The 243,793-nt window shown below is 40.0% G+C and overlaps 6 protein-coding genes across 11 annotated transcripts in view; 4 read left to right on the top strand and 2 right to left on the bottom strand.

Moving 5' to 3' along the window:
- LOC137174878 (bMERB domain-containing protein 1-like) overlaps positions 1-3,593 on the top strand; it is a 12,484-nt gene extending 8,891 nt beyond the window's left edge. Inside the window, exon 7 of the mRNA XM_067580385.1 lies at positions 232-3,593. Coding sequence (XP_067436486.1) covers positions 232-344 — 113 coding nt within the window. The 3' untranslated portion in view covers positions 345-3,593. The remainder of the gene's footprint in view (positions 1-231) is intronic.
- Positions 3,594-8,842: 5,249 nt separating this feature from the next.
- On the top strand, positions 8,843-13,107 carry si:dkey-45d16.4 (scaffold attachment factor B1). Of its 2 annotated transcripts, XM_067580365.1 has the most exons (7): positions 8,844-9,055; positions 9,776-9,898; positions 10,045-10,186; positions 10,344-10,452; positions 10,827-10,917; positions 11,588-11,782; positions 12,363-13,107. In XM_067580365.1, the coding sequence occupies exons 1-7, from the start codon at positions 9,019-9,021 to the stop codon at positions 12,488-12,490; spliced, it is 825 nt and encodes a 274-aa protein (XP_067436466.1). In that variant the 5' UTR covers positions 8,844-9,018; the 3' UTR covers positions 12,491-13,107. The 2 variants fall into 2 exon arrangements, with proteins under 2 accessions (XP_067436473.1, XP_067436466.1); XM_067580372.1 differs by lacking the exon at positions 11,588-11,782 and having other exon boundaries at positions 8,843-9,055.
- A 1,320-nt stretch (positions 13,108-14,427) lies between these two features.
- Positions 14,428-27,976, top strand: LOC137174883 (phosphoribosyl pyrophosphate synthase-associated protein 1-like). Of its 4 annotated transcripts, none has more exons than XM_067580416.1 (12): positions 14,428-14,751; positions 14,891-15,093; positions 18,289-18,341; positions 18,469-18,535; positions 20,139-20,311; positions 20,737-20,852; positions 21,017-21,072; positions 21,355-21,500; positions 23,356-23,400; positions 25,921-25,991; positions 26,400-26,546; positions 27,464-27,976. In XM_067580416.1, exons 2-12 carry the CDS (start codon positions 14,930-14,932, stop codon positions 27,620-27,622), a joined length of 1,197 nt encoding a protein of 398 aa, XP_067436517.1. In that variant the 5' UTR covers positions 14,428-14,751; positions 14,891-14,929; the 3' UTR covers positions 27,623-27,976. The 4 variants fall into 4 exon arrangements, with proteins under 4 accessions (XP_067436517.1, XP_067436509.1, XP_067436500.1 ...); XM_067580408.1 differs by having other exon boundaries at positions 14,428-14,670; XM_067580399.1 differs by having other exon boundaries at positions 14,428-15,093.
- Positions 27,977-31,553: 3,577 nt separating this feature from the next.
- Positions 31,554-33,340, bottom strand: LOC137174905 (GTP-binding protein Rhes-like). The gene is made up of 2 exons (XM_067580436.1): positions 33,114-33,340; positions 31,554-33,001 (listed from the first exon to the last, which is right to left on the bottom strand). The coding sequence occupies exon 2, from the start codon at positions 32,983-32,985 to the stop codon at positions 32,359-32,361; it is 627 nt and encodes a 208-aa protein (XP_067436537.1). The 5' UTR covers positions 32,986-33,001; positions 33,114-33,340; the 3' UTR covers positions 31,554-32,358.
- A 40,832-nt stretch (positions 33,341-74,172) lies between these two features.
- Positions 74,173-77,732, bottom strand: LOC137174910 (uncharacterized). Of its 2 annotated transcripts, none has more exons than XM_067580446.1 (4): positions 77,608-77,732; positions 77,343-77,427; positions 76,784-77,122; positions 74,173-75,668 (listed from the first exon to the last, which is right to left on the bottom strand). In XM_067580446.1, exons 2-4 carry the CDS (start codon positions 77,407-77,409, stop codon positions 75,304-75,306), a joined length of 771 nt encoding a protein of 256 aa, XP_067436547.1. In that variant the 5' UTR covers positions 77,410-77,427; positions 77,608-77,732; the 3' UTR covers positions 74,173-75,303. The 2 variants fall into 2 exon arrangements, with proteins under 2 accessions (XP_067436547.1, XP_067436555.1); XM_067580454.1 differs by having other exon boundaries at positions 77,591-77,701.
- A 43,764-nt stretch (positions 77,733-121,496) lies between these two features.
- LOC137174924 (alpha-1,6-mannosylglycoprotein 6-beta-N-acetylglucosaminyltransferase B-like) lies at positions 121,497-243,137 on the top strand. Its single transcript, XM_067580467.1, has 18 exons — positions 121,497-122,067; positions 126,636-126,748; positions 164,099-164,249; positions 174,192-174,301; positions 176,400-176,476; positions 178,129-178,308; positions 181,178-181,342; positions 190,249-190,418; positions 218,747-218,878; positions 225,583-225,716; positions 226,773-226,903; positions 227,764-227,769; positions 229,685-229,843; positions 230,032-230,178; positions 230,707-230,823; positions 236,391-236,465; positions 238,487-238,770; positions 241,988-243,137. The coding sequence occupies exons 1-18, from the start codon at positions 122,000-122,002 to the stop codon at positions 242,184-242,186; spliced, it is 2,418 nt and encodes an 805-aa protein (XP_067436568.1). The 5' UTR covers positions 121,497-121,999; the 3' UTR covers positions 242,187-243,137.
- The last annotated feature ends 656 nt before the right edge of the window (positions 243,138-243,793 follow it).

The following is a 243,793-nucleotide window of genomic DNA, read 5'->3' on the forward strand; positions in this document are numbered from 1 at the left end:
TACAACTGTGTGCTCCATCATAGCATCAACAAGTAATAGCCAGTTGTGGAGGCTGAGGAGGAAATAAGTGGCAATTTTCCTTGTTCCAAATGTTTTCCTTGTCCAAGGTTTTTTCCTCCTGAGGGCTTTGAAAGATGATTCTCCATACATCCGTTGACACTACAATACACTACAACTTTTTTTTTTTTTTTTAATGGAGAATATTTCACCTTTTTTCCCCCGATGCTGCAGGTGTACCAACAAGACGAGCAACATCCAGGGCTCAGCAGACGTCATCACCCTTCACCAAGACAGGCCTCACCCTGCTGAAGGAGTGCTGTGGCTTCACATGTTCCATCATGTAGACTGGAGCCAAAACAGAGGGCCCCCCCACTGCAAGGCTGACACAGGGGCCACGAACCATAATGGCCATTCCACAGAGTCAATATTTCCAGTTTCAGCTTTTCAGTACCAAATAAGACTTTGAAGCATGGATGGCACAGTTCAGATGCCAGCTGAGAATTTCCAAGAGAGCAATGGATGTTGCAAAGATGGTTTTTCTTTCATCCCAGGACCCAAGTTTGTTGGATCTGTTTGTTTCTTAATCTCTTTCATTTTAATTAATACCTGTTTTGGTTTTCCTCATGCGCCTGTGTTCTCCACCTCTCTCACATCTCACTCCTGTTCTCATTCTTGCTTTTGCCAATCATCTCTGTTCAGCCAACTCATACTGTATTTATTTCTCATTTTCGGGCAGACAGGACAGGATTTAAAGGACAGAAACAGCATAGCCTGAGTCAACTATCACACCAGTGCAGTTGCACATGCACAGAGGACACACTAATTGGATTTAACCATCATGGCACGCCTACAAGTTTTATATTTAAAGACTTCACTGAGCTATGATAACTGTCATCTCCTCATTATAAAAGTAGCTGTGTGCCGGAGTCAGCAGGCCAGTCTAGATACACTGCAGGCACTTTATAATTAGCATTAAGGAGATAACGCTAATGAAACTGACATTAATCAGGAACTCTGTTAGAAAGTTGCCTGTGATTCGGCTCCAGAAGCTAATGTGTATGACCTTTTTAAAAAGTGGTGTTCTCATGAAGAATTTAACAGATGTCTCATCAGGCTGCATTACCCTTTATTAATAGTTAACAAATGTTGATGTCTTTTTTTATATGTATCCCTGTATGTTTCCATCAGTGATATGTTGTGGGATGTAGCACTTTGTTTTGTTTATTCACAGAGAAACATAATAACAAGGGGGGAAGTCCTGACTAGACATGGTATTTTACTTTCGACACAACTAAGCAGTCATCCTATGTAAATACTTTTCTAGATATTTCTGGTGAATATTCTGCAGAGGAGACTAACGAGTTGACGGCAGAAGGGACAGATAGGGATGACAGTGTTGCTTGTGGACACATACAGTATTGAAACATACATAGGTGACCATGTGGTGCTGTATGCACATGAGCAAACTGAGGTATCAGCACACACGGACCACTTAAACTTGAGTCATACATTATTATTCATTTCTGTCCATATGCATGTTTCCTCAAATGAGCTAAATAAAACTGATACTGCACACTACAGGATCTAATAGTGATAAATATAGGCATCATATGCATCATTATGCACACATGGCAAGTTTTTGAGTGGGTATTTTATGTTTCCTATGAATCTATGGGCCAGGTGCAAACCTTCTCAGCCCACCTCTGCTACTGCATAAACATTATATCTTTGTTACCACCCTGAATTTTATGGCCTAGATATGTATGTATAGAGCGTCTATAAGGCTCTTCACTAGCCACTGGCTCATACATCTAAGGACACGGGGCACACAGATGTAGTGGCCAATCAAACTACAGAGCAGATCTCTGTGTTGCCAAGAAGAATAGTTACCATAGCAACTGTGTATACCCCATATCTTTACAATGAGACAATGAGGAAGGTTGGACGGATAGGCGACAAAAACAAATACATGCACGCTATAGTGGTTACCTAGTGAAAGGTAAAGAGGAGACAGAATGATATTGCTGTTGCATGTTTTGGATTCACTGGAGGGACAACTTAGCCCACTAAAGACTGTGAAATAACTGCTTTCATTGATCCTCTGAATCCCTCTTACACAATTTTAGATAAACTTAAAGCTGCTCAGAGATGAAGTAAACTCAGAGCAACAATGTTTGTACAGAACATGAATGCAAATTGAAGTTTCTTATATCTTTTTAAATATTATCGATGATAAATTTCTCTGTGGATCTCTCAGTTTGCTTCATCTCTATATGACTCAGCATTCACTTATATGGTTGTGAGCATACATCCATCCCTACTAGTCCTTGGGATATGTGGATAGAGCTGTCTCTTGTTCAGTCACTGGATCTTTTGATATTCAGTCTCAACACTGTCATAGAGGCTTTGGGTCACATATCACCCAGCAACCGTATCTGTTGCTGTCATGATGGAGGCCCACAGGGGAATTCGATGTGTGCCAGAAATGTTGAAAAATTGTATGTAGAAAGACAAAAGATACTCTACCAGAAAAAGATGCATTCCTGTTATATGGCTGTGTGTAAGTAATATGTGAGAAGAGGTGAATACTCTTGATAAGAAAATGTGTTTCAAAGGTATAACAATTTGAACCCTTTTGCCAAAAGTTGTAGCCTGACATTGACAACAATCAACCCCGCCTGTTTACGGGGTTGAGCTGCACAACGAATGAATATAACCTTCATCTAATCAGTAATCATTATTTGCATGGTGACTTTGAGTGTGAGGCATGTTTCAGTTCCTCAGTTTTCACATTTAGGCACAAAACCAGCTGTTCACACCAGCTGGAGGGTGTGTTACATCCCCTGACGGCGCTCTGCACCAGTCAAGCGAGGATGCAAGAGTTGTTTTGAGGAAAATTTTTAAGAGACGGCAGAAGAGGCGACACGTAGCATCTTAGCAGGACAGGAGAGAGAATCAGAGAGAGAAAATTATTTAAGAGGAGAGGCTAAAGTGGGTGAAAGCAGGGGAGATGAGGAGAAAGAGAAAGCGAGTGGGAGGGCACAGAGTTAGTGGTGGTGGTGGTGGTGGTGAGGGTGGGGGGGGGGGGTCTTATCTTCAGGGTGAGTCATCCTTAGTGGAAAAACTGCGAGTTCCTATAAGGGCAGCAGCTCTCAGTGAACACCATGGGAAAAGGGCAGGGCTGTCATTCAAACACCATAATCCTGTCCACCTTCTGCACAGCTCACTATCATAGGAGGAGGTAGTACAAATGTGTTTGTACTCGTGTGTAAGAAATAAATAAGAAAAAAAACCTGCGATGTGTGCAGTACCTGTGCTTGTTTGTGTGCCTAGGAACACAAGGGTGATAACAAGAGGTACAATCACCGTCACTGCTTTGTTACCATGTTTACTGTGACTTGATGGTGTTCTCTTACATCTTGGTTCATTTGGTCGTGCCATGTTATAAACTGTTTAGTTGGGTTCTAATGCAAGGCAGCATATGTAGTAAAATCTCTCTAGGGGATGACTATAAGGACCTGTTTTATAATGTTCAAGGTTCTTAAATGTTCTCAGTTAAGGATGGAAGTTTAATAAATGAAATATTATCTCAAGTTTCTGTCTCATTATTACAGTAACACAGTACTTGTAGGTGTTGCTGGAGCTTTAACCTTCTCCATGCACTTTGGAAGTAGGTAAAGTTGTGCCAGAAATCCCTTTTCTGCTTACAAGAAAACATTTAACTCTTCTCACATGTGTTTAAAGTAGGATTGCTTCTGTTCTTAGATGTGTCACAACATGACAGTGACCTGTGTTACGGTTTCTTGGACTTAAATGTGCTTCAAAATATGAAAAGTGGTTGCAGCTTCACTAAAGATGACAAATAAGTTTTAAGTTTAAGTTTTAATTAATTGTTAATTATTTTGATAATCAATTCATCAACTCAGTATCTTTGGGTTGTTGTGGGCTGTTGGTTGGGACAAAACAAAACATTTTAAGTTGTATTTTGGACTTGTAATCAACATTTTTCACCATTTTCTGACATTTTACCAAACAACTAATTGATTAATCGAGAAAATAACTGACAGATCAATCATTAATCATTAGTTGTAGCCCTGGTGTGAAGCTATTCAAAGTCCTCATCACTTTAAGAAATAGTTTTGGAAACATGCTTATTTGCCTTTTTGCTGAGAGTTAGATGAGGAAAGATTAATAGCTACCAATGTCATGTCTGAGCTTTTGGGCCAGGAAGTGATTAGCTTAGCTTAGCATATAGACTGGAAGCAGGGGGAAATAGCCTGGTTCTCTATTTACAGTTCAGATATACTCATACAAACACTTCTAATGATGTGTTCAGACAAAGTGAAGTGAATTTTCACCAGTTAAGCTAATCGCCTGCTGGCTTTAGCTTCATATTCGACGGATAAATATGAGACTGGTACGGATCTTTTCATCTGACTCTCAGCAACAATGGTGAATGTTTCCCTAACTGTTGAACTGTTGCTTTAAAACTGTACTTCAACTTATTTTTAAGATACGTGCTTACATTTACATTTTTCTTTTTCCATAAGTCAGAGATAATGTATGTATTCTCACGCCTCAAAGTTTCTGTTTTCAGCTTGTGATGAGATGAAAAATGTGATAATTGTCAACTCTGATGCGAGTTTCCAGCTGCACAAATGAAATAAAAAAAACAAACTCAACGGAAAGTTTTCAGAACTGAGTTTGACGCGCAGTGGGCGTCAGTGGCCTGGGGGTCTCTTTTTTATCTGGGATGATGAATTTCACTGACAGCTTCAGTCACTCTGAGCCCTGCAGGGTGTTCTAGTTGTTAGAAAGGCTTCTTTTACTAACTGGATGGAGTGAGAGGAAGTTGCGCGTCATAAAACATCTGCTCTCTGTTGAATTATCCTTCCAGAAGACACCAAATGCGTAAAACTCAGCCCCTACAGTCTGTAGTTTTATGTAATCTGACACTGACTGAAATGCTCGGTATGAGTGTGTGACTTTGCAAGGACACAGACAAGTGAGACTCAATGAAAAAAGGGAAAATGGGAAATGCCATTCTCAGCCCGCTTGTTGCCATGGATACCACAAATACAAAATATGCCCCAGGAACCAGAAACATGTGCACATAACCACAATAGCCACATATGTTATTATGCTCACAAGGCAGATACCATTTACGTAGCTCAGTGAGTTCAATTCAACACAGGAGCCACTTTTACTGTATGAGAAGGAGTTCTATCTCATTTCTAATGGTAGAGCTATAGGGATGTTTTTTTGTTTTTTGTTATACCTGCGGCAGATCATGTCATAATTTTATCTTTTTGATCTAACTTTGTTAATGCCTGCTGACATTTAGCACATCAATAATCAATGAGTGCAATGAACAAAGGGGAAATATTACCAAACAACTCGACGTGAATGTGGATTCCTTGCAGTCTCATGAATATTGAAAATGTGAAAATAATTATTGAAATTAGACAACTATGAAGCCTCCAGGGAGGGATATGTTAAAAGCAGTCCATTATGTAAAAATGAAGCAGACATACAAACATGTGTTAACGATTCTGTTTCTTTAATGTATTTCTTTCTTTTTGTTGATTTGTGCTTTTGTGTTTGTTTGCATGTTTTCCTGCTTCTCATACAGTTTGTTCTTAACTGACTTATATTATATTAAATATGTATTTCTCTTTTATGATGTACTTGAGTAATCTTTCTTTTTTATTGGTGATAAGGTTCATTGACATTTTGATGTGGGTACTGAACTGAATGTAATCTGCTTTATGAATCTATTGTATTTTATATGCTACTGTAAACACACATCAATTGTACAACGCCATGATGACTCACTCCATAAAGCTCAGTATGGTTGACAGAAGGATTTACAGTATGAATATATGTCAAATTTGTGTCACAATGAGAAAGAAACTTATCTGAAGACAAATAAAGATGTTGTTTCTGGTGTCTGCAGTTCACCATGAAATACTGAATATACTGGAACAATTCTGTGGTTATAATCACTTTGTAGCTCTAAAAGTCAGTTTTTGAAATCAAACATATTTAATCCTGCAATATTCTTATCAAAAAGGACCAGAGTAAAGACTTACATCAATCAGTGTTACCAACTTCTACATAAATCTTCCATTAAAAGTTCAGGATTTTCCAAACTATTTCTCTGAGAGAGAAGCAAAAGTGCAGCAGCATTCGTGCACATTAAAACTTGAAAAAAACAAGTGTAAAAACGTGTGATTATGTGTTAAAAATTGGCTAGTCCTGCTGTTTTGTTATAGCAACAGAGACTAGAATATGAAACACTAAAGTGCTGAAAATTAAGCAAATAACTACAACTGAGTACAATGAATGTAATACACAAAATAATCCTGCAAAATGGGAGAACAAATGTACAAAGGCAGAAACATGCTTTGTAAACACAAAGAGTGGAGAAGAGAGGTTTTTTTTTGGAGGGGTGTCAGATTGCTGCTAAGAGGAAAAACTCTTCATGTTGTTCTTATGGAGGTCGATCTGCTCTGAAGCACTCACTGGAAGAGTTCTTTGATCCTGGCAGGACCAGCACTGTGTGTCCTAGCTAATTAACAGTCCAGTGACATCTGAGCACTGAGACTGCCAGCTGCTGGTGTGCAGGCAGCTGGAGCCTGCCTGCTTTCTATTCTTTCATGTGCATAACCGTATACGATGATTTGTACTGTATGGTCACAGTGTTGACGATGATTATTTTGGCATTCAATCAAAGTAATATGATATATCTTTCATATTTTATTTAAACCACCCTTGCTTTGTATAGTTCTGTGCTTTATACAACAAACTGTTTCCTACTGTTTCTCATTCATGTCTGGTGTCACCTCTTTTCAGTCCAGGGGTTTCTAAATGACAGCAATGCTCAACATCACAGTCACCAGTAATGAGAGCGTGGGCAGTACTAGCGCCTTCACTTGGAAGGTTGCCATGTTCCATTAACTCTCTCCTAAAGTCGCCAATGCAGGGGACAAAACTGATTTCCTCTCTTTAAAAAAAGCAACTCTGAGTCATACCCCAGTCAGTCCTCTCTCCACGCTCTCCCTCTCTCTCTATCTCTCTCTGCCTCCATTCCTTCTTTTGTCCCTCCCTCCCTCTCTCCCTCCCTATGTCATCAAAACACTCCCCCAGCATCTCGAACCAAATAATCAGATGATTACGATGCAGCAGGTTGCCAGGTCCTGAGTCTGCTCTACTCCTTATCTCTATTTCATTATAACAGCAGCAACTTCATGCAAATGTGGGCTGGCTTAGAGCAATGACAGAGTGTTCGTGTGTGCGTCTGCAAGTCTGAGAGTTTCTTTTTTTCAGGGGGTTTGAGCATTTATGATCTGAAAACTCACAATTCTGTGTCTCTTCTCTATTTTATATGATTGCACAAGAGAAAATGAGGTAATCTGACCCTTCCACTTATGATTAACTGCTGAAAGAACTGAAGGTTATTTCATAGCAAGTTATGTAGCTTTGGCTACATGCCTAAAATATAATTGTTTTAGCTGCAGGGGGTTGTTTGATAGACTGCAAATAAACCAAATAAATATGCAATATATCGCACATTAGCAGCTATACCATGAATGTCTTATAAACAGATGAGCACTGCAAGGTGTGAGGTCTGTTTGTCTTTACTTCTGAGAACTCGAGCCAACAAAATTCCATCCATCCAAGAATGATCTGTGAAGAGATGATGATAAATATTTGCCAGTGTCAAACTCTCACATAAGACCACTGTGACAGCTGTTTGATTTCCAGGTACTCTGAAGTCTTGAAATAATAACAGGGTATGTTTAAAATCGGATGGTTGCAGATTCACCTTAAAGTACAACATAGAAACTAAAATTACAACAAGCCATTTTTAGCCAAAGTTAAGGACACATTGAGGGTGTGGGAGAGTTTATATGAGGATCCATGCCACAGCTCCCAAGGGCAACATTAACATCTGGATGAAGGACGGAGCGATAAGAGTATCAACTCCTGTTGCTTGGAAAAGATGGATGAGAAGAGGAAGGAATAACAAAACTAAAACTAACTAATGAACTAAATACAGCAACAGAAATAAAGGGATGAAGTTAATGGTATTCCAGGGCCATGGCTTTAACAGGAGTCCACTTTGGAAAGTGGCTCAGAAATTCATCCAATTATGATAAAGGGTAACAAAAGTTTATTTTCAATCATTGTGGGACATCTGGTTGTTCTTTGAACTTACAACATCTGATGTGTCTTTCAATATCACATTCATGATCCTGAAAATCAGGCGGTAAATGTCAAAAGAAATAAGCAAAACTTTAAGATGGCGAGAGAGATGCAGTGACAGGTGTGAGTTGGAGGAAAGCACACATAGCAGGAAAGGTTTCATGAATGAGTCTTAGATGTGGATCTGGACTCATTCAGACATCCATGCAACTTCTTCTGAAAACTGAAATATTTTGAAGTGAGTATGAACCCAAGGGAGAGAAATGTAACAAACACACTGGCAAACATGTGTAAACATCATATTAAAACATAGCCTCCCACAGATTGATGTCCTAACATCCAGACAACCTTTGGCTTAATCAGTTTTTCCCAGTTCGCTATGAAAATTGATATGCAAAGATCTGGAACACGGAGGTAAATATTTTGTGTAGGGCGTTCAAAACATTGTTTGTTTGCAGATGCATGAACAAACTACAGTTTTTTAACTTAGACTAAATATCCACTGTGATTACCTTGTTCCTAACATCAGCTGTCATCAAAGTCTGGGAGACAGAAAGTCAATCTAAAGACTTACATGTACCAATCATCTCCACATCATATTCCACCGATTCCTTTACAATCATTGAACAGCGGCTCTCTGGCTCCATCTAGTGGCCAATTTGAGTAAGTGTAACTCAGACGAGCGCTTCCTCCGTTTTGCCAGATTCTGATTCTCTGCCAAGTTGAGTTACACGTCAGTAGGGAACCTGTACTGGTGAGTGGACGTGTACAGTGCGCGTCAGGCAGTTCCCGGATGCACCAAACAGAAACATGGAACGGGTAGTGGTGGAGGTGCCGATCAACAACGGTGAGAAACATTACCACCTCCACGTCTAACGCGCCTCTCAAACACTTAAATTAACATCTCCCAAAAGAGCATTTGGGGCTTTTGTCGATTCGTGCACAAACGCTGCTCCGCCTCCTCTGACGCATGGTCCGGCATTGAACGTGCTGTAGCCTCTGTGGGGCTATCAATGCTTTACTGGCAATTTGTCTCGTTTGTGTGTAGATTCTTGTAGCTGCAGGGTACCAGCAGCTTGCACTTGTGCACTGTGGAAAACAGTAATGACAGAGTGGCAAACAGCAGTGCTGCAGCTGACAGACTGCTGTCATTTATACCTCTGGACCAAAACACGGGCCCAATTTATTTCCCATTATGACCATTTATAACGTGATTATATGACTACACTTTCATGATATATATTTTTTTTTTTTTCTAAAAAAGTTTTAGATTATGATTATAAAACTTGGATCAGTTCAGTAGTGCAATCCTATGGTTTTGGCCAAATGAAAACACCTACATCATAGTGAATTTCACACACACACACACATATATCCCCAAGTTGGATTTGGTATCTCTGGATACTAATAGTGATAACAATAATAATGTAAATATAGATTCAAATGTATCTGTTTCATTATCAAGAAGGTCAGAAGTCAGGCCAACACTGAACCAGGCTTGCCGTCTTTCAAAATCTTACCAGGCTGTATCCATTTTATTGTTTTTTTTTTGTATTCCCAACTTCAGGTTTTTCCCTCGCTGGCCCTTCTACAACCCCAAGAAAACGTCAGGTGCGCTTTTCAGCGCGTCATGACATCATCCTTCTGCGGGAAGTTATTGCTCAGAACCCCTTTGCCTCCAAAGAGCCAGGTTAGCCTGTTTTTTTTTAAAGGACTAATCCACCTGAAAACATCTCAGTATTGTTCAGTTGCAGAGTGCTACAGTTTCTGCACAACAAATATGGACAATATGTGGTCATGTATTCATGGATTTATGAATTTGCTAATCTTTGTCAGGACGGATCTGGGCCCGCGTGGGGGAGATTATCACAGCAGCACTCCAAGATGAGAATTTTGAAGTGGATGCCAGGAGGTGTAGGGAGAGGACCATGTTGCTGCTCGACTACTACAAGAAACAAGACTTCCCCAGCTTGCGCAGGTTGGCTCAGTCAACAGGACCTGTAAAGCAAACTGTACTATTTCCTATGGATATAATAGCCCTGCATTGGAGGTGTGCTTGGCCTTAACAAACCTTAACACACACACAAAACTCTTTTGTGTGTGTGTGTGTGTGTGTGTGCTTTTGGTGTACTCAGGTTTGGAACAGAGAGGTTGTACGCCCAAAAGGAGGATCTGCTCCATGAGGTTTTGGAGCTGGAGGCTGAGAAGGGGCTCCTGGTCAGTGGCGAGAGCATAAAGTACCAGGTGGGTGTCAGGTGTGTTGTTTCAGCAGAGGGGGGGGGGGGGGGATACCTGTAGCACAAGAAATTTGTTTTTACAAAGGGTGTTTTGTGCCCTTGAACTGGGTTGGAGGGGAAGATTAATTTTGTCAATGGTGGTAAGAACTCTATTCCACCCTCTCTCATTAGAGCTCAGTTGTCTATTAGAGTTGACACCTAATTTTTCTTACACTCATGATGATAGATTGTCTGTTGTAACATTTCAGTGGAACTGAGGCTAGCCATACAAATCGGACAGATGTTCTCTCTACAAACTCTCACTGAAACAGTTGCTGCTGCTCATAATTCTAGTTTTCTTATGGTTATAAAAGTAATATTTTATCTTCTTCTCCTTTCTAGGATGACGAGCTGAGAAAGCGAGCAATAGAAGAACTAAGCCTTCCGGAGCAGGACAAACCTAACATCACTATCACACAAACAACTACTACAGGTAAGAGCTGATTCAAGGACACTGGACAGGACATGACTCTATCACTTCATACCCACAGCACATAGTTAAAAGAAAATGTATTTATTGGCTTAGTGATGTTCCTGAATCATTACACCCTGCTGAGAGAGTTTGCTTAATTGTTGAATAAGACCTTAAATAATGTGGAAGTAGTAGAAGACTCTGCCAGATTTAGAACTGTGATCCACACTGCTGTCACTGATATGGTACGTGGTGGTACTCCACTGAGCAACATGGTTAATATTTGTTATGTCGTGAGAAAATAGATTTGAAAGCAGCAGGTAACTGTGACAAACTGGTTCAAGCAACATGACAAGGAGGGAGTCCACGCAAGAGTTATACTTGACTCAGTTTTGTTTAAAAAAAGATCAGCTTCATCAGTGATGAAAGCAATGCATGGACAAGTGGCATGTGTGAGTCGAGGGCATAAATATTACTCAAAATACAGATTTTTGGTGTAGCGTAACTTTAGTCCCTCATCCTCAACCCTTAATTTCAAGGATCTTGCGCCTGGGTAAGCAAGTATTTTCCATTCCCCAAATGCCGTTCAGCAATTAATCCATGCCAACTCCAGAGGTGTTACTTTGTAGCTGACTGCTATCCGTGACCCCCCACCCCCTTCAGAAATTAGTAAATTTTCACAAACTTACAGTCACAGCAGAACCAGAAGAAGACCGTGAGGAAATGGCTGAGCTTTCAGCGGCGCCGACAGCCAAGCGGCCCTGCCAGTGCTGCTGCCAGACCTATTCTGAGATCCTCAGCTTCCTGGAGAAACGCTCAGAGGCGGAGCAACGGTTGCGGGAGGAGGAGCTTGCCCTCCGCCGGGAGGAGCTAGAGATTCAGAGGAGTAAGATTTTCGTAGAGCAGTGTAGCGTGGTTCTAAATCCAACCCTGTGCAAAAATAAAAAGGTGCTAAAATATATATCCCTACCCCAGCTGTGTTATATATTTCCTTTTTTCTATTTCTATCTTGAAAAATGGATATTGATTAGTTTTAGAGCCACAGTTTAAAAAAAAACTAAAACTACTTGACAGGAATGATGTTAGTTGTTTCGGATTAAGTTATCAGAACATTATTGTAACTAAAATGGGCAATAAATGTCCTTTCTACTAATGCAATGCCATTTATTTTAAGGTTGGTAAACTCTAAGAAAGACAAAAGACAAAAAATCTAATAAAGTTTGAATTAAATTTTGAATAAAGTAATAGGAACCATTACACTTAAGAATGAACACATCACATATCAATTTATAGAAAATACAAGAGCCTTGACATGTGCACAGATACATGTCAGCTCAAAAGGAACAAAGTTTGCTTAAAACTGATTTTAAAATTAAGGAGTAAACAAGTATATGCTGATTGTTAAACTGTCACCGTCCTCAAGGGGCATTTAATTACAAATTTAATTTCCCTTTTTTTATTCTCAGGTAAGATTGCTCTGGAGAGGGAACGTCTGGGAGCTGAGAGAAAAGAAAGGGAACGGAGATTTGAGTTGGAGAGCCAAGAAAGGCAGGTCATCTTGGACCTTCTAAAAGAAAAGGTGCTGAAAGGCTGACAGAGAGACACTTCACTTCTTCAGAAGAAATAGAAGAACAGTGTTGACTGCTAAAAAAGAGGAAGGAAAACAAGGAAACAGGAAGTAAAAAGATCAATTGCTGTCGGTTAGTACTTGCAGGTCTTTGACCTAAGAGATAACCAGTGAATTGAGGTTTAAAATAGAGGGCAGTCTTTGTTGAACTTAACAACCAAACAAATGAGTAATATTATGGGTGTCTGGGTGTGTGCAGGCGTACTGTATACAGTTTATTTAACAAAAAGGCATAAAACTGCTGACAGGGATTTCAAGGAAGCAATATTCGCCTAAAGCAGCTGCACAGAGCTGATTGATTAAATCCCAAAAGACTGTTTTATTTCACGTGGCACAGTCTGTATGAGATTTAAAAACTGTCACAATTACTGGAGTGTCACCCAAGAAGTGGAATGCAGAAAAGAGTGCGGTGCGAAGTCTGTAGGTGTGGTGATCCACTGAGCCAAAACTGGATCAGCTGTGGTCTGTTGCACAAAAGCAGATAAATACCTTTTCTTGTGTGATGCCAACAGCAGGATGTTTTTATGATTCTTTTTCATTGGAACACCAGTCTTTGTGGTGCCAGAATGAAAAAAAAAACAAAACAAGAAACACCTAAAAGAAAAGTTGTATATCTAAGTTATTGACAGGAAAGTTGGGGTGCAGCTCGATTGATATAGAAGTCTGATCAGACTGTTTTTAGTTACTGTGAATCCATTGATTGGTAAGCACTTTTGCACTGCAAATATTCACACCAATACCAGCCGTGATGTACAGTATGTGTCCATAATATATAGATTATATAAAAACTATTAACAATATTTGATCTGAAATTACGTTATGGTAATAATGTCATGTTGTAGGTATGTTACAGTCATTTTTCAATAAGATCGCTATTAGTCAAATAACATTCTTAGTTTAAGTTGTTACATCTGTGAGGTGTAACAATATTACTTATGTTCAGTTTTTTCTGCTCTTTGAGTAATTAAATTATCCTTCTGTCATTACATGACAGTTGCTACTGTGGCCTACTGTATATTGTTGCATTATTAAATGTTCTGAATTAAAAAGCTTATGTTATTTTCATTAAAAGTCGCCACATTTGCAGAGCTCACTTCATTTTGCTGCAACACAGCTTACTTTGTATAAAACGAATGCATCTAAACAATATTTCTTAACCTAAAAAGTTGATCATTTCTATTCTGCAAATAATAAAATAAAAAATGATACACTGAGTTTGTGTGGATTCCTCATGATCATCATCTGCTACATTCAAATTACCACAAAAGCGTGACTGCACATGAGTCCTGTTGGCATTTCAACAGTACCAGTATTTACTTGTAATGAGGTCATATATGTCAAATAGAGCTGTAGGGTATGATGACTCAATAATCCTTATTATAGAAAACAACTGTATTTTACCCAATGTAGTGCAATAAAAACAATCAAATCAAAATCAAAACATATACTCATGCAAAAGAAAGGATGATTCCTCAAATCTTAATATCATATCTTATAATATTGTAGAACATAACTGAGTTGGCAGAATTCTTCAAGAATGTAAATAAGTACGACTTTGAGGTATGCAACTCTGTATTTTGCTTTTAAGAACTTCCATTTCATTCCACACTACACGTCTCCTCCACAACATTTCCAAACGAATTATTGTACTTTTTTAAACACTACATTTCTGACAGCTGTATTACTTGTTACTTACACTCAAAGCATAATATAATCTCTTGCTACATTGCTGTCTCATAGGATAAAAGTAGGGCAAAAAAAAACCTTCCACCACCACATTTTGCTCGTTGCGCTTTAATAGTAGGTCACTCAAATCCCACACACTGATTGGTCAACACTGTATCTTGCACGCCCTCTGTTGTCTCGATCTAGTCTTTGATTGGTCCTCTTAAACGTCACTATGGTCTTTGCGGGTTTTTTTCTGTTGCTGCGACCGCATTGCTACAAAGTTTACAGTCGCCACGCATCAATGTTACCAGTAGAGTTTTGATTTTATTGCATTGTAGCAGCGCCCAGGCTGTTGTTGGTACCTTTTTAGTTCGTCGGTGTGTGTTCTGGGTACGATAAAGAGTCAATAAAACGCATGGAAATACAGAGTTGAGCCTCCCATCTGCTGTCGCTCTTGTGGTAGACTGGTCGGTGCAAAGGTGGATGTTGAGTGTTGCTCCCACGTTACATGTGCTCTTTGTTGTTTTAGTTTACATACAGTGTTGCGTTGCAGAACTACAGTGAGATTTACTGTTTTTCTTACTTTAAAATGCGTCTGCATGGTAGAAGTCTAAACCACCAAGTGCTCATATTTTAGTGTGGAAACTTCTCGTAACAACGGACTTTTTTTCTTTTTTTTTCTTTTTTTGGACAATTTAGGCGAAACGTGACCAAATACCACATTGTTTCCAAAGCAACATGCCTATTAGGCGTTTTGGGGGTCACAGGTCTCTGGTCTCTCACTCTCAAACTCCAAAGTTGTCTTATGGTTACCCGAAAATGAACATTTCAAGAAGTGGATACCGTGTGTTTTCTGCCAACTCCACCACCGCCTGTACCGAGCTGGCCAAGAAGATCACAGAGTAAGTGAGGGTTAACTGTACAATACCATCATGATTATTGCCATTTAATGTCTGTCATTTTTAGGATTGGCTTGTCTTTGTTACATATTTAGAAGGGAAGACGACCGCACATCTGCTCCAATTATTTTATAATAACCGACGTTTCGACCACACTTTGTCTCCTACAAGTATCATTTACAGCCTTATACTATCAAACACCTGGCGCTAATCCATAATCAGTGACATCATCACTTCATGTAGCCGACACTTGAGTTCCTCACAATCACTGAACACTAGAAAGAGCACTTCCACATTCATTTAATTCCATATATTTTGACACAAAGGGACACATCAATAAGACAATACCATATGTCCCTAAAATGTATAAGATTTAACCTATCAAAAAGAGGACAATCAAGAGATAGACACATGGGCCTGTGTTTATTCAGCCACTACAAAAACATGTATTGTTAGGGGCCCAAGCTAAACCATGGAATAATATGAAGATATTATACCAACAACATTATCATTTTAATAATAAGGGGGAAAATTGTTTTGAATTCAGTACACACACACACACACACACACACACATACATAAACATGCACATGGAAATCATAGGGTAACTCATGACACTTACGCCACATGTTGTCCACAAGACGATGGTGTGACGGCACAAGACACTGTGATAAATAACAGTCCACAACAACAACAAAGTAGGAGTAATACCCCTAAAATTGCAAAATAATGAATTAAAAACATAAATCAGGTTGGACAAGTGCATATTTTTAACATACAGCAACAAATTTTAACATTTTAAACTCGCAAAAGATTCAGAAGCGACAACAGTAACGAAATTACTGGGAAGAATAAGCCTGCAAGAAAACTCATTTCTATCATGTTGACTTGTCACTTGCACCCACAACTTATATACGCTCTGAAACAAGGCTTTGCATCAGTATTTAGTAGTCGGTTAAATTGTAGGCAGAATTTGCTTGGGTTAGACTTTTGTATTGTTTTGTTAGTATAAATAAATAAATATTGTATATTGCCTATGTAGTCCTTTACTCTGTGGATACAGTAGGTGTCACTTGTCTCTACCTAAAAACATGATGCTAAACTTTCTAATCTAAATCAAAGCATTAAATTATTATATTAGCTCTTAATTCAAAGACTTAAACTAACCCCAGAGTTTCTCCTTCTGTTTAATAGTTGAGTTTGTCACCTTGAAGTGTCCTTTGATGGTGTAACTGCTATTTAAGTGGCTTTTCCAACCTGAAAATAGTCTTGAGTTTATGTATTTCTTGGCATGAATATAATCCCCCAACTGAACCATCTGCTGGTGGAAACTTTAAGTTAAGAATCCCCTGAATCATCATTGCTCAAGTATAATTGCAGATTAACTACACATTATGCACAATGCTATACAGTGAAGATGAAAGTTTTGTTGTATTAGATTATGATTAATCTGGGTTTTCATCTTCTGGGTGTTGGTGTGGGACATTCAAAGGACCTGTCAGTTAGAATCATTGTGATGAAAGGAGTGTACTGTGCATACACTGCTCTGTTAAGAACGTAAGCAGGGCAGAGATACTGTACTCTGGATGTTGTTGTGACAGCCACACATTATTCTGGCAGTGATTCATGGGGCATTTAAAAAGGGTAGGAAAAACAAGTGATCCTAAAGTATAATGCATTTGAATGATACGGAAATAAAAAACAACAGGAATAATGTGTTTGAAATCCTGAAAACAGTGACAGACTGACCCAGATCTCTGCAAACATCAATATCCTCTCTTGTTGTTTCCCTGTTGAAATCAGAGAGCCACTGTGTTTTTCCTGGCCCTGCAGACTTGTCAGACAGCCAAACAGAAGTTGCTTTGCCCACACAGTGAAAAAGAGCTTAGCTTTCTCAGTTTTCATTGTTTGGCAACACTGCAAAACATTATTAGGGAGATTAAGTTCACTCTGGAGTCCAGTAGAGTTCTCTTGTGGAGCAAAGGTTAAATAACAACGTGAGCACACAGAAAATGTTAATGAATACTGTGCTGAGTATTTACTGAGGTGCACTCATGGTGACTGGGCTGTTTTTTTGAATAACTGAAGTCATCCTTATTTTTGTAACCATGCAATTCTTCAGTGAATGTGACAAATAGAAAGCAGATCATAAGGCTGCAAACTGGGTTGTATTTGCAATATTCTTGAAGCCTTCCCTTGTTATGGGATCCCTGCTGACTGTATTGGCAGAGCCTCCCACTGTCACTGAGCCAAGCCCTCACTCATCTGCGGCGTGCTTTAATGGACTGTCGAGTTCATGCTTTTGTAATTGGCACCATTATGTCACGGTTTGCTTTTCAAATTAACAGCATACTTATCTGCCCAAGGCACAGCTGTATTCAAAGTAGGCTTGTTCAGACTTTGACTTGACGCTACAGGACTGTTAATGTCAATCTCAACTTTGCGTTTGTTTGAGCCATGTGCTTTTTGTGGATGTTGTTACGTGTTTTGTCATTGAAAATGGATAGATTTACAGTCTTATTACATCGCTGAACTTGGCAAAACCTTAAATTAGTAGGCTTCCTTCATGACTGCAACAATTCTGCCAACACTTAAAAAATGTTTACATTCAGTGTTTCTCATAAAAATGCATTGAGTTTATCTTTGATGTCTGAAACAACATATTGAATGCATTTCCTTCCTCATGAAATTATTGCAAAGCCAGTAGTTTAAATATATTTTATCCTGTGTCGTTTACGTCCATATTTTCAAGGAAACAGTCTTTTTTTTTCACTGCCTTTGTTGGCATTGCAGCATTTATTGATGTGTTAGCGCCACCAGCTGTTGATTGGCGGAAGAGCACGAAACTGGTCGTGGGAATGTGTATCAAATCACTGGAGTTTACGTGCATACATGTGCACGTGCTGGTCACAGTAAAAGCCTTCATAATAATATAAGTAAACTTTACATGGCATGACATGTATATGGCAAGACATAATGACCCTCATACTGTATTTCCATAAGTTTGAAAGGGTCTGTGTTTGTCCTGTACACTGCAGGGTCACACTCCTGAGTGCCAGCTAGTCCTGGTTATAACACAGCGATTTAAAAACAACAGTACTAGTACACACCAGGATATTAACACACTTTAATGAGTGAAAAACTGATCGGTGTGTTTATGTGTTTGTAACACACTGTTGCCTGTTTGTTTTTTCCCAGACGCCTCGGTGTGGAGTTGGGAAAGTCGGTGGTTTATCAAGAGTCAAATACAGGTAAGGCTGAGAAATATCCATCAGCTCACTCATATCCATGTTGAATGTGTTTTTGGTTTTTTTGATGTCTCACATGGCTTGAACCTATAGTCATTGTGTGTATGTTTTTTTTTTGTTTGGCTTTCAGAGACTAGAGTGGATGTGAAAGAGTCTGTCCGTGGACAAGACATCTTTATCATTCAGACCATTCCCAGGTGAGACAGAGAGAAGCTCTTAATGCCTTTTAGTTTAATGTTTTTAATCCTCAGCCTTAACTTTGCAGATCATTGTGTTTAATGCCTGCAGAGAATTGTCACCCAACTCGGCAGTTATACTCAGCTTCTTAGCTTCCTTTTGGCTCCTTGCTTCGATTTTACAGACCACAAATGAACTATTGGTTCAAGTTTCACCACGTCAATCACCCCTGTTTCCGGCAGCAGCAGGCAGCTACTCTCAGTTAGAAAAGGTCTGAAAAATACACTGTACTCAGCCAGCTGGGCACCAAACAGCAGACTAAATTGAACTCCTTGCAAGCTAAACACCCAAATATTTTTTGCAGGAGTTGATGAGAGTGAATAGTGGAGTTTAATCATCAGGTGGCAAGAACCATTACTTAGTAAAACTTTGTATACTTTGGTTACTGCGTCCTGGGTATGTTTTTCACAGTCACAGATCCAATCCAAATCATGCTTTGCAGAAACAGGAAAGCCATTACCTAACTATAGTGATGTCACTTGAACCAGTTTAGTCTCCTGTTTGTCCCTGTTAATCAGTTATTTGCTATGAGATAGAGGCTCTGAAAGATAACCTGGAGGGGACATCACATTTTTGAGCCTCGTCTATGTGTCTGTGTGCGTGTGCGTGTGCAGATCCAGCAGGACACTGACCTGCCTGTGTGGGATCTCCGATTTCAACAAACTGTTAATACCAAAACAACCACATAAAGTATCCTGTTACACCAACAGCTCCTCACCTTTCTAAAGTAGCGAAACTGTCGTGATCAAAATTTCAGTGTTTTCCCTGTTAGTTAGTTGGGATGTTCATTTAAAAATGTCCTGTGAAGAAATGTGGTTTTTCCTGCACTGAAGTTCATATTTAGGTCATGTTTAGTTATGCAGTCAGCTATGTGTCTCCTTTATTACAACTTGATCAATCAAATTGCGACAGCCAGGAGCTTTTGAGGTAGGGCTGAACAGTTAATCGAAATTTTTATTGAATTCGCAATATGGCCAACTGCAATGTTCAAGTCACAGGAGGTGCAATATTCGTTGAGAAATGTGTGTCAAAATACCAATTTCAAATGAAATATTGTCATACTACAGAGATGTTCTGGCCTACATAGCATATTCTACAGACTTAAGAAAACATCTTTGTGTAGTACAGATCCCCGCAAAAATCACACCATAATCATTTTAATATGCTTTTCAATGAAAATAAGGATAATGGTGTATAAATGATCATTCCCTCTAATATCACAAATCATATCGCAATTGCAACTTCAGTCAAAATAAATGCAATTATATTTTCTCGAAATTGTTTGGCCCTATTTTGAGGTTATTTTTGGCTTGGGACAAAAAGCTGGTTATGGATGGAGTCCAATAACAAGCTATGTGAAAACAATGGGTATAAAAACAGGTTAGCCTTTGCCACACACTGTTCATTCTATGTACAAAGGTTTATGAGACCATGATTTTGTAAACATTCAGCTGCTGACTTATGATTCCCCATTGGCTCAAACTATTTGCACACCTGTGCAGTGTTTTTTTGCTGGTTTTCATATCTAATGTAGTGTCTTGAATTTCATCTGTTGTTTCTCAGAGATGTCAACACGGCTATCATGGAGCTGCTGGTTATGGCTTATGCCCTGAAGACGTCCTGTGCCAAGAACATCATTGGGGTCATTCCCTACTTTCCTTACAGCAAGCAGTGCAAGATGAGGAAGAGAGGATCCATTGTCTGCAAGCTGCTAGCATCCATGTTAGCTAAAGCCGGTATGAACTGTCATTGCTGAGCGGCTAATATTGCAAGTAACTGCTACTACTTCCAGTAACCCAGATTTATGAGCAAGAAACCTGGTTTCCATAATTGGGATACAGGATTAGAGAAACTTGATTTCCCCAGGTAGATTTTTCCCAGAGAATGACGATTTCTTGGCCATTTATATGTCTGATCAGATTTCTAATCAACATTTTTTTCATGTATACATGTGCATGACAAAGATTTCAGTCAGGGAAAGTATCACTATGACAGTTGAGGGGTGGAAGGAGAGGTACGATTATTACCCATAGCAATGCCTCCTTGTATTCCAAATAATTTATCTCACATTTGATTGGAGAAATTTGCTTTGAAGCCATACCGACTAATATACATATTTACCAATCCTGTAATCCATGTATGTGACCTTTTGTTGTTGCAGGGCTAACTCACATCATCACCATGGACCTCCACCAGAAGGAAATCCAGGGCTTCTTCAGCTTCCCTGTTGACAACCTGAGAGCTTCCCCGTTCCTCATCCAGTACATTCAGGAGGAGGTGATGCTCTTCTTTGTCATAGCATCACAATGATATTACTTGACTGTACATCACTTCATTTGAAGCTGTTTCCTGGTTAAAATGATTTAATATTCTTTTATATACTGTATGATCAAAGGTCAGGTAATATTCTAGCACTGAAAAGAATATTTATCTCTCTCCAGATCCCAGACTACAGAAATGCCATAATTGTTGCAAAGTCCCCGTCGGCTGCCAAAAGGTAGGGACGCTCAGAGCTTGCAAGCGCTGACATCCCTAAGTTCTCTAGTTGTGTTCTCTGTTTTACACACGTGTATCTCTTCTCTTGCTGTGATAGTTGACAGTTTCCCTCTTATGCGTCCTTATTGTGTTTTTGTCTTATTGCATTACCAATTTATGTCCGGCGTGTTCAAGCTTCTGTGCAAACTTCTTTCTGCTCTCTTTTGCCTACGTATTTGTTTGTATGTTTTGTTTTTGTCAGTTTCTTTTGACTTTTGTGTGTCTGCGTGTCCGTCTGTCTCAGAGCTCAGTCCTACGCTGAGAGGCTGCGGCTGGGATTGGCGGTGATGCACGGGGAAGCTCATCATTCAGAGTCTGACATGGCTGATGGTCGACACTCTCCCCCCTTGTCCCGCACCACCACGGGACACACCGGCTTGGAGCTGCCATGTAAGACACACAACGCAGCCACGTGCATATTCACAAGTTTCTCTGTCTCTGCTCGTGTTTCATCTTTGCTTTTCTTGTAAGTTTCCTTACGGCATTACTGAAAACAAATTTAGATTTATGACTTATTCGGTTTTCAATTACTGGATGTAAGTAAACAGAAAGTCCCTTCTCATGTTTGTTGACTCATAGTAAACTTTTATATCTTCTAAGCCTGCTCCTCTTGTTCCTGCGCCTCACCAAGACACCAAGAATGTGCCTCGGGTGTTTTTATTTCTTCATATTTGTTGTAATTATTGTGCATGTTCAGCCAAGAGAACAACAGTGTCAGTAATCTCACATCGTTTATTTTTACCACCAGTCCAGTAATGACTGCCACGTCTAAATGGTTGTGTTTTGTCTGTCATTAACAGTTTTTTGCTCAACAACACGCATTTTATATGTTCATCACGAAAACGATACACTTCTGCATCTTTTACTGGATGATGGCGACTGTTTACTCATGGATGCAACGCTAGTAAAATGAGAATAATTGTTTAACCGTCACTGAAACATTAGTGTTATGGTAGGCACACAGACTCGGAATCCAGTTGTATTAACTTCAAAAGAGTTTTAAAAAGGATTTAAAAGGGTGGAGTGTTTCTACTGCAGACTGGAAACTTGCCTTTGAAATAACCTGCATAATGTCAAGGTTTCTCAGGACCTATAAACCTGTCTAGGATTGGCTAAACAAAGAGAAACCTTAACTGCTTGCCAGTTCAGCTCTTTTGTTGGGTGGCAAATGTTCCAACAGGGGTATTAGAGTGCTTGAGTTTCAAGCTTTGTAGTCATCAGTGAGAAGAATGAATGCCAAGCTACTGTATGTGGCCATCTGTTGCTCACATGTTTAGTTCCTTAAATTGTTAAACATAACATCTCACAAACATCTATGGATCTTTGTTATATCATTTACCATGTTCCTTATAAGATCCAGAAACCTTTTGGTGAACAGCGGCCACTGTGGTCACAAGTGACAGTTACATGACCAGTAATGCCAGTTACACAGCAATAGCAATACCTTAAGTTTGCTCATATTAGCTAACAGTAGTAACCATTAGTTACTGGTCATACCAGACCAAATAAGGCTGTAGCAGCAAAATCCCTCAGTGTACTGAACTGGGTTAGAACGCTTATGAATACAACTTTTTTTTTTTTTTTTTTTTTTTTTTTTTTTTTTAGGAATGTGTTTATTCTTTCAAATTTTACATAGTTTTGCTTTTAGACCAGAAGCAGGCCTAACCTTGGCTCACAGTCTCCTTATGCTGCCTAAAATGGCCAGCTTAAGACAAGAGTAATGACAATGCAGACCCTGCAGCCACACACACACACACACACAGAGTTTTCTTAGCCTGTTTCAGGTCAGCCCTACCCCAGACGTTGTGGTGCCCAGCTGTGAAATACTGCAGGCAGTGACTGACATTGCCTCCTTTTCTTCCTCAGCCAGATTTAGCCCCCCCCCCCCCCCATCACATCTTGTCCTGCCTGCTCTCTTTTCAGCCGAGTTTACCATCCACCTCATTTCACCTCTTGACTGGGAAATGTGTTTTATGTCAGCTTTCTCCTCTCCAGCAGGAGCTGAATCACACTCATTCCAGCCGTCTCTCTCTTCACACTTGAATTGATTATGTGAAATATCAATTCATGTCACAGAAACGCCTCTAACCTCTGAATACAGTTCTGGGATTTTGAAGTTCTTCTTCAGAAAAGCAGTAGTTTGTTTTGGACATCATTGAGTGTGCTGTAGTATTTTGTCTGTGTCAATTTTATGTCTAATTCTACCTTTTTAATATCTTTTGTATGTCCTATCTTTTGCCAACAGCAGGCAGCAGACATCAGGTCCCATTCCCTGGGATAGAGCTCCCAAGTATGACCATGATGCTTGAATCCATTTTTGCCTCCTGTTGATTGTTTATTCCTCCCTGCATGGAATCACAGAATGGGTCACTGAGGGCTTCCTCTTTCTTTTACATCCAGACAATCACAAATTATAGTGAAATGGTCCCTTTTAATAGATGTCAATTAAGACTGGTAAGGGATGCTAAAATCAACTTGAGTAGAAATAGAAAACAAAGTCACTTTTGTGGTCAATCTCTGTGAATGGAATTTGTTACTGTCTGCAAAACTGCCATCGACAAAAACTTGAGCCTTGATGGATTGGACAGTGAAAACTCTGTTGGAGATCAAAATGTTTTGCCACAGAAAGCAGCTGTTTTTAGTGAAAAAGCTTTAAAAACCCACTGTTGCACTACCTGCTCAGCAAGCAACACAGAGAAATTTAGCATCTACTTGCTGAACATATTGAAGCATTTAGCAAATAAAAGAGCCAAATATTCACCTCTGGAGTTGAAGAGCAAAACCGAGCTAAAGGAAAGTGGATGTTGGACTTCATAGCTTTGTAAAATAGTAATATATCAGTGTTGTCTTTATAGCTTGTTCCACTGCCCTTTAGAGGCCAAAACAGTTTTAAGTACCACCAATCACGTCATTTCTATTATTGGCTGATTCTGATTGGTGGCCAGTTATGGGGAGCTTATTTTCTTAGAGTCAATTGGCTCTTTTTTAATATGCTTGTTTAAAAATGGAAATTATGCCAGCCTCATTATTACATTTTATTGCTTTTTATGAAAACAATTAGTCAGAGTAATTGACAATATTTCACTGCCCTGCAAGTCCAGGACTGTGAATGTCTCACCCCAGTGCAGCAAACCTGCCAGCCCATTTTATTTTGCTGGAGCTAAATCAAAGCCGCCTTGAATATTGATGGCCTCCTTACTGATGTCAGGTATTTCACACACTAGCTCCCGTTTACGTCTGAGGTTATGAAGGGATTAGGACTTGGATTACCTTTTCAAGCTACGTTCTCTTTGCCAGAACTTTACCTTTTCTGTGCAGTTAAATCTGTTGATCAACAGGAATCCAAGGGGTATGTTTATACCTTCGTATTGTTGTGGGAGCTTAGTTCAGAGTCAAACAGGGGATTTTTTAGCAGTGAGAATTCAAATGAATGAGGAAATGAAACAGTTGGAGCGTTTCTGTCCCAGACTTTGCTTTTAAAGCCAACAGGTTGCTCTCTTGATGATGGCAGTATATGTTTTATGTTTACGCTGTCCTTTTGGCAAGGCGAAGGGAAAATACTTAATGTTAATTTTATGATCATGAGGTGAAAATAGTTTTTCCCCTGAGATAATTGTTGGAAGCCCTCAGTCTCTCTTCCTCTCAGTTGAAATGATTTTGGTTCTTGTGAAATGAAGAATTATTACTCGAGCGAGAAATTGTGACATGAACGAGATTAGTCGTGTGTTATCTTAGTCACCGCAGATGTCAATCCTCAGGCTGCTAAATGTTGAATTTTTAGGAGGTCGAATAGAGCCTGAAGACTGAGCTGAGACATGAAACACTGCATAATTGAATTTCATTATAATGTCTCATGCTAATTAATCCACTAATTAGATTTAGGTTATGAAATCACCTATAACTTTGAACAGTGCTGATTAAGAACTAGATACTGTCGTTCATTCATTGCTTTTAATGAACAAAATCATGCCGCAAGCAATAAAATCCCGCCCTGACTTGTGTTCTTGTTCTCCAGTTTCTGTTTTGAGTTGTGGGCTCAGTAACTGCTTGATTCCTTTTTGTTGAAAAAACCCTCACTTTGATTTTGATTCTAGTTTCCCAGCATCCTTTTCAATCCAGAAATCTGCAACCATTCACAAACATTTTTACACACACAGAGGCCTTGCTTGGATCGTCCGTGATGAATTTTGGGAACTGACCTCTGAATGTGCCTTGTTTTGTTCCGAGGAAGCTTTTGGCATGGTCAGGGCTTCCATATGGGGGACCCTACTAGTTGAATGTGGTGGGTTCTAGACCTGGGTTGATTATTACTTGAAATCCCTTCAAGTACTTGGAACGTTCATATATGCCTGTTGGGGTTCAGAGACTTCAATTTGGGGGACTATAAACAAGCTCCAAGATAAGTTTCATAGTATTTGATTAGATTACAAGTAATGATCAACTCTGGTCTGGTGGTTCCTAAAGGAGGCTCACTTCTACACTCACTTGTCCAGCTACCACTATACCAACTATGCAACTAAACCATATAAATTAAGTCTTGTGTTTGACAAATTGGTCCCTCAAATAACTTGATTTATTTTGCCAAAATCTTAACAGTCTAATGCCCTGCAGTCATTGGATTGGTGCTGTGGTAACTGGAAACTTGTTGGAGTTGAGCTGTCTTGCATGATGTCTGCAGATTTTAACCAAATCCCGTTTCTCACCAAATCTCCCTACTATTACCTGCCCTCAAGAATCCTCTCCTGACTGGGATTTTCAAGATCCTTTCTTTCCTGAAAGTTATGTTCCTTTTTTAATCTGTGTCTTTCAGTGATGATGGCGAAGGAGAAGCCACCTATCACTGTTGTCGGAGATGTAGGAGGCAGAATCGCCATCATTATCGTAAGACCTCCAGATTTTATGTGATTTACTTTTTATTTAAATAATTCAGGAATTCATTCCTCATACTGAAATATAGGAGCCCAGAAAACAACTGCACTGGTAAGATACAGTGTGAGGAATGGCTTTAATTATTGGGTAATCCTATGTCATGATAGTGACATTTTCACATATTAAATCATTAAGGTAAATTACTTGGGGAGGGGGGGCTGCTTAATTCATATGCAAATTTATGTGATGGGATGTTTTTACTGTTCAGTCAGTTCATTGCTGATGTTTCTCAGAAAAGGGATATTTGTACTTAAATAGATTCATGTCCGCCTCTTCCCCAGCGACAGTTTCAACAGAAATATTATTTATACAACGTTGACTCCCAAAAACAAAATACTAAACTAAACCTCATTTTCTCAGGATGACATCATAGATGATGTGGAGGACTTTGTTGCAGCAGCAGAAATCCTGAAGGAGAGGGGAGCCTACAAGATCTACATCATGGCTACACATGGCCTGCTGTCTGCCGAGGCACCGAGACTAATAGAGGAGTCTGCTATCGATGAGGTAAAATCATGTGTCATCCTTTCTTCTTCCACTGAAGTTGTAATTCACAGAAACATGGGGGAAAAAAACTGTGTTAAATGTGTTTAATACGTCAAAAAGTTGAGCTAGAACTACCATCAGTAAATTGGTTTACTCTCTATATCTGAAAATAGGAGGCATATAGTGATATTTGTCTTCCTAAATGTCAAAATCTTCATTTCTGAAACAGAACTGTCAGTTTTAGATATGTGTAATTGCTTATTTATTAACGCTTTATTTGTCAGACTATTTATGCACAGTCTTTCATGCTTTAATAATGCTGCATAAGGAATGAAGCTGGAGAGAGCATGGATGTAAAAATGAGTTTTAATAACAGACATGATAAATAAACATTTTAGTAACATTGAGATGCAAATTACAAGTACGAGTTGAATATGAAACAATTTGACATTCTGTCTACATAATACACTGATTTCATTTAATACAGACCTTGTCAGAAATATTACAGCACTTTTTTTTCCTTTCAGTAGCTGCGTTGGTAAGATACAGAGTGAGAAATGGCTGTAATTATCGGTGAATTGTGAGAGTGAAGTTTTCACATAGTAAATCATTAAGGTAACTTTGTTGTTGGTTTGTTTATATGCAAATGTATGTGCTATCTCCTATGTGAGATTTATTAGTTGTTTTCCATGCAGTGATTAATTCTAGGAACCAATAAATCAAGCTTCACTAATCTATTGCTCATGTTTTGAATAACATATATGTAAAAATGTAGAGAATCAGAGTTAGCTACATGGGCGGTCATATTATTTGCCAGTTTTAGCACAGGGTGTATAGATTTTATGCAGCTTGAAAAGAGGTAGTAGTGCTGCCTGAGAGGCTATACTCAGGGCACAAAAGTCTGAAACAAACAGACTCTCTCTCTATTTCACCTCCAGGTGGTGGTGACCAACACTGTTCCCCACGAGGTGCAAAAGCTGCAGTGTCCAAAAATCAAAACTGTGGATGTGAGTATGATCCTGGCTGAGGCCATCCGGCGCATCCACAACGGAGAGTCCATGGCCTATCTGTTCCGCAACATCGCCGTGGATGACTGAGGCAACAACGCGCATATACGTTCCTGTACAAACCAATCACACGTGACCAAGCACACATGAGGACCAAGAATCAACAGTTTACTTCAATCTGCTCTTTAACTCTAACTTTAAATTTTCTGAGACACACGTTCACAGAAATTTGCTCTATTTACTGTATGTTCCATATGAAGCAGCGTTATATTTCCTTATGTGTTACATAGTTGGACTGTGCAAACAATACAGAATGTGTCACTTCAGTAATACATGTCCCCTACCATCTGGAGACATTAATAGCACAACATAATGTATCGTGTGCGGCTTCTCAGTATTTTTGCTGAATTTGGCAAATAAAGCTATTCTTCTTGAGTGAGTAAAGTTGTTTTTTTGTCATTTTGTTTTTATTAAACACTGCTTAAATGATAAAAGTTTTGGTATACTTGGATAACTAGTTATAAAATACCACAGCTTTCATTATAAAGTTCAAGTATGGTTTGCATTTTGGTGGAAGAGTGAGGAAATTCCTGTAACTGTCAGAAATGTACAGTACAGCGGCTTCACACCTCAATCTAAGCTTTCAGTAGCAGTTTCAGTCACAGTGGAGGCTGCTTGCTTTATGAAGCATGGAAAAGCATGAAATGTCACACTGCAGTATTCAGCTACACTTTGATAAAAATAATCATCATAAAGCTGCTTGTCATTTTATGGTTGCGGTATATCATACAGTGCAGCACTTATCAGGAAGCAGCTCGCTGCTGAAAGATTTGGTTATGCAGGCAGGGCACTGGAGTTAGATTGTTGTAACGTGTCCTGATTTTCTTGTTCATAAAACTGTAAATCCTGTCTTTTCGTGCTGTGTGTATGTGTAACATTATGTAACACTAGAAGTAAATGAACATTTTAATGCCTCCTAAAATAAGAAGATGGAGGAAATACAATTTTAAGTTTAACACACCAAAAAATGACCAGTTATGATTGTAATGCAGAGCTGAGGCTCTAACACTGTGGGTATATAGAATATAATCACTTTAAATTGGCCTTTAAATGACATAGTGGCTGATTATTATTCCCACATGTAACCTCTGACTTAATTCAACTACAAACATTCATTTCTCTAAAAACAAAAATAATAATAAGTGACTCATTCACTAGTGTGTCTTACACATTGACACATGCCCCAACAAGGCTCAGACAGAGTAAATTTAGGCATTTGACGCATTCTAGAGTTATATTTATTCTTCTAAAGAGGCAGAAAAAATAAACCTGCATTGTAGTAATCTGAATATACCAAAGATACTAATACATTTATATATAAGCAATACATAGACGGTTGACATTTCATTGCTTAGTTCAGTAATCTTGCTGTGTTCTGTCCAGGACCCTGAACTTGTTCTAAACGCCTCAGAGTCCCTTAAATCTGCTGAGGAGCTTTGACCAAGTCCAGGGGCAAAGACATCTGAGAAAGCGAATCATAAGTGTATGAATGGCCTCTCTCGCTGCTAATCTAACCGTGGAATTCTGATCAAAACAACAATGCTAGAGTGAAGGTTGTCTGCGTAAAATGTCTACTCTGAAAACCTCAAATATCCATCTCTGACCTAAAATGAATCAAAAGTAGAACTCCATGTTATGAGATGACAAATCCACACACCTGAATGACTGTGAAGCTGCTAGGCCTCCCTCCCTTCACAAGTGAACAAGAGCACAGTGCGGAAGAATGTTTAAATGTGGACTGAAAGAGGAACTGCCCACAAACGTTTACCCAGTAACTTCCTCAAATTAAAACAGGAAACTTGGTTCAGTCTAATCTGATGGCATGGTGTGTGTGTGTGTGGGGGTGAGAGGAGGGTTGGGGGGGGGGGGGACTTGGACCTGAGCACTACAACTGTCTCTGCTCGGCAGGTTGCCTATAGGGGAACCATGTACATCTATTTAAGGAACTACACAATGGTCCATTTTGTCAACCGGTTAGACAAGAGTGCAGCTGAACCATATAGTATTCAAATGTTATGATGCTAAAGGGCAGCTGAGTTTCTTTTTCACACTTTTGTGTGCTGTCCCCTCACACTTGGAGCCGGTTAGCAGAGTTAATGCTGCCTCTTTAACTGGGTCGTCATACTTGCTGTCATCTTAAATTTCAAATGTTTTGTAGAGATGGGAAGTGTGTTTGTGATATTTTTCAGCCTGTTTCAGTTCACTTTAAACCTGTGTTTTCTGCTTCAAAATGGCCAGCTCTGCTACATGAGACTCTGTGTACACACTGAGTCAATCCAGTCACTCCAGACTGATGATAGACAATAAGATCAGCACACATTCTTTGAAACTTGATGAAAACTTAAAGATGAATGAAAACTCCCCCTTCACTTAAAAAGTGTGTTTTGCTTCTTGTTGCTACAGTTTGAGCTTCACTCTGCAGAATGATGTATGTGCAGAGTGTGACACTAGAAAGCTGTTTTCACATTCAATCTTCTGAAAGGAGAAAGTTGCTCTGCGCTTACTTTTTGAGTTTAAAGGCGTGTAGGCTACCTATGAGCATGATTTGTGACATCACAACTAGTAGTTCAACTTACGCAAACTTGTGTAAGTAAACGTACATTGAGAATAGACTTTTCAGTGACGTAGGAGGCATCTTGTGTCCAGCAGTTAATCTTTGGAAGTGAAAAATATTTGCATATTCATAGATTCTTGAATTTCTATGTGGGAGAAGGATTAGATGCCATTTTAGGGATTTTAAATGAGATAATTGAACTTTTTTTGTGGAAAAACCACATTAGACACAACTTATTATTCAAAGTAGACTATTTTATATACATCTCAAAACATGTCTGGAGGGGATCTTTAAGAGAAGTTTGAGTCTGCTCACTTGAATATAAAAGTCATTCACAAAATCATTTTCTTAAAACCTTAAACGTGCACATGTGAACATGAGGCGTCTAATTGAAGGTACCACAGAGGACACTAGGGTTACACACACACTGAGCCCTTGCTAATTTTAGTAAATGTAGTGTGTGTTTTTCACCAACAGATGGTAGCATAGATCTTAATATACTGCAGGATGCAGCCAACTGAGAAAACCTGGAGCACAAGCTCTTGCATTATCTATATTTCAGCTTTCTTTAGACATTAATTTAGGTGTTTTAGTCACTTTTTTGTGTTTAAAAGGATAAAAAATAGAAACAGGAACTACTCTGGTGATACATTTGTTGACACTTGTGGGCTTGTTTATCTTATTTTATGACTGCATGGATGCTGGAGCAGTAATTATAGAAACAGACCATGCTGGGACTCTATCCAAAGTAATCAGTAATCACAGTTTTGTAACACAAGCAGTGATATTTGACAAGTAGATTATCAGTGTGACTGCCTCTAATCTTCACTTCTGTATTTCACAGTACAGTTTTATCATGTGATTTTATTGTATTGGTTCCCATTTTTGTGTTGTAATTTCTACATAAAAGGACATAAAAATATGTGTTCCCTGTAAAAAAAAAAACTGTTTGCTATACTGAAAGTAAGTTTGCATTTTCCTGACCCCATGAAGAAAGAAGCTCTCAAATACTGTAAAAATTCACAACTCCCTGTGGGTCAACAAGAATAATAACTCTTCCTGCTTCAAATATGCTAAATTAATCAAATAACTGCCAAAATAACAGCAGTCCTATAATGCAGTTTTACTATATTGCAATATAATTGTATTTTTACAGCATGGTCCATGTCCCTGATGTATCTCATGTATGTTATGTTTGTTTATTTTGTCATTTATTGCTGTACTAACATGATTCCCTTAAAGGAATTATTTTAATTTTAATATAATTAATGATTAATTTATTTGCGTTGAAATACTTATCTTGTTTACATAATTATTTACTTAGAAGTGAATTTGCTTCTCGACAATTTATAGATAATTTATACATCTGGTACATTAATATCAACAATTTCACACAACAAATTTCACTCTTTGTGCTTTTATTTTTTATTACACATTTAGATCCACATTACACTTACATGTGTGAAATAAACAACAAAATAATGCCATTTGTGAGATGATAAAAAATTTGAATTTATAAAAAAAAAACATAATTTTGAGTGGTAATTCTAAAATGAAAAGTGCATTTATAGTTTACATTTGCATTTCACCACTTAAAAAATTCCAAGAATAATATCACACTCAATTGCAAATACAAACTGAAATACAAAATACAAAAAATGTAAACATTATGATGTGCTACAGGTGAATTAGTACATTTTACAGAATAGATACAACTTTTGCACAAACCACAACATATATATATACACACAGTTTCACTTAGTAAATAATCTGTTTGCAACAGTCCAAAAATCTTGATGTGAGTGAACATTTAAATAGAAATCCAAAAGCTATACATTGATCTAAACACCTGCAGCATGTCACCAAATAAGCAGCAACAACAAGTAAACAACTGAGTAATTAATGTCCTACTCTCCACTTCATTTAATTCAGGTTCATAATTATTCAGGTTGCAGTCTTTTCAAGTTCAGTCTAAATAGCGTTCTCCTCCTCAGTTTCTTCTCTTCTCAGTTGTGAACCCTGAAGTGTCTGTTGGTCCAAAATCACTTACAGTATCTTAAGTAGGCAGCTCTTCACTTTACACCCACACTGACTGAAGTCGAGTTTTTCTGTCTCTCCTCCTCTGTCCAGCAGCACTGAGTTGCGCATCATACCCTCTGTTCTCTCATCTCTTGTCCCTTCATGAAGCACATTTCTTCTTCTCTGTTTCCCATTAAGACAGAATACAGCTGTTGGTCTTGTTCATAGGCGGCCGGAAGCTGGTGTCTTTCGGAAAGGTCTCCCTGCGTCTGCGTAATGCAGGGCTGAGGCGGCTTGGAAGGTTTGCTTGCTGCAGGAGCTCCTTGAACACCTCCACCACGTTGGCGTTCTCCTTTGCAGAGGCTTCCAGGTAACTGTTGTTCCAATCCAGCTCTACAGTTGACAGCACATCGTCACTGGACACCTGACGCTCGTCTTCCTGGTCTGCCTTGTTCCCCACCACCACAATCGGTGTGTACTTGTCCTCCTTGATCTCCAGGATTTCATCCCGAAGGCTCTTGACAGCCTCCAGTGACTCTGGGTCATTCACAGCGTACACCAGTGCAAAGGCATCGCTGTTTTGAATGGAGAGCTTGCGCATGGCTGGGAAGGAGTAGCTGCCGCTGGTGTCCAGAATCTCCACGGTGACCTTGACCCCTCCGAGGTCATACTCCTTGCTGTGTAGCTCCTCCACTGTGCGCCGGTGTTTGGGCTCAAAGGTGTCCTGGAGGAAGCGCCGGATCAGGGCTGTCTTGCCCACTCCTGCTGCCCCCAGAAACACTAGACGCACCTGAGTCTTCTCCTTCACCTCCAGAGACATGCTGCTTTTTAATGGCCTGGATGAGTGAAGAAAAAACTGTGTCACAAAAACTGCCTCAATGCACTCACTTCCTCTTAGTGGTTACAACAGTCTCTGACACTATAAATTTCAACAGCTGTCAGACTTACTCTCTTCTTTTAAATTGTTTTTCCTTGAAATTTTTCCCTTCAGCAGTTTCTTGTGAGTCTTCGTCTTGAGCTTCTTTTTGCTTTTTTTCACCTGCCACTTTATCAGGCTGGCAGGAGTGCTCTTTCAAAGCTCCTCAAAGTTGTCTATTGGGTGCTCCTCTATGCCTGTGATCCCACACACACTGCCTTTTATGCCTGTTTTGGTAAGAGAGCATCCATGCCCTCCTGTAGTTGCAACCAATCAGCAGGAGGCAGCCTGTTGAAGCGTAACATCCAGGCAGCCAATGATGGAAGGGCATGCAAATGAGTGTACGGGGCCAATTCAGGAGGAGAGAGGAGGTGATATCTGAGAGTGAATAAACAGCAAGAAGAGTGTGGAAAATACCATATGAGCAGGGTCCTAATTATAATTCCAGACAATCACAGAGTACCGTAGAAAAAAGACATCATCTTTCCATCCATTATATGCATCAGTTGTGACAGCATAATGACACATGGAGACAAATATCAGAAAATCTCTTTAAATAGACAGTTCTGTTTAGATTCCCTCGCAGCAAAGATTTCAGTACTCACAGAGAGTGCTGTTAGTGGTGTTTTCTACAAAACTAGCCAACAGAGTCATGTCCGTCTTGCTCTTGTGGTTGACTGATTACCTATATGGGATTACTAGTCCCCTTTATGAGACAGGATCATCCCATAAACAAGCCTTTTTCTGAGCTACAAGATGCAACATGTCTTTGTATAAATGTAATGTTTGGCATGATCTGCTACCTGTAATTTCAGATTGTAGTACAGAATCTGATGGTGACAGGAATGCTAAGTAGTGTATCAGGTGATAATAAATTATTTACTTCCTGTTTGAATGAGAACAACCTCTCACAATGTATGGCTGTTGAATATTTACATAATGCATTTGTGGAGATAATATAATGATAATCTATTAATTAGACAGTGAACCTATTGGTTTATCATAATCATGCTTGGATTATTTTGAATGTTAGTTTCCTGTTTTGTTGCAGGGTACAAAGGTCTGCACACTGTTATGTAATTTTATTCTTTTCTGAGGCAACGTTTCGATCTGTAAGATCTTCCTCAGGCAAATGTAAATGAGAGACGGGCCTTTCTAGTAGAGGCAGCAATCAAATAAAATCATTATCACCTGCTGGTCAGCAAGTAGCAGGGAAAACAAACACCACAAGATGGCAGTCACAAAAGTGTATATGATGGGAGTACTCTAGAAAATAGAAACACCAGAAATCCACTTTTTTTTTTTTTAATTCAATGTTGATATGACATTTGAAAACATATGGTCGGTCATTCAGTAAAAAAAATTGACATATGTCTAATTACACATCATAGGGCAATGGTCTGTGTAGGAGAGTATAAATAAATAAATAAATAAATGAATATATGTATATGCACACACCATATCAATGATAGACCTATCTTATCAAATTTCATTAGGTGGGAGGCCATCTTTATCACACCCAAACAAGTAAAAGAACAATTGAATAGAGAAAAAAGGATAGAAAAAATGGAAAATAGAGAGATATAGAAAAAATATATAGAAAGACAACAGCATTGTAAAAGCATGCAACAAGCATACAAAATAGTTTTAAAATCTCCAATGACTGGTAAAGGACCAAAAGTCAAAATACAATATAAATCAACCTATCAGTGCATAACCTATTGGTAAAATCTGACTCATCGTTAATACTCATGGTAGTCATCAATCCCAATCAATCACAAAAAAGGTCTCAGATCAAAATGCATATTAAGACCTTTTGGTGACAGAGTGCAAAATGTGTGTGTGTGTGTGTGTGTGTGTGTGTGTGTATTATACCTTTTTTTTTCTTTTCTCTCCCACACAGACCATTGCCTTATGATGTGTGTACAGAGACCTGATTGAAGATTGGAGTTTTGTGACTGTAGGCTATTTTGCCTGCCTCTTGACATTTGTGTTTAAGCCTCTGTGTGGCATCTGTCTGGCTAAGCTGGTTATCAGCCTGTTCAGTCACCTCTGGGTTTTCTTATCTAGCTTTGAGCATGTTCATGTGAAAGAGGCGGGGGTTGTTAATTATAAGTGACTTCATCAGAACCATGAATGAGTTACTTCATATGATGTGAGATGAAACGGTGATATCAAATACCTGCGGAACAATTCTGTTTTAGGAACAGCAAAAAGTGAAATGTAATCAACAGCCTGTAATAATACAACAGAGTAAGAAGATATAGAAAGACTAGAAATAAAAAAATATGTTTTTACTGACCTATAAAAATATATAATGCTCTTTTTTACTTGTCACTTTATTTTAAACTCAGGACTTTTGTCCATGTTGGGATCCTGTAGGGGTCAAGTCAACTTGTCTGGGGGGTTGTGCTATCTAGATTTATATGTGGTGCATAGAAACTGAACATTACTTCTCTGTGTTTAGTTTTGACTCTGTGGACAATAAGCAAACCTGTGCCAGATGAGAGAAGAAGTTTTTTTAGTTTATAAAGTAGCATCAGATCAGAAATGTATGTCAGTGTAAAGACCTGAGAACTGGAGAGATGTTTTCCACTTTCTTGCTGAGTATTCTAGTAGTACTGTACATTTTTTTAACGTCTGGTGACCAAAAATCCTGAGTTCATGCAGCGGCATAGATGTGATAATGTGACAGATAATTGGACAGAAATAGTATTTCACTCCCCTCAGTTCTTGTAAGTTGCTGAGTGTATGAATCGAGGATGAGCAACAGGCTTTGTCAGCCTTTGTCAGGACTCCATGCAGAAACACTAGTGTTTATCCACTGTAAGTTGTTTGCTGATTCCTCCTGTAGTGAAAGTGTATCACTTACCATTAGAAACCTGAGCTAAAACGGTATGATTTGCTTCCTGTGGTGTTAAATCTGAATAAATTAAAAACATATTTGCAGAACTTATCTGTCCTTAAGCTGATGATATTTTATTTACACATATTCTAGGGAGAGAAGCTTATAGATCGGTTTAGTCACACATGGCAATGCATGACTCCATGTGAATCACCCTAAGCTGTCCTTGGTGTCCAATTAGATGTGATGCATTGCCTGTAACTGTCTGAGAAAAAAAAAAATCTTGCCTGCTGCCAGTTTCTCAGTTTGCTCTAGAGAAGTGAACCTGACTCGTGATTCCCCCTAAATTTCCCCTGAGACTGGTGTCGTCCCACAGACTGTGATTCTCCCTGCCTTGTTAGGTTAGGCAACGGTGTAGAACCATGATAAGCCCCAGGGAGCACTGCAACCCCTCCTACCATCCCATCAACATTTTTAATACACCAGTAAAAAAAATATCATTCCACCTCAGGGCTTCAAAATATAACTGTTTTCAAAGGAAACTAGTTCTGTTTAATTGCAGTATATATTTTACGTAATAGTGACTCTTCAACAGGCAAAGATTTCTTCACACCTTTCTTCACTGATTATAGCTTTGGGAGTCAAGAATGCAGTTCAGTGTGGTTACAGTTTGTCTTTGCAGGACTGTTGGGTTGGTGGAAAGTAACTAAGTGCATCTTTTTCCATTTTATACTTCCATTTCACTACTATTCAGAGGGTACATTGTACTTCTATATGTACTACATATTATTATATGTGTAAAATGATTATCGTATAATTTATGATGCATTGTGATACGTTAAACTGAGTAATAGCATAAGTAATAATAATGTGTTACAGTAAAAATACAGTAAAAATTGAATCCATACACCCTAAATATCAGCACAATTAAGAGCTTAAAAGTAAATGAAACAGGATCTCCCATCTGTGGCCACTGGATGTTTTCTTGTGTACTTGTGTCACTGTGTTTCATATCCAAGTTATTTTTCTTGTACTTCTATTTACAATCATGCTGCCCTGTGGTGATGATAATGACCAGATGGCATCGCCTGTTGGACTGAAACGAATGTTCAGCTCTGTGTGAGTAAGAGACATTGTTGTATACAGTCACACATTAAAAAAATTTCATGGCCATTCATTTCAATGCACATCTCTTACACCAGGAGAATAAATCATGTTGTTTGATACAGGAATAGCTCTATATATTTTTTTTTATCCTCCCTTCATTTATCTGCTCTGCTATGTTGAGTTTTTTAATGCCTGTTCAACAGGTTGCTCTGCCTACATGACCTGTGTCAGGACACTATTGTACTGAATGTGCAGTAGTGCTTCAGTGCGTATATGCGTCTTTTTGTATGCACACGCGACCTCGCTCAATCAGTGCTTTTTTAAATTTTTAATTTCCTTCCTGTTGCTTCCAACCTGGTTTCTAGTGTCTACCTATGTGCATTTCTTCTTCAAAGACTAGCAAAATCACACAATGACCATGTTATGTCATATGCTAGCCCCAGGTCGATCTCTCAATCAGAGAAAGTCAATTATTATTAGTTTTGTGTGTGTTTTTATTTGAAATACATTTCCTAGTAGCTTTGAGCCCCTCTGGCTCTGTATATTGATGTAGAGTGACCTGTGTCTTGGCCCTCTGGCCTGATCATCTGCATCTACGCTCCTGTGGGAAACATGTGCACTACACTGTCATCTTGTCAAGATGATGCCACAAGATGACAGTGTTGAAATCTGACAGATGCCAAATATAAATGTTGCCCTACATTACATACAACTAACCTTCACTGCTCCTGGAATATTATCTCTACTCTTTCAAGAAGGTGAGATGCAACACAGATTATGTTTGATGCAGAAAAGACGACATAAAAGACACCATCTGTAGTACTCAAACCTCAAAAGCTTTGCATGATTAGATTTTATCCACGTGTCTTTAAGGATGTCAGTCAGTTCACCACTTTGGCCGAAACTGAAATATGCAAAGAAATCCCTGACATTTTGGCTAGAGCCACCAGGTGTTAGCTCTGCTGGTGTTAGCATGGCTGTATACTGTTAGCCTCATTCCCGCTAATGTCAACAAAAGACTGGCATAACGACAAACAAAAACAGTGCTGCCCTGCAGATATTAGCTCTCCAGCTAATGAAACAGCTAGCTACCTCTGTCAACCACTTCACATTTCACCACAAAACACCCCGACAATGACGAGTCGCCCACTCTCGAGCACACACAGATAAAACAACATTATTTCTTCAACAAAGGAGCAGAAAATTGTGACTGAGTGAAAGATGCTTTGCTGAAACATGGTGCAAAGCTCAACGTTAGTGCAAGCGAGGAAAAGACATCACCTGCAATAGTCTTGTGCTGCGAGCACCAGGATGTTGACTACAGCTAATTTAATGGCCATAGGTGTCACTAATGAGAATCAATTTCTAATTCCTACATACAGAACCTTTGACCTTTTGGGATTGGCAATTTTGTTGTGTTCAAACGGCAACCTCTGGGGCTGGAAAATGAAGCCAATGCAGTTCCTTTAATGGCCACTTGAGGCTCCAAAAGCGAGTCAATCCCCACAGACCCCCATGTTAAAATGCCCAACTTTACAGCAGAAATAAACATGTTTACAGCCTTGTACAAAAAACGGTTTAGGTGTCTATAGCTAATTTCCCCTTTCATGACAGTTGTACAGGGGGTGAATTTTTTTATAATTTATCTATTTAAATGTTATTAAGCCGTAAAGTCATGCATAATTAAGGACGTGGCTGCTTTGAGTAACAGGTTGCTAGTCGCTAGGTGGCTTGTTTCAGCAACCAGCCTTCATTCAACCCACCTCAGCTCCACCTCTTTGTCCATTTTGGATCACCCGGGAGTGAGGCGGAGTCAGGCGCCGCCAAGATGGCGATGGCCAGAGCCGCCCACTCTGAACTTCAAAACTGCTCTTCAGAAACCAACGGGTGACATCATGGTGGCTATGTCCATATTTTTTGTAATCTATGGTTGTGTTATATTGCTGAGCAAATGCAACTGACTATGTGGAAGTTTGTATTGGCAATACAATAACAGTGCAGTGATGATGAAATGATGTTGATATGACAGTCTAGACAATTCATACAGAATGATCATTACACATTCAGCAATTTTTATATTCTTCCACCTTCGACCTGTCCTTTCCGTGGTATTTTCCAGCTCAATAGCATATCATGACAGCCTTCTGTCACCACTATAAAATCTTTCCTCTTTAACTGTAACAGTGTGTTGATATGGTGCTTGGCTGTATTCCAAATGGCCTTCCAGTCTGCCAGTGTTGGTTCAGAGTCTCACCTTGTTGAAGTAAATTGAGTCTTGCATGTCCAGTAGGTTAGTAAATAGTGTGTAGTAAACCTTAATGGGAGAAACGACACCATCTTTATGGTTGTGTTTTGTGTTTATGGTTGTACAGCTGGCTTTTGTTCTCCTGTCATTTGTTTTATGACTTCCTGAAGTAGAAACGAATACTATATTTTTTTCCAGTTTTTGGAGGAGGGAAGCTTCATTTGGGAAGTAAAGTCATGAGTTCAAGTAGCTGAGAAAACAAACATCTTTGCTATCATTATATTTGGGAATCAAGCTCACAGCCTGTTATCATACTGTAGTACTATTATTGATGGACGGACAGGATGCCTGCTAGGATACTGCAGGTCAACTCACACATGGGATCACTTGTCCCACTAGGCAACCACTATCTCTTAGCTTACAGAAACAATAACAGTGGTTACCAAAAACAAAGCCAAGAGAAAGAGAACAATTTCCTCCTGTCTCACTATATCAAACACTAAGGTCAGATTATCTAACATTGTTAAGTGCTTTATTTTCTCAACGTATCACGTACACTCTGAACCCACTCTGTACTGATTGGCCAGCCTCCAGACGGTGCCCCCTGGCAGACCTCCGGCTTCTGAGGTAGACAAACAATAGTAGTCAGATTACACTTCTTTTCTCATTCTCTACTTGAAATGGAAACATGTTCGAGCCTGAATCTGATCTGAAATATATGAGTGGACAATGCGAACAACGCATGGAACAGCCTTAGCAACAAAGGCGTTGGAACAGACGGCTATTGTGGGCATGCATGAAATCTGTGATGTCTGACAACTAGAACTTACAATGTACTCACTTGATTTGTCGGCTGCTGAAGCGTCATCTTAGCTTCAGCTTAACTTCAGAATACATTTTTACACAGGGCAAAAACTGTGGATTTTGTCCCTGATCTTGGACTTTGAAATTGCTTATAGAGGAGATTTTCTTTGTATGGACAAGAGAAACGATTACAGCAGCCATAAAATGCTTCCTATATACATATATAGGAAGTATATGTGTATTAAGATTCAATATAACACATCCACACATCTTAAATACATCAAGGAGCCACATGATTGCACTGGATAGCATGTTCCTGATCCATGAATGAATCATGAATATTGGCACTTTTAGTTTATTTCGAGTCAATCCCACATAAACCATCCTGCTGCTGTAAATAATCACTCGCTCACCAAGTGTTAATCCACAGCTGAAATTAGTCCCCAACAAATGCACTATTTACTTCTGTTTGAGGAATGTTTGCTTGAAGATTTTGTTTGAGGATTTATGTATTCAATGCAAACAAATGGGGTTGGACAGGGTAGGAAAGTCGGAAAATATTGAGAGGTGGTGTAACACATTGGGTCTTTTCGTGGGCTTTGATGACAATAACAAATATATATTGAATATCAACAGACTTGCCTTTTAACATAACATTTTAAAGATGAAACATTTGTAGTTTATGGCAAAAACATTCCTGTGTAGATTTATTAGTTACCCACTAATAATCAGCTCAATTCAAGATATGCACAAAATAAATAAAAAACTGTACAAAAGAAGTATAAAAATGAAAGCTCTTTCTATTCTCATCCATAGTGTGTCCTGCAGGTTGCAACAATGCCATCTTTCAGTCTATTTATAGGGCTCTATTTTTCCTCTTTCTTAACTGCACTGTGACTCAGGGCAGCGAAGCACAATATCACCTCTGGAATGATTTTCAGTGCACTCTGACTATTGCTCTCTTCTTTTCAAGACATTCCTACTTAAACAGATTAGGGTTATGTCCTGGGGCCATGCACACTTCTTCAGCCTCAGTTGCTCTGTTATATATTTTGGACATTCATATGTTGAAATAATGTGCTAAAATTGTTTTCTCTCCAGCATCCATCTGTCAAACGGTTTGTGGCGCTCATGCACCGATGCATTAGATAAAAGCATTATTTAAAAAATACTGTAACAACACAATCACAAACCCTAAAAATATTTCTGGCTTCAGACTTTCTTTTTGGCACGTTTGAAACATTATCAGACAAATTGGTTTTTTTTTACAGAACATGCACCTCGAAAATCTTCACTAGCCATGCAGGGATACAGCACCATAATTAACTGTCCCTTCTTGATTAGCACCTTAGCATAAGGGTTTAGGAGGCTTACAACAAATTATCAGGGAGTTTTATTTGATAAACTTCCTTCTGCCCTGCTAATATGTCAGCTGCCTCACTAAATTACATGCATCTCTTGGGTGTAATAACCAACACATACCACCATCACACAGTAACAGCATCCTCTCAATCAACAAGGAAGTCCACAAAACTAATACGCCTGAATTACACAATGCATGCTGGTAATATATGTGAGCTGTACATGTACAGTATGTAAGCCTCCATGCCTGGAAAAATGACTCACAGGCATTATGTTAATGTCTGGCTTCCACAAGCTACAACTTCTGAATACTGATACCTAGTGAAACGTGCTCAGTTGATAAATAGATGTAGATTATTGTGACAGATGGGGGCTCAGACAAAAAAAGGGAAATGCCACAGGAATCACTGAAAAGATGTTGCTAAATTATTCAAACCACCTATCACTCTGACTGATGGTGTTCGATTACTTCTGTTGATTTGGGAATTGTTGAGTTAAAACTATTGAACTGAGTTTTGTATGTGTCTGGGGTGCACTGAGTATTAATATTGTAATTCAATTAAAACCTCATTAATCAAGTGAGTAAGAACTACTTAAGCCAGCACTGATGAGAAGCATTTCTTCTGCGAGTAAATCATTGTAGTGCTTGACAGGGCGAACAGGGTTTCACAGGAATAAAAATGATTCACAGCAATGCATCTGCATGTATTTGTAAGATATACATGCAAATCCTACATTGTTTGTTGACCTTTACCCAGAAAGTTGACCATCATTTAATGCAAGTTGTAGAAATCAGATGGGGTTACAAACGTGACCACATTCACATCACTCAGAACTATTTTTTGCAGCTGCTGTCAGGTCTTGTTGCTAAAGCTGAATTGAACAAAACACTCATTATCAGTCAAACCACATATCTCAGTTCAAAACATAAAGAGCTCAAATAGTGGGCCATAATCAAATATTTAAGTACGTTATCTTTTATCGGTTAAAATGTGGACACACTGTATGGAGAGTCAACAGGAAGTGAGTGAGCAAAAGCACTTGAGCCGGCAGCTCAACCCCCCATGACTCACTTCCAAAAGTGTGGATTAATGTATCCTGTTCTATAATCAATTTGTTGTTATAACTGTGACTCAGTGCTGAGATCTTTCTGGAAATGAAACAAGCGGCGCACCGGCACCTCAGGACACACTTGTTGTAGGAGTGTGTGTGTGTGTGTGTGCCAGACAGGAAAGTAGGGAAACAATGTTAAAGCTGCACTATGCAGTTTTTACACTTCGGCAGCCTCAGATTGGTGGTGGAAGGTACTGTAGTAGCATACCTGTGACACCGAGGGACAGATAAATGATGATTGTGGATAAAAAAATACGCCATTCCCCTGCACATATAAATTGGTATTTATAGAAGGTCATATGGTGAGAATGTGTGGTCCTCATGCATACTTCAGACCACGCATACACATGTTTTTCTAGATCGAGCTGACTGTAGTGAAATGGAAAAATAGGGCAAAGGACCAAATCTAATGTATTGTGTGTTGTGTATTGTGCATTGTGTATGTATACAGTTTTCTTTTAGGCTCCTAGCCAGTTTTACTTTACTTTTTTTTTTTTCTTTTTGCAGACATCACATCTAGCAGTTCAAATTGTGCCAGCCAAGGACACATCATAAATTAGTGTGCTCGATTTTATTATTTGTTTTTGCGTAAGCACACCTTTGACATTTGACAATAATTGTGTCTATGCACATTCGTGCCTCTGCGTGTACACAGTTTTAGTCATGAGTGTTCAGCCTTTTATCACTTTCTGTGTGTCTACGTGCACGTGTGCATGTGTGATTCAGCAGCAGTCAGATGGCTTGTCAGTCTGCATCGAGCTCAACAGTGTGACACTTGGGCAATCAGTCATGCCACGTCCTGTCGGATACGTCTCAGCGCCGATTCCAAGAGTCCGACGCTCCACATGATGCAAATAAAATGTGCAAAGAAGACGAAGGTCACTGTTTGAAATGAAAAATATGATTCCAAATTAAATTTTTATTTGTTGTCTTTATGGCGTGATTTTGTGTCTATGTGTGTGTTGGTGCATTTGAAATCTTGCATATTTATTTCCATCTACAGGTGTAAATTTAGTCACAACTCCTTTACAGCTGCTGCTGATGAACCTTAAATCAGGCAACCAGTCTCACACGACACAGAGAAAAGGACAGCTAAGTCACACAGAGCCGAGATTTAGACAGAGAAGAAGAATCCTATTTTAAGTTGTAAATGATACAGATTTAAAGGCTTCACTTTTCTTTTTTAGCCTGCGCAAAACTGTCTGAGTCTCACATAGAGTTCAGCAGGAGAGACAATGGATATAGTGCAGTTGATAAAATGATTATTAGATTTTGGCACAGATGTTTGCCTTAGATTATGGGATGAAACTAAAACGAGGACTGCAACATAGAGAACTCCCCTCGGCCATCGTGACTCTGACTTTGGATGGAGCAGCTAATTGGGTTAAAAAAGGGCACGCTGATTAGTGATTCACTTCCATGTGGATAAGAGAGAGGAAGTTTTACTTAATTGGATGGAGTGAACGAGTAGGCAGCTGTCTTTTCAATGTTAAATCTGATGGGTAATAGCTGGAAGGAGGGAAATATTGAAAGCATTGTTGAGGAGAAACAATGATGTAGTCTTAAAAATCGGACTTCTTGCGAATCTGGTGATCCTCCCGTCTCAGAAGGCAGCATCAGAGATTTGTATTTTTGTGAGGATGCAATACATTCAGTGGTGCTCATCATAAATATGAACCATCTCATGCATCCAAAATGTAAGTCACTCACTCCCACTCACATTTAGCCTTTCTGCTCCTAATATCCCTCAGGAGAAACCACCGAGATTATTCACTTAGTTTCTCTCAGCAGTACTGTTAACCTGTGTGAGGGTTCATGTCTATGAAACCACGCAGGTGTTTGTCTGTTTAATTCATCCTTGACCCAGAACTGTAATGAATCATCCGTAGAAAAAACAACAACAACAACAACTGTGTGAAGTGTTTGCACGCTTATCCAGAAAATAATATCTCAAAGCTTTATATATTACAGCCAATACAAAGAGTCGACCATCATTAACTGCTCAGAAGTGCCCACTTGTAGGTGTGAGTGTGTCTGGAGCGATGATGTTAGTTACTGCCCTACATATTATTCCTCCTACTCCATGTCATCTTGAATATTGCCTTGTTTTCAGATTTCATGGTTTTTTCTGCATCAACTAAAAGACATTATAACTGTTGCATCTCCTATGTGTTAATCCTTTTTTGTAGCTTTAACTATTCAATACATTTAATAAACGCTTCTTAGGACTAGATTTTTATTGCTGCTTCATATTTAACATGCACAGAAAATGAAGTAGGACTATGGAAGAGGAGAGCTGGTGGCTCTGGCATACAGCTAATGAGCTGCTAAATGTAGCATATTCCTGGATTATCCTTTAAATAAAAAAAGTGTTCCCAGTTTAACCATCCTGATTTGTTTCAGGGAGTATTTCAGTGGATGAGTTTCTCTCCTCAGACGTTGCTGCAAGGCATATTGCTTCCCCTGCGGCACTTGATACAGCAACTTTCAGTTTGAACAGGGATGGGGATTTTCACTGTTTCTTATGATGAAAATATGCATCATGTGAGATTTCACACACCTGATCTTTTCACACCACGCAATGCTAATTTACAGCTTCCTCCAGTGTCTACAAATCAGGTCAAGAACTTCATAGCCTTCAAGTATTTTGTTCTCTTTAAATTTCATGCTGCCTGCCCACTTTTTGGTATCATCACATGCATTCTGTGTCGACATACCACCAGTATCTGGACTCTGACAAAGCCTTAAAACCATAGTTTACATTCTACAAGTAAAAACTAGCACTTGGTGGATTCTGTATTTTACCATCAGATTTCTGTATATTTCACTGTGTGTACTGTGTGCTTTAAACTTTTGTTTCTGATTGTGATTGTGACGTAGCTCTGTTTTTCTCATGATACATGAAGTCTTATAACGTTCTCCGCCTCCTTTTTTCTATCATGTGTTGTCTTTGACTTTACTGTCCCGCTTGTCGTACAATTCCTTCACACATTCATCATGTGAGCAGCAGCTACACGAATCAGCTTCAGGTTCAGCCCCATTGAAACATGAATCTATCACTTTATATCCAAGACATAATTTGAATTGTGAACACATTTTGTGCGTGAAAATTATGTCTGAGCTCAATTTATCATTTAATTTTTCGGACCACACTTCACCTCAAATCACCATACTTTTGCATTTGCAAGCTATTTTATACACTATTATCAGTGACCCACATATTTCCAGCCTCAAGTAGATGATAAGTTTATATCATAGACATGCAGCTGTGAATCTCTGTCCCAGAAACTAAAAAATTGATGCGTCATGTAGAGACCTTATCAGGCTTCATTTTCCGCATATGCAGTTTCATTCTTCACAGCTTATTATGTGGGTGTGATTTGATGAATCACCAGCGCTACTTGGTATTACGCTATTATTATGTTAATTGTGTATGATTGCTGGTAAATTGTGCCCAAGTGTCATTCAGCTAAGTCACTGATGGAGACACATCTAGGGCACTATGGCACTGTGATATTATTGTCGTGGCTATGAGCTAATGATAACATCAGTATTATAGTTATCACCAAAACACAACATGAGAAATTTCAGTTAGATAATGCTTTCTCTGTTTGTGAGTGTGTGTGGTTTGAGTATTTTCACATTTTTCTCTGATATCGGCGCATAAAATAAATGTGTTGACCTACTTTGCTTCACCACAGGCGTCAGAGATGTGGTTCTTAGACGCCTTAAAGCAAAAGTTTTCAGATTGAATGCAGAGACGGTCAAACTTGATGTAGTGGTTCTGAAAGTGCAAAAAAAAAAAAAACACAAAAAAAGTGTAAACTTTGGGAATAAACTGTATTTTGATGCTCAAAATCGACACATGCAGTACTGTAAAAGCAGCACATGTGGCCAGACTACTTGTATACTGCAGTTTAACATAAACAGACATACAGCCGTCATCCATCCCTCCTTCAAAAGTTGGAATCGTGCATTATAATCTATCAGGCTTACTACCACCTGTCAGAAATCCCCCTGAGTCATTCACTGACCCATTTTTCTGAACTGACGTGGGAGAAGAGAACGTCAAAGCCCTTTTCTCACTCTCTGTCTGTCATCTATTTCTCTCCATCACCGTCAGTCATCACTTGATCCTGTTTATCCCGGCAGAGTGTGTTATAATTTGTCCTATTTATGTGTACCATTTTCTTTCTTTTTTTTTTTTTTTTTACAACTTGTTAACTTGTTATTTTCACTCCTTTCATATGATGACCCAACCAATGACCGCAAAGCAATGTTTGTTGTCCACGTGAATGGGTCCAATTGTTATCTGACCCAAGTTCATGACCCTGGTTTCAACACATCTGACACTACAATACATATAACAGAGACATTTCTAGCCTTCTCAGTCAAAGATTAAATCATTGAGGATTGCTAGAGATGCTTGAATGTGGGTTACTTTTTTAAAGATGACTGAATAAATTTAGGCATTACTGTGAAGTTACAGATCATTCACACTGTCCGCCATGTCAGATCTTTGCAGTAAATAAACCATTGCAGCTGACATCAGGATTATTCAATATGATGATGTGGCTCAGGATGTAGACGGGTTCATCCATTAAACGCAGGGCAGGTGGCTGTGAACCCCCAGTTGCTTTCAGTGGGTATAGGTCAGTGCTGCATTGGTATGTAAATAAGTGAATGTAAGCACGGATAAATGAGAATCACATTGTAAAGCCGTTTGGGTAAAAGCAATTTTATGACAATATGATATGTAACAAACTACAGTTGCCCAACTGAGTCAACAGTGAAAGGAGAATTAGTAATGGCTCAGTATGAAATTGAACCAAAATCATCAAGACTCACCCTTTATGGAGCGTGATTAACGATACCAAATGTCAATTTGGCCCGTAGTTGCCAAACTTATGTCTCGCTCTGGCCTTAAGTGCAGGATTTGTGGAATGAGTGACCGACTAGCTGTACGCTGCCATCCTAAGGCCCCTAAAATGGGTTTCATGGACTCAGCTGACCTTCAATTGAACCTTTGCAAGAAAGTTGTTGCTTAGAGTGTAATCTGGCAAATGTAAAAATGTAAAAAGGCAAATGCTGTAGTCATTACAATAAAACATAAAAGCCTTGAATGTCCGTGTAAAAATTAAAATGCATGATCAAAACTCAATAAATATAATCAGAACCTTCCATGATGATATTCATTTTCTTAAAGATCCCATTATACATCAAATGATGGATGTTTATATGACCCAGATTTCCCATATTTTCGTGCCCTGTGTCAGTCTTATAGAGAAAGTTATTTCCATCATACTCGCTGCTTCAGAATATTTTTTTGTTTTGTTATTATTATCATATGTAATAATGCGCTTTTTCAGATTCTGTCGTAGGAAGGGACGATCCATTTGAGTCATTGTTGACCTTTGATAAATTATTCTGTTGAAACTACAGAATTTCAGATAATTTAACTAATGCTCCTCTTGTTCTTTATGTATGAGGCATCAGCTCTGCTCATGCACTTCAGTGGATGTAACAATACTGCATATGACAACTTCTTCCAAAAGTACATCGCCTCGTGGCCCGTGGGCTTGTATTTCATGCTCGCTGCATGATTCGAAGGGTTTACTTTTCCTCTGCCTGTCTCGCTGTCCCTCATTTAGCCCCTTAGCCCCACTGCGCCTGCAATTCAGTCACAGCAGGGCTCGCACATACAAAGAGCAGCCTCTGCATGCTTGTCAGAAATATTCCTCATTATCAGTCGAAAATAATAACAATAAATGATTAATAAAAATAAATGATGACAGTGCGAGCTGTGAATAGCTCCTTTTAATCAGCGTAAACCAGGAGCTCCCGCACCTTCTCTCGTCATGCTTTCTTTCATCCCATTATATGACAGATCGATATAACAGCTATGCATGAGTTCACATGTGTATATTTGTGTGCTTGTCAGGGAAAGTCCTGTTCGAATGCGGGTCTGTCTCACAGTGGTGGAGCTCACCAGGTTGTAAATCACTGATCAACTGAGCTCTAATGGGTGTGTTGAGCACTGAGGTGAGAGAAGTAATCACTAACCAGGTACACAGTGTTAAAAAACAATTCCACAAACTGGAATTCCCTTTATCCCCACAGGGAAAGTCCATTTTGTTTAATTAAAATGCCAGTGTTGGACAGCAACATCGATCACAGCGTGCTGGACTGTTATTGTACCGAAGTGTTCGTTAGCTTGAATGTACAGAAGACTTCAGTCTGACAATGGAAGACTAATTAGCCACAACGTGACAGTGCAGACATTGTAGCCACGAACTCTTTGTGTGTGTGTGTGCATGTGTGAGTGTGTGTGAGTGTGTGAGTGACAGTACAAACTGATTTCAGTTTTACCAGGAACTCCAACTGTTTCTGTCTGTTTTCCTCTTTTTTCTTAGCCTAAAAATCAAACTGAATTTAGCTTCTTTTTTTATTTGAGCTGTTTCCAGTACACACATCTAAACACACTTTTATATCATCCTCTGATATTTAAAACATGCAAGGATTGTATTGTATTTGTGTTTTTTTGTGTGTGTGTGTGTGTGTGTGTGTGTGTGTGTGTGTGTGTGATTGCATGTGTGTCTTATCTTTGATTGGCTTCTTTTACATCAGTTTCTGACATCTTACATTTCCCAGATACCTTTCAGCAAACCCCGGAGAAAGAAAGTATTTTTGTGTTTTAGCTGAAATCTGTACAGCAAGACAGGCAACTTATGTGTGAGGATTGGCTGTTGTACTCTGTTGAGGCATCTTTCAGTGCATGTCTTACATCTTTTCAGTAATAGATTTCTTCCTGTAAAAAACCTGAAGTTTGCTGTTTCTACTCTGTAGATGTTTTGTGTTATGACAGATCCTAAAGTTTAAACCAACATCATGGTAAAGTAGGAAGAATGCCAACTGTATGATGATGTACTTGTTGTTTTATTTTGTAGCAGTTGCAACCCCTATTAACACTGTAATTCTGTTTAACGGCTGTTCAAATAAAATTTGTGATAAACTAAGTATTCATCATTATTCAAGATCTTCTTAAAAACCACTTGGAATGAGAGGTGATCCTTGAATATGAAAGATCACCTTAGTTATCTTGAGAAAACCGGGGAGAGCAGAGACTTGTCTTTTGTTTTTTTATCTCTGTGTAATTATCGGGTATAAAAAGCCTCCTCATAACCTGCTCAGGTGTTTCCACACAGTGACAGAACTGGGTCACTAGGCTGAGGAACAGTGTTTAGTTCTGTCAACACTGATAATCAAACACTTAACAAATTAATGTTGATGAATCAATCAATCAGCCTTCTTATCTACCAGCATTTTTTTTTCTGAAAGAAAGAAAGCTGGCTGAAATTGTGTATGTGTGTGTGTGTTTCCTGTATATACACTTACAGTATATACGTGCGAGATGTAGTGTTTTCGTCTTGTATTAGTCCCCTTACGTGGCAGACTGTGGCTGACAGGTAAGCTGTCAGACGCAGCAGAGGGAAACAGCCTACTGGGCATCCATGTGCTAACAAGTCACATTTAGTTGTGTACCACTGTCAACTCTCTTACATCTAAACTCAAGTCTCTCGCTCCATCTCTCTCGTACAGCTACATGCTGCACGAGGATGTTCGCAGGCAAAGGAAGATAGGTCGCATGAGTCAAAAATGTTAAATGCAATATTCAGATTATCTTTAGTCATTCTGTGATGGTGCAGAAATGATCTGTTTAATATTCCATTAAAACATGAATCGCATTTAAATACTTGTGTGTGCATCTTTAGGGGTAGTATAGAATAAAACGTACCTACAGTATCACAAACACAACATAGAAGTATTATTAATATATGAAAAATATGAAAATAATGAATTAACTTTCATTATTTGACAAAAGAGCTGCTATAATCATTATTTTATATTAAAAGTGTCCCGTGGAGTTTTCTTGTGAACAAGAAAAAGTTATTTTTTACACTCAGTTTTATTTCAAAATGCATCGTGTGTATCCTTGCGGTCTAACAAACATTTTAAATGCATTTCCTTCCTCATAAAACATTTGCAAAGCTGATTTTCCTCACAAGTGTGAAACCTGTTACTGTTTACATATGTCAGTATTCATTTGCTGGCAGCCTTCTTCTTTCCTGCCTTTGCTGACGCATTATGTGTTTTTCTTGGTACATTAATGACACCTGTAGATCAGTGTGAAACCATAGGAATGTGTATCATATTACCTGCAAACAAATAAATAGTGCAAACAAACATCTAAATAGTGTTATTAGTGATCAAAAACTTCACAGGGTACCTTCAACAATGGATCAAATGACGATGTGTTGGGTGAAAGCAGCTGTCCTCCGCTCTATGGAGCTTTATAACATGTTTCAGCAAAGTGTTTGGTTTTTCTGGCCCACAACTTTACTGTTTTCGTAAGTCCTTCACTCTCATGAGTGTCATTTTCAGACACAGCAGGCAGCTATTTACAGAGGAGAAGCTCTAAAATCCCCCGTACACGACTTGCCCAGCACCAAATGGCAGATAGACAAAATCAGCATCTAGCTAGTGAACATAGTGGAGCATTAAGCAGCTACAGCCCTATAATTCCCTCTGATTTTTCCCAAAAACAGAGCTAAAGGAGAGTGAATATTGGGCTTAAATTCATCAGGTGGCCAGAAAGACAACTCCAAACCCAGCTGGATGTGAAACCTGCCTGTTTGCTAACAGGTTTGCTACTGTATATCAACCAAAAGGGTGTCAATATGTCATCTTCTTCTTCTTCTTTTTTCTTTAAAACAAATATCTGAATTTCTGCCACCCCCCAACTGGCCAAAATTAATGCAGCTTTAAGCTTTTTTATATCATTTCTTGAACTAAACTAACCCCTTTTTTTGAATTCTCATCGTTCACCACAGAACATAATAAAGTTCCTAAAATTGAGGTTTGTTGCTGCCTCCAGTAGTTTGCAACATCTCAATTTGAAATGACAGAACTGACCTTTTTGAGGACACGTCTAAAAAAAGTGGAGTATTTTATCTGTTATAGATGCATTTTCAAAGCCAAGAGGTAACTTTATAATTAATCTAAAATGTTTGCCCAGGCAAACTAAATGAGAATCAGCCAGAGGGATGTCAACATTACTGTCCGTGTGTCCTATTCTTAGTACATTCACTCTGTAAACATTTCATTATGAAATGTGAGGGTACATTTTGGACTGTCAAGTGTCCACCACCTCTTCAGGGTTTATTCCTTGTGTGTTTTGGCCTTCTGTGTGTTAAAATCTGATGGCTAACCCAGCCAGCTGGACTAATTAAGGCCTTTGGAGAGGAATGGAAGTGTAAAAATACTTTGAGAAAGGTGTGCATCTCTTGTTCCCTCCACTGTCCATGCAGAAATAATGTATGTCAATCTGTTTTTTACTGTGGAAAATAGCTAAGGATATGCACTTTCAAAAAATTGTCTGATTTTGTCCTTAATCCTGAATAATTTCCTTGTCACCTGGTGTACAAACTTGCACCAGAAATGTTTCTTGATACATACAGTGCTCTTATCAAGGCTTGACAAATGTAACCGTAAAGCCTGAGAAAGTAATCCATGGTAGAAATGTTCATCCAAATGTTTTATTTTTGAAGGACTCAGCACAAACTAATCAGACGGTTTCTCACCCTCATGTCTACAGTGTGAAAGGATAAGCTTGTTGTCACCATGCAGAAGTGTTGCCAGACACAAAGTGACTACAGCCTTATCAGTTTATGCATGCGTGAGTGGCAGGTGCACAGAGATTTGCCAAGATGCAAAGTGGGCCAAATGGGACCGTTTGGAAGTATAGAGAGGCTACGGTCTAATCTGAGTAATGAATGTTAATGAGAACCTGGTGCTGCTGACTGCATGGACTTCTGCACTTCCACTTAAATACTAAGAAATCAGACAGATAGGAGGTAATGTGTTTGCACTGAAATAATTTGAGTTTCCTTTTAGCTGGGGCATATTTCCCCAACATCCTATTGTTCATTTTACTGCTTCAGTATTATTACTCAGATTTGTTTCGTCAGATGCCATGTCTCATTACGCATATTGTTTTGGCTTATGCATGAGTGCATATGCTGAACTTTCATGGGACAAAAATCGCTATAGACAGTAAATGAGCTCCAGAGTCTGTGCATTGTTTGGACTCATATCATTATTAATATTCTAGACATGTACTGTATTATATGTAAATCATTATACATTATAGAATGGAGAGGAAAATAAGAGCCTCGTAAGTGTAAACCAATTGCAAAGCCCATTAGAGGGCTGCACACACACTCATTGAACTGGAGTTACATCCAGGTAACTACTATTTCTGTCTCTGTGATCGTATGTTTTCATGTTTTATTTACTTGGTTTGTATCTTATCAGGACTGCCAAACTGTAAATGTAACAAATTCACTAAATAATTTGAAGGGCACTTTGCACATCCTTTGCAAATCCTTTTTTTAAAGATGTTTATTCACACAAAATGCATGTAAGAAATGAAGTAAACATTTTTATGATGTGTTACCTTGAAAATTAGACCCATGCTTACAATTCTGACAATACACCCATTCATTTATAAATATTATCCTTTCTTTTTTTAAAAATTGGCTGCTGTGAACATCCATAATACAGCGGTGCAGAGGGAACCTGTGAGGCTACACGTCCAACACCACAGTGTGTGTTTGCATGCACAGCAGCTCTCAAAATGTTGCAGGAGACAAACAAGGCAACTAAATGTGGGATTGAACTGAATCACACCAGATACAGTTAAATTCAATAAATGCTTTGCTTGTTCAAGTCTCCTATCGGCTTCGATGGCAGAGTATGATGTTGTCCTTGACAACACGCTGTCCCGCCGGGCCTCTTTACACCTCACTCACAAAAGAGATTACGGATCCTTACTGACGTTCTGAAAAACCCCCATGGGCTGAACAGTGGGTGTGTCTCTGCGGGGTGAAGGACGCTGAATATCTGAAGAAACCAGCTACTGATGTGTGCTCACACACACACACACACACACACCATCCATCTTAATCCCAATTATGGCTCTCTCCTCCGCTCTGCTCCCACCTCACTCCTCTCATTTTTTTTCCTGCCCTTCCTCATTTTGCAATCACTTTCTTTCTGTCTTCTTCTCTCTCATCATGCATGTTGATGCTCCATCCATCTCATACATAATACCCCAAACACCCCCTGAAGATGGGGAGGAAGGGCTGGGTTAACGAGTTGACAGCTCTATCCTGCCCTCTGTGCTCCATCTCCAAGGTTATTACGATTTGCTGAACTGCATTGTTGGATAGTCCTACATACCTCGGTGCAAAACAGAGGTTCCTGCCAACACAAAGAGCTGAATTACACCATGCTATCTCAGTTCTGTCACCTAAACTCAGAGTGTGACAAAAAGCTTCTCTATGGTACCTCAGTGATTGGGTAAAAGCCCCAGCATATCACTGTACACGTGCACAGCTCCCTCAGTTGGCCTTAAAGGCAAAAGAGGCATTCAAGTGGGTGTGACATTTCGCGGGATATGGATGGCACTCACTCTGTTTAAGATGAATGGCTCCACTTGTTGTGATGCTGGCTCTGGAATTGCCTTGTCCTGCTTCTGCACGGGATGGAATGAGGTCTTCGCTGAAAATTGAGGTCATTCTTGTGAGGGGATGGGAACTAACTAAACCTGCTACATTAATTAAATCTATATAGCTTTCTACAGGTCTCTCCTGGAAATTAGAAATTTTATTTCAAGGGTAAACAATAGTAAATGTAATTCATGTGGGAGATAGTGATACTGTGGGAAAATGTAGTATCAAATTTAGGCTCCCAGCGACTAAAAACACATGACCGCTCCAGCTAGTTTGAAGCTCCTCTTGATGATAACATTCATCCTCTTCTTGTCTCCTTCTTCTCCACTGACTATATGAATCATTTTTTGGCCACTAAGGGGCAAAAGAACTCCAAAACAAGCTGCCTGACATGCAGCCCTGACATAACCTTAAAAAGCTCTTTGGCCTACATTTAACAGTGTTAACATGCGATAAAAACATGGGTCTGATAAAGTCTTGGTTGCAATCTGTGTCAGAATGTTTGATATCAGTTTTAAGGCACGTCAGATGGTGCAATGATTGGCAATAGCACCGGCACTTCCATGCATCAAAATACATCAGAAGAGTTAGAGTTAAGTGTCATCAAGTTCATTCCTCCTGAGCAAATACTGTAAGATTATGTTTGGTGCTACAGTAGAAATGCTTAATCATTTTTCTTGACACATTTTTGGAGTGAAATTAAAGCCCACTGGAGTCATGTTTCAGTCTGTCTGATGAATTGATGTCCAATGTTCTTTCCCTTTAGCTTAGCTTTGGTCTTCACCAGCTCCAGAGAAAAATATCTGGGTCATGTCTCCCCTGCTAGATATTTAGCCCAATTCAGCAGTTGTTTGATCATTTTGTCTGTTTTTTGTTTGGTGCTGGGCAAGTATCGCACTTTGCTGATAACTGCTGCCAGCTGCTCTCATGGGTTGACACCTTTTGCATTTGTTTTTGCCATTCTGTCCATTTACATGTGCTTGCTTCCCCTTACCTTTTCCCTTCCACCTGACTGCCTGCACACCTGCCCCTCATTACTTATTAGCTCCTCAGTACTTATACCAGTCATACAGCCTTTGTCCTCTGCCAGATCGTCTCAGGCTCCGTTCACATTACAGGTCTTAATGCTCAATTCTGATTTTTTAATCGGATCCGATCTTTTTGTGTTGATGGTTCACATTCATGTTTGTAAGTGACATGTGTAGATGTAACTGAAATGTGAGCTGCATGCATATAAGAATAACAACAATAACGTAATTTGTGCAACAGTCAAATCAGAAACATGGATGACATTTGGTTACGATAAGTTCCTTCCAGTTTGCCTTGAATAGAAGCTTTTCCATAAATGTCCAACACATTTGAAACTTCCTCTTCTCTCCGTTGACCTCCAACATTGTTGTTGCTCTCCTCAATGTTTATTTTTACCAGGCTGTGAGGCGCCAACACTGAATGATGATGATAGGCGGTATGCACATGCACAGAGAAGTGAGACGTTAAGAAAATAACATGAATTCTGATCTGACCGTTCTGACAGCGGTCAGATAGCCAGAGATCAGATATGAATCAGATCTAGGACCACATATACAAGTGGCTGATATGACAAAATCTGATTTGGTTTGTTGACGCTTCCATTTTTTCCATTTTGGCCAGTTCAGCATATAATGCGAACATAGCCTTAGTGTGTTTACCTAGTGTTCCAGTAATTATTCCTGTTACCCGTTTTTCAGTGCTCGATTCTGCCTGACCACTGCCCTGATTCTTGCTTGCTCCCTTTCGGTACTGTTTGCCAGTATCCTGTTCTATGATTCTCAGTAAAAGAGACTTTTTATCTACCTGCCTCTCGTGTCCTGCTCTTGGATCCTCATCCTGAACCAGCTGTTACAGGGGATTGATAAGAGCCTGAACTAATCAGTCGCACTGCTAGCTGTAATACTAAAACAGTGAGCAAGGAAAGGCTAAAAAGCTCTGTATGGCTGCAGAGTTGAGTGATGAATCTTAGATGATTTGGTCTTGGGTAATACTATTGCATATGTGAAAAAAGTTGTATAAAGCCTTTTATGTCTCCAGATGTCTGATAAATTACCTCAAGTAATGTCACTTTAGGCAAGATTGGTGGTGGCTGAACACTACAAATGTGTGGAGTTAGAGAGAAGTGAGGTTACCAGACTGCTGTGGCCCGCTCCTCAACTCTGTTTAAGATTAGCGAATAAAAAAAGACGTGTGATGTGTGGTTCTGCTGCATCAATTTTATACTTTTTGAATGCAATGCTAAATCGTTGGAGTACTCTTTTAATAGAAAAATATTGCAGGTTTGGAGCACCCTCATGAAGCAGTTAAACTATATGGATAGTGGTAAGGAAAAGCAAAAGATCTATAGTTGACTTATTATTGCAACGTTTTTCTAAGCACAGCTCTGAGCTGCTCTGCACTGTAGGTTCCTAAATAAATCATCCAGCAGCTACCCCATGAATAAATCTCTTTTTATAAGTGATAATGTTATCCCTCCTGTCACTTTTGGACTCCTGGATCCTCCATAGTGAGACACGTCAAAGGGTCACACCTTGGGTGATAAAAAATGGTTTTTGTGTACACCAGGTACAGTATGAATAATTTCTTCCTTGTAGAAAACTCATTATTACCTCCACATGTGATAGTGTGCAGAGTCTTATCATTCCCCGGGTCTGTAAGCAGGGGGAATATTGATCACATGAATTCCCTCACTCCCTCCCTCCCTCTCCCCATTCTCTTAACTTCACCTACCTTTTCCCTTTTCTCTCTCACCCTATTCACGTTCACTCATCTGTGCCTCCTCATCATCCTGTCTCCCATTTCTTATTCCAACCAACCCCCCACCTCATTCTCCATCTCCTCACCAAGGCAGATAATGAGCCCCACTGAGCGGTGATCGGTTTCCATGGCATTTCCAGAGGGTTTCCCGCTCATTCACATATAGACGCTCATGAGTTTAACTGTATTTGTTTTTCCAGGGTTGGTCTATAAGCAGGAGATTTCCCAGCATCAGGTGTGCATTCAAACAACAGTTGAACAGGGAAATCATTCTCAGCAATATCCTTCAATTCAGAACTGTCTTTGCATGACTGTGAATAAATATTATCTGTGACAAAACATTTTCATGTTGTCACTTGATTGTACATCCAGGAACAGTAATGTGATGAGCAAATGCAACCTAAAGAGTTATTATTTCTTCTAGGGTATGTTTAACCATGAAAAGATAAAATAATACAAACTCATCAATCGAATGTATCAGACACGATTACTATCTTTATTTAATTAATGTAATTAAAGATAGTCTGCCTTGAAACGGTACTCATAAGTATGCTGAAATAATTTTTGTTTGCTGTGATTGTTCCTCCTGTTCATACTGATCAAGCACTGACAGGTTTACACCTCATCTATGGCATGGGCCCAAAGGTTACACCATAGACTACGCCACAGCTGATGTGCACCACCTCAAAAACTATCACAATGGGCTTTTTCCGTCATGCAGGTTTTGTTGTGACAGGTTTGTTTTTCGGGCAGTCGGGCTGACCCAGTTTAGAGAGAATGATCAGCAGGTGTAAAGTTAAGTTTTATCTGTATGTCACTGTCCAAAAGTAGCTACTAACCAAAGACTGAACCTGTCCCTGCCAGCGTGGAGGAGCTGTGCTTGCCGAATGTGCAGTCCTTTAGGCTACTGCTAGTGTTACAGCTAGTGTTATAGAAAGTGTTATAGCTAATAATCATCAGACAAAAATATTACCCCTTAGGGTTGTTGTGACAATTTCATCACAGAACTGTCATTGCAAAGGTCAAATGAAAAGGGATGAAAAAAAAGGAAGGAATTTGGGGGGGGGGGGGGGGGGGGTTGCAGTGTGCAGAATACATGTGGTTGGGTGCATGTGTGCATAGTTTGGAGAAAGAAGCAGAAGAAGAGAGATAGTGACAGCTAGATGTCTTACTGCCCAACTGACTGACAGGTGGGAAGTTGAGGGCTGGACACCGGAGACATTCCACCATCTCATAACTGACTAAAATCCTTCATCTGGTTAAAAGATATAGTTAAAAACGACCAAGATCTAAAAAGTTTATCATAAAAATGTGGCTTAAAACTGAATAAATGTCAATTTATGACAGTTTCGGCCAGACAACCACTATGCCAACTTATTATCTTCTATGTGTATACTCGTTGATAGACTCCATCGTGGCAAACAGCCGCAATGCTGACACATGCATCTTGTGTGCATATAGTCTTCGGTAGATGGGGTATGTAGAGGGTATTGTTACCTTGATTAAAATTATGGATTTCTCTGGAAAATTGTTGGAAACATTTGGGATAATGTGAGTACACAACTCAACAACATATATAACATAGGTCTAGTCATTTTAAGACATTTTGATGCGGAATAGTTACATATTAGAGCTTTAATATAAAGAATATTTGTGTAACTGAGATGAAACGTCTGGTGCATCCTCAGCTCCGAGCGAACCCTCACGACTTTCCAGTACGCTTCAAGTAGCCTCTTCAGAGTTAGCTGGATTGATAGTGTGGCTGTATAATATACAGAGGACACAGATGTAATGTATTTGAGACTCATTTTAAAATAGTATGGTAACAGAAGATGAAAGACTGATGCTTTCTCCTACTGATCTCAAAATGCAAACACCCACCGGTCTGCTGTATGTGACTGTGTGCACAGTGTGCATCAGTACTTCTCTGTGAACATAATTATCCTTTTGTTGTGTAGGTCCCCACAGCTGCATTATGCATTTTAACAACAACTCCTGAAACACCCGGATGCACACATGCAAGTGACTGTAATTATTAATGCTTCGACTACAGCGCATTCATAAATTGTTACTTAGTAATGTTTGTTAATTGCAATCACTATTCACTCATAATGAATAGTTGGTTGCGCACAAATGACCCAGAAGTCCCTCAGCTAAAAGGTGTGTCACCGAAGAAACCACAAAGAAATCCGTAAAGTTTGTTCTGCATACAGAAGAGCCCGTTTGTTCAAAAGCAGCATGCAGGAGAGACATCATGAAAGAGGCAGGCATGCCGAGGGGGAAGGACATCATCACAGATAAGAAACAGGGCACGAGCGCATTTTAATGCTAATGTCCCATATTACCATACATCTCGCACACATTCTCCACCGTGATGGTAACCGCTGATTTCACACAAAAGCGGAGATCCTTGGACAAACAAACTCATCACAGCTCTCTTGTGTTCTGGCACAATTATCTGCACGGTTGATCATGTAGAATTGTAAGGCTACTCTTTTTACTGTTTCATCTACAAGCCCCTGAAGTACTGAAAGTATCAGTCTTAAAGGTCACACCTTCATACATTAGACTGAATTGAATGGTCATATGAAGGTATCACTGCTGCAGGAACCTGCAGAATGATGAAACACAATAACCCTAATCCTGTATAAAAGAACTTGAAGTAAACACCAGGACCCAGGTGAGTACGTGTCTTTCCATCCATGTTTTCCAGCTCAAAAGGAAGCAATCTGATCACATAATGTTCCACAGTACTATCTTTAGAGTCTGATGAAACTCTCTGTAAGCCCTGCCATTTGAAAACCCTGTGCCAGCATGTAGGGAGATAAATAAGATTTGAAGACTTATAGTGTTATTACTTATAGTAGCTTTGATGTCTGCCTTGTGGGCGTCGATTGACATTTGTGATTGACAGTATTGGCTGCTCTTCCCGGCTCCAGGACTCACACTGAGTCGGACTATTGTTGCAATATTTTGGTAAGTTTAATGTTGACTCCAGCACTCCTTATATGGAAGGTCCTGGCTGTTGGACTCCTGAGATGATGGTCCTGGTTCGCCTTGGCAGTCGGGAAAGAGTGGGTGAGGTCAAGCTATACAGTATAATATACACTTTTACACATGTGTAATTTTCAATACTTCACTAATACTTTTCAATACTTTGAAGAAAAATAGTGCAAAAAAAATATCTGCGTGTCTGTGTAGGATTTTGTCTAATCTACAGGATGACACGGACAAATGATTTTTGCTCCCAAGAGTTTGTTCTGCATGTTTAGCTCTGGGCAGCAGTCACTTATTTTTCACCCTCTTTCACCTCTCTCTCTCTCTCTGTCTCTCTCTCTCTCTCTCTCTCTCTCTATGTCTCTCTCTCTCTTTCTGTCTCTCTGTCTCTCTCTCTCTCTGAGTCTAAACCATTTTGTTTGATACCGGTTACAGTTATCAGTCACCATGGAAACCCTGTACCAGCCTGGTTAAGTGACAAATAGGATAATGAAGAGAAACACAGCCCACCTGGCCAGTGACAGGGAACAGTCTGCTCCAGTTATTGCAATAATAGTATCAGATAGCAACACCTCATCAAACATACAAAGAACTGTTCAGCAAAGAATTAATAAAGAAACGTCAGCTGTTGAGTTCAGCATTTATGTTGTTGTGTAGTTATCTTGTATCTTGTTTGGACATACAGTAGAAGTGTTCCTGTAAATATTCACTCAGACTCAAAAACAACTTTTTTGGAGTTTTTGTAACCTGCCATCCTGCCAGTTTAGAGCGGCTGGCAGTCAGGGAAGAAAGGGCATCAAAACAAATGTAATTCCCTGTCGGTGTAACTTCAGCTAAGCATGATTGACTTGTCTGCCATCTTTGCCCTAGGTTATCTTCTCTAATGCACATGTCACATGAAGAAAGAGCTGAACTTTGAAAATCAATCAAGGCAGCAGTTTGGCGTCTGGTCGACTGGCATAAGTACCAGCTGACTGACAGATCTCTGTCCACGCTCCTTTAAAGGACAACTTGGTGAATACACAAATACTGTGTTTTTGCCAGTATTTCAAATGTTGGATATCAGTGAATCAGTGTTTTCTTGTATACATTGTGTGTTGTTACAGCCTGTGAGTCACCTCTACATTTTATTTACCAATATATTAATTGTGACATCTGTCCTTTATATTCATGTTGGAACATCAGTGGGCTGTTTCCCTCCTCTGTGACATTTCCTTAGAGCTGCTTCAAACAGCAATCATGTTTTTTTCTCTCTTCCAGGGGGGCACAGAACAGTACATGATGTTCACATGCCTCTAAGTCTGTTCCCACTGTACTTAAGAGAGAGAAGATATATACCTCCAGCCATATGTTAGCTCCATTGATCATCACCATGGTTATGAAATTATTAACAGGAACTGTATCTGTGGTGTTCATGTTAATATGATCCTACCGCTCCCCATCCCTTGCTTTGTTGCTTTCTACCAGTGATAGAACATCATAATACTTTAAAATGGGTTATTTTAAAGAAAGTGTAGCCACAGTGTGAGTGATGGAGGAAAAATATGATAACAAAAAATGAACACACAAGCACAATAACTCACACACCCTCTTTCACCATCACTCTGCATGTCCTTAAACATCAATCAAGCATAAATATCAAATGTCAAACAAACAGAAAACCTCTTGAGACTCTGAGTTCAAAAGATAAAAATAAAAACAGTGAGGAGTTCAGATTTTGACAGCAGCGTGTGTGTGTGTGTGTGTGTGTGTGTGTGTGTGTGTGTGTGTGTGAGATGATGACCTATAGTTCTGAGGTCTTCATCCATTTGGAAATCTCTGCAGGGCTTCTGCAAAGACAAGTAGGTCTGATTGATCGCATCTCTGAAATGTCTCTTCGGAGAGAGGTCAGAGTGATCTAGATCAGCCTCCACAGACGTCTTCAGCCTCATTTACCCTGCTGCTGCACAGTCTCCAGCTGGACATCTACCTTTAAGTTTGTTGTGTTTGTGTTGTTCAGAGGGGTTATACTGACACTGGGATTTGTTTTCCTCTGCCAAAGTACCTGTTTATTCTGCCATGACTTTTAACTATAAGTGAATTTTGCCCTAATGCCTAATTCATACAGCAACGAATCTACATCTAATCTAAAATCAGAAGATGGCTGGTTTTGTTGTTTATTTTATTGTAGGCTTTATCTCTGCTATCAAAGTAAGGATAACTTGTCATTATGCTAACTGAGTGGTGGGGCTAGATGCAAATGAAGGGGTATTTTTTTTTCCATAAGCCATAAGAAGTATTTACTTGTACCTAAATTCTGTTCCATATGAAAAAAAAAACTTCTCCTGTGAATATAATTTTAATCCCTTTGGGTACCTGGAAATGAGGTATGTGACTGATTTCCCTTGTAAACACCTTTTAACGTATCTTAGCCCACCACCGAACCCTTCATTTCAAATTCGTTTCATCCATGGGGCACTCTAAAATCTATGTTTTTTATTGAAAGAAAATCATCACTTACATAAAATAACACAGGAAACATAACAGCTCAGATAACTACACAAACACAACGATTCAAACAACATGCAACTACATGGTTTCAGTGATAGCAGTGTCCATAGCAACCACCATAGCAACAATAGAAAACCTGCAAAAATCTTTGTAATAACTGACAAACTAAACATCATATACACTCGCTGAATGAATATCATGAAAATAAAATGCACATTTCTAGATACAAATGTTATCAAAATGCAGAACGCAGAACCTATCTTAATAATATTGAATATTGCATTTCCACTGAGAATAAAAGGAACGTCAGACATTTTCTGTTTGTTTTCACAGACATAAACTTGATAGTCATGTGACATGAACGCAGGCCAATAGAGAAGAAAAGGCAAAAAAAAAGTAGGCATCTCACAATTTTAGAGCCTTTATTGTGAAACTATGTTTTGCGCTGTTGACAATAATTCTGATTCTCCCTTTTGTACTTTTTTGTACATGATTTTGTAACTTTGGTTGCGTTTTAAGACTTGATATAGTTTCACTCCCTTATTGTACTGATGTTGGCTATAAATGTGCATATTCTCTCATTAAAAAAAATACATACTGTGGTGCTATGTCCACACATTTGGTCTTCTCTCACACACTTTCACAATATTGAAATCACAAGGGAAACGGATAAATATGTAAATTCTTGTCTGGTGTGAAGTTTCACCCAAATACAGTTTGGCTGAAGAAATGCTGCTCGTGTCCTGCTCTCTCTGTGTAGGAGTGTCGAAAGCTGTGACTCATGATATGAATGTGATCCAAATGCATCACTCTGCTCAATGACCTATTTAGTTATATGTGGAGGTTTATCTTAAAAAAAAAAAAAACAGCAGGGGGTAGACATTATATATCTCATGTCACATCCAGATATATCTGAACAGTTCACTGTCTGGATGATGTTGTGCAAGGATCTGCTTTGGCAGATTTGGTATGTAAAACAGCTGACTGACATTTAGTCTAGTAGATGGATACAGTACGTGTGTCTGTGCAGGTGTGAATTTGCATGTGTGTGTTTGGTATCTTTGTTTAAATAAAAGACATGTGTGATCTATTGTTTGCATATTGTTTGTTTCCTGTCTGTTTGTGTATTGCTGTATTTATTCATTTTAGATACGTGTGTATGCACATGTGTTAAACACAGAACATCACATGCATTTGTCCAAAAATAGGATGTGTGAATGAAATCAGGTTATGTTTGCTGATCATGAAAAGGGTTCACAGACACACATTTCCTGCTTCTAAAGCAGTGTCAACAGAAACACGGTGTCCGGTGGAGGTGTGAAATACTGTATGGGTTTTTCTGGGTGACTGTTTTTCCTGTGTGTACATGTGGAAACGAATGTCTAACTGTCTGCTGGTGTGCTTGCACGTGCACATGCGCACGCATACACTGCGTGTGTTTACAGAAGAGAATATTTGCTGTCTCTGCTTCTGTCCCAGTGTCTTTTGCATCAGATGGCGTTCTGTCCAGAACACCAAGTGTGTGTTTATTTCACAGGGACTGAAAAGAGTCTCTCTAAATGTGTGATGTGTATATTCATCTGCTGTATCACGTACTACAATTACCATTTAATTAACACATTTGCTGGTTTCCTCTCTGTGGTGTGACATGTGAGACATTGTAGAAAAGAGGAAGTAATTCAGTTCAATGTTCTCAAATAAATCCTGCTTAGAAATGATAATTCTGAAACTACAAATCAAAAGTTCAACTCTCTTTTTATAAAGTTCACTAATGTCACCTGTAGCCTTGATGACTAAAACTAATACATCATCAAAAGAATAGCCTCCTTCATGTGTCTTTACACCCGTTATTCATACCTTCCTTTTTGATAGAGTGTGATGTCTGTATTCAGTTACTGGATGTGTCAAAGTGTCAGTTTGAACCTCTGAAGGATTCCCCGCATGATAAGATGATAAGTCGTGAGACTCGGTGAAAGATCAGCCAAGATGGTACAGTGTTTGGCCTCTATCGTGTCACATTCTTTATCTGTAATTAGGAGGTTTTTTCATTTGCAGAAATTGAATTATCAGAACAGAATAGGCCACAAGGACTAATTACTGATAATCTATACTCTATTATGCACAAAGATATGTGAGAATAGTGACTTTATGGGAAGTAGAGAAATGAGATTAGATGGAGAAATCACACTGCTTGCCTCTGAGTTTTATGAATGCATTTCACATACTTCACATACGCATGCCTGTACTGGTAGAGCAGGATGGAGTCATCTACCAGCAGATGGAAAGTGTCACAGGATAGAAAGTTCAATCACATGAAATGTATTCTATACGGAGGAATATAGCATCATTTCGGAATGGCCTTTAAATTGGCTCTGTCATCTTAGGAGGATGATCCCTTTTGAAGAGTAAGCCATCTCCAAGTTCCTTACTCTTCAAAGGAGACACTGTGATTGTCCTTTTTTTTTTTTTTTTACCATAATAGGAAAACGCATTAGACCCAGTCACCAACAACTCCACCTCTCCTTCCTCCTACGTCCTCTGTCACTTCAAAGTCATTTGTTGCACTTGGGAAACACAAGCATATAACACTCATTTCTGATGGAGATGACAATCTCTTTATCCATACAAAAGAGACAGGTATGCTCCCCTTGCTTTCAAGCAATTACTAGAATAAGTGAAGATGTGGAGTGGGATTTGCCAGTTTGCTGGTCAGGGTTGCCAGGTGTTACATAAATACCCACAGTTACATAACTACACAGTGACAGGAAACTGAAGCAGTGGAACATGATGGAAAGCTGCCGGGGTCTCCGCGTAATGAGGACCATCTGGATGTTATTCTCCGAACACACTGAACCATGTCAATCAGACACTAGTTTTTCGTCTGTGGTGCATTGACCCCTCCGTTCATGCAGAGAATGGATGGTGGGTGGTGAGACCTGTAGACTGAGTGGGAAACATTGAGAATGAGCCCAAATTACCGAGAATTCATTTCTTTCTTCTAGGAGCTGAAATGTAAGATAAATGGAAAGGTGAAACACATGGTGAACAGACAGAGATGACTTTTTGACATGAGATAATGAACAGCCCATTGATGTGAGACCTGGAGGGGATTGCAATCCTCCAGAAATGGTGGGTTACATAACAAGTACAGCAGGCGAAGCTTTATTGATCCGTATATCATTCAAAGGGGTTTGATTTAAGTCTGGTTCAATCCGTTCTCTTACAGTCCGCCTCTTCAAACGTGGTACTATTATCGATGTATGATAACATACAGCGGATACCTACAGTAAAGTCCTTTTTTAGCTTGGTTTTATGTATTTATATGCAATTACAAAGAAAAAGATGTTCCTACATTGATTCTGTATTACTCAGAATGGTTCAATAAGCTATGAATATTTCATAGATGGGAAATACCAAGACTGTTTCTACATGAGGGTAAAGCAGAGGATCAATTTTGAGACCAATAACTGGTTTGTATGCACTAACGAAATACGTTGAGCACCACAATATCCAGACAGTCTCTTAATATTACAACTTTATTTGGACTTTGATCTTAAAATGGGCCAGTTTGCCGTTGATGATGTGAGTGGGAGCCTCAGTGGAGCAGAGAATCATTGAGCCCATGCAAACAGATGCCAGTGGGGTTTCCTGTTACAGTTTTGGGGTCAGTTTTGTCCCCCTCCACTGCAAAATATGCTTTTCTTCTTGTTCCTATAGGTCGATGTTTTAGCTTCACTGTGTAGAATGATTGATGTGCAGAGTTTGACACTTTCACATTCTTCTGCTGAAAGTGGAAAGTTCCTCTGTGCTAATTGAAAATCTGATTTTTAGAGATGGGCCTATGGACATGATTTGTTACATCACAACTAGTATAGAAGCCAATCCTGGTCTAGTGTTAAACTTACACAAGTGTGAAGTGGAAACTTGAAGCTTACAGCGCACATACACTGAAAATGGACTTGTGAGTGAAGAAGGAGACATCTTGAGTCTAGTAGTTAAACTTTTGAAATGAAACATATTTACATATTCATAGATTCTGATGGATTTTAACATGGTAATTATACTTTTTTGTGGAAAAACAATATCAGGCACACATTATTGTTCCAAACAGAATATTTTTATATGTCTTAATACATGTCTGGAGGGGATCTTTAAGGAACAACAAGTAATCTCAATTACCTAGATATGAATATGAAACCAATGCAGTTTATCAAACACCTGATTGTCTTTCCCCTCTCTCCCTGTCCTTGTACTCACTGCCAGCCTTACAGCATCCCTTCATTCTCAGGATGCTACCAATCAATACTTCCCGGAGGTCAATCCCACCTTCCCATCCAAGATTGACTTGATAGTGATCAGTCCTCTTGACAATGCGCTCTGATTGAGAAGACAGCACACTTGTGCCAACATTATCTTCAAGAAGATTCCAAATAAACACATCTTTATCTTTAACTGTTGCCCATTTTGGCACTTCTGTTGTGTTGTACTGTAAAATGGCCTCAGTGCTAGAGATGTGCACTTCAGCTGTTAGAGCAATTAGCTTTCTGCAATTAACTATATAATAATAATATAGTTTATAACCCTGCACTGTCTTATATCATACAACAGTTGTATGATTAGTTTTTGGTCATGTTTATAGTGTCTCATTTTATTGTAATTTGAATGTGAATAATATAATAATTTGAATATAATAATAACCTAATGAATAATGTACTTCGTTTTTTCTACAAGTGAAAAATGTGTCGTTTTGATGGACACTTTTCCAATTTGACATACATGGATTTCAACACAACTTTTCCTTTGTCCCCTATCTTATGAAACCCTACAGGATCTTTAGCCTTGCTGTTTTGAAGGCCAAAGTTAAGTGAGATTTGCTAAAGGGAGCAAACACAGCTTTTTCCATTTCTTTATTGAAATGAATAGGATGAGAATTTGTGACCATACCAATAGAGTGTGTATCATATGAACCAAATACGAATTCAGTCCAGTATTTAAGTACAAATTAAACTAACAATGACATATGTTGTTATTTAATTTGGAAGATTTGTTAGGGTCAGGATTGTCTGTTACAGTAGTTGGGTGAATAGATTAGATGGATTAGATTAATTTAACTGAAAACCACTGATGTGTTAAAACTAGGATCTAATAAAAACATATTATTCTTTATTGTCATTAAGTCAATAAAGTTTAACAATGTCCAATCACCCCATACAGTAAATCAGAGTAAATACTGCACGATGAGTACCAAGCAGACTTGGTTTGCAATCAGCTGTGAGACAGGAATAACACTCACCGTTTCCAAAATACAGTACCTGCAACAAAAATGTCACATCGCACCCTGTTACTGTAAAGCCAATTAGTCTAACTGAACTTGAATGTGACCAAAAGAATTTTATACTTCGAGACAAAGGAGCTATTGCTAATTAAATCTTTAGTGTGATGACTCGCTGCTTTTAGAAAGGTATTACTGTAGTAAGAACAACAGGTAAAGAGTAAAGTCTGGTGAGGTATAGGAACATGTAAAAAAAACAAAAACTTAAAAAATCCTTGAAGAAGACCTTTGGCCAAAATGTCACTGTAGAAAAAACACTCACTGCCGACTTGATGTGTCATAGCAGGAAAAACACAGGTGATTTTGATTCTGCTCTCTCTGGAAGAGTGGCACCACAGGGCTCCACACAGCCATGGTATACCCACACAGGTGTTTTCACTTATTTTGGCTGATTAGACCTCTTCTTAGGACAGCGTGTGTGTGTACCATGTGATGACCAATCCTGGTGCTATTCTACCTCCCATTTCAAGAAGTAGCCAGCAGAGTGGAGGTCATCAGTGGGAGGGGGTTCACCTAGGTTGCTGGTTTGGAGAGCCTACATAGCTGGCGGCTCAGTCTGCCTCCTTCTCTCTCAGCTCCCACATGGTCTCCTGGTTTTGTTTGTTTGATTTGTCATTTCTTTCAGCATCCAACCTTCCCGCATTATTTTCCACTCACCCATGCACCCGCTTACATCACAGATTTTACTATTTTTGTCACACCTACAACCTTTTGTGTGCTCTCCCTCCTTCTTTGTCTGAACCAAGAGCCAGTTCACGACAACTGACTGAGCTTAATTGACAGCTCTCTAAGGCCCTATTTACACCTGGTATTAACATGTGATCTGTATTTGGACACATTTTCTGGGTAATGACATCCGACTCATGGGCCTTTGCATTTACATCTGGGATTAATAGGACCACATTCTGATCTCATTATGCAAATAAGTAAGGCAAAGTTGGTGGACTTGTTAACAAACATGGTGCCTCCCATGCAGGTCAAAGGAAGCAATGCCATGGATGGGCATCAGCCATTTTCAAATCAGTTAGAATACTCATAAAATCTGTATGCATACATAAATAAAAGGCTGGATTTTGAGTGTGCTGTTAATGTACAATATTGTCCAGTTCCTGCAGTGGGGTCCTGTGTCAAACATTTACATGGTGCATATTCCTAAACACATTTTGTGTTTGACTAATATGAGTATTTGAAGGCACACTACACTACACTAACATTGCAACAATACAGTCTTTGTTCTATATAGCTTATGTTAATCTTTCCATACTCTCACATTGGACTTGCTGATTGGATTATATTAAAGGCATTATGTTAATGAGAGGTGAGGATTATAACCATGTGTGGTCTCCAAGGGCAACCAAGGTGTGCATACAGTTACACAAAATACACACACATCTGCGAGCTGTATGGATGCATCAGCTGCATATGAAATGTCCTTGTAAGAACAGATCCTGAAAGGATGAATGCACGATGTAGCAGAACGCATAAACCTTACAAGGTCAGTTATCTGTGGCGTCAAAGCTGACTTGTGTGCTGTCGAGAAATTCTGATCGTTTTATTCTAACTTTCAGTCATTTGCGCTTTCTCACCATACTGTATACAGTAGCTTTCTACATAATATACTAGAAAGAACATGGACATGAATGTGTACTGTCACATATGGGCTTGAGGCCTTGGGCATCGAGTGACTTAGGTGCCATATGCCATCCTTACTTGTATCCACATGGCAGGGATCAAAAATGGTGCAAAGGGAGAGAAAAAAAAAAAAACTTCCTACAGAAAGATCGAATGAAGGCAATTTCCAAAAACTTTTCGGCTTAATCTGTCAAAAAAAGTTGGAAAACTGACAGCTCGAGTTTCGTCTCAGCTGTCATACCTGGAAGTGTCTTCAAGCGTTCTGCATCTCAGCATTAGCTGCAGTATTCCTATTATCTCATTATGGCACTCAGTAGACTTCACACTCTGTTTGTTGTGAGGCTTTCTACAGGCGGTGGCTTCAGATAAACAGGTTCATCTTTCATTCACATAACAGTCTTTGTCGCTGGTCTCCAGCTGCTGTGAATAACTGGAGCATCTGAGATGACGCATAGCTTAGGAGTGTATATTGTCTGTATGTTTATTCATACCTTTCAACGCTTCTACTTCTTCTGCTGTAACATAACGAGACACCACATCCTCTCAGTGTAGATGTGAAAGCAGCTGAGGCACAGCTCAGTCTTCCCACTGGGTTATTCATGTATTGATCTCTCTAAAGCAGCCTTTCAGGAGTTTGGATCATCTCTGAATGGACACAAAATGGATTAGTTTGTTCTCTGAAAAGCTTGTGGAAAAAAAAGAAATCATAGGAGAATAAGAAGGCAGTGTTAAAATGAAATCAGTGTTGGCAGCATCGGCAATGTTTGAGTCACTGATCTGCTATACGTTAATCATGTTGTGGAGGAGGGATGAAGTGTTAATTAAACCTCCTGTGCTGTCGCCTTTGATATTTACAGAATGTTCACAGACATTATGGTTCATTCAGTGTTTGAGCCGCCGCTGCTCTATGTGTAGCTGTGACCTACTAGCACATACTGTGTAAACTGGAGCAGTAAGGGAGAGTGTTGTAAAATCACGTTGCTGCTTTCAGTCGTGCATTTACTTAAGAACAGTTGTAATGTACATGTATTTTATGGAAAAACACTCAAAATTAGCTTCACCTCTAACAACAACAACATTAAAATACCGCTTACATGTTAATGCATCAATAATAATGATCCATTCATTAAATGATTCTGCATAATGAGTACTTTTACTTTTGATACTTGATGTTCATTTTGTTTCCAATAGTTCTGTAGTTTTACATAAGTCTAATTTTGAATGTAGGACTATAATAGGAATATAATAGGATAATAAATTATGTCATTGCTGCTTTCACTTTAAGTCCCCCTACACTTAAAAATGTGTTTTGCTTATTGTTGCTTCAATTGTTTGAGCCTCACTGTGCAGAATGATGTGCAGAGTTTGACACAAGAAGACCGTCTGTGCTCATCAGAAATATGAGTTTAACATCACAACTTTGAATTTAGCAATATTTGCATAATAAGAGATGTAATTTTAAGGATTTTAATGAGGTAATTGGACTTTTTTTTTGTGGAAAAAACCATATCAGACACAAATTATTATTCCAAGCAGAGTAGTTTTATGTATCTGATCAAACTTTTCTCTCATGCTCAAATGAATGGAGACATACAGTGCTGTAGGTTAAAAAAATACTGATGTTTCTAACAGTTTAAAACATTTCAGTGCATTTTATAAAACATGTATAAAGTGTGTTTGTGTGTGTGCAAATGATATGTGATCTATGAAAGATTGAAAAGTGTTGAAAATAAAGCTTTGTAACACCCAGAAAACCACGATGAAATCCACAAAAACTGCGCCACAACTGTCACCAACACTGATCCTTGTGTACATCAGTTCTTGTGGCAATTAATCTCAAGCCAACTCCCATTTACCGTAACCTTAGGTAACAGGCTATCAGTGCTTCACATAAATCTCAGCTGTTTGTTGACAGAATCTGGCTTTTATCGCCCCTCTCCATCCCTCCATCCCTCCGTCTTCTCGCTCTCTGTCCCATCTATCCATCCTGTCTCGCTGTTTGTCGGTCAGTTAGTTTCTTATCTTTTCTCTCTCGGTCTGTCCACCTCCCTCCTCCCTCTGCTCATGTGTATGATATAACCAGCTGTGGTCGCTCACCTGACCAATGACCACCAGGCTGTCAAGGTGATAATGTAAACCTCTCTGAGAGGAGATAACAGCCCACTGGGATAATTGGCCAGACACAAACATGCACACAAACACACACATAGAAGAAGCCAGAGGAACACAGTGAGATGCCTCTTAGTTACCATGGGAACTTGACCTGAAGCCCCTGTATACACACACACACACACACACACACACACACAACTCAGTGAATAGACCGAGCACCCCCCACTGTGTACTTTGTCCAGACAAGGTGCTCGCAGTAGAGGCAAACTTCAAACATCGAGAGATGATGTAACAAGGCAGCAGGGCCACTTGCAGAAACACAGCTCAGTTTCCTGCTGGTCACTTACAACAACAGAAGAACTTCCATGCCATTATAATTATGTAAATGTAACAATGAATTTAAAAATAAAACCATATGCCTCAATATGTTAACAAGTAGGTTTATTGTGAGATAAACAGTCTTTACACAAACAACATAATTCATTCATGATTAAACAAACTGTTGCACAGTGAAAATCTCCTCTGGGTTAACTTATCAGTGACTTGGCCCTATTGAACCCTGCAGTCTTGTATCAATATAAAGAGCAGTTTGCAGACACTATTTGTCCAGGTTGACTATTAAGTGTGTCACTAGGCCCCTCTTGTGGTAACAAGTAGATGTTACGAATGTATATATATAGAGAGAGAGAGAGAGGTAGTGATGCAGTTCGCTGTTAATAACTAACGAGATTGAAGTGTTTTACCTGAATATTTGGACTACAAACTAGAGAAGCATCACTTTGGCATTTGAGAGCAACTTAAAGCCTTCTAAACTGCATCCACATCTGCATCTATGATCAAGCAATGTGATTTGGTTTTGTCATAAATGTGTATGTTTTGCTTGCTATTAACACTTTTTAACAAAGATTTTAAAAAATATGCATTCTGTCCCATCTAAAAGGCTTTAATTCACCACTGACTTCAATACAACAAATATATATTCCATATATATTATATGTTATATATTATATATGGTCATAATATAAGAAAGCAAATTACTGCAAATTTCAAAAGTATAACTGCTGGGCATAAGATGCCTCCTACTTCACTGCATTGGTTTCAGGTGTCCACGTCATATTTCTATAAGTTGCATACTCAACCATAATTGGCTTGCATCTAGTTCTGATGTCACAAAATTATGATTGTAGACACACCCCTTAAACTCAGATTTAAGGTGAGAACAGAGAAACTTTTCCGCTGCAGTAGATGAATGTGAACAGCCTTGTGTCAAACTTTGCACCAACTCAGATGTTGGTTTGTTTGCACATTTTTTCCCCCAGAGATGCATCAGTAATCAGCAGACATGTTGCTATAGGTTCCTTTTTGGTGCACAATAAAAGAAATGAACGTGCCTGCTCTCAAACAGACATCAAAGAAATAAGAGGAAAGCTGCAGAGTCATGATTTTAATGCAATCTTTTATTTCAGTTTCTTACGATTGATGTTTCAGTGCACTGCCTTCTTCATTATGCAGAGATGCACATATATTCATATATATACATATGGTCACATAAGCTGCCTCAGATAATTAGTTGGGTGTTTGGAAATGGAAATTCATGTACAAATGTTTTTATCTTTTTTCATTTGCTTTTAACATCAAAACTATTTACAGTGATCAATTTAGATTTCCACTTTTCTGCATCCAACAAAAAGAGAAATTACACACGAGTAGAACGAATAAGAAACTTGCCTGTAAGCAACATTCACATCAATAACATAATGTCATAGATAATCAAACCGCTCCCATTTAAGCACATCACTGTGATTGTTCTAAAGGTGAATTAAAGAGTTAATTTGAAAATATACAGTTATGGTGGCTCAGTTTGTAAAAGCATTATGTTTTGTGAGTATTTATGTAAATAACTTTAATTTTGCTGTGCCAAATATTTGGGAGGCATAAGTAGAAAATATCTAAATTTGCCTTTAGTCAGTTGTAATATTTCACAAACATGTCAGTAGCAATATTTCTCATAATTGTGATTTTAGGAGCTCATTTCACCACCCAGAACACATTAAAGACAACAACACATATATTCAAGTTTTCAGCGTATCTGGGGCATGTATGTGTGTGTGTATGGATGTGTGTGTGTGTGTTTGTCTGATCTTTGTCTGGATGCATCCATGTGTGCTGGAATAGTCAAGGTGACCTCGTACCCATTCACCCAGTGGGCTCTCAGGCGCAAGACCATCTTGCTAAAAGCTCACGCTGCCCCTGCGTGGCACCGATTTACTGACACCATTAGCAGAGAGTCAATCTGACTTGAAAAGGCTCTCACAAGAAAGTCTTAAGGGGTTGCACTGAACCGTTTAAAAAATAGTTTTAGCCTCGGAGTTGAGTTTGTACTCCAGCTTCGAGCTATACTCGCAAAGACTTGAGTGGTGAGTGACACGGGACAAGACAGGAATATCTACTGTAGGACACTGACTACTGGTCATGTAGCTTAAAGTAGACAGTTTTGTACATTAGTCTGCGTGAAAACTAGACATGATCTCTCATTGCATGTTCTCCTACACTCCATTAATTGACTGAATGTCAGTCATGTCCATCTTGGTGGGTGGTTTCATCCAAATTTACAAAAAATATCCTGTCCTCATGTATCTCAAGTGTGTCTATCCATGCAGAGAGTTGTCCGTTTATTTGAGATATCAGTCTCTGCGATATCTGCCTTCACAATGGAAATGAATATAATTTTATTTGTGGTGCATTAAAAAATTCAGTACCGACACTTCTTTATAGAAACAGTGTTCACATCACTCTGGATAATACACAGACCTTTCTGAGGTCATTGGAACTACTCTCTATACAAGAAATAGTCCCTATGAAAACTGTTGATTTTTAAAAAAAATGCCATCGTTTGATTCTGTGAGAATCAAAATTATTAAATTAATTTCATCTTGATGGTATCAGAGTTTCTTCAAAAATCCAATGATGGATCGCTCAAAACTCAGACAAATAAAACCAATCCTATCTGTATGTCCAGATACCATTTGAAGTAGGTGAACCAACCCTTTAAATACACTACTTGAAATCACTGATCACAACTAGTTCACCAGAGGGCAGCATCCTACCATGAACCACAGACAGAGTTGATGTATGACTGGAAATCCCCGTGTCCGGCTACCGTATCTGCTATTTCACACACACACAAAGACACACAAAGGCTTCTGTGTTTCTGCGGGAAATTTACAGCTGATCTCATCTTTTGACGTCTACATTCTGTTAAAGATCTAAAGATTTTCTCGTCATAGTGGTCTTGCAGAAAGCGTGCATTCACACAGCTAATCACACATTGACAACCAGCCTGTAGACACATGGCGGATACGCCTGTCAACAGGTATTTTCATCTCACTTTCAGAAATAAATACATACTCCCGAATAGCTTGAGGCTAAATTGAACACATAGCTCCTCAAATGCTCCTGTGTGTGTATGTGTTGTTTTCTGAGAGAGTGTAATGGAACCAATATACCCTGCTCCCTGATCCGTGGCTCTCTATCAAAACAAAATAACAAAGATGTTTTTATACAGCATAGTGATGATCTGTTATCTTGTTATCACCTTTCAACAGTGTGTTATTTCCTTATTCACTTCAGCAAAAAGTTAAAGGGAAGTATGATAAAGCTTTGGACCATGCAGAGTTACTCACTTAACTGATAGTGCTGATGCCCCAGATTTTGAAAAGAAAAAATCAATCTCAGTACCTTATTGTTACTAATCAATGTGAACCATTGCTTCGCCCTGATGTCTTATCACAATCCGTGATGTAGATTTACTTTGGCAAATCCATTATGTCAGTGAGACAGCAAGTAAGATTGGAATATATAAAACTGTCCTCAAAGCTCCATCTGACCCGGTTCCACTCCTGACCCGGAATTCATGATTCTGCACCAAAGTACTTGCAATGTATCTACCAGATTTGGTGCTCATCAAGGAACAGTTGAAGGGCAGATCTGAACCTTTCCACTCCAGTTGACTGCGGATAGTCAGGAAACCCTCTCCCTCCACTTGTTTACTAGTGTGGTGCGTCAGAGGCTCATCTGAGAGATTGCGGGAGCCGTGAAACCAGTGCACCCGTCCGTCTGGGTAGACATGGCTGAATGTGCAGGAGGGACCGTGACTGGTCACAACACCTGTAGCGATCCCAGCACACTCTAAGGGGAAGACCATGAGAATAGTTTTCAATCAAATATACATCAGTCACAAAGGAGCAGTGGTGGAAAGTAAATTTTCTCTTAACTGCAATTTTAAGGTACTTGAGTGTGTCCATTTTAAACTACTTTATACTTTTGCTACATTTCAATGGTAAATGTTGAACTCTTTACTCCACTAAATTTATTTGACAATCATAGTTACTTTGCATAATGATATTTTACACACTAAATGATGATGACTATATAAAATATTTTAATTGATCATAATGAAAAATAATACATAGTATTGTAGTTTACATTACTTCAAAGTCAACCAGTTGCTACATTAAATAACATTGTTATGAGACATAGTGAGTCATAATGATTTGTAAGTAATAAATGTTAGTTGATAACAGGTTCTTCAGTGACAATAAACCACCTAGTCTTCATAAAAATGTCAGTATATCATTTGAAAAAAAGCTTGTGGGTCTCAATTTCTAATAAGCTGTTAAAGGATAGATTCACAGTTTTTCAGCCTTGTTCGTACTGACCAGTAGAAAATCCCCTGAAGCCCCGTGTTATCTGAAGATAATGAGACTTCAGCTATCTTAATTAGTCAAATAAAACTGATATCTTCCAGTTATCAGTACTTTTAATAAAAAATTCCCCTCTGTGTTTCCATGGACAGTGTTTTCCTTTTCAGCTGCAGTGGAAGGATTGTTAAGTAATTTGGCACCAAAGAGACTGTAACTTGATTTGAGTAATTTGGATGGCTGAAGCCTCATATTAGCTTAAATTTGAAGCTAAATATTCTATACTAGTGCATCAGTAGTAACAATCAAATACGATAATACACCACTGTGGCCATTGTAAGACTTCTGATTTCTGATTTTTTTTTTTCTGTATTAGTTTCAGATACTTACTAAGTATTTTACATCATGGCATTGCTACTTTTGCATAAGTAAAAGATCTGACTAGTTATTCCGCCACTATAATGGAAGAAAAGTTGCTAAAGAGAAGCAGACTGGCCTTTTGCATTTTATAGATTTATGATCAATTCAGCAGTTTTAAAAACAGTGTTATGAAATGTTTGTCTTTGTTTTAATGTGTGCATAAGATTAAATGTGGACTCTGACCTTGTAACTCCACATTTGTAGATGCAGATTCAACTCCCTTGTTAGAGCGAAGTTTGCACTTGTAAGGGCTTGAGTGTCTGGTCTCCAGTGGCTGCACTTTTTGAAAAATAAGGGACAGTTGTCCATTTTCATACTCGCAGTGGAAGTCACTTTGTGTTGTTGTGTTGTTGTTTGTGCTCATTTTTCCGTCTTTGTCAACTGAACATAAAGAATTGTTTTGGGACCACTCCATATGTTTGATTGACAGTCCCTCCAGAGATGAGGACACTTTGCAGCTGAGAGTAACCTGCTTGCCGCACTCTGCAATAACCTTGGGACTGACATCTAGTGTCACCAGTTCTGTAGACAAAGACATAAATATTGCACTGAGATTGAATAAGAAACAAAAGCTTCTTGTTGGTTCTTTTAGCATTATTATCAGTACAATCACACTGTGGTATCTTACATCATTAGAATATTTTTTTCTCCAGTGTAGCTCAGAATTTGTCTGCAATACATTTGTGACAGACTTTCCTTTGAAGATTAAGAGTTTAAACTAGTTTAAACTAGTCTGACGTACCTTGTGTTGTAAGACTTAATGCAGTTAGGAGCAAGAAAAGTATATGCAGTGTTGTGAACTCCATCATCAGCTCTCTTGCATTTCACTGTAGTATGGAAAACAAGCAAATTAAACACATCTACAAACAAAATGATACAGTACGTGAAGTTTTTTGGTTGTTTTGTGTTTTGCAGGCAGGTTAAAATTTTACCCTTAAAACGCTAATTTACCATTTTTATTTTAAAAAGCATTATGTTAGTAAGTCTTACATTTGAGTAGAACTGACCTCTGGAAGTTTGTTGCTTCTCCTCAGCTCTTCGCCAGTGCCTGTACTCTCCGATTCTGATTGATTCTATCCTTCAGACTTGTCCCTAAGTGCAGAATGATGTTAATGATTAGAGAATTATGACGAGGAATAACCAGAGAGGCTGTGGCTTATCAAGGGTGTGTACTGAACAACTAGGGGACTGGAAGTGTGCCGTTTTGTGTGTGTGTTGGGGAGAGTGAGCGTGTCAAGCTTGAGAAAGTGAAAGGAACAGACAGACTAGGAGTGAGGGCCTATTCATGAGGCAGTAAAAGCTGCCAAAAGAGGAGACTTTGTACTACTGCCTTTGATGTGGTGCAGCAGTGTTCTGCTGCTTCATTTCACTGCGTTCATCTTTCATATTGATTTTTTCCCATGAAGTCATATTGTTTAAACTCCATGGCAATATCCACAGGGGAAAAGTTTTAATCTATACTGTTCCCATGAATCACTCTCACTCAGTTAAGGACTCCATTATGTCTTACTGTAATGTCATTAGTCATTTAATCTAAAGCAGTCATGATCATGGAAGAGATTGAGATACCCATCAAAACTGAAGTCCTTTCACAAGGCGCACAAGTGGCAGGTAAGTGACTAAAGACTGTTTGGTAAGAATACACTGACTTCTTTTTGTGGCCTTCACACAGTATACTCATATCTACTTCTGCTTTAAACACCTAACCAAACAAGGAGAGGAACAAAGGATGTGCTATCTTTTATTTATTGCATTGTGAGTAGTTACTAAGGATCGAGTGAGGAACGAATCAGTAACAACCTGATAATTGTTGAACCATGAATAAGCAGTTATTAAGAATCATTCCTGATTAATTCCACATACTGAAATCAAGTAGGGAGGACTGACTGAAGGAGTCACTGATGGAGAAAAAGCTTTATTGACAGTAATAAAATGATCTGCTATATGGTTCTTGAGTTGGAGTCATTTAGAAACTACTTATTGATGATTGATGGACTAAAAATGGTGCCCACTCAGTCCTATAGGAATTGCTTGGTTGGCGCATACGCTAAGAAAAGTTTCTAGCGTCTGGGTTTGCTTCCACATTGTGCGGCTCACTGAATATGCGCAGTAGTGTTTCCCCCGCTGGCCCTGCCTGCAGGTTCCTGCTTGGCCTGTAGACTTTGTGATGACGTCAAAGACTTTTAAATCACTTTTCTCGGCTCCAGGACAGTTTTAACAAATATAAAACCTCCATGGATCAAAAGTTCATAATAGAAGTTCATGGTGGCACAAAAGGAAAAGTCAGGAGGACACATTGTCTGGGAACCATGAATGTCTGTACCAAATTTTGTGCCAATCTTTTAGATAAGGTAGTTAGGCAGATGTTGAGATATTTCACGGGATAAGAGAAAAGGTTGAACTGCTGGTGCCACTGGAAAAGTAGAGTCATAATTGACGTTCTTTGCGGTTCAAGGTATCGTGTCAACAATTTTACAGACGTCTCTTTTACAATGGTATGTGTGTGTGGTTAACACATTTTACTAGTATGTGTGAAAGCTTTTCACTAGTTTTTATGAGAGTGTTGTACGTGTAAGCGTATAATTTTTCACCTTTATGTGTGAGTGTTTCAGTTTTGTTTGTAAAAGCATTTCACTTCTACGTGTTTGTGGTTGTCAGTATAGCACATGAATGATTTTGGTTTCTTATGTGCATGTGAGAGGAAAAGTACATTTATATATATGGTGATTCTGAACAATGTCCCTAGCGGCCCCTCATAAAATTTGGTACACACTTACATGCGCCTCTCAAGATAAATTGAACACATTTAAATGTATTAAATACTTTGATATATGCAAAACTAATTACATTCCCATCAGCATCAGCTATAATCTGTGCTGCAAATGTTAACATGCTAACATGCTAAAACTCAGTAAACATTATACCTACTAAACATCAAAGCATTGCTGCTATGCCTGAGTACAGCCACACAGAGCTACTAGTGTGGCCATGAACTCTTTCGTGAACTCTTAGTAGTCTGATATGCAACTTTACAAAGAGGTTTCCAGTGTTAATAAGCTCTGATTTTCAGTGTCAATTATTTTAACATTTATATGAGTGTTAATTACAGGGCTGTCCAGTGTGTGACAGAGACAAAGTGATTGGTAGTAAGTTACTTAATTGAGCACTGGGAGACAAGGAGTGACAGAGAGTAGAACATAGCTTAGCAATGAGATCTTACTACAGAGGAAATTTGAGGAGTTGTCATAACTAAGAGAGTAGCAATGTCATCTATTAAAGGCCCTTTGAAGGGTGCATGTGTTTACTTTATAGACTTCTTCTAACTTGGTTTGTACCAATCAAAAGTGAAAGATAAACTGATCAGAGCAACTTGTCTTGGAACAGACGTGACTGATGGAGGAAGATCTCCATGTATAGCACATGCAAATTTGAGGGAACGAAAGATGCAGAAATTAGAGGCTCTGGCTGTGATTACAGAACTTGTGTTACCATGTGTAATGATCTTTTCCTTTCTCCATATGGAGGCAGCATCTTGGTGGCTGTGTTCAGACAAAGTGGCAACGCATGAAAAATGCAAATTCATTCATTTCAGTAAGTCGTTGGCTCAACTTTTTTCATAACGCAACACAATAAATACATACAAGCACCTGGTAGGTTACTTATTAACAAAACAGCAAGTTTCTACTGTTTACCTGCCAATTGTTGTGACGTAGGTGCATGATGCAGAGCACTTAAGTCATGCTTGTATTGGCATCGGCTGTTTCTGATATGTGGCCAGTAAAATCCAATCATAATCATGTGGGTGTACAGCACGGACATTATAACCCAGCACTGTCACTGCTGATCATGCTCATACCAATGTCATTTGCAAAGCAGCTCCTTCCACCACCAAAACCTCCTTTAAATTTAACTCAGACCTACAGTATGTTCATGTAAGTTTATTGGGGGTTGGGGGGGGGGGGGGATTAGCTCTCTCAGTAGAATCCACTCCTTTGCAGCTTGGAATCTTTGAGATCTCATTCAAAGAGAGAGTCATTCCTGCCAAATCTAACCATATAACCATTTGCTATAAACAGTCAGTTCCTTGATGTAAGTGTCTCTGACTGAACTAAGTTTTCTGACAAAAAGACCTTTGCCAGAGCATCTGTTAATAAATAAATAAATAATAATAAATGGAGCAATGGAGATAAGTTTACAGATGTTTAGATCTTTTTTCATTGCTGAAATGTAATGACGATGGACATGATGGACATGCACATTAATATTCCACTACTATTCAGACCATGACAATATTCCGAATATGATACGGTCCATGTAAGCAGCATATTCTGTTTGGATATTCTGAATTAGGCCTTGTTCCGAATGTAGCATTTTCTGATGAAGACACGTGGGATATGCCAGTATTCGGGTTTTAGGATTTCATTGGACATGTATACAGCACATTTGGAATATGCATCTCAGTTGGGGGTTGTTACCACAATTTGCGACACACGGCCCTCTTGTCTGTTTACCCCTGCACAGACAAAATTAAATATGCTGGAGCAGGAATGCAGACAGTGGAGAGGAATGAGAGGAGAACAGAGAGCTGTTCAGGGCGGGCTGGGAAAACAGAGTGCACCTTCTCAAAGACAGGGATGGAGGGGTTTGGTTATTATTCTGACATGCAGCCGTGAACTGACGGTGACGACTCAGTGTGATGCACCAAAAACACTCAGTGGTGTAGTAAACATCATGGGACAACCTGGGTACTGGATGTGCCTCTAACTATAAATTTATAATATCAGTCATATCTATATTAATTATTAATATCAGAATGCAGCTCGCTAATGTTGCTAGAGCAACCCTGAAAACCCTCTGCATGTAAACAAGAATATTAGTGGAATATTCATTTTCATTAACCATGTAAACATCTTAGTGGGAATATTGCCTTTTTCAGAATAAGAGCAAAAACCGGAATATTTTGTGCATGTTAACATAGTCAGTGTTACAAATGCCAATTGAACTGTGTTATTACATTACATATGCACATATTACATGTTTCATGTATATTGCATTCACCACTACAGCTTTATGTTATGATTCACACATGTCTACTGAGTAAAACACACCAAAATAGAAGTCATACACTTTGACACTTTGGCCTTCATCTGAACCTAAACAATTGAATTGTTGGCAGGTTCATCTCATCAGCATCATCTCCACAAGGCAAGCAGACAAACCGATACACCTTTAGACGTAGCTGAGTGTACTTTTCTGTGGATGTTGTCCTGACACTGTCATGATTCTGTCACAGTCTGGCTCTATGTTCTTAGTTGCCACCAGTCCACCAGATGCCCTCAGACTTATCTTCCACGGTTATGTGGCACAAGGGGACAAGTTCAGAATTAGGGTTTCTACATGATGTAAACTAGTTGTGCACTGACAGTTGCAGGTTACTATACACACAAATATTTTTTGCTTTTGTTATTTGGCTTTAATCTGTTTTTGTAATCTGTCTTTTTTTAGTATAGGAGAATGTGAATGCTTATGTTCAACTACTCTGACTGTACTTACAGCCTTGCTACACTTATATCACTGTAAGCACCATTATCTGTCTCATTGTGTTTTCTGGGTTTTTGGTTTTCTCTTTGCTCTGTGTTTTTCCTCCTGTGTCCCCTGCATCAGTTTCATCAGCCCTACCCTGTTACCAGAGTTTTCCCCAGCCAGTCCCCTGTCTAGTCACCTGTTCCCTATTCCCTCATTAGTTCTGTCTGTATTTAAGTCCTGTTTTCAGTTCAGGTTTTGTTGGATTCTTTGTTCTGTTTGGTTCAGTTTTTTGCTGTGCCTGTATATCCTAGAATAAAGATGTTATTCTTCAGCCTTGCTCTGCCTATGTTCTCCTGCATTTGGGTCCACCTGCTCCACTCCACCTAACAAACACACATACCAGTAGACACCCTCCAGTGAGCCTGCAAGTATGCCTGCTACACATAGCTGTGTCCTGCTCACTGAGTGCCGAAGGCTTTGTTGCAGCCCTGCAGACCTCAACTCTGCTCAGTGGATCTCGATCACAGTTTGAATCCTTCCCCTTGGGGAAAAGACACTGGTCATTCAATAGCACAACCTCTAAGGAACACTTTTTTTTACTGGCAGTCACAATCTGAAACTGTCAAGCCCTCTAGCAAAGCTCCAGTTTATTCACTTTAATGTAAGTCGCACTCTGTCCACAGGCTGCTTATTTATCTATTTAACCTAGCTTATCTATCCTTTAATCAGAATTCGGTGATATTGTCCTTTGATCTTTCTTTACATTGCAGGTTTTTATGTTTTTAAGAGCACACTATAATACAAGCTATTGTATTGAATCTTGTTGCCTAGTTTTGGTTTTCATTTCTGTCAGTAAAGATAACATTGTATTCAACAAGTACAGTAATTGCTGAGATTTGGCAGGCAACAAAGTAACAACAAAGTCTAACAGGGCAACAAACAGCAGGTGACCAGATGATCAAATGATGATTTAAACAATAGTTTTTTCAGATTAACTTCTACAGAGATTAAACAAAAGGTGACACAGACATCTGTAATATCCCCTTACTGCACAGGAAAACTGTGCACACACAACTACAGCAAGTACAATAGGTCAAAGTTGAACCAGAAAGTCTGTCTGTAAACTATAATGGATGTTTACAACAGACGGTTTGGATAATAATTTCACTGTTCACTGTTCCTTCAATTTTTTTCCAAAAAAATTGGGCTAACATGGGGATTTGTTTAAAACCTGTATGATGCCAAGACTACAAAAATAATACCAAAGTAGTAACAAATATGATTTTCTCTGTAAGGCCATTATAATTTCAGCTGTTATTGTACTTTAGTTGTACATTTTCCCAAAAAGATCTGACCAAATGACACATAAGTGGACCTGGGGCTGTCAGACCACTAGGGATCTGCAGTCCTGAAGCAGGCTTGTGTTTTGATCTGATCCACATAACCAAATGTGTGCACACATCCACGCACATGCAATACTTTTTCTCATCTCATAGTCTCATATTTCAGGAAAAATGCCAAACCTAATGTCACATTCTCGTGCCTTCACTGCCCTGCATGACAGAAGCGTTGCAGCTTAGCTGCACGGCATGTCGAGTTTCATCCTGTACTTAATTGCTGTGGGGACCAGATTACCCATAATGCCAAGTTTTATCTGTGGCTTTAACATGATCTACAGTGGGTTTGGTAAATTGCTGAAGTTGCTCAGAATCCGTTAAATAATGTTTGACACTAATTCTGTGTTCAGGAGAGTCCAGGACCCGTTGCTATGGCAATTAGTCAGGTAGATTTTGTTGCACTATGGGAAAACTTTATATCGTCACGTCTGGTGATTGGTAAGATTGAAGAATTACAGACTTTCTTTATGGGTTGAACAATTCGCCAACCTGTCAGCCTCATAAAAAAACTTAGATAATGTTAAAAATGTGGTCTCACCAAGCTCAAAACAAGACTGATTTATGTGACCTTTCCTGGACGTCACCTCTGTTAGGTGCTTACTCTAAGTGACTAGAAAATCCTAACTAATGTTAGCATTACCATTGGTGTAACATGAAATGAAGTGGCCTCGTTGCCAGCAGGAATTATAGAGCTAACTGCATAAATGATTTTTGTAGACTAAAAGAACCCCAAACAGAAGTTGTGAGGTTTTGAAATGACAGAAAATGAGTTTTTTCTTTAACCTGTATTACATGAGCTGTTGATCTTCCACTGCTAAAAGTAGCAGTCATAATTCCTGTGTATATAATTCCCGTTGAAGACTTGCTGTTCAAACCCCCCAAAGCCCCACTAAAGCTCAGCTTCAATGAGATTTAAAGCATCTAAGCCGTGCTGCTTCTTAACTCTAGAAGTTCTGTAACAGTGCTGCAAGTTGTCATTTAAATGCAACTTGCTGCAATATTGGTAACTGATCTGAAGCCTCCATGTTTTGAGTTTTATGTTAGAACTTATGAACTTATATTAGAACTTTAGTTTTAAATCAGTTTCAAAAAAGTTGAACATTTAAAATGTACTTCATGTATATTGCTTTTATATTATTTATTACCCTAGAGCCTCGAGGAAAAAATGCGGTTAGTCAACTGGGTATTATTGACCTAAGTTTATTGACAGCGAATGCTGAGTATAACAAATGCACAATAATAACTCACTTAAAAACCTCTAAAGCCCAAGAACATGCAGTATATTTCTACATTTCCTTGAACAGGAGGGGAATCACCAGAACAGACAAACAAATATCATGAGAAACATGACTTTATCCTGAGCTATTGTGTTGTAATTCTGTTGTGTGTCTGAACAGTTGGTTGTTTTTTCCGTTTCTCACATACAGTTTGATCTGTGGTGGCAACCGTTGCTGTGCTTGACGTGAGGTCATGGGTTTGCTTGACGTGACTTAACAGTCTTTTCTATTTACTTTTCAAGGGCAACAGCGAGGAAGTATACTTTCAGTTGAGCTCTTGAATTGCATGAAATACGCAGTAACTTTCATGTGGAAACCTCTCTTATTTACTAATGAGCAGTGCTTCTTGTTGGGTTGTCAAAAACTGATACATATCTGAAACTACTTTTGTTTACAAACACCAGAAACTAAGATTTATGAGCGCTTTATGAAGCAAGAATGTCTGTGAGGACGATGCTCTTATGACCACGCACACATGAATGTCACTTTTCCCATTAGGTGTTGGCAATATGGACTGTACCAAGTGGGATTGTGGGAAGGAGGAAGCAATGTGTTTTGTTTTTCTACCAGTACTAGTAAAACTGAATATCATGTTGTACAGTTATTGTACATTTTAAAGCATTTATGGAAAAGTTAATGTCACCATCATTTTTAATAGCTTTAATTGTCTGTTTAATTTTACCCTAGATATTAGCTGAGCGGTATTGGCCTTATGTCTGTGGGCTGGGGGACACCCTCTGTACCAGTGAGTTTCCCTTGTTGTTTGTTGTTTGTTGTTTTGTATTTATGCCATTTGCTCTATGTATGTTGAAATTGAGAAAAAGTAAAAAGCAGAGCTCTGAACCAAGTTGCGGGACTTTTGTGCTCACTTCTGGTCCTCCAAACCTCACAAACCTGTTTGATCAACGGCACCATAAACTAGGCAGCTCTTTCGAAACCTCCATTCATTTGACAGGTAAATATAGAGCACCATATTAATCTTTAGGGATTTGTCCCGAGTGACAGGACAATTAGTCATGAGCACTAAAGTGATATCACTATGACAACAATCTCTGTACTCACTTTCTGGGTCAAGTTAATAGCCAGTTTATTGCCACTCTTACTGCCAACCTTCAACTCAGACGTTTCCTGTTCTTTTTTCTTTGATCTGAAATTTTGTGTTTCCAGCCAAATTTTGAAGGTTGGTAGGTACAATGTGAGTAGAGATAAGTGCTTCCTGAGCAGGTCTAATAGGCTAAGCATTCATTCACATTATTGTATTACCCTTGCCCTTTCAGCCTTACATGGCCTCTCTTCTCAGCATCTTGGAATGCTAATTCCAGCCATCAGTGGCATGGTTTAGTGATTAGTACAGCCATTAGTGGTGACCAGTGACATCCAGGAAATGGCAGGATGCAGTCAGTGCTATTGTCTCCTCCTGTGAGAGCTGTGAGAGGAGTGCATGCAGGAGAAGAGCAAGGCTCTGAATTGTACAATTTGTTTCTCGAGCTAAGAAGCAAAGCAGTTTGAAGAAAAAAATTATTTCTTTGTCAGAGAGACTGTGTGCAGGTAGCAAGTGACTTGCCACTCACATAAAATTGAGCCAATTTTCCCACTGTGTCACAGGACTGTCTCAGTGGAAATTTACAGGGATACGATTGTAGGCTTTTACCGTACTGTGTACGTTTTTTGGGGGTTTTTTTTGTAGTTTTTGAAGAGACGAGAAACACACAGTATTCCTATTCCTCTGAGTTTATACATTTTGTGAAAAACAGAAAAAAAGAATAAAAACTCTTGTAAAACAAGGTATTGTGAAAACAAGTACTGACCAGTTATGGTCCTGTATTTGGGACTTTCCATCTGCACATGGCAGATTTTCAAAACAAGTTAATACATAACTTGATTCAGGGAGTGATCAGACATTAAGAGGTTGACTTTCATTTTGTCCACACTAACATGCATTGGCATGCATCATGTAATCAATGAGGCGATTTGATGTTGACTATTACTATGAACATGACATGACCATTCAGTTTAGTGCGTAGTTTAATTATTTTCTAATCAAGTATTAAATATATTTTCATAATACTGTTACATTTAACTTTGTTATGTTCTAATCTATGGATGTAAGAGAGACGGGCTGCTGAGGACTTCCAGCTGAAGTCATGAGATGTTATGCTTGTATCAGCACAGCCTTATTTTGCTTCCTGTCCTATTTTTCTGGCTACAACTTAAATAACAGAGAAAGATGAAAATGTGTAAAAGAAAACTGGTGTACATTTGAGGTAAGAGCAGGGAAAAGGCTGACATTCACTTGCTATCAATGATTATCAAATGCTCTAAATTCTTAGGAGAAATGTGAAAAAAAATCTGCAGAATGTACAATAAAATGTCTACTAATCATCTTTGCTTGCCATTGACTTGGTAGTAAAATAGACGCCATGTTAAAAGAACTAATGTTATCACTGGAAGACTAAGTGCTTGTGGCCAATGACTTTAAATGCATTTAAATTGCCTCAAAGCAGTCCTTCTCTTCAGCTGTGTTTATTGTTATGGTTAAAGATTGAACCACTTTTGCTGCAGTAAAGTTTCTGAAAATGAGCATGATTTACAGTATCAACATAGGTACAGCAGAAACCTCTGAATATCCCTGTGAATACCCAATAAAACACTTACAAATGAGCAGATAGCTTTAAAATTTCAATTTGCTGTTACTGAAAGAGGTTCTAGCTGTTATCCAAACCTTTCCAGGGTAAAATACTACTGCTATTACAGACCGATCTGTGACCAAACCCAGGGACCTACATGACGTCCACTGTTGATGATGTCATGTACATCCATCCAACATAGTGTTTGAAGTCCACACAGCAAAAAAGAAAAAGGCTGAGATATGTTTGGAGTTCTGGAAATCAGTAGCATTCAGGAAAATTTAATACAGAGATGTAGAGCAAAAAGAGAAGATGTGATTCAGCAGCCATCACACTGATTCAGGTTAATCAGTGTGATGGCTGCTGAATCCTAACCCCTGTGACCGTCGAGGTGCCAGACAAATCCATACAGAAGCACACATGCTGACAATAAACACTTCAACTGGACCATATGGATACTACATTCCATGTCCTAGCATGTCGCTCCTTTTCACCCAGCAGTTTGAACTGCAGGGGCCAGATGCATAAACAATGTATACGCACAAAAACCATGCATACACCATTCCTGCACATCAACTGGTATTTATAAAAGCAGAATGTGTGGTGAGAATGCGTGCACGTCACACATTCTTCAGACCAGGCATACACATGTTTCTCTGATATGATCTGAGGGTGATGTGATGAGGTGGAGATGAAATACAAGGTGAGATACGAAATGTTTTAGTAAAATCTTGTTTGTAGATAAGCAGTTGCACTGATTGTTTTATTGTTTTTTGCATTTACACAGAGATTTGTTTGATGCCTTAATTAAGGTAACATTGATCAATTGCTTTGTGTGATTGATTTTATCATTCTTTCAATTTACATTGGAGTCAACATTTTATTTTGCTGTTAATATTAATAGATTTTTATTTTATCCGTAGTTGTGACAGTCAGTTTCATTATGAGCAAACTAAACATTGATAACATTTTTGAGATATCACTGCTAATGATGGGTTACAGGTCCATGTAATGAATTACTAATATGAACCATGTAAAGAGCAGCACATTATACATATTTCTGGCTTTGCGCGTACCGAAAAGGTAATGAAAGACCAGAGGGTTGGCTAATGATTTTATTGTGCAGAGTTGTGCAAGGTTGATCATTTGCTTTGTTAATGTGTGCGTGTCCTTGCGAGAAGGAATGTGTTTAAGGAGGCCAACTCCTCTCTTTCGATTCTTGTTTAGGCTCAGATAAGGTAGCATCCTGGGTCTGGGAGTAAACAGAAACAAAAACAGAAAGGACAGGTTAAAGGGTCAAAAGCCACATGTAGGTTAGGGCTTTTGCCTTCCTGTGTTCTTGCCTTCCTGTGTTCGTATCTAGCATACATGGGCATGTAAATGTATACCCCTTGGCTGCTTGCCATTGGTTGTAATCCACAAGTTTGTATGATTTGACCAATCACAGATCATTTAGAATAGATTTGTTCTTCGTTCAGTGAGACGAACTGATGCAAATCTTTGTGTGTTCTGTCTCCTTATTGTACAATAATATTTTTTAATCTTCAACCCAGCAATGTTTTGTGTATTATTTTATATGTGCGTTTAGTGTTTTCAGACAATTTTTAGTCATGAATCTACACAGAGTTTTGTACACCTGGCCCCAGACTGGCTAGTAATGTTATATTTTCTACTAATAGCATTCCTCAGACCACACCAACACATGACACCACTCCCCTGCTGTCCCTTCCCATCTCCTCTGTCTGTGCCCTCTGTTTGAGCCCCTAAACTTTGAGGACATCTCCATCACGCACAATCATGAATCACATTTATGAGCTGATCTGGAGGCTTCAGCGCTCTCATAAACGCACCATGCGACCCAATCTCCTCTCATAAAGACTGCTATCACACAGTTAACGTCTACCGGAAGGTTTATTGGAGGGTACAGAATGAAAGTATGCGGGAGTGCGATGTACTGTCCTTGTGGGTTTGCAGGGAATTATGCACAGTTTTGGACCGAACAGAAATGACACATATTGTTCAATTTAGGATCGAGTAAAGATAAGAAGTCTTGGCTCAGAGGCTGGACTCAGTCTTGTATAATACAATGAGATGAGGAGCAAGAAATCACTTAAATGACTGTCCTCTGACATTTGTTTTCAGTTTATTTCAATAGAATAGAACTCCTACCTCCCACATCTTGTAATTTAATGGGAAGAGTGTGAAAGAAGTTTTGCGTGTGTCAGCATTTTGAGCTTGCACAGGCCCTGGCAAACCCCACTGGGCCTTGTGGTGTCTTGCATCCCAAACACTACAAGGAAAAAGGTACGACAATAGGAACCACTTCTAAAATAAATCTGAGTAAAAGGTGTGATGCTACATGGTCAGTTACAAGGCTTTATGTTTTTGCTTGTTTCAGGTTTTTGCATTGGGTGTTTAGTTAACCCTTACATACTGTTCAAGTCCAATTTGACCTGTTTTTACATTTGAGAGCAGTAAAAACACCTTAAACACCATTCTTATAGCTTGAAATGTTATGACTTTTCCAAAGTGACCCAGAATATACAAAAATGTTGTTTTTAATTTTTGTGCAGTTATACATTTCTGTACATAGAGGGCGTTCCAGATTAAATTTGACATGTATTTTTTTTAAAATCACAATTCAAAAATGTTGATGCATTCTTCACATTTAATTTCATTGAAATCATGATAGCTGTTATATTTATCCTGTTTTACTTGATATAAGACTATAATAAAAGGTGATTGTGAATGTTTTTTTTCTCCATAAACAAATCACAAAACATAAACAGAGCCTAATGAATATGCTCTCCGCTCTCTGAAAGCTTAATTAAGGATCAATCTCCCATTTATTAATGACTGATGAAGTATTTATGTAGATAATTTATTGTCCTTCAAGCAAATTTGTTGCCACAGTTTGTACACAGAGCCTCACATGAATACATAGATATATAAATACAGCACACATCCATAACATAACTATATGAAAAACATCCATACAGGATACATCCACATTCACACACATACACAGCACATATGCACAGGTTACAGTCATCGGGGTATTTTGTTTAGAAATGCAATGGCAGAGGGGACAAAACTGCTGCCATAACGTGCCCGTTTCCAGGCCAGGGATCTGTATCTGCGACCAGATGGAAGCAGTGTGAGGAATGCGTGGAGGGGCTCCATGGGGTCATGTACAATGTTCTGTGCTCTGCATGTGATAGTTTTGCTGTTGAGGTCTGATAGGCCGGGGGTGGGAAGGCCAATCATTTTGGAGGCATTTTATGTGATGCACATGAGTTTGTTCCTATTGGAGGCAGTTAGGAAAGGTGAAGAAACAGGGGGAACAGTAGAGGAGAATGGGTTGAATTATAATTTTATAGAGCAGCAGCAGAAGGTGGGGGGGGGGGGCAACAGGAAGTGCTTTGAGTTTGTGGATGGCAGAGAATCTTTGTTGACAGCGTTTGTTTTGTGGATGTCAGTGATATGTTGCTCAAAGTTCAGTTTATTGTCCAGAATGAGTCTGAGATATTTGAAGCTGAAATAGATTGGTGGTCCAGAAAATTGGTATAGAGACTCAATTTGAATTTGGTCACAAACTAGATTTATCTCTAAACCAAACTGGAATCATGAGTTGAAATTTGTTTAGTCACGTGCATATATGAACAATATACTGATGACTAAATTTTAGGTTCATATAATGCTACTTAATCCTTACTGTTTCACTTGGCTGCAAGGTTTAGAGTGATATAATTCTTATTGTCAAAGATAAACTTGATTTTTCAGTTTATTACTTTATTTTTTCTTACTATATTTTAAAATGCATTTCCAGCCCAAAGAAGTGATAGAGAGACAAGCTGAAAACATGAATGATTCATTATGTTTTAGCTTTTCTTCCTGACCTTTTCAATGGCATAAACTTGAAAGTGCAGACAAGTGACAGACCAGAAAGAAAATGTAGACAGGAAAGGTTAATGGCAAATTGTTGGTGAGCTCTTCACTGTGCAATTCATCAACATTACATCATGTCATCACGTCAATGAAAAATTTCTTTTCAATTTTCTTTTTTGAGCCATAAATGCGGATAACTGGTTCACTCGCTGGGTTCATATGATTTTTAAGGTCATTCCATTTAACATGTTTGAAAGGACTCAACATCACTGTTAGAAATGCTCCGCCATTACATTGATGTACATAAAGCTACATTGTAGCAGCAATTAGCCTCATGCAGTTAATAAAAACTACAGCTACTACATAAACACTGAGACATTGAGAGCATTGAGATTTGCCATCTGTAGCCTCATGATACATCAATCTCACCATCATCTACAGGCTGTTACAGGCTTCATAAGGATGCCATTAAATAATCTTGATTGTAGTGCAGCTGCCTGCTGCAGCTGGCAGGAACAGGACTTAAAGGGATTTGAGACTGCAGAGAAAACCATCAAGCCTAGAATGAAACTGCTGTTGTTACAGACATGAAAGATATGTGATCCCTAAAGCACCACAGAGTACAGACCTGAAAACTCAACATTGATACTGGACAAGTCTGCAAAACCATGTTCAGTTACATTTTTAATGTTCGATGCCATTGTTTTCTATAAATGTTTGTCTTTCTACAGTATCTGCATGGAAACTACTGTATGATTAAGGTAATGGAAAGATTGTAGTTATGGCAAAAAAATATATAGTCATGGCAACAGTGAACACCACGTTATGTTTTTTAAATAAATGTCCCAACTCAAGGTTGGAAATGGGAAGTGAACAGTGGTCCACTTTTTGCCACTTTTTGCCATTTTTTGCCATCTAATAACTTTCTAGGAAGTCTATAAGGAAGTCACCTTATATAGATATCATCTGAACTGTTTCGCTTCTTTAGGTCATAATAACTACCGCCACTAGATGGTGTCTGTCACTGAAACGTAACTGTAGGTCGTTTTTTGGCGACTGAATTTATGAGCTATAGGGTCGATTTTCTTGGGAGGACAGACTCTGTTTGTGTCATGTTGAATACAAGCTGGAACATTTTCCTCCATTCATTATACAAGACCAATCAGCAAACAAGATGCATCCTCCCTCCAAGTTACATCCCCAGTGACACAGCAGGTATAGGCTTCTAATTTACTAACTTGTGCCTGATGAAAATAGCATTGTGACAGCATCACCACCGCTGCTGGTTTTTCAAAATAGAGACTCATGGCCTTTCAAACATTAAATGTGTGACACTTATGTTGCCCCCAAAACGACTAGATAAAACATAATCTAAAGAACTATATTCATGATTTTCTAGTTTCTGATTCCATGCTGATTTCATGCATTGAATTACAACAATTAAACCAAAATGTTAAAAGTATACTTATGGCCAATCTACACTGACTCGCGTATCACCCCCAAAATAATCTCCACAGACAGATCTTTAAATCATCCAAATTTCTTGCTGTTTATATGTTGCATTAAAATTATGCATTGTCTTGAGATGGATCAAGGCTCCTTGTGCGGCTATGAGCAGATGTCCCCCACCCATCAGGGAAATTACATCAAAACAAAAATGAAAACAATGCTGGTTTCTTCCAGTAAAGCCTTTGTGGAAACTCTTGCTTTGTACATCTCCTCAGGACATCCTGAGGAGATGTACCAAGCAAGAGCAAGCAAGCAAGGATGTTGCTGACATCCTGATAGCCAAACAGAATTTGGAGTTGATGTGGACTGAATGGACAGAACACTTCAAAAGTGATTATGTGCCTTTCACGTCTCACTTTTAATGTGTATATCCGGTAAGACAAGCATGTGTTGAAATGTGGTTCATTTCAGCCTGTCTGTGCAATTTGTTACTTCCACCCTTGTTAAAATGTGGGTTTCAACAATCTGCAGAAATAACATAAGACTATGAATAAGTTTTTTTGTCACGGAACTCGCAAAGTGAGTTGATGCATGACACAACAGGAAATGTGAACTAGATACATCCACCTCCACCACATGTCCGTACATTCTTACAGACGTTGTCAAGGTTAGGGGAGCTTCGTCATCATGGTTACAACTATAACTATATGGAAAAAAGGTTAGGGGACAATGATGGTCATGTTTTAAAAAAAAACACAATGTTGACTCATGGTTGGAAACTAGAAAGGAACAGCAGTGTATGTCACCCGATTTCCTCCTTTGTTCCAGTCATAACTGGTTCGACCGCTACAGGGCTTTGTCACTCGTATGTAAACATGTTATTTTGGGGCACTTGCTGAAATGACACGCTGTTGTTTTACTTGGAAGTCTCACATTTTCTTTCTTTCAGTCTTTCTCAGCATTGTCACGGTTCCTGCTTGTCAGCATCTGTGATTCGTGGATTCATCAAATTCAGGCTGACCGGCTCAACATCATTGTCATTGTCATTGTGAAAGAAATTCTTATGTGGACCCAAATAAAATAACACTCATTCTGTCCTGCGCAATCAAAATAATCCAAGCTATATTCTCTCTAATCTATAAAGGAACAACCATCTCAGGGATCCTTGTTATCTTTTCTTTGGACCATAAATGGGTGAAATACCGTATAATATTTGCATGCATATCCCATGCCTCCTGTAAGCCAAAGTGGTGTTGTCAGCAGCTTTGATGCGGGACAAATTTATGTTTGAGGGAGAGTTTATCACTCTGAAACCAGGTCTGAAGAGATCAGAGGCATGTTTTTGCAGAATCAGGAAGCTAATCTGGCTCAGGGTAGCTGGCCTACCTTCTTAGCAAATGTACAGTCGTGCTCAAACTTGACGCCAATGTTTGCTAACGCAGAGGATTAGTCTTCTGTTAGCTTGCACTTTGCAGTCGCTGATGTGTTATTGCAGCATTACTTGGCCCAAACATATCCTTTATTTTGGCTCAACTCCCAGATGAGATTCTAGCTTCTAAAGGTGTTTTATGATTGGATGATTAAATGAGGTTCAAACCGCCTCAGTGAAATAGATGACCCCCTGTGTGATTAAAAACGCTCAGACAACCACTTCAAGCACAAGTGCTTATAGACAGAGTGCTTTCATTGCCAGAGATTTAAAGTGGGTGTATTCGCCTTAATTATAAAAAGGAAATGATTATGGTAATTACAGTAGGAGCACATGGGGATCTCTATGCATTCCATCCCCTCATGAGCCATCCGTGTCTAATGGAGAAATTATTTTTTTATTTAATAAGACTGTACAGATGTCTGCATGCTGGTGCTTACAATGCTTTTAATTAAGCTTTGGTGCTTCACCTTGAATTGGGCAAGGTGAGTCTGCATCCCAGTTGCAACATAATCAGAAACAGAGGATGGAAGTGTTTGAACTGTGCAGTAAAAAAAAACGATACCTCTACAACACAGTTCAGTGGGTATCAGAAGGAAGGAAGCTCATTTCCTTTAACCTTCTATTGTTATGGACTGTTTGTGTTAAGCAGGAGAGTGCCATCCCTCTTCATGATCCCTCAAATTGTCCCCTGGTGTTACATTTTCAGTCCGAACTATGTGTACAATTATCAAACGCTCGGCAGCCTTATGGGTGTTCTCGCACCCCTACGGCTGCTCAGTTTAGGTCCATCCATCTCTGAATTGACTATGTTTAGACGTATAGGACTGGCCTCGCTGCTGATGGTATTCATGGACAGTGTGTATTAGCCTTCTAGCCTCCCCTGGGCACTCATCCACTGTGATTTAGTGGAGCTGAGAACCATGAATTTCAGTCCGGCAGTTGAGAAGAAGCGTAGGTGATTTATGTTTTTGTTTACAGGGCGCTGTGGGAACCTTTAATCTGGCAGTGATGACAGAGGGAGAGGGTGTGTCTACAGTAAGCATATGTGTGTTCATGAGGAATTGTGTGCATTTGTTTCAGATTTCTGATTAATAATTAAACGCACGAGGGAGAGGAGAAAGCATGTGAGTGAGGAATGAAGGAATGAACTATGTGTATATTTTGACTTTCTCAACAGTAGGAGACAAAGAATTCACAGGGGGGATCATCCCAGATGGGTTTGTGATGTATTTGATCTCCGCAAGCTGTGCTCTGTGTGATTAAAGCAGAAGGTGCTATGTTAAACTGTGAAAAGCTGGAACCCCCGAATGTAAAGTATAGAATTATTATTCACCTGCAGGGTAAATGAACCAGTGAAAATAGTGTTCTTGACCATATTCAGCCATCAACATAACTTTGATAAGCTTACCATTCATCACTGTAAGCACCTCATAATGGTATGAGTCTAAATGTCATCCAACAGAGGATTGCCTCTCACAGAGTGCCGGTCAGATCATTAGCCTCCGTTGATGCCCGCTTTAAAGGCATTACCCTTCATAAACGATACCCCTGTCCATTAGGGACAGTGCATAAAATGAGCTGTTTGTCTGCTGATGAAAATGGCTTCTATCAATGCTCCCACACCTCTATGACCCTGCAACTGAGCATCATTCCCCTAGTGGGAGAAGGCACTAAGGAAGTGTCATTCATTATTTTTACCTTAAAGGTCACCAACATGGATAAGCAGCAAGACAAACATCAATAACATGTTCCTGCTACAACAATCCCAGTGGATTTAAGGGGTTAAGCCATGTCCTTGTTGGAGATGAAAGGGGTTTCCACCTGAGGGCGAGCTGGTGGGTAGAGGGATGCGGTGTAGATTTTAAAATACACATATGGGAAAAATGATGTAAGTATGACACAAGAAATATTGCCTTGCAACCTCCCCACCCAACACGACTGCCATTGTTCTAGGAGACTTGATGTGGAAAAAAAAGGTGGGTTCCAGTCGTAATTCTTACATCAAAGAGAAGACCTTCACATCCTACAATAGCAGGGAAATATTTCCCCAGCTTGACAAATACCAAAAGTATATGTGCTCTTTATATTAACACCCATTTCAAACATCAGAGCATGTCTGAAAATAAATCTAGTAGTTATGCTCCCCACTGACTTTTACAATTTCATCTGACAGCCACAGCAGTGGGCGGCAAGGCTTGTCTGCTACTCTCACAGCACAGTTTTTCCTGAATGTAGCTCTAATCTAAGTGCTAGTCAAAATCAATAGAAGTTTGAGGAGAGAGATAGCTGGCTGGTCAAATCAGTCACCTTAAATTACCGTAGTGATACAAAGAACGGCTGCAGGGCTGTCGTAGAAAGTAAAGTACGTCATCTCAGACAAAAAAAGGATGCAGAGAAGTAGAGAGGGAAGCACAGACAGGAAAGATTACTGGAAAGGTTACGTTCCCTTTCCCTTTTCCTCTGGGAAACACCACAAGTGGTTTCATGTTGCGCATGCATGTGTTGTATGGGTACGAGGCAACACAGAAACATACCTGAGAATCTTTAAAGGGAACTAATCACGCATTTTTATACTGTTATGATGTTGGATATGTATATTAAACATGGTTCAAAGTTCCAAAACATGAGGTGATCATATGTAAAAATGTTCCCTACAAGTCAAAAGCCCAGGCCACAGCCTTCTCACTTGTGATGACGACAGATTGTTCACGCATGCCCACCAACGGCTGTCTGTTGCTACCCTTTGTTGCTAAGGTTGCTCCACGGTTGTACGCATTGTCCACTCACACGTTTCGGATCGGATTTGGGCTCTACTATGTACAGATTTATTTGAAAAGTTTCCATTTCAAGTAAAGAACAAGTACAAGACGTGAAATCCTACTAGTAATGTTTGTTTACATCGCTTTCGGAGCCACTGGAAGTCTGCTGAGGGGCAGCATAAAGGGACAATATAAGACAAATAAGGAGTTTTTGAATTGCAAATCATGTTCCAGTCGAACCCCAGAATATTTATTTAGTTTCAGCAGCTGCAATCACTATTTTTATATTAACAACAGACTACATGACCCCTTGCAGGTAAAGGGAGTTGCTTGCAGTGAAATATCCGATCTTGCAGTACAATATACACACATACTCACTACAACACTATTAAACTTTTTACTGGCAGCACTTGGTTAAGGATAGGGGAAATATTGTGGTCTGGGCTTGATAGAGAAAAAGTCTGCAGTGACTTGAAGTAGGGAAACTGCGTGTTAATTAAAATGAAACCACAATCCTTCACTAACCTTAACCAAGATGCTTTTGTTGCCCAAACCTAACCACAGATGGGAGACAGGATGCAAACCTCAGTCTCTGTTGTCAGAGTCCTGTGCTGTGTACGCCCACCATGCACTCTGACCTCCTCCCTGTGACTCTGCCGTTGTGTATAAATGTAGAACAACAACCTCTGAACACAATCCAGGCAGCCTTTTTACATCACAACATAATCAGAAAACAATTTAATCAAATATAAAAGCAATTTCTGGTAGATATGGTTATCCACAGCAAGTTATCACCTGACTCTGCAGTCCCCCTTAACTCTAAAGAGACTTATAGCATCTTTTATCTCATTGTTTTGGTTTTTACAGCTCCAGCAGACAGCTGCTTTCAGCAAAAACTACCCGTCCAGCACCAAACAGCAGACAAATAAAGTTAACAAATAGCTGGTGACCATAGTGGAGCATTTAGCAGCTAAAGAAACAGATACTTTTGTCAGGAGTTGGTGGAACAAAAACAAAGAGCTAAAAGGCATACTGGACTTAAATTTATCCAGTGGCCAGAAAAATGACTCCAAATAAATGCTGCTCTGTGTTTGCTGGGTGTGTAAATAGTCAACTGTTTGCTAAAAAGTTTGCCATATCAATATGAATAGAGATAATCAATATTGATGATGATGTTGAACTTAGTAATGTGGTATTTTTTATTTCAAATACTAGCCTACAGTACAACACCTTAGAGGTCTTAACGGGTCCACCGGAGACTGGCTCCAAATTCATCAGGTGAAGCAGGGTCTCATTTTACTGCTGCGGGTCTCGGATCTGTATGTCAATATGTCCAATACCTGATTAGACCCAAATGGACCCAAATGGACCTGAGTGTACGCGTATTAGCTCTGATCATGTGGTACATCACAATCACCACAGGAGAAAACTACAGGTTTTGAGGCCAGAAGAGATTGTGAAGTGAAGAGAAAACAATGTGAGCAACAAGTTAAAGGAAAAGGAGTCCAAGGAGGTAAAACCAACTGGCATCTGGGACAATGATCAGCCTGAAGCCATATGACCATATACCCAACCAATCTTTGAAGGTGCCCCGTTGTATGTATCTATATGTGGATGTATATGATTGGTTGTCTTTTGTATTTTTTTTTTTTTCTATTTCATACCCTATTTAAATGTTGTAATGTGTTTCATGATGTCCCTGATAAAAGTCACAAGCCAAAACGCATTGGTCTAACAATAAAGTTGTTCTTTATACTACAAGTGTTGCTGGAGTTTTGACCTCTTTAGACTTTTTTCCCTTCTCTATGCACCTTGGAAGTAGGTGAAGTTGTGAAATCCCTACTTACATAGCCTCATTTGCCTTTGAATCATAGAACTGTTTTTTTGTACTGCTGCCGGTATTTTTGTTCTCTTTCTGTTAGAGTCTGTTTGGGACCTCGGTATTATGCTCAGTTCTATTCGGATCAGGTCAGACAGTGTTTTGGGTCCCCATCAAATCAGGTCTTTCTTTTTTGAAAATTAATTTATGGGCATCAGGTTCGGGTAGGTTTTTCACACTTTTCAGATCAAGTCTGACAGTTTGGACCACATAATCGCTCGTGTTTAAGCCTATTTTCTTAGGTTTCCTTAGGCTTAACTCATTTGGTTTACATGACCTGCTTTTGTCAGTCAATCTGTCTCCAGTATTATGACCTGTCTTAAAATGTTGTCAGTTGAATTAAATGTCAATGTGCAAAATAAAATAATAAAATATGAATACTGGAAGACCTATAAAAACAAACAGTGTGTAAGAGCGTGGTGTGTCTTCTTCCTGGGACAGTCTCACTGTTTCTGTTATCTTCTGTTAAATAACCTACCTTTAAAACCAGAACAATCATGTTTACATTTAAGAGGAAAGAAACTAATAACAAGGTCAAACTCAAGTTAAATGTCACATTCCAAGTTTACAACACTGCTTCCTGTTTCCCAAACAAAACACACCTAAAACGTTTGTTACAGTAAGTTCCTACGTCTGGAATATTGTCATTTTGCCCGATAAGACTTCCTGTGGCTGTTAAGACTTCTCTTGTTGATTACCGTTTTGCAAAAACTGGACAAATATAATTTTAATTTTAAAGTTATATAAAGCTGGAAAGTGTGCCATCTTTAGGTAGTCAATATAGGACAGGTTGGCTGTATTACTTTGGTGTCAAGGGAACAGCTCCGTGGCCATCTGGACCAAAACAAAACCTGCAGAAATACTATTTTAATCCAGTTGAGAAAGTTCTCTCACCAGACTTCAGGGCTTGATAAAAGTTTGCCAACAAATGTTATGAGGAAAGCTTATCCCCCTTCGTTGAAAGATTGTAGCCCTGTTGCTTGAAGGTAAACTATACATTAAAAAATGCCAGCCTCACTTACAGATTTTACCAGCTAGAGGATGTTTCAGTTGTTCTATAGTTGTCATTACTCTGTCATTGTGCAGAAATTCAGTCTTGCAGTGTAAAGTCTTTTTTTTTTTCTTACCCTTCATTCCCAGATTTTGGATATGCTAAGAAAGGCTACTATCACTGTCAGTCACACTGTCGTTATCATGCATAAAGAAACACCTGAACAGCATCATAATCAAAACTACTTTTATCATAATGGTTTTATCTGTTTGCGCTATCACCCACTTGCTAATACAAAAACACTTTTCCTCTTACCTCGTGCCTTCTCTGTATGCTGGCTGCTAAATGATGTCTAATTTGTCTCTTCTGGAGTGTTTGTTATGACACACCCACTCACACTGCTCCACCACTTTCATCTGCAACATCACATCAATAATGCAGACTGCTGAGTCACTTCCTTTTAAGAAAGCTATTGTCTGTACCTTGTCTTCCTGTTTTACGTGCAGTACTACATTTAGTGGTGTCAAACAGAGCATTTCCTTCGTCCTTCCTTCCTCCATATGGAGTGTAGAGAAATCTAATCCGTAGATTGATATTTTCCTCTTGTCAATGGTCTGGCCCTGTTCACTTTTTTTTTTTCTTTTTTTTCAATTTGAGCAAAACTTTGAGACACAATATGATCATTTAAAGGCATATTAGCATGCTTGATCGTATGGGTGGAGATGTATACATTAAGATGAAGCAATGCTGACCATGCTTTTTTTTTTTTTTGAGATTTTCCATTAGACGTGCAACCACACCAGCAAGCTCTCAAACTATTTACTCGGCCACAATGTGCTGGCTTAGAATGCAATAAGGTTTTAATGGGCTTCTGTCAGTAACATTTTGCCACAATTGGTTGTATAATCTTGTTTATGATGAGAGTTACATTAACGCTCTACAACAGCCACTCTGGACTTCTAGGAACAGTAAGTGCAGATAACTTCCAACAATAGCTATTGCCATTGTGTTACCAGAGTGTTATTATTTGTTAAGTGCAAAAATTGATTCAATCAGAAAGAGATTTATGATCTATTGCTATCAGATATGTCTTTTTGCACGCTATAGTACCTGAATTATTAGTTTAACATTGTGCTTTATAAGGCTTATGAAAAAATATGAGCATTAACCAGTCATCACACTCACTGAGTGAGACAACCTGGAGAATGGAGGGAGGCCAGAGGGAGGCAGCTTTTACCTTTTTTACTTGTTAAGTATTCCTCTCTCCTCTTTTCTCCAGCTCCTCTGACTTTGTTCCGCTTTGCCCAGTTGCCCACAGGAGGCCTCCTGGCAAAAACGAAGGGATTTCTATGCTAGTGAAGTCTTCTGTCGTCAATCCTGTTTTCCATGCTTCAGTCCCTGGCTGTTTCCCCCTCCATCTATCCATCCATCCATCCACCCATCCTTCATTCTACCCCTTCACATCCATCTCTCTCTTTCCCAGGTTAGCGAATTGATCGCATTGAGCTGGAGGAAAAAGACAGCCTCCGGGGACAAACATTGGAGCACCGGTCTGCCAGGCCTTCTGTTTTAATGAAAAGCTTAAGCCCCAGTGATCACACCTACATACACACAGCCGCACATAAACACTAACACATGCATGCATGCACACACTGCAGCTAGCTAGTGGGCACATCTGGGTCCATATACTGTATGGAGTCCCACTGGCATTTAACAACTGGAGTTACCACCTTGTTTGCTTGCTGAATGGGAGATTTATGTCAGAACCTCAAGGGGATTCTGCTTCATGACGGAAGTGAGCGTTTGTGGTGAAAATGAGGTCCCCTGTGTATGTGTGTATGTATAAATAATTGTGTGTTGATAGTAGAATGCTATGTTCTGTGTTCAGACACCTCACTAAAGCAAGGAGACGCTCTAACATGAGGGGGGGACAAAGGAACTGGAGAGCTAGAGAAGATCGTAACGTCTTACAAGCTGCTGTCTAAGAGGGAATCAATACAATGTATTGATTGATGCTCAGGATGAAGGGTTGTGGGTCAAGATGATGTGTGTTGTGTGTACATTATAATGTGTGTATAATGTGCCTGGTGTGTGTGTGTGTGTACAGCATGTGTTTGTGTATGCGTGCATTCACTGTTTACTGCTGACATACTATATAATTGAGATATTGTATAACTATAACAACAGACAGCCAACCACTATTTGAAAGTCAACAGGTTGCAAACACCACCACTAACCACTAACTAACAGCTTCAGCCTGAACTATTCTATTAGATAAATATTGACTTGATCCATAAACACGCTATGATTTAGCCTCTCTGGGTTCTTTCGTGTAATACGAGCTGTATCATTTTGAAAACTCTAACAAGCGAATGTGTCTATAGAGGGAACTTTGTAGTTTTGGCCGACAATAACTGCAGTTAAACTTTGTTATGAAGTACGTGCTGAACTATATACTCGGTGCAAATTGTTGCTAGGGGCGATGCAGTAGCTCTGGGCGAAACTGTCAGATTAAGTGCAGTTGTTTAATGTCACACAGGGCAAAAAATATCTGACGTGAATATGATGTTTTCTGAATGTATTATAGAACTGTGTTTGGAGAGTATAGACTAACATTTAACCAGGCTTAGCTGCAGTCCAGAAATTTCCTTCCTCAGTGGAACTATTTGGATCACTTCACTCGCATACTGCAGATGTTCCCCGCCGAGGGAAGGAAGTTGCTCAGCTGGAGTGTCTGTGTGTGTGTGTGTGTGTGTGTGTGCACTTCCATTCACCTGTGTGTTTGTCTCATGCTTCACCCTTGATTGGAAGCCAGACAGACTAACTGTTTATTTTAGGAGTTGATTTCTCTCCCTTCTCTATTTTCCCGTCCCTCCCTGTCATGCTGCTGCATCTGGCCAATCAATAATGTAATTCTTAACCAGTGGCTGCTGTGTGCTGGAGTAATTACCCCCTCCATTATCTGACCACATCTCTCATTATACTGTAAGCAGCTTTCATTAGAGCCACAGGCAGAAAGGCATAGGGGAGGACACAAAACACACACACACACACACATGCAAACACACACATATGCACCAAAGACTGATAAGAATGCACAAACATGCTCTACATAGTATTATACTCGAGTGCTCAGAAAGACAAACAGGCTTGTAACCTTCCTGCACTTCCCATCTCTACTTTCTCTCCTCTCTTCCTCTCCCTGCTCAGTCAATCAGATAGCCATTAGCCAGTATTGGTCCCAAGGGCTAGTCTCTCACATACTGCACATCTATGGGAGCATTTCCATTCAGCAAGATGGCTCACCTCCCAGCCTCACTGTGATAGCAGTGCAGCCCAGGGGAAATAAAGACAGTCGTGGCCAAATCAAATCCACAGCACAGCAGGGGGTGGGGAGGGGGGGGACGCTGGCACAGATCAGCACGTTACTGGCCTGTTTAGGCTCCTTCTGTGGTGCTTCTTGAGCCAGGCTGGGGGTAGTTTAATGGTTTAATATCGTTTACACTGCCATGGCTGCTGGTTTGATTTCCACTGTGGGTACCAGCCTGAGATTGTGCTGGAAGGAGACTTTCCCCCCGGGAAAAAACGCAGATCAGTCATTTTAGCAAGTGACCCAAAACAACTTATATTTACATTCAAGTGTAAGGAAGTACTTATTTTAACCCAAACCATGATCCCTCCCCCAACTTAATCACGTCGTCCTTTTGCCTAAACCTAATCGAGCTGTAACCACATCATAAAATGTATCAATTTTTCAACAGTGTCTTGTAATAGTTTTAAAATATTATGTCATCTTGCAGATAACTGCAGATAAGAGAGAGCATGGACCAACAACGTATTAAAACGTTAAATTTGGAGGAAAATCATGTATTAAATATAATGCATACTATGCATTGTCTGTATCTTTAATATTTCTAGAGTGCTTATAAAGCTAAAATAACTTAAACACTATCCAATCCTCCTCTCTATGAGACTCCACTCCAAAGCCCATTTCCAGCAATTGTACGCTTGTTAGCCCTTTCAGCAAAGGCAACAGTCATGGTGCATTAGCATGGGCCACAGAGATAAAGGCCAGTGCGTGACAGGAGATAGCAGGTCATTGTATTCAGTGACCTTTGCAGATAAGACCAATACAGCTTTGCTTCTTGTTTGTAGCAGGGTACCGGACCGGTGTCGGTGTGGCTTCACAATAACTACATCAGTAATTTAATTAAACAGGATTAGTTGAGATATGTTTGTGAGTTTGGATGAGAAAGATACATAGTTATACAAGCTTGTGAAAATACATAATTAAATTTTATGCATGTATTTATGCTTTTCCATCTGCAGCTGTCTCTGTACTCATCTTCTCTCTTTCGGCTTGTTAAGGGAGACGTGGAGTGACCTGTGAGAAAAGAATCAGTGTTGTGTTGTTCATCATGAGCAGTCTCTCTCTGTCTCTCTTCCTCAGCCCTCAGCCTCTTGTTATACGACTGGCTATCAGCCTGATGGCAGTTTGCTAATGGTGTCAGTGGACTTCAATTAGCTCTCGGCCATGCTCGACCGCACCGTCCTTTCTGCCAGAGAGGGGCCTTAAATTGTCTGAAATACCAGAGCCATTAAGTGTGAATGGTTAATGGGAGTTTAAACAGAAAGGGAGGGAGGAGAAGGCAGACAGTGACACTGCAACATCATGCCAGTGGACGTTTCAGTCTCTGTTTTCCACTCGTTGCCTCTGCTAGCTGGCTTAAGGTGATAAACAAGTTATGCATGTTGAGGTGGGGGATGAGTTTTTCTGGCAATCAACTGCAAATTATTTTGCTTTCCAAAACTCTGAGTACAGTTATTGCTGTAACAGAAATGTGTTTTAAAATCAGTTTAATTTCAGAGCCATTGTCCATGGGTCAACAGAAAGGTAAAAAGTTAAAGGTACAGTGTGTGATGCTATTTACAAACATTATAAACGAGCATTATCATCACCATAAAAAATCACCAGCAAAAAACGGCAGTAAAGACACCTGGGTAATGAGGCTGTTTACTCATTCCAAGCATTTCCAAACAAATTTCAGAATTACAAATTTGGACTCAAAAAATAAAAATATAAAGAGGAAGGTCTCAAAATGTTTTCAATTATGCTCATTTCCAGCTCTATATTTTTATTCTGGGACTCCACTAGAGTAGCTTTGCATGACTCACAATTTAAAAAAAATCCTTATTTATCTTCTACTGGTTCTTTATGCAGCCCCTCAGTTCAGCCTCTGTCTGAAACAGGCCGTTTTAGCTCCCTGTCTCTTTAAGGCCCCGCCTCCTTATGAGCCTACTCTGCTCTGATTGGTTAACTTCCAGAGGCTGTGTCACAGTTGACTTCCAGCCACTCAGGAAGCTATGTAAACAAACCATGAAACAAGATATAATAGTAGGATTTCACTTCTTTCTCTCGTTCTTTACTCGAAATGTCGACTTCTCAAATACATTTGTGCAGGTTTGATCCGGAAATATGCCGGTGAACAATGCAAACAACACACCCTAACCCTAACACTAACCATCGTATGATCAGACAGTGCTATGGTTAAGGTTCGGTTAGGTTTAAGGACAAAAACAACTTGGTTCATGTGTTAAAGTCTGACATTATGTTGAGCCACCCTGAAGATCTAGATGGATGTGATGTGGAGCAAAATTCTTGAAGAGCTTTCTAGAAATTGGTCAGGTGGTACTAATGAAAGGTGGAGTTTGTCAGCAACAAGATGATTGACTCGCAGAAGGAGTGGCAAAATGTGATTGGTTGAAGTGAAAAGTGTGAATGCCCTCAGCTGATTGAGTCTAATCATGAAAATAGTCCTCTAGGCTAAGAGTCATTTGACTAAGATTCATTTGACACATTCATATGCCTAAAACATCCTTTAGAGTCACTTGTTATTTTGTAGAAAGGTTCAACATCCACAATGGTAGGTGTTTCTCACAAGATGTGCTTTTATAAATGGGTTTTCATCAATTTTTCAATTCATTTTGTTTGCAGTGACAGCTCTATCGATCAGAGTGTCTGAAATTGTTAAGCGCTGACATTGACTTCAGGATCCAGGAGAGTGTTTTGGGTATAAAATAAAGTTGGTTTTCTTTGTGCCAATACGCCAGGGCCAATTCAGACCCATTCCTCCTCCGCGCTGCAAGAAGAAAGAGGATAACTGTGGGCCAAGAGACATGCATACGCTTTATAAGGTGGCAGGTGGTATTTTTCCACAGTTTTACCACAATTTTCACACAAAAAGGCAAAGCCTATTGTGTAGGTGTGGGGATAGCTACAGTGTGGTGAGATAGGGAATTTCTGGACCAGAACTGTGAGCAGAAGGGGAAACTTTGTGTGAAGACACCCCCTCTCGGCCTAGACAGAGTGGGCATTTTTCTCCCTAAGCGTGTGAGAATAAAATATAAATGCTGAGAGAAGAGAATTTCTTTTGATCTCATCAAACAGCCCAGGGCTGAGTTCATACACGTCTACTTGTGTGCTCAAGTACAATATTTCTTGGCCAGGGGAGATATTTAGGCATAAAGGCCACCAGTCACTGTGTGCCAGATCAAGTATTGGCATATCTAGGTTGTCTAGACACAGCAGGTGTCTCAAAATAGAATCCATTTATTTCTGTCTCCCGGCTCCTCAAATCTTTCTGCTTTGCAGCCAATCAACACTGACTGCCAAACAACACTGAACAGCAGAGGCATGGGTGCTGTCTACCTTTTAAAAATAGATGGTGAAGTGAAACTTATCCAGTAACACTTACATTATACCAACACTGTTACTTTATCAATTCACAATCATACATTTGCTGGACCATGTCAGAAATGTAAAATATGACAATTTAAATTTATGTAACCCGAAATGACTCTCCTCATTGAATGTAGGACGCTGGCTAGATCGTAGTAGTCTGTGGAGATTATAGTCAAGTGTCAATGAACTCAAACTTCCATTCATCTCAGAGAAAATACAAAAAGCTGTTTCAACTTGTCAATGTCACCTTCTGATGGGTGGCCCCCCAGTGATCGATCAGTGTTGACAGGGGTCCTCCCTCAGGAGTGAGCTTCAGAGCTGGTGTTTCAAACTAGATGGATGAAATGACTGAATACATTTTGTGGGATGCAGTTTTTTTTTTTCCAGTTGCTTTCACGTGGTTCCTGTTTGATTACGATGTCTGAAATCTTATTGTATATTTACATTGCTTCTGGGTAGTATTTCCAGAAGAATAGATAAAAATGGTGCCTGCACTTTGGCTTTGTTTGTATCTGCTAGTATATATTTTAAAATGAAACACTATCAATTTACTGCAGCAAAGCAAATCACCCATATTATTCTGTTAATATTGGGAATAAAGTAGCTTTAACAGTAATAGACTGTGAAGGGAAAGAACCATAAACTGTAACTCTGGACTTCAAATGGACTTTAAAATTGGATTTTAAATTTTCCTATTTGTGGAACAGAACCCAGAAGAAGTTCTGGTTTAGCTCTCTATACCAACTAACTTTGTGACAGCCTTAATAGTGACACTGACACACACACACACATATATTCTGGAAGGGAAATGAGGGGTGTCATTTCAAGGCTTGAGTTACCTGCTTTGGTTTCCTTCCATCCATCAGCTCTTCTTCTTCCTCTGCATCCTTGCCTGCCTTCCTTGTTATGGCTTCTCTCCAGTATAATTCACACCCACAGTGCAAATTAATTGAGAATATTGTTTTTCACAGATATGCCTCCAGTATCTCCATCACAGTCTAATTTGCTATTTTAATGCAAGCGTTGTTTGATACGAAATGTTTAAAAAAAAAATAGTTTTCACACTTTTTTTTTCACAGACACTCAGTGTATATCCAAGCCACTTCATAGAGTTGTTTGACTTTGACTTTGAGCATCATAAATACTTGTGCTGCTAAAATGAAATAGACTTGGCTTCACTTCACAGCTTCCCTTACTCTCTGATCCTCTCTCCCTCTGGACTCATCATCACAAATAAATCTAAATCCTGCTGTCGGGCCCACAAAGCCAGAACGAAAAATGATACTTGACTACTATTTGCATTTCATCACAATGGCCGCTTTAAGGTAATGGCTTCATCCCTCTCCCGCTGAGTCAATTAAAGAGTCAAACGATTTAATACTGAGACACCCACACAAGATTTTTTTTAAAAAAGAATTCTGTACTGGCTTTGGTGAAATAGGGATTGTAGACTTTATCCACAGATGAATAAGACTCGCCGTTTGAGTCAGTGTTCACCAGCTTGTGATCAAGAAGTCCTGCAACGCGTTCTAGGTGTCCATCTGCGAGATCGACACCTGGGCCTTCTTGGCGTGTGATCAGATGTTATCTTATAACATATATATAAGACATTCAGAAACTTCAGCAACACTCTTTGCCCACAATATACAATCTTGGCTTAGTTGAAAACAAACAGCGAGGCTCCGCAGGTTGAAAATAGACTTTAAAGTGGTGTGCATATGGCTAGAATGAATTCAATATATAAAACTAATATTAAGAAAAACTACAAATACATTTCACATAAATCAAAATATAAACACTGCCACTTGATAAAAAGTGACTAAACATCTTCTGGAGTAAAGTAAAAAACGAATCCAATAAAATATATCTGGATCCAATAAAAATAGCACAATTTTTTATGAAAAACTGAATTTTGGCACTGTCGTTGATAAGAGCAGTGGCACCTGTTAACCTTCCTGTTAGTTTCTCAGGTGTCAGAGAACAGATGCTGTGCAGCTGTGTTGTTGCTGTTTTGTCAATTAAAGCAGACATAAGTATCCTGTTGTTGTGGAGGGGATAGTTACAGTGGCAGACTGTGGGTGTCATCATCAATCACAGTTCATATGGCTGAATATTGGCATTGATGCCCCACTAGAATAGGATAAATGATGCAAGCAGACGCGTGAAATGAAAGACAAGGATGGATTGGCTCGGTCTCTGTCGATGTGGGCAGTAGGGCCACAATTCTGCTGTCTTTGCTTCTACAAGCCAGTTCTTCTTTTGTTATCCAGTCCTCTAAATAAAGTTATTAGTTTGGGATTTAGTTTCAGCTAAGTCTCAGTTTTAGGTAACCGTAGAGATGGGGGGGTATGACATGAACCAGAGGGTATGAAATGCATTTTAACCACTAAAAGTCACCTGAAAGCACCTGTTTCTGTATGATGGAAGTTTCACTCACCTCTGGAGGAGTGTGCTGTTGTATTTATAACCAAACCAAACCAATATATACATCATGACAGCAAGGTGAGAACTTCAACCAGCAAAAATAATATTTTTAATTAGTGTTAAGTTATTCTTGAAAAGAAGTTCTGTAGCAGCTGCAACACAAATATCAATTTATCTTAAATCAGATGCTAGAATTTTCCCTTCCGCCTGTTTTGGCCAGTGTACAAGATATCACCATCTAATGGCCTCATTCCTAAAATGTTTTCTCAAATATGTGTTTTATTAGAAGAAAATGTTTTCACTTGAATGAGAAAGTGTGTCCAAACAAATATTTTCTGCTCTGCTGAGTAACACTTAACAAATTGCTACACAAAATTGACCATATGGTAGATAGTGATGAATTACTAGAGAGCACACTGGGAAATACTACATTAATGATAATTATGAATCTTATTTACTTCCTGATGGATGCTGAATCAGCCGAGGAGTCGCACAAAAGTAGTAACTTCTCATTAATTACTAATTACTGAAACAGTAATGGTTTTTGTGTATGTATAGTGGAGCATTATAGAACTTACTGGTAGTTTAGGGCTGCAACTAACAATTATTTTCATTATAGATTAAATTGTGAAAAATGCTTGATATAATTTCCCAGAATGAATTAAAGGTGATGTCTTTATATATCTTCTTTTGTTTGACCAGCCATTCAAAACCCAAATATATTCAGTTTGCTATCATGTATGACAAGAAGAAAAGCATTAATCAACGCATTTTAGAATCTGAAACCAATTATCATTCAATTATCAAAATAGTTGCCAATTCATTTTCTGTCAATCGACTAATTGATTAATCGCTGCAGCTCTATAGCAGTTACTTCCTTACCTGATCACTACTTTTTCTCTAAAGTGTAGTTTTGTTTTTGCTTCACTCTGAAGAGGTGTTATAGTAAGTATTCTTGATTCCATTTTGCTGTGTTAAGCATAAATACAGTAGAGCCTCTCTCTCCACTCCACTACCCGCAAACAACACCTGAACTCGTTTGCTCACAGCGTTACAAAGTGAGTGTGGCCCTCCATACAGATCTACTATCTAGATTTATGAGCCTAGTTTTGGCTGGCGAAGAATGAGAATGAAATTGGACACATTTATACAGTGTAGTATAAACAACGGAGTGAAAAACAATGCGTCTACATTGAAACATCTCTCTCCCTGTCTCTGCAGACACACACACACACACTTTGTTCTCTAGTTTTAGTGAAGAATTGCTGCTTATGAACACCCCAAATTGCCAACTTGCGTGTGAGATGACGCCAGCAGCTGAGACCTCCCCACCAGTGATTCATTGCTTTAATCACTCTGGCTCTCCAACCTCTCACCAACCATGGCAGGGTTTGACACATCACTGCCTTCTTGGAGCCCTCACACCATTTGTCCTATTTGGGAGTCTCTACCCTTGTACACAATTAGATATTGGAGGTACAGTGTTGTAGAGCTGCTAAAATTCAGCAAAGGCAGCGCAGGTTGAATTACTCTGAAAATTGCAACCCAGTATCACGACAAAGTGTGTAATACACCTGCCACTAGAGGATACTGTGTCAGTGTCATGGAAAGTACACGTGTGTCTTGACTGTATATAAATATATATTTTTATTTATTTATATACAGTCAAAGACAGCGTTTATGAAGGTGCAGTACCAGCAGGGGGCAATAATTCACTCAATGTGTCCTTGATAAAAATATGATAGGTTAATGTTATGGCCATCTGTTTTAATTATTTCTCCTTTTATTCTAAGAGGTCATGTTTTTTTTTTGATAGTGCAAGGCTGGATTACCCATGATCCACTGTTTCTATGGTGACGAAGACAGTCCAAAACTTTTATTAAAGGCCTACTATTATATACTATCTAGTTTTAATTACTGAATTTATTCCAGACTGTTTAAGATTTTGTGTGTGTTCATGGAGTCCCTCCCTTCACACACAACAGAGATTTGGATCCAGATAGTTGTAACTGCAGCCAACGAGCTGCAATTTAAAAATGGAATGAAGCCCACCCACAGCAGACAACCCAAAACTGTAGTCAAACACGCCAAGTCCACCCACTACACAACACCCTTCCCTAACCCTAACCTGCATTTGCACTAAATTGCATCAAAACTTGTACCACGGCTATATAAATGGGATGAATACGGGGTTATCAAACTTTACATTTTACATCCCTGATTAATCCCTGCACTTGTCACTTTCATATATTTCATCAAAGTGGAAGATTCTGCATTGCATTCAACCACCACTGTTACATAATCTGATTATTTATGCACATGTCACATTTAATTCTTGCACTTGTCACCTTCATATATTTCAATCACTTCATTTCTTTGTCCATAGCACAGTCCATATTATTATTATTATTATTATTATTATTATTATTATTATTATTATTATCATTATTATTATTATTATTATTATTATTATTATTATTACCTCACATTTGTCTTTTTTTCTTCTTCTATGTTATGTTTTTTGGAAGCAAATGCCAAGACAAATTCTTTGTATGCTTGCACTGGCTAATAAAAAAATATTTTGATTCTGATTAAATATGCTATGTCATGCTGACATAAAATCCCAAAACCGATATGCATTCTGTCTGAAGCCTACTGGATATGTTTATATGCCTAGGCATCTTTGACAACTGACAGAAGGTCAAAGGGGCTTCCGAGCATGCGGTAACCTGATATAGCCAGAAAAAGGTTTGGTTATTCTGTGCATAAACATCATTATTTTATTTTAATATTATTATCATTTCCATGTGAAAGCAATTAATATAAGGAAGTGATGATTTGAGAAGAAATGTCATTATACAACAAAAAAAAATCTCCAAATGAGGCCCCTGGACGTATTACAGACTGAGAGACAGACAGATAGACAGATAGATAGATAAAGTGTGTTTGTGTGTGTGTGTGTGTGTGTGTGTGTGTGTGTGTGTGTGTGTGGCCATTAATCCTGCAGGCTATGTGCTCAGCAGGGGTCTGTGCCCTGGTCTCATGCCCAGACTGCTTTTAGAACAAAGTGTTACCGCAAGTGAACTAATACATAGACACACATATGCATGACGCAATTACACGCAAACAAGGCTCTCTCACACATGCAGACACGTCAAGCATATATTATTCCCCTTCTTCAGCGGGGAGCCATCAAAGGAACATCATCAAGAAGAGAACTGTGTGTATGTGTGACAGTCTCCTCAGTCGATGTGTGTGTGTGTGTGAAGGGGAGGACTCCATGAACACACACTCAATGTAAATCAGTTTGGAATAAATTCAGTAATTAAAAGTAAATAGTAGATGTAATAGTAAATAAAAGTTTTGTAATGGGTAACAAAGCAGACTATCTTCATCTCCATAGCAACAGTGGCTGAGGATCATGATGTAGCCTTCTGCTATCCACAACTGAAACTTTATTTCTCAGAATCAAAGAAGAAACAATTAAAACGGAAGGCCATAAAATTAATTTATCATATTGTTAAATGTCAAATTGTGTCCGTGTACATGAATCTATACATTCAATTTTGTGACTATTTCATGAACTAGCGTGATGATGGGTTGTAGGTACTGGAGATACAGTGTTGTAGAGCTGGTTGAATTGCTCTGAACATTGGTATGTAGTCAGCCCGAGTCCACCTGGGATGATGGTAGTTTTCTTGTAAAGTTACTAAGTCATGATCCCATCAGCAGAATATAACAGAAATTGGCAAAATAATATTAGTTTTATTTACTTACATTTTAAAACAGGTCATTGTGTCTGTGTATCTGGACTCATCCCCCTCTGGTTTTTCCTCCATCTCACTCTGTTTAACTCTGAGTGGTCATAACATTACATCCACAGCTCAACAGCAACCTTTACAAACCTCTATTGATTTTGCCTTGGTCTGTCTTTTTATTGCTACATAAGGTGGAAAGTGGATGGGATCAATCACTCCTCTTTTCTCCATTTGCCACCTAAAGCCAGAGACCTCTCTGGCTCTCTACGCACACTAGGGGATGAAAAAGTTTCATCCTATGCCAAATATGTTGCTGCTTTACTGTGAGCGAACTGGGGAGATTTCAGCTGTGTAGAAAAACCCTTCTTCTGTTCTGTTCTGTAAGATTTTGAATCGCATAGCTACATTACAGCAGCTACTTTTTGCTGAGGAAAAGAAGCTTCACAGATGGCAATGATTCACTCTCGGGGTACACAAGGACACCGACATGTACTGTATGGTGGAAAGTAGGATGGTTGTTGGCTGAGAAAGTCATTTTGGGACTCTCTCACACAGAGATAAGAAGTTCATCTGAAGTCAGCTCCAAAAGGATGTGACTGCTCATTCTCTCTAACCTTTACAGCTTCTTTTCCTCACTTTCCTCACTACATTTATCCCCTGAATTTCTGCACTGTTTTCTCTTAACAAAAACAAGGCAGCAAATTGCACACAAATGTAATAATGGCTTAACATGGCCAAATGTTTTTGGACACCCAAACAAAAAAAATGTTGATACCCAAAAATACATTAATATGTGATTGCAGAACATCTCATTCCAAAATTATGGACATGAATATGCTACTATAAGAGCCTCCATTCTTCTGATAAAGCTTTCTACAAGATTTTGGAACAACCTGCATCCTGGCTGCAGGAACTTGCTCCCATTTAGCCACAAGAGCACGAGTGATGAAGTTCTACATTGATGGTGGGCGATGGTGGCTCAGTGTTGGATGAGGTTGAGGTCAGTGTTCTGTGTCTCAGTTCTTCCACACCAACCTGGGTTACAGATCTTGTTTTGTGCCCATCATTGTACAAAATATCAAGATAATATCAACAATAAATGTCCTCTGAATGGAACCAGGGGCCTAGTCCAAGGGCCCAGGACCAAAAGTACACAAAAGTATGTGGACATCTAGAAAAGATGGAGTGGCGAGGCGTTTCGGTAGGGTCTCACAGGAGGGCGGTGGGTGGATGTCCCAACTTGAAAATGCATAATACTCCTACAAATAAATGACAACAGAAAATAGTCAAGTTTACTGAGCAAAACTACTGGAATTAAGAGGAGACATATCATGATGTCCAGCAGGATTTGTGGCAGACTTGTGGGTAATTTGTCTCTCTGTCCTTATCTCTCCACCAGTTTCTGTCTCTCTCTCTCTCTCTGATTCTGTCTTATCTTTTCTCACTCAGTCCTTCATCCCTCACATTCGGTTCTTCTTCATCTCACTCTTCTCTTTCACTGATTTTCTGATCTCTTTGCTGCCCAGTGTGTTTTGTGAGAGATAGTCTGCCAGACAGAGACAATTTCTGTTTATATCACAACACATGGATCAGCTCTTTTCTGTCTCTGGGAAGACACTTTGGGGAGCTTGTCACCTCTATATGTTCCATTCTTGCCCTGCTGTCACAGAATAAGACTGTAGGTCTGTCAGTCACGGTGTCAGTATTAGGACACTCAGTGGTCCCCAAAGGCCGTTCCCCTTTGGCGTTCCTTAGTGATGCCACACTCAGATGACTGCTCCTTTCACTCGGAGGGATGCTGACTGTCAGAACAGTCTGCTTGGCGAAAAGTTTTTGTCTGAAGAAACATGTGTGTGTCTGTGTGTGTGTGTGTGTGTGATCTTCTACTGCCTACAGTAAATTGACACAGTGGTATCTAATTTACTACAGTTTACACTAATCCCACTTTAAATTAACATTGCAGTCATTTGATAGTAATTAGTGCTTTGGTATCGGGCTTTCTTTAAATCAGTGTATTTCTAAATATCTCAGACGCGCTCAGATATACTTTGTGCTCTTGTTGCTGGAGCCCCAGATACACAGTTTATTCATGTTTAACTGATCTCTCTACACTCAGTTCTACTTGGTCAGTGCACCATAGATGCACACCGGCAGAGAAAACATTTATTTTGAGATCATATTGTTGACTGTCCTGTTTGGTCCACCAGTTCTTGATAAAACATATTTTGGGGTTTTATCTGCAGAACTGTGAACTCAAAGCTGATAAAAGCTGCACATGGCTGCAGATTTGGGTGATGATATTCAGTTGGAATGAGAACGCCGGCAACAATTTCCGATTGCAAGGAGTCATTTGATTTAATGTTATATGAACAAATATATTTTTGTAGGCCGAAGTGTGATGAAATCTAGTTAGGTGTGCACTTCCTAGAGCACAGGTGTTATTCTCACCTCCTCACAAATCTAGACACGTGATTTAACGCTGAAATAACATGTCTCAATATTAGAATTAGTTTACAACTGATAGTTTGGGTCTATTTGGTCTATTTTGAAAGCGTTTCTTTTCCATATCCCACACAGGGCCACTGTGCAGCTGTGAAGATATGCTGAGGGTGGGACACTGCACTAGGAGGGCACCATGCGTTTGCATGTTAGTAAGTGTGTAAGTGTGTGTGAGTGTCAAACCACACAGGAGATGAAGTCAATCTGGAATGTAATGAAAATGCAAATTGTCTTCCTCGTGTCGACCTGCGCTGTCAATCAGCATCACAATACCCCATCGCCTTTCAACCTCTCACAAAACGGCCAACAATCAACCCGGACGTGACTGGGACAAATCACTCCACCGAGCCATTTCCCTCATTCATTACAGATAAATCAATGTCCCTTATTGTTATATGCTCTCCTTGTGTCCATCCTCTATTCCTTCATCGATTTCTGTCATCCCTCCATTTGTCTGAACTGTTTTCTCGTCATCCCTCCTTTTAACATTTTCCCTCCATCTCATCCAGAGGGAGGTTTTGTAATTGCTATCAAGAAAGTTGGTGGAATGAAAAACGATAAAGCAAACAGGTAGCTGCAGGTGAATGGGATGATTAACGATTAGTAATTAACTCCAGGCTCTGTTTTCAATTACAGTTCAGTTAAAATAGTTTTTTTTTTGTGACTAACTCCAGACTCCCAATTAGCCTGTCTTTATTTGGGAGACCAGGGAGGGCAGGATGGAAGGACTGAATTTGAGACAGAAAATCAAGTGGGTCTAAATTAATGAAAAGAGGATGGCCTGGTCTAATTTCCTCTCTCTTGTTCCTTCAGTTGTGATCTTCTGTGCAGCTAATTTACAGAAGCCGGTTCCAATCAGTCCTGTAGCAGAAATGTAACCTGCGTTAGTTAAGAAACGTTTTCCTTTGACTGCTGCTGAAAACACCTGATGTGACATCATTCATTTGGTTGTGGCCAGCTGTCCAATAGGCTTAGAAAACTGAACCCCTAGTTTTCTCTTATGCAATGCAGCAGATATAAACTGTTCAGACATAGAGACAGGCCCATATATTTAACTGAATTGTTTGCTGAGGTCCTTTTAATGTCTCCTCTTGGTGTATTTTTCCGTCTGGTTGCTGTCTGATGTTTGCCATCTCTGTTACTTTTTGCCATATCTTAAGAGCAGTAACACTAACATCGTTTTCCCTCTTTGCGGTTTCTCCTCACTGCTAGAGAAAATTAAATTAGATTGGCTGCCACAGGTGCGTGACGCTGATACGTGATTTGTCTACGTGATCAGAGTTTGGAGTTTGATCTCGTTCTGTTGTCCTCATCTCAACTCCTCTTGTGACAGCAATTTACCTTTATAATGACCTGCATAAATCACTCGATTAGAATCACATTCTGTTTAGCTGACTCTTCTTACACTTTGTTCCAACGAGATGCATTTAGAAATGAGGAAGTGACTTTGACCTTTAGCTGGCTCCACAAACAGAAAATCAATTTATGCTGCTGCCTGATAAACAGCCTCTCCATCGGCTCACAAATCAGGATCATAAGCTTTATCCAGGCACATGATGTCTGTTACACCATTTAGAGATAACCAGCATAAGCTAAAAGATGCTTTTAGGAGACATCCTCAATTAGTGAGGTTGTTTTGAAATTCATATTTGGCAGTCATGAAAAACATGCCACAGTATTGTTTATATTATTATGGTTTTTGTATAAAGAAAAATAACAAAAACAGTTCTCTGTCAGCCACTCGGGTGGTTGAGTATTGATTGTAGTGCACTTGCTCATCATTTAGCCTCTGGCTAATATAGACAGATATCAGCCTCGGATGTATCAGTACTGTATAAGTTAACATGCTAATCAGTATTTTAATATCATGCAAAATTATTCAAATCTCATCTTCGGAATTTCAAAAGTCAAATAAGTCTTTATATATACTCACTTTTTAAAATAAAGCTTTGAAATGTAGAGAAAGTGTTTTGATGTTTCATCAAGAAGCATTTAACTTCATTTATCTACAAAAGAAAACCCTGTATTTACAAATGACTGTGTAGACTAATTTGACACCACTTTACCATACTTAAGACTGTTCAGCGCTGATTAATTACATAATCACTCATCAAATTGTTTTGATTTTTTTCTGCGTGTTATAATCTGTCTTTATCTAATTCTCAGATTTGTGTTGCTGCCGTTCTCCAGTTTTATTTAGATCAGTTAAGATGTGAAAATCAAACATGCTTGAGATAATCCTGTGGGCTGCGCATTGACGTTTGCAACCAAAAGGGATTTCTTAACCCTCAGACATCACAAGTTTATCAGCACCAATCATCCAGTGCATGTCTGTTGAGACCTCGTCTGGTCTTCAGATGTGTAGTTCACAGTTTAATCAGACTGTAAGTGCATGTAAACAGAAAAACATACATGGACCAGTCATGCATAACTCAAAGTAAGACCAGTAAGCAAAGCATACAATGACTGAATCCATGCAACAAATAGCACACATAACAATCTAGTGTGCTTTTTTTAAGCCATAATATGCCATGACTTCACAGGCTTTAAATTCAGTACATGTATTTCCATCAGATTGTTACTTGGTAACAAGATGCATTTTGATGTACTTTTGCCAATTCCTGCCTTGATTTTCTCTCGCCTATACAGTTAACTGCACTCATGGACTCACACTATGCGAGATGCCATCTGAGGCTGGTTTTCACTGCTATTTTCAAAGTCATTATTCCCCCTTGGAAAGAGAGTTGGTTGTGGATGAAATCTGATAGCGACTTTGTGGGACAGATAAAAGAAGTTCAAAAGACATTGGTTTCAACTGTGAAAGAACTGAAACAAACTCTCTCCTCTCTTTGTCCCTGTCTGTGCTTAGATGACTTCAGTTGTTCATCCTACAAGAAAATGTGTTACGCATACTACATGTAAGAAAATTTCTCTCTTGATCTTTAGTTTCCCCCTTGCTCTGTCTCTTTGTGAGAGTGTTTGTCTTTGAGTATGAAGGTCTTACAGTTCCGTTTGTATTCTGCAGAGTTGTTGTATTTATATACTGCTCATTTAATTCTCACTTTTTAACTTCCAAATCCTAGAAAAGTTATATATTATGTTGCCTTTATATCTCTTTCTTTTAGAAAATTTTAGGAAACACTGCTGCTGTGATAATAATGTGACCATTTATGGGTTTCTTTCTACCATCCTGCATGTTCAAAGAGGTCATTACAATATATCATATATTATATTCATCCTGTATTGAGGGACCTTTGGCTGCAAAAACCTTTAGACCACATTTGCAAAAATGTCGTATTGATTAGTTAACAGACCACAAAACAAATCCACATATTAGGTACAATCACATGACAAGGTGTAGGCCTACAGGACCTGACATTGTACCCATTGTGTTTATACATGAATCCCCTAGCCTGAATCTGGCTATATAGTACATGGGGTATCTATCATTCGCTGAGGCCACCCATGAGCTTGGTGGGAAAGACATATATAAACATCATCGACAACAAAGCAATACAAAAAGAAAGAACAACAAGACAAAATGTGCAGAGCAAAATATGCGATAATAAACACACTGATCATCAGGACTGCCTTTTGTTTTTTATTACAGATCCTGCTTCTTCTGTGCCTGTGGTGGCTTTACAGATGCCGGTTAGCTCAGCCTCGGGCTAGATGCAATTTCAAGGTAGACAGCTCATTAACAAAAGTGACAAGCACTGCAGAAGGAACTTACCCAACTGAGGGGAAGGAGGACTGGACTAGCAAAAGAAAAAAGCTGCATATTAAAGCTGTGACTGAGCCTGCGACACTCTCTCGACTCTAGGATTGGACTTCATAACTCTTTGGTGATTCCAGTGAAATAATACCATTCACTGCTTCAATGGTCAAATCTTGCCATGTTTAAAATGCATCTATTATACAGATAGTGCAATATTTTCTAAATGATTCCTTAAAATTGAACCAGAGATAATGTTTATATATGAGTTGCAGAGTCTGAAGGGGGGGTGAAGCCTCATGCCTTTGAGTATTCTCCCCGTCTGACAGGATGCTTTTTTAGACTTCAGTGATTTCTACTACTGTGTTTGCACAAGTATGCCTGCATGCATGTGTTTATGCATTTCTGTGGACTAAAATGCATTCTGCACGCACGCACGCACGCACGCACGCACACACACACACACACACACACTCACAAACAAAAGGTATAAAAATCCCATTTTTGCCCAGTGGATTCCTGCTGATAGAGCAGAACTATTCCCACAACCCGCAGAGAGGGAGAGCCTGCGTGGGCGGTGGGCTGTCAGTCAAATCCACATGTACCAGGGCAAGCGATGCATGAAGGGAGTTTGAGATTTCACTGTCATCCTCAGTCTGGTCCCCTGCAGATCTCCCCCCCTCTGCCTCCATTTCTGCTCCAACGCTCCGCTGGCCACAAAGACTGTATAATCTGTGCCACAACTACAACTGACTGCAAATCATTTAACTGAACATATAAGGTGGTCTAGAGTTGTACCTTGGTTCGCGCTCCCTTTGTTTAAGCTAATTCTTAGGGTAGCAGTGCAGTAAGTTGTCTGTTGTAAGTTGCTATAAGGATATAAAATGTTTTATTGAGTGGCCACTGGGGGAAAAAACAAAAGAAGTCCCTTACTCACTGTTATACTATATCAATGTGCACTGCATCCTTCCCCGTAAATTCTATTCTCTAAAAAGTTTTATACTAAACATCATTACTACTACTGTTACCTCTACAGCTACTGCTGCTACTGCAGTAATCCTGCTGGCCGCTGGGTGCCGCTGTTGGAGCCTGATTACATTCGCTGTCCGTGGTGCTGAAATGCTCAACTGAGATGTTCAACATGGGGTTTCCCATATTATTCCCCGTCAGTCAACAGTCTCCTAACAGTTCCTAACGTGATAAAACTGTGCTTAAAGAAGTATTTTAAGTAACTATGAAGACAAATAAACATACTGTTTGTGCAAAAGTTACTCATTCCACCTCTAAAGGAATGGGATGTAAAATTAATTCATTCGGTTTTTGCTTTCTGGCGACCCACTTGGAGCAACCTGAACACCGCTGGTTATCACAGAAACCGCTTATCTACTCTAACTAGGCTACAGTTCAGAGCTCCACAAAGAAATGGTCCTTTGATAGTCTGCACTGAAGTGAACTGGTGAACGCTTTGCTCATTCTGACATAGAAAGTTGACAGTTTTGAGTGCCACTTGAGTACTTCTCTTGTCACAACAGCGGCTCGAGCTCAAAAGCCGTAGATGGCACCATGCAGAGGTGAATGCGGCTGCAGAGGCTTTACACCACCCGGAGCTGTCCATCACTGTAAGCCGCTGGAGCAGCGTCAAGTCTGCCAGAGGAAGCTACGATCATACAGGAAATAATGGCAATTTGCCTCCCAAATAAAAGCAAAAAAAAAAAAAAGTGTTGGCACTGTGTAGTGGTTTAAGTGCGTTATAGCCCCTAGGGGTAATTATCGATTTAATTAATGGGCTTCTTTAGACCTGCTTTGTAGAATAATTTAATATTTTCTGCATAATAACATCAAACAAGACCAAATAGCCGAGAGACACAATCAGGAAAAGATTCTGCCCACTATAGCCTATCCACAGGCTCATCAGGCTCACCAGGCTGCCCAGGAGGCAAAGTAATATATTTACACCCTTTTATTGTCACTACAAGCACATTTTAGACTTTAAATTTGAACATCTCTCCGAGGGTTTCTTTGTTGGATGAATATTACTAGGCTCCAAATTACGTATTATTTCATTAATATTTTAATGTTTTACTATAATCTGTTTATTTTGTGTAGTATGTCATAATCTTATTGTTTATTCTTATTTCTATGGCTTGCATTATCTTTTATTATCTTAATTACCCATCTTTTATTGTTGTCCTTTTCAATTAACTTTTAAATTGTTTGCTTTTTTTAGTTGTTTTGGTGTGCATTAGTCTCTAAATCTATAGTTAACATCCCAAGTTTTGTCGATCACTTGTAAAGCACTTTGAATTACATTTGATTTGTTTGATTGGTTGACTGATTAATTGATTAATTATAGTGTCTCCCCTAATTCTAATGTATTTACCTCTATTGACCTTTCCCTCATATTTTTAAAAAATGACGATTTAGCCATTAGCCATTATTAGAAAGTAAGTGTTGCACACCTATAAGAACAGCCTTTTATTTTGAAAACACTAGCTGGATCTTGTAGGCTTTACAACACTGGGCTTCCGCTAACTTGACCGTTGAGAGGGGAACGGGTAACAGGCAGTACGGTTGACTTACCACAGTCGCGCTGCCTCCGCTGTGAAGTTAAAACGTCTATGAAGCCAGCTCTCCACTTCGCAAAATCTTACCGAGAGAAAACGCAGATTTGAAAGGACGAAACACTTTACCCACATGTTTGACGCCATTTTTGCAAACTTAACATCGGATATGACTCCAACGGTCGACACAACCTGCGGCGGCGACTTCACCTCAGACTCAGAGTGTTTGCCTGGCGACGGGAAAACGCTTTAAATGACATTTTAACACTCGAGAAAGGAGACTTGCTGAATGAAACTTTCTACTATTTCTCCTGGAGGGGTAAAGAGCCACTTACCGGGCGCGGTGTTCGCTTAAAAAACAACCGAGTTTACCGCAGTTGTGCACCGCTGGATGGGACGCAGATAAAATGTTTCGTCAGCTCAAGTTCCAGATTGGGAGGTTAACGACGATGTCAGGGGTCGCCCGTTTTGGAAAATGATTACTGGCAGCACCGACGGTAAAATAATGGTCAGAAGATGTCTAGTAACGTTCAAACCGTTCAGGTAAGAGACAAAGAGCTGTTTTCCTTTAGCCTCGAGCAACGTGGTTGCTTAGTATTGATTGAAATGTGTGTATTTTCACTGCTTACGTGTTAGCATAGCTGCATTTTTATCATACAGATGTCCCAAACAAAGACAGATAAGAGTTTTCACTACGAGGAATGGCTAAACTAAGTTGTAAAGCCCTGAGAAAATGCACTACTATGTTATTTTCTCCAGCTAAGGTGTGTGTGTGTGCACCTAAACACACACACACACACACACACACCAGATGTTTCTCTACCAGATGAATTAGATTCAGGTTGGAGTCCGTATGGATAAAGCGGCGACACGCAGCGATAAATCAGGAAAGAGCCGCTGTAAATAAGCTCGCAGTCAGCCGAGCTTTAACTTAGTTTCTTGCTGCATGGATAGCTCCATTATCACTGTGTGGCTGGGCTTTGTTTGTGGAGATATAAAGGGGAAACCGGAGGGGATTTCTTACACATGTTAACCGCTTAAACAGTTGAGACTTTACGGTCCATTGAGCCATGCTGTGTCGACCTGCTTTATTTTATTTTTCCTGAAAGGTACAGTTATAGCAGCAGTGAGTATCTGTGGTTGAAGAGCTGGAGGATTTCCTCCAGTGGTACCACCTCACCTCTTACTTTCCACCTGCTGATACTTGTTGGGTGAAACAATGGTGCAGCATCTGTGCAGCACTGAATTGCTTCACCTGCTATCTATTCAAACACATACAATTATGCAGCTTTGTGACAAAGAGCATGATAGCTCATCCCTAGTGTTTTTATGTGTGTATCACAGCCAAGAGCTCAGTCATTTTACTAGTGTGAATGGTAGAGAATAATAATTTTCATGGCATTTTGCCTTTATTGAATAGTTTTGACAAGAAACAGAAAGAAAACATGGGGAGAGATAAAGTTCCCTGGCTGGAAGATGAACTCAGGACCTTGTGAATAGTGAATGTGGTGTGCATCTTACATCACTGGACCTCCAGGACAGCCGGAGTAGACAAATGCCGTAGGCAATAAAAACCATGTCCTCGTTTTAGGAATATCACTTGAAGTCTGATCTGTTGCTAAGAGCTAAAGCACGAAAGTGTTCATGACCAAAAAATGTGCAAATTAAAATCCTATCAAAATTCATTTTGTGTACGAAGGCCGTGAGACCCTCAGTGCTGCCAGAATTAAGGCTGCTATAGATGCCAGGAAAAGTTTCTTGGAAAACACCTCCACCACCACCTCCTCCACGCCTGCCACGCCTCTCGCTTCAAAATCATCCTACCTAGAGGCAAAATCTGATAAGTCTATATGTGTGAGGCAGCCAATTAGCTGATAGCAGATCTCTCCTTCTGATCCAATTAAAGGGAGCAGAGCATTTACTTTAAGCCTGTTAATTAAAGACTCGTCAGGCAGGACCGGGGCCTCATCCTCTCATATCACCCACCTAACGCCACTTTGGAAAACAGCTAAATGATAAGAGAGAGGAACGATCGCCCTAGGACAACGTCGGCCAGCCTGAGCACACCCACACGAGCTGAATATTTTATTTTCTCTTCCCATCAACCTTTGTGCCGCTCGCACACATCGCGTCTCTATCTTTTCTGCCACATGGTAACACACACAATATTATTAATCCTCAGATCACAGAGAGACAAATAGATCCAGTGGATTAGAAAACTAGTTGATAAACTGTAAAATGTGTCAATTTTTGCTACCTGTTATCTCTTCAGTTGTCTTTAATTGTAATAACACAAGGCTTTGAAGATGAAAAATGAAAAAAATGGGGCAGTTGAAATATAAAAATCAGGTCAGTGACTCTGTTTTTTTTTTTTTTTTTAATAGTTTTCATCTTCTTGGCTTGCTGACCAGATGGTGGTAAACTCTAATAAGATCATAATCCATGCGGTGATATGTATCTGCGTATTCATGATAAATAATCCCTTGATCATAACGATGGCATCGGATTGGATTCACATCAGTTACTGTATTACTGCTCTGCGGTCCGCTGACAATGATTGAGCTATTCCAATCCATCCCGCAATATGCCTGGAACAGATGGGGATAATCATTTCTTATTTCATAATATTACAGTATCCTGGGAGAGACAGAGAGGTAAATGAGAAAGGATGAACATGTGCCAGCTGCTTAGATGCTGATGTAAATACAGTATTATAGCTTCCTTGTATTTTCGGCATAAATCAATAAAGAAATGGCACAGGATGGGAGCAACCGTTGGCACTCTGACGCTTTGGCTTTGAAGCCTCTTGTTCTCTGATGGCATCCCAACGATCACAGCGATCATCATGTTCATCTAATAATCTGCCTCCAATACGGGCAGAAAATGAAGCCGATAATCGGAGCTTGGAAGTCTTATTCCAACATGTATTCATAGTGCAGTCAGCGCTGAAATTCATTAGCTCAAAATGTAATCTGACTACTTTGCTGATGATAAATGAGCAGTTAAGCTGGAATAACTGTATCGCTGCTTTACCTTTTGGGGCGATCGTTATAGCTGTAATCATGTTTGATGCGACCCGTTCATCCCTTGATGAATGATGGTTATTCAATGTCAATATGTTGCGTAAAGGAAAGCTGCATCCCCGTCCGTCCTTGAAGCCATCCGAGTGTATCACGACTCAGGACAAGACTCACACCGGCTCTGTCTTGGAATATAAAGTCACCTTGGGAGCTTGCCAAACCACCACGCTCTATACTTAACGGATTATTCAACATCATCTCCATTCCTTCGGGTCAATCAGATCAGCTCAGCAAATGTTCTTTTAAGTGGCCGTTCTTCCTCGCTGTTGATAGGAGGTCGTTTCTTTTTCAGCCGCGTCGATATTAAGAGGTGTCGTTCAGAACTTTGCGTGACCGGAGCCACTTACCGTTCCAGGAAGTGCTGTCAGATTTCACACCGGGCCATGCATTCAAGAAAACAGCTCCTGCCTGGCTTTGAAGAGAAAGCAATAACTATGAATAATTCATTCATTTGTTATGTTAAGATTCATTTTTCCCAACCCTTAGTGCAGGAGTTAAAAGTTTAAAAGTAACCTGTGCAAGGTTAGCCTTAAATTATGGAGTGAGTTGTGGGTTTGTTGCTTTTGATTAATTGCTCATCTCCTGGTTATAATACAGCCCTTTATTGTTTCATAGTATTACAATGCATTTACCCAAACAAGCTCACATGATGGAGAAAATTTGTTGCATCTTCAGCTGCTAAAATATGCAGTAAAACCGTTCATCGTCACATGAATCAGCCTTTTTACTGCGCCAGTACTAAAAAAAAAAAAAAATCTTGGAAGAAATTTCTCCAGTGAGGGTTAGCGGCCGTGCAGCAAGGATTTTTAAAGTGGGACTTGACTTGTTAGTCATGGAGGCTGACTGGTATTTTGTCCAGCAAATAAGAATCAGAGACAGCTTTGCTTCTCCGGTTCCCCAAAGAGCTTCGGCATAATAAGATAACCTTTGATCCGTACGCTGAAGAGAGTAGCTTAACTAGGGCAGGATTTACACAGATACAAAAGACCTGATTTTCAACTCTTTTAAGTCTAAGATCTGATTCTCTCATGGCTGTCTAACAAGGGAGGACTCACACAGAGTCTCATTTTATTTTCCCTTCTGAGGTGCGGCAGAGTTTCAAATATCAGATTTGTGCCACAAAGCGTGGTAAAGCTGTAAAGTTTTACGTTCCAAATCCGGGCCTGCGCTACAGATCTGAGCCCAAAAATATGATCACCTGTGACTTCTTCAATGCTTCGTCACCCAGCAGGACGTTTAATAAAGCGACTGACTTTTGAATCTAGATGTATTTCATAGGTTTTACAGTGATTCAGAGGGTGAAGACTGTATCACAGAGCCCCTTCATCGTTGACCTAGTTCTGTGTGGTTCAGACGGAGGGGTGAACGAGACTTTTTAGCTAACTTTAAACTCTTCCTCACCTCCTCTGTCCTCTTCTTGCCTTATCTTCCCTTCCACTCTGCTTATCTCTGATATTACATAAATAATCACATCCAATTTGCCTGCACGTAGGGACAAAGTGCTCACCCTCATTTGTCCTAGATGTATTTCAAGCGATAACATCACAGCACTAAAATGTTTCAACTCAAGTGCCCTTTGGCTTCTACCTTTTTTTTTTTTTTTTCATGTGATCATCGCTCTATTTATGCTCTGCCTTCTGGAAATGCTAGTTCTTGGTTTATCTCCTCCTCTCCTCTTCTGCTCTCCTACACCTTTTACCTTAACCTCATCGCATCTCTATTTTTTTTCCCATCCTTTCCCTCGCAGTCGTGTCAATCATTCCGTCCTGCAAACCCGTCTCCCGTAATTGTCGGCCTGTTCGCCTCATTCTTCCTAGAGTTTTTCAGGCCTTTCGCTCTTTATCCACTCATTTGTCTGCCTCCGAATATCTCCAGTTCCACCTCCCTTCGCTCCCTTATTCCCCTCCTCATCTTCACACTTCCCTAACTGCTCACCCAAAACATCTATTTACCTGCCCTTCCCCATAAATATGTCTATCTGTCTCAACTCCCCTTTCATCCGATCCCTGCTCTCCTCCCTCTGTGTTGCAGGATATTCGTGGTGGGAATAGGCTTCTTCAGCCTGTGTTTTCTAATGACCTCTCTGGGGGGGCAGTTCTCAGCCAAGAGACTGGGGGACTCTCCCTTCACCATCCGCACAGAAGGTACTGACATGTGCTTTGCGTGTGAGAGTGCATGTGTGTGTGTGTGTGTCACTGTATATTGCTGTGCTATAACTCTACACGGTCCTGCCGGCGCTTCACTGCCATGCGCCAGTTTGTCAAAGTCGCAGCACCTGTCACCAGAAACCACATATAAAACCGCTTGGAATGAGGTAAGGATGAGGCAAAATAACCATACAGTAAATGTCATCACAAAACTAGTATGACTGGTGAATATATTTATAAAACATTCATACAACCTTCAGCAGAAAAGCTGCTTTTTCTATACATGCGGTCAAGTGGTCAGAGATAAATCAACATGCTTGTAAAAGAAGACTGATATGATGTAGAGAGGCTAGCTACTAGCTTGGAAGGTATTGGTTTGATCTCAAGTAGTGACAGGAGGGAGGTGGCAAATAATTCCATGGCTTCTGCACCAATGGCAGCCCTGTCCTCTCTTTGACACAAACGGTACTGTATGTGAACTGTATATGAAAATATATGTGAATAACGTGTAGAAATGTTGTGTTGACAGACTAGCAGCATTAATCTACTGAAAGGGGACATATCATGCTTTTTGTGATTTTCTGCTATGATGTTGGATGTTAAACATGGTCAAAGGTCCGAATCTTGAGGTAAACGTACGTCAGACGCTGTGTTTGCAAAGTTATCTCTACTTCCTCCTTGTGATGACGTCAGATTGTTCACGCTCAAGTTGTTGCTAAGGTTGTTCCGTGTGTTATTTGCGTCACATGTTTCAAATTGGATTTTGGGCTTGAACACTGTATTTGAGAAGTTTCTACCCTACAAATATTGTTTGTCTACTTAGCCTCCTGAGCCGCTGGAAGTCTGCCAAGCAGCAGCTTTCAGAAGTTGGCCAATGAGAACAGAGTGGGCTCATCAGGAGGGCAGGGCTTAAAAGAGACCAGAGCTAAAACGGCCTGTTTCAGACAGAGGCTGAACCGAGGAGATGCAAGAGTCCTGCACTCCTGCAAATCATGTGAAGATATTCCAGTAGAGTCCCAGAATATAAATATAGAAATGTGATACGTTTTCTTGAACTTCATTAAAAGCATGCCTACATAACTTTTGTTACAGCCACAAATGGTTATTTTGGTACAACAGCACACTGAATTTCTCTATATTTGCTTACAGCCATGTCTAATTCATGTTATCCAACATTATCTATTATAAGGTCTTTTTTTATTTCTTATAAATGTAACATTTAAGAATCTGATATTTGAAAAGTTTCACTGGAAAGACGAGACTACTGAGCGCTCCTCTCTCCCTCCATGTTTACACTGAGACTCTCCATTAAAGGTAAATGTACGGTCATTTGTTAAGGGACATGACATTGAGATAAATACAACTGTAGCCAGCAAAAACCACATCTCACCTGTGACATGTCATTAACACGTTGACCAGCTGGTGATATCACATGACCGCGAGTGAAGGTTGACCGCCGGTGGCGAGGCAGAGAAAAAAAAAGCACCACTGTAATCTCCCGCCGCACGAGGCGCAAAGATTGAAAGTCAGAGGTCGTTTTATGGAGGCCAAACACCTCCCACCGCCGCTAGAGTTAAAATAAGACATCTTTGTGTTCTGAGGGCGATTCCACACGTGTGCAACATGTGTGTTTATGCTACAGTAGTTAAAGCGAGCACTACTATAATAGTGTGATAAGTCAGGTGTTGGTGTGTGTGAGTATCTAGTATGTGCTGTTATTTTTCAGATATTAACAGAAAACAGCAAACTTAACCACAGAAATACAGAAGCATATTAAAAATCAGGCGCAGTACTATATGTGTATGAGAGAGATAATTGGACGGGGGGGTGGGGGGGGTGGGGGGTCATTTGGGATTACTGTGTTTGTGATAAATTGAGATTACTGTGTTTGTGTGATAAATTAGGATTAGTGTGTATGTGTCAGTGTTTCTTAGTGTACTTGATTAATCAACTACTCATGCGGTGCAGCCTGGGAAGACATCTGGAGCAAGCTCATTAAAAACTCTATAGTGTCCAACCGTGCTTCCCCGTAGGAATTTACTCTGTGTGTGTGTGTGTGTGTGTGTCTCCCTGCATGTATTTATGTGTATCCTTGTATGTAGTTAAATAGTTTTGTGCTTGTCTATGCACAAAATATGCCTGAATCCGTATCATCTACATTACGCCTGGGTGCATTTGTTTGTGCGCCACTGTTTCACCTTCTTTTTCGCTCTTTATACGTGTCTCTGTGGTGCACTACCTCACACTGTTTTCTCTACCATCTCCCTTTGTGTGCGTATGTGTGTGTGTTTATCTGTGTTTGTGATGAGCTGGCAGGAAATTGGCTGTTAAATGGGGCGACAGCAGCAATGTGGGACAAGATTGAGACCAGAGAGACTGAGAGACCGATCCATCTGCTCTCTGCAAATCAGCCCAGCAAAACAACTGGCCCTTTCATTAAGCCTCCACTCGCCACCTGCAGAGACACACACACACACACACAGTTTGACTCATGTGTTTCATCGAGTACACGTCATTTCTGGCAGACCTTCCATGTGAAAGCATGCAGCATTTGCAAAAACAATCAGTTTCTGGTCTTTTCACACCGGCCAGCAAAGCAGAGTTACTTAACTCAGCGGTGATTTTATCCTGGTGGTCGTTTTTATTTGCCCTGAAGACGTTTCACTTTGCGCTTTTGCTCGTTGCTTCTTTGCTTCAGAGTGACAGCCTGTCCCGTCACTCTGTGAAGCTAACCTCGTTGCTATCAGTGCAGAACCGCAGCAATTTTTCATAATGACCAACTTTGCGGCTGCTATCAATAAATGTGATGCCAATTTTGAGTTCCATAATTAAATCTGTTATATTAATGAATAACATCAAATATGCCACTTAATCATTATCTTGATGAATTTGAGCTGAATTAGTCAGTTTGATAAGCATGTTTATTTCATAGCTGACTGGTTTTTGTTAAATTCTTCACTTCATTTATAGAAAATAATCACATTTCAAATCTAAATGGCAATATAGGTCAGAAAAATCACAATTCATTAATTATTTTCTTCATATTATTCAGTCCTAGGAGGAGCTCTCTTGTTTTAGCATCAGTCCAATGTTTTTTTTTTTTTTCTTGTGCTTATTTCTCTTCGTTTAAAGCTTTGTTCTGAAGTTAAAACAAGAGAGGTTACATAGTCAAGACAGAGCAAACTGTCAAAGGGTATTTTCTTTTATCCTTTGCCTCTGGCTTTCTTTTAAACATGGCCTCTAAATGGAAATGCTTCATCTCAGTAAAAAAAAGGAAAGGAGCATATCCTAAAGAAGTCATTGTTACCTTAATGATTATAAATGAATTTTCTGAGCTAAAGAAGATTTAAACTAAAAATAATGTCCAGCTTCATTTTTACATGATATTTTTGTTCCCAATAGGCTTCAACCTCCTAATCACTACTGTTGTCTCAGATTCCCATGTATCCATGTGTTTAGATGTCATCGTATAACAAGGTCTTCTCCATCACTTGAATGGAGGATGTCTGATTCAGCAGCTGTCTAAGGCTAATCATAATCCTTGATGTGTTGATGACAAGGCCGCCAGGAACACAAGTAGACAATTAGTTTTTCTGTATATAAATCAAATTCACGGGATTTCATCTTGCATTACGCCACAGTCATTTGTACACAGATATTAACTTGCTGTTTGCACACAATAACATCCAAAATTTGTGTAGGGCTTTGTCACCTTAGTGGGAGCCGCACTGATAGCAATTGTTTGGGTATTAGCCGAATTCCGTCGCCACCTCTCGCTTCCGTGGATTATCGGCTTCTACTGGAGGTTCAGAGTACTGGGTTTTTCTCTCAAATCCCCGTCTCTCCTCAGTGACTCACAAACTCATCAACGGCTGTGAGTCGGAGACGGAGAGAGGAAGGGGCTCAATAGTGAAAATGAGAAAGTGGAGAAGGAAGAAGGAGGTAGAATAGAGATTGTTTCTGTGTGTATCTGTGATTAAGATTTCTCAAGGTTACATTTCTCACAAAGGAGACAGATAAATAAAAAAAAAGAAGAAGAGGGATAAAAAAGGTACACAAGCAGAATTTTCTCTTTAAAAGATTAAAATAAATCTGACATAAGGGAGATGTTAGCTTGATCAAAGGCCCTCCCTATGGAGCTTGTTCACACTCTGCAGTTTATTACATTAACAAGGACCCATGACAGTCCCTTTACTCTAAGCATGATTCTCACTACGCTGTTTGTTCTGGCTGAGACACTCGGGGCTTTCTTACTGTCTAGGTGGATCCCTAATGGGAGACAGAATATGATTTTATATTTCAGCTTCAGCTCTGTCTTCTCTGTAGCTCTAATGGCTAATTGCTTAAGAACACTGTCAATCAAAGAGTTTAATTTATAAAATGGGAAATTACCAAAAGGAGAAGACTGTTTATAAATGTGCATAGATCCAAGCAGAAAAAATGGCTGTTTGTCTCGCATTAAACTCAGTTCTGTGATGTTTCCACGCCATCAGTCAGAAAAAGACTCATGCTAACGTGTCACATTCCCAAAAGACATTTTTATTCATGTCCTAAGAGGACCTCCCCACAGCTACAGTTTACACTACATGCATGTAAATGTATCTGATTGTTGTAAATTGCTTGATTCGATACGTGTATATTTCAGCACATCAGTATGCAGCAGCAGGTACCGGTTGAGCACATCAACCCCCGCTCTGTGGTCCCCTTTAATGTTTTTTTTTTTCACACTGGATGTTCATCTCTATCACACATTCCCTGCAGTTATGTTTCCTCCCCATCGCTTCATGTCGAACAAATCTGGCATGACAATCTTCTGCATGTCGCTGGTGCTAGGTGCATCAGGGGAGTCACTCGGGGAGTACACTTTATCGGTGCACTCATAGCCTAGGGACTTTGAATGGACTGTGTGTGTTACTGACTTATCCTACTTTCAGGGACACATTTCAGACTCAAGACCAGTTAATTGGGGAGGGTTTGTCCAATTTGGGACAAAAGCCGTGTCCCCATTTGGGGAAAAAGCTCATTTTTGGGTCAGTGGTTAAGGTTAGGGTTAGGCAAGTCATGGTTATGGTTAGGGTTTGGGTAAGTCCCTGAAAGTGACCCAAGTAAACATGTGTGTGTGTGTGTGCGCACATCGGTGTATGGGTTTGTGATTCTCTGTGGATAACACCGCAGAGTAAGTGTAAAAATATAAAACGGGTTGGGAGTGAATGAGCGTGTGTGTTCATGGTCAAGTGGAATAGCTTGTACATACATATGTGTAGTAAAGACAGAAAAACAGAAGATGAGGCAAATATTACAAAATCCAAACTGAAGGAATTTTGCCAGTTTTCCCTTTTACCAATACTTTTCGACATACTTAAAAAGTAACGTTTCAGGTTGAGTGTTATAGATGAAACGATGATTAAAGGTGGGATTTAAGATAAAGATTAGATTGTTTGATTGTTGGAAGATAACAGTGGCACTTCCATCACCTCTGTCTGGGAAACTGAGACAAGTGTCACATATTTTGTGCTAGTATCTCTTGTCACCTGGAAATTCTAGTTTACTGTACATATTTAGGATTATCTGCCATAGCCCAGAATTAAATATAACTTAAAGTAGAACATTAGCATAGCACAGTGTTTCCCATGTACCCCATCTTATACACATAGAAAATGCAAGTTGCCCTTTTTTAAGTTTATTTGTGGTTTGAAAGTACATTAATTGCAATTTTAGCTTAGTTTGGATCCATTTTGGTTATCTGTTGGATCGGGTAGAACCTCTTCCCAATGCTGTTGGTTCAATACTTGTTGGCATAACATTAGCAATTCTTTTACCAAATGTTTTCACAGATATGTTCCAAATCATGTTATTGTGATAGCATGCAAGCAGGAAGTGGATGATATATGTGGGATGTAAATTTAATTTCTTGAATTGCAATTAGTGACTTAAAGAACCAGTTTGTAAGATTTAGTGGCATCGGTGAGGATGCAGATTGCAACCGAATGAATACACCTCCTCTTCCCCCTCCCCTTCCAAGCATGTAGGAGAACCTACGGTGGCTGCAAAACTTGCGAAAAACGTGAAAGGCCCTCTCTAGAGTCAGTGTTTGGGTTGTCTAATCTGTGCTACTGTAGAAACATGGCGGCGCAATATGGCGGGCCACTCCCTATGCAGACATAAAGGGCTCAAGGTAGCAAAAACACAACAATGCTTATTATTTTCATGTAATTATACACCAATTAAAACATACTTGTGAATATTATATTCCATTTCTGCCGAGTCCGTTTAGCTAGAAGCCACTAAATCTTACACACTGGTCCTAACAAATATGTCAATCACAACTTGCAAGCTAATTAGACCAGTCAACTATTTTTCTTGAGAGAGAATTGGTTTTTGATCCCACCAATCAATTGAGCTTAGCAAAGCTCAGTGTTCAACATAAAATCAAACTGTACCTCGGGACATAAGAAAAGCATCTACAACTTTGTAGATAAGTAGGACAACAGAAACAATCTAATGACTTTCGATTAGACTGAAGTTAGATTTAAGTTAAGTAAAGGGTAAGGTAGGTATCTAGTGGTACAGGTGGGGATTAGTTTTAGGGATAAAGGAATGAACGTGGAAGCTGGTGAATGCTGTAAATCCTGAAGCACTCAGGTAATACCATATGGTAACCCCCGTTGACCTAGAGAAGGTGTAGACAGAGAGACAACGCAAACAAAATCAACCAGTAGGAGGCACTATTGTTGTGACATGATGATCCCTCACAAGCTTCGCACAGGTGAACTCTGTCTGTTTGGTAAACAAGCTGTAAATGGATAAAAATCTGCACATAACCCCGACTGCTGTAATAGAGCTGCTCAGTGGGAAGAAATAACAATTTCTGTTCTGTATTCAACAGGTGTGAATCTGTCAAATAACTGTGGACAATCACTTAAAAAGGGGCGAGCGTGCTCAATCAATACACTACGGCTTTGCCGTTTAAATAAAAAGAGGGGGGGGTTGGGGTGGTGGAGGTAACTGGTAGGAGATGGTGTCAACATGAAGGTACAGTATTAGCGGAGTCATAGACAGAAGTTTCAGGTTATAATTACACACCTAAACAAACATTATTGTAGTAGTCAGTGTTGGTAGTCAGCTGGTAGCCAAGCAGCTGTTGAATGAGCCACTGCTGGTAAAGCATCACATTGCACCTGGTACTAACAATCTGCAGCATTTCAATAATATGTCCTTTAACACTAGTGACCTCTCGATTTTTCACCATCTTTCCCACCCACAAGTACAGTGTTGGTATGCATCTATTTTACATACCTGTACTATTTATAACTCTCCTCCACAACTTCCTTTCTCCTCTGTGCAAACTTCAGGCCATTCACTGTTATCCCATTCTCAGCCCATTCCTAACTCCAATACATATTAATGAGAAAGCCTATCCAATTTCCAAGTAGAGAGGGCCATTGTTCTGACCTAAGTGCTATTACCCGACCGTAAATGAGAAATTTCTCCACAGCACATTATATTATCGTTATGTCTCTGGGAAGGTTACTATGCAGCAATACGCTGTCTCAATTACCCGGTCTGCATCAAGCTTTGTCTACAGGTCGCTAGCTCATCGTTTCCTCTGCCATAAGCTGGTTATTTTCCCAGGTCCTGATAGTGTCATACTCAAGCGTGCTCGTGCTTTCTCTCTGCAGATACACACTAATAGTGTTTACAGAGCCATGGCCTGAGTTGCCTGACGGTTTTGGGAAGTCTACCGATTGTATTATGTCTGTGTTGACAAAAAAAAGGCAGCTGTATTTGTCTGGTTTCTTTACTGGTGTGGGCTGATAAGACCATAAAAGCACACCAAGCATGACTTGAGATTATTTCTTTCCTCAAGCGACCTCTTTTCCCACCTCTCTCTCCCTCTCCACCTGCTTCTCATTCTCTCTCATTTCATTCCCTTCAAGATAAATATATTAAGTGCCCGATGTTAGACTGAATAATTGTAGGGTAGCTGTAGCTTTTTGTTTGTTTCTTCGATTCACTTCTACTTTTTCCTCTTCTCACATGCATGCATGTATTGAATGCAGTCGGACAGTTGCTGCACAGCCAAAAAGACACGGCTGCCTTTGTCTCAAAAGTGACTGGAGTGATGGCTGCAGGGGAAATTAATTTATTTGAAACAAAGTATATAGTGGAAGGATGATGAAGAAGCACAGAAATAAAGGTTTCTGAACCATTTTACTATCATCAGAGTGACTCTAAATAATTAAGATTGGTTTCAGATCATTTTCAGACAACCAAGAGTAGTCGAGGTTATCAGAGAGCCAGTAGACTCTGCCTCTGATTTGTCTTTCTACAAGCTGAGGTTCATTGAAAAATGAAGGGAGGAGGAAAAAGCACTCGCAACTTATTAAAATGCTAATATACAAATGTAACATTTAATCAGGAACAAATCACTACCACACAAGACAAAAGCCTTTACACACTGCACCGTGAAGAAGGAAAGTGGCAACATTGAGATTGATTTTATGAAACAGGAAACAGTGGGTTAATGGGAAAACCATCATTAATCATGGTCTCAGTTTTTTTACAGGCATCATGGCAAATAATTCAGTAACGTCTGATAATTGACATGAAAAAATGTCAAATGAAGCAAATATAAATCAATTCACAATCTGGAACAATCTCCATTCTTCTACAATTCTGAATCGATTCACAAATGTTCAGTAAATTAAACAATTGTTTCTTTATTCTCATACAGGCAGTGGACTAGAAGATGCTTCCAAATGAATGCAGTTACATTTTTAAAATCTTTTCTCTCAGTCATACACTGACCCTCATCAAGACCATTAACCTTAACGGTCAGTTATATTTTATATTGCATTTGAGTGCAATATGACCTGCTATAAAACTGACCAACTGCTATAAAACCGGCATATGACACGCCAACACTCTAATTGTATGCAATGCATACAATTGTATGCAAAAATGAAACAGCCCCGGGAAGAAATGGGTAGAAAGCAGAACTAAGCTGATGTGAGAAATGCATGCATAAACAACCATAAATAATTTAGCAACAGTGATTTTAGATTAGTGGCACAGCAAATGCTACATACTGTATGTACTGTATCTGAAGTGCTTTGTTGGATATGGTGCTTATGCAGCAGCGCAAAGGCACTGGTGCTATTTCAGGAAATGCTGCAAGGAGGAAGTGACAAGTCTCGTAGGGCAGCAGGAATGAAGTATAGACAGCTGAGGAGAACAAAGGATGAGAGCAAAGGATGCTCTAATATGAGTTAACTCTGATCCCTTTGTTTGTTTCACAGTTCCATAAACTCCTGTTTGATTTCTGTTTGCTGCATTCACATCGCAGCTCTGTGTGTTTTTCTCTCTACATCTCTTTCTACTTTGAAGTCAGTAAACGTGATGTTGGTCAGCGATGCAAAAAGTAGTTTTTGGAAGTGTGAACATAAAGCTGTTGCTAACTGATTGGAAAGATGTGGTTAATTAAGAAGAATTAGCTGCATGAGTTTTTAATTTACCAGCCCTATGAGTTACAGAAAAAAATGAACTTGATGTCAGATCAATAGTTTTCAGTTCAGCTAAGACACATATTTACTTGAAAGAATCAAACATTGCATGTTAACTGGAAAAGCAACTTTCTGACTCCATTCGTTCTTTAGCTGTAAACTGAAAAATATTTGACTCTTGGTGTTAGACATGATGTCATTTCCACTTTAATAATGATTGTGATTAACATCATTAGTCTACAGTGCTGAGTATTACTGTCTTCACTGCCATTTCAGTTTGGAAGCTTTTATTATTTATTTATTTAATGTTTTGCCTGATATAGTGTTTGGAATGAATTTCTCTTTCTCAGATTTAAGTGATTGGAGTTTGTTGATGTACAGACATAAATATGATCAAAATAAATCTATTTCCATAGATGGAGCCTCAGGATTTCTTCAAGAATCAAACCAAATGACTAATGAAAATGATTCAGTGATGATCGCAAGACAAGATAGATAGATATACTTCCTCCATCTCTTTTTCTCTAAACAATACTCACACACTCGAGACCGCTTCTTAAATGTTTTTGTCTACTACCGTTGTGCCCCACCCTTCCTCCCCCTGCAAGATGAACACACACAACAGCTCATGCTGACAGGTAACGGCAGAGAATCAGAGAATCAATCCAACAACAGTAGAAATACTTGAAGGAGAAAGATGAATCGGGACTTCACTCAGACTTTGGAAGCTCTAGACGGCTGGATTTGTCCTACTATAGGGGTGTGTTTCCTCTGTGTGTGTGTGTGTGTGATGGTTGCTGATAGTTTAGAAGAGGAGGATGAAGCTCAGTTTAGGGCAGCTGAGATGTTTTCATTTTTACCAACGGTGGATACACTTGGGCACAAAGCTAAATGTGCACGTTCGTCTGGAACACAAACGCATAAACACTCTTTTGATGCTGATCTCATGCAGTCGGTTGAAATTACAGTCAACCTTTCTGCGTCTCTCTTTTCTCCCCTTCGCTTCGCTCTCTCTATCTGCCTCACAACTCACACACACATATACATCAAGCCCTCCTGTGCTTCTGATAATCATGAGGAAGCGATAATCATGGCACCATCAGCATTGGTATTATCTGTTTTTAGCCCTATGATGTGTAGTTATTAGGACATCTTCACAGTACTTAATGCCACATGGAGGGTATTTCTTTAATGAAATGGGACATGGTAAGAAAGCATTACCCAAGATCCCCCAGTTTTTCACTAACTGAACTTTTAATAAGCAGTGTTTTTATTTATGTGTGTAATCTTCTTGATAATAACGTACCAATGCTCTTGATTAGAAGACAGTAATTAATGCATACATCACATACAGCACCGGCCCACCCTATAGGCTGAATATGCAATAGCGTAGGGCCCTGTAAATCCTTTTTTTTTTTTTTTTTTTTAATAAAGAAAGTTGCTGGGCAGAGGTGAATTTTATGAACAGGCAAGGCAGGCAACTGCCTGGGGCCCCCAGCATGAGGGGAGAGGGAAAAAAGAAATAAAAAGAAAGATGAGGAAGAGAAAAGAAAGCAGGACAGTGGTAAGTGGAGCAGATAATAATAAATGATGATGATAGTAAATGGTAAGCCAAAAAGTTAGATAGCAAAGACACATGATGTTATGTAACATGTAGCCTAGCTAATGTTTTAGGAGTTGGCAAGAACTTTAATGCTATCTAGCAAGCTAACTAGCTTGCTAGCTATTTACCTTGAGATTATATGAGACTAATTAGAATCTAATGTGAAACTAAATAAATAGTTTTAGCTTTGTGAAGGTTTGTGAAAGCAGCCTATGAAACTGATCGAAGTTAAATAAAACAAATAATAGTTTTATATATAGTTAAAGTATATACATATAGTTTATAGCTTTATTTCATAGTTCTCGGCTCCTGGCAAATAAGGAAGGCCCCTGAAGAAATCTTTGCCAGGGCCCCCTGTTGTCTAGAGCCTGAATGCACAGCTTCAATAGCAACATATGTGAGGTTTCATTCAGCATTCAGTAAAACTCCATCCTTTGTCATGGCCACATATTGAACAGTACCTGTAACAAGCACCTCTGTGCATTACTCACATGTACATGCTGATGGCTTTCTTCCACTCAAGCATCTGTTTAGCAGCTTTCTGCTGTACTGCCAAGCCTTGGGCTCTTCTTCTCCCTGGGAAAGTTTAAATGGCATTACCTGTCAGCTGGTATGATAGGGCCCATCCGTTTCTCTGTAAATAAAAGACGTGCTGAAGCACAACAGAAAAAGCAATTTCTAAAAAGGTTTTCCCAAATCTCTCATTCTTTGTTTCTGTCATGTAACATTCAATAGATTTGTCTGCTGAGGAATGCGTTGCATTTGAATGAAAACGGCTTTAACAAACGCAACCGTTTTTCATTGTCAGAAGCACTCACCTTACAATCGATGTGGTGGAGTACAGTCACTTTCCTGGGATTTACAAGTACATACATACATACTCTGAACAGGATTACTGCTCAGTTGAAACACAAGTTCAGATACAGTCACAGAGTTAAAGCATGAAACACCTACTGTGTTATACAGCTATTAATAACAGCTTTTGGCAAATATTAGCAGCCTTATTTGGCTTTAAGTATGTGTCTAAATGTGTGTGTATGTATGTATGTGAGAATGCATGCCAACATGTGGGTGTGCTGGTCCAGATTTAAATTTCTTTATCTGCCTTTTGGAGATCAAGTTGGATTAATCCATTTTGATTGATCACTCTCATTTCCTTAATGGACTCGCTCAAGGCGACGTCAGTCTCTGTTGCTGTGTGAAGAATGAAATGTGTCCGACTCAGCATCCTGTGAGGTGGAGAATCTGGGGATACATATAAACCTGTAGTTCATGCTGTAGATTGTTTACACACACAAACTAGTGTTCTAACATTTCCAGACATATATAGTACATCACATATGTCCTGTATATACAACAACCTCCATCTTTCTTTCTCTCTGTCACACACACAAGCATGCACAGAGCTAACTATACCCACAGGCTTTAGAAGCAGCTGAGCTCAGACAGTTTAGCAAGTCGATGGAGAAGATTGCCTCGAGCCCCACAGCAAGCTTTGTGCAAATAAAATCCATGCTACATTCACATCTAGAAAAAAAATGTTCACGGCAATTAAATGTATTTTACATCTACATTTAAATGCACCCAGCTGTAGAGCGGTTAAAGAATCCTCTTCTGTGATCCCATGAGATTGCTTTGCCCGACTAAATTATGAATCTGTTTATGTGTAACGCACCCCCAGTCCATGATGTCCGTAGTTATATTCCTGTACATATCAATATACACAAGTGCCTCTCACTACCTTTTCACCACAAAGTGCCTCTTACATTATAAATGTATATGATTGTTCTATCTCTGCTGCCATCTGCCATGTAACACAAACTGCAGTATCCAATTGTCTAGAAGTGCTTCACACTCATATTCACACTCATATCTTTGACCATATCATGTGTTTCCCTCAATTAGATCTTATATCATATTTCCCCAATGGAAAAACATGCTGGCAGAAGGCGGACTACTGCCTCTACCTTTAAACTAAATGTCAGCTGTCTGCAGCTGAACAAATCAATACCATACCATCGTTACCAGAGCTATCAGTGTCGTTGATGTCAGCAACCAGGCAAAATCTGTCGAGGTTAAGCTGTGTTGTACGTGTCTAAGTGACCGCATATCATCATTTGTTGGACAAAGGTGTGGTGTGGAAGGAACAAGTAGCCTCTGTTCAGTGCCAATATATCCGCTGGTGTTCTGACACTTTTCCAGTGCACAGTTTTTATGTTAAATCCAACATCATAACTTTGGAAACAAAGCCAAACCACTGACAGAGTGCTGATGGATTTATCAAAAAAATAAACAAATAGATAAAAGAAAATAGGTTAATGAACTACTTTTCTTAACTATGTCTTTAAAGAGTGATTTAATACCAGGCTGAAAAGCAGTGTTTCACTGCGTTGCACCTCTTACCACACCCGGAAGTGATGTCACAGTGTACTGACACACCTAGGAGTACATATCTACATCACTGTAGTAAGGGGGAGGAGTTAAACCGCTGGAGGTCAGCAAAAAAAAAGATTTGTGTGTCAAGAACTTTGTTGCTAGGTAAATGAAAATGTTCTCAACCAACCAGGTAATGATTTTGATCCTTTGTTTTGTTAAAGTGTTGAAATGGCACTCTTTACAAAGATTTAGTGATATAAGGGTAATTTCACACTTACATTTAATGTGTCTGATGGACCCTCTTCAAAGAGACTTTATGGTGTTGTTATAAAGACAGCGAGCTGCTATATATAGCAGAGGTGGCAAAAGTATACACATTCTTTACTCAAGTAGAAGTACGGATACTTGTGTAAAATAAGATGTAAATGTGTAAAAGTAGAAGTATTGATTCAACTTCTTTACTCAAGTAATAGTGAAAAAGTACAGGTCTGAAATGCCCTCTGAAGGACATTTCTACCAGCTGTTTCTGTACAAAGCGAACTGAATCTCAAGTCATATTAATATTATTTGAAGACTATTAAACTAAACCATTCTAACTTAAAATAAAATAAAAAACAATATACAGAAAATAATGAACAGTAACTTCACTCCAATGTGCAAATCAGTTTTCAATGTCAGCAGCAGAACTTTAGGTCTAATTAAGCTTTAAACTCTTTTGTTAGAAATTCCCTCATCTCTACAGGACTGCCAAAATCTTTTGTTCAGTCTTAGCAGAAGCTGGCTCTCAAAGTTCTGTGAATCAAGGTTTGCCCTTTTGGGTCTAAAAATCAGTCCTGCAGTGCTCACAATCAGCTGAGGCAGGTAGCGGTGAGTTGAGCTTCAGAGACAAATTGCACACTGCTGGGAAAGAATTCAGGACATCCATGGTATCAGCTGGGTAGGCCAGGTAGGACTCTAGTTGCTCGGGTTGCTCCTTCAGATAGCTTTTGATGTAGTCTAGGCCTTTGGAATACAAAACCAAAGAAGCATTTCAGCAGTTTCTTCATTTCCCATAAACATCACCTTTGTAACTTAGATTAAAAAAATTAGATCATGGAATTAGATTACAATATTTTAATGCTAAGCTGTTTTGTCAAATTATTTTTGATACACAACACATGAGGATTAGCGTAGGATTGTAATGTTGTTTGCACAGGTGAATGTGACTTTGAAAAACAATTGCTCAGTATGTTATGGATACTTCAAATACCAAAATCTCCTCCATTATCTTCAGGAAATGTCAAGCATAAAGCAAACTGTACAACACTTACCAAGTTTTAGGATGCCTTCGTCACTTGTCCAGCATGTCTTCTCCTTGTTCTCTCATTTTCCTCACAATCCTCTCCACCAGCCAGAAAAAGATAATTCCACCTCGTCTCATTTGGCCTCAAGAGCTGGAGTTTGCATTTATTTTCTGTTATCTCTGCAGCTGTGGTGGTTCTACTGCTCTTGTTCCAGAGTCCAGCACTTTTAAAACACTGAATGAGAGAGCCTCTTATAGACTGTATTGGCATTTGCTTCTGAGACATCAAGCAGGTTGAGAATGTGGCAGGCACAGCAATGGTGCTTTTGGTATTCCAGGCCATCATCTTCGTCCAACATAGTTCCAGCTTCAACAAACTCAACACCCACAATGTTTTCCCCCTCTCCTTCTTCTTCTTCTTCTTCTTCTTCTTCACTGTTCTCTCTCTCCTGTTTGACTCGGCCTTTTCCCTTCAAGTGGTTCTGTATTATTGTTTACATCCAGCTCACCATAGACTCGAAATGCTTGTATAAAATTGGAGCCATTATCAGTCGTAGTACATGTAATCTTCTTACGGGTGGTGTACTATGTATGTACATCACTCAGAGCATAAGTGAGTGCAGAAAAGGGATGTGATCCTTTGAGTTGTTTGCATGCTAGAGCAGCAGAGCATCTCTCCAGAGTTTCAGTGAGATTCAGTCTGTCTAGCAATCAGTAGTGGTAACGATGAACTCACGGCAGCCTTTAGATTATTCTTTATTTCCAGTGTTGCTTTCTCAACTTTGTTTTTCACCGTACTATGAGACATTATAACCACATCTACTTGTAGGTGATGCACAAGAGTTTTAAAACCCTGCTGTCCGACAATACTGAGAGGGTGCAGACCTTGAATGACAAAGTTATAGCGTGATCAATTATGTGACACTCTCTTGGTTTCTCACAATTTAAGTTGCTTGGATGAAGGGCCTTCCTCTGAAGTAGATCTCCTTTTCATAGCAGGTGAATTGAGGTTTTTGTACCTCTCCATGTGATTCACCTGCTTTCTCTGGGAGTGACAATATGCACATGCACGGCCCAAAACATTTCCATCAGGAGAAATGTGCTGCAGCCTCAGAAACGATGCCAATTCAAAATCACATATGAAAATCCAAAACAAATACGACGACAGTAATGTGCTGCAAATGAAAAAAAACGATGCTGCAGGAAGCCAAAACAAATGATGCAAAATCAAAAACACACAAACCCGAAAACAAATGCAACAGAAAAACGCTGCATATCCAGTGAACACAACAGAACCTCTCCAGGCCTCTAGGGGGAGCACTAAGTGGAAGACCTAAGCACTAAGAAGTGACGTAAAAAGGTACGTATTCTTTTTTACATTTGGCCTTAGTCTTTTACAATATTATAAAAGAGCAACAGATTTATGTAGCTAGCGTTTGCATGCTAGAGACAACATTGTGGGCCAGATCTTGCATTTAACTCAAGCTAACGTTATTGGTAGTGGTAGCTAACTACTTTCCGGGAGACCCAAGTGTTTTGATTGCATTTAGTTTTCTCTCCTCCACATCGTCCGTCTCCACATATGATAGGATACTTTATTGATCAGCGAGGGAACATTGCGTAAGAGGAAGGTGTAGAGAGGACGACTGGAAGTGAAAAGAGGTGAAAAGGAGAGCAGAGACAGTATGTAAATAGAAATGTAAAAGGGAGAGGTGCAGAGGGCCAAAAAAAAAGAGAAGCAGAGAGGAAATGACAAATCGAGCGCAGGTAAATAACAAAGAGCACAGGGAGATGACGAGAAAAGGTGTGAAGAAAAATGTGAAGAAGAGGGACACAGGAAATGACAGAAAGCAGAGAAAGGACATTAAGACAGAATAGGAAGGTGAAGGGGAGAAGTGAAGAGAGCATTAGACATGCTCAAGGAGAAATAAAGAGCAGAGAGAGGTGACAGAGTAAACATCCATATACAGAAGAGCAGCAGAAACTTTCTCTTTATTTAGTGATGATTGCTATTTATGTCATTTTTGATTGAGTTGACTAAATGGATTCACCATATCAGTGTCTACTTTTCCAGGCTGCCATGTTTTGTCCTTCCTGTGTCTAAGATCTGGGGACTGGTCATGTGTTTTATGACTCATGTGGCAAAAATGTGCAGTTTTTGGCAGAAGCTGAAGATAACAGTAAGTAGACTTGATTGTATGTATTTTTGTTTGTTTGCAGAAAATACAAGTTCAACACACCACACTGTTAGGAACACTAATTAGTAGGTAGATACAATCGTTAACAGTATGGAGGCCTACTTTTCTGAACGTTTGTTTATGTAAAATACATGGAGGTAAAATACAGAGGTCATAGACTGTAGACTAATTTATCACAGATTTTTAACAGCTCATATTATATAATAATTTTATATTTGTTCTCGGTTCATAGAATAAAATAATGAAACAGATTCAGATTTTGAGTCAGTGGGGGGCAGGGAGAGTGTTTATGAGTCCCACTGCCATGGGGCAGGAACTATTCTTATCGCGTGAGGTTTTGGTCTTGATAGACCTCAACCTTTTACCACAGGGAAGAGGTTCAAGCAGATGGTGTCCAGGGTGGGAGGGGCCTGCCATAATCTTTCCCGCAGGCCTCCTGGTCCTCGAGGCGTACAGGTCCTGAAGAGATGGCAGACGGCAGCTGAAGGTCTTTTCTGCAGACCGGATGATGTGCTGGAGCCTGTCCTTTATCTTTTACTCCCTTTATGTTTGTCAGGGTAAGCATCAGACAGCCCCACAAAAGAGTATCTGATTCAAAAGTACTTCCATGATGGCTACAGCTACAATGAAATGTTGGATTTCCTGGCAACGACTCACAATGTTAAAATGAGCCTTCACTCTCTAAAGAGTAAATTGAAAAGCTTCTCATTGTCCAGGCAAAAAAAAATTACTCTCCTCTTGCTACTCTACGTGCTGCCATACAAGAAGAGCTGAAGGGACTGGGCCAGCATTGTGGCTACTGTTCGATGTGGCAGACATCTCCGACAGTGAGAGGGGATGATGTCATGGCTTTAATGGGAGAGCTTGATCCTTTAGGAATTCAACTTCGTGCAAGACAAAGAATTATTGTTATTTAATTCTGGAATAATCAGAATTTGGAGGAGTTAAAGGCTCAGCATTTAAAGTTCATAATTAGATCTCTGCTGGTTAACATGACATTTCTGTGTAAATGACCATTAAACGGACAATAGAACATGCCAACCCACACAGAGGTGGGACTGAGTAAACTCCACAGGTGATCTCAGTAAATACCATTACAAGTTATCTTATCCTTGGTCACTCAGTTCATTTATGAGACACTGAGATTGTAGCCTTTTCCTCCTCTGAAATGTGCAGATACAGTGGTACATCTAGTGTTGTTGCTGGAGCATTGATTTCCTTTCCACTGAAATGATCAAAATCAGTAGTTAAAACAGAGATGGACCCCTTTTATCCAGTAAATACTTTTTTGTGGTATTGCAGGTTTACTGTTTGATGATGATCGTTATAATGTTAATTTTTAATCCATTACATGGAAATGTTTCATCTAAAACAGCTCTAATTTGAGTCTGTGTGTTCAGGTCTCAATTCTGGATGGACGTCATGAATGACCTGAGGGAAAGACATCTCTTCAGTGGTGGTCATGAGCACACATGCCTAGTGCAGTTCATGTTCATGGGTGTGCTACAGAGGTACTCCGATGAATGCAGGGAAAAGTGTAACATGCATACCATCAGAGCTGCTAACCAGTCACATTGTCCATCTGGTAAACCAGATGTCATGTACAACCTGCCTCACAGGTTTGTTTCTACCAATTAAAATATTTAACTTTCATCAGATGAAAAATGCAATTAAATTCAGATGCCTGTTGAGAAGCTTTCAATGAAAATACAGTTTTCTCTAAAAATGAAGATTCTGTCATAATCTATTCACCTCATGTCAGCCATTACTCTAATTATATCTATTTACAAACTTAAGTTACAGAAATTGCAAAGCAAAATTTCAAGTACAGTACATCATTAGAGCATGCTGATTCTCCCAACACTTCTCACCAGAACATTACACAGGATGAACTTAACTTCAGCACAACTTCCTGCTTATAGATGAACAACAATATATATATATTCTTCCCACAGGCCCAGAATTACAGCGTGCCAGTTGACTGAAAACATATGTAAATGTAAAATTGAATTGATGTGCATATTGTACTCCAAGGTCACAGTTTGTGTTTTCTGATACTGTCTTTAAAATTGGTGGAATCCAAAACCAGGTGAGATATCCAGAGGTAACCAGGTTTTGTATTCCAAAGTCCATGTAGTTTTTAAACTGGTCAACATAAGTCTTGGACATCAGTATTTCAGCTGTCTTTGTACAGGTTCTACTGACTGGGAAGTGAGACGTCAACTGAAAAATCAGTTTTCAGGGATGTCCCAGTATTTGTATCTGTATTTGTTGAGGCAGCACAATTATTTGTGTTTGTATTCGAATAAAAGTGGAAAGAGGCTTAAAAATCCTGTTTTTGTTTTTATTACGCTTTTAATTTTAGAAAATTAAAGTGAACTCGAACTGGAGTCTCCCAGATCATAGACCACTGGGCTGACTACTGAGCTAAAACTTTACTCATCACCTCATTGCAGACACAGTATGTAACATGTACGGAGGAACTTCAAAGGCCATTCTTGCTTTGCGCTTTTCATTTATTACCTATTTTTTGTGGAAAGGAGAAGGTGAACAATAGGTTATGGAGAGTCCCTTGGGAGCACTTCGCCTGTGTCAGTAGCTCAGCTTTATCTCTGGGGAACAGCCCCAACTCTGGGAGTGATGTCCAAATTAGGAAATGTGCGTCATGTAGCAGGTGGATGTGACTCCCCTCATTGAGACCTGCTGATAGACGTAACAGTGGAGCAGAGGAGAGAGACTAAGATAGGAATACAACCGACCTGTGCACTGGTATTTGACTTGGGCTTTTTTTTCTTCCCAAAAACAAATAATTTTAAAAATATTTTTATGAAACAAATATTCATAAATCCACTATTTGTTCTTTGCCAAATAATGTATTTGTATTTGGGCGCAACCCTAGTGTTTAATTCAGTGGCAAACATCAGGATGTCCTGGAGGAAGATTCCTGTTCGTTTATCTGAAAAAAAAGTAGAAGTATTGAGTTAAGTTATAAAATATCATATTTCAATATAACTGCCATCAATACAAGATGATATCAAGATGAGAACAATTGTTCTAATTAAAATAAACCTTCTGTGTCAAGAAGATAGTCTCTCCAGAATCCTAGTACTCTAGTTTCTTTCTTTTGTCTTGTGCTGCCTTTTTCACTGAGCTGAACCTCAAAGATTTCCTCCAATGTTGCAGATGTCAGCTGTTCCACACTTGAGCACAGAAAGGCCCTGAATACAGATGCATGCTGCTCCAAAGCATGAATGATATCTAGTGTTGGAAGTCCCACCTTGAATCTAGAAAACATTTAGAGCAATCATCACCTCTCTCTGGTCATTAAACGATGTTAGAGTAACTTAAGTGAAGCAAACTCAAATAAAAAAATTAAATTCTCTCAAAAGTACAGGACTGTCCAGTGAAGAATCCTCCTCTCAGATACAACTACACTCTTGTAAACCCTCAGTTGCCTTGATATCACAATTGGTCATAGCACTCATGCTTTTGGGCTTTTCAATATTCATCATGTTTTGAAGCCTCGAGTTTGGCATTTTGACCTTCCCCACCTTAGATTTTTGGAGCCAGAAGTGATGAGAAGTGACCATATTTGGACTAGAGGGTGGAGCTGACCCTGACGCAAGCTGCTAGCTTGGTTAGCATGGTGCATTTACAGTCTATGGTTAACTGTGATAATGCTAATGCTAATTTTTGCTAGCGAAAAACAGGCTTAAAACCATTCGAATAAAATGTACTAACGTTACCTTAGTTTTAAAATATCATCTGTGTTGCTTGCCTTACACCCACAAACAAGGCCTATTTTAAATTGTGTATTTTTATACAGGGGTTTGGTACTAGCGTTGTTACCTCAGGAGCTGTTGGACCATGCTTTCAGCACCTTCAGCAGACACATCCCCAGCATTTCAGAGTGGAGAATACTACTTATTTTTCCATGATTTTGAAACCTAATTTTATATACTTGGCTACTCATCATTCAAATTTGGCTGGGTGGTTAATTACACATTTTTCTGTGGTGTGACAAACTCAGAACAGAAGCAGAAAGATTTTAACCAGGATATGGAAGATGGTGCCCATGTTTTGGTTCACTTTCATCTATGTTGCTACTAGTTCTCCCTGTCACAGACATCACTTTCACTAGACGCCTTTTCTCTGCAGTTGAGTCTTCCTCTCTTGTCAGTTTCATCTCGTTACATCTTTTACATTGTTTTCGTCTTGTTATGTCTGTCATGTGTGATATGCACCAATGGATACACTGAGGGATCATCTTTTCTATGTGTTATTGTCCCATCTATTTAGGTTGAAATCTGTCTTTATTAGTAACATACGGAGAAATCTTTGCCTGGGTAGGCAGTGACCTATCAATGTGACATGTCTACATTCAATTAATGCAGCAGACCAAGGTCATATTACACATGGATAGATAAAATATAGTCCACATTAGGCTGTAAATCAACAAATATGCCTAGGGCCTGCAGAGTCAGTCAGATGTGGAGCTAATGCACAATCAAACTAATCAATGGACACATCTGGCTTACAATGTGCTCACACATTGTTGACTTATACAACACAAGAAACCCCAACAAAAAGAGAGAAAGAGCTTGATGTCAGCAGACCGATAAGTAGAAAAAAAAGTATTCACCACTACAAAAAGTGCAAAAGCACACCAATAAGCACCAACATAAAGGAAAAAAAGAGAGAAATTCAAATGGCGCACTTATTTTATTTGTAGGTGAAGTCCATGCACCTATCCCTCTGGACAAAGATGTCACTGTCTTTGATGGAAAAGTCCTCCTTGTTAGGTGTATTCCTCAGTTTCATAAGTTTCTTCATAAGACATTGTTGAAAATCTTTTTAAGTAAGAAATATCCATGCTGACTGCCACCGTTAAGCTATCTGTGCTAAGTGCTAGCAGCTAGCTGGGGAAGGGAGCTATGTCGAACTAACTAACTGTCAAAAAAAAAGGCTTAAACTGTAGATATCCACATGGCATCAATATGTCCTTTTAATAGACGCTAAATGGTAAATGGACTGTACTTGTACAGCTCCTTTCTAGTCTTCCGACCAATCAAAGCACTTTACACTACGAATCACATTCACACATTCACACACTGAACGGGTACAGGGGCTACCATGCTACCATCCCAACCTGCCCATCAGAGGAAATCTAATCATTCACACGCAGATGGCACAGCCATCATGAGCAATTAGGGGTTAAGTATCTTACTCAAGGACACGTTGACGTGTGAACCGGAGGAGCCAGGAATCGAACTGCCTGTTTTCCGATTAGGGGACGACCCGCTTTACCTCCTGAGCCACAGCCGCCACTGACCTTTACCACCTAATAGCCATCACTGCATATAACAAGCTAACATTAACCGGTTAGCTCACTCATGATGCCCAGAGGCATAGATTGCCTATGATTAGTAGACTGACTAATTTAACTGGAGTATGTGTAATCCTGGGACAAATTATGAATACCCTGCCTAACCTGACCGCACATCATTGGTCTTGATGTTGGGAATGATGCAAAATAAAAATAACTGATTAAACCTAAAGTAACGAGCCTGTCTTGAAAATGTAAAGAGTAGAAAGAACAGATATTTGTGTTAAAATGTAGGGGGTAAAAGAAAAAAGTTGCCAGAAAAATAAATACTCAAGTAAAGTACCTGAAAACTCTCTTTAAGTACAGTAACTGAGGTATTTTTATTTTGTTACTTTCCACCTCTGATATATAATATTAATGAGACTGAATGGTGGCATTTCAGTCTTAACAGAACTCAACCATGTAGATTAACAAAAATAATTTAAGGATTTCAGGTTTAAGAGAAACAAACTTTGTATTATAATGGCTCAAAAAAAAAATGGAGACAGCAGAAAACATGCAAGTACATACAATCTTATTAAATACGCCACACACAAAGAACTGGAAATGCAATTATATATTTATTGACTTTCACATTCATACTCGCAGACAGACTGCAACACAAATACACTTGGCACTGTCTAGTAGCTATTATCCATATTTCAAAAGAACAGCATCCTCAGCACAGGGGAATTAATAAATAATTGATTAACCATCCAGTGGGATTTAATAAGCATGTTCTTTGCATGCATGGTGTTATGATTTGTGTATTGTCTCTCTGTGTGGATGTGAATGTGATGTGCACACATGTTTCTACAATGCCAACTATGATTATTGTGCACCATAACCTTTAAGTGGCCAGCAATGTTGTCAACACAGCACACACTTTATTATGATTTTCCCTACACAATAACTAACATTTCATCTCTGTCAGCATCAGCAGAATAAAACAAAGTAGTGTCTCCGGTAGCTGAAAGATAATACAATTAGGCAGAGACCGCAGGCAGAGCCTCAGCTGCAAACAGAGGCTTTTTGAAGCTGACATGGCTGTCAGATTAGTCTGAGATTTAGTATATATAAATGTGTTGATTTGAGTGTGCACACGTTTGTGTGTGAGACAGACACAGAATGACAAAACATCTGCAGATTACACAACAGAGTGTCAATTGGAAACAGAGGTCACTCTTGTCTTAGTCCACTTGAACACAAACCTATCAGGGCCTCAGTCAACTGGCCTAGTTTCTGCTCTATGATTTTCTCCACCCCTCTGTCTCTGTTTGGTGTCTTCCCTTCTTAATTCTGTTCTTCCCTTCAGCTGCAGATTTCAAATCTAATGTAATACCTTTTATTTATTTTTAATTTCTTGCTAAATGAATTTACGTACCGCTCAGATTTCACAGTAGGTTGGCTATAGGTGGTAAAATAAGTCCAGCAATGGATCAGGATATCAACACTCTGCTTAAAATCAGTTGTATCCACTAAAATGAATAGGGACAAATGAAGCATTGACTGGCAATGAGTGGAGTGAACGTTCTCACACGGCTTTTACTGATGCATTTTTGTTTTTCTTGTTTTTTTTTCTGTACAAAAAGAAACCAGACCAAAGGAAAAATGCAACAAGTTTGCTGATTCATCCAATGATTCATCAGACCAGAGCAAACAAACTATAGGTTTGAAAATGCCCTTAATCTAAGGTGACATATCCAACTGATGTGAATGTTCTCAGTGCTGTAAAGCACATATAGAAACAATCACCAACGTTCACAGTTAGTCTTATTCAATCAAACTTAAGTCAACAGACAGAACATTTATAACCTTTACTGGATTTAAACCATTTTTGTCATAATGAAGTGGATAATACACAGAGGTAAGAACTGTATCAGTGATCATCACTATCATAAAATCATAATGCGTTTCATTATTTAGTGCCGCTTTGAGATTAGCTAACTGCTGCCAAATGTGTTCCCTTAAAATTTAAACAACGCCCTCTGTTTTCTGATTTAATCATTTTTGGGGGGGAAAAAAAAACAAAAAACAAAAAAAACATTCTGCTTTAAAATTCCATCAGTGACTGAAAGTTTTGCAAAAAGCATTTAATGGCTGTTACAGCATAATGTTGTTGTTTATCCCATCCGTAGGAGATGCATAGAAGCTGCTTGCACTCTAACGAGATGTATGCTAGCAGCAAAGGATTTCATGGGATGTGGTGAAATTTTTCCAATAATAATATATGAACAACTGAAAAAAGGAATATGTGCAATCGAGTGATGTTACCACATTAGAGACAACGACTGTGTTGTTCCTCTAGTTCATTTTCTATTTTGGCTCTGTAAAACACATCACACAGTTGTTGCAATTGGCTAAAAGCCTTCAGACTATACACTATACACCTAAACTGCCCCCAGCCCAGCTGTTCATTTCGACTGTAAACATTTGTATATCCCCAGTTTGCAACTCAGCCTCCCAGTATCACAAGGCCAGATGTCCATTCTGGCTCCAACAGTGGTATGTCTTTCCTCTCACACATGGTTTCACCAGTCCTTTGCTTCATTACCTGTGAGTCAGAGTAAATAACGGGATGAGTGACGGTGCCAGGGCACTGAAGTGTGCCATCAAGCCAAAAAAAAAAAAGAAAGCAGCTTCTGCCAAATCTCTCAACACAGAGTATAGCCTTGACAGATGCTAATTTATTTGCTGAGCGCTGAATTATAGAGACAAACACTTATAGGTCCAGAGAGAGAAAGAGTTAGAGACCATTAGATACGATTCGAGGGGAATAGGGATTGAGAGATGGCAAGAGGGAAAGAAGGAAGAAGTCGGGAATCGTGAGGAGAAAGAATGTGTGAGCACATGAAAGGAGGAGAGAGAGGAAATTGAGACAAAGGACAAAAAGATTATTGAGAGGTCACAGAAAAGATTGATTTCTGGAGTGTGAACGTACTCAAGTCCGAGGAGCTCTGAGACTATCTGTATTGTACCGTACAGGATGAATGTGCGGTGACAAAACTGAAGGATAAAGAAATCCTTTTTTGTTTCGCATTAAACATAATCACCGTATAAACTGCCCTGTGGTATACTTTATACATCAGGAGCCAAAACATGTAGTCGCTGGCAGAAGAACGAACCTGCTTACAGCTCAGTGCATTTCTAGAAAGCACAACTGAAACATGCAGCCTGCAAGTGCTCGTGTACAATGAATATATGACGAGTGGAAGGAAAGGGAAAGCATGGCGTTAGGAAAATTCCCATTAATGTCTGATTTTCTGATGATATCATTGCTTCTACTGTACGACAGTAAATGTGACACTGTCCTTTTCTTTCTCTTCCATTGTTTCTTTATTCTTCCCTCAGGGATGCAGCCATGTTTCATTGTGACGTTGATTGATAGCGGGCCTTCCGGTGATGTAGTGAAAGATAATAGAGAGGCAGAGAAGATACATGGAATTACTGCCTATGGCGAGACCTTCATGTCATACATGTGCACACAAATCAAACCGTACAATGCATGTTCAGAATGTGAGCGTGTGTGTATGGGCTTAAATTAGGGTCATATGTATTGTGACTGTGTGAAAATATTTTGTGAGAATACGATCAAACGAATTCAGATGTTTGAATGTGTAAAAAAAATATCTGAACAAATCTGTAGAGATCTGTAGCTGTGCGTGACACTTGGTCAACAAATGAAAAAGATTTGCACAAATAATTTCCAACGTGTGATTTCCACCTGCAGTTACATCTGTAAAACATTTTTAAGATTCTTAACACATTTATTTGTAACATTACTGTAGATGAGCTTCACAGAACAACCAGATATTAGTCTTAATGTGGGACTTTCTTGTTGACTTTAATGGCTGCCAAAAACTGCGCAGTCTAATCTGCCTAATGGTTTTTCATTTGAAAGTCAAACCTTTTGCTTTGCTTGTACTCAGTCTGATATATAGCTGTGAACGGCTATTTGCAGCTTTTAACGCTTTCTGTTTACAAAGCAGAAGAGATGTAATCTGTCTCTGAAGATTCTTTGTCATCCTGGTCACAGGATGTTCAGCATATAGTATATAGTATTAGAAGCTATGTTTAGTTGATAGTAGGTGAAGATTAATAATGAAAACATGTTTCATTGAATTCACCTGCTGGCTAGTTATTTAGCTTGAAATTGGCAAAATTGAAGTTTTTGTTTATCTTTTGACCATCTGACCTCATGAAGCTAAAAACCACCTGAGCTCAGTCTGGAAAAAGGTGAATCCAAGTGATCATTGAAGACATTCTGCCAATCATCAAAGAGTCTTCTTCACTTGTGATTTGTGTGGTGATTACCAGTTTCTGACTTGTAAATAGCCTTCACATCCACATCCAAGTTGTAATTGCGACTGGGAAACAGATTTGTGACAGTTAATAACACTTAAGTGCCTAAAGACCAAACCATTGTCTTTCCCATCCGTTCCATATGAGCTGCATACAGAACAACCCAGTGAGGTCATCCTAACCGCTGTTATTTCCTTTCTGCTTTCTCATCTTTCCAGGAAATCCCTCAATGAGCATAAACTACATCTTAATTCTACTCGTGCACACACCTTTTTGAACACACTGTAGCCGAGTATGTACAGTCAGTCCCACAGACCAGTGAAAAGGTCACGTCACACTAAATCAAAATTCTTATGTACCCCCAACCAGCACACCCACACTCACACTCACACACTTTCAACTCAACCTCTCCATCTTTGCCAGTCTCAAAGTCCAACACAACGCTCCGTCACACTAACACACATTGACGTGGTTTGTGGTGAAAGGAGCCCCTGCAGCTCTGAGTCTTGTCTGCTCTGGAAAGCAGAAACCAGTGAAAGTCAACAGTGAAATGCTTTCTGTGAGACCTCAGTAGACGACGGGAATGGTAAACAGGTCCATGGCTTGTGTCTGTCAAGCTCGTCTGAATGAGGATGAGTGTGACTGTATGTTCTCGTATATGGTGTGTGTTTGCATCACTCATAAACACTGCATCACACATGAATAATTCAAAGAAGAATAATTCTATCTGATGAAGGAAACCGTTGTTTTTTTTTTATTCCATTTGAAATTGTGGTTGCAACAGCAGTCGCTATCACCCCGTTTCATCAGTTTCATCAAGAAACAAACACAGCAACACATGCAGACACGATGAGCTTGTCAACAGATTAGCCTTTCATGCTGCATATGTGTACATAGGCAATTTGGTCTCTAGTCAAATATAGTATTTGATTTGTCCGTCTCAAGAGCTTTGTGTGAAGCTCAGTGATGCTGCTTTTCCATCCTCTGGCATCATCGCAAGATAAACTATCAACATGACAGAGAGGGAAAGAGTGATAGGGGATGAAAGATAAAAGGAAGAAGGGTGGAAAATGTTAAAAGGAGAGGAAGATCTCGTCTACTACATCTTTAAAACAAAAATCGAATAAAACAACAGCTCACAGAGTCCCTGTGAGTGAACAAAAGTCGGGAAAGGAAGGAGAAGGGGATTGAGAGAGGGGTTGAACCGAAGCTGAAGTGTTGAGACACAAAGAGCTAGATTACAGCTACACACAAAGTCTTTCTTCATCCCCTCCTCAATCACTTTGAAACAGAGAAGCACTCAAAAGAGAAGTGACAGAAGCTGTCAGTATTAATAGGCATTGTAGCTGTCGCTCCTTTTCTGTGTCTTTTAATATCCTCTCATCTATCCCATCTCCCTTCATGAAATCCAATTTGCTTTGACATGGCTTGATGAATGGTGAGAAACCCGTCAAAACTAAATGAACAATAAATATTTCAAAAAGTTGAACAGAGAGGGGGAATTAAGATGGAGAAAAGTGGGGAGTTTATACAGCAGCTGGTTCTATTCTATGCTGTAGGGCACAAAATAATTTATATATCATCATGTTTAGTCTTACATCTTGTTAAATTGTCTATTAGATCACTGGTATTTATTGTGTTTACTTCATCGCCAGCACAATAAGTCACTGTGTGCATGCTTCATTTGCTGCATTTTCATTTGCTCCCACCGTATATACTTCCATTCCCAGTGTGCAGCCAAAAAAAAAAAAAAACCCCATTCCACTATTTTCTGCCTGCACTCAATGCTGTCGTTGCTTTAGCTAATGAACAGTAGAGCTGCTGCACCATCATAATTAAACTGCATGTAATATGTAGTAATTGAATGTGGGTGTGGAAACGAGGAGAGGATATGTAGTGGAGATTGGAGCGGTAGCCGTGCATTAAGCGCCGGTCTGTCTGTCTGTGTCTGTGTCTGCCCACTGAAGGATGGGAGAGTAGTTTTACTGGTGATTGTGTTGTTTCATTTACTGCAGAGGAGAGGGGGAGTGAAGTGGAGGGAGGGAGGGGGGGGGTGAAGAATTAGGTGAAGGAGTAAGAACAGGGAATGAAGAGGATGAGGTTAGAGGAAAGCATGAGTGTGAGGGAGATAAGAGGGGGGATGAAGCAAACAAAGACGTACACTTTTATAAAAGAAGACATCAAACCTATGGAGGAAAAAGAAAAGATATGTTATTTTACACAGCAAGCGCTATATATTTAATAAGCTAAATGATTGTTTAGGCTGTCATCTATGAACTAAATCCATCATGAGACGATATTAAACTTTAGCTAAACAGTTTCCTGAATATTGTGCAGCTCAAGCCGAACAGCAAAGACTTCTTTAGTGATGATGTCATCATGAGACGAATCTCAGAGCTGATTTTACTGGGACGCGTCTGCGTTTTCACACTCACAGCTGGAAGTCCTGTATTCAAATTATACTCACTGTGATGGAATATATCAAACATTTATGAGTTATTAAGCACTGATGAACCAATTTCATAACGTCTCATGTTTCATCATCAATTCCAGTCTTTATTGTCTCATTTCCAGCCTGGAGAGACAGTGTTCAGTCTTTTAGAGTTTGGCTTGTAACGTACAAAATAGTATCATCATTTCGATTTTGTTTTGGGCTGAATTTTCTGTCAAGGTAGCTTTCAGTCTTGTCTGTCATTCTCTGTGTGTGTTTGTGTGTGTGTGTGTGTTTCTGCTTGTGTGTGCTCCTGTGACAAAATTACATCGGTCGCCAGTTAATTTAGCTGTGTCAACTCCTATCCAGCAGGCCCTTCTGTCAGCATTCATCAAACCCACAAATGGTTTTCTTCTCATGAATATGCAAACATCCCCCCCAGCCAATCAAAACACCATCCCGCTCTGACACACATAATACTTCATGCATGTGTGTGTGTGTGTGTGTGTGTGTGTTTTGGTGTGCTGGCATACAAGTACGCCAGTCATCATGCGTGCTGTGTGTGTGTGTTTAAAGAGACGATGGCATGGACACGCTCACGCACACACACACACACGCACACACATGATTGGCTGACTCACTGCAGGAAGGATTATAGTTCAGAGCTGTCTCACAAACCCACCACATATCAAATGATAGAGAGTTTGCTTCAAGACAGTTTCATTTTCAAAGACAGAGCTTGATCGTGCTTGAGATGTGGAGACGGGGGAAATGTTTTCAAAGTGCCATAACTCTGCTGCAGGTGAATAGTCATTCCTCACTTCTTTTTTTTTTCCGACATTGAATTTCTTAGTTTTCAAAATGCTATCTTTATGGGATCGTGCCATATTTGAGTAGTAGTTCTAGGCTGTCAGTATTAATTGTTCAGTACACTTACATATATGTGCTGTCATGCGTCGGTGGATAATTCGCTGCAGTTTATTTCCATTTTACCTTCGCAGAAAATCTGAGCACTTGTTCACCTTGTTGTAGATTTCCCTCTCCATAACCTCTCTCCTTTTTACAAACATAAACACACACACACACACACACTCACACAGGCTTCAAGAGCACCTCGGGGCACAATCACACACTTTTAATGGGAGGAACCCTACTGCTGTAAAGCTTTTTTTTCCTCAGCGCTTAATAGTAATGGAGGAACCCATTATATTTAACCTTGCACACAGTACATGCCTCAGTCATAGACATACTTATATGCAGTACTGTACGCACACACACACACACACACACACACACACACACACACACAGAGAGAGAAATCCTGCCTCTCCTGTCTTAGTGTGGCACCCTACTGTGCTGAGATATGAAAAGTCATTTTTTGATTTTTTTTGATGGTGTTGACACAGACAAATAGTATTCCCAGCCTGGGTGAAATGTGAATTTTTGAAGTTAATAACATAAAAGGATTTGATGGAGGGAAGTCTTAGCTATTTTGTGTTGTATGACCCTTCCTGTCATTTCCATTACCATAAAGTCAATCTGAGGGATACACTGTGGCTATTTCAGGATTTTTTTTTACAAGCATGTGCACACCATACACAGAAGCTACAGTGGCTGGCACTATCATTTCCAGTGACTGATATTAATTGTTCCTCATGTCAAGATTTTGCTGCTCCGAAGTGGAAAAGGCAAAAAAAAGCCAACTTTCATCTACAGCATGTGCACACACATACAGTACACTCAGCCAAACGCACCCCTCTCTGTTTTCAGTCGTCTGTTTAGAGACACTAACAAGGAATCTGTTCACGCTTGATGCATTTCAGTCCTCAGGAGAAATGTGATGTGCCGTGACACCAAATATTCAGTCCAATACGGTGGCTAAAGCAGGGCACCGTGCACATGTGTGTGTATGTGTGCATGATTTATTCCACCCCATGCCAGTAGGGTAACCCAAACACGGCATGAAATAGTATGCCAGCAGCTCGGTCCTGTTAGCTCACTGCTTTTCCTCTTATTGAATCTGAAGTCTGCATCTTCCCATTTGACTCCACACTTGGCGGGTGTACGGCTGGCTGCAGACCCAAGGGATTGCAGTGTGGAATTTGGTGCTATCTGGACACGCGATATATGTTTAATATTAATAAACAGACAGCGATCAGTGAGCTGCTCCGCTCTTTTGCAGTGGCAGGTCAGAGCTTCAGGGCTGTGTGGACTGACTCCTGCATGTCAGGGAGGGACCAGAGACGAGGAATGACACGGGTCACAGAAAAGTAGACAGCTTTTTTTATCAAGAATGGACACTCTCACCCTGTGTCTAGACAGAAAGCATAGCATTAGCAGCACGGTTAGCAGAGTGACTACACAGGAGGCCTTCAGGTACATTGTTGAGCGTAGGTCACCTGTGTTTTGGAAGCGCTCAGAGCCCAATACACAATGACTAACGACGCAAGTAAAATGGAGCAAACACCTCCACCGGCAGTTCAAAACCAGCTCATCTCATATGTTCCGAGACTGTGGTGAATGTGAAGCACCACCACAGATAAAGTATAAATCTTTTGAGCAAATATAGCGTGAGCAGCATGTTTAGCAGATCAGCAGCAGCGAGTGAACTAATGTGTCTACACAGGAGGTGTTCAGGTACATCATTGAGCGTAGTTAGTGTAGTTACACGCATAAAAAAGATGGAAATACTTTTCATGGGCAGTTCAAAACCAGTTTGTCTCACATGCTCCGAGACAAACAAAGCACAAATCTTTGGCCCGTTCTGAACTCTAAAATAACTTGCAGCACAAGTCTAATTAAGGGGAATATTTGGTTATTTGGTGTCAATTTAGGAGTCTAAACATTTCTACCCATTTATTAACCTTCCTCTGTTATCATTTTCTGCAGATCAAAGGTGTCATTGCGATGTAATTAAAACTACAGGGCAGTGTTGCATCACTCAGCCCTTTCCAAATTAATACATGCATTGATCAAGAGGAGCAATTTCAACATGTCTTTCATTAACAAATCACTGGCACTCATGGGGAACAATGCATCATAATTGGCACAACTCAGAGACACGGTTGACTTGCTACAACATACTGTGCATTCAAATGGCCTGTTCCATGATGCCTTTAGCTCCATTTTTTTCTTGCTAAATTTAGTATTATAGGCTCCCAGTCACAGAGGCAATAATCACTACTATAAGCTGCTCCAACTCAGGCTTTGAATTTGCTTTCAGCAGGGACCTTAATATAACTTAAGCCTCAGTGTGTGAAATAGCCATCAAACTCACAAGTAATGGAATATTTATCATGTATGTTTATGACGGCATTTGCAATGCTAATTTTCCACATGTATTTTAAATGTATATTCATAAATGTTGGATGGGATTTTACAACTAAGTTTAATAAAAGGTGAAAGCATGGATAAAGCCATCAGAAAGGTTTCTCTAACAGAGGAAAGATGTGTCAGTGCCATGGGCGTGAACAGTAATGGGAGACATCAATGAATTCATATATGGGTTTGATTGACAGCTCTGACCTTTCCTGCTTTATGATGTTAACTTCGGTCAGTTTCATATCTTTGGTCCGTTGCACTTGAAGAGGATCAGAGGTGTCAATTATGGTCACTGGTTTTAGTGGAGCTTTGCATATAAGATCTAACCTCTCAGACTTCACATCCTTGGTGCTTCACAGCATTTAAGTGTCAATTACCGCTGTAGGTCAGAAACCCTGTAATTCCACTTTGGCCCTTTTTTATTTCAGCTCTGCCACTTTAGATGTAAAAGACAAAAAAGAGAAGAAAGAGAGACAAAATTTAGTTGCTACAGGGACTCTGAAATCTATTTCAATGGTATTGTGCTGCATCAAAAATGCAGTGATTAGCAATGAAACAAAGGTTTAAAGCTGACTCTATAACCATCAATCTGATGGCAGGGCTTTTATTGTACTGACCAGTCAGAACTTATCAATATATCATGCAAACAATGGACTAACTCCTGCCACAGTGAGGGGGTCTAGAAGAGCTCTGACTGTAATTCTCATGTAATAGACTGATTAGAGTGAGTTTACCACACAGATACTACTAGACTACATCTACACACCGTCTAATCATATCCACACTACTAAAAAAAACTGCCTCTTCTTCGACCTCTTTTTAGTTGTCAAACAGCAAGATATACTGTGTTTTAACACAGCCGGATTCATGATTTATTTTTTTCTCATTTGCCTACAGTATTTTCCTGTTTCCGTTGTCAGACAATGGAACAAGTATTAAATACTGATTTAATCGCAGCTCCTAAATACTTGATAACCAGCAGTTATTCCTAAGCTGCTGCACTACGGTGATAAAATCATCAAGTTATCTGACAAAATCAACATAAATGCAGGTTATTGACAACAAGCTCTGCTGTCTTTCTGCTTTATTGACATTTAATCAATCAATCACAGGGAAAGGTCCAGAATGTGGACAGAAAGTCCTTCTAAACTTCCACATCTCCTCACTGGGCAGCTTGGGTTTCCCCGTACACACTGAAATACCGAGTTTTAAGATTTAAGTTTCACCCCTCCGTCCAGATTAGAGGGAATTTCAAATTTAATTGGCTTAGTGTGGATGTACTCTCAGAGGGGAAATTGGTTGCTACTTTTAATTTTGATTCTCCGTAATGTCAATGTCACACTCTCCTGTCACTCCACTGCCCTTTGAGCTTTAACAAGTCAATGCATCATCATCTCTGTAGTAATGTAACTGCTGCTTATCCTCTTTCCTCTCCTCTGTCCATTACATACAGTTTTTGTGGTCACAGTGTCCTTCACTTGCAAATATATTATACCAATGAGATCTGAATGAGGTTTCATCTGATGAGGGCAGATAAAGGCAGTCATTTTCTATATAATGGCATCATTAAAGAAAGCTACTGAAATATTGACGCTTGTCCTTTAAATTGCTATGGCAAATAAAATTGCATTTGGTCGCCTCAGTCAAACACGTTTAGAAGACGTGATGAGGTCGCCGGTGAGTCCTTTATCAAGGTAGACAATGAGATTGGGAAAAGGAACAGCTTTTCAAAGGCGGGTCTCATTTATTACAGCTAGTCATTTGCCATCCATGGGAGTGCAGCGTCTGTGACGAAATTTTGACACAGAGATTTGTCAAGAAACAAAGACTAACAGAGAACAATTAGCCCCCCGACCTGATCCTTTATACCTCTAGGCTTTGTCGAGTCATTCCCATTCGCTCCCTTTGCTGAAAAAAAAAAGCCAATTTTAAAAAGTGTTTGAAAGTATCAAATCTAGTAAAATGTAGTAAACAAAGTGTGTGGTATCATTTTCTCAGCATGGCCGTTCCATCAATTTGTTTGACCCTTAACATGGATGTTATTCATTATCAGCCAATCACAAAGATGTCACCAGAGCGACCCACCGGTATATTCTTACACAGCGATCCATCACAAGAAAAGGACACGATACTGTCAGTCTCGGACGAATGCATCTGTCGCTGAGGAGATAACTCACTGAACTTAGGATTCCTTCGGCTGCTAGAGGAGCGAGGCAGACAATGACCTTGCACCGGAGCTGTTAGGCACTGGAGCCCATTGGCTGTAATTGCCTGTCAAGCAGCAGACATGGTGTTTGACTGAGTGGTCAGACAGCGTAATCCAGGTGTTTGCAGTGTCAATAAGGGCGCTAGCAAATGTTCTGATGGGAGGCTAGAAGAATATACTCTGACCTTTGTGTCCCATACTGTATGTCTCAAATTTCATTCTATTAGGCTGTTTACAGCATCATGTGTGGTTCACAAAAATGTAATGATGGCATCAAATTAAAGTGGACAGATTCCCTTAGGCCATCTTTACTCTGTGTTGTCATGTGTGACAGTATCTGGGTTGTGTTGATTTACTATACACCTCATTTATAATCACACCTGACATTAAAATGAACAGTAAACACTCTGAATTCAGATTTGCATCACTGAAACAAAGATTATCTATCATTCCCCTTCCTGCTGAATTTGCGGTCTTTAAAATTGCCAGTTTTTTATTTCATTTGGCTTGTTTACCATCTGCCAGCATCCTGACAGTCCACTTTTGATAAGTATTGTATTTTACTCAATGTGTTTTCTGCCACCTGTTTGATATGTGTGGACACAAAATGTTACATCCACTGTACACGAACAATGAGTTGTGGTTTTGCAGGGGTTATGTGCTTGACAACTTATTGGTTAGGTTGCAGTGACTTCCCGGAGTCTCTGCTGGTTGCCAGGCAACCTCATAATGACAACAACAGATATGAGAACTGTATGGAACTTTGCCTCAGTTCCGTACAGGTAGCGTGCTAGCTAATGTCAATCAAACAAACCCTCACCCCTCCAGATCTTTTTTCTTTATTCTGATGCAAAACTATTAACAATACTTATAAAAAAAAACATGTTGACATTATTGTTGACTGCAAAGAGGGATAATGAGGGGTGTGATATCAGTTCTAACTATCCATCTAACTATCTAGCCATCCACCCAACCTGCTTCCTCCCAATAAGGCTAATTGTCACCTTGTATTGACATCCTCTGAACAGCGTCACTTCCCTATAAACATAACTATAGGACCTTTAATATACTGTTGTTTTTCTTGTGAGGACGGGCTGCATAGACACTCTAACCCTGGCAGTGTCGCTTTAATTATCCTAATGAGGTATTTTTTCCAGTCTATTCTATTATACAGTATATTCTTCCTCTCTCCTTCAGTGTCTTTTTCTCTGCATCTATGTGTGTGTGTGCTTGTTTTAAGACTCACTTTTCAATTCTGATGGCCAATGAATTCATCTCGCCCCACACATGCAACTATGTACACAGCCCCTCCTTACTACCCACACAGAGCCCTCTCTGCTATGCTAGATGGAATAAATAAATTGGCCTTCACACAGACACAGACTGAGAAAGACTCGAGAAAGAAAGAGACCGAGAGCCTCAGCATAATTAGTTCCTGGCCTTTCATAACTCATAGTCTTGGTGGAAGTCTCATACTCATATCAAAGGGTATCAAAGGATATAAAGGTAAGCCCCTATTCAGACATCAGACTCTGGAGTGTCTGGGTGTCTGGCCTGAACAAAAGCCAGTTTATGACAAGACGTCAGAATACAGGCATTGTGCAATGTGCATTGCTGTAGGCAGAGGAAATGAGAGATCAAACTGTAGATAAACAGGTTAAAGACCGAGATAATCAAACTGTTGGCTTTTAGACTTTAAGATGAAGGATAACGCACAGGCTGAAATGAAGAAGAGCTGCTCTCATGGGGTTAAAGTGGTTTTGTGGTGGGGGTGGGGGGGTGGGGGTTGTCTGACTGAAAATGGTCATTTTCAGGAAGCTGTCTATACTAAATGTTCAATGCAGCTGACAGCCTTACATCAACTCAAAGCAAATATGGGGTATGAATGAAAAAATTAAACATATTTTACATATTTTGGGGGCAAAAAACAAAATTGAAAGGCTTCAAAAGGACTCAAGTTAACTTCTGTTCATTCATCATTATTTTTTAATTACAGAAATAACCCTAAATGTTATTTAATGGTGATGGTCTGAACATGACTTTAATCAGTGAAATGGCATCAGTAAACTTCAACACATGCCATAAGAAGTGACAGACGCATAAGAACCAACTGTTGTGACTCTATTTTTCTCTGGACAGACCGCCGGCTTTCTGCTGTTTGGATTTCACTCTTCAATTTTGAATAATCATTTCTTTTTAAAGGTTTAGCCATGACAAATGGTAAAAATGGTAAATAATTCATAACTCATGTGACATTCTTCTCTGTTACAGCCCCATTTTATCATTTAAGTATATATATGCAAAAAGTACCATGAGAAATCTCGGATAGATATTGCATATTGGAAATCCTTACTTAATCAAGAGTGAGGAGAAAGAGTGGCTTTCTGAAAAGATATTTAATTTTAGAGGAACTGTCGATTTTTCATTCATAAAATGGTTTCTGCTAGCAGAACATTAGACAACACAGAAAGGAGGAAGATTTAGGATACTTACTCACAAATCTAATAGAGAACTTTTGCATTACTTGGCACACTGCAGAAGGGACTTTGCTTTTGATCTGCATTGCAGTGAAGTGCATAGAGACAGCTGCCCAAAAAAAAAGACCAGCCAAAATCAACTACGGTATGGTGGGCAGGTAGAGCTGCAATCTTTGGTGTGAATGTGCACGCTGTTCACCAAGTTTGTTATATATTCCTCTCTCCTCTGTCCAACTTTTCATTCATCTCCTGTCTCTCCTTGCTCATCTGTCTCTCCTCTCAGTGCTGGGAGGCGTGGAGTCACGTGGTGTGCTGAGGAAGATCAGTGACATGCTGGAGGTGATTCTGAAGAGGATGGACAGCCTGTCCAAACTCGACAACACCTCCACCACCGACGCACGGCGCCTGGATGAGCTCAGCTCTGCTATCAACAGGTAGGCTCCTCAGGCTTCCTCAATTTGGCTTTTTTTTTATTGTGTGTCAGTGTTAGCTGGTACTCACATTCAACAAAATTCATATTACTTTAATCAGTGCTCACCAGCTGCAATCAGTTAAAGTGAGATTCCAAAATAGATGCTGAAATCCTTTCCAAAAAATACATTATTTGTCATTTTCCACTTGTTCATGGATTTTTTGTGGCCATGTGGCAAATATCTAGACTGATGTTTAAAGGGGTAATCCTGCTATTTAGTGTTGCACTTATATAAAGTTGTGGTTATATAAAGAGACAGATTAAAAAAGAACGGTCAAAGCAGCAGAAGCCAAGATATCCTGTCTTTTAGTCTCTAGTAGGAGTCAAGCTCTTTAAACACGAGATCCCACATTTCCCATAATGCAACTCTGCCATCAGACCTGCCCTGACTGGTAAATGCCCACATCTTTTCAAACTCTACATCCCCAGTTTGTGATAGGCTTGTAGTAAGACTTTCTGTTAACTAGTTGGAGTCACCAAGCCAAAGTTTGTTTTTTACAAAATAATCCTGATGATGTCATTGGGATTATTTTCTCAAACTTTTTAAAGCTCCCTCTAGAAACACAGATGACATTATACAACACAGGCTCAGTAAGACTCCTCAAAATAAGTAAATTGAACTTCCAGCCAGTTTTCATTCCAAGGTTGTCAAATTACTGCCGCTTTGTCACGCCCCTCGGCATCTGATACCAAAATATAAGGCACCCTTTGGTGTCTGTATAACGATGCACCAGGCTTTCAACTAACTCAAATGTAAACCTATCCATGGCAAAACTGCTCCTGCCATCCATTCACTCCAATATTAACCCGACCATGTGTCAGAATGCAGTGAGAACCCAAGTGCAAATGAGAGGCAGGACGTCTCAGTAGATTTATTCCCTTGGCAAAACAAAAAACACTTCAGCCAACAAAGCTATCAAACTAAGTCACTGGGTGACCGTCAAACTATGGCACAGAAAATAACAAACAGGACTAAGATAACACTTCTGTGATAGCTGCTCACATATGAAAGCAGATTTCGGGATTCAGCAACTAGAACACACTAACAGCTCCAGCAGCAGGATCAGCACCTTGGAGAGCGCCGTGGCACATCGTCCTGATGCTGCTGAGCAATAAGGAGCTACTGGAGGAAGTATTTTCCTCACTGTCACTTCTCAAGTTAAGGTTTTCTTTTAATGCAATCTTCAATATTTCTCAACACAAAAACACAAAATGTCCTTGATCACTCAACAATACGATAGGTTAATGTTATGGCCATCATTTTAATTATTTCTCCTTCGATTCTGATTAGGAGAAATAATGAAGGCTACATTACCCATGATCCTTAGCCACTGACGAAGACAGTCTGCTTTGTTACCTGTGACAAAACCATAATTTATTTCAAGTTGATTAAGATTTTTTGTGTGTTCATGGAGTCTCTCCCTTCACACACACAAACACACAAACTTTGGTGAGCTTTATTGGATGAGGTGGCTCAATATTAATTGAGGAAGACTCTACATTTTAAGAATGATATAAATTCTTGAATATATTAAGAATATTAAATATATATTAAATATCCTCTGCCACATATTCTTGGAAATATAAAGTTTGTGTGTGTGTGTGCGAAGGTGGTGGGACTCCATGAACCAGTTGCACACTAAGATCTTAATCAGTTTGGAATAAATTCAGTAATTAAGAGTAAATAGTAGATATAATAGTAAATAAAAGTTTTGTAACGTAATGCAAAGCGGACTGTTTTTGTCTCCATAGCAACACTGGCCTTCCAGTGAGTTATCAAGGACGCTTTCATGAGATATCATTCAAAGAAAACCTTAACATGGGAACTGACAGTGAGGAAAATACTTAGAGGCAGCAGGTCCAGATCCAGTCACTGCCAGTCATTCTAACAAAGATTTTTTTAAACATGTTTGATATTTGTGACTCACACTGGTGACTGATGACATCAGTCGTATGTCAAAACGAGGGAGACGTACCAGTAAATAGATAAAAGAGAGAGGGGAAATGTGAGAGAGCACTGGACAACTGAAATGCAGGAAAGGCTGATTGAGCTGTGAAGACAAAGAGCTACACAGCCAACCAGAACCTAAACCAAGTTAGTCTCATTTGATGAAGTTCACTCACCCTCCAATTCTCTTGTACACTGTACAGTTCAAAATACCCACGACTGTCCAACCAGGATCTCACCCACACTCTGCAATTTTTTCTTTCTTTTTTAGCCTTTTTAGCACAAGCTGCTCTGTATATTAACCATGGATGTATCAGTACAAGCAGCTGGTTGCCTCCATGTTTGTTTTGGTACAAAACATACGATAATTGTATTTTTATTCATGGGGTTTGTGGGGTCGTCTCCCACCAGAAGTCAAATCATTACAGAGCAGCGATTCAGCGTGTTGTCTGTGTGATTACTTAGATTTAAGGTTTGTGCTTCTTCCCGACTGTTAAAGACTAAAAAGTCAGTGCCAGTTGGTTTAAACAATCTTTGAACTGTCCAGTCTTTGCAGAGCTTCAGTTAGTAAATGTACAGTATAACATGCAAACAGGATATCAGCACAACAATTCAAGAGCAATCTTTGTTTGTAGTAACGGATTAAGAACACAAATAAAAGAGTTAGCAAATGATATATAATCATGTAACATCAAATAATATTCAAAAGGCAACTGAGATATTAATATTAGATTAGAATGGTAATTTTATACAATGTATCATTGTAATTGTGAATGGAAAAATTGCTGACTTGAGAATACACACAGTTTTGTGACGGTTACTTCTTCTTTAGTATATATCTATACAGTATATAGACATGAAATACTATAATGACACCATCATATTTAAGAGATAACACTCATTGTCATTCATAAAGTAGTACCTCACCCCTCTCTACTGTAGTCATGACTTCTATCTTCTCTCATCTTCATTTTCATTTTTCTTCCCTCACACGGTCGCTTGTGGAAATTGCTGCCCATTACCACAAAATCACTGCTCCAAACAGACAAGTCCTGTATGACCTTGCTGCTGCCGCTGCTTTTATCAAACTGCTCCCTTCTTTGCCCCGTTAGTACCAAAACATCCAATTTGTCTTTTCTATCTAACATTCTGTTCATTCCGACTCCTTTCATTTTCAAATAGCCTGACTAAACTCAGTGCAGTGGGAGTGATGTGATACACGCTGACAGAAATCCCCTCACTTCTTCAAACCTTGTTAAATGATCCTGGATAAGTGTTCAGGTTCAGATCTGCACGGAGGCACTAGAGCGGAAGGATGGAACGATTAATACGCTCTGGCGTCTGTGTTAACTACAATCAATGTCTAGTAATGGGCTGTTTAATGTGGAGGAAGCTGGCCACGACTGGAGAGAAGTTCCCCGCAAAGGGTGTTACTCTGGTCAGGGACTGCAGTACATGCATGTTTTACTGTAACAGAAATCAATTCCCAGTTATTGCCTTGGAGGGGGTAGTTTGCATGGCAGAGGTTACTGCCAGGGTGTAATTAGGGTCAAACACATAAAATCAATGTTGCATGACTATCCTGTTTTAAATATGGTTAGTGAACAGTGAACAATCTGCCCCTGACCATCACTAGATGTCATGCCAGCCTTCAACTTGAGTGGTTTGATGGTATATAGTGTCTCTCTAGATTAGCTGACTATATGTAGTTTAAAACGAATGTAACAATTTAAAGGACATAATTATAATTATTCAGTTACAAAGGGCACAACAGATATTAACACATTATTAGTTATCATTATCTCATTATCAGTTAAACACACTTGCAAGCATTCACACTTTTTTGAAGATGTCAACTTACAGTGATCTTACTAGTGAAAGTAGCTTAATTTTCACATTCGATATGTTGCTGTGGATGCAGAGTCGGTCTTGTGGGTGTAAAAGAAAATATAGCAGGCATCATCAAAATAGCATTATCCCAGGGTTTAGGCGGAGCGCCTGAGTGGCGCAGAGGGAAAAAGCGCTCGGCCACCAATTTAGAGACCTCAGGGTTAATCCCCCCCCCCCCCCCCCCCGCAGCAGTGCCTTTGGCCTGGCTGGTCGCCCCATCGGACTGGTGTTCAACCTGTCAGCCATATTTGTAATTGATGTGTTTGCAATAATGATTTAGATTTAGATTTTTATGTCATGTAGTCAACCCTGAAGGAAAATAACAATCAGCTGTGTGATAATGTGATGTGTAAAAGGGAAAATATTACATACTGTGATGAGGCTGCAACAACTCCAACACTGACTACATGATGAAAGTTCAAAACAACATGAATAATTGTTTTAGTTGTAGTAGAATCTGAAAAAGAATATGAAACCCAAACATCATTCAGCAAACCAAAGAAAACTTTTTGCTCATACGCATTTCTACCAGCCTACATGAAGTTCACCTTGTTTTATTTAATTCCTACAAGAGTTCTTCTTGAAAAGTACACAAAATCATAACACACAGCAAAAACAAAAAGAAAAAAAAAGAATCCATTTTATTTGGATTTTATTGTAAGTACAGCTAGAGATGCATCGATCCGTCTTTTTCAGTCCCGTTACCGATACCTGGGCTTTAGGTATCGGCCCATAACGAGTACTGATCCAATACTAGTGTTTAATTAATAAGCTGTAAGCCTCACTGTGTGGAAGAGACTGATGTATAAGGCAAAATCAGGCTTAAACATTGCTTTCCTAACATTGTAAAACAAAATGTAACAAATAAATACAAAGATATAAATTTACTGTCTCCGATACCAGACTGACCCAGTCCAGCTGTTTGAGTCAGTATGGGACCGATATCTGACATCAGTATTGGTAACGCTGCGTCTCTAAGTACAGCGTTGTTCAGTTTGAACTGAATTGATCTTCGGAGTAAAGTGGGTAGCTGGAGTGAAAGTTTTGAATCAGGAAGCAGAATGAAAAGAATATTGATCGAGGAGACCGCGGTGGTCTCGCACAAAAACACACACACACAATTCTCTTCTTGATGATGTTCCTTTGATGGCTGAAGAAGGAGAATAATATACGTTTAACGTGTAACTGCATCATGCATGTGTGTGTGTGTCTATGTATTAGTTCACTTGTTAAAACCAGTCTGGGCATGAGACCAGGGCACACACCCCTGCTGAGCACTACAGGATTAATGGCCACACACACACACACACACACACACACACACACACACACACACTGTCACAACAGAGATGGCGTAATTCTCTTTTCAGTCTGGTTATTTTCATTCCATCACTAGTTTCCTCTCCCTTCCAGCCTCTATCTGCCTCTGTCTCTCACTCTATCTTCTCTTCTCTCTCTCTCTCTATCCCTCCTTATTATATTTTTTTCCCTTACTACTCTTTCTCTTCCTCGTGCACTCACACACATAAACAGAGTGAGATAGTGTGTGAGAAAGGTAGTTGAGTGACGTGGTAAAGTGTGATTTTTGCCGGCGGGGGGGGGAGAGGAGCAAATGGGAAGAGAGAGCTTTATAAAAACATATCCCAGATCCAGGCCAGTCAGGCACGCATTCACAGAAAGACACACACACACACACACACACACACACGTTTGCTTAGCTCACTTTTGGGGACATTACTTTAGCTCCTTTTACACAGCCTGTGCGAGGCGGGAATGCTGCGCTTATATTCCGGCCTTTGTCCCCAATTAGACAATTTGAAATTTGTCCCCAAAATTAGCCTATGACAGACACACACACACACACACACACAAACACACACGCTGGGTAGGAGTCTCATCTCCGTGTGAGCTTCATTGGTGCTGACACACTCCCGTGTAGCAGCGAATGGGACTTGATGTCTGAGGCCCCAGCCTGCGATTCGCCCACAGGGCAGCCATTCGTTAGAGCAGAAAACGGAGGGAAAATAACAAGAGAGGGAGGGAAGGGAGGGGAGGGAGGGAGGCAGAGGGACAGCAAAGAGCCTGAGAAAATAAGAGAGGTAGACGAAGGAGGGGGAAAAGGATGTGGAGTTGATTCACTCCGTTTTACCGCACGGCGGACGAGAGGGGAGATTGGTAAGTCTCCCCTTAGGCGTACGCTCTCTGAAGATCACTGCTCTGGCTGGGCTTTACCTATTTCTCCACCCTTAAGCACCCATCTAAGCTCCGTCTGTAACAACCTTTATCCCAGGAGGCCTTCTTTTCCGAAGCACTCAAGTCAATGTCATAGCTTTGCTGGAAGTAGACGACAAAGGAGACACTTAGATTCTGATTTCAATCGCTCTATGTATAGATCAGTTAGAGAAATAAACAAGCTCACTTTCTACACCGCTGTATAAAACACTGAGAGAGTGAGTGAGTGGGTTCCTGTGTGCATTCATGCATGTGTGTTGGCATTTGTGCATGTGTGAAAATTAGCAGTGGAAGAGAGTGTGGTGTGTTTTAACATTATGACATGAGGTGAGCATGCACCCAAATAAAATGACATCAACTAAACACACAAACACACATGTTGACACCTTGTCAGGAGCGTTTCTTGCCCTGAACAGCTTTAGTTGATGTGGTGCTGCCAGAACTGTCCTCTTCCCTTAAGATGATGAGCTCATTAGAGAGAGAGGAAGGGAGAGAGAGAAATAAGTAGAATATGAGAACAGGTTTTCATTCGTATCCTTAGAAACGCTATCGTCCATCATCGCTTCGGTCTCAGTTTCTTCTTTTCAGAGTGTTCTACTTCCTCTTGGCATCCACCAGTGGATTTCCTCTCGTCTCTTCTTCTCCCTACTATATTCCACCCATTTTGTCTTCTCTTTGCTCTTCCGCATTTGTGTTTTGTTTCCCTGGTTTGTAAAAGAGCCAACTGTCTACATTCATCAAAAAGGAGGAGGCTTTATTTCGAGTAGCATGCAACTGTGGGCCATCAAATATGTAGATCTTCCTTGTATTCTTTGATCATAATCATCATTTAATGTTTCACTCAAAGTGTTTTGTCGGTTTCCTCTGGAAGGCACAGAGGACCTCTTTATTTTATCCTTTTTTCTTTCTTGACATAAATATCCCCGGTGGTACTCTTGGTCTGTTTGCTGTGGATGCTTGATCTCCTTCCCTTTATTTTCTGCCTGCTTTTATGCTGTTTTCAACTCAACATTCCCCATATCTGTGTTTCTCTGTCATTTTTTTTCTTGCCCTCTGGAGCACTTTCCCTTCCTTAGTCTTTTATCAGTTTTAGACTTTCCCTCTATGTTCCTCTCCATTTCTCCTTCTCTCTGTATCCATGTCTAGGGATGAGTCCACAGCGTAGCAAACACTAGAGGTGAGATTAGAAGGTCAAATCTCACGGAGGCCAATTTGCAGTGTCGCAGACACAAACCCCCCAAAGAGAGCTTTACAGTAACATGGGTTATGTGTTCTCCCAGCTTAAGGGAAGATTTTGTCTTGCAGGCCAAACACATTGCACTTTTATAGGTTTGCTAACATGGTAGCTGTAATCCTCTACAGAGAATCCTCTGAGAACTAATGTTAATTTTAATATAGTTTTATAGCCTCATATAATACTGGCTCTTATATCACAATATAAAGTAATAACTTTCATTACTTATATGCTGTATTTGTCTCACTTGCATGCAATTAAAGTATAATTGGTAATGTCATGTGCTTTTATTGAGATAGCTTTGTTTCAGGGTGCTTTCACACTGAGCATGTTTGTATTTACACTGGAGAGTTTTCCTCAATGCCATTTATTCCTCCAAATAAACACACAAACATTGTTCTTCCAAGACACCTGTGGTGCAAATTGAGAGAATTGTCCTGAAAAAACGATCAAATGACCCCATATTATAAGAGTCTATAGGCAAAACTACACTACTACAACTACCTCATATGAAAATTAGAGGTCAATTACGGAGAACATGGGATGGTTTGCAGCGTCAGGGGTTCTAAGGTCATGTTACCCTGCAAGAGGACAGTGGATTGACACTTGTGGTTGAGAATGAGTCACTACCTCGAGTGAAGAAGGTCTTGTTCACAAGTGAGATTGGTGTTGCATCAGCAGTAATGCAGATGTTATTCTGGATTGTCTTAGTGAAGAGGGAGCTGAACCTGAAGTTTATCGCTCCATCTACCCTCACATTTGTGTTCTTTAGGTAATGATGGAAAGACTGAGATCACACATACAAGCTACCAGAATGATATTCCCTCAAGGATGGCAGGACTCCCCCTTAGCGATGGTGTTAAGAGCTTAGACATCTGGAAGGAAAGTAAAACCACTGCTTCTTTGAATTAAAAGGAGTCAGTAAAGGTGGTTCGGGCATCTGAATCTAAAGCCTCCTGGATACCTTTCCTTGGAGGTATTCCAGGCACATCCAGCCGAGAGGAGACCTATTGGCAGACCCGGACCACACTGGAGAGTATCCCATTTGACCTGGGGAACGCCTTGGGATCCCCCCCTGGAAGAGCTGGAGGACATGACTAGGGAGAAGGATGTATGGGTTAGCTTGCTTATCCTGCTGCCAGCGTGACCTGGGCATGAATGGAATTATGGCAAACGGAGCTGAGAAGTATATAATCCTTAGCTGAAGACGCAGAGACTGGAAATAAATTCCTCTTTTGAGTCTCTATCTAGTATCTAGAAGTATCTAGTAAAACGAGCTATTTACTGGTTTATGCTACCAGTACTACAAGATACATGTCATATCATATGTGATTTTTGTTCAAAGTTAAAGTTTTCTTGTGGGATTAGACAAACAAACCATCTAAATTCTCCATGTGATTTTGATTTTAAAAAGTTCATGAGAGGATAGCCCTCTCAATGTGCACCATGCAGACTAACACACAGAGCTACTGCACTATACTGTATTTAAAAGCTTTATCTTATGCGACAAAAATACAGCACATCACTTCCTAATTTCACATTTCAGCACATTTTTACATTTTGGAGACAGCTGTTGGCCCTGAAATATACACGCACTAGAGAATAATGGCTTCTCTGTGGTAGTGAACATATTAAAGAGGACGCAAACACACTTAGCAATGCTTACAAGTGACACTTACAAAGCTCTTAATGGAGCGTGGAGACAGCCTGTGACTTTGATGGCTGCCTACTTTTTTTTTTTTGCTTACACTTTGTAAAGCAACAAAGGCACTTCCCTCGCATAATCCCTAGGTGCTGATTTTTTTTTAAGTTCATTTTCATGCAGCTGCTGTTGGCGTTCGGTTAGCTAAGCAGCTTTGCATTCCATTCTCTGCACACACACAATCAATAACTCTTATCATCATCAATGATGATGTGTTATTATGCTGCATTTAAGCCCCTGGCTTTAATGAGGGTTAATACCATCTGCTGATTAGACAATATACATAGAGACAGGAAGACGTGTGCACGCACGATGCACACTGAAATCAAGTCATTTAAATGGACATAATGGGCACAGCAGTATGTGTGGGTATGCAGGCTTGGCTTTGTGTGATGTGCAACCATGCAGTCAGATACACAAACAGATGCAAACACACACACACAGTTCCCACACATCTTATTATGTGAATGGGAAGTCTCTCACCCCATAGAGGAAGTGGTATTAACAGTGCAGGTCCTTTTCTATTTCACGCTCCAACCAAGTGTCTACCAATTTGCATCTCCCACTAACACTTCTACATCTGTTGAGATGTAAAAAGGGAGGGAGAGGAAGCTAGAAAAAGACAGGCGAGGGAGAGGAGCGGGGAGAGAAGAGTGAGACGGGGAAAAAAACGGGAGAGGAAATATTTTTTGGAGTTTTGGGTGCCGAGTGTGTGTGTGTGAGCGTGGGAGGAGGAGGAGGAGGAGGGGTTCCGCCTTGATGCAGAGGTGTATGTTTCTTGTCCATGTTTTAAATTGAGTTTACATTGTGTGACAGCAGTGTGAGGCTACATCACCTGTCACTGTCACATGCCTTTTTAATGTGTGTGTTCTTCACCCTGTTTTTTTTGTGTGTGCAGGTTTCAACCGGCTGGTTTGGTGGAGAGAATCCAGGCTATAGCCCAGAACGTCTCCAACATGGCAATCAGGGTAGAGCAGATACTGCAAAACAGCATGGTGCAAGGAAAAGGTACAGTACTAATCGTCATCATCATCATCATCATCACTATCAAATTCTCCATTCTCCTTAAACCCATTCAAAAGAAGCGTAACTCCTCAGTGACGTTGAAGTTGAAGCGCAGCTGGACTCACGCACAGCTGTCAGCTTGTGTTGGAACTTCAATTGCTGTTGTTACTTTCAACAGAATACGAAACAGATCCACACACAAACACACACACACACACAAACACACACACACAGTAAAAGTGACACTCACAGTTAGAGACTTGTGTAAATGGGGGATATCTAGCTGATTTTCCCACTGACACAAATCCCTTCTGACACATTGCCAAAATACAAAGATGATTGTTTCAGTTTGACATCATCTCCACAAAAACACAAAGCCAGGAAGTCAAATCCAGGAAGAATTTAGTTTTAGTTAGATAGTGGATAGATTCTCTTACATTTTCTTTTTAGTAAAGTAAGATAACAGGAGAGATAAATGTGAGCTTGCTCGTCAAGTCGCTGTATATCTCATCTTTGTTTTATTTGTTTTCATCCAGTTCTGTTTCTCTTGTCTGTCTCTTGCACATGTTCATCAAAACTAAAATAATACAGAGCATGTAACAGTTCTCTACACACACATAATCCAGATTTTTTCCCTCTTATTGTCCTCTCTCACTTTTTCTCTTGAGGGTAATTGCCCAACTCTTTACATGAGGATAAATGAGCATTACATCTCCTTTTGTTTTTCCCGATGAATCTGCAGGGGCGACGGCACATGCCAAAACGAAAACGCTGCTGCTTACTTTAATCACAGATGAACTGAAACACTGCCAGTAGACTTTATTATCATAGTGGCAGTTTATTTATCTCATGGTCAGGCTTGTGTGAGAGGAAAAGACAGGAGGAAAAAAAAAGGACGTGATTAGAATTTCCTTCCCCTCAAGCACCGACGAGGCTTTTTATGTTCTATCTTGCAGGGACAGGAGTCAAGTTTTTATCTAGTTAGTTGACCACATTTTCAATTGTTGCTACAGTGGCTGTTATTCTAATCATATTTGTAGGCAGTGTGTATCTCAGCGTGTGTGTGTGTGTGTGTGTGTGTGTGTGTGTGTGTTTTGCAGTCAATGGAGAGAAGCCCTGGGGAAGACTTATGTGGAGAAATATCTCTTTTTCATTAGGCAAATGGAAACAGACGGAATAAAGAGAGAAGGCAAAATTCTCGGTCCACAGAGAGAGAAAGCGGGAGAGAAAAAAGGGGGGGATTTGAAAGACAGGAAAACAATGAGAGCTGCATCGCTTCCCTTCTTGGACGATATTGCTCAAACTCACTTTTTCTCTCTCTCTCTCTCTCTCTCTCTCTCTCTCTCTCTCTCTCTCTCTCTCTTTCCCTCTCTCTCTCTCTCTGTCACTGACTTCCATTCTTTTTCCTCACATCAGCAGCACAGAGGCAGTTAACTAAGTCAGTGGAGCAATTAATGCAGTGAGTGCAGCCTAAATGAGCAGATGTACTTGCTAGCGTAACCCTAGGTTGGCAGCAGTGGGAGACAGGCTGTGCAGCTTTGTCAGGCCCCCGTGAATAGTGTGCACAGCGGTGGGGCGGATACGGTGCGATGTTGCAAAGGGGAACCACAGGGATTTATGGGCACCGGCACCGCATACGGCATACGCTGGAACCGATGACGTTAAGGGAGAAAGAGTATGTTGTTGTTATCACGAGCGAGCCTGCGGGTCAAACCAATTCATGTCTGCATTCATTTTGAGGAAAATGAATTGATTAGAAGAAATAAAATTTTAATTTGAGAGAGGCTTTAACATGCACCATGTGCTGTTAAATGAGCTGATAGGTCGTATTACGCCGGCTGATTGCTATTGGAATTGTTATCTTCAGCGGAGAATAAATATTCACATTAAAGCCACAGAGCTTATAGACTAACGAAGCAGCAGGGATTGTGGGTAAATCCAAAACCTGCGAGTTGTACTTACAAGAAGCACCTATGGATTCATCATTTACAGCTTGATATTTAAAAATTGAGATTGGATCCTTTCACTGAGAGGTATCCAGCCAACAAAATATTTATGGTTTATAACTAAAAGGTCAAATTTCCTTACTGTGTCTTTTCAGCAGTGAGAGATGGGACATCGAGCCAGTGTGAAGTACCCAGAGACCCCCGCTTTCCAGAGTGTCCCGGAAAAGTAGATGTGAGTGTCAATCTCTTCTTTTTATTTGACTGGAATTATTTTGGTGGAATATGGTTTCTAACCTTTTTCGCGCAGCGGACTCTTTTTATACTGACAGCATTTTTATAGATTGGCCAAAGGGTGGAGACAGGGGTGATCAAGGGTGTCTTGATTCAATATAACACAAATGTTAGGTTGTTGTGGTAGAAAGAGGTGGACGACAGAGGAATCAGATGGTCGAGACACAGGTGTCAGATGGGGAATATCGGCTCAGAAACAACGTAGACGGGAAAATTCCAACATTACAGAACGTCACATGCCTTCTCATACTGAAGACAGGCTGTGTGTGTGTGTGTGTATGTGTTCGTGTTGCGTGACAAGTCTCATCCTGTTTTGGCATCGGTACAGGTCACTGTGACCTGGCACTCATTCCAGGTCACAGTTGCCTGGCCCTCTTTCTCCCACAAGGTCTTTAATCTTACCTAACCTTAACCTTACTTACTCAAAAAAAACCCAAACAACTTAAGCTTTCCCAAATTCTCAACTTTTATTTACTGACTAGTGAGGAGAGTGTGTGGAGAAGGTGAAAGGAGTACTTTGAAGGGCTGATGGATGAAGAAAATGAGAGCGAGAGAGAAGGTTGGATGATTTGGGGATCGTGAATCAGGAAGTGCGGTGGATTAGCAAAGATGAAGTGAGGGCAGCTATGACGAGGATGAAGAGTAGAAAGGTGGTTGGTTCAGATGACATACCTGTGTGGAGGCATGGAGATGTTTCAGAGAGATGGCAGTGGAGTTCATAACTAGATTGTTTAACACAATCCTGGAAAGTGAGAGGATGCCTGAGGAGTGGAGAAGAAGTGTACTGGTACCCATTTTCAAGAAGGAGTTGCATCGTGTCTTCGTGGATCTAGAGAAAGCAACAGGGTGCCGAGAGAGGAGGAGTCGGGAGTGGCAGAGAAGTATGTAAGAGCGTTGCAGGATATGTATGAGGACATTGTGACAGCGGTGTGCGGTTGGAGTGACGGATGGGTTCAAGGTGGAGGTGGGATTACATCAAGGATCGGTTCTGAGCCATTTCTTGCTTGCGATGGTGATAGACAGGATGACGGACGAGATCAGGCAGGAGTCTCCGCCGACTATGACGCTCGCGGATGACATCATGATCTTTGGTGAGAGTATGGAGCAGGTGGAGGTATACAGTGGAGAGAAGAGGAACGAAAGTCAGCGGGAGTGAGACGGAATATATGTGCATGAATGGGAGGGAGGACAGCGGGATGGTGAGGATGCGATGAGTAGAGGTGGTGAAAGGTGGATGAGTTTAAATACTCGGAGTCACGGGGAGTGTTGAGGAGTAGTGAGACCGGCTATGTGGTATGGTTTGGAGGCGAAAAGACAGGAGGCGGAGCTGGAGGAGGAAGAGTTGAAGATGCTAAGAATTTCATTGGGAATGACGAGGATGGACGGGATTAGAAATTAGTATATCAGGGGGACAGCTCAGGTTGGACGGTTTGTAGACAAAGCGAGAGATGTGAGATTCAGATGGTTTGGACATGTGTAGAGGAGAGATGCTGGTTATATCTGGTAATTCCTTCTCACCTGCTGTTTTTAGGTGTTCATTTGTGTTGATATCATTTTCAATGTGAACGTATTTGCACTCTGTAAATCCTCCAGTGGATGCGCGCACGCTGGACGTCGGACCCTTGCTATGCCTTCTACGGTGTCGACGGTTCAGACTGCTCCTTCCTCATCTACCTGAGTGAGGTGGAGTGGTTCTGCCCCCCGCTGACCTGGAGGAACCACAGCAGCCCCCCAACTCAGCATGCCCAACAGCCAAAGACCCCCAAGAGACAGGTGAGTGAAAGAATATACACAAACACGCACACAGTGAGAACAGTTAGTTAGTGAAGACTGCTGAGAGATGCACGGATTTAAACCCACAAGTAATGATGCTTCCTCTCGAGGAAGAGCAGGACTCCGCTCGAAACCAGTGTGTTAATTCACCCCACGGCAGTGTATTGATGCAACAGTAACAACTTAACCCACATGATACTCAGTGGTATTAACTTGGATCAGAATAAATGTAGTCATTTTTTTATGAAGTAGAATCTGCTACCTGCTGCTCTGTGAACAGAATCATGCTCTCTCCATTTACGAACATTACTTTCACTGGCACATTCTTTCTCAGTCACAAACTTTACCTATGACACAGAGTTTAAACTGTAAGAGCGAAAACAAGTTAGCTTGTCTTTTTACAAACCCCACATACTGTAAAAAAAATAGCCATTGAAACAGTCTTGTTAACTCAGACATTCCTTGTGCGTACAGTTCATCAAGGCCATGTGGAAATACTACACTAGTACAAATTAAAGGGGAATCAAGTCAACAGTGCCTTTAGAAATTCATAAAACACTGTCAAGGTAGGAATGAAGGCCAAAGAATGCAGCTGATTTTTAGGAGAAGCCTTTGCTACAAATCACCCAGTTCACATTTTTCATTCAGCTGGCATTTATTGAAGAAAGATTGAGCTACTGTCCCCTTTTGGCCACTGAAGATGATTTATGGAAGCTGTATGATGTGGATTTCTTTCTAGTGTATTCAATGTATCCAGTGAGAAAAATGTAGAGGCATGTAGTAGGAGAAGAATTCTTGATTTATATCTTATAACATGAATTAAACATGTTACCAATGTGTAGATACAGGCTCTTATTGTTAACCCTATATTGTTAAGTTTTTCTGAGCTGCTGACCCCGAAATAAAAGTCTATTGTGAAGTCAGTTACCTTACATGTTCATTGTTTGCTTCACTATTTGCTTCAATATTGAAATTACTAAGAAAATCTCACATTTTCAGTCCTGTAAAGTGTCAGAGTAAAGAAAAGATGCAGTTTTGTTTCACTTGGATGCTGGAATAGACAATTGTTTTGTAATAATTCCAGTTTTTAAGAACAAAAATCACCAAAAACATTTGTCTGTCTATTATTTGTCCCAAAGTGATGCCTTTGTATGTTCCGTTTCAGACAGCCTTTAATAACACCAAAGACAGACAGAAAATAAAGACAGTGATTAACAGCAGTCTTCAAGTTGTCAATCACCTATCGACAGAAGAGGGAGAGAAGAAGAGTGCAAACAGTAGTTCAGCTCAGAAGATGCTGAGCGTGAGCAGTCTGCCCTCATTACTTCATAATAGTTAACTTTCAACTGACCCTGTTCACTCTCGACTAATTAAAACACGCCTGATCCCCCTCGTCATTATTCTCCATTTTTCCTCAACACTGACTTTGAGGTCAGCGTGCAGTAATTTGTGCCTTAATTTCTCGCACACAAATTAATACACACATTAATACAAACATTTTTAATAGTCTATTAATTTATCAAGATATCGTCTAGACGCGGATTTATTTATGGGTTGGGTAGTGATAGTCTTCCCTCGGAAACTCTGAAATTCTCTATTCTTTACAGGCAACATGGACTGATTTCAATCACAAGCCAATGAAGATGTCAACATAGTAACATTAACTACAATGTTCCTCACGTTGGTGGCAAAGTGCAGTTGAAAGTGTCCTCTGAGGCCGAGACTATGCAGTGATAATAAGGCGAGAGTTACAGCTTGTTCAGCCTTTTACTGTGTTCGTTTGGGCGCACAAAGCAGTCATGAATGTTTAAACTAGTTCTCAAAGTGATGTGTGTGCATTATATCTGCACGTGTACGATTTCACTCTCACGCTTTACACTGTATTTGTGGCATCAGGGAGATTTTTCAGAAGGTAAAGCAGAGTGTCAGTGTAAATGAAGACCGATATCTCCATCTTCTCCTGGAACCCCAATGACTCAGCTGTAGATTACATTCTTCCTGTATCTTACTCTTAAACAGGGCTGAGCCAAGGTTGTTCTCAGAGGAGAAAATGCTTTATTGTTTGTAGCATTAGTTGGAAAACACGCTGCATGCTGTTTTGTAGTAAAACAAATGGTAAAGTGAAGGTTTTCATAGGACCCTATTTTTCTTGAAAGATAAGCTTTGACAAGGCAAATGTCACAGTAAAATGGTTTATTCTTTAAAAAATCTACCAGTAAATGTTTTCCTGCATTTGCAGAAGATACAGATGTACCATCAAATCCAAAATAAATACATATTTTCATGAACAGGTTACATTAGCTGATCCTCTTAAATCTAAAGATGACATATTTCTCTTTCATATATTTTCTTACTCGCTTTCAGTTACTTTGCAGACCAGTATGTTTCAGCAGTATTCAAGCCAATAAAATACAGTCTACAGCCATGCTGGTGGTTCAGTGAGGTTATCATGCTCATTAAAAAAAAAAAAACCCAAACAGTAACATAGATAAACCAAACTACTGGACTTTATGATGGCTCCAGTTCACAAAGTTCATGAAGACCATGAATATCTGTACCAAATGACTGTACTTGGTAATCCATCCAACAGTTGTCAAGACATTTCACTCTGAATGTTCGCAACCTGCTAGTAGCACTAGACTAGTCAGGGATCACAAAGGTCAGTAGGGTTTGTCCACTGGGCACCATGGATATCATATGGTACTTGTTGAGATATTTCAGTCTTCAATGTTTCAAGTGTTGGACTGATCGAACGACCAACGTCGCCATCCTTAGAGCCGTTCTGCTAGCATGAGTAACACCTATATTGCGGTCAAATGACTGCAGTACTCTTTCCACTTAATTTCCACCTTATCCATCCTCTTCCCAGGCTGCTTTCCGCACAGACCTCTCTGTACTGTTGGACCAGGTTGGAACAGGAAAGGAGTCCCTCAGCTTCATGAAGCGCCGAATCCACCGCCTTGCAAAGCAGTGGGCAACCGCTGCTAACCGCCTGGATACCAAACTGGAGCAACGATGGAGGGACCAGAAGAAGGTAAGAGGGAGGGAGAGATGAAGACGAAAGGATGATGCATGATTGAGGGTCTTGAGTAAGAATGGAATTGATCAAGTCTATATTTTTTTTACTGTAAAAATGTTTTTATGTCTAAATGAAAAGTGCAGCTGAGAAAAACTTGACAATAACAACGGGAGCAAAAGCTTAAATAGTGTGAAGAATGTTACAATACACAAAAATGCTAAACAGTGGTCATGTATTTGAAACAATACAAGGTTAAAACCTAGTATATGGCTGGGCCGTGTATGAAATAGGGGTGTAACAAAATTGTGTATACAGAATTGATGGTTCAGTATGTACCTTGGTTTTGGGGTCATAGTTCAGTGCATTTTTCAGTACAACAGAAAAAAAAGAAAGGTATAAAATAACATTTTGGTCTTTTATTTTTTTTACAATGGCTCATTGGCTTTAACTATTACTGAAACAGTTTAGTTGCTGCAGTGGAAAAGGAAAACAACCTTTCTGTTTCTTGATTTATTGTCTAACTGTATATAATATAGTTGAAACTAGTTCCACCTCCAGCAACTACAACAGTAACATGCTGCTCTAACACTGATGCTTCAATATTATTAATCTAATGATGTCATATATAATAATATATCAGTCAGATGGACCAAACCACCACTTTACCTCCATACTTTTTAACTAGATTTTTCTCTCTCAGAACTGGTCCTTACAATGTGCCGTCTGACCACAAATGTGTTTATTCTTGTTCCAAACGGCTTCAAAGTTGACCATCACAGAGAGGGGAGGGGGATGGGGAGACGCAGTATGGTTTTACCACGGAGATAACGGCACATATTTAAATAATAGTGTTGCATTCAGTCAATGGTATGGAGTCTCATGTCTGTCATTCTGACGGCAGGGTAACCAAAGTAACCAGGCTACCTTGGCTAAGCTGGCTAGCATACATCCATCAGCATGCTAGTGGTGCGCTGCCAGAACGTTCTGGGTGGAACTAGCACTCAAGAATTATTGTTCCGCATGTCGAAGTAGATAATTAAACTATTTTTTTTAAATGTTTGGGTCATGGAGCATATTCTTTGTATGACTGCATGCACCAAACCGTAATGTCTGCACTGTGACAGTTTGGGATGAATACACGTACCATTACACCCCTAATATGAAATGCTAGAGGGCTTTTAATTTAAAACGGATACAGGAAGTGGCGGCATTCGGCTGACCAATGGTGTAACTTCAGCACTCAGCTACTCAGTCAATCAGTCAGTTGTTCAATTGCAGACAAGTGGGGTTATAGGGCTGGCCCCGCTGTTGTGGTCCAGCCAAAAAAGTAGGCGGGAGACTGGAGTTGGAAGCTTATAGAACCTGATTATACTGCGCCATCTTGCAAGTTTTATTACTGTATGTACAAGACTCAAAGTTATCTACAAATACCTTACAGTAAAATGGAAAACTCAAGGTAAGCTTAAAGCATTTCAATTCAGAGATATATGCATGGGAAACACTGTTTTCCACTCAAGTACTTAGGCATAAAAAGCCTTTTTGGATGCTTCTTGAAGGTTCTCCGTTTTAATGATAATGTGTGGTGGCAAAAGATGATAGAGGAGGTAATGATAGGTTGTCAACCATTGCTGTAGTCGGCATTCTTCTCGTGTAATTGGCGTGTAACTGCCTGTATGTATCAGCGCAAAATAGTGTTTAAAGCTGTAAAATCAAAATGTATTGCAGTTTCATAATGCTAAATTGTCAAATCTCATTTTGGTTAGAACCCAAGCTGTGAGTGTAAGGACTTAGCTACTTCCTGCCTGTACTTACGCATACCAAAGAAAGAAAGAAAGAACAGATGAGAGAGGAGAAAAATGAAAAGGAGAACAGGGGTAAGCAATGATGATGATGAATGACTGGGGTTACGACGAGATGCTGAGCTGTACCAGTGCCAGAGGTGGAAGAATAAGATGAGAAAGAAAGGAGAGTGGGAGGGGGGGGTGGATGGTGGTGGGGAAGGTACTATAGAATATGGATTAGGAATAAGGATTGATGGAGGGAGAGAGGGGAGGCATGAAGCACTGCTGAGATGATCAAGGAACAAAAGACAGGAAGCTTATGTGCCTGTGGATTCATGTGTTCATTAAAAAATGTTTAAAAATATAAAACTATGGGTGTAATTTAATTTAAAGGATACTTTTCCAAATGTCAAACGGAACTTTGAGAGTCCTAAAAACTTTTGACTGCACATAACCTTTCGAAACATTACATATTCTATCCCCACTGTTACATTTCTGACCCTGCTCTTAATAGACTCATAATGTTTTAGTCCAGAAAATAATGATAAATTAATTAAGTTAATATGAGAAGGCAGATTGAGCACACATTCTGCCTCTCCTCTCCGAAACGTTTCTCTCTGCCCCCATCTCTCTCTAAAATAAGTTAACAAGGGTGGAAATAGTCCTCTGTCACTGTGATTGATGTTCTCCTTTCTTGTAGTGCACTGAGGGGATTTGTTATCCTCTATCACGGCTCCGTGCCTGCTTGAACAGCCCATACGCTTTACAACGCGCCGCCGCTATCTCAACAGCAGATGTCTTGGTGTTTGTAAGAGTTGGCCTTGGCTGTCAAAAGCTGTTTATCACAATAATTATAAACGGAAATACTGTAAATATGTGCGTGTTTGTGTACTCTGCTTCTGTCTGCGTGGGTCCTGGTGTGTGTGAGTGACTGTTAATTGTACAGCGTTGCAATAAAAAGGGCGTCATCTTTATACATTTTTATTTGAAAATTCAGTCTCGGTCTGCAGCAGCAGTCAAATTAACCATTTCTGACTGTCGACCTCCTTCCTCACAGGGACATTCATTTTCATTTAAACTCTGAAGAAAGGACTTACTTTAACATTGAGAAGGATAACACTGTTTACTTTTAATTAACTCTAACCTTGGAAAAACATTGTCTGATGTGAATTGACTGCGGCCTTGCACTCGCCTAACCTTTGTCTTTGACAAAATCCTCGCTTCCAATAGCAACTTTAGTATTCTGCTTGAGTGTGCAGTCTTTGCAATTCCATCGGGGCTGTGTTGATTCAGTTCTGTTTCCGTGTTTGGCTTTGTCTTTGATTGTAAGCGGAGTGGATGTTTACTCAAAATAATAAATTAGTAGAGCAGACAGGCAAGTATGGAGGGAGAGAGGGTCGAGGAAAATGAGAGAAAAAGCAAGATTAATCTTTTTTAACTGTTGGAAGCAGACACAAGGAGGGGAAAGGGGGAGGTGTGTGTGTGTGTGCACGTGCATGTGTGTGTGCACGTGTGTTCATGAGAGTGACTGTGGAAACTTGAGAGATTTAATGCTACCTGAGAATCACAGCAGAAGAGATTCCAGTTATTTCCTACAGTCAAACATATTTGAGAGATTTTGTATGCAGAGTGGCGGCTGTGTGATGAAGCCTTAAATATTCTAGGAAATCTCTTTTATTTTGTGACTAATCTTCCTATTTCCTCAGCGCTTGTGGAGTTGAGAAAGACTACAATCAACCTTTTACTGTGCCTCGCTTTCAAAGCAGAGAACTCGTCTTTTTCTTCTTCCTTTTTTATTTTTTTTTGGGTGCAGTTATCAAACTTTATCAAAAGCCCGGGTCAACCATTCAGCCATTATAGTGCAGCTGATGGAACACTTTATGTATAACAAATTGCTGTTCCTTTTTTTTTTTTTTTTTTTTTTATAGAAATCAAAGGAGACATATTCAATCATGGAATAATGGAGAGGTTTTTGAGAGATGATAATACAGACTCAAAGATGCTGACCTTAAGCTGTTAACCTGCTACGTTGCATTCACTGCCTTTCTGATGTTAGTTTTGTCTCTCAGCCAGTTACTTTGTTTGCATCTGCGCCTGCTTGGTGTGCGTTGAGCATGCACATTTAGTGTGTTTGTCAGCATATGCCGAACTGTTAATTTGCCATCTCCCTGTGTCTGCCCTCTGGAGAGTTAATTGACCTCTGACTCATGAAGTGCAGACAGTGTAGGAGACTAATGGGATATGGAAGGTGAAGTGAATGAGCAGGCAGGAGTAGGGGAGATAATAAAAAAGTAAAAGTGAAGAGGAAAGGAGAAGGGAGAGGGAGGAACATGACAACAAGGGGGAAGTAGCCAAAGACGTGAGGAGAAATAAAGAAGGGAAAGTTGTCTGTAGGGATGTGAATAAGGTGAAATTAAGGGTGAAGTAGTTATGGTTGGCAGTGCCAGCTTGTGTCGCCACCCGTGGCCTTCCATTGGACAGCTGTGACCTTCATAAGGGCCACAGTGCATGAGTAAGCAGGGTCACACACACACACACACACACACACACACTCACAAACTCACACACATATGCATTCGTGCAAAGTCTAACAGATGCTGAGACAAGCATTAGCATTCTTCTGTCGTTAGCCTGTTAGCGATGAGTGGAGTGGAGCGGAGCGGAGCAGAGCGATGGAGTGGTACCACATACCTGCCACTTCTACTTCTCCATCCTCGTATCTACACACAGACGCACCAAGGACTTTCCAAGGATTTTACTTACACACTCATGCACACTTAAATTGCATTAAACACTCCTAAAATCAGCTCATAAAAGATGATGGATTTTCCTCTCTACATTTTATCCTGTTTATACAATCACAAAACAACACTGGGAACAGGGAACATGTGAGAAGACCTTGATTTGTGGCATTAACAGTTGAACACGTGCACAGGCAGATGGGGTGTTGTAAAGGTGCGCAGAAGATTTGAGCGGGACGGCGTTATCGTAGCCCTCTGTCTGTCTCAGTAGGTCTGGTGGGTCTTTGTGTTCAATCCCCGTGGGACGTTAGAGAGAGAGAGAGAGAGTAGCTTTAGATCCTTTTGAGAATCCCCGAAGCTCATGGCGTGTGAGTGAGCATCCATATCCAAACATCCGCACTCACTTAGACTCACACACACACACACACACACACAATCCCGACTAGAGTTCATTGATGTATGTCAGTGTGAATCAAATGCATAAAAACAAATTCAAAATCCATCAACACACACACACACACAAACACACACACACCATCTGGGAGTATCATAAGTCCACTGCATAAAGCGCTCCCCTCTCTTCTTGTGTGTGATCAGATTCCTGAGGGAGGCAGCTGGCCGTGATACAGGAGTTCATGAGGAAGTACAGCTTCCCTCCCTCTGTTGTTGCCTTCCTATTATGTGGCTTTTTCCGCCCGTTCATCTTCATTTTCAAGTGAGCGCATGAGCAAATATGCGAGCTTGTGTTGGCGGTGAGAGTGTGTGGCGGCGATCTGAACAGTAAAACACGGCGCAAAACCCACCCACACCGGTTCCTCTCTCCTCTCCGTTCTAGATATCGATTCCTACTCTATGATATAAAGGTTACTTTTCCAGAGTTGCTTGGATATGTTTCATTGAACTCCATTCTAATTTTGCTCCCATACAGAGGAATTAACATTCGCAAATGGAGATAAATACCGCCCATTAGAGAGAAAGTGAAATCCCTCCTCAGCAGTCTGGATTACATGTTGCAAGATGCCAGTTTTTTTTTTGTTTTTTTTTTCCGAAGAACACTTACCTCTCTCCCCATTAACTTTGCATTCACGTGTGGATGCCAGTTTCATAGAATCCAATCCACAGTTATTCAGCTCTGCAGTCACTGTGTGATATTCCTCATATTTATTTAGCGCTGTTACTGCACCGCTGCCAGTATGTGAAATTCGGCTCCTTCTGTCTCCATTTTTGCACGGCTGCCAGTGTTTGTGTGATACACCCTCACCAGCAACACCACCTCCAAGCCAAGAGAGTGAATAGTATTGGCGCCATGAATTCTCACTCTTGCCATCTGCCACCCAAACTGTAATTAAATTTCACTTATCTTTTTTTATGAAGCAGAAGTTAATAGAGCAGACTTATTAAATCAGGGGATTTTTCACGCCAGCTGGAGTCTCACTGGAGCCTGACACTGCTGCGTACACACCATTGTCCAATGTTTTACACACATTTTGTACATGTTAACTTTACGACATCAGTTGAATGACTTTAGCGGCTGTGCTGGATGTATAATACACAACATCTTCCCACAACTATACATAATAAATGTAACTATGTGTAATACTTTTATATCAGGCATCCAGAAGGCTTAATGCTGCTCTCTCTCTCTCTCTCTCTCTTTCTCTTACTCAGACTCAATCTTTTCCAGGATTATAAAATGTGTTATCTGTAAGAGCAGTGTGTTTGTCGTGTGCTTGTGTCTCTATCAGCTCCTACAGTGAACTTCAAACATACAACATGCGTTGTAGCTAATGTGACAGGATGGAGGGAGGAAGAGAGTAATAAGAGAGGCCAGTGCAGCGCGCTCATAAAGGGCTCTTGGAAGCTTTTAATCATTACAGTTCAGAGTTGTGGAGGTGCAGACAAAGGAAGCACATGCACTTACGCACAAGCAGAGTGAGAGACAGCGAGAGAGCGACTTAGGAGGCAACTAGGAGAACACACTCAGAAGAGTGCACAGGTGTGTACAGCCAAGATGGCAGCAACAGAAACAGGGAGTTATTCATCTTGCATCGTGCCTACCTTAGTGGATCATAACATAGCAGGCATGGAATTCATCAACAAATGCTCCGGTTCAAGATGAGACCAAACTTTTCTATGGATGTCAGTTTTTGAGCCATGACTAAGGCTAAAACGTGGCCTGTAACAGACTGAGGCAGACTGAGTAAGGCTTGTTTTTAGCCTAGCCGATTGCCAGAAATGCCTCATGCTATGTCGTAATGCATATCGTAAAATGGCAAGGACTGCTGAAAAGACCAAACTCTAATCTTTACCTCATAGGCTCATGTGGAATGGTGTTATAAAATAGGTTTTTCAATAACTGTTAATCACCACAACCTTAAGAGGTCCTTGAGCATACAGTCATAAATGTGCAAAAAGAGATATTAGGTTGATGGGTCTGGTAGTATGTGAGATTAGCTGCAGACATGTACACAGACATGGGGACAAACGCACAAATACAACCAAAAGATCCCCTCCAGGCTTACGACTGGCAGAGATAATAACCATCAAAGTTTCTGGCAAACTCCACACAGTTGGCCCTAAGCTCATTATGTATGTTGCATGGTGAAAGTTGTTGACTCCATTTGCCAGCAAAAGCAGCGGGAGGTGTTCATGCTGTGTTAGCTAATCAGGATTACTCAGCAGAGCAACGCTTGGACATGGCTGTGTCTAATCCGCTGTGAAAAGCAACGTGTTGCTCATTTCTCGGTGGGTTGCACTGATTACGCAGTAGCTAGGTGGACATGCATGACAGGATGGTTGTATGTAAGTACAAAGTTGGATAATAGTGTAACATACAAACTGTGATAAATTTGGCCACAAGTGTTTTAAAACAAAGACTTTTTTTTCCTCCTTGTTGTCTCCAACTTAGTCGCGGCGGTTATCTGTGTAGACATATGGTGCATATGAAATGAGTTGTACTCCGAGGTCCATAACGATGGATTTCTACATGTGCATGCTATTCCATTGGAGCATGAGGGGATAATTCAACGGGGATTTCAAAGAATTACTTTTTCAGTTTCCATAATTTCCTTTTGGAAGAGTCTGAAATTCTAATGATTCTAATCCTCAAACTCATTAAAACAGTTTGCAGTGTAGCAGCTTAACTTTCAAGGAGCTTAACTTTATTCAGCATGCACACATATATAAATATATAATGAAAATCAGATTGAATTAGATGTACTTTGTTATATACATATTATTCGTTTACATATATAAATTATTGGACCACCGTCGAGACATGTTGTTTGTAAAGTATGTTAATTTAATAGATGAACATTATGGTACAAGATGAAGAATGTCTGTGTGTTTTAGGGTGTATTATTATGGCTTTAGAATAATATTAATGAAGCGAGGGAGAGAGACGGAGAGATGGTGGATTATTCACAGGCTGGTTTTTAGAGGAGCAGACGGAGGCAGAGTCGTGGCTCTGCTCTGATTTAAAATAACTCTCTGATCAAAATCACTGATGCAAACCGACCTGCTGTACCGACAGTAGTCAGCTGAGTCCAGCTGATCAATAATCTTCAACTCAGTGTTGACCATACTGGGTAAAATGTGTCCAGCTTGAAATGATCAAACTAACTTCTGAGTGCTATCCGTGTGTCTTTTTCTTTCACCCACCTGACTATGACTGACTTAGCCTCTACTCTACTCCTCTACACAACCTGTAAATACTCAGAATTCTGCTCTGATGAATTACTGCAACATGAACAATGTCATAATCGATCAATCATTGTCACCTGAGCTGAGTCGGATCAGACCACTCGTCTCATGGTCAGAGGAAGGTTCATGTTATCAAAGCACTTCAACATGACCGAAACCTCCACATTAGAGTCAGCGATGATGTTATGTTTGCTTGTAGCCGTGTGTGTTTTTGCTCTATGTAGTCATTCTCATAATGTAAACATGTCAGTACATTATTAATTCCAGTTTGTAACAACTTGTTTTCTAAAGTTTTGGTCATCATTTCTATCGGTATTAATGTTCTCACTGAGTTAATTTATGAGATCTGGGAATTCCTCAACATTGCCCAAAAGAATTCAAATTAAGCCAGAAACACAAAGTAATTTGTCTCCTTGGATTTCATTGTTTCAGTGTCTCCATGTTCCCAGATCTCAGTAATTAATTTGTTGATTCCAAGTTTTAACCAATAGAAATGAAAATGAGAACCAGTTGTAATCAACCATCTTAGACTGATGCTAAATAGTGATCAGCTGAAGCTCTTCAGATGAAGCTCTTGTACTGGTTGAATATTTAGTGAACAACTATGACCCACTATAGTGTTATAGCTGCGCTGTGAAGCTTCCCCACAGACTTTTATTTCACTTCTCTGCCACAATGTGTCCCTTTCCTCCTTTAGATCCTGGTCCATGTGGGCTTCCTAACCGAGGAGTCTGGAGATGTTTTCAGCCCCAAAGTGCTGAAGGGGGGTCCACTGGGAGAGATGGTCCAGTGGGCTGACATCCTCACTGCACTCCATGTTCTGGGACACAACCTCAAGATCTCCATGTCTGTCAAGGAGCTGCAGGGGTGAGTTACTGTACTGTACACGCTGGAGTGTTTGACTTGTGGTGGAAACCAGAATAAACATCAATTTGAACTGGTATTAAGCAATTCCAGCTGGTGATATTTCTCCAGTTGACCAGATACATGATGTGAATATTGGGATTATTCAGACAAGGAAACATTACTTTGATTGGCATTAATTAAACCAACGTATGACCCTTTCTATAAAAAAAAAAGTACATGTTTTGCTTATTTCATTTACTGTATAAATTACGTTCACTAATTATCTTGCCACAGTTGTATTTAACTCGGAGCTACAAAACATCTGACTCTTGATGACTTTTTACAGTCCTCCAGTTATTTCTGTGCTCTTGTACTCCCACATATTTTATTTCAAATGTGCAAGAGGGAATTGTGCTCTAATTACACCCCGTTCCCACTTAACCCAGAGATTAGGCGTGACGGCCCTAAGGTCCTGTTGATTTGTCGCCATATTGATCCCGTATCGACGCTCTCCAGCGCTTTCTGTCAGTGTGACAGCGCTGGTGTGTGTCTTTTTATCCCCTGCGTCAGCAAGCTTACATGTTTCTGCTGACGGATACAGCTGTAGTGTCAACACACACACACACACACACACACACACATACATGCACACATACAGATGGATGTAAATCTGCCCTGTTGGGAAAGATTCCTCACGCTTGTTCTGTCCGGTCTATACAATATCTACTTCATGGCTGAGACTGAATAAATCACACAGGTTGTCAGGCTCCGAGCCCCGTGATGATGGATGGCTAATGTTAAACAGTAGACTTATGAATATGGTACGAGTCTAAGATGACAAATAAGTCACACCGTGGATGGGCAACGTCTTTATTCAGCCTTGATTGGTCCAACAGTCTTTGTCTTCTCTGCCGTCGTTGATCTTGGTGATGACACGCGTATATGGTATAGATCACTATAATGATGTCTGCAGAGAGACCCCGCTGTAGTCTGCATTTTACACTGTGCACTGCTTGCAAGAACTCTCACAAATCACAGAAGTATTGTATTGACCCCCAGCCTTTGGCAGTCATTTTGTAGACATATAACACCTCTGCAGGGAGGAGGAGAGAGTGGGTAAATCTAGAGGAATTTAATACTTAAAAAATGAGTTTAGAGATGGCAGGGACATCCACAAGGCTGAGTTCAGCTGTCATACTCCAAATGGATGGCAGTATCGTTTTTACTGTGTGCGTGTCACCGGAGTGTCTCGGGACCCATATTTTAAAACTGGTCATTCTCACAACCCAGGATGTGATGTTTTAGGCGACCCTGCAGTGTAATCTAACTTACCAGCATGAAGAATTATTTCATCCACCACATGGAATGGCTTTGGTGGAAAAAAAAAAAAAAAAAAATAGCTTTTTGCTTTGGATTACTCGGGGAAGCAGTCTAATCGTTCTTCCAACTGCATTAGGATCCTGACTCACTTCTATGAGGCACAACACATCAACTTTGTTTCCTGATGTCCATCTTTTCACTGCAGGAAAGAGGAACAGAACAGAGGAGGGTTATGCAGCCCGTCCAGTCGTTTTTTTTTGTTGATGTGTCACTTTTTTTGTTCTCACACCTTTCATTTCCCTCGGTCCCTGCCTTCAGTAAGACAAAAAAAAATGAGAGCTAAGGTTGAAGCAAGGTGATAATGCAGTTTGGCTATCACATAGCTGAACTATAAAACCACTGTGTTCTCCTTTCATATGTCTCTTATTTTCCCCACAAAACTGGCTCATCATCATTTTTAGAAAGTCTTACAGCTAAGGTTGGACCTGATGCCAACATGTTATCCACCACACTTCCTGCCTTGCTTCACAGCTGACTCATTTGTGATTTAATAGCATAGAGGATTGTTTTTCTGTCTTATGACATGGTGAAACACACAGGGAGTATAAACATCATCAGTGAAAGAATCAACTAATTAACTTCATTTTTATTTAGCTTCTTTGTTTTATCAAAAGATTGACTTCGTATACATTCACGTCATGTCATGCAAACACATTCACATTCATCTGTTGTCAGTAAACAGAAAAGTGGAAGCCATAATGATTGACCTTGCATCCTACATCCTATAACACCTTCAACAGTTAACGATCAACAACATTTCACACAAAATATCCCCCGGTGCAAATCAACAAACACATAAAATGTAATTTCATACAATATTTCCAGATGATTTGTATGTAGATGTTGTTTCATTGTAGTAGTAAGTTAGAGTAGTCATTAATCATTAAGCCTGTTTACACCTGGCATTAACATGTGTCTGATCTGATCACAAATGGACGTCTGCTGGTGTAATAGTAGGGAAGATATACAGTCTTTTGTTCAAACATTTGAGGTGCAAACTTTTACATTATAGTTCTATTTTTTTCTCCTCTGTCTCTCCCAATATTGTCCACTTCTGTAGATGTACCGTATTTCCCTCTTTGTTCCTCGTGTCCCCAATTATATGCAAAAATACAGGTGGATAGATGGACAAAAGCAGACAAACATGTAGCCAGACACACAGATATAAATACAAACAAATGGTGAGATGATCTGGGCAGGCAGCCAGACTGAGACAAATGTAAAAATCAGGCAGACAGACAACAATTGCCCCCAGAGAGTCTGCTTTGTGGAAGTTGAGTCCAAACACAGATTTGGAAACAGCTTTGCTTTCCTTTGGGCAACACTGACCAGCATTAGAACAAAACTGAACCAAAAAGTGCCTCGTGTCCATCCACCTCCTCAGTTCAACTCCACAGTGGTTTGTGTGTGTGTGTGTGTGTGTGTGTATCACATAGTCTGTGATACATTGTTCTCATGACCACTGAGGGTTATGATTGGCTGAGGAAGAAGAAGAGTGTGTGTGGCTGTAATTGGCCACTGAGGGGATGATTAGGGTCCAAGTTGTGTTACTGTATATAACTTGTACCCTGGTCTGTGGTCTCCAGTCAGAACTGAAATCAACTAGCTGGACATTATTTACTGGAGATGCATGAACAGAGCACATAGAGGATGGCTCATAGTCAACACTGAGAGTGAAAGATAAACTAGTAGAACAAAGAATGACTTTATTTTGAGACCAACACGTTTTGTCTTTTGGCTTTCATCAGTGTAACCCGTACAACACATGAGCTTGTTGATGATTGAAATGAACTGAACTGAAAGCTCTTTTAGTTCCTGTTTCGTGCTGCTCTTCTTCCATCTTGTATCCAATAGTTATCTCTAAAGTAATGCGGGTTGCGGTGTTGTTATGCGGCCTGCAGGTTATAATAACACAAAGAATCATTCACTCATCATCTCCCTTTCCTGTGACAGAGCAAAGATGTACCTCAGCCCCGAGGCTGTCACTGTGGGGGCAGATGGATTGAAGAGAAAATGTGTATGGAGAAGCCTGTAAGGGGGGAAAGTGTTGAGTTGGCATCTGTGAAGTTGGGGCGTGGACTCTTGTTATTCAAATATGCAGATAATGGGGTTTTTTTTTTTGAAGGCTCACCAGTTAATGCCATCACTTTGTTTTGAATCTAGGACTGTCCTTCATTAATGCACGAAGCCAAATACACAACAGCACACAAACCCTGAGTTCATTCAATACAGATTTTTGCATCTCTGCTGAGTGTGCACTTAACGTGGGCTAACCGAGTAGCTTGATGGAAATGAAGCTGAATTCTGTGCGAATTAGATTGGCAAGGCACCTGAGATGTATTAGTGTGAGTGTGAGAATAGACGGAGCTCTGCCTGCTCTACATTACCCACCACCTGCTTCCAGAGAGCTGCTGCAGTCAATGTGAAGGTGGATGGTCAGCACCTTTTGTGCCTTTTCCTGTCACTGTGGTAAAGTCACAAATATAGAAAGCACAGTAATACTGAATGATTAAAGAATCTGGCACAGGAGAAGAAGAAATGGACGGTTCTGCTGTGTGCAGAGAGTGCAGTAGCTCCAATGTGCTGTTTCAGGGAGCAGATGTGATAAAAATTGCTGTTTTTCTGGCACATTGTGTGTTATGCTTCAGTGTGGTGGCTTCAAAAGATAATAATAGGTAAGACTTAATTGAAGGTTGACTACAGGGTCCAACGTGAGGTTTATTATAGTCATCAGTAGTCAACAGTTTCACATTCACATCAGCAGTCAGCAGTCAAGTTTTATTCGTAAAAACCAATGTCACAAAGTCTGTCCAGTCTCATGATCTCTGTGACTCGCTCTTTCACTCTCTTGTGCCGCTTCTCTATCTCTTCCTCTTCCAACTTGAGGTGTCAAGTTTCACAGTCTAATCAACCCTGCAGGTAATGTTTCAGTTGCCATGGAGATCAGACATTGGACTAGTTGGGGTTGGAGGTGGAAAGACACAGAGTAACAGCCAATCAACATCTCCACTATAGTAAAGGAGACAGCAGAAGTAGGCAACCAAAAAAAGCCTTGAGTCTCTTTTGTCCCTGAGAAATTGGACAGTTTGACAGCAGGCCTACGGCAGTCTTTCTAAATTTGCTCTCAGGTGTACAGTATGAGAAGTTTTTAGTTCTGGTATTCTTTTGAAATATAGATGTTGACATCATTTAGTCTAGTACTGAAGCTAAGGTCTCAGACTCTTAATATTTGTGTGTGTTTTTTTTCTTACATCCTATCTGTCCTATTTGTCCTATCGGAGCGTTGTTGTCTATTCCTGTTAAAAAAGAAAATTAGCTGCTTTCATGTCTATCTATCTATCTATCTATCTATCTATCTATCTATCTATCTATCTATCTATCTATCTATCATTAGTAAAGCGTCAGTACACGTTGCATAATAGTCACAATATAATATCAGACCGGTATTTTGCACTGATCATGCTTATGCCAGTTTGAACTTACTTTTTCATTACAGTTACATCGTCTTAAACTCTATGACCTCATTTACACCTGAAATTAACATGCTGCCTCGGTGATAAGAGAGCAAAGCTGCATAAAATCTACATTTGAGGGCAGGAGTTGGGTGATTTTTTTTCTGCGCCTTTATCGGACCCTTCCAAGTTTCATTTTGACCCTAATGTCATATCAGAGGGGAGCTTCTTGATATACTCTGATTATACACTGTCAGCTACATTCCCTGTGAGTTTAAGTCATTTTTTTGTCCTTCCGCTGTAGCATTGCATGCTAACCTTCTCCTTCTGACGGTCAAGCTGCCAAAGTCAACCGGTCACATAACAAGAGGAATCTTAATCAGTATCAGTCTGTCTTTCCCAGAGTTAAATCCTCTCGTTAGTTTAAGCTCTTTCAAAATAAGGATAAGCAGGTAAACAGGCATCTGTTTTTTCTGTTGTAATGATTAAGCTTTACTGTTGACACTGTACCTCCACGCTGACATATGATGGTTTTTTGGAGGGGGTTTGGGGGTTCTGTTTTTTTGTTGTTGTTGCTTTTCCCTCTTCTTTCCTACTCCATATACATGTCACAATAGGGCTATTAGTCTCCAGACAAATCAGTCCTGTGTACCAAGGGAAGTTTGACTTTTTTTTTATCACTTGGACATGTCATCAATATTAAAAGCCTGTAGAGCCTCTGGTGTCTCGGTGCGAGGAGGATAATAGTAAGTGTTACCTTTGGGCCTCCAGCCAGGTCAATGGAGACATTGTGTGTATGTTAATGTGCTTGATCTACCAATTAGTCTGTGTATAATTCTGTCTCCTGTCTTGATGTTTTATAGGAAGAGAAAGATTTCATATGTGAATCCATGTGTGTGCATGGATGTGGATCATAAGCTCATTGCTCTAAGTCTAGCGCTTTGGTCCAGAGATGGATGGCTTGCATAACCCAAGAGATTAATACAAAAAGAGCTATCTGTGATTACATAATACCTTATAGAATTGGATCAGTCTTCAGCTTCTCTCAGTTGCGGACACTTGCGTCTGCTCTAGTTGACCACCACCTACTTCACTTCCTTTGAATCTTCCTGCCTTCCCTTTTCTATTTTCTAACAGCGTTTCCTGTTGCTTTTGTCGGCCAGTTTCTTATCCTTCGCTTTCATCTGTTTCTCAACCTCAGTGGACCGGACGTGTTTGTTAAATGATTTGTGTGGCAAACTGGGAGAGTCTGAAAGTGCCAGATCAAAGATGTTATAGTCTAGAGGTGTCTGTAGCGATGCTTTACTACACACCTTCAGCTAGGAAAACATGTATTTCCTCCCAGTACTCATGCAATATGCAGAATACATGCATGTGGGCATTTTTTTAAGGTGTTTACTACATCTTCTCCTGTTTTGTTTTGCTGTAAATTCCATGAAAACTCAAAGTCTCCGTGCCTCATAAATCCTCCTTCTCTGTCTCTCTATGTCTCTTCTCCCTCCGTCACCCCCCATCAACCTGACTCCCTCATTAAAGTGAAGCCAGTAGAAAGACCAGAGTCAGTGACCTCAGTTCACCTCCTTCTCTTTCACAGGCTGGCTACGAGACGCCTTATTATACCTGCCCCGAGCAGATAAGCGCACGCACGCACACACACACACACACACACAAAGGACACATGCACAACTATGAATATCCTGTTTGAAACCTCAATCTTGCTTTCCTTGCCTCTTCTTGGCAATTAGGCTGCTCTCGCTTTCCTTCCATCGCTGCTTCCTCCTTTTTCATTTCATAACTTTAACACTTTTTTGTTCCTTCTGACTTTGTTGTGTAAGTGAACAACTATGCAGGTTTAGGGGGGGAAACAACTTGTAAAGCAGCTGACTCAAAACATTATTATACACTTGGCTGTAAGTGCGGCAGGGAAGCATCTCCCATTAAAAATATCCATACTTTGAGTTATGACAGGAAGATGCATCTGATGTCTTTATTCAAGAGAACCTGCTGAGGTTTATGAAACTCCTAAAGAGAGTTGTGAGGTAGCTCTTACCTCAAGGGAAACTGTAGCATTAATCAGTTTGGGGAGATGTTTGTGTGTGCATGTGTGTGTTGGGTATGTGAGAAAGAGTGTCAGCTTGTTTCTTTGTTAAAAACTAGAGTTTGCAAATGAGAAGTATGCTCAGTCTGCATCATTCCGTCTACTTTAAGTGTCTGAGTTAGCGGAAATAAACCACTAGCAAACTCCTCTCTTCTCCTCTCCTTTCCTCTCCTCTCCTCTCCTCTCCTCTCCCCTCCTCTCCTCTCCTCCTCTCCTCTCCTCTCCTCTCCTCTCCTCTCCTCCCCTCTCCTCCTCTCCTCTCCTCTCCTCTCCTCTCCTCTCCTCTCCTCTCCTCTCCTCTCCTCTCTTCTCCCCTCCCCTCCCCTCCTCTCCTCTCCTCTCCCCTCCCTTCCTCTCCCCTCCTCTCCTCTCCTCTCCTCTCCTCTCCTCTCCCCTCCTCTCTTCTCCTCTCCTCTCCTCTCCTCTCCTCTCCTCTTATGTCTCCTCACCTTTCCTCCTCCTTCTATCTCTGTTGGTGTGGCCCCCCTCCATCTTTGTCCTTCTGTTTCTTTCTCTTTCTCTCTCCAGTTGTTCCCCTCTAAGCTCAAATCAATGTGCTTGTTAACAACTTCACAGATTTTTATAGCGTTTCATCAGCCCTAACCCATGCTTCCAACCCTTTACAGACACACACACACACACTACAGTAGAGCACACGGTTGGTAATGACTTCCCTTATCTCTTGTCTCAGATTTGAAGAACTGAGGGGAAAAACAGTTGTAGCCCATGGGTGACTTTTGTCTTTTGTTACTGCTGTTTGACTCACATCTCGGCATGATATTGCCTCTAATTGGTCTGTGTTACACAACTGGGACTCGGAAATACAAATAGGACAAGTTGATGCTCGTGTTTCTTTAGCTGATTTATCACTATCCATGGTGTAGTTGCATGGGTGTGTCTGTGTGCTGGTAGATCTTTTTTGTACCGTATAACATCAGGACATTTTTATTACTGGGTTATACACCAATCAGCCAAAACATTAAAACCACTGACAGGCAAAGCGAATAACATTGATTATCTTGTTTAAATGGCACCTGTCAAGGGTTGGGATATATTAGGCAGCAATTGAACAGTCAGTTCTTGAAGTTGATGAGTTGGAAGCAAGAAAAATGGGCAAGCGTAAAGATCTGAGTGACTTTGACAACAGCCAAACTGTGATGGCTAGATGATGGGTCAGAGCATCTCCAAAACGGTAGGTCTTGTGGGGTCTTCCAAGTGTGCAGTGGTCGGTACCTAGCAAAAGTGGCCCAATGAAGGACAACCAGTGAACCTGCGAGTCATGGGCGCCCCAAGGCTCATTGATGCACATGAGAAGCGAAGGCTAGCCCATCTGGTCCGATCCCTCAGAAGAGCTACTGTAGTACAAATGGCTGATAGACAGGTGTCAGAACACACAGTGCATAAAGCCCATGCTGACCACTGCCCACCACCATGGAGCAATGGAAGAAGGTGGCCTGGTCGTCATGTGGATGGCCAGGTGCATGTGCATCATTTACCTGGGGAAGAGATGGCACCAGGATGCACTATGGAAAGAAGGCAAGCTGGCAGAGGATCCTAGCATTCATGTGGATGTTACTCTGACACGTACCACCTTCCTAAACATTGTTGCAGACCAAATACACCCCTTCATGACAAAGGTATTCCCTGATGACAGTGGCCTCTTTCATCCTGGTTTTAGGAACATGACAAAGAGTTCAACGTGTTGCTTTGACCTCCAAATTCCCCAGATCTCAATCTGATCGAGCATCTGTGGGATGTGCTGGAAAAACAAGTCCGATCCATGGAAGCCCCACCTCACAACTTACAGGACTTAAAGGATCTGCTGCTTACGTCTCCGTGCCAGAGACCAGATGACACCTTCAAAGGTCCTTTTGAGTCCACGCATCAGCGGGTCAGAGCTGTCTAGGTGGCACGAGGGGGACCTACACAATATTAGGCAGGTTGTTTTCATGTTATGGCTGATCGGTGTATGCTGCAATGATGTGAATATTGTAATATGAGACCAGACATCATCAGTGATACAGTGATATGATGTTGTTATTTTACCTAAATGCTCAAAACAGTTAAGTGACAAAATTCTCTGAACTTGTCTCTGTTTTGATTAGTCTTCACATCCACATCACTGATGTCATCTGCATAATGTCTTACATAAAACAATATTTGATTTGTTAATATCACCAAACCCAAACATCAGTCTTAAGCTATAGTGCTTAATCTTTTATTTTGTCTCTGGGCAGAGTCACATTTTCCCATTAGCCATATTGCCCCATGAAGTCATTTTGTCTAGTGTGCACAAACAAAACAACGACTGACCAAGAGAGATAGAGAGAGAGAGAGAGAGGTGCGATTGTGCAGTGTGGAGAGGTAAGGCTGTTTCTGTCTCGGTCTTTATACGGCCGCAGTTGTCTGAGTATGTGTGGAAAGGCTAAGAGGGGTCGGCCACCACCAGCTGCAGGGCCAAAACAGTTGGCTCTGGCTGAACATAGTGAAAGAAAAAGTAATGCTGGACAGACAGGTACAGTAAGGAAATGTGTGTGTGTGTGTGTGTGTGTGTGTGTGTGTGTGCATTTTGTCATCCCAGACCCCAGCACTGAGGGCTTTCCAATCTCCTCTTACTGGGGAATGGAAGCAGTGGAGGAGAGTTCTAGTGCTGAATAGGCTCCAAGGCCTGGGGACACATTGAGCCGAGCTCCAGTAAAACCGACATTATCAGCCCTTCATCAACCCCCCCTTCCCCTCACCAAGCTTTATTTCTCATGAGAAGTCGCCTAAGGGAGACAGAAAAGGAAATAAGGAAAAGGACAGAAAAGAGAAGGTGGAGGAAGTGTAATCTCCTGTAGTAACACATCTGGCTTTACACCACACAGGTCTGGAGAATTTTAGAAATCATCATAAGTCAACCCAGGGGTGTGATCTTTTAATCTAAAATTTAAACTACTGTAGGGATAATTAAATATATCATCTCTAATGATCTGTTTGAAATAAAGTGTAGCAGTAGTATTAGAGTACGTCAACACTGAGCCAGTTAAATTTCCAAATCTTTTTCTCTGTGTTTCAGTCCTCCGTCCGTACTAAAAAGGCATCTTTCTCCCCCCAGAGTAGACCTTTTACAGTGTGTACATCTTAAAACGCTGGCTCTGTGTTTCATTGTGAATGGGGAAAACTGAGTTTTTGCAAAATGATGACATAAGCTGCCCAGCAAAGGGCAAGAAGAGCTTTCGGTTGCCTCTAACTGTCTCTGTGCAGCTGTTGTCATCATCCTGTATTTATGTTGTTTTTGTCAGACAACGTCGCAATTCTAAAATGATGTTTCATCACCTTAAGAATGACTGCTTCTAATGAGTAGTATTCAGGAGCCAAGATTAAATCACATTTCAAACATGAAAAGATGTAAATGACAACAACTATATTGTGAGTTCATCTGTATAAAAAAACACAGTACAGGTGATCACAGAGAACAAGAGGAGACCCAACAAAGGCTGATCAATCAGAAGCTCTGCAGTCACAGACGGGATGGGGGGGGGGGGGGATGGGGGTCGTGTGGCAGTAAAGTTAAAGACGACTTTCTCTGTGATCACTCACTTTAAATGTTGACATAGTTCTATCTGACGAGTTCCAGCTTTCTTGCCCTCAGTAAACGAGGCTATTGTTGATCTCTTGGCTAACACAAAGATAAAAAGCGAGCGTTGCTTAACAGATGATTATGACACCAAACTATCTGAGAAATGATACGTGGCTGCATTTTGGATTAAACACCATACATGGAAGATTTGTGGATATACTGTAGGTGAGGCTGCTGATTCGTAACATTAACCTGTCATTCAGGTGATGTAGTGGAGGCCCTCCGACTGAACAAAACCCTGTTCATTTGAATCCTGCACTAAGTATTTTGAACAAATAACACGTTAGTTTGAGTTTGTTTAACTAGCAGGACAGCTTCTTCCCACCACCATCCTGCACTCAAGGCTACTAGTTTGTAACGGTTAGTTTGCAACTAACTGCATGAAAGGTGGGTTAACTTAGTGGGAGATCCCATAAAATGTCATAGATACTGTAGAGTGAGGCTGTAAATGATAACAGGACTTCCTTTATATAGAGCCTCTCTAGTCCTCTGACCACTCAAAGCTCTTTTACATTCACCCGTTCACACACACATTCATACGCTGATGGCAGAGGCTGTCATGGAAGGTGCCAACCTGCTCATCAGGAGATCTAATCTAATAGTCATTCACACACAGTCATCAGGAGCAATTTGGGGTTCAGTATCTTGCCCAAGGACACTTCAACATGTGGACTGGAGGAGCTGGAAATGGAACCACCAATCTTCCGATTAGTGGATGACTACCTCCTCTACCTCCTGAACCACAGCCTCCCTGAACCACAGCCTCCCTGAGCCACAGCCGCCTTAAATTAGAAATAACAAGCCCTGGCTTGAAAGATTATGAACCATATAATGGTTCTTAATTGGTTCTCAGAAGGGGTGCGTGACCGCTACTGATTAATTAGCGTGCATCACCAGCAGAGTGAGCACATAGTCATCAATTTTGATGTTGGAAAAGGATGCAGTCATGCATCAACAGAAAATATCAATAGATATGTCTAATAGTTAGTTGCAACAGTTGGTGGAAGATCACATACAGTTCATACAATTTTCCTTTCTTTTCATTTTATTTTGACTTCTATCATTGATTCATTATGAGCACAGTTTTATCTGTATACTAGGTCAGTGTCAACTTCCTGTTCTTTATCTAGCCATTAGAGCACTTAATATTATCTGAAGAACCTAAAGTAAGTTAAATGACAAAACCAGAGACACCAATTTATCACGTCTGTGCCAAGCACTGCTAAAAATGGGGTCAGAAACCTCTTATTATCCATATTTTACTCTAGCAAGCTTGACAGTGCTTGTTAGTTATATCAGAGCCCTTGTTATCTCTGCTTTCATTGAGAAGAGAGTTCAGCTGATGTGAGTTAAGTCAAGCATAATTGGGTTTGGTGCCTACGTGCTCGGCGTCCTTGGAGTTGTTATGAGTTAACACGAGAACCCGAAACATTTTTGTTCAATGATGTTGTCGGCGTCTCCTCCTCCTAATGACTTAAACAACGACAGGCTGTCAAAGCCAAGCTCAAACTGATGTCAGTACACCTGATATTTCTGTGCCCTCTCCAGGAGAAAATTGGGCCATTTTAGGGCAGCCAGCCTTGAAATTAGGCTGAGTGAAGAAAGGTGTTGATTTCGCTAAAGCTAAATAGATGGCCGTCTTTTCTCTCACCTTTACGTATTTCCCACTTTGTCTAACTTTAGCCTTTTCCTTTATGGGCACATCAGTCTGACCCATCTTACTCTGTCTCTGGTTTATGAGGCAAATTCTGGTTAATAAGTGAACTCAAGGAGAGAAAGGTAGTTATAAAACACATTGGCAGTTCTTCCAGCGGATGCCTACAGTATCAGTGCAGACAGACACTGCTGTCATAGCGTCTCTACAGCTTATTCACAGGCAAGCCGACATTGTTTTTCTGCTCCTTTTGTCTGATATAGGCAGATATAAGAGAGTCTATAACATCTATATCCTACAGAAACCACAACTTTTTTGTCTTTTTCTGTTTTTGTTGAGTTAAAAATATATGGTAAATTTGAACCCAGCTCTCCTATTTCATGGAGCCTCGCTGTAGTTCAAGCAGGCATGGAAGTCACTTTATAGTCACATGTTCCATAAACCCTCCAATCATGAATGTCTGTGACCTGCCTTTTGCAGTAGGTGGTCTATATAAACTGCTCTTGCTGCTTCAGAAATGTAACTACCTCCACCTCCCCAGCCTCCTCCTGTATTGGCATTACAGTTGTTTGTGATGTTGAATCTTTCTTTTTAATGTGTTCGTAATTATCAAACGTAGTGTTGGGTGGGTACTGTGAGACAGTTTGCTCAGTTTAGTTCTAGGGCATTGAATGAACAGAGCCACACTGCCAAAATGCATATTGTTGCAATAAACCTCGATGTGAATATCCTGAGATTTACTCTCTTGGTCTGCTGTGCAGTCAATTTAACCTGAAAAGACATTATTTGGAGGATAAGTGAGGACCTGTTGGAAATATTCCACCTTTATCGGCAGGATGACACGTTACAAATCATTGTTGTAAAATAAAATCTGACACTTCTATGGTTATTGGCGTGTGCGTGTGTGGTCTCACACATCTATCCGTCTGTGTGTGCCTTTTCAGTTCCCTCGATTTCCTCCTTCACAACCAATGCCAACTCTTATTCTTCCTGAGTTAGTGGGATTAGATCAGAAGTTGCTGATGTAGGGAAAACAGCAGACCGCCTGACGTCTTGGGAGACAAAGCAGGAGCAGGCTCTATTAGCGAAGGGTGCGTATGCAGTGGAGGTGTGTGTGTGTGTGTGTGTGTGTGTGTGTGTGTGTGTGTGTGTGTGTGTGTGTGTGAAACTAGAAACCAGAGTCGAACCTTGGAGGTTACTGAGGTGAATTTTCCATTGTTATTATCACTTCATTGTAAGCATCACTCTTTCTCAGAAAATGATATCACCCATTCCTCTGAATCCCTTTTCTTTACTCGTTTCAACCTCTTAATCTTTCTGCAGTATTACCTGATTTAAATTTTTCTCTTCTTATCTTCTCCCTCCTCCTTTTCTTTCCCCCTCTTCTTCTCTCTTTCTCTCTCTCTTACCCCTAGTGTCTCACTTGTCATTTCTCCTTCACCTTGCTCCCCCATCTTTAACTCCCCCCCCCCTCTCCTATGCATCTCTAATTCTCCCTCTCTACACTGTAGCTCTTCATCTGAGAATTTTATTATCTCTGACAGGAGTGTTGAATTTTTTCCTCTTCCCTCTTTCATCTCTGATTCATCCCTCCCTCTGCTCTCTCTCTCTTTGTGTATTGGTGTTTATGATGCCTTGCGGCTTCCTTATCTAGCGCGCCCTGCCTTGGCTGATAACTGGGGCCTGTCAGCTGCTTCTAGCAGTGCCATATATGTGTGTGTGTGTGTGTGTGTGTCTCGGTGCATGAGAGAGCTTTTGTGTAAAAGATTGTGTTGAATGGTATGTACGTATCTGCGTGTGTGTGTGTGTTTGTGAGAGTGTCAAGTAACAGAAACTTTGCCAACACATACACAGATTTCCATCCCCTGGGTGTAATCAGAGACGGATGTGGAAAGAGATGATTACATGGATGTTTGAGTGTTTGATTACGCTGCGTGTGCGCGCAAGAGAGTGTGTATGTGTGCATGCCCGACTTTCATTTGATTGAGTTGAGAATTAAGAACATGTTGATTTACAACAGTATTCACTTTTCCTGGCAGAAATTTTTAATATTCTACCTACGCAACCACACTTGCACAATCACACAATCACACAATCGCATCACTCAGGTAACTTCTTGACATTTAAAGTAGACTTGTCCTCTTAAAATGGGAGTATTATACTGCGTACAGCTGCCTCCGGGGTCCACACATAAGAGGATCAAGCTGGTGTTGCACAATTTTGTCATCATGTCACGGTGATAAACTTTTTAACCAAATTCAACCCTACTAGGCAGAAACTTTTTGATGTTGCCTTATGCAACACCAAGGCAACATCCCCATGATATTTAGGACTAATATTTTTGGTTTCACTGTTTGATTTGCATCACCCTTCGTTTATGAATTTGTTTAACGTCAGTAAGGCGTGCGAACATGTACACATTTTGTACACCAAGAACAGAGGTTTTGTGTTGAAGTTTGCAAAACAATCCTGATAAGAAGTTTTAGACATGCAGGTCTGTTTCATCTTTTATCTTTATTCTCTGAAGGTGCTCTCTTGGCTTGACCACTTTCCTATATGGAAATACAAGGAATTACCATATTGTTTTTTTTATATTTGTTTTCTTGCCAGGCAGCAGAGAAGACTGTTGAGACCACTCGTTTGAACTCACTTGCATGCATGATTAATCGCGGGCGTTCAGGTAGCAAGACGTCAAAACAAAATTAGGAGATCAACCTGTCAGAGCAAGAATTTCTCTGATAAAAGAAGTTGGAGAAAAATAGACACAAGTTAATTATCAAACCACAAAGCTCTAGGTGCCAGAAAATAGATATTTTTTTTTAAATTTCTGCTTGAGATGAAGCAAAACTACGGTGGAGCAGTAAAAATAATGTTAACCAGCCATAGAACAAGGTCATAGAGTCTGGTAGGGACAGTAGGGATATGTCCCCACCAATATCCAGTGGCTACTGAATTGGCTGGCAATAATTTTAATTAAAAAATCAAAATATATCCAGTGTTGTCCGCCAGTGTCTAGTAAATGTACTTGGTACACAAATGGCTAACAGATCTCATTCTCTACTATGAGTCCCACCTCCCTAACCCAATATTGCTAATAGGACTGGCTTTTCTGTTTCTTGCTTACATGTGAGATACTGTAGCTACAACTGGTTGTAAGAAGCGCCAAAACTGAGGAAGACAACATCCTCATAGTAACAGTTAATGTGTTTCACTATGACAGTTTGTTTATTTAGTAGTACTACCAGTGAGCATCTGCAACAGTAAGTTGTCACAGATTGGGTGTCCGTTATGCCTGAGTAGCCTGTGTGTTTGAAATGAGAGCTTTGAATAGGCACATGTTGTCTCACTCTTCATATGGCATGTATCAATATGTTATTTTATCAGGTGACAGAAACAATCCTTCTAGGTAGTAGTTCAGACAGAGTAGGAGGAGGTGAGGCCAAGGCTTGTAACAACGTGAATATAAGAGTAAATGTAGATAGCCTATTTATTTTGTATTACATTAAGGTTAGCACTAATAAATTAAGAGGTCTATTAAGTACTCAATAATACATGGTTTTAAAATCCTGGACATGAATACTACACTCTGTATATAAAATATATAAAATAAGAGGTGACTAGCCTCATCAGTGTGTAGATGTGTTTTCACATGCAGTAGTTGATACAGAATGGCTAATTGTATACTGTGGTGTATTTCTAAGGAGAGTAGCAGTGAGAGTGATGACAGTGAAGACCAGTGTAGAACTGGAGTTTTTCTCGACATTGAAGTCAAGCCAAACCAACCTTACCCCCAAATACATTGCAGTTCAAAAGCTGTCAAATAGGTTCTTCCATTTTCAAGACGTTTGGTGAAAGCAGTATCTATGGCTTTACTATAGCCCCACAGTTTAGGGAATTCTCTGTTCTGTGTGAAAACATACACTATAAAGAAAAGTACACTGTCTACAAAGGCAGACCCTGCATTCTCCTCAAAGGATACATAACTGGAAGAATGCTCTTGTTAGCTTTGAACACCACCAGAATAGTAAATCCCACCATCATGTGGTCACAGTTAGTGCTCAAAAAGGCAACCCCAGGAGATTCACAACTCTCAAGTGCCTGGACAAAACAAGACGAAGATGCCAGACCATGTGACACACAAGATGGGAATTTCAGCTTTTGAATTCAAAGCCAAGGATGATGCCTGTTCCTCTAGTTGGCTGTTCTGTCGTCATGACTATACATCTCCTCCAGTGCAAAATGAGATTTTGCAATTATTAGGAAATTGTAATGTCAGAAGTATTGCAATATCCATCCAGTCTCTTTAACAGTTCTGCAGTACTCAGTCATTATCGATGACATACAAGATGTCTCAGGAATAGAGTCTTTATGTTTTAGATATGTGGACCATGACCTGGTACCACATGAGGTTTTTGTTGGTTTGAATGAGGTCTTGGGGACTACTGGAGAGGAGATTGCTAGAGTACCATTGGATGTCCTCTTGAGGCTAAATATTCCCATGTTTAGTTTAAAGGGTCAGACATATGATGGTGCTGCCAATGTGTCAGGCAGACATTCAGTAGCACAAGCAGAACTGAAGAGACAACAGCCACTGGCTTTGTGTGTGCATTGTGGGACACACTGTCTTAACTTGATCACACAGTCTGCATGCCAAGCCAGTCCTTTGATATGTGATGCCTTGCAGTGGGTCCTTGAGCTAGGGACATTAAGCAAACAGTCTGGAAAATTCAAGGCCAGCAGTAGCAGCAGGTTCAGAAGGACTGTTGACATCATTCAGACCACTGTGCCCAACCAGGTGCACAGTGCAAGGAAAAGCTATCAGAGCAGTGCTGTCTCAGAATGAAAGTGTTTCATCTAGCTTGGAGGAGATGGCATCAAATGGATCTAACACAGGTGTGAGGGCAAATGGACTGCCAGAGAGGTTCGAAAAGGGTAAAACTGTGCTTGGACCTCTTTTGGCATTAGAAGTGATTGAGAAGCTGGAGTGTCTGAACAAGTCCCTGCAAAAAAAGACTGAAACTACTGCAGGAATGAGAAGTGCAATAGAGTATGTCCGATTCACTCTACAAGGCAAAAGGAATAAGGAAAGCTTTCAGGAGGTTTTTGACAAAGCGGTGCCAATGGTTGACTCATTTGGGATTGAGCCCATTCAGACTCCTCACCAAAGAGCCAGCACACTCCAAAGTCACCTGAGGAGCATTACAGAACAGAGTTCTACAAACTGCTAGATTGTGTAGATGTTCAGTTTAAGGAGAGGTTCAACCAAGCAGATCTAGATATTTTGCAGAAGCTGACTGGTGAAGTGAATGTCATCATTGATCAGTACCCGGACCTAAACAGGGAGAATCTAAAAGTCCAACTACCCATGTTTCCGTCCAAAAACACTTTCAAATCTAATACTGAAGTGGTTAATATCATGAGAGGAATGGCAGTTTAAGTAAGAGTCCTGTTTGATCAAGTTGAAACCCTTGTCAGGCTGCCAGTCTCATCACTGAGCTATTTGTATTTAGTATGGTTATAGTTGTAGTATAGTATATATAGTTAACAGTGTTTTTATTATTATTATTATCATTATTATTATTATTATTGTTGTTGTTGTAGTTGTTTATGTTTAGATGTAAATACAAATTTACAGATCATTGGTTTGAAAAGGTGACAGTTAACAGGTAACATTCATATGATTAATGGTTATTGGTTATGTGGACTGCAATACCAAGTTATGCCTGTAGGGGCTCCCCTACATTATGTACAGTTTATGTACTATAATGTTGATATATTAGAGATATTTACAATTGCACTATGGCTGGAGTTAAGTTAATGTCAATCGTTGTTTTTTCAGTTATGAACATTTGCTTGTTTAGATGTTCTATCATGAAGTACAGAATCTAAACTGTAATGTTGTTGGTTTTTTAATAATCAAAATTGTGTAATTATTGTCTCAGGAACATATTGACAGAAAAAAAAATCCCTTTCTGAGTGTGTTGGCTACAATATCTATAAATAAATAAAGGCTCTAGATGACATCAGACGTTTATCATAAATGCAAGAAGCCTCAGCTTCCAGGGAGGCTCCTGAGGACCACTTTTATGTCCACACCAATGTCAAAATCCAAATTTAGATTTAATCTGGATATGATGCTAAACATAACCATCAGCGGTTATGTTCTGAGAACTTTTTATGGTAGAATATACACAATGACACACACACACACATACACATTGCAGTGGCTGTCACAGTCTCAGCTGCTACCATCCCCTTCTTTGCTGACCCGTCTCGCCCTCTGACTGCCAGGAAAGCAGGGATGACATTAGCTGACAGCACTGATTGGAATGCCCTTCAACTTTGTCTCATGCAGATAAACACACACACACACACACAAATACACACACACACAAGTTATCTGACATAGTACAAATACATATACTCACAAATTATACACAGACACTTGCATGCAAACAACACATCTCATATATCCCTTTGGTCACCTCACAGTGACACTTGGACACGCACACACACACGCACACACACACACACACACACACACACACACACACACGCACACACACACACAAGGGACCAGACAGAAAGATAGAACAATAACCTATGTATTGCAACTAATACAATGAGTACAGACCGAGGAGCAGGAGCGAGCAAGAATGAAATATCTCTATGATATTTTTATACCACTTGACCAACACACCACATATACAGTAATAGACCTATGGGCAAAATGATAGATATTAGCTGTCCAGAAGCAATACACTGTGTGTTATTGCTCATTTTGTGCTTTTGTGCGTTTAATAATGCCTCTGCTAAATTGCTCCTTAAGAGATCGATACAGTCACGGTGTTATTGAATGCCCCGTGCACCGGAAAGCATAACTAGTAACAAACACACAAAAATTGCAAACACACAGAAAGCGTTTCACTGAGATTCTATTGATTGTTCATATGCAGCATAAACAAGGAGTTACAAGTTTTTAAAACTGTTTCTGAAATCTGGGAATGTTGATAAGATTAGATAGGAGGGTAAGTGTGTGAACTCATAAGGGCTGTTTCATGTGGTTGAAAGTCTTTTATGATTGATTACATGGTTCAATACTGAGTAAGAACATATCCTCAAAGCTCTTCACACAGTCAACACAACAGCAACAATTATGGACCAAACTGTGATGTCATTTGCATTTTTCTCACACAAAAAGCATTCAATGACTGAATACCTTCCTCATTCAGACAACAACAGAAGTCTGGATCTGCAGCCCATTTTACAAATGCTTTACAAACATGTATTCATATCCTATCATATATTCAACCAGCCCCCCACCAAAAAACATTAAAAACTGTCAAAAATAAAGCCCATTGAAACATAGCCTGCTGCATTTTTATGAATCATTCCTGTACACTGTAGTTTATTCTATAGAGAGGTACAAATCACAATATACACATTCTGAACATAATAAACATTTAAAAAACAACATATACACAATAAAAATAAAGAAAACTAGAGATGACAAAGTGATTTACTACTTCAAAGGGCCATAAAAATATGCATCATGGTTGATTTGTTGTTTATGTGTCAGGGTAAAATGAACTGCTGTGCTCAGCAGTGTGTTTGTAAAGTTGATTGTGTGAAAAAACTGTAATAAGAATATTTTCTTATATCAATCTATATACCAATATGTGGTATGCAAATGTGAAAAAAAATCACCAATAAAATATTCAAATTGATATTAAACACATCATATCAGACACAATGTACCACACATGTAATACATGTTGTAACCTGATTGAAATGATAATATTCTTGTAATACACTTTTGTAAAGGATCATCAATAATATTTAAAGATCCCTCACTCGAACATGTTTTTCTTCTTGTTCTCACAGTGTGTAGAACGACGTGAGGAAAGTTTGACTGCTTTCGCTTTGTCCTACAGATGTCTTTGTATTTCCACTTTCGCCAGTGTTTGCTCTGTCAGCAGTGGACGGCGCCATGTTGAAAATGTTTCATGAGCACCGGACCATGCCGTGTCACTCTCAACCATCCACAAACGCACGAGCAGAACTGTGAAGATGAGTCTGTTTTTTTTTTTTAGCTGGTTACTTCCTGTAAAGACTGTACGATAGTCTTTGAACGGATATTAGAGATGAAACATTAATTGCTACCCTGCTCTCCTGCCGTTCCTCATTCATGTATTCTCATGCTAATGCAACTTCTTCATCGCCTGTGTGTGTGTGTGTGTGTGTGTGTGTGTGTGTTCATTCTGAGGGCTCGTTGACTACATGCCAGCCAGGAGACAAGAGAACCTTGGGTAATTGGACTCCTGTGTGGCCCTGCATGGCACTGGAATTGTGTCTGGGATGGCTGCCATCCTAAATGTGCGCGCGTGTGTGTGTGTGTGTGTGTGTGTGTGTGTGTGAGAGAGAGAGAGAGAGAGAAAGAGAGAGAGTGCCAGTGTGTGTATCACTGATGTCTTCAATATGTTGAATCTCGGAGGAGAGTCTTGTCAGGATTTGTACATGTTTTGATATCTTGATGTACACTAAACGCTGTGCGACTCAATGCTATGTTTCGAAAGCTGAATTTGAATCACATGTTCTGCTTTTGTGTTGCATTTTTATATACTGTGACGTGCATCTCAATGTTTTTAAACTGACTTGTGTTTTGCTTTTCCTCGTACACCGGCCAAAAAATAGTCTCAGCACCTGATTACATGGGAAACACAAAAGCAGCAGAAGTAGCAAACACACCTGCAGTTTTTATGAAATACTTTAATGTGAAGGTTGAATATGCAACAATGGCTTTGGAAGGCTGTAAATTCACATATAAATTGGCACAGTATTCATAATTATATTTTGAAGTCTAATTTAACCCTACTGGCCTACCTTACCATAACCACAAATCCTTTTTTTGTTTGCTTGTCACCACCCTGACATTGTCCGTCCCCTAACAAAGGGACAGTGTGTCCAATTAGCAGTACGTCCAAATTTAGTTAACCATTCAATTGTTCTGTACAAGGTGTGAGCAGGGTATTCACACTGTACCAACCTTTCTCAAAGGGCAAATTTAATGAACAGCTGTGGTTCAGTAAAAATATACCATCCTGAAAACAGGTAGTTATAGATTCATCAGTGAATAAACGTCCGTCAGTGTTCCTTAACAAAAGAGAAAAAAAAAATAAGTCTATTTCAAGAATAAACAAATCATTTTCACTCTTGGCGATATGCTACGGTTGAATAGCTGTCAAAAGAGAGGGATTAGAGAAGAAGAATGGGAGGAACAGGCTGCTGATGGAAAATAAAGAACCAAAGTGATGCTTGTGTTCTGTCGTGCTGCTGTTTTCTCAGCTGTTAGCACATACAGTCTGTGTTTTTCTTTCTTTCTTACCCAATTTTCTTTCTTTTTCTTTCTTTTTCTTTCTGTTTTTCTTCTGAATCCCTGTTAGCATTACAGCAATTATCCAAGCCCTTTCTTTGCTGGCTGCATTGTCACCCTCTTCTCTATTATGACAGACATACAGACGGGAAAGACCGATAGCCATCTGCAGGCAAACAAAAGGACTGACTGAGCTCCAGTGCTGCGTAATGAAAATGGATTATATATATTATGTTATTGCTGGCTTTCCTCAATGAATAACCAGAGATGGTAAAGCGATCATCATGAATTACAGCTTTTTCTGCTTTCGATGGAACCTCGAGGGCCAAATTTTAAGGCTTTTGCACCTGTTTTTCAGGTGCAGATGTGACACATTTCCAAACACACAGTATATTTATCAAACAGACGCAGCAGGTGTGTCTCTTCCCCTCATTTCATATGCATTTGAGGGAGGATCAGGAGGAGACATATTAAAAGGGGTTATTATGTATTCACGTCTTTGATTTGTCTTAATATATCACTTCATCTCCTTTTCATTTTCCATGAATGTGTTTGTCTGCTGTAATTAGGTACAGTGTGTGCTAAATATTGTAAAACCGCACGAGTTGTATTTTGTAGTGATGTGAGCTTCTGTCTTAGTGCATCAGATGCTAAATACGAGCAGATTGCAAACTCAATGAAAACTGCAGTATATATTTATGCCGTTTTCTAAATCTGTCCCCGAGTGTGTTTGCAGTTGGTTGTGTGATACAATGTACTGATGAGGGTACACATGAATTTAATTTAGTGAGAGAGAAGGATTTAGTCTTTTATTGACGTGACAAAAATGACTTTTCTATGATTTCAAAGCCTGCTGCCAGCAAACAGCCTCCACCTGTCTTCCGAGTATTTTGAATCTCTGGGAATTAATCATTTGTCAAAACATGTCTCATTAGAACATATTTACTTTTGGAAATAACAGCACATTCATTGAATACCTTGACACTTAACAACATAGCATGTCTGGATCTTGATAACCTCATTTGGAAATTGAAGCTACCGTGTTTGACTGAGACTTCTGTGGTTGTCATACTCACCCAACCTTCCAGTCCAACGTCGAGTTTTCACAGGAGGAGAGGAGTCAGGGGCTTGACAAACAAAAAAAACCAAGGTGACCAAAGGTGTTCTATTATAGAAGGAAAATGTGAGAATATGCAACCAGGAGGGAGGAAATCTAGAAACTTGCAACAGCATCCAATTATAGTTACCTACATGGTCACCCGAACTGGCCCAGACCCCATCCAAGACATCCATACTTCATTTTCTTCCTCCTTGTCCTCCTCTAAAACATATTCTTCCTCTCATACCCCTGTCTTCACTGCAGTACTCTCTACATTTCCACACCAGAGAGAGAGCTTATTTTTGACCTTCTGCTTGAATTTGAAGAGAACAGTTTAGCACCTTAAGTAATTATAATTGTGCCAAGATCTTGCAGATCTCTAATAACATGTATGTATGTTGAACACTTGACAAAACTGACCTGACTCCTTTTTTTTTTCTGTTTACATAATCTGTTTAATCCTCTGAGGCCATGACAATAGAGCGAAGGACTGAAATATACTGCTCTAACAAGCGAGCCCTGGGCCTAACATCTATTTAAGTGGTTTGTACACACTTGTACACTCACAAAAAAAGTTAATTAGCAATCTGAATGCATGAGGTGACAGGAGCTGGCTCTACCAACTCTGAGTTTTATTTTGTTTAAGTGCTGTAGCCTCCCACATTCTTGGATTAAGGATCCTCTGGTTTTAGGACCTCACTAAGGCATCATTTTAAAGAAAACTTGTGTAACAAACCTAAATACAGTAATACTGTAGAAAGCTTATCATCCCTGAAATGTGATCGGTTCTCTTTGAATAGGCCCCTTTACCTATGAGAGTTCTCCATTATCTACAAGGATGGAGGCAGATATTGTATCAGTGATGGAAACAACACTAATGAAGGGCACTAATGTCCAGGCAAAGTGCACACTTGAAATCCCATCATGCTATTCCATAATGTGTTACAGAGCCTCAAAGAAGTGGCAGATAGCATCTAAAATGATTGGATGCATGCAACATTACAGGTGTGATTTTATCAATGGATGCATTTCCCACTATGGGTTAAAATGTAAGAGACACTTGTTAAAAACCCTTTCAAAACCAGTTGGATGCTCTTAAAACTTGTTCGAGCACTAATTTTGGCACCTTTATTTAGATTTAGACAGTGTAATTTTGATTTGTGGTTATAGCCCATAACTGTGTATTTAATGGTCGCTGTAATACACAGGAAGGCTAAATTGAACAAATGTGGAATATTTAAAGTTTGATTTTCTGTTTTGTATTTGTTTATACATATGCAGAGAAATGGCCCTGCAAATGGGAAACTAATGGTACTAATGGTTCATTGCTAGCACTTAAAGCAGGAAAGTTCCTTCTTGACCTTGAACAAAGCAGTTTGACAAAATAATAATAATTCATTTTCCAATTACAAGCTTATTCTGGAGCTTTCAAACATATTCAACATTCAAACAGTCTCGGTGAAGCCCAAGAGATACGGTTGAAAGTTTCAGAAAAAGTTACCAAGTTGACCTTGAGTTAAGATCATTTTTGTCAAATCACCAGACAAAAACACCCACATGTGTAAAAGCCACTCCGTGTGCAGTTTTTGGTTTTTCATTTCAGTTCAATCACTGCATTCAATGTTTACACTGCTGTCTGATGGTGGTTTGCAGCTGCCAGCACAGCTCCTGTACACTAAATGCTGCCTTTGCAACAGTATCAAATGGCCCCTTTGGATAAGCAGTGCAGTCAAAAAGACTCCGGTGTAAAACTAGCATAGCGAGATGAAATTCACTGGGGGTACAAATTGCATTACAGTCTCCATTATCCTTTGGCCTCATCTGTCATAGGAATAAGAGCTAAGTAAGAGCTAACAGACCACTCACAGGTCAGATATCCAATAGCAGGTCTGTCAACACAGTAACAGAGAAGCCTTCAGTCGATGAACTAGTTGAAACTGAATCAAACAAGGACGTGATACTGGACACCGTACACCACACACTTAGAAATAACATTTCTGGTCTCCTTTGGTTTGTGCTGTGAAAAGTGTGTCTGTGTGTGTCCTTGAGGGTCTTATTGTAACCAAAGGAGACTTTTTGGAAGTGGAGACAGTAAATATAGATCATACTCACACTGATTTGAATACATTTAAGCATGCGACACACACACACACACAACATCAGCACATCAGCTATATCTCTTCCTATTTCCTGTCTCTTTCCATCCATTGACCATCTGTTGTTGTTGCCGCTGCTGCTGCGAGGTACAATTCAGCCAGGTCATTACAAATTCATCTCTTTTCATCCTGTTTGTTTGAATTATGTTTTGCCAAAGGCCTCCCTGTCGCCCTCTGGCTTGACTTTGATAGAAGTCAGCATTACCCATATGATACTACAGTATCTGATCAACAGACTTTATAATTCAACTTTCAGTCAAAACACTATTTCAGTTTTTTACTTCACCTCAGGGAATTACTGTAGATTTTTAACTTTGATATGAGAAACTCAATAGAAGGGGAGATGTAAACAGTGATGGATATTTGATTATTTCCCATAGACTTGTTTAGTTACTTTGCCATTGCAGTCACTTTTTTTAAGAACACTCTTTAAGACACTGGGGCACAATACAGTAGTGGTCACTATACTGTGACTCTACTATGGTTCATTTTTGTTCAAATTTCTCTTCATGCTGTGCTCCAACTCTGGCCTTGTACTGCTATCTTTACTGTCTCTCACATGTGTTGGTGTCTAGATCAACAGGTCCAGCTTAATGTATACTGATGTACATTTTAATGTGGTAAAGATCTCACTGCCTCGCTGTCTTTGCACTGCACGTCTCACAGATCATCTGCCAATCAAACAGTTTTTTCTGCTGATCATTGTCTACTCAGCTATCACTGCTCATGCTAACCTCAGTTTTTCTGGTGCAGGGAATGTGTAATTCAGCACTCCTTATTTTCCAGATGATTCCAACTGTTATCAAGTAACATTTCTGGACACTGAAGCTCTGAAATTTAAAATGCTTACCCCTCACTTCTTGTGCAAAATTGCCTCGTCCAGCTAAAAACAATGTACAAAATGTGATATGGTGTAAACTGATGTGATAGTCATCAAATTCTGCAGCAAGCTAAGCACAACAGAAAGCAGCAAAGTGTGATGATTTCAAGAGAGACAGAGACAGACAAAGTTAGACAACAGGCCCATTATCACGTTATCACAGTTGATAAAAATTTAGTGCTACTTAACCATGTGTGTTTCTTTGTGTAGTGCTCGAGCTCGGTATTGTTTTTTCCTTCGAGTCTAGGGTTTTCTTAAGTTTTATCTCTGCCTCGCTTTGGTTTTCTTCTCGTCAGTTTGTAACCACTTGTGTTCCTCATGTGTTGCCATAGTCCTGCTCAGGCTGATTTCCCCTGCACACCTGCTCTGTGTTCAGTCTCGTTAGCCTCACCCTGTTTGTTGCTCGTTGTCTTCATTGTCTTTATTCCAGTGCCTGCCCCACTCAGCTGTGTATTGTTCTGTGATTAGTTCCTTGTGTATTTATACCTGTCTGTTCTTTAAGTTCTTTGTCAGATCGTGGGCGGTGTATCTCGGTGTTTGCAGTTGCAGTTGCAGTTGTTTTTGTTCCTCTTGTTATGCTCTTTGTGTTTCAAGCCAGCCAGTTCTGTTGCCTTCATCTGCCTACAACCTGAGTCTGCTAATAAATAGTTATTATTTCTTCAGTTCCTGATGTCTGCCTGTTGCTGCTGCATTTAGACCCATTTTCCTACAAAATCGTGACAGTATGAACTGACCAGACATGGACCCAGCAGACGAACTTCATGAGGTGACTTTAAGTACACCTCTAGTTGTGAGGACAGAGAGGCAGTTTTATTAGCCTCCTCTGCACCTCGGTTTGCACCTGGGACTGCTAGCCTTCAGTCTACCTCTGCACCGAGTTTACTAGCCTCCTACCTGATCATGCCTCTCCAAGTCCAGCCCCAGCCCCCACGGACACTGTTGACAGTATGAATTGGGACCCACACCTGCTGATGTCCTCCCAGACCCCCAGCAGTCAGCCGTCTCCACCAACGTCCTGCCAGAGCTTCAGCACTCAGCCACCTCTGCCAATGTCCTACCAGACCTCCAGTCAACAGTCCCTGCCCATGACCAGCCAGACCTCCAGTCAGCAGTCTCTGCCAACCCACAGCCAGACTTTCGAAACCATCAGTTGGACCTCCAGTTGGCTGTCTCCACCGACCCACAGCCAGACCTCTCAGATTGTCAGTCAGCCGTCACCGCCGGAGCCCAGCCAGATCTCTAGCTGCCCGCCTCCTGCTCTGCACTCCAGCAGTCTGCCTGTTCTGCACTCTGGCCCGACCTGCAGCCGAATCTTCTGGTGCTGGCTGCCCTTCCCAGCCTCCGGCTTTGTCGCCAACCTCCAGAGCGGCCCAGGCTTCTTCGCCGACCTCCAGAGCAGCTCCACACATCTGGTCGTCCTCCTGCCCGTCCTCCCGAGTGACACTAGCCATCTGTCTTGCCTTCCAGTCGCCCTCCGGAGTGACTTTACCCATCTGTCCAGCCCCCAGCCTGCCCGCCTGAAGTGTCTTGCTCAGCCCCTGACCAGCCCCCAGGCCACCCGTCTGGGGTCTCCTGTTCTGCCCCTGTTCAGCCCCCAGGCCACCCGCCTGGGGTCTCCTGCTCGGCTCTTCTTCTGCCCCCAGGCCTCTTGCCCCTGCAGATTTGACAAAGTGGATTTAACAGGCCTTTGAAATACACATTGTTAAAGATGAAACCAGTGGTTTCCAACCTTTTTGGCTCTTGTCATCTTACAAAAAACAATTTGTAGTCGGGGTCACGTCTCAGGTGTCTATAAGCTGTTAACAGCTCCACCAAATAGTGATTTTTCCCTCTAAACTTCTCATATGGTTTAATTTCAATAAATGTTCAAATGATCCAATATTTCACCAAGAATCAAAGATTAGAGAAAAAGTCCAAAAACTGAGAAAAGATTTGTGTATCAGAACTTTGTTTTTTCTTCTTTCCTCTTCCATTAATCATCTCACGACCCCTCAGATTTATCTGCTGACCCTTTGGAGGGGCCCGACCCCTTGGTTGGGAACCACTGGACTAAACTAGCTAACTGTATATAAAGTAGTGTAAACTAGCTCCACCTCCAGCAGCTACAACAGTAACATGCTGCTCTAACACTGATGCTTCACTATTAATAATCTAATGATGTCATATATAATAATATATCAGTCAGAGGGACCAAACCACTACTTTTACTGCAATACTTTAACTCCTTTTTGCTGATTATACTTATGTACTTTTACTGACGTAGGATTTTTCATGCAGAACTTGTAATGGAGTATTTTTACATTGCTGTATTAGTACTTTTATTTAAGTAACAGATCTGAATACTTCTTCCACCAGTGATTGTAGGCGGTACTGCAGCACCCTCAGCATCTCCATTTCCCACATTGATGAATGCATCTGACCCCCAGCTATACACTGCTATATGCTCCCCTTCTCTTTACCTCACCGTTACAAAACCAAGAACAGTTCTTGTCCGAGTTAATAATGAATGCTTGGATGCCCTAGTGGCTTGGCAAGCTGAAGTGCAGTCCATGTGCACTTCAGCACCAACTTTTCTATCTGTCATGTTTTTCTGCTTGTATAAACTGAATATGTTATTTGTGTGTGTGTGTTGCAGCTTCCTCGGCGTGCCCCCAGGCAGAGGCAGTTGCCCACTAACTGGCCCGCTGCCTTTTGACCTCATCTACACTGACTACCATGGCCTGCAGCAGATGAAGCAACACATGGGGCTGTCCCTCAAGAAACATAAGTTAGTAGATGCACATTGTTTTCCTTCTGCATGCGTGTGCTGCTTCACCTGTTGTGTGTGTGTCCGTAGCTGCACGTGTGTTTCCAGGTAGAAAGGTATTGGCTGTGTTTATGGATTAATTATTGCTGGTAATAAGGTGTACAAGTCTCTATCCAGATGTCTGATTGTAACTCATTCAGCTTGTTAAATCCACACACTCTTTCTGTCAAACAAACACACACACACACACACACACTGTCTCCCTCTAACCGCCCATCTCCATCCATTAAAATGCACAATCTGTCCAACACGTATGATTTTGCATGTTGTGATGTAATGGAACAACTTCACAATGTACAACACGCACACACACAAACTGGCACCACACCGCCTGTCATGCATCATTACTCTGCACAGCAAGAGTAAGATAAATATCAAATATAGTACAAGATTGGAGGCATATGAGATATTGACAACTCAGCATGCATGCTTTCTGGCATGCATATACTCAACAGCACTCTCTCTCACGCACATATATAAACAGCGGTTCATGTATGCACCGATTTCCAATCAAACCCTTGTTTCAGCAGCTTATTATTGCTGGTGTTTGAATGCACTCAGAGGCTGACTGTGTACAGGAGGGCGGTGGTTAGAAGAAGAAGAAGAAGAGACAGGAAAACAGGAAGAAAACTGAAGACGTCTGCCTCATGAGAAAGAAGAAGAAAGATTAGTGTGATGTTAAATAGAAACAGCCTGAGTGGGGTGTTTTTCAGTGAGGTTTTTTTTTTGTGTGTGAGTACTGTTACAAAAGTGTGCTTAATGGCTTTTGGCGTCGCTACAAAGATGGAACAACTTGGAAACTAGGTCATGACAGTCATGAGACCGAGGCAGCAAAGCAACCAAGTAATACCCAAAACAAGAATTTAAAGTGCCATGGTGCATTTGATAAAATTTCATCCACGCAACCCTGCAGAGCACAGCGATACAAGCCCATTACATCTTCAGAGGTCTTCCATGTTGTTGCCTCAGAAACACATCAAAATGAAAGTCCAGCTTGAGTCTCGTCCTCCTCAGTCCTTTAAAAACAGCTTGAAGCCACCCCCCTCTGTCCCGCTCTCGTTTCTTGTCCAACAAATTGGAATCTTTGTCTACCCCCTGCATGTGATGGCAGCAATTGACAGTTTGCTTTCCTTGTTCTGGCTCCCAGCGAAGAGAAGCAACAATGAAAGATAAAAGAGGAGAGGGCACATGTGAGTAGGAGGCTGAATTAAAGTGTAACGTAGAGAGGAAAGAAGAGATAAAGCAATTGAAGGTGTGCTCAAAGATGACAACAAAGAAGAAAAAGAGAGATCAGAGAAACCACAAAACAGAGGGGTGTAAGATATCTGGAATCAACCAACACCACATACAAAGGGCCTCTCCATGTATTTTTAAAATCCAATTATGAGTGAGAGAAATGCATTACGGGTGGGCTGGGGAGCTATTTTCCCAGCACACAAACCTGTTTTGCTGTCTCTCTCTTTCTCACGATTCGTTTCACACACACACACACACACACACACACACACACACACGTTTCCCCCAGACAAGATGCCAGTCAGCCAGCAGTCTGCATCTAATTGCTTGCTGTGGTCAGCAGTCCTCCGCTCCGTCATTACTGTGCAGAGTCTCCATTTCTGCTTTCCCTAACAGGATGCGACTTTTAGTGTTTGAAAGAGACGCTCTTTTTTGTTGGCCATGAAGGAATTATCTGAATGTTTCAGGAACGCAGAACATCTATCATGAGAGGAAGCACCTCAGTAATTTCAAATATATGAAGAAGAATGAAGATTTGTTAACACACTACAAGCTATAAAGAATTCACTTAGATTTACAGTCTGTGAATTATATGTAACATACACCATTAATTTGTATTGATCTACTGTAAAGCATTTCTTTCCGTCTTTCCTGTTTCCAACATTTCCCTACCAGATCCTCCATCCATTTATCTTAACCCAACAATTCTACAATGCCCCAGAGGTTTAGGACAGGTCAATGACATAGCTATTCACCTCTCTCCCTCTCCCTCTTCATCTTTCTCTCTCTCTCTTCCTCTCTCTCTTGCCTCGTCAGGTTAGAACAGTCTAGTTGAGCCTTGTGCGCTGAAAGGCATCATTAATCAAGCGCTCTGAGCTTTGGGGCCCTTCAGCTCCCTTTAATTACTTTTGTTTTATGTTCCCACCGACATCCACATTCATTTATTATGCCTGGACAACACACCGCCATCCTGTCCAGTGTGTTGTCGTTATTGTGTCGTGTGTATGTGTGTATATACGTGTGTGTGCGCACGCAGGGGGTGTATCAGTGCACGTGTGCTGCTGTTAAAGATGCTGAAAGCCGATAGGAGATAGTCTTAAATCACACCCACTCATCTGATAATAGGACTAGCATATTGATTTCCTCTGCATGCTGAATTTACTGCTCTGATAGAGGCGGATCAGAGAGGATATGCAGGGGAAGGCGTGCAAAAAAAACAAACAAACAAAAAAAAAACGCCTTACGAAGACAAAACACAGGCTGGAGAGCCTGTACTTCCCTGGAGTCTGGAGACTCTTTGGGGAAACATCAGTAACGTTAACGTGAGACCTAGTTTCATACGGCTACTGTTGCTGAGTAACTGTTTTCACTTGAACTCATAAGAATATTTGAGATAATGATTCTTCACAACACAGTTATTAATGTCTGGGGAGTCCTGTGTGCTGCTCCATGCAACAATAAGTTACTGTTACTTCATCTCCAAATGGAATCGTTTAAAAAAAAATCCCCCATGTTTCTTCTATTTTCAAAGAATAATCTGGTTTTGGAGTTTTGTGTTACAAATTGTACTGTTACATGAAAATGTCAGCATGTTGGTTTTTTAGGAACATAATAGTTAATAGCCTGAGGAGCATCTTTTTGATGTTAAATAATTAGTTCTAAAGAGTTTCAAGTCCAAAAATTTGGGAAAATTCTCAAGCCGTACTATAGAAAAGCATCTACTACAGTCCTTCAATCAGAGCCACAACTTTCAGGCCCCTCGACATCATCAACAGCTGCTCTGACATAATTAATATCTATAATACCTGGCATGTTCTCGGGCTTCTCTCCAACTCTGTGCCCTTTTAACATTCAGGTTTTTCCCCAACTAACAGTTCCCCTGCTTTCAATTGGAATTAAAAACCACCACGGCTTTACACAGGATAACAACAAAATGTTCACGTAGTTCTACTTTACAAAGTCTAAGTCAGACTAATGGATGGAGCATAGCGAGCAAGCTGCTGCATCTGCTACAGTAATGGAGGAACTGAGAGGAGTCTCTGAGGTAGAGGTACACTGTATAACACAAAATGAAACACAATAATCAAATAAAGTCATCGTTTGATCATTAATTTTACCATCCATGTCATCAGCAAAAAACACTCCAGGTCCTCAACATGAAATAAGACATAGGATTGTTATTTCATGTACATAAAGTTTGCGAGTGTCTTACAGTAACTGTATCGTTCTGTCTGTCTCTTTAAAGGCTGCAACATCTTTTACCCTCGAAACAGCAAACAGGAGACAGACAGACAGACAGACAGACAGGCAGACAGACAGGCAGACAGACAGACAGACAGACAGAATCATTGAGGTCGACTGCAGTAAACTATGACAACCAGTCGATAAGTCTGCAGCATAACGTTTTCACTCAGGCAGTAAGAAAATATCCTTCATCTCACATTACTGCCATGTTGGGTGTGGTGTAGTGATGCGACTGCTGACAATCTTCAACTCAACTAGTTCATCACCACAGTCAGCTGGTGACTTTTCTTAGAGAACCTCTGGACTGTACAGACAGACTCAGTTGGGACTATCCTGTTTTAATGAACCCCGACCCTGCCCATCAAATAATCATCCAGATCTGAACAACTTTCATTGTGTTGTCTGCATCCAGATAAAAATCTGCCTCATCTCAGCATGTTTAACATCTCTAATCTGTTTATTGGGTCAGCAACAAAAACAACTTTAAATTAAAAAGTTCAAACATTTCATTCAGTGGAAGCCAGGTTCTTCTAACTCACCCGTAGTTACAGCTGATGGGTGACAGCGCACCACCCTGCCATATTCCCCTCACCCCCCGGAGGACTGTTGAGCCTTACTGAGCAGCCGTTTAACCCAGATTAGCCTCATACTCTGATCTCCCGTTAGATATTCAGCTCAGTTACTCCTCTTCTTATCCCCTCTTCCTCCACTCTTCTTTTTTCCCCTCCCTTCGGGATCTCTTATCTGTGGGCAGAAACCGTTTCACCATGTCAGAGCTGGCGATATTTGATAGCGTAGGTCGGAGAGAGAGGGAGACGGGGCAGAGTATGAGACAAGCGAAGCTAACATTTATCATTAATAATTCATTGTCGGCTTTCTGTGACCATTACAAATAGAAACACACCATTTTTGTCCAGACTGTCATCCGTGGTGCTTCAAATGAAGGCTGCAGAGATAAATGCATGTTTTTGACTCTCTCTTGCAGATAAGCCTGTTTTTGTAAGCTTCTTTCCACCATGTATCACTGACAATTTATTAGTCGGCCTCTTGAACGTTGCAGTCATTGACAGGAATATCTGAGAAGTGTCAAACAAGATCGGGGTGTCACCTTTTCTCAAATAAGACCGGTATGTCCTCAGGAGGGATATTTTTTTTTTCACATTTTCTGCATTAAAACTCCTGAAAATATATTTTAAAAAATCCTCCAAGGACTCTGTCTTTAAATAATGCTTGAATGCAAAGCTACCTGCTGTCATAGGAAGTCAGATTCTGAATGTTGACAGTTGAAGGCAACTGGAAGTCACGCTCTGTTCACCTTATTGACAGATTGATGTGAGTGGGTGATTCACAGGACTGGTGATACATTATTAGAAGAGAAAACAAATCAAAGCTGAAACACCTCAGAACTGTTAAGATTAGATTGCAAGTAGCCAAAATGTAGACGACATGACATCTCATCCAGTGTTTCCAATGCAGCTACAATACAGGAACGAAACAGAGGAAATTTTCTTGGCTATCAAGGTTTCACTGGACGCCGATGTTCAACAAGTATACAAAAAGAAATCCATCATAAGGGGAAACCAACTTCTCCACTGTGAGCATCTTCAGTAGTCCATGAAAGGAGTGCGGTTTGATTAGGCGACTCTCGAGGGACTTCAGTGATGATGAAGGCGGGACGAGGCATTGTGACAGATCTTGTCACAACGCTGACACGGCCAGGAAAGAGTCTGAGAGCTGAGGAAGTGGACTCTGCCACCTTTAGCTCTTGTTAATCCCCCTGAGCTCACAGACTGACCAGACTGAACACACTCACCAGTACAGACAAGGGCATAGTGAACTTTCCCTGTGTGTGTGTGTTTGTGTGTGTGTTTAAGAGAGCACATGCACATGTGTGTTTTTATGTCTGTGTTATGTGTGGTGATGCACAGTTGTGCTTCAGTGATGTAGCAACCGTTCACCTGGAAACTCTATCAGTGCCCTAAACCCTGAAAGGGATTTTTTTTTTTTTATTCCTGACATTTTCATGTCATATCTCTCATGCTGCACTTGTAGATTGCTGGTTACTGTTGTTTTTTGTCTTCTGTTTATTCACATCTGCAGATACTGTACGTACCATTATCGAATGGGTTTGTGCTATTAGTTCTTTTCTTTCATTAAGCTTGTTGGAAACACAGAATAACTCCCAACACCAAGATCATCAGATCTACTGTCATGAAAGCTCAGCAGGAATTAGTGCTGCGCCTTGCATTCAGTTTGTGCTCACAATCTGCGTACGCATAGCGTGTAATTTGCTAAAGCAGCAGCTCAGTACGCAGTGAGTGCCTGGTACGACCCTCCTGGTGCAGTCTGCAAGTGAGGCAGAGAATGAAATTTTTCTGAGGTCACCACAGAAATGTTAATTTTGTGATGTTGATTCAAGAGCATGTCTCATTTTCTCAGCTCCGCCTGAGAAAATTGGCCTTTTACTTAAAAAAAAAATACAATTAATGCAATAGAAGTCATGTTTCAACCTCAAGGAAAAAGAAAAAGCAGAAAGAAAAGCAGTTTAATGTGATGTAGTGGTGACCTATAAAATCTGTTAGTTGTAGATGTTGACATCTTTAACAGCTGCTTCAAATCCTCCATCGTCATCTCTGTCACCAAAAAAACAAGGACTCATATTATCATATTAGTATTATTACATTTGCATATAACATATACAGTTTATACTATTTATACAATATTTTAAAACTCAGCAGCTCTTTTTACTATGTTTACCATGTTTTATTTTTTTATTGTAAACTTTATTTATACATTTACACCTGTCTTGCTTTGTATAGCTACTGGTGTTTTCTCTCACCTTTTTTAATTGTTATGCACCACAACACGAAGGCAAATCCCTTGTATGTGCAAAGCATCCATAACCAGCCTGTAAACGGTTCATTAATGATAAATAACACAGCATGACGTCGCTGTAATTACAAATGATTGACATGACATGAAGACATGTTTATGGTGTGTTATAAATCATTTACTTGCACAAATCAGATCATCAACAACTGTTTCTGAATGTGTTCATGTCATTATAAATGATTTCAACTATGTTATAATATCAATGTCATCAATCAAGTTATTGTCAGAGCTGTTTAAAACTACATTATAGTGTTAGATGTACATGAAAACGTGTCTGTGTTGTGTCCTTACAGATGTCATATCCGAGTGATTGACACGTTTGGTACGGAGCCGGCTTACAATCACGAGGAGTACGCAACGCTGCACGGCTACCGGACCAACTGGGGCTACTGGAACCTCAACGCCAGGCAGTACATGACCATGTTCCGTAAGAACCAAACGCTTCCTTACACCTCACTCTGTCATACACGATACATACTTTCACATCAGGTTTTAATTCTATAATATACAGAACATGTCAACATTTATCTTAAATTCTTGAACTTGTAAAATAATCAGTTCAAGCATTTCAAAACATGACAGTTAAATCTCTGAACTGTCACACACACACACAGAGAGAGAGAGAGAGAGAGAGAGAGAGAGAGAGAGATCTGTCAGTCATCAGTTATTCTAAAAACAAGAAGACATGACACCAACTCAGTGTTTTCACTTTCTTTGACAGGTCTGGCTGCTTGTTCACATTAATTTGAAGTAATGCGTTTAACGCAACTATTTTCAGCAACATCACTGCGTCTGTTCTTCAGCTCGTTTGCTTTCCTACGTCTTCTTATTCTCTTTCTGTTTCACGCTACGCAACATGTCTGATCTGCTGTTTTCAAAGTCTTCTCGCTGCTCCTGACTCAATCACTGACTGTTTAACTCTTCTGCTCTCACGTCCAGCTCTAAACAGTGTCAGGCTCCTTCAACTATACTTGGCTCTCGACAGCAGGATCATTATAACATCGATATGAGCCCTACTGTAGATGCCCTCCTTTCACTAAGCTGTAATGACTGAATGACTCAACCTTTCTCCATTGCTTCATAATTTTAGGAGAAATGATAAATTAATATACTTATTCAAAATATGACAATATGACAACTGGCAGTAAATGTGAGGATGCAGTAAACTAATAATACTTTAACTTCAAATCAGTCTAGGAGACCCGTGACAATACATCTGAGGCTTCCATGGAAAACAGCAGCTGGCTTTATGACAATCACTATTTATTATACTTAGGGAGGCAATGATCACACTGATTTAGCCGCTGAAGTGAAGCAAACAAGGATGTAGTGCTCTTTTCCCGTCTTTCCTCTCTGTCTCTCACTCACAATGAAACTTTCTTTCCCCCCATCTCTTCTTCTCTCTTCCTGTATCACTCTCTCTCTCTCTCTCTTTTTACTACTCCCCTGCCTTTTCCTACCACTCACGTACACACACGTTCAGCTCACACACCAGACAACTCATTCATGGGCTTCGTTTCGGAGGAGCTAAACGAGACGGAGAAGAGGAACATCCAGCAGAACAAAGTCAACAACATGGCCGTAGTGTACGGGAAAGAGGCCAGCATGTGGAAGGTACAAACAAATAAAAAAAATATAACACACACACAAATCACACACAGATCCTGGATCTGTACCAAAAAAACCTGATAGACTCACTGTTGTTGCATCTTTTGTTCTTCAGTGTTTCCATGCACAAGATTAATGAATTTCATGGAGGGCAAAAACATATATTATAAAAGTACTACATGTATTTACAGTACTTTTATATCCTTTTATATTGTGTGCTTGTCTCACAAGATAGATATACCTGTATAATACCTTAATACACAGATACATATATTATACACCTGAATGTGTGCAAATAATGAGTTAAAATTGTATTCTTAGTCTGTGTGTACACACACACACACACACACACACACACACACACACACTACCTCCAACCATATACTGCAGTGTTAACAGAAAAATACAATTACAGCTTTTTGCACGTCCCGCTGTTTGCGCCATTACAGCTCAGCTTCATGTGGCACAATGGTGCAGCTTTAATTTACAAGCAATTTTCCTCTCAAAAGCCGTCTGCTCACTCCTCTGCATATTGTAGGAGAGCACAGTTGTGCCTCTATTGTTAAAATGATTATAAAGATGTTGTTTGCTGCCGTTACTTTCCACTGTCTGTTTGTACAATCCCCTGCATTTCTTTATAGTCGTGGCTTATGAAAGAGACGAGCACACAAGGGAGATGAGCAGATATAAAAGTGCTGTAATGTACACTAAAAGCACAGTGAAAAGGCCGAAAATATAATGTGTAATTTTTTTTTCTTTGTTTCCTCTGTTGTTGTATTGTTCTTTATCTCACTGTCACTTTTTCTCCCTTTTCTTTCTTTCTGTCTTTTGTGGTGGACCATCATATCTGGCTGCTTGCTAATTAGCTTCAGGTAAGAGTCTGTTACTTTCATAATCCTGTTAAGTCCGTCTCACACGTTATTAACATGCCAAAGAGTCGACACACACACACAAGCATTGACACAAGAGCTGCAAACTTGTCAGGGTCAAAAAAAAAGTGATTTATGAGAGGTTACTTTTTGCAAATTCACAAATACACTCGTGTGCACCTCTGCATTCAAAGGGACAACCGCTGCTCTTCAACAACCATTATCTTTCTGTCCTCTTACTTGTCAGAAAGCACGAGGAGTCATTTGAAGGATGTGAGTTTGGTTTTTTAACACAACTTTTACAACTTTTGAGAACACAGCGTGGCTAGAGATGCCAGTGCAGCACTAACGGACGATGGTGGTCCTCGCTAGAAGCTAAATCTTTTCATCAGTGTGCTTCTGTTATCTTAGAAAATCTCAATGAATTATCTCTTAAGTGTGTAAATAAGTATATGTACTGTATGTGTAAACTATTTTTTTTCAAGCAGCTTTACAGCACAGCAAAGCATACTTATTATGATTGCTAATTCAGTACATGTTGAGAGCGTTATCTTGGACACACACACACACACACACACACACACAGACACACACACACACACACACACACAGACAGACACACACACACACACACAGCTGCAAGTGCAGGTTATGGAATCTGCACTCATCCACTCTCGTGTTACTTCTTCTGCTAATTCATGTTGTCTGCTGCACTTAGCGCTTGAGCTAATCTCCTAATTGGCTGGGAAAATCCTCACAGAGGAAGCTATCGATCGCTACAGCCTCCAATTACAGCTGCGGGGGGGCCACACCACAGCACTGGGATACAGTAAGCTGCTTAACACCTGACGGCCAGTCAATACTCAGGCCCTGGGTTACGCTCCATTCACAGGATTCAGTTTTTGTTGTTAACTGCTGCTGATTTGTTTTTTTGGTTTCCCCCGTCATCACGCTCAACCTTGACTTTGAAAGTGTGCCCCTCTGGCTCTCCTTTCACACACAATGTGATGTTAATATTCTGTGGAATAATGAGCAGGGAGCACAGTGCATGAACACACAGATCCCAGCGAGCGCAAGTAATGTTTTATCACACCTTTTCACACTGACACAAGCCTCGGCACAATCATTTTATAGAAGAGATGCGTAGCCAAGATATGTCCTGAAAATCAGAAATCTGTGAGAAAACAGAGGCGCGGTCGCAGTAGTGGAGGGTGCTTCAGCCTGCGTCTGTGTCTTTACCTCTGTGTTTCCCAGCCCAATTTGCCCACAACCACACTAAAATGTAACGTGTATGTAGTCAGAGCACTCTGCAGCGTAGAATTAAGATCTGAGCACAGGAACGAGCTGCTGTTTGCTTTGATCGGTAGCATTTATAAGCTCCGCTAAATCACTTACTCTTTGTTTGCTTGTGCAATAACAGAAACCAAAAAAAATCCCAAAGAGAACAAGTCAATCATGAGTTTGGCTTTCTTGAAATACAATATAACTAATCAAATATAATTGGCTGAGACTGTGTCTGTCCTACTTCTTACTAAATGATGACTGGATTGTACAGTTTTGTTTTCTTTTTTTTATCTGAGAGATTAGATTTGTTCCTGTTTCTTATTGTATTTTTGGGCAGAAATCTTTATAAAAATGCTGGTGTTGCGTTCACTATGGATGTAGTCTTGGATTTTGCATACACTATACTGTACACACATACTGACACTGCAGGCTGACAGCTACACACAGACAGCAGACAGCTCACACAAAGATCAGAGACAAAACAAACACAGCGCTGTACTCAGACTCAAATCCTTTAATGATATACTTCTCTGCGCGGTTTCTTTTCTAACTCCCACTTTCTTTCCGTACACCTTCCTCTCTTCACCCCTCGCCCTCCATCTCACCGACCCATCTTCTTCACCTCCTCTCCCAGCAGGGTAAGGAAGGTTTCCTGCAGATTCTTCACAGGTACATGGAGGTTCACGGCACAGTGTACTATGAGACCCAGAGACCTCCAGAGGTCCCGGCCTTTGTGAAGAACCACGGCCTGCTGCCCCAGCATGAGCTGCAGCAACTGCTGCGCAAAGCAAAGGCAAGATACTGAAGAAAGAAAAGAAAATATGACCACACAGACTCTTCATCTGCAGCTCGTACTCTGTCTTTCTTATGGGTTTAAACTACTGTACTGACAGAAACTGATTTTGACGGATAGTTTAAATTGAAATACATACATACATACATCACATCAATAAAATAACCTTCTCAATTCTTCCCTGCTAGCTCTTCATTGGCTTCGGTTTCCCCTATGAAGGTCCGGCCCCTCTCGAAGCGATAGCAAACGGATGCATCTTCCTGCAGCCCAAGTTTCAGCCCCCTCACAGCTCGCTCAATCATGAGTTTTTCAGAGGCAAGCCCACTTCTAGAGAGGTAAGCTCATTACGTTCATCACTCTCCACTATCGGTCGCTGATGAGAATATTTTGGCCACCGCAGCTGCCAAGTAACTTCATTCATCAGTAGATTCTTTCAAAGAACTGGCACAAACTTTAAGTGCAGACAGCATATGTTAGTGCTTGATAAGAGGCTGGAACATGGAGTACAAAACGACTTATGTTGCTATTAATTATTGTGCACACAACTTTGGAGAAATTTCTGCTACACATTCTCCGAGCCCAGCGCGTCTCTAATAGCCCTGAGAAGCACATCTTGCAAACGCTACAAATAGCTGCTGTGCTTTGCTGCACTCTATTACATTAGAGAAATGTTATTTTCCCAGATGTAAAATTATCATTAACGGCACGTCTTTAAAACAGTAAAATACCCCAAATAAAATACTTTATGATTATTGATAGAATCCTCATCATCATCCTCCTCTAGAAGATTATCCAAACTCCAAGCAATAACCTTTTAAAGCTGTTTGACATTTGTTTATAGATTATGTATGTTTATTCTGCAGGTGTCCTCCCAGCACCCATACGCAGAGCAGTACATCGGCAGACCTCACGTCATGACAGTCGACTACAACAACTCCCTGGAGTTCGACTCTGCCATCAGGGAAATAATGAGAACCAAGGTAATCTCCCCCACGGTGCACTGTAACTCACATAAAAGTATATAAAGTATATAAAGTATAAAAGGCGTTAGATAATATTGTATGTATGTATTATAATAATGACGGTTTTCTCTGAAATGCGAAAGACTTTTTTATCCGTTCAGTTTTCCTTTGATCAAATCAGTCATTATTTTTTTTGAATATTAATCAGTCATGAATTTTTGAATATGAGCCTTTGTTGTTCAGTGGCTCGCTGCAGACTGCACGACTGTTTCAATCTTTAGTTTCACAGTCCTCTCAAATCTAAAAAACAAAATCTCTAAGATGTTCTATGTATGGACAAACACATCAAGTCTCTTATCTGACTCATATCTGTATAATGTGATACAGTTCAGAACATCAGAACTGTGATAACGAATCACTCTACTCTCTCTTACTCAGTCAGTTTTTTACTTTCCTCTTTGCCATCTGGAAGCTGTGATCAAGTTTAAAGTACTGGAGCTGCTGTTGTCACTATGAGTTTACAACAGCACAGTTGCTTTTGCTACAGTGGAGTTTTTCAGAGCAAACAGTACGTAGGTAGCAGATATCGCAAAGTACTGAACTTTCAACACAAGAAATGTGGGCTGATAGAGAATATGAGGGTGCTAAGAACTGCCAAGAGTGGGAGAGAGGTTCATCAAGGAGTCATCTGGAGAGATTAAATCTTTCTGGAAAGACCACAAAAAGAGGAGAAAATGGGAAAAGAATATAGAGAGAGATCAACATACAGACAGGGAAATGAAAGACTGAGACATAGATCGACTAAACATCTGCAGAGTCACGAAAACTTTCTGTTCTCATTAAAATCGAAGACTGATTTGACAGCCAGACACATTTTGCACTCAAATAACCACAACATAAACCTTTTAAATTTCAACTTAAGTAATGCTTATAAAAGATGCTTTTCTTTATATAAACCAAATATCAAGTGCAAACTGATACTTTGAGTGAGAGATTACTACACTGCAACGTCCAGAGAACGCATCGTCTCAGACATCCACTCAGATATTTCAGAAATAAATCTGCCTTTCATCATTACAATCACAAAGCTTAAAGGAGGCACATTTTCACCACCTTGACTGTCTTATTATATGTCCAGCAGGTATTCAAGAAGTCTTATTTTTAGATCTGATTGACATATTTACAGCTGCAGAAATCATGCTCATTGCATAAAAAATTGCTGACACATTTCATGCATGAGACATTAAATAGATTTGGTGAAATTTAGTTCCATTTCACCCGTCTAATAGCTAATTCCATATTGTATTTTTCACCACACTCCAACAGAGGATCAATCTCGACTGCATGAAGGGCACTGAGGGATCATGTGCAGCAGGAAGACAGCTGTCTGCATGATCCTTTAAACGTGCTCTAATAGTTTGTGCCTTTAGCAGATTAGAAGCAGTGTGCTTGGAGATTAGAGGAAAGGTGATATCTGTAGAGATGGCTGTGTGTGTGTGTGTGTGTGTGTGTGTGTGTCTGATCTCATCTATTAGTCTTCTCTTAGTCTCTCTTAGTACACTTCAGCAGCTCTGGTTGACTGCTCTGTCTCCGTCTGCACTGTCAGACCACTGAGAGAGAGCTGATGGACCCCTTCACCCTTCACTGGAGGCACAATGCCTCAGCAAACACACACACACACACACACACACACACACACACACACACACACACAGTCAGATAATATTCTTCTCTTTGCACTTATCTAAGTCCACACACACACACACACACACACAAACGCAGGACCACAATTGGATCACAGAGTCACAGACACTGAAATTGCTCAAATCAGGCATATCTGCACACAGACCTGCACATTATGGCCATTAACTACAAGCCACACACACACACATACATACAAACACACTGTGTGTGTGTGTGTGTGTGTGTGTGTGGAAGAGGCTCATGTTCAGTCATGCAGGACAAAGCAATCTCTGGCTGCTTGAAAGTCCTCATGTTCCAATAAATCCTTCTCCATCTTTTTCTCTGTATTTTTATTTGTCTTTTTCTTTCTTTCATTCTTTCTTTCATTCTTTGGTTCTGTCGTTGACTTTCCGTACGCTCTTCCTCTTTTCTCTCTCTGTGTTTTTCAGTTTCGGACCCTTGTTTTTTTCCTCCCGCCGTCCCTCCTGACCTGATGTTTGCAGTGCAGGATCTTTGTTCTGTCATTGCAACACTCTTTGGCTTCTAAACTTGCACACAGTTCGTAATTCAATGACCCTCATTTGTTGAAGTATTGTGTTGCCATGTTATGGTTCAGTGTTGTGGTTTAATTAACAAAAGGCTCAGCAGAATGTGAAGGTTTTTCAAAACCACACATGAAAAAAGTTCAAGGAAAGTTGAATATTTTTGGTTTGTATAATATTTTTGTGGATTATAATGTAGGACTGTTATTAGCTGAAACCAACAATAAATATTTTCACTCCATACGGCCTTAAGGGTGTAAACAAATATGAATACATTATTCAGATATGCACAGATGAGGCCCTGTGAACAGATACAAAAAACATGCAAATTTTCAGCGACCCTAGCTGCACTTCCCAGACCTCCAATCTCCTGATCGACACAATTTACCACAAATGTAACACCACTTCCTGTAAGTCATTACCCATCATACACACCTTTATACAGGATCTGATTATCTGATTGAGGCGAGACGTCCATAAATTTGTTTAGAAAAGCCGCTCCTTATAACTTCACATCTCATGTCATAATCATTGGTTTCAGTTTTGTTGAGAGTAAACCGGTTAGTTGTCTTCACAATGTGAACATAAAGTTTCATTACGTTTCATGATGTTCACCCAGGTGACATTCAGTGACACCTCAATAGCTTTTAATCAGTTTTCACCAGTGTGAAACAGAGCTTTGAGTGATGTCTGGTCTGGTCTGATATTGACCCTGCAGGACTGGACAGAAGATGGGAACCATGTGCATTCAAACAGGCCAAAGGATCTTCTTCTATATTTTGTAAATCACTTTTCAATGTCCTATTGAAATTTTTAAGTTATTTGAAGTTTTGAAATTCGCAACTCAAGAGCTATCAGCGTTGAGGTGGAACCCGTTATTACATCACACTCAACAGTGAAATCAAATATGCAGGAAGCTTTAGCATTAGCCCTGCCGTAACTTCAGTAGTCGGAGTTTCCATTACAGCCTGATAACAAGCAAAGCAGGACACTGGAAGTGTTGTTGGTTGTTCAGCAGCTAAAAAAAATCTTTACAGCCTTCCAGAGAGTGGAAATTAACATGAAGAATGGCTGAAATTCATTTTTGGAGACGATCTTCCCTCTGTTATTGGCAGGTGGTTGTGTGCGTGTTTGGCACATTTTACAGCCGACTATCTGCTTAATGAGACTCAGAGCGCCGCAGGATTTTCAACTTTTTGATCTTCAGTCTTTTGATGAAGCTTTAAAAACGCTGTTTCTTTCTGTTACTCAGCTAAAGGAATACAATATATCTGTGCTAAAGCTAAGCTAGCGACCTCCAGCTACATTTTTACTTTGTTAGGAAACTCACACACGACCTTAAAGTTCTGAAATATCTTTTTGAAATCTCAACTGTGCAACAGCAGAAACAGACTCTGGTCCATAGACTAGATGCTATATGATCTTACATCTCCAGCTGCAGCCGTTACTCCAGGTAAAGATGCAGTGTAAGGTACTTTGCATTATTCATTAGGTCGTATTCCGATTAGCCGGAGGTGAAGGTGGGATTCACACCTCCAGCCAATTAGAGTAGGTGGTCATTAATAATGACAGCCTGCCTGAGGACAGAGAGGAACTGGCTGCAAAGAGAGAAATCTAAACAACATTTGATGAATAAAATGTCACAGATATGTTTAAAGTAGACTCAATGTTTATAGAAATTTGTCAAAAAAGGCCTTAATACCAGATCTTTAACATTCATCTGGCCTTCCTCCTGTTATATTCACAAGTATACCACAAGTTTTTAAAGAAAATCATCCATTAACAGTCACACAGCCTTTATTTAGACTCACTTTAGACTTTTTATTTTATACGATTTAATGCAGAAAACTTCAAGCCACACCCACTTCCAGTATAATCACAATACAGATATTTTTGCAACATAAACACATCCAGAAACAGATAGCAGCTTTATACTTCCTGTAAGTTCTATCCTGTAAACGAGAACTTACCTTCACTGGCTAAGTAAAGACAAACCAGGAGAAGAGATAGAAAGAAAAGCAGAACTCTGTCAGATAGATAGTTATTGCAGAGAGCTTGTTTGTCTGTTCCTCCTGTCCATGTGTTTACTTCCTGCTCCAGCTTACAGAGTAGATTAACATAAGGCTTTGATCAGATTTGCAGTGTGCGTAACTTTTTAAATTGCATCATCCCTGCATACTTGCTTCTCAGTGGTTTTCACTTAAAATGGGCCAAGTCTGACTTCACACATGGTTGAACATTAGACTGCTCTGATTTCAGATTGGAAATGCAATTTAGCGAGTCGTGTATCATTTACAAATCAGGTCTTTTGCATTAAGGCATAAAGACAAGCCTCTTCGATCTGTCTGAAGTCTGAAGTCTGTTCATTTCTTACACTTTTGTTTCAGTCATTTAACTATAAAAGAAGGAATCTCTGTACATCTCTTTGTCTGTATGTATGTGCGTCCTTCGCATATCCCGACAACCGTTCCGATCGACTTCACACTCGGCAGGTGTGTTGTTGAGGATCCAAGGAAGTACAGTTTCCAGTTTGAAGTTGTTTGGATGAGCGGTTCTTGAGAAATATATAAAAATATCTCATAAAGACGTTGCTACTGCTTCTTCTTCTTCTTCTGTCTTCTTCTGGAGTGGAAATACAGACAGCGCCACTCTGCCATTGCAACCCACATTGTGGTCAGAGATGGAATTACATCTGTAGTGATAAGAACTACCACAGAGAATGAATTGAAAAAGTTCAGAGTTAAGCTCTACTATTAGTCTCCCTCTGTCCGTTTCCAGTATAAAATAAATAAGCTACTCAAGTGGAGTCCCAGAATAAAAATCAAGAGCTGGAAATGAGCATAATAGTGCCCCTTTAACTATTTAAAATCAAATATGAAGCTTAAATTGACATCTTTATTATACAGTGTTGCTGAATTTCAATTAGGATATCAAGTAGTTTATTTAATTAGCCTATTATTTTTTTTATTAATCCTAGCATTTTAGTCGCAGCCAGTTATCATGTGATCGTGTCAGCCAGTTTGTTAGCGTGTACTGAACATGTTGATATTAGTGAGAAACACAAAAGAATATATACAGTGTCGCCAGCTCTAATTAAGCCAATCAAAAAGTGTGTTGTAGTCATAAAACCAGCACATCACAGCAGGGGATGATCTATTAGTATGCAAATAAAGCCTAATGAGTTTCCAAGCAGTGACATACTGTGATTAGGCCGAGCAGAAATCTGACAATAGAGACATTCATCTACTGAAATTGACAAGGAGTAGAGACAATTTATCGCAATTACTGAGAACAATGAAGTGACAGCAAAAAAAAAAAAGAGAAAAATATGGAAATAATAATGGTGTGATGTATTTTCAGGTTGAGCCATATCTGCCTTATGAGTACACCTGTGAGGGGATGCTGGAGAGAGTCCATGCCTACATCCAGAATCAGGTGAGGTCCTGTCCATACAAAGATCACTGTATATAACATCTACTCTGTTAAACAGTAGTCCTCCCTCTCTCTCATATAAACATTCATACACACTCTTTTCACAAGCTCTCAAACTCCCTACTCTGTTCAATATTTCATCATTGTGTGCATTCAATACCCAGAACATCGTGTATTTATGCTTGTGTGTGTGTCTGTCTGTGTCTGTGTGTGTGTGTGTGTCAGTGTCTCTATACTCCACATATGTAGACTTGTGATTAATCTACATGCTAACTCTCATTACGAACCACATATCTGCCCTCCAGCTCTTAAGCAGAAGGTCTACTGACACTAATGAGGAGGGATGAGTAAGGAGAAAGTAGAGAAGTGTGGGGGACGATGATGATGATGGAGGACTGGGATAAAAGAAAGATATTTGAATAATGCCACACTAGATGTCAGACAAACTGCAGCGGGTCTCTCAGCAGCCTTTGTCTGCTCCTGACTGGCAGCTAGTTTAGACACCAAAAGTTCCACTGCAGCAGCATTTATACTGTCGAAAGAGAAACAGGAGAAAGTGAAACTAGATTCCTGTTTACCATAAGATTTAACTAGAAACCTTAGTGCTTTTATTTCACTTATTCTACTGTACTAAATAAAACTTGAGCACATATGCATTAGTAATAATGACACACTGGCCTACTGTAGCAGCTAACTCATCACCTTCTTATAATTCACCTCACACTCTCTTTGCCTGTCTATCATATAACATATATATATATATATATATATATATATATATATATATGTATGTATGTATATATATATTTATATATGTATATATAGCCTATAGAGCCTATAGAGGCTCTCATGAACATGTACAGCTATTTGCAGCTGCCATACAAGATTTTTTTCAGTTTGTCAATAAACAATATTTGTGATATCAGCAGCAAAACTTTCTATATGTATTGGGTCATATTGCAAACTAAGCTACAGCCTGCTCTATGTTGTTACTGTTTCTATAAAGCAGCACTGATACCATAACTATACTTTACATCCCTAGTTTATAGGCAGAATGGGATCAAACACCAACACATTATTAAGATATGAACCAGTAATGCGTTCTGAACAGATACAAACAGCATCCAAATCTTTGATGTACTTTTGTGTAGAAGGAAAACCAGCTTGTTCTTTAATTGTGTTAACTAATCTTTGATTCTTAAGGAAAATAAGTTCCTAAGTTTGTAAGAGCAGACCCTCGGCCTGCAGAACTGAACTTTGTGACCCTCCTTGTGGGGGTTCGATCAGTGATGCTCAACAGACTCAGAATGACCTCCTAGAAACCCCTTTCAAATCTGAGACAAACCTGAAATTCATGTAAATGAAATGTCATATCATCATGTAACTTATATCATGTTATTTGTCATGTAAATATAGTATAGTAGTAATAGTATAACTTTCATAGTTGTATGACTATCTACTAAAGAGATAGAAGACTTAGATTGTTTTATCCTTTTATACTAACAGGTAACAGTACTGCTCCTCTATTGACAAGAGTTAAATCCCCTCATGTGAATAGTTCATGAATGTTTCTTTGAGCTGCAGTAAACAGAGGTCACTGTTTAGGACAAGAACTTACAATCGTGAGACTGATTCATTGATTTAAGTGAACAAGGGTTAGTGCTTCCTCCTGGCACTAACTAATCCTAACCAAAAAGGAGGCGGTGCCTTAATGACGAGGTAATTCATTAATAAAGTATTAATACTGTTTCTGTTACTCCATTGACATCTTCTGAGATTCATATCTCAGTAAATATTGAAACACACAGCTATACTCAGCACAGTTCAGTTTTTACAGAATGAAGGACAAATGTCCATAAATCCATGTAGAGCTGTCTGCACACTTCCAATATACTGTAAGTCCAAATACGTATATTTAAGTGAATTAAAGAGATGCAGATAAACACTACAGACACAGTAAAAGACACACTCTGCCATAATAATATGATCACACAAACTAACTCTACCATATCCTTCACCTTCAGGACTTCTGTAACCCAGAGCCTCCCTTCATCCCAGCCAACCTCTCCAGACAGGGGTCTGCAGGTGGCAGCAGGATTACAGGACCTCTGTTTGTGACCCTGCCCAATTCCACAACCCTCGGCTGGGCGTCCAATGTGACGGCTCCCCCTGCCTGGCCTCCTCTAAGCTCTCTCAGGCTGCTCGTATCTCAAGAGGGACAGTCCTGTGTGGAGGCGTGCCAGTCAGCCGGTTTCATCTGCGAACCTGCTCACTTTCGCTTCATCAACAACAAAGAGGCGCTGCGAGGGTATGTCAGCCTTAAGTAATAACGTCCATCGCAATACATGGTATGTACCTGGCTGACAAACTTAATACTGTATGTGCCAAATGAACTTTAGCAGAGAGTTTAGTCCCAACAAGCAACTTCTCTCCACCCACATACTCCACATAGCCACACAGATTTTTCAATAAAAGCAAATTCTGCCATCAAATTTTTCATATTTTTACTTTTTAATACAGAAACATTTAAATGCCTCACTCACAGTCTTCTGCCTTTTGTTACGCTACAAAGTCCTGATGATGTGTTGACACTCACCGGCCACTTCGATCTAATGCAATCCAGTAAAACAGCTCTGCTATAAACTCTACATTTACAAAGCTTCTACGTTTTCAGTTTTTGTTGACGTTGTCAGAAAGGTGATCATTCGACTTTATGTTTATTATTGAGGTCGTAGTGGGTGCTGGTGGTTTACTGTAGTGTGTATTATATTGAAAAGTGTTCCTAATATTCTGCCCCCTTATGTATTTAATGGAGTGGACAATTATTTGGGTATTTTTTCCTCTTTCAAGTATTCAAATAAAATCACAGACCCTGTTTTCTAAAAGGCCTCTAGTGATTACACTTAATCTACATTAAATGGTAGGATAGAAATCTACAGTGTGTTTTTGCACTGCCTGGATGGAAAACTGTTTTTGCAATTTTTGGTGATTCATTGATGTGAGGCCAACAAAAAAGAACGGGGCCCATTTCCTAAAAGCATCTTAAGGCTAAGATGATCATGAAATCCATCACATGAACTTTCTTCTGCTTAAGAGTTGTTTCCAAAAAGGGAAAGATGCTCTTTTCAGTGGAATATGTAGCATTGCTGGCTTCACCTAGCTGCTAAATTAATGCCTTTTTGTCATTCATACATACTGTACGTAGGCGTCTTTTATGTTAATGTTACTCACAACTTTACCCTCTCATAGGAGGCATCTTCAGAACCAAAAACAAAATGCTTTATCTAAAGTGGACATTTGCAGAAGGGGAGATTTCCTTTTTTTCTGATTATAAAGCAGGTCTAGGTGCTATATATATACTGTGAGAGTATCAAAACTCTCAGTCCATGAAGAAATGTTCACAGCCTGTATTCAGACACTGTGCCTTTAAACTTCTGTAAGGTTGTGATGTCACAACTATACACTTAGTGTTTGCCTTGGAGGGGCGGGCCGTGCGACATTTAGGTTCTGTATCTTCTCTTTCTTTTTATATCAGGTGTGAATGATGTTTGCCTCATGCTTATATTACTGTAGGTCCACTGTTTAAGAGTAACAGTGATTTGTTTACTGCACATTAAGCTTTTTTCTATTGAAGTATAAAACATTTCTTTGCTCTTACTCTACATACTGCGTTGGGAAACACGTGTAGAAATTTACGAGCCTTCATGGAGACATTCTTAGAAAACTCCCCCTCTAGGATCGATCATTAACAGGAAATAGGTCCAGATTTATAGTATAACTGAGAGGAAATGTTACATTAAGAATCTCTTAAGAGATCAGTGGTGCCAGAATGAGTTTTGAAGTGGGGGGACATCCACCTTTGGATGATGTAATATTCATGATCAGCCATAACTCTCCCGTCTCACCTTGTACACAGTCACATAGTTTAGTGATTAATGTTACACAACAGCGTTTGCACTGCGATCTGTTTCAAGGATAAAACATGAGACGCTACTTTTGCTCAAAAGAAAGTTGAAAGAAAGAAGCTACGATGAGCCCTGCAAACCCGACGTCTCCTTCATAAACAAGCTGAATATCCAGTTATAACCGACCGGTCTGATGTGTGTAGAGGTGTGTGTGTGGTTATTCTGGTGTCGTTTTCAGTCGATTTAACGAAGGTAAACACAGTGAACGGCGCTGCGTAACGGCGCTGCGTAACGGCGCTGCGGTCTGGCGCGGCACTTCTCAAAGGCTGCAGATTCATCAACGTATCAGTCCTGCTGCCTTCAGACGCTGCAGACATTTAATGAAGTGAAGAAGAAGCTTTTCATACAGTATAAACAGCTGTGGACAGTAGATACTGTAAGAATCACCCACATTCATTTACAGATCGATGCAGATGCTTTAACCACATTAAACGTTGTTTTCTGTGCCAAGTTTGGTTGGAGAGTGTTTAATTGAAATTATTATGATTTATTTCAAGCATTAATCTGTTATTGCAGCAAGTCTGCAGCAAGTATTTAGTTTGCCCTTGTTGATAAAAAGTGGCAGCAGAGTGACTTCGCTCCAGAAACAGATCATCTAAAACACCAAGAACTTGACCATCGCTACCTATTTCTCCTCCCAGCAGTTCACCACCCAGTGTTTTATTTGGTGATCAAATCAAATTATTTAAACTAGTCTGAACTGGCAACCATAATACTCACTGTCCTCTGTGTTCTGATTATGATTGGATTTAAAGGTCCAACATGGTAGGCTGAGACGTTATCACTGTGACCGTAATACCTGACTTAGATGTAACCCTTTTGTTACCGTAACATCTGAAAGTGTGGGGACAAAAAGTCTCGTTGTCCCTCCTATACATAGAAACTCTACATTCACACTGAGAACAGGTGAGGCTGAATCTTCCTGGTTATTTTTTTGGTTTACTGCACCAGCTCTTGGCAGGTGAAGCAGAAACTTCGCTTCAGACGTTGGAGCTGTGAGACTTAAAGCCTGCTTGTGTGTGTGTGTGTGTGTGTGTGTGTGTGTGTGTGTGTGTGTGTGTGTGTGTGTGTGTGTGACTCTCCTCCAAACACTCCTCTGCTGCCTGATTCCAGCTCCAGCTCTTATTCTTTTGCTCTTTTATCACCCTCCAAGCATCTTTTTTCTTCACTTCTTTTCTGTTTGTCTCGGTTTTACATCGTCGCTCTCCTTTGTTTCTCTTCTGTTACTCGTCCTTGTAGCTCAGGACTGTTCTCTCTGACACACTGACATCTCATACCTGCCTCACAGCTTCTCCAACTTCTTTGTCACTTCTTCACTCAAATCTCAAATCAAATTGGCATCTGTAGTGTGATGAAAGTGATGAAATCTTTCTGTTTTCCTGTCTCTACCATCCATTTATTTTGAGGTTATGCCAATTCCGCTCCTGTCTCAAATCAAAAAAGACTTTTATCACCTGTATTTTCTGACTTATTCTTTGAAGAACACGGCAGGCATATTTTCCCTGTGAAGAGTTATTTAAGTGTGTAAACAGACCTCTGCTCCTCTCTTTCACCCTGCAGGTTGGAGGTGCAGTGCGAGGTGGTAGACTCTGAGATCAACCACATCCTTCCAGCCTTCTCCGTGGTGCGACGGGAGTGCGGCCTCCAACGGGATCCCCTCCTCTTCAGCTGTGCAGGTCACTCCCCCAAATACAGACGTCTTTGCCCTTGCAGGGACTTCCGCCGCGGCCAGGTAGCGCTGTGCAGAGACTGTCTATAATGACGGGGGAGCACAGAAGACAGACACAAAAGAATTAGACACAGATTGGCAGGTGGGGGGGGGGGACGGCAGCCACAAGCCAGAAGGGGTGCAGAGCTGTGATAAATTACCTGATGGTGCAGAGAGGCAGCTTCCAACCCAAAACAGTAGATGTGGGATGATGAGGAACAGGTATGTGAGGTGCCAGGATGTAAGTGAGGACGTTGGTTGAGTGTAGTTGTTCTAAGAGCTGTTTTACTAGAGACATATAGTGGTAAGACTCCCTAGAACAGTGCTCCCATGACTACAGGTGTCTTTACAACCAAACTTTCACATTAACCCACCAACTACAGGAAAATAGTCTGCTTCTGCAAGACGCTGACAGCTAACACAGTGCGTAACATTTCATTTTTGGAACCGCGTCACCAAAACTAATGGGTTTAAGGTGGAAAACGTATACTGGAAGGCATGTGTGTTGTGACTGCAGGGAGATTGGGACTATAGTGTCATTCTATGACAGAGCCTTCAAATATCTCGGCTTGGAGAAGGCAACTTCGGTTCAATATCCAATCTCCTCTCTGCACTTGGACAAAGGATGATGGACAACCGGGTTATCTCCTTTGCTTTTTCTCCCCTCCTCCAGTGATGGACAGAGTCATTTATCAGACTGAACCCAAAGTCTGAGGCAACATCGGTCAATGCAATCATCTCTGGTCGCAAAAGAAAAGAGGAGGAGGACAGAGGACAAAGATAAAGGGTACAAGATTATTTTTCAATAAATAAGCCTTTAGAGCTCTCAACTGGATTTTTAAAGAGTCCTCTGGGCTTTATGATGGAAAAAAATAATAAAATAAAAAAAAAAATCTGAACGGATCAAAGTGTTGAGGTGTTTTTATGTTGCGTTTGGTCTTCTTTCGGTTCCCTCTGAGCTTTTCAGGTTGGAGGGTTTCTTCTCTTCTCACCTCCAGCTTCCATCTGTTACAATCCCCCCCCCTCCCCCCCTCCACCCCAACATCCACATTCATCTAGATCTCCATCAATCCATCCAGCTGTAGGGAGAGATATTTGATCTTTTTTCACATGAAGTCGACAGCCCGCACAGGTCAAAGCTGTCGATAAGAACTGTGGGCGGGATGGAGAAAATAATGGATGAGGGGAGAAAGAAATCAGATGTCAGATGCCAAACATCAGTAATTTTCTTCAAGCCAGCACAGAGTAGCTGCATGTTTTCCCTCAATTTTTTACAAACTAAATATCATATCATTATTAATATTTGGACTGAGAGATGTGGTTGAAAGCTCTGGAAAAAGCTAGAACTTCTTTAGTTTTAGGGTTTTGTTGTTATTATTATTCGGTCGGGCTGTAGCACTTTTACAGGTTAGACTTTTGTTCACTCATCCTCCAAACACAGCTTCCTGTTCTCCTGACATACAGTATATGGCTGCCAATAAACAAAGCATAAATAATATTCTGAACATATTTAACACATTTAATTATTAATGCTGTTAACAGATTACAAATGAGTACAATAAAGTATCATGTTTTTTCCTCTGGTAGCATCTCAGGGAGGGTAAGTTGTTGACTCGAGCTCCCCTGAGACGTTCGCTGGGTGTGGGCCGACCAGACAT

Source organism: Thunnus thynnus, chromosome 3 (genome assembly GCF_963924715.1).
Source record: "Thunnus thynnus chromosome 3, fThuThy2.1, whole genome shotgun sequence".
Lineage (NCBI taxonomy): Eukaryota > Metazoa > Chordata > Actinopteri > Scombriformes > Scombridae > Thunnus > Thunnus thynnus.

What these genes read in the sequence shown, in the direction of transcription:
- LOC137174924 (XM_067580467.1), top strand. Translation starts at nt 122,000, where the DNA reads ATGATTACTGGCAGCACCGACGGTAAAATAATGGTCAGAAGATGTCTA. An exon ending in AGTGTCCCGGAAAAGTAGAT is followed by an intron (nt 176,477 to 178,128) that starts GTGAGTGTCAAT and finishes TAAATCCTCCAG; the next exon opens with TGGATGCGCGCACGCTGGAC. An exon ending in AACAAAGAGGCGCTGCGAGG is followed by an intron (nt 238,771 to 241,987) that starts GTATGTCAGCCT and finishes TTCACCCTGCAG; the next exon opens with GTTGGAGGTGCAGTGCGAGG.
- LOC137174905 (XM_067580436.1), bottom strand. Translation starts at nt 32,985, where the DNA reads ATGTCTCTGGAGGTGAAGGAGAAGACTCAGGTGCGTCTAGTGTTTCTG.
- si:dkey-45d16.4 (XM_067580365.1), top strand. Translation starts at nt 9,019, where the DNA reads ATGGAACGGGTAGTGGTGGAGGTGCCGATCAACAACG. An exon ending in GGAGGTGCCGATCAACAACG is followed by an intron (nt 9,056 to 9,775) that starts GTGAGAAACATT and finishes TCCCAACTTCAG; the next exon opens with GTTTTTCCCTCGCTGGCCCT. An exon ending in GGAGCTAGAGATTCAGAGGA is followed by an intron (nt 11,783 to 12,362) that starts GTAAGATTTTCG and finishes TTTTATTCTCAG; the next exon opens with GTAAGATTGCTCTGGAGAGG.
- LOC137174883 (XM_067580399.1), top strand. Translation starts at nt 14,930, where the DNA reads ATGCCTATTAGGCGTTTTGGGGGTCACAGGTCTCTGGTCTCTCACTCT. An exon ending in CTGGCCAAGAAGATCACAGA is followed by an intron (nt 15,094 to 18,288) that starts GTAAGTGAGGGT and finishes GTTTTTTCCCAG; the next exon opens with ACGCCTCGGTGTGGAGTTGG. An exon ending in ATCCATGTTAGCTAAAGCCG is followed by an intron (nt 20,312 to 20,736) that starts GTATGAACTGTC and finishes TTGTTGTTGCAG; the next exon opens with GGCTAACTCACATCATCACC.
- LOC137174910 (XM_067580446.1), bottom strand. Translation starts at nt 77,409, where the DNA reads ATGATGGAGTTCACAACACTGCATATACTTTTCTTGCTCCTAACTGCA. An exon ending in ATTAAGTCTTACAACACAAG is followed by an intron (nt 77,123 to 77,342) that starts GTACGTCAGACT and finishes CTTTGTCTACAG; the next exon opens with AACTGGTGACACTAGATGTC. An exon ending in TACAAATGTGGAGTTACAAG is followed by an intron (nt 75,669 to 76,783) that starts GTCAGAGTCCAC and finishes TCTTCCCCTTAG; the next exon opens with AGTGTGCTGGGATCGCTACA.